Below are 288,358 nucleotides of genomic sequence, written 5' to 3'. Positions count from 1 at the left end.
AAATGAAAACTTAAATGTGAGAAAGTTAGATGGGCAGTGACCAAGGCGACACGTCTCTTAATTTAAAGCTACCGTCGCTGTCTCTGTGGGCTTGTGCAGAGAAAGGCTCACTCCAGGTGGGATAGAGAGTCTAGACATCTCCCTCTACACTTGTGGGTAACCGAAGTGGCTTGTCAGTTTAACAGTATTAGACCTTTATGACTGGCACACACAAAAGCCAACTTAAAATGGATTAAGAGCTTAAATATATATAGCAAACGTCAGGTTTCAGTAAAAATCAGAATGAAATATGAACTGGAATAGATTGTGGGGATAGGAAAAGACATGTAAGATAAAAGTATCTGCTATAATTATTAATAAATTATATTAGAATATATTTTGTTAATCAAGAACTACACTAAAGAAAATGAAGAGAAGAGAGTGGGATGTTTGTCTGTTGTACACAAGGTTTGGGTTTGATTTCTAGCACCACATAAAACCAGGTGAGTCACACACATAATTCTAGCCCTTGGGAGTTAGAGGCAGAACATTGGACATTATCTGAAAAGAAAAAAAGAAAAAGAAAAAAGGAAAGAAAATAAAAAAGTACTAGATTGAACAGAAATATATTTACTAATGTGTACATGGTTACTATCAAGAAAATTCAAATTGGGACTGGAGACATGGCTCAGTAATTAAGAATGTTTGCTGAATTTGCTTCCCGACACCGTGTTGAATGCCTCACGTTGCTTTAACTCCAAATCCAGAGACCTGACATCTTCTACTCTCCTCACCTGAGTGGCACACATGCACCACATTAATTAATTAATTAAAATAATAAAAATAAAAATTTAAATCAAGAATAGTTTTAAAAAGAGGTAGTTTCCACTAATCAATATTAAAACTACACAAAAGAAAAGAATAATTAAAAATGATTCTGGAGGGGAAAGCTTATGGTCAATAAATAGTGAAGATTTTCAGCATTATTAGTGATCAGAGGACCGCAAATCAAGATTCTAGTGGCATACCATTACATACCTATTTTACTGTCAAAAAAATACGAAAGCAATGTTAGGTTTTTAAGCAATAGTTTAATGTATTCTAGGTTTGTTGAAGGGGATTATGTATATAATTACAGCAAAAATAATCTTATAAAGACGGTTTAAAGCTACTTCACAGATGTTAAGTGCCAGCTAAGCCTGGCATGGGTGATTTACACCTTTGTAATCCCAGCCCTCAGTGGGTTGAGGCAGGAGGGTCACCTCCTTGAAGCCTAGACTACAGTGTGAGACGGTTTCTGTGGGTCTTCCCTTTCCCCTAAGGGATATTAGCCACTGATTCTTGAGGACAAAGGGAGCAGAAGCAGTAAGCAGGGTTTGGAGGGCATTAGTATGGCAGAGTAAATTTCCGAGAGCAGCTTCAGGGAGACAGCTCAACTTTATTCAAGGGAAATGAAGAGAACGTATAGGATGGGGTGGTATTCGAGGCATCATCCTGTAGGTGCCCACAGTGTGCTCTATTTTGGCAGCATGGTCCTGCCATATGAACGGGAGCACCACACCTAATTATTCTGCGGGTGGCATGGAGAGAACATTTGCACAGAACTGTACCAACGATCATATTTCAGATATAGTTGGGTATCTGTGCCTAGAGCAGCTCTCCAGACAAGGTCAGGAAGAGAGTGGGAGGACCCTGCTAAGGGGAGTCCTGCATTATCTGCTAAGTTTGGAGAGCTATCTGGACATGGTGGACTTAACCTTAAACACCAAGGTCCTCCAACAGTGTCAAAGAAAGAAAAAGCAAAACAACACAGGTAATTTAGCCCTAAGTCCCCAGGCTCTGAAGCTCACCACTGGCTGCACTGGGTATGGAGTGAAAATTCCTTTTTTCACACAATGCTTTCAATAGTTCATCCCATTTCAATAGTTCATCACAAAGGAATGAGGAAGGAGGGGATTTCAGATATTTCAGTTAACGGGAGAAACTTTAATTTTTGTTTCAATGAAACAGATAGCTCCATTGATTGAAACTCTTAGCTTTTCTCACCACCTGGAAAACCCCATAGGAAACAATGGTTTATGTGTCATCTAGATTTTTAAAACTTTGTTTGTCAAAAGACTCATGTTGCAGAACGTGTAGCTATGATTGAATAACATGAATAACAATGCCATGTTTTATCACACAATGCAAACAAAGCACTTTTATAAGTGTTTTCATCTGTTTTTTTTTTTTTTTTTTTTTTTTTACCTACAAGAATTCTGAGATGATTAAGAAGCTGTGAGATGGGGACCATGTGACTCAGAATAATGGCTCCTGAGGGTGAGGGTGGGGCTAAAGGTACCTGACTGTTTTGGGGCCTCCAAGTTCCTGTGATCTTTATTTTCTCATATCACTCTTATTTTCTCTTTACCCCCTTTCTTCGTGTCTTCATATTAATTTAAAAAGCTTCCCAAAGCACAGATTCACCTTTAAGAATTTAGAAAAGCAAAAGGGGAAATTATAACTATCCACAGCCCTGCCACTCAGATAGCTTCCATTGAGACCCCCTGTACACTTGTTAGTCATTTTCTTTGAACATGTGTGTTCTGTAAATATCAGCCAAACCAGGGAGGGGGTGTGGTTCATAGGTGAAGGCACTTGTCATCAACCCTGATGACCTGAGTTCCAAACCCAGGTTCCCTCAGTAGAAGGAAAAGTTTACTCCAGCAAGTTGTCCTCTGACCTGCATATACACACACACAAACACAAAGAGACACACCATGTACATTCACACATACAAATATATACACATACATACATATACATACACATGCACATAAACACACACACTAAAATAAATAAATGTAATAAAAATAAAATACAGTATTTTATTTAATTTGGTGTGATTTTTCTTTATTTCAGTTTGGTGTGAATAGAATAAAAATGGAGATAAGTCTCTGGGCATGCCACGAAGGAGTTTGTATATTGTGGTTATTAGGGAGGGAAGCCCCACCCTAAAAGTAGGTGGCATAATACTGTGAGCTGAGGTCTTGCTCTCTGCTGTCTGACTGTAAATGTAATGTGACCAGTTACCTACACTCCTGTCACTAATGCTTTCTTCATCATGATGGCATATGTGGCTCAGACGATGAGCCAAAAACACCCCTCCTTCACTGAGTTGTTTTATGAGGGTGTTTTGTCATAGTAACCACAAAAGAATACACACTTTAGGCTCCACACTTTTTCAATTAATGAATAATGTAAACATTTTTCAGATTATTAAATATTTTTGACTCTCAAGGGCCTTGGACTATCTAACAAAAACCTTAGTAATGAGCCTGTGAAAGCTCCTTTCAGACTGTTGGCCAGGGGAGTTAAAGAGACTCACAAAATAATACAGACTGTTGCTGTTGCTCTTGGTTGCCTCTCCGAATTTGAGGCTAAAATCTTTATTGCTGATGACACCACTTTGGGCATAAGAATCAGAGGAATTTAGCTGGATCTTGCTGAAAGTCTCTTTCTGGAAGATTAACTTTCCTAGAACCAGCAGGGTCCATTCAAGGGAGGGAAACAATGAGAAGTCCTACTCAGCTGTGACATCTCTGACCCCCCGCAATGACTGCTATGGTAACGTATTCCTAAATGTGCAATGGTGGCACTCCCATCTTGGCAGTGACCATCAGTTGTCTAGTTCTCTTAACAGGTCATGGTGTTTTATCATAGCAAAAGAAACTCTAAGACGCCTACCTACAAGATGGACCTTAGACTCTGAGAATCCAAGGCCCAACACAGAGAAATGATGAAGAATGAAGGGCCTGCATTTCAGCTCTGCTTCTACTGATTGGCCACTGCAGATGATGAGCATGGCAGGTCAGGTCAGGGTTGTTCTGAGGAGCCAGTACAGCCACAAGATGCTTTACAGTGATGAAACATACTAACAATAAGGCACTTATTCAGCTAACATTTATTGGATATTTACTATGCTCCTGATACTGGGTTAAAGTGGGGACATGTCTCATTAATAATTCTCTATCTTGTGATCATTCAGCACTGTTGAATGTTTGTTCCTTCCTACAAGCCAGTTTGCCCTTCAGCTCTAATCCTTCCCCAACCCCTACTCACACCATGAACCTGATTGAGCCTCCAGACATGACTGATTTGCCTGTGGGTGTTTAAATGTTTTTGAAATAATGAAAAAACATCATAACCCAGTGGTAGAGTTTTTCTGAAAGACAATTTGCTACTGTGTTTTAGAGAACAAAATATACCACAGAGGGGCTACTCCGTGATGAAGAGCACCAGCTCTCTTCCAAAGGACCTGACTGAGCTCAATTCCCAGCATCCATGTGGCAGCTCACACCTGTCTGTAATGCCAGGGGATCGGACAACCTCATGCAGAAATAAATAAATAAATAAATAAATAAATAAATAAATAAATAAATCGTTGTGGGAGGGTGTTCGGAGAAATGGCTCAGCAATTAAGAGCACTGGCTGCTCTTCCAGAAGACCAAGATTCAATTCCAGCACCCATATGGCAGCTCTCAAGTGTCTGTAACCTTAGTTTTAGAAGCACCTAGTTGTTTTTCATGGCACCAGACATGCACATGGAATGAACACACACATACACACACACACACACACACACACACACTACACACACATACACACACACGTAGGCAAAATACTCATACACATAAAATAAAATAAATCTTTTTTAAAAATTATGCCATGAAAATTTCATTTATAAGAATTAGTCATTACCACCGTCAATAGAACAAAATGACAGCCCACAGACTGAGAAAAGACGTCACCAAAGTCTGACAGAGGGCTAATATCCAGAAGAGGGTTAATATCCAGAATATATAAAGAACTCAAGAAATTAAACACCAACAAACTAAATAATCCAATTAAAAATGGGGTACAGAACTAAACAAATAATTCTCAGCAGAGGAGTCTTGAATGGCTGAGAAGCACTTAAAGAAATACTCAACGTCCTTTGTCATCAGGGGAATGAAAATCAAAATGCCTCTCAGATTCCATCTTACACCATCAGAATGACTAAGATCAAAAACCTCAAGTGACAGCACATGCTGGCTAGGTTGTGGGAAAAGGAGAGCCCTCCTCCATTGCTGATATACAATGTAAACTTGTATAATCACTTTGGAAATAAATCTGGTGCTTCCTCAGAAAACCGGGAACAGCTAGATCTCAGGTCCCAGCTATACCACTCCTGGGCATATATTCAAAAGATGCTCCACCGTAGAACAAGAACATTTGCTCAACTAGTAGCTTTATTTGTAATGGCCAGAAACTGGAAACAACGCAGATGTCCCTCAGCCAAAGAATGGAAAAAAAAAAAACCAAAACAAAAAACAAAACAAAACAAAAAAACCAAACCTGTGGTTCATCTACACAATGGAATATTATTCAGCTATTAAAAGCAAGGAAATCATGAAATTTGCAGGCAAATAGATGGATCTGGAAAAAGATTATCCTGAGTAACCCAGACCCTGAGAGACACACACACTCACTTATAAGCAGATATTAGCCATACAATTCAGGATAACCATACTACAATCCATAGACCCAAAGGAGCTAAGTAACAGGAAGACCCTAGGGAGGATGCAAATAGAAGGGCAAATAGAATAGACACCAGAAGCGGTTGAAGAGAGGGAAGAGGACAGGAGCCTTCCATAGTTGTCCTCTGAAAAATTCCACCCAGCAGAGGATTGAAGCAGATGCTGAGACTCACAGCCAAACACTGGCAGAGCACAGGAAGTCTTATGGAAGAGTGTGAGGATAGAAGGACCCAGAGAGGGCAGGAGCTCCACAAGGAGACCAACAGAGCCAACATATCTGAGCCAAGTGTGTCTGCGGAGACTATGGCACCAACCAAGGAGCACGCATGGAGAAGACCTAGACCCCCTGCCTAGATGTAGTCTCCATGTGGGTTCCCTAGTAAGGGAAGCAGGGGCTGTTTCTGAAATGAACTCTGTTGCCTGCTTTTTGATCACTTCCTTCTGGCAGGGCAGCCTTGCCAGGCCACAGAGGAAGAGGATGTAGGCAGTGCTGATGAGACTTGATAGGCTGGGGTCAGATGGTAAGGGAGGAGAGCTCCCCCTTTCTGAGGACTAGGGGACAGACATAGGTGGTAAGAAGGATGAAGGGTGGGACTGGGTGGAAATGAGGGAGGAGGCTATAATCAGGATGTGAAATGAATAAATTAATAAAAAAGTGCAAGGCTACAAAAAAAGAATCATTCATTACAGAAGAGTCAGAAATGAATATGAGTACACATCTACACACAAACGCAGAGAGAGAGAGACTGAGAGAGAGAGAGAGAGAGATCCTAACAACTCCAGCTCAGGCGCTGGAATCTAGTCCACCACTGGCGCTGAGCAAAGCTGACTGCTTTCAGCTCGACTGTGTATAACCTCGTTTGACGCACCCTCTTCCATCCCCTTCCTGCCCGTCCCTGTAGATAGTAGAGGGTTCCACAGTGTCTGGAGTAATGCCTGGGAGCTGCCGTGAGTGCAACATCCTTGCTGGCCCACAAGTGACCATGGAAACATGGGTCTTTCTTATTCCAGTCAGCACCAGCAGTTCCCTACTCACAGCCCAGGGCTAGTTTTGAGAGCCACAGCCAAAAAGAGAAGTAAGGACCTTGGCCAGGGTACAAAAAAGGTGAATATGACTAACGGGTTGGAAAAGAAAGCCTCTGAGGCCAGTTTAAGGAACTGGGGTGTAGCGGGAAACCATTGGTGGCCATCTTTTCTTAAAACTCTATTTGGGGCGTTTAGGCCTCTACCTTCCTTCGACCAACCCCCCAACCTTAAGTAGGAGAGAGAAAAGGTTAGTGGGAAGAGGGGCCCCAGACCCCTTTACTTCTCCCAGCCAGGGTCAAGGGGTTCTTTTAGGGCCCTGTACCAATCTCCGTCAACCACAGACGCAGCTGGCAGGCCCCTCCATGACACTGTTCCGCCCTAAGAGTTTCTGTCTGTCTGCTCCGAACCGCCACACCGGCTCTAGTCTCTCCAAACTGCTACACGCCCCACACCAACACCAAACTCCATAACAAACTCCCTTTCTGAGCTCTCATATTTACACTCTCAGAGTCCTAGACCATGGCCATCTCCATGCGACATGTGGACGGCCATCACCAGAAGACAAAGATCATGCCGGACACGTGACACTTAAAAGGTGTGGACAAAGTATAGCCCAACTAGAATCCCACACTTGGGATCAAAACAAAAGCACTTACATAGCATACAAAGAAACCAAAACTTCCATTACACTGAGGTTTGTTTGTTTGTTTTGGTTTGGTTTGGTTTTCCTGGAAAAAAAGAGGGGAGGCGGGAAGGTGGTGTGGGCAAGCAGATGACTCAGTTGCCATCTTCAAGTGAATACCCTTATTGAAGGGAGTGAGGCCTGGCTGCTCTCAATCCCAAACCCAGCCGAGGAAACATGTTCATCCTGTGACAGAGGAACACCACTAGGTGAGAGAGCTCTCTAAGAACAGGCTGAGAGCAGCCTCCATCACCTCCATCACCTCTGTCACCTCCGCCACCTCCGCCACCTCCACCGCCTACCAGAGCCAGACACACTTGTCTTTATGAATCTTAAGAAGTATATCAGGTGATTCCTCCAATTTCTTCCAAGTTTTAATTCTTTTTTTAACATTGTCTCATACTTTATTGGTTTCCCATAGACCTGTGCTCAACTGGGTGGGCTCAGGGCAGGGGTCACTATTCACCAGATTCTGGATGGGTAATGAGAAAGCCTTGGCCCAGCCTCCAGCCCCTCCACAGCGTGTGGAAGAAGATCTAGCCTTTTCTGGGCCAGCACAGGACATCCAGGTGGGGCACAGGAGACAGCCAAGACGAGGCTCACTGATATTTCGCCATCTTCGTGTATTTGGAGAAGTATTCCTTGCTGTCATCCACACTGAGCTTGATGGTGTCACCGCAGGGCTTCTGGCCAGCAGGACAGACTTCCCCATGCTCATCTGCGTACTGAAAGGCCAGGACTAGGTGGAGAGCCTCATGAACAGATCATCCCAGGGATAGGCCATTGATGGCGATCTGGCTAAGGACACCCTCGGCATGGATGATAGAGAGTCCCCTGCAAGCCATGCCCTCATCATTTTTCAGTATGCCGTAATTCTCTTTAGTCACACCAGCAAGTAGGGGCATGTTCAGGGGCCCCAAGCCTCCCTCCTGCCGTGGGGTGTTGATCCACGCCAGGCGGGTGAACTGAGCGTCACAGACAGCCCGAGCACCTCGCAGCCCAGCTTTTGGAAGTCCTCAGCGTGGTTGCTAAAAGCGACGGTCTCCGTGGCGCACGAAGTCCAGGGCACAGAAAAAGAAGACCACGCACTTGCCTCTGTAGTCCGAAAGCCTGATTTCCTTGAAGGCGCCATCCACCACGGAGGTGGGGCGAAGTCAGGGGCTGGCTTTCAGATCTACGGTGCCGGAGGCCATGACTGCGTGGGCAAGAGATCCCAGGGCCCCAAGCTTTAAGTCTGAATGTTTTATTCTTCTATGTTCTCTTTTATTTATTTCTGTAGGATTATGAGAAGAAAAAAAAAGTTCTTCCTGGACAAGGAAACATGGCATGACCCACTTAAAATTCTCCTTAACTGTCTTTCCTTGATGTGTGTGTACTCTGTAGGCACACAACCCGAACGCAGCTAGGGCAGCATGTAGGCGGGTTCTGCCAAGCTAACTTTCATCAGTCAGTTTGTTCAAAAACTCTATGAAGATAATTTAGAATACTTAAGTTCCAGCCTTATTTGGATTAAAAAAAAAACCCTGTAGAATCTAGAATCTATATTATGCATTCTTTCATGTTTTTACTTAGTCTAAAAGGTAATAGTGATTTTTAAATGTTCCTGTCTATGGCAAACTCTGCAAGTAAATGAAGAGGAGATAGAATTTCTCAGGATGTCTCAACCCCAGAGCTCATCTGTGTCTTCATAGACTCTGGTTGATACGTGGCTACCAGACATGTAATACTTCAGAAAAACAACAGCCGCTCTCTGCTGTGAGCCATAGGTGTGCCAAGGACTGTTCACGGTAATCTTCCTAATGACCCTGTGAGGTAGGTATGGATGTCCTCATCTGACAGCCAGAACTCAGAGAGATGAGTAACTCCCAAGGTCACATAGCTGGTAAATGATGGCATCCAGGATCAGCTCCAAGTCTCCTGGACCCAAGACCCTGAGATGTTTTACATAAACCTGCTCCTAATGGTGTGTTCTCTTTGTTACATGAGCCCCAGCATAGGAGTGTACAATTTAAGGTATTATTTGGTCAAACTTTGGATGTCATCATTTTGTTTACTAAGACCAAAGGTAAATAAAGATCATGTTTAATGGTGACATCACAGTTAATCAGCCTGGATCCTGTCTACATTTGAAATTTCATTTTCCACCTCATCTACGCTATTATTTTCTGGCCTATTTTCCCCTGACACTTTAGATCTTTAGTGCTTTTAATTCCTACCAGTGAGCTGGACCTTCCCCCCAGGTTTCTTAGCGGCAGTGTTGACTCTAGGTGGTCCTTATGGAGTGGCCCAGGGATCCTCTGCCATAGAATCCATGCATATTGGCTAAAAACATAAATCTTATACACACCATAGATTCCATTGAGCCAAAAACCTTCTTCACTACAATTTTTATTCTTCAAGAATTTCATACATGTGTGCAATGAAATTTGATCACACCCACCCCTATTTCTTCCCTCCAACTTCCCCTGTACTCTCCAACATGTCTCCCTCCCAACTTCATATCTCCCCTCCCGTGTGTGTGTGTGTGTGTGTGTGTGTGTGTGTGTGTGTGTGATAATTCACCAAATCCCGTGACTGCTACACAGATGTAAGGCCGCCGCACCGGGACATAGAAAACCTGTCAGTGGCTGCATCATCAAAGTTTTATTCTTCCTTCCCCTGCAGCTATCAACAGCCGGTATCTCCCCAGGAAGACATGAGGGGTCTCAGTCTGTGCTGACGTTCTGGCTGGGTTGATCGTTGCAGGCCTTGTGTCTGTAACTGCAGCTGCTGTGATTTCAGGACTGCAGCAGCAGTATCACATCTAGAAGATGGCCTTTCGCCATACTCCTCCCTGTCTTCTAGCTCTTATATTCCTTCTACCTTCTCCACAATGTCCTCTGAGCCTTGAGGTCAGGAGAAGGTCAATGAAGATGCCCATTTAGGGATAAGCACCCACAGTCTCTTATTGTCAGCCCTTTGGCCAGTTATGTACAACAGTCTCCATTGACTGCTGTTCACTCTAGAAAGAAGCATCTCTGACCAAGGCTGACAGCAGCCCGGGTCTCTGTGTATAAACTTTAGTGTTTAGAAGGTAACTTGATGTGACCATTTAATGAAACAACACCGTAGCTCATTCCCCCCCCCTCACCTAAAAGTTCTAGTCAAGGGCTTTTACTTAGGATTCTGTACTTAGGCATGGAATTCCCTCCTGTGGGCAGGCCTCAGTTCTGGTAGGGAGGTGTTAGTTCAGCCATAAGAATGGTGTCACTGTTGCCTAAGGGGGCACATCTTGTCTGACAGGGTCAGGACTACAGCTTTCGGGTCCTGCACCAGGTAAGACCAACAATGTCCTTTCTTCCCCAGCAGTCTGCATAACCACTTCCAGCACAGTTTGAAACGCAGCCACCAGGAAGGAGGTTTCCTGGTCAGTTTGAGACTGATTTCTCTCTCTTACAGCTGTGTGTGGTGTCATCAGCAGGAAGGCTTACCGTGTGGTTGTTTTAGGTAACCAAGGGTAACGGCAATAGGCTGTGTTGTTGTGGAGACCTGAGTCAGAATCTTTTGAGATGAACATACACACTTGGAAAGGATGATAGTTAATATTGACAACTTGACAGGATATGGGATCACCTAGGAGACAAATCTCTGGACATGTTATGAAGGAGTTTTGAGATTGGGTTGGTTGCACTGGGACAATTCACCCTAAGTATGGGTTGCACCATTCCATGGGGGAGGTTCCTGGCTGATCAAAAAGAAGGAAAGCGGAATATGAACAATCATTTCAGTCTATTTCTGGTCTGCAGATGCAGTGTGACCAAGTACCCTGCCTGCCGCCATGATGGTCTGAACTCTCAAACCATGAGCCCAGATAAATGCTTCCCTTAATTTACTTTTGTCAGGCAATTTAGTCACAGGAACAAGAAGGGTGACTGACATGAGTATCCTGGGTCATTTTCACACACACTAGACCTTAGCTGGTCACTGCAATCAGCTGAGCTCTAAAAAATAACAGTTCAATTTGTCTACAGACACCAGACTTTTCAGAGTTCAACCAGCTGGTTCAAATATATGTCAAAGGCCAGAATTATTGACGTAGATGTGGAGTATATCTCAGGATTGCTGTCACTTGTGGGATTGTGAAAGCCCAGTCTGCAAGCCCTTCCTCACTCAGTCTCTGATCCAGCAGGTTCGAGGTTGGACACGAGGAGGACCTTGCTGGTGAATTTCCCCGGCACTGCTGGGAACACAGTTTAGCAGTCAGACTTTGAGGGTCACTGGCTTCGTCCTGACCGCACCCAGTGCTGGGCTTTAACTAACGGGAAAATCTGAGATGGCAGCAGCGACATCTGCCACCTTCCGCCCCGGTCTAAACACTTTGCTATCGGTTAGTCTGCCACAGACTGATTAGCATCATAGACAGATTTACTAACATATATTTTAGAGGAGATTTATCTTGAGATTGAGGGAGTGAAATCTGCATTTGCTTGGCATAAATAATTGTGCTTCCTAAGCAAACTTCTCCATTTAAAGTGGGAAGGAATCCAATCAGTGGAGATCTATAAATATGTAGGTCGTCCCCACTGACATGTGTGCCTGCAGCAACAAGCCATGGAAAGGAAAACATTTTTGCATAAGCACATGAAATAATCTTGACCTTTCCATTTGGGCCACTGTGGCCAGAAACCATAGCATAGGGACTGATGCTTTAGGGACTAGGGACCACGGCCAGAAGCAGGTTGCCTCGACTGGCCTTCCAGGCTGTGCCAAGCACTGCTTCAGGCATGCCTGCAGACTTTGGGGGGTTGTTATTCTCTCTGGAATTACAATTCCTGATAGGTTTGTAAGGAAATTTATTCTGGAGTTTCAGAAACCTTAGCAATCTCTCCGCAGGCAGCAAGACCTGGAAAGAATGACGACCATGCCCGCAGGGCAAGTTCAATCCACTGCTCTGCCCTCACAGCATATTCTCCCCACCCCCTCCTGTTGTTTTTTGAGACAGGGTTTCTCTGTGTAGCCTTGGCTGTCCCAGAGCTCACTTCATGGACCAGGCTGGCCTTGAACTCGCAGAGATCCACCTGCCTCTGCCTCCCAACTGTTGGGATTCAAGGCCTGTACCACCACACCCAGCTCACCATGCTCTTTTTCCAGGCACCTGCTCTGGACGACCCGCTAGGGCAGGGATGAGGAGGCCACTAAGTAGCATGGAGGACCTGAGTGCACAAATTCTAAATGCTCACTGGGAACTACAGGGCCTTCCCAGAAGCACAGCTGAGAAATAGCTCCTACTCCTTAGCCGTGCTTCCTCTGTGTTTCCTTCCTGAGAAGTCCTCCATCTCTTCTGATAGCCCTAGACCTGCCTTAGAATAAACTTATTGTACATATATGTATGGATTTTTTTTCTATTTCAGTTACCCTTATCTGAGCTCAGGCTGGTCTCAGTCCCTCTCCAGCTCTTGAAAGATGGTCACTATGAAGCACGGTGTGAGGACAATCAGGACATTTCCACTTCACGTCTTTCCTCTGGCAGTGGCTTTCTCTAGAAACTTCATGAGCATCATCCATTAAGAAGCATCTTCTGAGACTGAAGAGGGGCTGAGCTAGAATGTGGGGGAGCCACGCCACCCCACCCATTCAAACAGATGAGTCAGCTATTTTTGTCTTCTAGGAAAAACAAGAACGAAGTGTGAGACTGATTGCCCCTTCCGGATATTTAATCTCAAACCCATTGTTAGACTTTATCAAATGTCTGTGTCCTCAAAATTCATGACTTGGAACTCTGCATCCCAATATGGCTGCATCTTGAGGTAAACGGAGTTACAAGAACTGGACCTCAAGCATTGGGATTAGTGCCCTTATAAGAGGAGCCTCCAGACAGCTTGTTTTTGCCAATTACCATTTCAGGCATATGGTTATGTAAAACTATTTTTTTTTGAGACAGTTTCTCTGTACAGTATTGGCTATCCTGGACTTGCTTTGTAGACCAGGCTGGCCTTGAACTCACTGGCCTCTGCCTCCTCAGTGCTGGGATTACAGGTGTATGTCACCACATCTAGCTTTACATAGTAACTTCTTATCATTGGTCCATAAGCCAAGAAGAGAGCCTTCACCAGAAACCAAATCGACCAGAACACTGACCACAGATCACAGGGCTCAGAAATTGGAGAAAATGAATTTATGTTTGGGCCACCCAGTCTGTGGTATTTTGTTATGGGAACTGTGGCAGATAGATATATACACAATTTTTCTTTTCTTTCTTTTTCTATCCTGTACAGGGCAGACTTCATCAGGTCAGATCTCCCCATTGCTCTTCCCGTGGTGTCTCCTTCTTCTTTGTCATCACTGTGCTATAAACAGTGATGGAAAGACCTAGCATAGAGAACTTCCCCTGCACTAGCTCCAACAGAACCAGTAGCCAGATGGTACGGAAGAAAATGTTTGTGGTGTCGTGTTTGCTAAAACTTCAGGGATTGTCTCTGAGAAGCTAGGAGAGGCTAGGATCCATGAGCCATAGCAGAGAAAAGAAAGGTTATCATGTCAATGTGAAAGACTTTGCTTCATTCTCCTGACCCTGGGCACCTGTCTGTCATGCTTTGTCTAGGATTGCCAGACTTCCATTCTAGTGTGTAAAAGTAACTTTATTTGCCTAATGTGATTGTCTTCTCCAAGGCTTACTGCCTCTATCTGCTAACCTAGGCCTAGTACTGGAAGCTTCCAGCCTCCATACAGTTTAATCCAGGCCTAGGATGTTTTCAGCCTCTGAGACTTACTGCTGACTAACTCATCTTTTCTAGCTCTTTCTGAATTCTGGCTGTCTGGTTCAACTCAGCTATTCTGGCTCAAAACTCCTCTGATTCACTGGTTCAAACTGGCTTCTCTCTTGGCTTCTAACTGTGTTGTTCTGTTGGCCTCATACTAACTTTAGCAATCTGTTCTAATCTTCTGGCTCCTTCTCATTTGGCTTATCTGTCTTCACTTGTGTCTATCTTGTTCTCTCTCTGCCACCTATCTTGCTCTGTGCTGCTCTCTGGTTTCAATTGTTTCTGCTGACCTGCACTGAACTCACAACCTGGCTGCTTTCTTCTACCAACTAACTTTACCTTCATTGTTTGAGATTTAAGGTATGCTAGGGACCTGTCTATATTCCTGCCAGAGCAGCCGTGTTCCTGGGTTAAGATACCACTGTCTACTCCAGTGGACAGAATAAGACCCAGGAATGCAGGGAACTTTCTCATTAGGAGGCTGGAGTCACATCATGGTGTCTCTGATTTGGGACTAGGATAATACAGCTAATCCTTTACAGGGTGATAATCAAAGTCTCTAACAGCAGGCCAGGCAGTTGTGCGTACAATGAGCACAGCTATATTGCATACAGCAGCTCACAGCCCTGAATGGGTGGAGTATCACCTCCACTTTTCCTATTTGTAGCCATATATGTAGGGCACACCCAGACCTGCACAGGTAAAACCCAGCCTGTCACTCATCAGAAGACTATATGTGCCACCATGAGAATTATCCGCTCATAAATGCTGGAGTGTAGGACCCAGCTCTAAATGAGCCACATGTTTAACTAATGCAAATGTTGCTTCTAATTTTAAGCCAAGAATGGGGAACCAAAGAAATAATGCCTGTAATGGTTTTTGCCAAATACAAATATGCTTAGCAGGCACACAAGCTGCCATCTAATATTCAGGTGTCTAATTCCTTCTAAGCCTTGAAACATTGACAGGAATAGGTTCAGAGAGACATATTTAAGAACGACTCCAAACAAAATATTTTAATAATTCTTCAGAAACCATACAGAGTAATATGGAAACTTATTTCTAGAAGGCATAGTGTGTAAAATTTTCTAGCCCAAGATTCAGTGATCGAGTGAATGTAACCAAAATAAAGGATCCAAACCGAATTGTTCAAGTCATATAAAATTCTTACACGTTTTTAATTTAAAAAAAAGTATATGTGTGTGTGTACTTTAATGCAGTGACTAAAGAGGCCAGAGATGCCTTAGATCCCTTGGAGATGAAGTTACAGGTGGTTGTGGGCTGCCCAGTGTGGGTGCTGGGAATGGAACTCAAATCCTCTGCAAGAACAGTACATGCCTTGAACCACTGAGCCACCTCTCCATGTTTTTGAGACACATACTTTGAAATTCCTATACTGAGACCACATGGATGGGATATGACTCAAACTAAGATTCCTTGAGTTCTACTGAGGGAATTTACAATTCTGTATCCATATAAACCACAATAGCACCTCGATTGCTCGATTGCTATTTATAACAAATTCATTCAAAACTTGTCTTCTATATATTCTATATGTGGAAAATGTAATTGAAATATGTAAGTCAGTGCATTCAATGCCATTCATTTTACTTCCAAAGACAAACCTGTATCACCCAACATCGACACAACTCTCTAACAGATTAAGATATTTAGTGTGGGTATTTGGGGTCTGCTTGCAGTTGACCCGAACAGCCTTTCTTTCATTTCTCTTTAGTATCTGAAACTTAGTTTATGAACAGGAGTCAGATAAACGCCAAAAGTCTACATTGTCTTCACAACTCTAAGTGTGGAACGTTTTGATCTGTATAGAAATGTATAGAATGTGTACAAAATGTATAGAAGCCTAGGAAGCTCCCACAAAGGTGGAACCTAGCTCTCCCACCTTCTGACCGGCTCCCTGGAACCTTGGCTCTGAGCCAGCTTGGTCTGTGGCAGTTAGAGCAGAGATGTGGATGCTGCAGGAAACAGAACCTCTCTGATGTTCAAGATGCCTTGCACTCATCTCTGGCACTCCTACGCGTGAGAAGAAAGCAGCTTCTCCTTTGTTTTAGCCACCACATTGTTTTTCTTTTTCATTGTTCGGAAATGTTATACCTACATATAATAATCTACTCCTCTTCCCTCTTCTCTAAATTTGCCAAATCCTCTCCATCACTTCCAACTCCATATATTCTTTTAAAAAAATCCACCAAATCTACTTAGTGTGTGTACATGGGTGTAGGGCAATCTACTGAGGCGTGGGTAGCTTCTCCGGGGCTGCCTGCAGAAGGCCGACTCTCCCTCCTCCAGCAGCCAGCAGCTGAGAGCTCCGCAGCAGACAGCGGGTCTTCATGAGCTGCTCCTCCATCCATGTTGGGATCTTGGCTGGCTTGTTCTTGTGCAGGTCTTGCACATGCAGTTACAGCGGCTGTAAGTTCATGTGTGCTATGGTACAACAGTGACTGTCCAATACTATTTTACTGCAGATGTCCTCTACAAGGGCAGAAACTACGGTGCATTTTGTTCTGAACTTTCATTTATGCATCTGAGTTGATATAGATGGTATACTCGACATAAATCAAAAGTATTAAGTTGTTCATTTTAGACCTACAGGTGTCCGTAGTGTCTGAGAAAGGATATGCCTGGTATCCCTGATGAAGGAGACATAGCAAGAAAAGAAAGGCCTCTGAACCTATAGGCGTCCTTCCACGGAGGCACTCTTAATGCATAACAATTCCAGCTACTCTGTTTAGGTAAATGGCCCCGCGACTCTTCAGTAGGTGCTAAGGATACCAATATGCCAAAGGAAATTAGAGTCACCTGAATCAGCACTGTGGGCCTAGTTCCGTTTTTAAACAGGAGCAGATTGGACCTGGGAGATGGCTCCTGGGTAAGGCTCTTGCCATGCAGGCACGAGGACTGGGCTCAGGTCTCTGTGGTCTCAGAGCTTCTGTGGTGGGATGGGAAGCAGGGGCAGGGGAATCTCTGGAATCTTGAGGGCAGCTAACCTGGTCCACCCACACAGCAGCGGCAGAAGGTGAGGCTTGACGCCAGAGTTGTCCTGTGACCTCTACTCCACCCACCACCACTTACGCATGTGCCACTGAATGCATGCGGGTCACATCAGGCACACACAAAAGAGACAAGATAAAAAGAGAACAGACTATCTTTGCTTTAGTAGCTATCACAGAAACATGTTGATTAAAACTACCTTAGTCTTTTAGAAGCGTTCTTTCCCAATGAGTAAGCAAAGGAAAACTTTATAATAGGGAACTTTTTTTTGGACTTCAGAATAAGTGAATTGTCACTGCACATGACTTGAACATTGCTTTGAATGTGTGAGAATAGCTTTACACTTAAGTATTGCAATAATTTCATTTTGGTCTGAAAAAAATTGTTTTCCATAAGATAAAATAAAACCACAAAGCAATAGAGAACATAAAAATCTCAAATAATATACTTGAACCTTAGAGATAAGAAATTAAAGATGTGCTGGGTGTGGTGTCACATGCCTGTAATCCCAGCACTCAAGGTGGCAGAGGCAAATGGATCCCTGTGAGTTCAAGTCCAGCCTGACCTAGAAAGCAAGTCTAGGTCAGCCAAGGCTACACAGAGAAAACCTGTGTCAGAAAAAAGGAAAAGAAAAGAAAAAAAAAATTAAAGATGTAATCATTGTCTTCAGTTTATTTATTAAGAAGTTTTTCTTTTCCGCCTTTTTGTTGTTTTGTTTTTTAAAGTTTAAATCATGTGAGATTCTCACCTGAGCAAACCCATGCACAGATGGGGAGAGCCAGCTCATCCTGGCAAGGATTTGAGGCAGCCCTCCAGGCAACTTGATCTTTAAGCCAAACTCAGATGAATGGGAAAGCTATTACAAGTGGACTCTACTGAGAACCTGCTGGCTGTGTGCCAGTCTCCAAACAGAGCTACAAGCAGCAGCAAAACAAACAATAGAAGCAAAAGGTTAAGGCACAAAACCTTTTGAATATGTCCCTTAGTGCTATTATTTATATAAATTAAGAGGAGCTCTTCCTGCTAATGATCTGCCTTCCAGGAGGGGTGGCAGCTTTGTGCTCTGTGTAATCTTTCAATTTCTGGAATTATTTGAGTCCCTTCAGTTATCATATGTTTTTTTTTTCTCATAAAGATACCATGAAGTCAAGGACTGTGCCCCTTATTCAGGATTTATATAACAGCATTAATTGCCTGTCATGAGGCCTAGGGCATAGTAGGCTATGTTGGGTGAGCAGAAAAATGAGAGGATGAAAAAAGAATGATTTAGAAAACAAAATTTGAAAAAAGATATGACTAGGCACATAATAGGCAAGGAAAATTTAGCCACAAATCACCCTTAATTATCCCCTTCAGCCCTCTAAAGTCAGGAAAGAGCAGGGTACGTTTGGAAGAAAGGGAGAGAAATTTCAAAGAGGAAAAGAAAAACAGTAAGAAAACATGAATCAGGCTGTGAGAAGTTTGGCCAAATTGGCCAATACTCAAACATACTCTTTCTGCCCACACCTCCCCATCTTCTAATATTCATAAGCTGTCTCCGTAGAGCAGACATTGCTTCCTAAAAAGGGTTAAGCTACGTAGGTTGTATAAATTACACAACAGTAACACACACACTTCTGACACCAAGCTTGACAGGGGCCCTCAACAAGCTGTCTTCTTACGTGGCAGGGTAAGGCCCAGGACTGTAGTGATGCTGGATGACTTGTGTTCCATGCTGTCTTTTCCCTCAGGCTGTGGAGCTCTCTGGCTGATGAGTAACAGAAAGCCTAGAGGCTGGACAAGAACAACAGGAAGAGGAGGAAAAGCCGCCTCGCTTATCTAGAAAGTAAGTAACGCCTGAGATAAAGCACAGGCTTGCTATTCATCTTCCTACCTTAACGCTCATAAAAATATAGCCACCAAGATTCTCAGAGGGCTGAAGGGGATAATTATGGGTTAGAAGAATAATATAGCTCGTGACCTGCATCACTACAGCCATTGGTGTTTTCTTCTAGGCTCCTTGGACAAATGTTTCTCCATTGTCATCCACTGATTCACTATCAGTAAAAGTCAAGAAGTGACATAGGTTAACGTTGAAACTGCAGTGAGTCATCACTAAACATGAGAAAGATAACACACACACACACACACACACACACAAAGGAGAACTCAGGGCTGGGGGAAAGTGGAGAAGATGAGTCATTGCCTCAGGGATATAAAATGACAGGGTACCTCTGAGGCACATTTTGGTGATTTCTTGTGAAAAGCAGTGACCCTTGGCCACTATGTAGCATTCTATGTTCTGTGTGTAACTCTGCTTAACCACCCACCTATTAAAGGACCCTTGATTCCTACTTTAGGTTCTGTGTACCAGATTTTGTACAAACACATTTTTCACCCTCTGAGATAATCACCCCAGGATTACAGTGGGTGCCCTATTATAGAATGTTTAATCTCATAAGACAGCTAGCAACCCCCAGGTGATAACGCTGTACACACTGAATGTGCTCTTACAAGGAAATGGATAGAAGCAAAACTGGGAAAATCAGGATAGAATCAGTAGATTTCACAGTTAGGTCAAAGGTTTTGGGACAAAAGTAAGATGACCCTTCACTTCTGACAGGGAGCCTGTGCTTTCAAAAGCCCATGCAAAACACAGGACAAAGCCATCTCCTAGTCCCGGATTCCAAAGTGACTGCTGGACCTAAGACCCACCTACAATAGAGCTCTGAACTCACCAAATAAGGTCATAGCCCCAGTACCTCACCCCACCTACAGCTGGGCCCTGAGCTTACCAAATAAGGCTATAACCCCAGGACCTCACCTTCACCTTACAGCTTCCTCCCATTTCCTTTTAAGAATCTCCTACCCTAGCCCAGCCTACACTGGCCTGTGAGGTCAGTGAATCTGCCCAAGAGATGTGCCCCACACCCTAAGAAACCTGTCCTTTTACTATAAATTCAGCTCAAGTTGATTTATTATGTCACTGGAGAAGTCATTCATGTACCAATGTACATTCTGGTTATGCCATCAAATTATGTTTAGCAAAATGTTATCATTGGAGAAAACTGGGTAAAAATGTCCCTTTTCTTTATTTTGTTTAAGTGCGTAGAATGGCGCTAGCATCAGTTTAAGGTGTGTGTGCATGGGTGGGTCTTGAGAAGCTGTAGAATAGTGGAATAACAATGAGTAAACAACACATGTTAGCAAGGCAAAGCAAGTCCTTTAAAAGTAACCCTGACCATCCTAGGTACCTGCAGTTTACTCTTGAGCCCTACCTATGCCACTCCCCCCAAAGAACCTTGTTTTCCTAAGAGTTAAAATTTTGTCACACAAATAATGTTGAATTGGAAAAGACTGAAAAAAATGTTGAAAATAAAATAACTTCACACCCAGCCCCACCACCCAATGGTAACTTGAATATCACACTGTAAAGATATACCATAATGGGGGCTGGGAGATGGTTCAGGTGTTCAAGTGCTTGTCACATGAGCCTGGAGGAGCTGAGTTCGGATCCCCAGCACCTCTGTGTGTATTGGGGAGGGGGAGCAAGATGTGGAGCCTGTACCTGTAATCCCAGCACAGAGAATCAGAACAATCCCTGGAGCTTCCTGGCCTGCCTGCCAGCCTACCTGAAAAAGCAAGCTCTCAGTTCAACAAAGCACTCTGTCTCAAAAATAAGGCAGAGGGGCGCTGAGATGGCTGGTACAGACAACTGCCATGTCAGCCTGAGGCCCTGAGTTCAGTCCCCAGAACCACGTGAAGGTGGAAGGGGAAAACAACTCCACAAAATTGTCCTATGACCTCCAAGTGGTACCTGCACACACAGCCTCACATCGTGCACACACACAGAGATAATAATTAATTTAAAAAATAAGGTGACGCGTAATTAAAGACATCTGAGATCCACTTCTGGCTGGCACAGGTCTTTGTTAGGGTATCTGTTGCTCTGATAAAACACTTGGGAGGAATGGGTTTATTTCAGATCTAGCACCCAGGTCACACTTCGTGGCCCAGGGAAGTCAGAGCAGGGACGCAGGGCAGGACCTTGGATGGAGGAACTGAAGCAGAGGTTTACCGGCTTGCTCTCTGTGGTTTGCTCTGCCTGCCGTAACACACCAGCCTGGGCTGGCGGCCCAGAGATGGCACCAATCACAGTGGCCTGGGCCCTTTCACATTAATCACTAACTATGAAAATACCCCAAGGCTTGCCTACAGGTCAGCCTTGTGGAGGTATTTTCTCAGTGTGGTTCCCCCTTCTTACATGCTAGCTTGTGTCAGGTTGAAAAAAAAAATAAACCAGAACAACACACACACAAACATGAGATAGATAATGTATTGTTATTTAGTGAGCTAATGGACATGTATTGTTTTGTTTGTTTTGTATGTGTGTTGGCATGAGTGTGATAGCAGAGCTATGGAGTCCAGAAGGCAACAGGCAGGAGACAATTCTATCCTACCACATGGATATGCAGGCTTGACAGAAAGCTCCTTCACACATTAAGGCCCCAGTTATTGTGATTCATTTTCCCTAAAATAACCAGCATTTTGGGGGCCATTAAAATGGCTCACTGGGTAAAAGGCTTGTTCCAGAGCCTGACAACCTGAGCAAGATTCTTGGAACCCCTGTAAAAACCTGGATGCAATGGATCAACTCCTGAGTTCTCTGATTACCTGCGCACCCCCAAAACATATAGACAACCTTCTTTAAACGTTGTCTTTCATGTGTAGCAATGCTACTCTGTGCTAAGTTCACTCGGTTGCTTCAGTGTCTATGCCGATGTTATTTTGATGTTAGTTTTGCATTAGACAGATGCTGCATCCCCTGGCTCCTCAGGATTACTGCAGTGCTTAGAGATAGGATTTAGTAATCTGTCTGTCTGTTTGTTTGTTTTTCAGGGAAACTCTTTATGTGTACTGTGCTGTTTTTGTTATGAATTGCTCAAAGAGTACTAAGCAAATAGGATGCCTTGGCTACCCTTTTACAGGCAGGAACGAGCTTATTCTGCAAGAAACGAACATTGTTTGAAGTCCAGCACAATAAGACACTGAACCATCAAGTATTTTTAAAATCATTCTCCAATTCAAAACAGTAAATAAAAGCAAAAATAAACTAAACTAAAAAGAACATTCGGCAAAAAGTAACAATCAATTTTTTTTAGCACATACACACAAACATACACACATACATACATGTATACACATACATACATACATGTATACGTAAATACATATTTTACATTTTGAATGATTTAAATTAAATTATTTGAGAAAGAGATTGATTTCGGAGGGAAGTTCTTCATTTCTCGATGGCTCCGAACTTACGTTTTTTCTTTTCTATTGTTTTTATTTTCTTTTTCCAATATAATGTTTTTATTGATTATTTGGGAATTTCACACAATTCACCCTGGTCATACTCGCTTCTCATTCCTCTCAGGTCCATCCACCCAACTTTGTGTCCATCCCCTCCCCCAAAAAAGAAAAGAATACACCAAGTCCAATTTGTGTCATATATAGTCGCCGGAGCATGGTCAATCTCCCAGTGGCCAGCCCTTAAAGATAAGTGAGGTCCACTGCCCCCCCCCCAAGCCATCATCCGTGAAGAGCTGCACTTCAGCATCCTTATCATAATTTTAAAGAGCTCTCCTCAATGTCTTCTGTCCTTTGTCCGGTGGTAGCCTGGGTGGTCCTGGGATGAGACTGTCGGCTTCTGATGGGAGCAGAGGAACCTCAAGGTCAAAGGTTCCGTTTCTCTCAAGAACGGCTCGAGTGCTCAGGGCCAGGCCCACAAGCTAGGCAAGGCTCTGGGTCTCACCGGGGAGGTAGAAATGAGTTTTGTATTGGTGTTAGAGTTAGCACTTTTAGAATGAGATTGTCGGTATCAGACAGCAGTGGACACTCGGGAATACCGAAAGCCTGTGATGATACCGCAGTGTCACAGCGCTTTGGTTAAGCCACTTTATTAATGATAGGGGTGTGGAAGAAAGCCTGTGCCTGGTCGGGTTGCAGCTGAAACACAGGTCTGGCTGGCAAGACCAGTGAGATGCAGGCCTGGAGCCATGTCTGCCTGCATGCTGCTGTGCTTCCCGTCATGATGGTAATGGATTGAACAGTAAGTCAGCTCCAATTAAATGTTTTCCTTTATAAGTCTCCCTGGTGATGGTGTCTCTTCACAGCAATGAAACCCTAACTAAGACACCCAAACGTCAGACATGACATGCTTCCCTTTGGCAGAAGAGACCCTGACCAGCCTCAGGACATATGGTGGTTGTTCTCTCCTGGAAATTTGAAGCCAGCTCATCAGTTTTGTTTTGTTTTGTTTTTTTCCAAGCTGAATTAGGGCAGATACTCAAACAATTAGGTTGCCAGGCTAATTTAAAACATGATAGAAAACAGATTTTAACATTCCAAAAGTTGTATATGTGTGTGTGTGTGTGTGTGTGTGTGTGTGTGTGTGTGTGTTTCTAACATGGAAAGTAAAGCAAGAAGGTTCATGGAACATAAGAAGGAAAAAGACTGGGGCTGATGAGGTGGCTCAGTACACGAAGGTGCTTGCCAATAAGCCTGGGGGTCTGAGTTTGATCCCTCAGTCCTACATGATGGAAACAGAGCCAACTCCCCCATCAAGTTGTCCTCTGGCCTTTACAGCTGCACTCTAGCAGACACCACTCCCCAGCAAAAGAAATAAGTGTAATGTTTTCTTTTTTAAAAGAGAGAAGAGTGGTGCCTCCCAACCCAGCTTTGGTGGCTACAGATGACGGAGGGCAGGGTTCAGACCTGGACGCTCCAGTACTCTTCACTGTTAGCTCAGCTGTCAGGAGAACAAGAGTTTCCAAACAGTGCCCTAGCTCATGTCTCTATCAAGAGAAAGAAACTCTGGAGATATTTTCAAGAGACATGTTTCTGTCCTAGGTGCACATCTATCATTATGACAACCACCAGCGTCTCCTTGAAAGCTATGCTGCAGGAACACTGAGTTCAAGGCTCCAGCTCATCCATGAATGCAAAGGACTCTGGAAGAAACCTCGGAGTCACCTTTTGAGCAGGGCTTCCTGTGAAAGAAGGGAGAGGCAGGCACCTCAGCGAACACTCTCGCTTTTGTTCACTGAGCTTCCTTCTCTGGCTCATGCCTATGATTTCATCTCTAAAGATGAGGTTCTGCCTCTGCAAGCATAGCTTCTCCTCACACTCAGATTCACCTTCAAGGAAGGTTGACGCTCAAAGAATTCTTTTTGCTTCCCAAACAATACGATTTCAAAATTACATAATGTTTTTCTTTCAAGATGGCTTTTAGACATTACCTCACTGAACTAACACCTTCGAGAGACTAAATGCACAAGTAGAATGCCGGCAGCCCATCCCCACCTGCCTTATCAGTGTGAATCTGTGGAATGAACACTGGAATGGAGGTAGCACCCCCCCTCTGCTCCCCACCGCTGTTTATTTGGCTTGAGAGAGTCTCTAAGGCTTCTAAAGTTCTTGCTCTCGGCTGAAAAATGTAGAGACTGAATCAAATGATTTGTACAGAACCTTCTAGTTCTTTAGGCCTGTGAAGATCTGAGGTGAGTTCTTAGTAAGACAGGTGAGAAGCCCATCTTTGCATCTTTAACATTTAGCTCTAATTTTCACATCAAGTGTTGTTTCCTTCCAGGAATCCAAATTCCTAGAATTTGTTCACGGATTGGATTGCCCTTTTGGTAATTGGAATTCTTCCCCGGTCAAAAATAGTCCCAACAGTTAATCCCAGCTCTACAGCCTGAGCCCTGACTTCTGCTAGGATCCTTGCCAACAGTCTGAGAAGCATCAACAGATACCTAACAACCAGGGAAGGAGACCACTGAGGCACATGCCACCTAGGCAGAGGTGGCCGAGATGGGGTTGATGCAGCTCAGATGAGGGGGGCGTGAGCAGAATGGGAATCCTGACCAGCAGGAGATGAGAAACAAGAGCGCTGCTGAATAGGATTGCTTCCACTGACGCTTATCCAGAAGACTTCCCCAAAAGACACCGTTTTCATATAGCTTCTTTGTAGATGTCTTTGCAAGATTAAGTGAGTGCTGTTTTGTTGTGGAGTTCTAGCCAGATACTTCTTTTTATAGTTGCTTTTCTTCATTCTCTGCTGCTTTTCTCTTTTTCTCTGGAATACTACCCTGCAATAAAAAAAATTAAACAAAAACCAAAAAAACAAACTAGCATATAAAAAGTTCACCTCAGTTTCTGTTTTCTATAGAACCCGGACTAGGACATTGTAATAGGAGCACCCACAGAAAGCAAGCCTGGTCCAGAGACAGCCTTGGGTGGCCAGTGATGGTGGTAAGCCAGCAGGCCGTAATCTCTGGTCTGCAATGATAATATAACAGCTAAAATGCCTCTTTGGGCTTAACTGGCAAGTGGCATAGGTAGAAGCCAGAATATTGTCGTTCCAAGTGACTGTTGCTATATGTGATCAGTATAGGGAAAAGAATGGCAAGAAAGGTTTTGTGTAGAAGTTGTTTTTGATTACACTGGACTATTTGCAAAAATGAGTGAGAAACTCAAGGAAGCTAATTGCCTACTTAAAAGACTTTGTAAAAGCCTGGGGTCTCCACGACAGCCTTTAAAATCTCCCTATCACCTACAGCTACAGAGCAAATAAGAAAGAAAATCATGTTCAGGATGACATGCTGTAAGGCGGTAAGCCTACAAGAAGGAAAAATGCACATCCGCCAAATATATCCCAGGTCAAAGTGAAGGCTTAGAGAGAGAATGGGTGCCTGGAGTGGGCACAGTAGGCGGCTAATGCTGGTATGCTTTCCCTGACCCTCCATGGAGACTGAACAGGTGCTTCGCGTAGAGCAATGCTTCTCAGCCTTCCTAATGCTGCAACCCCTTAATACAGTTCCTCATGTTTTGGTGACCCCCAACCATGGAATTATTTTCATTGCTACTTCGTAACTGTAATTTTGCTACTGTCATGAATCATAATATAAAAATCTGTGTTTTCTGATGGTCTTAGGTAACCCCTGTGGAAGGGTCAATCAACCCCCAGAGGAGTCACAGCCCACTGACTTAGAGGCTGTGTAATCCTATACAGTTAGGCTTGCTTTCATCTAGGTTTGACTGGGGCTGCAACTCAGGGCCTCCAGGCTGGTAGTCAGGGCAGAATCTCAAAAGGGTCTGACTGGGCAGCAAAAGGCTTGCTCCACAGGAAGGATTATAATGGCAAGTGAATAATAACATCTCTAGGAGATCCGTAGACAGCCAAGTAGATAGAATGTTGAGTTCTCTCTTTCTTTTCACACACACACACACACACACACACACACACACACACACACACACACACTCCATCCAGTTCCAAATGCAACCCACAGGAAGGCAAGGATCTACAGGCCCAAGCTGCAGAGAGAGCTAAACTGTGTCTTATGTCTATGACTCACTTGCTTTGGTGCTTTTATACTTATCTGTGGGTCAGAATGCTGTGTGGAATCTATAAGACCACAGGATTCTGGAGCAAAGCCATATCTTCTGCGGCTGAAACGAAGTCTCCATTTGGCAGAGCAGCATGATACTGGTCATGGATGTTTTATTCCACCATGGAACAGCAAGTGACTAAAACTAGAGATGCTGATTACGAGTGCTCTCGGATCTGCCAAATCACAGGGTCACTTGACTATGGCAGCAATTCTCAACATGATGGATGGAGTACAATCGAGGTCAGAACGACATCAAATTGATACCTGGGCAAACATCACAGAAAGGTACCCTAAGCTCATTTACCTCCATTGTAGTAGTATCTTTCTTTCAATCCATACCTATGAATCAGGAATTTGCCAAGACCGACTGACAGAAAAAAACAAGGGCCTGCTTGGCACAAATACAGGTGTGGTGTATTGCTGACCAGAAGTGGAAGGCAGCTGAGAGGGCCTATCAGGCAGATTTCAGAATAGCTCATTTGGTTACCCATTTCACATTGAAGAAGTGGCCAGAGGAAAGGGTGTGTGCTCCTCACTCAGAACAGAAAGATTGTGTGTGACATTGCCACTGTGCAAACACCGCAGAGCCCACTTACAAAAAATGAGATGGACGCAACACAGCTAGGAGAGATAGCTTCTTGAATCATCATAATATATTTGATCTACATTTAACCAGAATATTATGCATGTGACTATATAGTGGAAAATAATCTGATAAAGTAGCCAATATCCAGATCAATTCAAATTGTTAATTTTGTGTAAAACACCTTTCCAGAACCATCCGGAGTCATATTTGTATAGCTATCTAAATACAAGCCCAGCCAATTTGACATGGCCGATGACCTAAAGGTGTGGCGCAGGAGTTTCTAGCAGAAGTATGTGTGCTCGGAAGTGTGGAAGTACACACAGAGCACACAGCCCTTTGCCTCATCTTAACACACACAAAAGATGATAATAATGCCATACAAATGTATCAAAAAGAAGAGGCAGTGAACCAGAAAGATGGCTTTGTGGGTAGAAGTGCATGCCACACAGGCCTGGTGAGCTAAGTTTGATCCTCAGAAGCACTCTAAAGACTGAAGGAAAGCACGAGTATCACAGAGTTGTCCTGTGCCAGGGTATGCACACACACACACACACACACAAATATATATATATATATATATATTTTAAGGCAAGCAAACATCTCCATCTATCTTTCAGATGATAGTTAGCTCCTTACTGCAACAACCTGATGTGCAAGGGCCCAAGAAGAGTCTGGCGAAGACGGGAAGTAAGAGAGAATCAAGCACGTCTGTGCACTGGCTCGCTAGGCTCCTCTAGCTGCTGCTGCCGTGGATCCTCACCCTGCCAGGGCCAGAGACTGATGCAGAGAGGCTAGACTGCCGGTTTGGGAAAGACATGCTGGTGAGCTGGAGGCGAGTCACTACGCTGGAGCCCTTCCACCTCTGAGAGAGCAGATACTCAGACTCACCTGCAGAGACCTGAAGCCTTGCCCTCCCTGCCCACACACAGTGTCTCTGCCAGTGCCACCAGCTAGAGACCCACAGAATACCTGATGGATTATTGTTGTACACATGACATTTCCTCAGCGGAAAGCACCCATTTTGTAGTAAAGAAACTGCAAGAGTAAATAGAATATAGAGGTTGTTAATTTTAAAATATGTTTCTGTCACTCTAAAGTAACCATCTGGAATGAGCTAGGAGGCCATGGAAAGGACATTACCTGATAGGTGAGTGGGGCACTGCCCTTCATGAGTGTTATGGCATAAAAAGATGAGATTTTGGTCAGACAGACAGACAGAAAGAAGATGGTAAGTAGGTAGAAAGAAAGAAAGAAAGAAAGAAAGAAAGAAAGAAAGAAAGAAAGAAAGAAAGAAAGAAAGATAGACAGTGATAGACAGACAGGTAAGAGAGATAGATGAATAGATATGTTTTAGTTGCATTTCTGTGGCTGCAATAAAATACTGTGAAAGAACAACTTTTAGGTCAGGAAGGTTTTATTTTGTCTTATAGCTCTAAGTTGCAATCCTTCCTATTAGGAAAGAGGAACTTAAAACAGCTAATCACATCACACAAATAGTCAAGAGTAGAGAAAAATTAACGAATTGCTTCATTGCTTGTGCTTGTCTTGGTTTCTCCACTCTTCCATAGCTCAGGACACCCTTGTATAGGGAATGGTGCTGCCCGTGGAGGCCTGGGTCTTCTTGTAGCCAATAACGTAGATAAGACAACTCCCACAGACATGTCCAGAGGCCAACCAGTACAATACCTCAGTGAGACTCTCTCCTCACGTGATTCTAGAGTGTGTCAATGAAAATAAAATAATAAATGATACACTAATAGGTGATAGATAGAGGGTGACTTTGTTAAGAAGTCTGAAAAATCTGAGCTACCCAATCTCACACATTTAGTCTCTGGTACTAGTTTCCAGAGTGAAAGAAAATAAGCTGCTCCAGATCATTCATGCGTGTGTGTGTGTGTGTGTGTGTGTGTGTGTGTGTGAGTGTGTGTGCCATGCTCCATGTGTAATTGACAATTAAGCAATTGAGGGATGAAGGTAGCTGCCACAGAGGTGTATGTCTAGAACTTAGGGCATTCCCTGGGGCTTCTGTGCTCAGAAATATCTGTCAAAAGATAACGTCACAAAAATGATTTGATAAGACTAAGGCAACCAAAGGCAGAAGCCCCTTAGCCATGGAGATTTGAGCCATTGCACCAGGCAAGCAATAAAACTGAAGAAAACTGGGCAAGAATGAGAAGAATCAAGATGGATGAATGAGATGGACGCTACCTTTAGGGTAGCTGCAAAGGCAGACACAGCAACTGGACCTGCTGTTTCCAAGCCTTTTAGGGCATTACCGTGGATGGTGCTGCAACAGGCTGAACTCACTGGGAGCAGGAAGATGCACGAGTTCTGGATACCTGGTCCCAGGGGCACAGGGGAAGGTTTGCGACATGCCCTGCCTCCCTCATTCTCTGCTATTTCTTTTATTTTTTGAGATCAGAGTATAATTACATCATTTCTGCCTTCCCTTTCCTCCCTCTAAACCCTCTCATATACCCTTTCTTTCTTTCTTTTAGATTTATGGCTTCTTTTCATTAATTGCTGTTATATGTATATGTGTATATGTACATACATATATATGACTAAGCATGATAAGGCCAGTCTGTACAGTGTTACTTGTGTGTATGCTTTCAGGACTGCATTTGGTGTTGAATAACCGATTAGCATGCTCTTTCCTGGGAAGACAATTTCTCCCACTCTCCGAATTCCTTAGTTGCCTGGAGTTCTTTGTGTAGGGCCGTTCCCCACCCCAGTCCAGATTAGCCTGACCATTGTTTCTTGCTCAGTTTATGTCTAGGCAGTTTTGTTGGTGAGACTTTGTGGGTGTAACCTCCCTCTTCTTCATGCTGCCCATGAAAGGAGAGCATCATTCACAAAAAGATGATAGAATCATGGTGTCAGGATCATACCCACCCTCAGGCTCTGTCTTGATGAATCTGTCACCAAGAAGAGAGCAGAGATGTTTCTGGAAATCCTAGCTGCAAAGTAAAGAAATCTGACATGAGGGTGTAGCGTGATTCGAGAGCCATGTCTGTAGTCAAACACCCTGCCTTGGGGCTGGACCTGCTGGAGCCACATCTGGATTTCAACATCTGGTCTAGGAACAAGAGCCTATGAGTGGTGCCCCAGGGTGTAAATTAGCTGAGAATCTTAAGTGCTCTGAGTGAGTGTCAAAGTATGCTGGCTGAGGCTGCTTGTCCAGTTCCCCAAAACTTCAGCATCACCAAAGGAGAAGCAGACACGGACTGAAGCAGGGAAGAGGAGAACTTCTACCTCTGCACACTTTGCTCATGCTGAACAAAACTGGCGTGTGTGTGTGTGTGTGTGTGTGTGTGTGTGTGTGTGTGTGTGTGAGAGAGAGAGAGAGAGAGAGAAAGAGAAAGAGAGAGAGAGGGAGAGATGGCATGAGCATGTTCGTACATGTGTAACAGTGGTCCAGGGTAAAGGGAAGAAGAAGCTGTAATTTTGCCTTCCAGAGAACCAAGGATGGCCAAGTGGGAAGACTCAAAAAAGCATACAGATACAAGTGAGCCAGTTGAGATGTGGACCAGAGAGGAGGAGCAAAGGGGCTCAGACTATGTTCATTATGGAAACCTCTACGTTCCTAAGGCACTGCATCAGAAGGGCTGTCTGTGGAGTAAGAAAGTGAAAATAATGACTCAGCAGCAGAGAAGCATTCATTCTGTGGCAAGCTAGGATTCAGTGAACTAGGCTGGGTGCCTAGGAGGGGTTTCTGCATGGCTTGCCCCACCCCCACATTTTTGTATTCTAAGTACACATGTATGTGATGAGCTATAAGAGCACTCAACATACATTTGAGTGACAAGTTGTTATTTTGAAAACTTATGGAAAAATTGCTCTAAGCATTCAAAGATTCCAACTTTAGCAGGCTGATAGTTCTAATAAATATCTTTTCATTGGTTCCATACATGCATATAAAAGTGTGTATGTATATAGATAAAATGAAGATTAGAGGGGAGGGAGAGGGAGGGAAAGAAGGAGGGAGGAAGAGAGAAAGAGAGGGAGAGAGAGAGAGAGTCAGAGTGTTAGTCAGGTGGGCTGGAGGCCCAGGAAAGAGGTGCCTCTGAAGTATGAGTGTGGTCTGTTGGCAGGGTCCTGCCTTTGTGGGAGCAGGAAGAATTCAGCATTTGTTTTGTTTTATTTTGTTTTGTTTCTATTTAGACCTTCATCTAGTTGGATGAAGCCCACCTACATAATGGAAATAATCTGCTTCTCTCAAAATCTGACTTAAATGTTACATGTTAAAAAATGCCCCAACAGAAACATTTAGAATGATATTTGACTAAATATTGTAAACAGTACGTGAGTACATTTAACTGGATTTTCATTTGTTTTTTTTCTGCACTAAGACATTGAGTGCATTTGCTGAATCTGGGAGGGAAAAAACCCAAACGCTTCGACTAGATTAATAAAGAGCACGTTTTGAGTGTATAAATGGATTCATTCTCTGTGCAGTTCCCACATGGCAACTGGTCCTAAGTGTCACCAATCAGTTAACATCCTGAAGTTTGTGCTGCTCAGTTAGAAGGCGACAGTTTTCCTAACTTTCTTAGTACTATTGGAATGTTAGTACTGAAACTTCTGTACTTGTCTTGGGAAAATAAGAGTAAAGATTATTGAAATGCCCATGCTAAACTGCTCCTTACTTCCCTCCAGGAGCTGAAAAGAGCAGATGGAAATCACCTCCCAGAGTTTTTACGCAGGTAAGCAGAGAACCAGAAACAGAGTGTGGCTCCAGCTCCATTGTCTGTGAGGGTTAGACTGAGACTCTACCAAGAACTGCCCTGGTGATCTCCCACCTAACATCGTTTGCTTCTGGGCCTCTGAGGGGTGGATGCCCTTGTGGCAGGCACCAAGCCAGGTCTATGATTGGCTCTGGCCTCCTGTAAGTCACAGGAGCACCCATGACAAGAGGAAGCAGTCCTTCAGCTGTTCAGAGCCCCACTCCCTACCCGCCAGGTCATAATATTCCAGCCGAGCAAAAAACACAGAGCTGTTACCCTCATATGGCATTTGTTTCCTCCCAGAACCCACCTGTTCAAGTGGTATGCTGAAGTACTTGGACTATTGTAAAACTCAATTTGAGGGCATACATGAGAGCCATGGGACCACAGGAAAATGTCTGAGAGGGAGCATAGAATGAAGCTGATGACTTACGAACCCTCCTCCCCCTCTACTGTTGGCCTAAGCAGTGACCTTTTTATTTATTTTCTCATTGGGCACCCACAAAAAAATTGTTAAAAGAAAGTATTTGATCTACTGAAAATGTGTTAAATAAAATACAGGGTAAAGTATATAGAATAGTTTATGTCTGTAGACATGATTATGGACACTTTAAGTGTTAAAATGAACCCACTTGCACTATCTTCAATGAAAACATCTTTGCCTTTTCCTATCTTTTTCAAACAGAATTCCTCTAGCTTCCTGCCCCTTTTAAATTTAAGGAATGTGAACTGTCGTGGATTAACAAGTGAATGGAAGCTGTTGGCGCTTCTATTCTTTCCTGGATTCTGTGAGGAGATACTTCACATAGAGTGTAGAGTTCCTGCCAGGAGGATGGTTGACAATAGCCCCCTTCTGTGTCACTGTCCACTCTGCACTCCCCCGCCCCCCATCCTCCTACTGCCTACTTTGCTCTGGTTTTGGGAGTCCCTCATGTTCTGCCAGAGGCTAATGTCATTTTCAGAATAAGAACACTGAAAAACTTCTGAAAAGTTACTATGGGCTTAGAGAAGGATTACAGAGGATGCAGGAAATGACAACTTACATTGCCATTCTGCTTCCATCTCTCCTTCCCTGCTGTGGATTTGAAGTTTCATTTTCTTTTATACCTCTCTCTGACTTCATCTTTGTTTGCTTTCTATTGCTGTGATAAAATATCATGACCAGAAGCAACTTGGAAAATAAAGGGTTTATTTCATCTTACAATTTATATAGTCCATCATGGAGCAATGTAGTGGTAGGGCACAGTGTTTTTCCTCCTGGTCCCAAGCTCTTGGAATAATGGCTCATGAGACTCAAAATAATTTTACAATTATCTAGGCCACATAGCTGGGCTCTTCTATGATTAGCTCATAATATAAAATAATTTACTTATACTGATTTACATTCTGCCACATGGCTGGTTACCTGTGCTCAGGTATGATGTGTCTGTCCTCCTCACATCTTGTCAGCTGTATTTTTCACACCAAAATTCCTTCTGCCTGCTGGATATCCCACCTTCTATTTCTTGCCTCAGCTATAGACCATAGGTTTGTTTGTTTTTTTTTTTAATTGGTAAGTGTTGCATCCATACAATACAGAAGAAATTCTTTCTGCAGAGGGACATCAAGGCAGGAATCTGGAGGTAAGAACTGAAATACAGACCACAGTGGAGTGTTACATACTGGCTTGCTCTCCTTGGTTTGCTCCGTCTGCTTTCTTATAGCACCAAGGACAACCTGACAAAGAGTGGCACTGCTCTTAGTGAGCTGGGCTCTCCCATGCCAATCATTAATCAAGAAAAAGTCCAGAGTCTCCAAAAAGCAATATGATGGTGACAGCTACTCAACTGAGATTCCAAGAAGTGTCTAGGTGTATATCAAGTTGACAAAACTAACTTGCACACCCTCATGTGTGTGCGTTTGTGTGTGTGTATGTGTGTGTGCTCACTTGAGTGTAGAATCCAGAAGTCAACCTCAGATGACTTCTACATTACCTTCCATCATATATATATTTTTTCTGAGACAAGGGTCTCTCACTGAACCTAGTGCTCGCCAGTTTGTGAGCAAGCCTCTGAGTCCACTGGTCTCCACCTACCTAGCCTCAGAATCAGGGTTACATGTGCTACCACACCCTGCTTTTCCATGGGTGTGAGGAATCTGAACTCAGGCCCCTGCGGTTGTACAACAAACACCTTACCCACTGAGCCACTTTTGCAGCCCTGGGTCTGTCCCCAACTGTGCTCATGTTACTCTTTGTGCTTACTCATTTCTAAATTAATGTACTAAATTCGTGGTTCTGTCTTAGCATTTTCACATATATTTTGCTTTTTTTTTTTAAATCTTTTTACCTCCTTTTCTCTGCCATGCCTCTTGTTCCCTCCTACCTTTAATAGTTCTCTTTCTACTTTTTTTTTTCTTATCTGACTAATCAACCCCAAGGTCCAACAAAGATGCCAGCTCTTCAGGGAAATTTTCCTCTGTCTTCCTATCTGGATTCGAGATCCCCCCTGTGCTCCACATACAATGCATCTGAAGACCATGAATGTGTGCTTCCATGGGTTGTTTTCTGTGTTTACAGTAGTAGCAAACACAGTTCAGTGAGTTCTAAGAGGATCATATTACTGGAGACCAAGATGGTGGCCATGTGTTATACACCAATATGGTGACAGGTACTCAACTGAGTAGCTCTCCACCCCACACATTCTCTTCAGCTGAGAAGAGCTGGAAATGCCTAAGAACCTGAATAGAACCCCTGTCCTGCCACCTTACCTGTAGCTTCTGCCCAACTGGTTGGCCAATGCTGCCCAGGAACGTGGCAAGGTGGGTACCAGGCTTTTCACTCTCAAAGGTCCAACTCAGGAGCAGCTGTGAGCCCATACTTTGTTGTTTGAAGCCCCTGAGATGATTCTTGTAACAGCCATGATGAGTGACTCCCTGAAATAGCTGGAAAGAAGAACTGTTTTACATTAGATTCTCTTTGTTGGAAAACATGAAACAAGATTTATAGTCGATAGTAGAATGGAACATGGGAGGATTTCATGAAATTGAATTAAGGATATGCAAAGTCAAAAGTACCATCTGGGACCTACCAGGAAGCAGAATGAATGTGACTCAAGAAGGGGTTAGTCATTAAGGAAAAGAATAAAAGTTCTATGTAGTGAGAAGCTGACACCATGAGGCAAAGAGAATATATAGAGATGGAGTGTCACAGGATGGGAAAAGAAGTAGAAAGAACAGGTACATGGCAAGAAGAATCAGGTACCAGGAAGACAGGGTGAGGTAGTCAGAGGTCTCCGGCAGAACAGTCACCACTTGCTTTGTCCCCCAAATTAGAAACCTCTGTGACTTCTCATTCATTACCCACATCCTCTTGTCAATTCCACCCCCAAGATGTCTTTGAGATGTGGGTTTCTTCTCCACTGCTTCTGTTGCTGTCTTGATTCAGGCTTCCAGCAACACTTGGCTGAAACAATAGCAAAAGGCTCATGGCTGGTCTCTCCTGCAATTGTCTCTCTCCTTCAGCCTGTCCCCAGTCCACTGGTGATCATACTGCTCCACCCTTTGGATTGCAAAAGGATGGGTGTTTTCTATCTGCAGGACCTGCCTGTTTTCATCTGCAACATCTGGCCTCCAGCAGGTCTGATTTTTTCCTGCCGGTGTGACTGGCCTTTGTTACTGCGAATTCCCTTTTCTTCTCTTTGGCAGCCTCCAACTAAAGCCTTTAAAACCCCACTCAAAAACTATCCCAGGGCAGGTGAGATGGCTCCATGTATAAAGGTACTCATGTAGGCCTGGTAATCTGGATTCAATCCCTGGAACCACATAAAAGGGGAAGAAAAGAACCAACTCCACAAAATTGTCCCCTGACATCTATTTGTGTTCTGTGGCACACTCACGTTACGCCAACACATCCCCACATACGCACACGCGCACCACGACCACCATGGATGATGATGATGATCATGATGATGACGATAAAACCTGTCCAAGTGCTGACTTTTCCATCACTGCCCAGTGTTCCCCAGAGGTTCCTGCAGGCACAGAAGGAGAGCCAATGGGGAGATGCAGCCATTTGTACAAGTTGGTATCTCTACCACTTAAACAAGGAAAAGAACAATTTCTTTCCTTTCCACATTGATCCCTAAAGAAACGACCCAGTTTAAAACAGCAACACTGGGCTGGTGAGACGGCTCAGGGTGAAGACACTGCCAACTAAGCAGCTCTGAACCAGAACGCTGGAACCACACCACATGAGGAAAAAGCTGACTTCTGTGAGCTGCCCCCGACCTCCACACCACGGCACCCTCCACACACACCACAGACAAACGAACAAGCAAACATTTAAAAATAAACCTTACAAGCTCACCAAATGAAATGCAAGCAACTGCACACGGAGACTCACTGTAATCCTGCCACGTATGAGGGGCACAGACTCCAGAAGGCTGAACCTTAGAATCCCACTGTCAGCTGGACAATGCAGTTTCACAAAAATTCAAAATAAGAACCTTAACTTTAAAAGGAGAGGGGGGAAAAGTAGTGTAAAGTAGCTCATTTTCCTTGACCGGAGCCTGTGAGTCTCTAAAATTGTTTTGGAAAAAAAAAAAATCTGTATCCTATGGATGTTGAAACCTACTCTGATGTAGAAAAGCATACACAAAGAGCTGACAATTTGCATATTTCATTCCTGTGGAAAGTGATGACAGATAGAAACGTTTTTTTCAGAAGAGGAATCCCAGTAGCCTGGATGGAGGTGGTGAGCTCAGAAACCCACTCTAGACGCTGAGCAGGATGTGAGGCCCTGTTGAAAGCTAGTCCTAGGATTCATGAACCTTGCTGCTTCCGTTAGCTGAAAATGATTTAGAGCCTTGAATTACATGGTAAGTATTTTCATTTTAGGTGTGATTTTCACTTGATGGTATCAGATCGAAACAGGCATCGGTGTATTGCTGCCAATCCAAGGGAGGAAGGCAGACTGGGCATATGGCATTGTGTAGGATTCAAAATCGACTGTAAGCCAACTTTTTCAAACCCTCATTCTTGTAAGCTAGCGCTCGACCTAAGGTGAGATTTCAGAGGATCATATAGTGTTTGCCATCTGGAGGGCAGTGGGCATGTCATCTAGAAACTGTGTACTTGAAATTCGTCCCCGCAATGAACACAGAGGGCCTTCTGGGGAAGAGAGGTCAGCTTGATTAGAATGTCACTCCAGCTGGGTAGAGTGCAGACAGATGCTCCACTCAAAGCTTCTCCCTCTGAAGAGGATCCTCAGAAGGAAGGGCTCCCTGGGCAGCCCTGGGAACTCTCTCAGAGTGTTTTGCTTTGGTCGCATCCAGAATTCCAGCGACCCTAAAGCCATGGAGCGGCCCTTCCTTGCTGAAGGTCAGCCTTTCTCCAACTAGCTTGCAGGGCTTCAGTCTCGCTAGCCACAGAACTTCTGAGTCATCAGGCATCCTCAGAATTGATTCCTACCACACCCGGGGCTGCGCCTGCACTGTTTTCCACACCATTTTCTTTCACACCGAAAGACTTGGACCAGCTCGCTGCTTCACCTTCTCTGGCTGGAAGATGAAGCACGGATCTTGTTGACACTTCAAATAGGCCAGAGCCAAATTTTGATTCTTGTGCTATTACTTTAAAAAAAGTGTGTGTGTGTGTGTGTGTGTGTGTGTGTGTGTGTGTGAACCCCTCTGACATTGTTTCTCAGGAGCCATCCACCTGGTTTATTATTTCTTTTGAGACAGATCTCCCTTGGTAGACGAGGCTGGCTGTCCATCAAAGCATGTCCTTGTCTCTGCCTCTCTGTTGCTGAGATGTCACACGCATGCCACCATGCCCTGCTTTTGATGTGTGCCCCACACCTGTGAGGCAAGCTTTTCACAGGCTGAGGTGGACTCCCAACACTATTACTCATTTTTCAAAGAGGTGTGGAAAGAAGAAGAAGCCATCAGGTATTTTAGGAAGGAGAGGCCTATCTATGAAACACATTTCCTCCACTGGGGAAAGAGCTGTTTCAGCCTTGCTCATGATTTGTGCAATATTTCAGATCTGTGGAAGAATGATAAGGGACCACACAGATTTAAGGGCACACAAGAAGATTTTAAAAGTCATAGAATCATTCAAACTCAATTTAGCAGGACCATAGTCTAGAGTTTTCACCTGAAGTGATGCAGCCAGAAATAAATACTGAAGATGAGCCGAGATCCTTGTGCTTCCGTTTCTTCATCACACAACTTTCATCTAAAAATTCACACTTCTGACAACTTCTGAATATGTGTGGTAACGCATCAAACTGAACTCCATTAAAATCCCATTCTTGCACTTTCATTGTTGTTTGTCCTTAAGTAACTTACTTGACCACCGTGACTCCATCTCCTCATCTGCAAATGGGGATAGTAAGTATCTTGTGAGGATTATTTTAAGATGAAGGATTACCAGGTCTCTCTGCTCTGATGCTGCTTGCTCCCCGGCATCATGCTGAAACAACACTGTTCCCCTGCCAGCCCGCCTTTCTCTCCACATCCAATATCTTCTCCAAGGCAAAGTCAGAAATTCAAGCACCAACCAATCTGCTTCAAATGATCTAATTACCGTGCACTGAGGTGTGCATGGTCAAGTCTGATTTGTCTGTTCTAGCAATCGGAATAAAAATTAAAGGAAGGTGCGTATTTTATACAAATTAGTGTCTTGCTTGATTTTACCTACTATGGCCATTGTTCACTGTTGAATAGCATGTAATGAACTAAATGAAGAGATGGAAAACAGCCACACTGACTCATTGTAGGAACCTGTGGAGATCTGTGAGGAAAAGGTTTAGTAACTGCTTAATTTAGATGTTTTAGATGCGAAATACAAGAATTCTGTTGAAATGTAGAATCTTGCCAGAGGTTCAGATGAAGTTTCTTTAATGAATTATTTTTTGCAAAATAGCATGCACAACAACAGCAAGCCACAGAAAGAAGGAGGGATATAAAAACATGCATTCATGAACAAGTTTCCAGACCTACGTGGAAAATAAAAATAAAAGTGAAAATTAGGAAGACTGAGATAATTTTCTCTCCATATGCTTTGCTCTGTGTTTATTTCTGACCATGACAAAACCAAAGGTACTTATGAAATATAACATGTTGTTGTTGTTGCTAAGAGCAGGGCTAGCAAAAACTTGTGAAAAATGTGCAGAGCAGCAAGTAAGTAGTACTTTAGGAAATCTGATATCCCAACGGTCAAAACTCGAAGTCCAAAACAGCACGAAAGAGCCCAAGTTGGAATTGAAACAGCTGACTTTAAACGTTACATATTTTTACTCAAAAAATCATAGCTTACAAAGTGAATAAATTGTAATAATAAAAAAATAAATTAAAAAATATAGCTTATTCTAAATCTTTAAAGGAGTAGAAAAAGGCAATCAGGATTTAGCTATGTTGTAACTGCTGTTCTTTGATACATTTTATATAGAAATTAGTAGCATGAAGTCATGATCAAAACGCCTTCCACTACCACTGTTATCATTGAGGAGGTAGTTAATCAACTATCTATCAGTTTTATTTGCTTTATCCCCAGTAACTTATTTTGCAAATAAGAAAGTGAATGCTGGGATCAAATGAGGCCCTGAGTGGCTGTGTATTGTTGATATGGCACAGCTATTTAAGACCCAGCTCTGTGACCCGCATGAGTGGCAAGCCTTCCCCAGGTTCGGGTCAGAGGGACAGCAAAGCCTTCCTCTAGTGTGAGTGCAGATGTGGACCATGTGCACAAACTGCCCCCACAGCTTTCTCCGTGGATACCGTGGCCTGAAGTTTGCTACTGAGATTAGCCTGAGGCTTTGTTCAGCGGCATACCGTAAACGCTGCCTCCTCGTTTGTGGGCACTCACACTGGATGCCATCATCCCACCCGTTAGGCTGTATGAAAACCCAGGTTCTGATCACAGCATACACATGAAAGGTCGGGATGGCGGTGTGCACCTGTAATCCCAGCACCGGGAAGCAGAACAAGGACTGCCCCGCGAGACTTGCGGCCAAGCAGTTTCAAGGAACCCAGGAGCTCTGGGTTCAGTGAGGGACCCTGACTCGCACAATGAAGTGGCGCGCCCTGGAGAGAAATACTGCTGACACTGTCTTCCGGCTTTCAGACTCACAAGAACATGCACACACACTAAATAAACACAAATAAAATGAGACATTTGATTTGGTAAGTATTAGTAAATAAATGACTTACTGAGCTAGGCAGTGTTGGCGCATGCCTTTAACCCCAGCACTCAGGAGGCAGAGACAGTAGGGTCTCTGAGTTCGAGGCCAGCCTGGTCTACAAAGTGAATTCCAGGACAGCCAGGGCGACACAGAAAAACCCTGCCTCGACAAACCAAAATAAACAAGTAATGAATAAACAAATTCCTGGAAGGAGAATGAAGAAAAGGTACCATCAAAAGTAGACAAAGGCAGCTATTTGTCTCAAAGTTCAACGTCTCAAAGAAACGAAACTCTCTCTACAGACCCATGCTTGAAAATTGAAGTTTTGCTATCTGGCGCTTTCTAAGACAATTAGGAACAGTGCTTCCTCAAGACCCAGCTATACCACTGCTAGGTATATACCCAAAGTTTGTTCAAGTACACAAAAGGGATACTTGCTCAATCATGTTTATAGCAGCTTTATTTGTAATAGCCAGAACCTGGAAACAACCCAGATGTCCATCGACGGAGGAATGGGTACAGAAATTGTGGTATTTTTACACAATGGAATACTACTCAGCAATCAAAAAGGAGGAAATCATGAAATTTGCAGGCAAATGGTGGGATCTAGAAAAGATCATTCTGAGTGAAATATCCCAGAAGGAGAAAGACAAAGACATGGGATATACTCACTTATATAGACCTATAAGATATGATAAACATAATGAATTCTATACACCTAAAAAAGATAATCAATTGAGCAGACATGGGGTAAGATGATCAATCCTCATTTAGAAAGACAGATGGGATGTGCATTGAACGTATGACAGGAGTCTACTGAGGGCATCTGAAAGACTCTAACTAGCAGTGTTTTCAAAGCAAAGACTCATGACCAAACCTTTGGCAGAGTACAGGGAATCATAAGAAAGAAGGGGAGTTAGTCTGATGGGGAAAGGATAGGAGCTCCACAAGGACCAAATATATCTGGACACAGGGTCTTTTCTGAGACTGACACTCCACCAAGGACCATGTATGGATATAACCTAGAACCTCTGCTCAGATGTAGCCTGTGGTAGCTCAGTAACCAATTGGTTTCCCAAAGTGAGGGGAACAAGGACTATTTCTAACAGGAACTCAATGACTGGCTCTTTGGTCTCCCCACCCCTGAAGGGAGGAGCAGTCCTGTTGGGCCACAGAGGAGGGCTTTGCAGCCAGTCCTGAAGATACCTGATAAAACAGGATCAGATGAATGGGGAGGAGGTCCCCCCCCTATCAGTGGACTTGGAAAGGGGCACGGTGGAGATGAGGGAGGGAGGGAGGGACTGGGAGGGAATGAGGGATCGGGACACGGCTGGGATACAGAGTTAATAAAATGTAACTGATAAAAAAAATAATAATAAAAAAAAAAGAAAATTGAAGTTTTTAAAATTACGGTGTTCTTTATTTCATGTGTGTTTCTTTATGCAGGAGGGGGCACGCGTGCCATGGTGCAACGGGCAGGTGAAGGGACAGTTCGTAGACATTGGCTCTCTCCTTTTTCATGTGGGCCCTACGGGTAAAACTACGTGTCAGAATCTACCTGACGATCTTCCCTTCCAGCCCAGAAACCCACGTTTTTAACAGCATCGTGTCTTAGATGAACTTCATTTTCTTAGTTGTTGGCCCCATTCCAAGTGCAACCCTAGCTCCGTTCTTCACTTCCCTTACTCCAGTGTTCCCGTGATTCCCAGGGCCTGTCTGTGGATCATCTCCTCCTGGGCACTTATAGTCCTAGGTCTAATCCGCATATATTTGCAGATCATTCGGTGGGAGATTAAACTATTTGATTGGCCTGGGAGGGGTATAGCTTATCTAAAATCAGTATCTCGTTTATTTGTTATTTAGTCACTGTGGAGACTTCCCCTCCAGCCATAAAAGTTGAACTTACAGCTCTTTAATTTTTTTCTACTAAACCTTTCTCCCATCCCCCCCCCGTGTTATGTTCACTCTTTTCCCAGTGTCCTGTCATGTCCCCAGTGACACGTTAAACAGCTGTTGCCCCGCAGAAAAGGGAACCACTTTAGCAAGTACTCTGCCAGGCAGGTCCTACCCCTGACACGGCTGACTTTGGCTGCTTAGTCAGCAGTCTGCTGCCTGCCTCTCACTCTCTTTCTAGAGCTTTCTGTCTCCAGGCTTACCTCTCAGTAACGAAAACAGACTCAAGACTGAGAGCCCTGGTTGGTTGTCCAAACACATGAGCCCCAAGTGTAGGTCATTAACAAAAAGTGTGTTGCTAGACTGAGGCTTAGGTATACATAACGAAGACACACAAAATAGTTAAGACCATGGCAACCGCTCCAGAAGGTTCTAGTCTCGCCTTCCAGATCTCATGAAACCCACCTTGCGATTTGGAGTTAGCTACAATTAGAATGTATGGAGGACATACATCTATAAAGAAAGTGTGTTCACGCTCTAGAAAACCCACGTACAGAGGTGAGCCACTTGGGGTTTCAGCTGTGCTGTTGAGTAAATTCAGTCAGCTGAGTAAACAAGCCTGGGGCAGTCGTGGCCCCTGAGCCAGAGTTCGCACAAAGCAGTGCACAGCCAAGGTGACCGTGCGACTCTTTTCCAGGTTGTCTTTGTCGGCTGGTGTTCGCAGGGGTAACCCAGCCTTGAGTTTACTGCAGGCAGCATTCATAAGAAGTAATTGCTTGCCACCAGATAGCATTGCTGCCGCGGTCATGGCCCCGGCAAAGAGCAGTGTGTTGGAAGTCCTGTTTAAGGCTTTAAGTGGGGCGTGAGTAGAGCCAGCTGAAACAGCTCGGGGCTCTGTCGGGATCTCCAGGGAGGACAGCACGATCACTGTGAGGCTCACTCTTGGCTCCTTGCCCGAAGCACAGTGGTAGAGCCCCAGTCTGGAGACCCTGCCCTTTGCAGGAAGATCAGCTGTCTGCATGGTTTGAGCAGGTTTCCCTGTTAACCTCTGTATGGAACCCATTGTTATATCTATTAAGCAGCATCTGGTGGAAATTTCTGGAAACGGTATAGAAACGGTTTGAAATCTAAACACGGGGCACTCGGCCTGCCCTTATGATGTCAGCTTCTGTTTTAGTTTAAATATTTCCAGTGGAAAGCCAAGCGAAGCCAGACTTCTTGTTTACAACGGGCCAGTATTGAGTGTGGGCACGGGGACAATGTCCGTATAGTAGGGTTACCCCTGTGCGGGCGGCCATGCCAGTCTCCCGTCACAGCTCGTGAATGGGATGTGTCTCACAGGGCCAGACGTGACAAGCCTCTACCCCGAGGGGGTCAGCAGGCCAAGAGCCCTCTTTTAGGGAGCACGAACACATAGCTCTTCAGTGTTGTACTATGGCTCTCACAATCCCTGGCTTTGTTCATATAATTAGCAGCACTTGGAATGTCTATTCTCCACATCAAGAAGAGAGTGAGTACAGGGGCTATGCTGATAAATGAATCATAGTGTTAAGAGTTCTAAGTTAAAAAAAAAAGTTCTATGTAACAAAACAATCACACAACCAACAGTACTGGCACTAGACTTTTTCTAAACAAAAAACTTAAAAAACAGGGACAGCAGAACACTCGTCTAAGAAAGAGGACTTTGCTGTGTGAATCTATCATCTTTATTTAGATAAACATAAAGGTATACATTTTGCTATAGTGGATGCCATGAAGCAACAGGAAGCCTGAGCCATCTTTTGGCATCACCACCTTCCGTGAATTTGACATTCCTGAGCACCTTCGGCATAGTGGGTTTTTCATTTTGTTTTGTTGTTTGTTTTTGTTTTTAACCTAAATTTAACTGCATACTTAGTTCAGAGCTGTTCCAAGTATGAGTCAGATCAGAGGCCCTTTTCAGGCGTCCAGGTTCAAGAATGCCAAGAGCAAAACTCACAGTTGTTTGGCATGGCTGTTCTTGTTTATCTATCCATATAGCAAGTTGGTAGAGTCCAGCTTGTAACGTCTATAAAATCTGTGATTCCACAAGGACAAAACCTCACACAATCACAAGTGAGCAACAAAGCAACAAAGAACAATGCCCATCTTGATCAAATATGGAAGGAACTTAGCGATAAATGCAAAATCCTCCCCCCTCCCCCCCGTCTCCATTGTCACCGTAGTGGACCGCTTTCCATGGGAAAATAGTGCCCCCTTGTGCCGGGACAGAGTTCTTGTCTTCAGAACTGGCCAAGGAAAAGGGACTTTGACAACTTGACCAACATCAATGATATGCTAGAGCAGCCATCCTTAAAACAGAGCTTTTCAGATAAACATTCTTCTTTCACTGTAAGACCACTCCCCCACGACAGTACCTAAACTCAGGACTTTGTAGTCCCCACAAGATCAGTGAAGGACATGACCTAGGGCAGCCGGTCATGGATGAGCTGACTGACTCCACGCACTCAAGTTCTCCTGGGGAAATAAGACATGCTCTTGAGGTCTCTTAGTTTCTAAGAGTGCGTGCATTATCTCTACACACTGTGACCTGCACCTAGGGACCTGCACACCTAGGGACCTGCACACCTAGGTCCCTCTGAACCTTCGATGGAAATAACCAATTTAGTTTGGTTTCCCTTAGTTTCGGGCTATAGAGCTATTATTGACCATTTCAATATAAAAGAGACTGTCCTCTGCTTCCTAATGGAGTTTCCACAATTCTAATGTTAGCTCATTTGGGTAATTTCTGTATGTAGCAAGGAGTTTCAAGTTGGTGATACTCATATCAAGTCTTCTGGGGGAAAGGATGGTACATCCTTGCTCTCTGCTGACAAAATGCAAGTCTGGAAAGTTTGTGATAAACAAAGTCACCATCGGGGGAGTCCAGTCAGCTCCCATCTTCCCGAATGTTTAATGTTCAGCCATCTTTCTAGAAGAGGCAAAGTTCGGCTTAGCTCTTTCTCCTCTGTTCTTCATACCCTCTCACCTCTTGGAAGATCCCCAGGAGACACTAGAGATGGTGTGCAAGTGATTATAGCTGCTTTAGCACCGGCAGGGGAAATTAGCATCCACACCAACAGATGTGTGCTACTCGGCTAGGGCTAATCAGGGCCGCCCTGTATCGACGGCAGGCCAGGGGCTGCTTATTTCATTTATAATAACAAATTACAATTCAGCCAGTTTCCCTTAAAAGCCCAGGTGGTCGCTGCCTGTGGGAAGGTGTTCCCTGGGCACCATCGGCTGTCCTGCCAGGCCTTTCAGTTTCCCCTTCGTGACGTCGCTGAATGGTTGGACCATAGGTTGGGCAGTGCTGAACCTAAGGGGTGTTTGATCAAAATACTCATCTGAAGGCCTTTCAGTACCTTCATCTCCTTTGTTCTCAGCATCTATAAGATCAAAGTTTCTCCATTCTTTGCTCACCTCCTTTCCCACAATAACCCAGCACAGCAATGTCCGTGCACATGTGGTGAGAGTCGGGGTGCCTCTCACGGCGGCCACAGCCCTGAGGAATACAGACCATGAAGAGGCCATCACCTGGGATTGGTGGGTAGTAGACACTTAGCTCTAGAATAGCTCTACAACAACAAGGCTCTATCTCGGGAACAGCTGTTTATATGCCAGTCCCGTTTCTCCCTGCAACAAGTCACTCCTGCTCAAGGGACAAAGGGGGTAACTTTTCTCAGAAATCCCAGCAGCAGCTAACTTGGTTTACAATGATGCTCCAATAACACCCGCCACTCCAGTTCTTTGCCTCATGGTGCAGAACAATCCCCATTTGATTTTTAATTTTTTGAGACAAAGCCTAAGGATGCTCTTGACCTTTTGATCTCCCTGCCCCAACAAGGGCTGGGATTACAGGTGTGCACCACCGCACCGTATCTAAGGATGGCAGTTTCAGTCCTGCGTCAGGCCGAACCTAGCACCATCCCTTTGTCCAAACAGAGCTGCGCTTAAGCAAGTGCAGTTCCCAAACACGGTGCTTCTGTCCTCTTTGTTGTCAGTAAACTTCCCCCTTTCCCACGGCAGTTCCTTCTAGCAATTCTTCTGAATTGTTGGCCATTTGTTCTCGTTTGTTTTGTGTTATTGAGATAGAGTCTCTCTCTCTAGTCCTGTCTGTCCTGGAACTCACTATGTAGACCAGGCTGGCCCTGAACTCAGAGTCCTGCCTTCCTCTGCTTCCCAAGAGCAGGGGGAATTAAAGGCCTGTGCCACCCCATGCCACAGTGCTGGGCTGGGCGCTTACTCTAAACAACATCATTCCACTGGGCACGTGTTAGCTTCTGATACTGTTCTGTTTTCTCTGCCAATTCAGCCCAAATCCATTGTATTGTGATAAGCATGATGTAGCAACTCAGTAAAAATTAAACATAGTTTTAGCAGTACTATAGCTTTAGTACCTAAAAGAACCTCTGGGCACTTCTGTTACTGGATGTGATGAACTAACAGGGAATTGGATTGTCACAGAGAGTCTAGGAAGCCCTCTTAAGTTTAAATTGCAGACTGCCCTATAATTGAATATGGGTCACACATAGAGTAGAAAGCATATTGTTGACATGGCATTCAAATTTAACGGGGGGGGGTCTTGTATAATTTCATTTTTCTTTGCTAACTCTGGCAGCCATTCTGGTGTAGATTTATCCTCTCATCTTAAACCGTAAAAGCAAACAAAAAGTGAAGCTGGCCTCCAGACACTAGCTAACAGGCAGTGCAGGGTGTGCTCCCAAAGAGAGTGAAAGCAGCAGACAAATAGTGATCGCTGGAGAAAGGCCCCCGAGCTTCAGCGCTGAGGAGGAACCCACAGCACGGCAGCATCTCAGAGTTGAGTCGACAGACAGTTTGGGGGTACCTAGCTGGCTGGAACTTACAGGGCAGAATACCACAAAAGAGATTTTGACTTTTCACTTGGTGTTGCTTGGTATGGGAAGGGAGAGACCAAGGCCACGGAGCAGGCGGGGCAAGGTTTGAACCTCGCACAGGCAAGGCACGGTTATTGTTTTAGTTTGGAACAATCCAATAATACCTATGGAAGGCAGGGATTGTCCAATTGGAAAAAAGCTCAAGACCCCATCGTGTGCTACCTGTAAGAAATCCACTTAAGCTGTAACTACGTTGAGTGAGCAGATCGGGACAACTATGTACCAGGTTCACAGGCAGCTACGGTGACTGCAAACACAGGTCAAAGCAGACAATGATAAAGAGGGCGATAAAAGGACCATCATTCATACTGATCAAGAGCGGGGTGCAGCTCAGTACAGCGTGAGCACTGTGCTCTCAAGTCAGTCTTGAGCAACTCATAAACTGACCCCCCCCAACAGCCCTAAGCTCAGCTAATAGCAGAGCTTCAAAATATATAAAATAAAAATGACAGAACGAGAGCAAGGAAGTGATGAATCCAGACCTGTAGCTCAAAAGCTCAATAGTCATATGGCATTAGGGAGGGGAAATAGGAGGAAAAACATATACAAATGTGAAGAGAACAGCCAACCAGTTGGGTCTAATTGCAGCTGGCAGAACCCGTTATCCTTCAAGTAGCAGGAAATGTAGTTCTAATTATTGACCAAGGTAGACCATACTGCATGGCATAGAATAAGATTCAATAAGTTTAAAATAGTTTTAAAAATCTATTTGGAGGATTGAGCTCAGGCCATCAAGACTTGGCTGAAAGCACCTGCTAGCCACCTCACCAGTTTCTTACACGTACTTGAAAAGAAACTATACTTTTCTGCCTATAATACCTTAGGTAAGAAGGATAATTCACCTGAAAGACATATGCTACCAAAGTTCATGAAAGAGAGAGGGAAAGAGGAAGAGAGAGAGAAAATAATAACAGCCAAGTGAGCTTTAGCCTAGAAGTGCATAAATAGTTTTAACATTTGAAAACCGATTCAATTCATCACTAAATTAGAGAAAAAAAAATGTTTGTCTTATGTACTTTTCTGTTGCTGTGGCAAAAACCACCACCATGGCAACTTATAAAAAAATATTTAATTTTGGCTGTGGTTCAGAGGAGCAAAGTTCATGATAGTAGAGAGAAGAAGCTGAGCACTGACACCCTGATCCACAGCTATGACGTAGACACAAAGACCCTAGGAATCACAGTCTTTTGAACCCTCAGGAGGCAGCGACACACCTTCTCTAAAAAGAGCACACCTCCTAATTCCTCCTAAAGAGTTCCACCAACTAAGGACCAAGCATTCAGATGTCTGAGGCCATTCTCATTCTCATTCAGTCCACCACAGGCATGTCAATACAGGCCAAAATTCCCTGTGTAACAACCCATTTAGTCACAATAAAATCTGCAAAAATGTTCACAGAAGTAATCTGGCTGTGTCAGTTAAATCTATATCCCAAACCTACAGTTAACATTACAGTTACTAGTCAAAAACAGGGTGCTTTTCCCAAGAATGAGAACAGTGCAAAGTTCATCTTCTTACCAATCCTAGCAATACTGTTTGAGAAATCTTACTGACAGCAATAAAGCAAGAAAAATTAATAAAAGAAACACACGAAAAAGAAATAAAATCATCTTTATTGATAGGAAATATGATTTGCATGCAGACATTCCCAAAGTATTAAAAAAACAAAAACAAACAAACAAAAAGAAACCTCCTGGAATGTGAGGACTTAGTAACATCACAGAATATAATCTCAATGCACAAAAGTTAACTGCAATGAACAACTACAGTTTAGAATTTCAATGGTGTCACTTTCACTCACAACAAGAGAAGTAATTTGACATAAATCTATCTAAATATGTGTAGAATTTTACATTGATGAAAGAAGACCGAAACATATTAAAGAAGAGGCCATGCACATATGTATATGTGTGCGTGTTCATATGTATGGGTGCATGGGCTGTGCCTCTGATTTGGGGGTCAGAGGACAATCTTGGGTGTCGTTTCTGAGGTGCCTCCCGCCTTTGCTTTGAGACAGGGTCTGCCATTGGCCTGATGTTTGATAGGCCAGATTAGCTGGTCAACAAACTCCTGTGATCCCCTGTCCCCACCTCTCATTTCATAAGGCACACTTTCTAAAACTTCTCTATCGTTTTGTTTAAGACCAGCAAAGCAGAAACTGTGGCCACTGGAGAGGGATTTGCAACTGGAACACAGCCCAGTGAGGATCATTAGTCACTGATCATTCGTCTCTCCCACTAGAAGTTTCCTCAGTGTTCTTTCTCTTATTTATGTCTCGGACCATATCTTACTTTTCTCTCTCCTCTACCGTTCCTATGAAAAAAATTAAGTAGAGGCCTGTAGCTGCCCTTTCTCTTTTCTCCTAGTTTCTTAAGCTAGTTAACCAAGGTATTTTGTGTGTGAGAGAGAGACAGAGACAGAGACAGAGAGAGAGAGGGGAGAGAGGGAGACACACACAGGTGTATTCTGTATGTAAGTGCAGGCTCACAGATTCCGTCCCGTGCATACGTGACCCTTGCATGTGGAGGTCAAAGGACAATCTGGTGTATAGTCCTCTTACCTTGTCTGAGGTGGGGTCTTTTCTTGCTCACTGCCGTGTGCAGCAGACTACTTGGCCTGAAGCTTCCGTGGATTCTCTTGTCTCCACCTTTCTCTCTCCTCGGGACCTTTGAGATTCCAGACGTGCGTGCATGCGTCCTGCACTTTCATGGGTTTGGGATTCCGTTTCAGGTTGTGACGCCTGCACAGCAGAGGCTCTGCCCAATGAGCCATCAAATATATTTTTTAAAATGGTCTTCTTGCTAAAACATTTCAGGGGGAGAAAGAGGAAAAAATTGCCTTAGTTTGGAATATTATGTAATGATCTTAATGACTTTGCAAAGCTATTTGCAAACTTCTAAAATGTAAGATAATCTTACATTTATTTTTTTATGACAATAGTGGTCTTGTGGGAATGAAGAGGCTGGACAAGGCAGGTCACTAGAAAGCCTTCCTCCAGGAAAACCAACTATGGTACTGTGGCTCTCTGTCAGCCCTTTCCCCTATTTACTGGACAGTTAGTGAGCACCTGCTGTATTCCAGGCATGGGTGGACACTGGGACATGAAGAAAAAAAAAACACACTTAGCCCGGATTCTCTAAATAGCCTGTTCAGAGACAGACCAACACATAAACACACATGACACATAAAGTGACTGGGGAGTGTTTAACTAGCCAGACAAACAAGTTTTGGGAAAGAACCTACAATTCAAATATCCGTTGATGGATTGTGTCCGGTTTTGTTTTGCTTTATTTTTGTTGTTGTCAACTTGACAGGAGCTAGAATCCTTTTGGAACCTGTGGAACAATTTCTTGATTAACGATTGAGGTGGGAGGCCCAGTTCACTGTGGGTGCCATTCCTGGGCAGGTGGCCCTGCGCTGTGTAAGGAAGGAGGCTGACCGATGCCTAGGAAGTAAGCGAGCAAGCCACGTCCTTCCATGGTTTCTCAGCTCCTTCCTCCAGGTTCCTGCCCTGAGTTCCTTTCAGGATCGACGGTGATGTGGAACTGTGAGCTAAAATAAACCCTTTTCTCCCCAAATTGCTTTTGGTCATGGTGCTTCTTCACCGCAATAGAAACCCTCCCTAGGAGGGGCTGACTCGATCTTTAACTAGTAGACTCTTGTGAGTGTTTTGGGGACGGAGCACTACAATATAGTGTTAGGAGGGTTACACAAGCAATACAGATGCGGTTCTTGGCACCGAGTCTCACAGACTTCCAGCCGAGTGCTATCGTCATTTGAAAGAGTATGACCTGTGTACTGCAATGCCTAGGCATGACAGCAGGGGGAGCACAGTCATTGGGAACTAGACTTGAGAAGCCTTCGCTATAAAACTCTACAAGACTTTACATAGGCTCTGACGAAGACTGAGTGGCCTGAGTACAGATGACCTGGGAAGGCGCGCATTGCCTGGTACTGGGACATGCTGCTGAGGAATGAATATGGTTTTATGTGTGTGGATATTCTGTTTGCCCAGCAGCCAAGTCCAACGCAAGCAATGTAACCAAGGAAGCTTGCGGACCGGAGATGAGGGCCACCAAAAACGAACACCAGTAAATGCTTGTACTGTCCACACAAGAAATGTGAGGGGATGTCTCTGACGTCTCTGGCAATAACAGTGGTAGCCCGCACCTCCAACCCACCTGTCTCTCTTTTGCCTCCAAAATACAGAGCTGTCCTTAGAGAAGGACAGGCAGATGAGCTGATGTGGAACCCACTCTGCTTCTTGTTTGCAAGAGTGACACTTTCTGCTGACCTGGCCTCTCCTTGACTTCCACTTATCACCTACATAATAAGGGAGAAGAGAAAGGTGGAGGATCAGCCTTTGACCTCCAAAGTTCCTCAGAATTTGACAAGTTATTCTGTTACCACTGGCTGCTGTTGACTGGACATTTCCCCATGTCTAACTCCCGACCTCAGACCTCTGATTGTCTGAATCTCTAGTCCCATTTCTACAGAAGGGAATTTGGCACTCAGAGAGTTTAGGCAAGTGGCACTACCAGAAACAGGCACAACAGATCCCCAATCTGCCTTCCTGAAGGCCTACAATTGAGAATTTTCCTCATGGGAAAGGACAGCAGCGCATCCAGCATGGGGTTCATTAATCCAGCATGGGCTAGTGTCTTTTGGGGAGGAGAGGGAAATCTGTGGGGGCTTTTGAGTTTGAGATTCTACACATGGAATTCATTTTGGAAAGTAGTTTTCTTGTTTTCCTTGGATATTTTTCTTTGTTCAGTTCTAAGATGGGCCAGGGCAATGGAGGGGGGTATGTGGTTAGACCTGATTCAAAAAGAGAGAAGCCCAGTGGCGTCAGTGCCCCTTCTGAGATGCTTCAGACCAAGGGATGAAGGCAGATACTTCAGTCACAGAGGAGGTGTTCTTTTTAACAGAGACTCCCTCAGGAAGATCCCCCAGGTAAAGTGACTGCAGTGGATAGGGGTCACCCGCAGCAGGCACTCTCTGTCATCAGATCGCCACACATGGTCCCCAATATAGCTCAAGGGACCTTGAGAAGTTAAACTATTTTTAGGATACTGTTTTGCTTTTTAGTAAGTTGGTATTTGTGCTTGTTGCCAAAGAAATGCTGAGCAAAATAGCTGATGCTTTAACGTGGGGCAAAGGAAGAAGTGTCATCATGATGGCAATCTGTTGTGGATACAAACATGTCTTCGTTTTGCTCCCTTGTGTGGGATTATTTGCCTCATGTGGGCTCTGAGAGGAGCTCTTTGCCAGTTGCAGATAGTTTAAATCTGAGGACTCTAGAGAGAGAATAAATGCCAGAGCCCTGAGCGTGGAGACAGAGAAAGAACAAGGCTCTTCCTCCTGCCCCTTGCTGCTCCTAGTTGCTGATGTGAGACAAGAAGTTGGAGATCTCCTGAAACAAGGACTGGGCTGGCTCCAAGGAACCCGATGACCCTAACCAGCAGGAAGCAGCTAAGAAAGAGTTGTGCTCCCTTTCCCATTAACTCTTTCTCTGTCCTTGGGGTGTTGGAAGGGATTGGGGTGGAGTAGGGAGAAAAAGATATAGGAACGTAAAGTTGTTTTTTTTTTTTTAAGTATGGCAACAGGAGTCTTTATGTCACACACTTTAAAACTATTATTGATAAAGTGGTTAAAAATAAGATTTAGTAAGTCTCAGACCTTCAAGGTACATCTGTTTCATAGTGTGTATGGTGGTGTTACATAGGAAGGCATACGTGGGCCTCTCAAGAAAAAGTGCTTGCTCTGTTGTCTGAGTCACCAATGTGAGCTTGTCACTACAGGAAAGCCAGCAAAGCCCACTATGGGGAAAGTCTCATTCCCCGTCATGAGCTCTACAGTTTCCCAGCACGTTAAGAGGCCAGATGTGGATTTCTGCCCTTGTAGATAAATCTACCAGCATTCAAAATGTCGGCACAGTGCAGTGGACAGATGATTTCCAAATGATCAATGCAGTGCAAAACCACGTGTGGCTAAGAGTTCCGCTCAAAATAGAAGATACAAAGGGCTGGGGAGACCCAATGGCAGAGCTGTTGACTTGCATGTTCAAGGCTCTGGGTTTGATGTCCCAACTCTGGAGGGGAAGGCCACACAAAGTGAAATATAAGTCAGGCTAATGGGGTTGCTGGAACCATATATGTAAATGTTGTTTGTTTGTTTGTTTTTTAATAAGGTTTCAGGTTTTACAATGTAGTTGGCTCCTAGGAAACTGTGGAGTATGAGTGTGGTTTCAAAGAATAACTTTGTTAGCCAAGAGGTTGTTTTATAACTCTCCCCCTTTCAACTGCAGAGTAATGTCAATCTGGATTTTCTTCAATTATCTCAACCAAAAGGATATTTTACAACTATAAAACGCAGGGGCACATATGAGAATCCAATTGTCCTTTTCAAGTCAGAAATTAGAGTGACTTAAAGAATTAACTGATTGTAACTTAAAGAATGTAACTCAGGTCAGGAGAGGTGGTGCAAGCCTGTAATCCAGCACTTGGGAGACTGAAACAAAAGGATCACCAGTTCAAGGTCATGTTACATAGTGAGTTTGAGGCCAGTCTGAACTACTACTTGAGACCCTGTCTCAAAACAAGCCCTAAAGCTACCCTTCTCACTACACTTTTACTAGAAGACAGTCTTGTTGTTCATAAATATGTTCATTTTAACATACAATGGGAATATTATTGGAATATTGGAATAACTTGTCTCAGATTTGAGTTTCAACAGAGTGAATAATTACTACAAAATTGTAATACACAAATATGGGTTCTAAACAGGTTTTAAAAGGTACTAATGTAGTTCAAGATCTGTTTGGGAACAACTAGAAGAATCACAAGGAGAAAGAGAACACACAGCTGTTTTGTTTAAAAAAATTTATTACAATTTATTCACTTTGTATGCCAGCTGTAGCCCCCTCCCTCATCTCCTCCCTGTCCCCTCCCTCCCTCTTCTCTTCCTATGCCCCTCTCCTATTCCACTGATAGGGGAGGTCCTCCTCCCCTTCCCTCTGACCCTAGCCTATCAGGGCTCATCAGCACTGGCTGCATTGTCTTCCTCTGTGGCCCGGTAAGGCTGCTCCCCTCTCAGGGGAAGGTGATTAAAGAGCCAGCCACTTGTACAGCAGGCACTCAACAGTTAAATATAATGGTAAGGACACAAAACCCAATGTGACTAACACTCTTAAGGCAGGAAGTAAAGTGTCAAATAATCGTCTCTGCCTTTGCTGTCCAGGATGGTGGCCACTAGCTGCTAGGGCCTTTAGACACTTGCATGAAGTCCAGTGTTAACTGAGAACTGTAAGTGCTACTTACACATGTGACTCTCCATAGTCAATATGAAGAAACACAAAGTGTCGTCTGTAGTAATTTAAGTTTTTACACGTAATATATCCAGAAATGTTAATATTTTGTAGAAATTGGGTTATTTGTGTTGTTGACACCAATTTTACCCATTTTTCCTATTTAAATGTAACTGGGTCTAGGGAAGTGGCTCAGGGACATGCAAGTAAGAGGACTTAACTTTGCATCTCCGGAAGCCACGTGACACTGGATGAGATGGTGGAGAAGAGAATTCCCAGAAGCTCTCAGGCCACCTATACTGGCCGACTCTGCCAACAAGAGACCCTGACTCAAACAGGATTGGAGGGCAGGAATGACCCTAGACATAGTTCTCTGACCTCCACTTGAGATCTGTGGCATGCCAGCACTCACACATCCCCTGCACACTTACCCATATCTACACACATACCCTGAAAGAGAAGTGGCCTGGGAGGGGAAGAGAAAGGGAGGGAGGGAGGAAGAGACAGACAATAAGAACATGAGGGGGATCAGAAAATCCAAGGAGGGCACCGTTTCTCTCAGTGGTGGTGGTTAGGACAAGAAGAATAACAGAAATTCAAGGTAGAAAGAATTGGGCTGGAGAGATGGCTCAGCCGTTAAAGACTAGGCTCACAACCAGAGCAGGAAGAACTGCTGTGGGTTTGGGGCACCGCTGGGTTAGGGTTTTACTGTGGGGGATCTGGAGAGGAGATTCAGGCGGGCACGTTGGTAAATGGTGACAGGGCCCAGCAGACTTGTCTTGAGTTGCACTGTCTCCTGGAAAAAGTTTCCTGGGTAGGTTGGAGCCGAACTAAACTGACCTTTGGGTGTCAAGAATATGGCTCTGAAGGTGTGGAAGCAGACACTGATTCGCAGGAGACAACTGGAGTTATGGATTACCAAAAATAGGGCTTTCTTCGTGTGGGCAGCGAGCGACATAATTCTAGAAAATTCCCTGTGGCTAAGCAGTCAGGATCAGACCTTCCTGACACAATGACATACTTGTCACCTGAGAGAGAAGGATCCAGGTGCAGCATCTGTGTGATGTCTGGTCCTAGTGAGTATGATATGGGCTTTTGCCTCGGTCTACTTACTACCCTAGATATGTGTATATACAGACTGGGCGTTGCTTTCTAGCTCGTTGTCTGCTTGTAGACATTTTCCTCAGGGTCTCCGGAACGTGAGCTTTAGAACCAAATGAAATCAAGGCTCCACCCAGCTCTGCGATTCTAGAACAGAGCCATGTCACAGAGGGAAGCACACGCCACAGCTACCAGGACAATTAGAACAGGAGGGAGGTGGCCGGAGAGCGCAGACGCTGGGGCCTTCTCAGGAGTAGCCCCAAACCTGAGTGAGGCTGCTCTGTCTGCTGGAGGTTATTGTGTTGGTCCTGGTGGCCTAGCCCTCCCATTCCAGGGCTGGCTCAACAGAAAGAGTAGGGTGTTGTCTGAGGGAACAGGGGTCCCAGGCCGTTCTTGGGCCACCTGCGTTTGTGAGAGTGGCCGCTAGTGATGGGCGGAGCTCCGCAAAGGGGTCTTCAGCCTGACTTCGTAAAACATTTCTAGGACAGAGTGGGTGGGAACCTGCTGAAGTCCCAGAGACTCAAACACTGACGCACAGGAAAGCCTCAAGTGGGTGGAGAAATGCAAATCCCCTAGCGGCATGGCGTCAGCTGCTGCGGACCCTAAAGGCCGATTCTGACTTTGGACTTGAGCAGGGCCAGCGCCTGGAGGCAGAGAGAGAGCCAGGTAAGGCCAGGCAGCCCGCATCTGGGTGTGGCCTCTCCCGAGGAGGAAACACTCAGGCAGGCTTCTTTCAGAAGTTGGCATTGTGTCGCCTCAAGTTTTAACAAGCCTGAGAGGAGGGAGGGGTGCCTACCAAAAGAAGGGTCTTACTCGTATATCTTATACTCAAATCACTGGGGGTGGGGGGTCTTTCAAAGACTTCTCAGTGCAGTTCTGGCTGGGATCTTTAGGAAGGAGGGGGAAGCCAGCCGGGGGTTGGGGACTGTGGCTGCTGTGGAGGTGTGCCAGCTGAGGACTCCATTATCTTTAGCCAGCGGAGAGCTGTGATGTCTGACCCCGAGACCGGCATAACTAGGTTTCAGAGAAAGAGCACCCGGCTAGGTAACTGCGGCTCTGAGAAGCGAGCGATGCTGTAGGATAGCTCACTCGCTTTGCAAAGAGTCAACCCTGCACTGCCGGCTCCCGGGAGAGGGACCGCAGCCTAGAAGGGAGCAACCAGGCATCCAGGTTTTAGATGGAAAGTACTCGGGGCAGGACAGTGAGCAGGACAACAACACAACAACAAGAAAACTAAAAACAAAACAAACAAAGAAACAAAAACCAAACCAAACAAACAAACAAAAAACCCCAAGCCTCTTCCCTTAACTTCTTAAGGTTTTATTTAACGTTTTAGAAAAGCAATTTAAAAAGTGATTTCTCAAACACACCCTCATCCCCCAGGCTCCGAATCTTCTCCCTCTTCACTTTTTATGTGCTGTTTCGTTGTTTTAAACCAGCAGAGTTAGTTCACTCAGTGCTGCCTGCACGTGCGTGCGTGGGTGACGTGGGACTGTGCCCTGGAGCAGGGGCTGCAGGGACTGCGCACCTGAAGAAAACTCACCCTCCTTTCCCGGCAACCATCAGCTGCCAACAGCTCCTCAGCCAGCAGTGGGGCTTTCCGGGCTCCCAGCAAGGACTGAAGGCTTTTCTCTCCAGGGGCCGCTCAGGAAAGAGGGTCCCTTTTGCACCCTGTTTCAGCCTTGGTTTGCAAGAGTGACTTTTCTGAGAGAAATAAGACAAACCTGCCTTTAAGTCATGGAAAGGATTCAACACTAGAAACAGTACTAGCGGGCACGCTGTCTTCAGCTGCTGTTCTCCGATGCCACTGTCCGAGAAGGCATCCGGGCGGTGGTGCTGGTGGGGGAGGAGAACGCTTCAGGTCCTGTTCTACACACACTCCTAACACTCCTACGAGCTGGGAGTGCTCAGGAGTACAAAGTCAGACGCAAGTTCAAGGCAGTTTCTCTCGCTGACTTTTTTTTTTTTTTGGTACATTTTATAGCATTTAAACCCAAGGAAAAGGTGTTTAAAAGTGCTCCCACTGAAGTCTGAAGACTGGATACACTCAGTTTGTTCTCTAAGCGGAAGGAAGCTTGTGTGCTCCAAGATGTGTTGAAACGTTGTGGTGACCCACTATGTGAAAGTTTTTTTCCTTGGCTTAGTATTACTAAGGAAGAATTCTGCATCTCAACTGAGCAAAACCAGCAGCTTCAGGGGACTTAAGTCCTAGAGATTTTTCTAAGAGGCAAAGACATGTACAGCCTCTGTGCTGCCAGAGTGAGGACATAACAGTTATACTAGAGGACACTTCTATGTGTGTTTATGTTATATAAATGGGATAGTTTCTTCTATTTTACTTAACTTCAGGACTCAATCACTGTCAGCTCCAAGGTAGACTTTGTATCTTAAAAAGCTTTGCCCAACTATAGATCACTAGAGAAAAGTAAAAGCGTTTATTGGTTTAGAAATTGTTTGTACTCATATGACCTGAACCCAGGAGAAGCACAAGCACACAATGCCTCAGGAAGCTGCCACAGAACTCTGGGCTCTTGTCAGCTGCTTAAGGCTGGCCTGAGTTCAGACAAGGATGAAATTCAGAAGAACGGGCTTGAACACTTTCATGTAAAAGAAGCTTGGGGGAAAAAGTGAATGACTAAGCCTCGTGGCTTCCATCAACGTGGAGTACGTACCTGCAGCTGGCTCAGAAGGGAGGGATAGGGAGCACTTGCTGACAATGGAGGTTCTTGTGCTAACCCCTGAGTCTGCACGGACAGCAGGGTAGGGTTGGGGTGTTTGGGAGGAGGGTGGGACTTCCTGGAGCATCAGTCTAGGAGGTCACGGCAGGGCAAGGAAGGATGTGGTTGGGGCAGAGGAAGAAAGCTGTCCTGTACAAGGGATAACTTTAAAGAAAACATCGAGAGGACTTGCTGGACGCTGAGCTCTACATGCATTTTCTCCGTCCTTCCTTCTTTGAGAAACTATAAAAGTTGAGCTCTCTCCTTCCTTTCTTCTTTGGGGAACTATTGATTTCCCACCCACCCCCCTCCAATTAAGTAATAGCTACAGCTGACGGAGAACTGAGGCAAGAAGAAAGCCGTCTTAGGGCTCCTGGCGACCAGTATTTTAAAACTCTTAATTTTACCCTCCTTTTATAGCATGACTCAGTGGAATCAAGTCCAACAATTAGAAATCAAGTTTTTGGAGCAAGTAGATCAGTTCTATGATGACAACTTTCCTATGGAGATCCGGCACCTGCTGGCCCAGTGGATTGAGAATCAAGACTGGTAGGCTCAAATGTAGTTCCCTAAAAGAAGATGGACAGATGTTCTGTGTCCTAGCCGTGTACACGTATTCTATTGTCTGTTTTGATTTGGTAGGGACATCCTTTTAGGCGTGTGTGCGTGTGTATACATATATATGTGTGTGTATATATATACCTATCTCATTTCAAGTATATATACCATTTCAAATATATATTTAAAGATATATATTTGAATATATATACAATTCAAGGTTTTGGAAACTCATCTCAAGGGCAAGGGATCACTGGCCATTCTGGTTTTGTCTATTCTGGTTTTGTCCATTCTGGTTTTGTCCATTATATATGTAAACTTAATGGAATTCAGTGCAATTCCACCCCAAATTGTCTTAGTGTTCTATTGCTACGAAGAGACACCATGGCCAAAACCATCTTTATAAGAGGTTAATTGGGGGCTGGTTTACAGTTTCAAAGGCTTAGTCCATGGCAGGGAACATGGAGGCACATATGGCACTGGAGCAATAGCTGGGAGCTATATCCGGATCCAACAGCAGACATACACACAGACACACACACACACACACACACACACACACACACAAACACACATGCACAGACACACGCACGCATATACACACACACACACACACACACACACACACACACGCACGCACACACACGGCCTGGCTTGGCCCTTGGCCACCTTCGTGTCATAGTGTCACACCTCCTCCAACAAGGTCAGACCTTTTCTGACAGGCCACACCTCCTAATCCTTTCAGATCTTGTTACTCCAAGGTGACTAAGCATTCAAATACATGAGCCTGTGGGGGGCATTTTTATTCAAGCTACCAGACCAATGTTTTAGGCATAAGAAGCCCCACAGAAACAAAGCCACAAAACATGTCAGTTCCATCAGCATAGACCCAATGCCAGTAAATATTCTTTTCAGGAATCCTTCTCCACCTTCAGTGGGAAACATTCACTTCTCAAACACACCATGTCCTGGCCCCCCATTCAGTTTCCAGTGAGCTCCATCCCTGTCCCTGCCTGCCTTTACCATGTGACAATCAGATGACGGCAACACCACGCTCAGCGTTTACTGTACCAAGCCTTTGCACATGAAGAATAACAGCTTCTTCTATAGGAATATGAATCTGTCCAGCGAACAAACATTTTTGCAAAGCTCTATTTATTCTATATAATTAAATCTTTCTTTTTTGCCTCAGTCATTTTGTCTATAGCATGTGAGTATAAACAAGGGGGTTTTAAACGTTTCTAACTGTGCAGGTTAGTAGTATTCGCTCTGTGTTCTGAAGTTTCCACTTTCCCCATCTGCACATGGATAATCAGGCGAATCCCCATCAGGCGATTATCTCAGCCTGAAATTCTGGTTCATTTAACAGCAACCCTGTTCCTCAAAACTTAGTTCCAGTCTATTCTTTTTTTCTACGAATTTGAGTAAAGGAGGTCCTTTATATGAGGGAATCATATATGTGGGCTGTTGTTGTTGTTGTTTTGTTTGTTTTTGTGGCTGACTTATTTCACTGAATGCAACATTTTCCAGATTCATTCTTTTCATTGCCTGTACCAGACTGTTTTTCAAATTTGAAGCTGTGTGTATACAGCTTTATACCACCTATGGTCAGATCCATCTACGTGTACTGATGGACATTTGGGTTACCTTCCTTTAGGCTATTACCCGTAAAGTTGCTGTGCGCAGCCAGGTGACAACACCAGGTCTCAGCCTTGCTTGCTGTTTGCATATAGACCCAAGTGCAGAATTGTCGGCTCATATGATGATTGTATGCAGTATAAAAAACTGTTAAACTTTTCACAGTTGTCATACCACTTTACATTCTCATCAGTAAAATATAAAGGCTTCCATTTCTTAATATTTTCATCAAGTTACTTTCTAATTTTTGTTTAGATTTTTTAAAATAATAGTCATCTCAGTGAGGATGAAGTGGAATCTTATTGTGGTTTTAAGTTATTTAAACCCTAATGTTGAACAGTTTTTCATGTATTCAATTTAGCTTTTACAACACCCAAATGCTTATCTTTAGAATAAATCTGACAGTTAGAGTGTATATGGTAAAGAAGTGAATATTTTATGATCTGTTTCTTATTGAATAGTAACATCTTTGACATTTTTTTTTATTTATTTTAGGGAAGTGGCATCTAATAATGAAACTATGGCAACAATTCTTCTTCAGAATTTATTAATACAATTGGATGATCAGTTAGGCCGTGTTTCCAAAGAGAAAAACCTGCTATTGATCCACAATCTAAAGAGAATTAGAAAAGTTCTTCAGGTAAGAATACATTTTACTTCTAAACAATGGATGTATTGGTCTTTAGGAGAAATTCTGAGTATGTTCCTTTAAGTTACTTTTAAAACAGATTTAAAGGTAAAATTTTTGTTTCTTCACCATTTAATTTTTTTTCTGTTCAGTTAGTTTTTATAACTAGATTTTTTTTTTTTTAAAAAAATGAGTCTAAGAGTCTATGGAAGTGAGAAGGAAGTATATGTGTGTGTGTTACTCATCTGGCTTATTTCTAACTATTACCAAGTTCAATATCATGGAAACAAATTTAAAAGACCAGATACTCATGTCTGCTGACCTCTCTGTGCCTTCATCTCTTATGTAACAATTGAGTTAGGATTCTCATTTGTTAAGTGTAGACATCCTGGGTGTATACTATAATTGACCAAATAGTGTTGACACACTATGAGTAGCTTAAAGTTCAAGATTTAATGAAGACAAATAGAGTATAATTCTATGGATTTTTGCAAATGCATAATGGCAGGCATTGACCATCACAGCATTGTACGTAAGAGTTTCATAGTGGAGAAATCTCGTGTGTGTCAGTCATTTTCCCTCCCTCCCTCTCTTCACACAGTGCCTGAAATTAGTGGCCATTTCCTCTCTGAAGTTTGCCTTTTCTTTAATGTCTTACAGTGAAAAACATACAGTTTGAGGCTTTTTAAACAACCGGCTTCTTCCACGAAGCAGCAAGCACTGAAGGCCCCTGTTTTCATGGGGGGATAGCTTTTTGTTAATCATGAAATAATATTCCAGTATATTTCTTTTATTCAGTCTAAATAAAGCACTATTAGGAATTACAAGTGGGTTTTTGCAGGGATCTAAGTTTTCATTTTATTTGAGTCATTACCCAAAACCATGATTTCTTTGTTGCTATTCTTGGGCTTTCTGGGTTTTTTTTTTCCTTATTCAACTTCCTGTCTTTCTCCCTCAAGTAGAATGATGTATATTCATAATAAAAATGGAAACAATATAAAATACACAAAGAAAGCTAGAAACAACCCCAAACCTAGTTCTTAGAAATAACTGCTGATGTTTGATGAGCACCAATCCAAACCCTAACCTGTACATGTGTTTTAGCAGACAGCTCAGCAGAGTAATTACAACTCCCACCTGTGACCGCTCTCACTCCCACATATCACATGCCTGTGCAAAAGGAAGGGAGACCCCACCCTTCTCTCTCACACACCACTAACTCCTCATGTCCCTCCCTTCCCTTCACTTCCTTACTTTCATCCTTTTACCAACCTGTGAATTTTTTGAGACAGGGTTTCTCTGTGTAGCCTTGGCTGTCCTGGAACTCATTCTGTAGACCAGGTTGGCCTGGAACGCAGAGATCTGCCTGCTTCTGCCTCCTGAGATCTGAGGTTAAAGGTGTGCCCCACCATGCCTATCCTGTAATTGCTACATCTGTTTCTTTTTTTTCTTTTTTTTTTTTTTTTTTTGTCTGAAGAATATAATCTCCAGGAAGGGAAGAACTTTGTTTCTCTTACTCTTTTTTTTATTTTCATGCCCACATAACAACTAATCACAGAATAGGTGCTCAGTAAATAATCTTAATAAATAAATACCCATATAGGATTGTTTGGAGTAAAAGTAGAATGGTATTATTATATGTGCTTCTGAAAATAAAATTTTACTTGTATTGATGAAATATTAAAATTGTTTATCAAATAAGCTTTTCCTTACCCCCAGAAATACTTTTTCCAAAGAAATTCCACTCAAGTTAATGAAACTACGAAAAGCATAAAATGGTGGACTATATGTACTATCTCTTAAACTATATTTTGACTTTTAGACAAAGTTATTTGTTGACTTAAAAGATATTAAATGTAAAAAAATAAAATAAAAAATTTAAAAGATATTAAATGTGAGGAAACCTGTAACACTGCAATCTTTATTTTTAAATTTATATTTTATTGGGTTCAGTGAACACAAGAAGCTTTTACTATTTGTTCTTCATTCATAAAATTCTAAATTTTAATTTGTTCTTTTTTTTTGGGAGGATTGATTTTTCAAGTCAGGGTTTCTCTGTGGAGGCTTGGCTGTCCTGGAACTTGCTCTGTAAACCAGGTTTGTCTAGAACTCAGAGATCCCCTTGCCTCTTGAGTGCTGAGATTAAAGGTGTTTTACACCACTGCCTGGCTTTAATTTATTCTTAATTGTTTAGATTGCATTAGTTTTTTTTTTTCAAGAAACTTTAAATTGATATATAATATTTGAACACTTTTATGCCTAAGAATATCTGATCCTTATTTATTCATGTATATGACATGTGTGTATGCTTATGGATTCATGTGTGGCATGTCATGTATGTGGAGGTCAGAGGACAACTTTCAGGAGTCTGTTTTTTCTGTCTACCATATGGGATTCAGAAACTGGAGTGAAGTTAGCAAGCTTGGCTATAAGCACCTTTGCTCTTTGAACTACCTCTTCAGCCTGAGCCTGCCACTTTAAAAGGGACACTGTGGCTGGGTATAAAACCTTAGGTTGCTTTTTGGAAATACTGCTCTACAGACACTGAGGAAATGCTATATTAATCGGAGATGTTTGCTTATCTTAGGAGTGATCAGGATGCTACTTTAAAACTGATCTAGTGTAAGCACTGACACATCAAAAGAGATGCAGGATGTAATTCTAGGATAGCCTCATAGGTAGCTTCACAATAGGATAGCCACTGGGCATGAGCATTGCTTATAGTGAAAATTCAGCTCTTTCACAGCTCTATGTAATCAACTGGCCTTTAATGTGCACTAGCTCCCCAAGCTGATTGCATTGCAATTGTTTCTAGACCACCTTGGAAGAGGCATGAATCTGAATGTGCAAACCATGTTGGTTCAGTCTGAATATTCAAATGATACCATGCAAGTTGGCATCTTTCTCCTCTTTCTAATACAAAACACCATGGCTAGATCTCTAGAGCTTTGTAGACATTCAGTTTCCTCTCTACAGTGTGTGTGTGTGTGTGTGTGCCTAGCCATGTAAATGCCTGCTGCCATGGGTTTCCTGGAACTAAAGTTACAGTTGTGATCCTCCATTCAGATTCTGGGACTCAAACCCGGATCCTCTAGGGGAGCAGCCACTGCCCCCAACCTTTGGGCCATTTCTCCAGCCCATGCTTCAATGTGTAATGCTTTCATTGTATGTAAAGACTCTATTATTTAATTCTTGACTATTTCTACCTACACAAACTTTAAAATGACCCCATAACATAAAAATACTGCAAAATAAAGCATAAACACACCCAAATTTTAGAGAATTATAGAACAGTATTAAAAAAAAAACCTATGAAGCTACTTTAAGTGGCAAAGGGCAAAGTAATTTCCTTACATTCCAATAATAGCTCCCAGATATAATAAAACAAAAAATCCACAACATATATACATATATACATATATATACATATATACACAACATATATACATATATGAAAAAACAAAACCAAAAAGAAATGAGACTGTGAATGCTAAGTTGAAATCTGTAAGAAATGAAAAGTAAAAACAGTGTCTTTACAAAACTTAAAATTCTCCCTAAGTTCATACAGGATTGAAATTTCCTGTGGAAGTTTATTTGGCCATCAACTATTTGAATACTGGGCATACACTTGCCACATTTTAAGTGCTAGGAATTCAACTAGGGGAAGTCACGATTTTGCAGTTTGAAGAGTTCATACTTCCTGTGTTTTGGTTTTTAAATAGATGAAATTTTATGGGTACTCCTCAGGTCTTGAGCGAGATGGGGACAGCAGGCACAGAAAGAATCTTTTCCCCTCTCAATCAGAAAGTTCTGTTGAGAGCTTTGGTGTTAGTTCTGTGGTTACCAATCCCACCACCTGCAGAGAGCTTTCCACAGCATAGACAGTAGCCTACGGTGGGAGGGTGAAACTCGGTGGGTGAGGCGACAGCAGAAAGTGTAACCTTTAGCATACCTGGCCTACACTGCCTTCCCAGGGCTTGTGCTGGAGGGCACCTGCCTGTACTTGAATAAAAATGTGCTCTTAGATCTGTTCACGCGACCAAGCGGAGCAGAGACACACTTGGCAATGCTCAGAAGAGGAGCAACAAAACAGATATCACTGAGCATTACAGAGTCCCTCTGAGCCTGTAGATCTTAAACCCTAACCCCCTGCTTTCTCAGTTCACTCCTCTTCCTTCCCCCCTACACCACACACACACACAAAGAGGAGTAAAAAAGGCACATACATACCACATCACACACACACACAGAAGAGTAAAGAGACACATGACACACCCACCCACCACACACACACACACACACAGAAGAGTAAAGAGACACATGACACACCCACCCACCACACACACACACACAGAGGAGTAAAGAGACACATACAAACACCCCCACACACATACCCCCCACATAACACAAACACATGTATTCACATACACAAAGGAGTAAAGAGATAGCCTAAACGCTGAAAGGAGTGTGCAGCCGTGAAAATTGTGTAAATCTCAGAGCTCTGAGTGGAAGGCTCTGGCTTCTCACTCCTTTCTGCCACTGAATGCCAGTCAGTACAAGTCACTCCACACACATGGTAACTTCCTCAACCTGACAAACCCGGCATCGAAGTCCGAGCTCTCGATAACTGTCTGGTACCCACCTCACTGTGCTCATCTTCTCAAAGGCGCGGGGACCTATGTGCTGTTGTAGACTTGTGTGGCCTGGTTTATAGGGGACAGGCGGAAGGTGTTCAGTGTAATGGGGTACATCACACCAAAGTGGAACATCCAACACAAGTAAATGATGTTTCTGAGCAGACAAATCTCCATTCATGAACTGCTTTGTGTGTATTCCTTCAACCCTCTGTAGCTCTGAGACCACATAAATAGCTCTTTAAGAAGTTGAATCTTGGGCTGTCATGATGGCCCAGTGGTTAGGAACACTTGTTGCTCCGCTGAGGACCCATATTCAGTTCTCAGCATTTATGCGATGGCTAACAATCATCTATCACTCCAATTCTGAGGATCTAACGCTACCATCTGGCCAGAGAAGGCACCAGGCATGCACACAGTGCACATACATGCAGGTGAAACACACACACACACACACACACACACACACACACACACACACTAAAAAAAAAACAAAAAACAAAAAAACAAATAAATCTAAAAAAAAAATCAAATCTTGATGATTTAATACTTGAGTCCATAACAATCTGCCCTTTCCCTGGATTCTGAATGTTAACCATTTATGGCAGAGTTTAGGGCTTCTTTTTGGAATGTGTGTGTGTGTACATATTTGTATATAATATAAACCATGGATATTTCTTTTTTTTTCTTTTTTTGCTTGTATATAGTATGTGTGTGTGAGGTGGTGTGTGTTTGTGTGTATCCATATACACACAGTGGCCAAGGGAAAATGGCAAGTGCCCCGTTCTATTTCTCTCTGCCTTATTCCCCTGATGTGGATTCTCTCACTGACCCTGAAGTTCACCTTTTCACCTGTGCTGGCTGGCCAGCAACTCCTAGGAGCACCTGTCTCTGCCCTGTCCCCAGTGTTGGGGTTACAGGCACATGCAGCCATGCCCCTCATTGGTGCTGAGGATTTGAATTCAGGCCCTGATGCTTGCATAGCAAGCACACCTCAGCGCTGAGCCATCTCCTTAGCCCTCTGTGGGTCTTGAATGAACTTTGATCATCTATTACTGAAATTATCCGAGTGACTGCTTCGTCAAGAATATCCTGTTTTGCCAGCTGCTCTGTGGTCTCCCAAGCACAATGAACTCTAAATTGATATAGGTGGGGCTGGAGAGATGGCTCAGGGGTTAAGAGCACTGGCTGCTCCTCCAGAGGTCCTGGGTTCAACTCCCAGCAACCACATGGTGGCTCCCAGCCATCTGTAATGGGATTTGATGCTCTTTTCTGGCATGCAGGCTCTATCTGCAGCTAGAGTGCACATCTATGTAAAAAACAGTAAAGACATAAATCTATTAACATGTGTATACAGGTAGCAGTAATAGTTAATACTGATTAACGGCAGCATCTGTAATTACCTAAGAGACAAACTTCTGGGAATGTTTGTTATGGGATTTACAGATTTACTGTTTGCTTTGGGCTCCCAGACTGACCAGAAGGGCTGGATCAAGCAGAGCACTAGCACTGGTTTCATTTTGCTTCCTTCTGGTGTGAGCAGCATGACCAGCTTCATGCTCTTCCCACCTGATGGGCTGTAGCCTCAAACTGGGAGTCAAGTAAACCCTTCCTCACATATTTGCTGCATCAACAAGAATAATAGCCAATGGTAGCCAAGAGCCATGTTGATACTTGAAGAATAAGACCCCTAAATATGCTCTAAATACCAAGAAGCTGCCTGGTTTTTGTCATCTAACCTAGATATCTTCCTTAGTGAATAGGCATGGGAGGGAAACTGAATTCTTTGTGAAACTAAAACAATCCAGCTGCCTTTTGTAACTCGTTCCCTGTGAGAACTTCTGCTGGAAAATCCCGTATTTCATTGGCTTTCTGTAGCTGAGCCATCACTAGCCTTCCTGCATGAGTTAGGTTCTTGCAGTCCTTGTCTGAGCCAGAAAAACCCTCCTGGAGATACAGGGGGAAGAGGCATTTCCATGGCAACAGTGTGATTATTAGCATAGCAGATACAGATGGGGAGACCTATTTGATTATTGTTACAAGTCATCAAGGAAGAAGTGGGGGGTGGACAATGGCGAGGAAGACCATGTGCTGGGATTGTGAGATCATTTGGCAAAAGGACTGACATATAAAGAGTGAATAGATACAAAATGTGAGAGAATTGAAAGATGAGACAGTTGAGTCGCTCTGGGTTCTTGCACAGACAGTGGTGCATCTTGGCTAGCTGAGGGAAGGGAGGTGAGCTAAGAGGAGTTTGATACGTCCTGCAGTGCTGGAAACTGCTGCCAAGGCCTTGGGACTAAACTCTTGAGATATTTAATGCCTGTCTCTTCCACAAGACCAAGCGCCCAGTGGACACTGGTTTTTGAATTTCCAGCTCTTATTTACAGCCTGGTGAGTAGAAAGGGGCTCTGTGTCTCATTTAACGAGGAATGGAGCTGTCACTGAAAGTATGGCCATTGCCTTATTGCAATGAATGTCTTTGACTTGCGGATCAAATGTCACATCATTGCAAATGCAGTTCAGATTGTCCACTTTGACTTCCTGAAGTCCTCAGTTTCTCAGGATGGCGGAATTGGTTTTGCAAAGGTTTCTCACAACAAATGGTGTAAGAAAAAGGGTTACACTCAGTGGGCCAATTCTCAGATGTTATTGAAAATCCTGCCGTGAGACTCTAAAGCCATGCAAGGCAGGGGTCACTTTTTTGGTTCCTTTATATCTTTTTTCTAATGCAGTTTAATGTACAATTGAGTTTTAAATAACCACTTTTTAATTTTAAAAGACGTATCTATTTTTATTTTATGTGCGTGGGTGTTTGCCTGCATGTATATCTGTGCACCATGTGTGTGCCTGGTGCCCACAGAGGCCAGAAGAGGACGTCAGGTCCCCCAGAACTGGAGTTATGGATGGTTGTAAGCAAACATGTAGGCGATTGGGGAACCAAGCCTGGGCCCTCTGAAACAGCAGTGGGTGCTCTAACCCATCAGCAATCACTCTGGCCCCTAAATAACCTTTTCAGGTGGTCGTGAGCCACCATGTAGTTGCTGGGAATTGAACTCAGGACCTTTGGAAGAACAGCAGTGCTCTTGACATCTGAGCCATCTCCCCAGCCCCCATAAATAACTTTTATTATTAAGGTGATATATGTCCAAGAAAGTTCAGGAAACATATGTAAAAAATAACCTGAAATCCTGTCTTTAACTAAGAGCCACTATGATCATTACAACATATTTCTCGACGATATTAACTTTGTCAAGAAATGTTTCCTCACTTTCTTAAACAGCCAACATATTTCCATATCATTTTTTTTTATCCTAGGTTTCCTGTTTTGTTTTGTTTTTTTTTTGAGACAGGGTCTCACTGTAGAGTCCAGGCTGATAGCAACTGTGTCAGTATTCTTCCTGCTGCCTCTCATGTGCCACTGTGCCCAATTTTGACATCATTTTTATTTACCTCTTACTTGGAACTTTATTTTTTTCGCTACTGTTAAAGGTGGTTTGCATATACGTCTTAGTTAAAATTCTTTGGCTGTGAGGAGACACCATGACTATGGTGACTCTTTTTGTTTTAATTTGACTTCTTGTTGAATTTTTTTGTGTGAGTTTCACTTCATGCACCCCAGTCCCACTCGCCTCCTTGTCCTTTCATACTAATTCACCCACTGCCCTTCCAACCTCTCTCTCACACACACACAAAATCACATTGTAGAAGTAGTGTGTCAGTGTGCTGCACCGTGTAAGCCTTTGTCCACACTTCTTTGCTTGCGAATGCTCACTGCAACGAGTCATTGGTCTGGCTCGAGGCCTCTGGCTTTTCTGCTTAGTACTGGATTCTCACCAATACCCCTGTGCATATCCCTGTGTCGTAGAGATCCTGCAGCTTTGGATCTGTAGGACCAGACCCTACCCTGATGAAGACATCAGCAGGAGATGTTGGGGAGGGCCAGCTCAAAGCCCTGGATCGGGCCTGATGAGTAGCTGAGCTAGATGCTCATTCCACTAAGTTCTCCAGCACTGTCCTGGCTAGCTCACCCCGTGCCACAGCTGGCAAGGGGCAGAGCCAGCTCCCATGACCTCGGGGCCAGTTCACCTGTGCCTGCACCAGCAGAGCCAGCTCTATCGTTCTGCCCAGGCGAGATCCAGGACCTGCTCTCCTGAGTGCTGCAGCTGGTGAGGGGCAGGGAAAACTTTCCTGCCCTTGTAAGTTCAGGGCCAGCTGGCTTGCCTGCCACAGGCGGCAAGGGGCAAGGATAGAGGAAGGCATCACCCCCTTGCCCATGCCACCACACAGCACTTGAGTGTCAGGGCCAGCTCTCCCAGGATTACACCCCCAGGGCTGGCTTGCCCACAACCCCTAGAGCCAGCGCCAGCTCTACCGTGCTTTCTGAGCGAGGTGTGGGGGCATTTTCCGAAGTGCTGCAGCTGGCTAGGGGCAGGGCCATCTCTCCTGCTCTCACACCTTTTGGGCCAGCTCTCCCACAATTTCCCGGCAAGGGCTGGCCCAGCTCTGCACAGCCCTCAGTCATCAACATGGCCCCAGGTGGCAGCCCAGACCAGGGGCATCTGCCTGGCCTTTGGTAGTAACAGACACTCACTGCTGCAGGGCCGTGGGCCCAAATATGGCAGCACGGGCTGGAAACTCACGATGGCCTCAGATGTCATCGATGGCTATTCACATCAGGCTGTTCCTCACTACTTTGGAGTCTCCAGTTCTGTATCTCTTCATTGTGCACACATCTTTCGCTTCTCTTTCTCTTCCATCTCTCCACTATTTACTTGCTCACATTAGTGGTACTGGGGGCCTCTGGGTGTCTGGGGTCATCTCAGGAGTGGTCTGCCTGCTCTGGTCTCATAGAGACATGGAAACTCTTATTTAAAAAAAAAACATTTTTATTGGGGCTGGTTTGCAGTTCAGAGGTTTAGTCTATTATTGGCATGGTGTGAAGCATGGCTACATGCAGGCAGACATGGTGCTGGGAAGAAGCTGAGAGTTCTACATCTGGATCTTCGGGCAGAAAGATGAAAGAGTGAGCTTCTGAAACCTCAAAGTCCATCCCTAGTGACGCACTTCCTCCAAGGCCACACCTGCTCCAGCAAGGCCACATGTCCTCATCTTTTCAAATACTGCCACTCCCTAAGCTCTTATGCTGGCCGTTTCCATTTGAGCCACTGCAGCACCCATTATTAACGTTTGTTCATGTTTGTGATTGTTTTGTCAGGACATCACAGTCCTTGTGATATAACTATTTCAATATTTTTTATTTTTTCTGTATGTTGTGCATCTGTGTGAGGGAGGGAGTGTGTGCTTGTGGAGGCCAGAGGTGTCAAACCTCCTGAAGCTGGACTTTCAGGCTGTTGTTAGCAATCCAGCCTGGGCGCTGGTAACTGAACTTGGGTCTGCTTCAAGAGCAGTGTGCCCTCTTACCGTCTGTGCCATCCCTCCATGCCCCAATGTTGCAGTTTCTAATACTGTTATGATCTAAGCTGTCCTATCAATAAGGATAACGTTAACTATTATCAAACAGCAATTTTTTTTTTATCACAATTCACCATCTAATACTCGTTATTCTGGTAGATAAAGGGTGACTTCTCCTCTTATGGTGATTAGGAAATCCAAGCTTCTCAACTAATTCTAAGAGACTTGAATACCTCCACAGATAGGAAGACAAAGAAGTAAGCCGTCAGCTGCGTTTTTAAAATGCCAGTTGTATTATTTCTGCATCCGATTAGCAGGAACTCCACACACAATCGTCAGCCAACCAGAGGGCACTGAACATGCAGCTGGTGCCATGCATCACCAACGGGCCTGTAATTTTATACAGCTGGCTGGGCAGCATCTGCTTACACTGGTGTCACCACAAACACACGGTTTAGGCAGGCATCATGACGTCATGGCAGCTAAGGTGTGGCTGCGTCACGGCACTTTTCACCTCTGTAGCAATCTTATGGAACCGTCCCTGGGGACTGAGAAGTGGTTGTGTGGCACAAGACCATGTAGGAAGATGGAAGGGGGCAGCTCCAGTGTGTGTCACTGGCAGCAAGAGTATCAGGCACTGTCTGGTGTGACTATGCAGAAGCAGATCGGAAGAAAGGAGTTCTCACCAACTATTAACATTTCTATTAGCTGAACTTTAAAAGAAATAAGCCCAGATTATGTAAGTGTTAAAACAAAAATCACTAGGTTCACAAACCTTATTCTCAGACATCCTAGGAAAAGGGGCTCAGAAATCTCATTTATAAAGGCTTCACCAAAGAGCTGCTAAGGCTAAAACCACACCTCAGATATGGTCCTGGAGGTGAAATTGCTATGTCAATGGAGTGAAAAATGTTAAGGCTTATGATAAGAATTGCCAGACTGTCCTCTCGTAATGAGTCAATTCACATTCCCCCTACCCCATCCCCACCCCCCTGTGTGCAAAAACTCATTCCAACATCCACGTGGAGTGGGACAGAGTATGTTCATCTTTGCCAGTTTGATAATGAAAAACGGCATATCTGATTTATTTCTACAGAGGCAATATTTTGTTGCAGTTGGCCTTTTTTTTGGGGGGGGCATTCTGTCTCATCTGTCTTCCTCTTGAACTGTGTGGGTCAATTGGTCTCCTCCAGTTAGTATTTCATGATAAAAATCACGTGAGGAGTTTGTTAAAGTGTGGGTTTGTGGCCCCACTTGTAATTCTGGCTGTGCAGGTAAAAGTGGGTTTAGACATGAGGGTATTGTGGGCACAGCAATCCAGAATCAGAGGTGTGTATTCTGGGCAGGAAGATCACAATTACAGCAAGCAATGGAACAAGCACAAGATGCATAATTTATGTTCCTAAGATGGATTTCTGCTCATCTATGCCATGTTCCTCCTTGGGACACAGTCCCCCTCTCTTCACTTCCACCCTGTTTCAGCATTTGGACTATTCTGTGTGCCAGTAAAGTCGACACTGGTCCCCCCACCCCACCCCTGTCTTCTCAGAGCTCTTAGTGCCCAAACAACTCATTCTGACACTTGATTACTGGAGCTAATGCTTTAGATAGATAAAAACTGACTGATAATAATAGATGGTCCAATGAGGGCAGTTGAAGCATTACTTTGAGCAAAAGGCTATTTCAGAATATAATCATGTAATAAATTACATACGTGATAGCATTTGCTTGGAAGCAGAGCAACTTTTTGGAAGGTGAAATCTGAAGTCAGAACAGCCTGAAAGAATTAGAGGCTGGATCCAGAGAGAGAGAGAGAGAGCATAGCAGTTAGGAGTACATACTGCTCAGAGGACTTGGATGTGTTCCCAGCACTCAGACAGGGCAGATTGCAATCCCTTGTAACTACAGCTTCAGGGATGCAGCGCCCTCTTCTGGACTCTGTGGGCACCTACACTTGCAATTGCATGCACCTTGAAACACATAAACTTCATTAAAAATAAAACAAATCTTTAACAAAAGAATTAGCAACCAAGAAGTTCTCTGCTGATGTGAAACTTCTTACTTTCCAAAAGGCAAATATTAAAAGCCACACGCAGTTGGTTTTGAACTGGGCCTCTGAGGCTCCCAATGAGACAAATTGGAAAAGGATTTTTCAATCATTATTTTCAGTCTTGTCTGGGTTTTAAAATTCTCATGGGCATATTACAGAGTAGCCAGGCCTAGCCCCACTCTAGAGATTCTGTTTCAACTGAGAATTTTTTTTTAAGTGTCACAGGTATTTATAACAGGTGTAGCCAAGGCTGAGCCTCAGTGTAAGTAATGAAAAACAGCCATGTGAATTTCACACATATTCTCTCTCTCTCTCTCTCTCTCTCTCTCTCTCTCTCTCTCTCTCACACACACACACACACACACACACCATTACCTTCTGTCTCTCAGAAGGCAGGGACACTTGCCTTGCCTTGTGGAAGTGATAGAATTCCCTAAGATGTAACTCATGCCTCCTGTTATTTCTGACAAGTTTGAGTAAATTTACTTCTCATCACTCACTCATCCAGTACCTATGCACTGAGGAGATTGCTGAAGTTGGGAACACCACAGGCCACAAGCAGCCTGCACCTGGCTGGCCTTGATGACACACAGGATCTAGTGCAGAGAGTAACTTTAGGTAACTTCACGCATGCTTCTGCCTGCTTTCACCATGGAGACCACGAGCATGACACTTCCAGCAGGTCCCTGTTGTCTAAATTGAAAGCAAGATAGTTAAAAACAAACTTTTCCAAGTCTACAAATTTATCCCCTCTAGTTCATCAGAAATATTTACTGATATTGCTGAGAGAATTTTTTTTTTTAGGCCAGTTGGGTGACTCTTGGTATCCTGAAATAACACTTGTTGGCTTTCTTTCAGGAGTGTTGTGTTAGCGTTCAGCTGGCTTTCCTTTACCTACACTGTAGTTTGCAAAGCAGCTGTGCTATGGGGAGGCAGCTGAGGAAGGCAGCAGGCCAGGCTGGAATGTAGAAGTTTTGAGGATCTGTAGACGGGTGCCCACAGCTTGTAGGTCTCTGCGGCACCACCAACCACCTGGCCCTGCCAGCCCCATGGGTGCTGTGAACAAAGGGGGCAAGAGTTATTTTCCATTGTTTGGTTTAAAAATTAGTCCTTCACAGTTTAATTACACACAATATATATGTAATCTATTTTGTTCCTGTTTTCCCTGGCTATCTTTTCAGCCTCTTCCACCTCCCACCAAATCCTCCTTTTTTTCTTACCAAATCTCTCTTGCACTTTTTTGTGGGCCGTCGCTTTTAATCACGGTTGCCTCCACAAGCGTGGCTGACATACTTGTGGTTACCATTGAGGCATACGATCCCCTCCCCCAGCAGCCATTAACTGCCTATAGCTCTGCAGGGAGACGTAAGACCTTATAAAGCCCTCTCTTGGTCTTAATAGAATGTTGATAAGACCAAGGTTTTTTGTTTGTTTCCTGGTTTGATTTGGGTTTTTTTGTTTGTTTGTTTTTTTGTTTTCAGAAAGGGTCTTACTCTCTAGCATAGACTGGTCTAGAAGCGCTCAGTAAACCAGCCTGGCCTGGAATTTTCCACACCTTCCAGACTCAGCCTCCCGAGCGCTGGGGTTACAGGTGGGAGCCACTCTACCTGTTTAGCACATTGCATTACTATTTTTCCTTCAGTTATGTGGGTAGAACTCAGGTCTTCTTACACACCAAAGTACACGTGGTCTTCATGCCATCAGCGCAAGCAATGAAAGGGTATAGCAAAGCCATCACCTCTCTCAAAATATTCCATGTCATGAGAACTGTTTTCTCCCAGGACGTATGGTTTTTCTGACAACTTCTCAGCCTTCTCAGTTTTTTTCCCATGATTTCAACCAAATGTCCCAGCAGTATGTCCATCTGGTATGGCCTTGTCTGAACATTTAAGTTAGCCATGTTGGATTATTCAACAAAGATCATAACATTGAAAAGTTGAGTCTCTTGATACAGCTTAGCGGTAGAATACTTAACCATCATACGTAAACCCCAGTGCAACAAAAACAAAATAATACAGTCAGAATGCAGTTTGAACCTACCCCCATTGATATGTATCCCTTTTTAACATATACAAGAAACCGCATAATTTATCAAGGCCTGCAGTCTCTGTAAACTGGGTCGAAGTCAGTTTCTGGAGCCTGGGATGATAAAAGAGCCTGGCTCAAGAATCTCAGTTGGAGATTCTCATTGCAAGCAGGGAGCCAGGCGTGGGAGCAGCATTCTGTCCAGTTTTGCATGGACGAATAACAACCAAATGAGACACATAGAAATGGCCTACAGGTTTTGGGGAAATCTGGTAAGACAGCATCAAGCCCAGAGAATGTGTATTCCTGGCATCATAGATGTGCAAGACACCGAGGCATGCCTGGCAGCTTCTATCCTGCACCAAGAACCCAGGCAGAAGGGTAGAAAGTCAGGAAACCCAGCCTGTTTGCCCCCACACAGTTCTGCTTTGCTGACTATGAGAAAACAGCCACCCTGGTTCTCTGTCATCACTCTCCCCATGAAGCCCAGCCTTTCACTGAATGTGTGGGTCAGAGTGTCAATGAACCTGTCTGGCCTGGGACAAGACATGGCTGCCAGCTGAGGGGACTCAGAAGGGACAGCCTCGTGTGGAGCATCAGCAACTCTAGAGTCTTTTGGAGTGGACTGATAAAATCAGAGCTCGAGAGCAGAGGGCCTCACCTGCGCAGCTGAGAAGCAGCTTTGCCGACAGGCCATGAGCCTTTGAGGATCAACTGCTCTTTTTGCTACCGTGTGCCTGTGTTACCTGTGGCTGGGTTCAGGGTCGGGTGTTCCCGGGCTCTTTGGCTTCTTATCCAAATAAAAACAAGGGCTCGAACAGATGTAGAAAAGAAGTGAGTTAAGTGTTTAGAGAAAAGTAGTACAGATTGAAGAGAGACACTGCCAGAAAGGACTGTGGTCCAGAGGGTGAGAGTACTCGAGGGATCCAATTATGTGGAGCTTCCTTTGATGGAGTTCTAGAGAAGTTTGATTACTAACGGGTGCAGCCTGCATATTTTGATTGATATATTAAGTCATTTGTTTATTTTTTCTACTGTGTGTGCCCCTTCCCATAATGTGTGCTCAATTATGTATTGGCACTGGGGGGTAAATATGGGGTTCACCCTAAAAAGTTACCAGAGGACATGCCTTTCTGTACATGTACCCCAAACTAGTTCACGCTGGACAAGCCTATCTACTCTTAATACTCTGCTGTGTTGGGAATACACTTGAGTAGAAACTACGATTGCCTAGAGTGGGGAGTGCTTGCAGCCTGGTGTAGGTATGAAGATGCCTCTAAGGTTGCTGGGTCCATGGTTTGGAGAGGGGTGTGTCTGCAGAGGAAGTACAGGTGAAGGAATTAGGCCACCAGATGCTTTATTACAGGGGTTTATGTGTGTACAACCCGAGACCAAAGAATGTCCCAGGGTACTCAACTGTTGTAGGCTTCCCTGCCTCAACTAAAGAGATTGTTGGGGTGTTGTGTGAATACTTTGAAAAATTCTTTTCTTCCTATTATTTAAAAACATCTTATAAGTACAAGGGTGAAACATATAAGTAAAAAAGAAAACCAGCAGGACTGGAGAGTTGGCTCTGCATTTAAGAGCACTTTTCCAGGCTTTGATTTGCAGCACCCACATGGCAGCTTACAACCAACTCTAACTCCAGTTACAGGGGCCCAAACACTGTCTTCTGGTCTCCTCGAGAACTGCATGCACATGGTACACAAACATATGCAGGCAAAACAGCCATACACATACGACAAATACATTTTTAAAACAAGAAAACATACACATCCTTAGGGAATGAACTCTGGGATACTGACTTTTAACAGTATCCATCATCTGATGAATGACTGGAGACCTGGCTAGGTTGTCCTGGGCTTTATCTTTAGCCTGTGGTCTCAGGTCATTAGATCAGGCTCACCCCCAATCAGATTGCAAGTTTCAGACCAGCCTAGACTGAAATAAATACCCTTCTCTCACCCACCTACACTATATTTCAAAACAAAACTCATTTTATCTGATCTTACTGGCATAGACCAATAATCTCAGCCCTGGTTGGGGTGGGAGGGGCTGAGTCAAGAGGAACATGATTTCAAGGAGTTTGTATTATAAAGCAAGGCCCTCAAAATGCAGACCAAATGCTTTTTGCCATTTTGCTGAAAGCCATGGAAAAAGAAATCTTAAAGGACACACAGAGATTAACTCCAACCCCAGCATCAGAGACCAGGTCACACCAGTTCCTGCTGCACCCATCCTTAATCTCAAGAACATGATCTTCTTCCCAAGCTCTGAGCTTCTGTGTCACTCACACTGGTAACTCGGCAGCTCATCACGCCACTCACAGGCCTGGCTGCAGAGGGTGAATAGCTAGAATCAGGTGGGCTCCTGGGAAACTGATTTCTAATGGATTGACCTGCAGGTCAGTATCGGCTATGGGATCCCAATACTTAGCACACCACCTAGCATGTGATGGGTGTTCTGGGTGTTGCTGGAAACCTTTTTTTCTGGCTATATAATAACACATATCTCTGCTTAGGAAGCAGAGTCAGAATGTGGAGAAACATACTGGGAACAACGTTCTTATTGCCCCAACCCAATGCTGTGTGGCTGGCACATCCCGCCTTCTGTCAATCTCATATCTGCTGTCTCGCCACTCTAAAGGAAACCCCTAATCTCAGTAGCCGGGACCCATGCATTAGCATTGTGGCAAGTGAAATGCTTTGGTAGGCGAACCCCAGTGGTTTTCAGGCAAAAATGATGTCATGTGCAATGAGGTGTTAAGATGGTGTCCTCGCTGCGGATGACCGCATAGTTCTAATAAATGACCAGCTGGAAGAGCGAAGGGAGTGGCAAACATGAGCCTTACAGCTCAGAGTTGTGACTTCCTGTAAGCTTTACGGAGGAGGTGAGAACAGCAAGAGAAACTACACTGAAATGCTTCTGTCTTGGTATTTCATTTCTTTGCTTTCACCTTAGTTTTATACTCCACAGAATATACAACATTCTCTGCTTATTATTACTCTGTGCAGAAAACTTATAAAATAGCATTCTAGGTGTGGAGGGAACCTTAGGTATAACACATGTGTATGTAACAAGTTATCAGCAAAACTCAAATTTAGGGAAAGAATTCTGCTAACTTACAGTGTTATTACCATAACTTTACAAAGAGAGCATGCTATATTGCTTTTGACTAAGTTAAATTTAAAATCATATTAATTTTTGGCTTTAAATACAACACATAAGGCTTGAGTTTCCCCCTGTTTTCATTGATAATCATTGCCCGGATGATAGCAATTCAGTCGTAAAACAGTGGCCCAGACTGTATACAACAGCAATTTCCTGTATGTCACACCTGGGCTCAGACCACAGCTTTCTTCAGAAACCATGTATTTTAACACCTCTTCACTCTAGGGGAGACTCCTGTTGGGGTGGTTGGGAGGAAGGGGCAAGATTATGAAACATGATGTATTTGAAGACTGTTTTGCTACAAAAAAAAATCACTTTCTCTGTGATAAACACTTGTAACACCAGCCTTCTCTTCCACTCTTAGGGAAGGTCCTCTATGAGAAAATAGGATGTTAAAAGGGAAGAGAGCCTGGCTGCTGCCTGCCTGAGGTTATTTATGTCTATGCTGTTTGCCCAGTCCTGTTGCTGAAACGCCAATGTGGAACACTCTAAGTTTATCTTTAACTATCTTTCACATGGCAATCGCACAGCATCATGGCCTAGTAATACCCAGATGCCTTCTGAGACCTTTCCCGAAGGCTGTAGGTTTACCTGGATCTCTTAAACCAATTCAACTTTGTTCAGCCAAGCTTGTTTGCCAAGCTTGGGCTGGAGAGACGCCTCAACCATGAAAAGGGGGCTCACAACCAAAGGCTCACCCAAAGGTTTGCTAACCTTGTGTAAATTTCTCTGTGCATTTAATTGAGTGAAATGCTTTTTGTTGTTGTTGTCCATCAAATTTGGTGCTCTTCTCTTCATCAAGTTTTAGTTGTTGTTCCCCTCAAAAGTTCCCATAATAATCTTCATACTAAGCTAGAGGGGAAACTCAAGAAGAACAAGACAAAGAAAGTAACGCCTGTTTGGTGTGAGTTTTTCCCAGCACCTAGAACAGTGTGGAGAATCACTGAGCACCCATGTGTGAACAAATGGTGTGAGCGGTGTCTGGCACTGACACTGTCCGATGGCACTGGCTCTGAGTACATGGGCAGGGCAGTCAGAAGGAAAGGCACGAGCACCCATTACAGATGAACCAGACCACATGTGAAGGTGCAGGAGGGACAAGGCAGTAGGAGATTTAGGGAGCTTGGACCAGGGCAAGAGATGGCAAGCTTGGTGTACATGTAGGAGCTGCTGAAGGCAGGCCGGAGCAACTGTGAAGGATGAGTTTGCCCTTTGTGCAAGAGGACACAGTGGAATACAAGGATGAGCAATTGTTTCAAGGCTCTCCAGTATTTGCCCAACTAGAAAGCTAGATACCATGATTTTTTTTCCCCTTATGGTTTGTCTGAAGAGCCCTAAACTTGAAGACAGTCTCTGTGCTACACATAAAAATCTACCACTCCAGGCTAGGTGACCTAAAAATAAGACGTTTGTGAAACTCATAGCAATAATGATAAAAGCTACATTTTTACAGATTGATTCCTTCCTATTCCTGAGTTAACTGCAGCTTCATACCATACATAAGCTGCACCACATTATTTAAGTGAAAACTTGCAAGCATACCCATACAAATTCCTGCATGTAGAAGTATACATCTTAAAAACACAGGAGATGCTCACTACATGCTTATTAGTCCAACAGAGTGATAGCTACTCTTATCACCTCAGTTGTCAAAGAACCTGGGCAGGTCCTCACTGCTATTTCCTTCATTTTAAAAAGGAGGGAATCTAGCCCACAAAACTGCCAAAGGTCACACAACTAGAGGTGAAGGCATTGAGATAAATCTGTTTTTCCAAACCTAGAGCCTGTGCCTAAAGGTCAATTATTTCCCCAAATTGTGTCTTTCTTCCTCTCTAACATAGCTTATGATATTTTAAGATCTTTATTAAAAGTTTATGGCTATGGGACCACCATCACAATAAAACATACAGTATTTAATCACCCTGAAATTCTTCATGCTGGTAGTGAACCACTTCGCTCCGGCTCCAGACACAGAACTGTTGATTCATTTTTCTGTTCCTAAGCATTGGTTTTCCCATGCCATTTGCCTATAGTCACAGTATGTAGTCTTGTGAATTCAGCTCCCTTCTCAGAAGAAAAATGCCTGGGGCTTCTGAAAGTGCACTGTTGTTTGGACCTGGTTTGAGTATGGGTCACACAATTCCCAAATTGTAGGCTTATGTTTCCTGCACGTGCAATTATGCATTTAACACAGCCCGTTTTGAGTTTTGTCTCTTGAAAAGGGCTGTTCACTAAACAACAATCATTAACATAAACGTTAAGGTATAGCCATAAAATGAGTACCTACAATTGGACAGATTTTACTGTAAGGATATGCATGAGAAGCCATTTCCCCGGGAAAGACAGAAAACACAAGCACTAGCTCTAAACTTCGCCTCATGCCCTTTCAGAGCCCCCTCCCCAGCTCTCCCACATTTTCCCTATCCCCAGGCAACCGCTTGTCTGCTTTTGCTCATTACGTGGGTTTCTAGAGTTCAAATAGAGCCACACAGTATGTACTCCTTTCTTAATTTTCTCTTTCTAAAAGACATATTTTTATGCTTCTGTATTGTGTGTTTGTGTATGTCATGTGTGCGTAAATGCCATATGAGGCCAGAAGAGGGCCTTGGGTCCTCTGGAGCTGGAGTTATGAATGGTTCCAAGCTTCTGGATGTGGGTATTGACCAACATTGTATTGTGTGGAAGAGCGACATGCACTCTTTTTTTTCAATGCAGTTTATTCAGGAACCTTGAACAATCATCTGACCCTGGGGAAAGCCAGCCCACAGCTTAAATAGCCTCTGGGTAGCCAACCCCAGCGTGCCACGTGGGCAATGCAGATAGGTCCACATACATGGAAACAAGCCAGATCCTCCGCCTTAGCCAAATGTGGAATTGTTCGTGACAGAGAGCACTCACCATCGGGAAGGTGGAAGGCGGAAACCAGCTCCATCTTTAAGGCGCGGCATTACACAGCTCTCTACAGTTCCCCCTTTTTGTTTTAGACGCATCAGGCAAGAGTAGAGGTCTGATCTCTGATATTAGAAATAAATTGGGACTTTGTACTGATGTTTATTTAGGTGTCATCCACCCAAAGAGCATCAGACCCGTCCGATACCTTATTCTCAGAGGCGGGACCTGGGGCATCAACCCGCATGCAATCAGACATGCTCTTCTCTGGGTCCAAAGCAGCTGACCCTGAGTGCAGTGCTTAGCCTCGCATCTTGAGCGTTACATTTTAGCTTTTTATGGTAGCCAACCATGCTTGGGGAGACTGTCCTGCTTCAATGGCTGTAAAGGCCTGAATGGTCATGGCTGCATTACGCTGTTGTGAGACTCTAATCTTGCATATATACCACAGGCAAACCAAGGAGACCAACACCAGAAGGCCTGCTAACGCTCCCATGCCCGCCCATTCCTTTAGATGATTCATGGCTGCAGCAATCCATGATGATAATCCTGTGGCTAGTCCTGCGTCCACTCTGGTAGAATTTACCATGACAATGGCCACTCTCAGCTGCTCCATTGTAGTATCGAATTCTCCAGTCCAATTGCCTAAAATATAGCTAGACAATTGTTTAGACAGATTTGCAGCACAGGGAAAATTCTCATGTTGTATGCTAGTGACTCAAAGTCCAGCATACTTTCATTGACAGCCAAGTTGAGCGATTTGCCATAGGGTATCAATTTGCTCCTGCACAAGGTCAATCCTCTGATTGAACACCATCAAGCCTCCTTTTAGTTGAGCATTAATTCCTTTTTGTACATCTAAAGCATGAGCTACATTGGCTAAAAGGTTATTCAGGGTCTGAGCAGTCTGCATAGTATGACTCCTGGCTAATGCCGCAGTGGTAGCTCCAACAGCTGCCAATGAGATGGCAGTAACAATGGCGGCTGTAATTCCAAGATCCCTTTTCTGTCTGAAGAGAGTCATAGCGTGAGGGGCATCAATGGGCACAGGCACCCAGCGAGGCATGCGAGTAACCAGCTAGTAAATTTACTAGCATTCCAGCATTGGGCAAAAAAGCAAGTATCATTACCACAATTACTTGGCTCTATCTGGCTAATAATGAATAGAAATGGGGGATATAAACAAACAGGTGTGGGCTTATAGGAAATATTATGAGAAGCCTTAACCCCCTTGTTGGAACATCCTGCATTAGTTCTAGAACTAGCAGTGGTGGTGTCCGAGGTCTGAGTAGGTTCAGGAGACCATTGCCCCCAGGGGCGAGACGTGCTCCATGTAAATTGACTAACTCCATGTTTTCCTCCACTTTTGAAAGTCATTTAAGGTTCTTAAATTATTTTTTTCCCTTTTTTTAAAAATTTTTCATCAATTACACTTTATTCATTCTGCATCCCCCATAAGCCCCTTCCTCCTCCCCTCCCAATCCCACTCTCCCTCCTCCCTCTGCATGCATGCCACTCCCCAAGTCCACTGATAGGGGAGGTTCTCCTCTCCTTTCTGATCTTAGTCTATCAGTTCACATCAAAAGTGGCTGCATTGTCCTCTACTATGGCCTGGTAAGGCTGCTCCCCCTCAGGAGGAGGTGACTAAAGAGCAGGCCAGTCAGTTCATGTCAAAGGCAGTCCCTCTTCACATTACTATGTAACCCAATTGGACTCTGAACTGCCCTGGGCTACATCTGTGCAGGGGTTCTGGGTTATCTCCATGAATAGTCCTTGGTTGGAGTATGAGTCTCTGGGAAGTTCCCTGTGTTCAAATTTTCTTGTTCTGTTGCTCTCCTTGTGGAGACCCTGTCCTCTCCAGCTCTTACTATTTCCCAGTTCTTACATAAAATTCCATTCACTCTGCCCAACAGTTGCCCATCAGGCTCAGCATCTGCTTTGATAGTCTGTAGGGCAGAGGCTTTCAGAGGCCCTCTGTGATAGGTTCCTAGGTTGTTTCCTGTTTTCTTCTTCTTCTGATGTCCATCCTCTTTGCCTTTCCGGATGGGGATTGGACATTTTAGTTAGGATCCTCTCTCTTGCTTAGTTTCTTTAGATGCACAGGTTTTAGTGGGTTTGTCCTATGTTGTAGCGGCATGCACTCTTAACCATGGCACCCCCCCACCCCCACCGAGTCCGTGTGCTACTTTTAATTAACTTCCTAGGTCACTGGGTTTTTAGGTTCATGCATATTTTTGCAGGCATCATCAAGTTCGTTTCTTATTGCTGAGGAGTGCTCCATGGTGTAGACACATTACAGCTTGATTTTAAAATGATCGTATTCAATAATTATCTAAACTTTAGGATATGCAAGGAATAAAAACAAATCAGATTTTAAATTTAAACTCTGTTCTTTAAACTTATTAATACTTATTATGCATACATCCTTGAAATTTAAATGGATATTTAAATTAAAAAAGAACCAGATAGGGAATCTTGAAGAGAGGAGAGGGATGGAAGAGAGTGTAAGGAATTTGCCATAGAAAGAGCATCATTCCTATCCTCTAGAGCCATAAAGAGCTAGGAATACAGCTCAGTTACAGGGCATGAGCCCAGTATGCACAAGCATTGGGCTCAATTCCAGAATCCCCGATACCCAAAAACCCATGAATTAATTTTGCATCTGACTCTTTAATACCTGAAAATAAATATACAACTTCGCATTGCATATGCAAGATTCCATTTGACAGTCTGTATTTATTTAAAATAATTCAATGTGATGCTATACATTTTTGAATCACTGGATGCAGGGCTTCTCTTTTACCAGTTAAATTAATGCACCTTTTCTTTGGTATTATAGTCATAACTAGGCATTAAATTCTTCCATCTTAGGTATATTCATACTATAAAATAAGACCAACACTATAAAGGTAGGAAGGTAGGAAGATAGATGACTTTTCACAAGTCTTCAGACTGGATTTCCATTATACCTAGCCCCAGGTCATGAAGTTATGTAGACTGCCACCAAGCATCCTTGAGCCTCAGTTTCCCTATCTACAAAAATCTTGAGAGGCTGCACTGGGCTTTTGTGAGCACACAGCTATAGGAGACATTTGTACATGTTCTTCCTTGGTCCTGACCATTCTTACCTGGAGGGATCCTTAGACACAAAGCTAGATTATTTCCCTAAGTTGTGCTTTAGCCCATTGTTTTAGCCCTTTCCCTATGGTTTGTAACACACATGCCACCGAGTCAGAGCACAGCGGCTGGGAACATCCTTGAATAGCTCCCAAAGGGGACTTTGTCTTCCTGGCATTGGCATTAAGCCAAATCTGTGGCTGTATGGGGTGATGAAAGGGAAGGCTTCATTTGTGATTGTATTTCAAGAGTGACTAACTGGAGGATCAAAGCTCTCGTGTAGCTAACACCTGCTACGGGGCCTTTGGAAGAAGATAGAGTGGTTGGTCCTGGGTGGGAGGCAACAGCTCATTCTGGAAATCAGAGGTTTGGGTACTAGGGTCTTTCTCTATGAATGCCCTCCTGGGAAATGTAACAGGTTACTAAGAGCTATTTGGACTAGCTAGAGTGTTCACACAACCTTCAAAGGTACTAATTCATAAACCACTGACGTGGGAAACCAAAAAGGTTGCCTGGGCATCCTATCAGGAGAACTCTAGGAGACTTTAAATGCTCAGAAACATAGTCATGTTGAATTGGACATGGCCCCATAAAGCCAACAGTGGGGCTGTTGCTGGAGGAGGAATATGGGAAATGTCATGGTGAAAACATTTTCAACACCAGCACAACTTAACTAGTAAAGAAGAATGGTTAGAGTGTTAAACTCCCCCTACACTATAATAGAAAGGCTTTTGGGGGGCACTGAAACCTCGTCAGAGTTTCAGCTCAGCCTCATAGAAGGTGTATGACCTCAGAGAGTAATTCATTTCGTGAATCCTCAGTTCTCCTCTCTAGGAACAGGTGAATCATAGTATCTGTGTCACTGGATGGTATGACAAGAGTAAGTGTTCTGAGACCTGTGCCAAGTGGAAGCCTGAAGAAAAGATCCTCTTTTCAGCTACGTAAATGGAAAGCATCATTCTAACTCCCTGTTTTCCTTAAAAAAAAAAAAAAAAAAAAAAATTATCGCATTCTGTCAGTTTCCAAGAAAAACTGAATTTCTCAAATCTTTGGGTGTGCCCATGTGTTCTGTGTGTGAGTGCACGGACACACGTGCCGTGCCACATGAGTGGAGGGCAGAGGACATCCTCAGGCGTCGGCCTCTGCCTTCTGCCCTGTTTGAGACCTAGTCTCTCACTGTTCCCCACTGCACACACCAGCTAGCTGGACCCCAGGCTCCCAGACAGTCTCCCTCACCTCGTGTTTCACCATAAGAGTACCAGGGATTACAGAAACACACGCCATATCTGGCTTGATAAGGAAAACGCAGGTGCTGGGGGTGGAACTCAGGTCCCGGTGCTTGTAGCGAGCCTTTTTCCGACAGATCCGTCTTCTTAGCTACCCTGAAAGAATATTAATTAAAGGTAATCAACTTTCTCTGTACAGTGGGAACGAGTCCATTTGGCTTCCGGAGGTACCGAATGCAAACGTCCTCACCATACCTTTCAAACACTTTTTCCCTCAGGAGGAAGCAGCACATTCTTACTGAATGTCAGCGTGCGAACATTTCTGGTCGTTGGCAAGTGCCTTTGTAAATAGGAAAGTAAATAAGGCACATATGTGGTGATTTTCCAGTGCAAACCCAGTGGTTTCTGTTTTGCCAGATGGAAAGAGTTGTCACACAAGTGCTTATTTTTTCAGGTATCTTAGCAGACATGGAAATTTTAATTGAGTAAAACCATTTTTTAAGTGAATCTCCATCAAAACCGACTGGTATGTCCTCAGCGTTTTAAAAATTTAGGGGGGTTTCCGTTAGTGAGTAGCGCTTGCTTTAGCTGTGACCTTTCAGCTAGGTTGACTCTGTCAGGCCTGACCACAGAGTCAAGGTCCCAGGCAAAACACTTGCTTTCTCTTTTTAGCTTATTCACCACCCAGTTTGCTGATGCTAACCAAAAAGATTTCCTTTTCTAAACAGAAAAGCTCATCCTCCTTTAACTGTCGCATAACTTGCACGCACGGACAAGGGAAACCAGCAGTAATTCACTGGCCTCTTGCCTTCTCCCTCCACGGCACCGCTTCATCATTTTGCATTTGATGTCCTTGTCCAGAGCCACCTATTGTCAGTTTCTGGTCTGCTTCTCAAAGTGTGTGTGTGTGTGTGTGTGTGTGTGTGTGGGTGTGTGTGTGTCTGTCCAAGTGTGAATGTATGCATGTGCTTGTGTGTTCATCTGTGTGTGTCCCCTGTGTGTGGGCATGCACACGAGTGGAAGCGTGTGCTTGTGTACTCGGGTGAATGTGTGTGTGTGAGTGTTTGTGAGGGCATTCATCTGTAAAAGGCAGCGCTGTCACTGCTCTTACTTTATAGTGAAGGTGGTCTATTGTTAGTTACTTCTGCTCCTTTAATGAATAATATCCCTGTTTCATCTCTGATGAACTTCCTAGTTGATAATAAGTCTTTGAAGGTCATGGAAATGGCCCTTCTTTATAGAATAGGAACATTAATCACAAGAATTGCTCTGGGCTGGGATATAGCTTAGTCAGAAGGATGCCACGGTAGCATGCACAAAGTTGTGGGTTTCATACTCAGCGCCAAATTACAGGTGTGGTTGTGCACACCTGTGATCCCAGCAGTCCCAAGGTGGCGGCTGGAGAATCAGAAATTCAAGGTCATCCTCAGATACTTAGGGAAGTGATGGCTAACATGGGCTACAGGAGAGCTCATCTCCTGTAAAAAAAAAAAAAAAAAAAAAAAATTGTTCTATAGATACATGGGTCTTTTCTCCTGCAGAAATTTGGGGACCTTTTAACATAATAAATAGTTTCTTAAAAACTAGGTAGCTTCTTCACTGAGGTTCTCTTTATATCAGAAGATAAAAAGGGGATGACAATAATTAGGTTATGAACAAAGGAATCAGATTCTTAGTATCTTCCCTTTGCTACAGAAAACTGAAGCGACACTGGCTTTCTCTAAAAACCAAACTTCACATTCCAAAAAGCCGGACTGTGGAGAGAGTGAACCGTCTAGCATACCCTGGAGTATGTGCACTCACAGGCCAGCCTCCCCGTCTTGACTCCTGGTTCTGACTTTTACCTGCAGAGCTCTTGGCAGCTCCAGAACCTCTCTGCTCCTTGTTCTCTGATCTTTCCTGAAAAAAATAGGGACATCAGTGGACCTGTGCCCATCGGCACGAGGGGGTTACTGACTCTCCGACATAAATCAGACGAAGTGGTTGCACAGTGACTCAGCCTGCAGTGGTATATTATAAACATCGTCACATGAAGAACCGAATGTGGATGGCACAATTATGATGATGATGATGATGCAGAAAACGAGGAAAGGCTAAATTGCTGTCTCAGTAACTAAACGTATTCTACACATACACTGAGATCAACACACTTAAGTTTGACCCTGGCATTAAAATGACTGTCATCCCCCAAACTTTGAAAAACACAAATACTAATTTCTCAGGCTTTTAACCACTTTTTCCCCACTGAATTAATTAGACCTAGTGTAACAAATACACTCTATTGCATGCAGCCATTGGCTCCTCCTGATGACATCAATGTGTGCAGCGCTTGAGTTTCGTATGTACATCTACTAAGACGGAGTTGCTTGGCTGACGATCTGAGTACATTGCCAAGTGCCCAACATCTCCTCTCCCCGGGATGCAGAGTCCAGCCTGGCTTCCTCTGTAGAGCCTGTACGATTCCAGGAGCACTCTCTCACAAGAATGGAGTTTGTTCTGATACTCCAGACACGAGGCTCTGGATGCTGCCATGTCTTTTCTCCTAAAGGATGTGTTTGCTTTCCTGAACTGATCTGTTGGTTCATACACATTTCCCCAGAAGGCTCCTTAGGATGGACATACTTAATTTCATTTTTCAAAGCATCTACTACATCACAGAACTTAAATGGCACTGGGGAATTGTTTTGATTTGTCTCCTGCTCTGCCAACTTGGTAAAGTTCCCAGGCCACATTATTTGCCAGAAAAAAAAGCCTCAAAAGTATAAAGAGACTTCAAGAATAGAAGTTTTTTTGTAGCATGTGTGTCTTAATGGGTAGATAATTATTTCTGGCTTGAGATAGAATGACACCACGAAAGCAGGAAAATTAAGAACTAGAAATCTACTGCCACTCCACTGAGGCCAGGGCGACCTGAGCAGAATTCCCCATTAACAGCACAGCACCCAAATGCTGCTTCTTGGCTCCTGCTTCCTGCACTGTAGTCTTCACAGAAAATGCCAGCAACAGATTTGCCATGTCAGACTGCCTATGAGGCCCCATGCCGTTGCCAGCATTTCCTCTCTCGATGCTTGTGTTACTTATTTTCCATTTATAACAAAAATGCTGAAGTAAGGACAGAAGTAAGGACAATTTCAGATGAGCTGATAAGACTGTGGCCCAGCCACAATCATCTAACAGCAAACATTTAAACATCCTTTCGTGTGAAGACTAATGTAAAAATGTTAAGTGAAAACTCTGGAATACGAACATGCATGTGAAGTACACACTCTATGTCTAGATTGTAGGGACAAATTTAGACTGGGGGGAAAGATATGAAAATGCCAGCCATGCTTCTCTTCAGTGTATCAGTCATGATTTGGATTCCCTTATTTTACTTTTATCTTCCATATTTTAATAATAGATATGAATTTTATTTATTTTCTGAAAAATAATTTTGTGAAAAATAATACACTGTAGTAAATATCAACCTAGAGACGAGTTGGCAGCTGCACAACAGATCCTTTGTTTTTAGAAAAGCTTTGTTTATTAGGATCATCATTTTGTTTATGTTCACACATGCGTGTGTAAGTGAGCGCTACCTGGTGTAGGTGCCTGTAGAGACCAGAAAAGGGCCCCAGACCATCAGATCCCTTGGAGATGGAGTTACAGGTAGCTGAGAGATACTCAGCACGGTGCTGGAACCAAATTGGGGGCGTCTGCCAGAGCAGGAAGTGCTCCTAACCGCTGGGATAGCTTCTGGTGCTCTCTCCCACCCCAATTCTCCTCTTTTCCGAAAGGACAGGTGCGCCTGGGCTGGGCACCAGCCTTCAAGCGCTGCCACACTCGACTTTGGGAAGGATAAGTGCACTCTGGTTTTCACTCTGAATTGAAACAAAATTGGGTCAGGAGTTCAGATATGGAAATGGAGTGATCCAATGTATATTTTAATATGGTCACTCCAGCTGCCATATTGAAGAAACCTTGAGGGGAAGCAAGGTCTAAGGCAGGAGACCTAGCACCAAGTGGTAAACCAGGCTGCTAAGAACAGTTGTAATGAAGGTGAGGAGGGCTGGGCTCTGGCTCAGTATCCACTACACCCTTAGACTTTTGAAAACTATTTTCCCGCAACCTGCTAGTTATTACATGGGCATTTATGTCTTTTATATTTGATGAGTAAAGCTATGTTGAATAAAAGCATCGGTTCTAGAAGGGCTTCTCTCTAAAAATTAATGCCAAATCTGATGACACCTGGCCGTCTCAAGCACCTACCCCTGTTCCTTTAGTGACTCTGTCTATAGGAGCCAGAGAAGATGGGGTTTTTGTATCTAGAAGCAGAAGCACCAGGAGATTTGAGTCTCAGTTTGAGAAAGTCTGAAACACAGCCAGCAGTCATATTTAATGTGATTTTCAGCAGCAGGCAGAATAAGAGAAATCTAGGGATTTTAATTGTCATAATTATCCCAAAGGATAGTGATTTATGCTGTGACAATATTCATCTTTCCAGTCATTTGGGAAGGAACATTCCATGTTTTTAAATCACATGACATACATGTGCTGTGGTGCACATGTTGAGGTGAAGGGAAAATTTTGGGGAGTGGAGCCTCTTTTGCTGTGGTTTATGGGAACTGAGCTTAAGTAGCCAGGCTTTCATGGCAAGTGCTTTTTACCTGCTTAGCCATCCTGCTGGCCCGGGCTTCCATGTTTTATGCAAAGATAATGATACGTATAGCAGTAGTTGCAATGCTTCCATTAATAGCTTATTTCAGGCCCCAGAATCTTGTACTGGACTGTTTTAGTTCATTAAATCCCAGATCTAGAAAACAAAGGTCATTTTTTTTCTTTCTTTTTTTTTTTTTTTTTTTTTTTTTCATTTTTTGGAGACAGTGTTTCTCTGTGTAGCTTTGGCTGTCCTGGACTCACTTGGCAGACCAGGCTGGCATAGAACTCTCAGAGATTGCCTGCCTCTGCCTCCCTGAGTGCTGGGATTATAGGTTGTGCCACCATGCCCAGCTACAAAGGTCATTTTCGTAGTTGGATGTAGGGGACTCCAGAGACAGAGGCAGAGGCAGGCTCACACCTGTGAACTCCTGAACAGCCTGATCTATAGAGTGAGTTCTGGGCTAGCCAGGGCCACAACAATTAAGCAAACTGGAATCTGCTTCGTATGGGCCCACTGGGAACTAATCTTCTTTTCCTCTCTGGCATAGGAATAAAAATGACAAGTAGTTACAGAACTTCGTATCCACAGAACAGCCTTATCTTCTCCCAGGAAATGTTTGTGAGAGCCAGACATGAGGAAAATGCTGCTCATTGGCCATTCTCTTACCAGTGGGGCTTTCTCTGTTCAGTTAGATGAATGGGTTTTTCATCTTCCATACCACAGGGAATTTGGAAATAAAAAGGAAAAGCAGGAAATATCAGCATCTTACAGGTGGCAAGCCTTGACTCTGCAATACTCCCATGCATGTCTTCTGTGTGTGAAGTTTAACTGTAGATGGACAGGTGTGCTTTTTTTTTTTTCTTTCACAAAATTGTGTTATGTGGTTGTTTGGTATTTTACATTAAAGTGTTATAAAAAAGGCTTTGATACCTAGAATGTTTTGCTACTTATTGTTCATAGTCTCAAACTGCAGTTGCTCACCAGAGATGGGTGAATGGCTCTCCGTGCTATGAGAGAGGAGCCTGCGGAAGCTGTGTGTGTCTCACTGAACAGTTTCCTTCAAGCCAAACAGAGAATAACAGATATTAAAGACATATTAGTGCTCAGTGTGATTTTTCTCAAAGTTAAGAGCTAAGATGAAAAGAGGAGGTAAGTGAAAGGAAACGGATGTTGGACTATTTTTATTTTATTTTATTTATTTAGTTTAGTTTAAAATAATTTTAAGAAATGTAAATATCTTTAATTGAAATAGCATTGCATCACTTTCCCTCCTTCCTTCCCACCCTCCAGACCCTCCCAGCTACACTCCCCCGCCCTTCCATGGCCCTCCTCAAGCTGATAGCCTCTTTGAAAATTTCTTTGAATATTATTGTTGCACACATACAAACATGTAAATACAACCTGCTAGGTCCATTTCTGTTGTGTGAGTATTTGGTTGGTGGCTAACCACGCTGCACTGGACAGCCAATAAGGGGCAGGAGCTAATCTACTTCTCCTGGCAGTTATCAGTAGCTCTTTGCCTAGGGTAGGACCCGGTGAAATTTTCTCCCTTCTGTGTTGACATGTCCGCTGATATTGCCATGTTTGTTTTTTTTTTGTTCATGCAGCCATTTCTAGGAAAGACTGTTGCACACAGCCTCCCTGGAGCTCTGGCTTTTACCTGGGCTGTAAGTGCGGGAGCTGTGATGTGCACGTTTGCTGGGGCTGTGCTCACCATGATCTGTTGGCCTCTGTATTGTAGTCAGTTGTGTTTTTCTGTGTTGCTCTCCAATTGCTATAAAGAGAGCCTTCTTTGCTGATTAGGACTTAAAGATTATAATTAGCACGAAAATCTTTCAGAGGTTTCAGATAAAATATATGAAAGGAAAAACACATTAAAATGTCAGGTGACTGGATTTTAAATTCCAAAATGTAAATGAAATATGTACAAGGATCAAGCAGATAAAACTAAATCACAAAAACCAAACTTGGCTCCCTATCATAAAGAAACTGCTCAGAGATAAATGCTTGGTGCACAACAGGGGACCTCAAGCATGCCTTGAGGTATCAGAGGATGGGCTTCTGAGAATGTTCTTCTAATACTCCTCTGCGTGAAGAACTTTCTAGGAAACCACAAAGTAAGGCAGAAATCTAAGAAGAGCAAATGGTTTGGAATGAAAAATGTAAAAGAGCTATATATAAGAACAATGATGACTAACGTAGAAGATTCCATGGGAAAAAAAATGGGCAGAATTAAAATCCTGTTGGATACAGCTGATATCATGGATAGCACAATGAAGACCATGGAGTCACAACATGGGAACATGAAGAACATGGGACATGGAGATCAGATACAAAAGAGCCAACAAAAGTGAAGACAAAACAAAATGGAATAGAAAGAGATGGCAATTAAGAATAAGTTCTAGAACATTTTCCAGAGTTAACTAAGAAATCAAATAGGCATAAATGTGAATTACTTGAGCCAGTGAGATGTTTCAGTGCAATCACGCACTTGCTGCCAGCCTGCGGTGGTTTGAATGAGAACGGCCTCCATAGACTTGTGTATTTGAAAGCTTGGTCCCCAGTTGTTAGAACTGTTTGAGAAGGATTAAGAGGTGTGGCCTTGTTGGAAGAGGTGTGTTACTGAGGGTGATCTTTGAGTATTTAAGTATTATGGCCCATGCCACTCCCAATGAGCTCTCTGTCTCTCTTCTGTGTCTCTCTGTCTCTGTCTCTCCTGTCTCTCTCTCCCTCCCTGCTCTTCTTATAGTTGTCGTTTCAAGATATGAGCTCTCAGCTACTTCTCCAGAGCATGTCTTTCCATGATGGTCTTAGACTCAACCTGTACAGCTGTGTGCCAAAACAAACTTTTTTTTTTAGGTTTGTGATTTTTAAATTTTTTAAAATATTTTTCTTCACAATATATTCATTATATATCCCAATTGAAGCCCCTCCCTCAACTCCCCCAGTCCCACCCTCCCTCCTTCTTCCCCCATCCCCTTCCCCTAGTCCACTGAAAAGGGGAGTTCTCCTCTACTGCCATCTGCCCATAGCTTAATTAGTGGATATTAGCCATATAATATAGGACAGCCATCTACAAACCGAAAGAAGCTATACACTCAGGAGGACCCTAGGGAGGATGCTTAAATCTCAGTCTACTATAGAAGGTCCTCTGAAAGGCTCCACCCAACAGGGGATCAAAACAAACTCTTCTACAGTTGCCTTGTACTTTGGATCTTCTCAGAGTGATTGAAAATATCTAAGGCGAAGCCTGACAGCCCACGTTTAGTTCTGGAAACCTCATGGTGGCAACCACCACAAGGCGTCCTCTGACATCCACACAAGGGCCGTGGCATGCACCACCTTCCCCGTCTCCATCAAATCGATAAATGTAATATCTACTATAGAAAATAGAAAACTTTAGCTTTCATTTCATATAATAAAAGTTAGGCTCCAGTGGCATTGTCCTCAACCATGGAGCACTGTGATTGGTGCTAGTGAAACGGTTACAGTGCTGATGGGGAAATGGGAAGTGTGCACAACCACGCCCACTCCTCCAGCACAGCAGCCCACAGGGTTGGTAGTGAATATGAAATTATCCCTTAGGGGTAATAATACAAACAAGCCATGTGCAAAATATGTCTGCTAAGTTCGTGATAGTCATTGCTGTCAGCACAGTGGAGTATGTATACCAAACACGGGGGCGGGGGGTGAAGAGTGAAATCAACAGAGATTGTGTAACAAACGAGCACAAGAAAATGAAAAAGAGATAAGAGATATTAAAAATGACGCTTAATGCAAGTAGATGAAGTTCTCCTGTTACTAGTAAGGTTTTCATTTGGAATCACCATAAAATTTAGCTATGATCTTTATGGGCAACCACCTACTGGATGAGCTACTGGCAGAGTTGAGACAAAAAGCTGAGTGAAGACGTGTTAGTTAACGCATATAAAGTATTGTCACCTTGTTTTTTTTGTAACATAGTATGGAAATGAGATAGTAGATCTAACATTAATTTGCTATTAAGGACATGTAATATTTAATTTAGTGCTTATGAGACTTATGAAGCTATTTTAAAATGTCAAATTTAAACCCAAAAGCAATCATCAGGACAAATGGTGTAATACTAGAAGAGACTATTTCAAATGAACATTTATGGATCAAATTTATGGATTTTATTGTATATTAAGTAATATTAAATCACATATGAAGTGGAAATTATAAATACAAAAATAGAGGAGTGCGGAATATTTTAACGCATCTTGCTCAGTTTTCTGACAAGGTAAAAATGTAAATGAAGCAAGATCTAAATGTTAGAATTTAACAATTTGGGTAAATAATAAAACATCTTGATGGTGAGAAACATCAACATCTAATGAAAAAAAAGTATTAAAAAATTAGACCTGGGCAAAAATTATCATTCAATCAGTATTAAAATTGTGTTATTAAAATTTTTGTTTGGTTGGTTGGTTTTTCAAGACAGGGTTTCTTTGTGTAGCCTTGGCTGTCCTAGAACTCCCTCTGTAGACCAGGCTGGCCTTGAACTCAGAGATCTGCCTGTTCTGCCTTCGCCTCCTGGGATTCAAGGTGTGCGCCCCCGCTGCTCAGCTCACTGAAGAATTTTAATGTATTAAAGTATCAATTAAGTGAAACAGCAGTTCATAATGATATGTCGTATGCTTTGAAATGTGTTTAAATGTGTGCCTATATGCTACACATGGAAAAAATGCACTGGACTGTGTTAGAATAGCAAGGTCAGTTAGGCAGAGACATGGGTGCTTTTTATTTTCTTGTGTAATTTCCTGAATCTTAGTGATTTTGCATTAAAAAAATTCCTACAAAGAATTTTTTACTTCTGCAATCAAAAACTATACATGTGAGTGACCTTCGTTTAATAATTTAATGTGATCATACCAACGTCCCACTGAGTTCTCAATATTTAGGAGAGAAAAGCTCGTTAGATTTCACAGGGGAGGAAATCAAAGCGGAGGAAGGAGGGTGAGGGTGGCCTTTCTTTGAATGTCCTTGTTAATAACGGTGTGAAAGGCCCTGATTTTGACGTCAAATCCTGAGGATTTTCCAGTGCACTCACCTCAGTGGTGGCCATGTCCAAATGCTGCTGGGTCAGGCTGTCAAGCACATCATTGGTGCCCACAAGACACGGAATATGCAAATGCACAGCTTGGTATGAGTTTTCACTCGAGACGATACGAGCAAGGTGAAGACAGCTCATTAATGAGCCTTAAATCGGCAAGGGACTGAGGGAGTGAGGCAAATAGGTTTGGATCAAAATGGAAAATGGAAGGTCAGTCATGGAGGCCAGAGCCAGAAACACAGAACATCTATTAGCACCTCTGTGTCCTGGTGCAAAAATGGTGTTCCTCATGTAGACTTGCAGAGCACAAAGCCCACTGGGAAGGGTCTCTCTGGGTACCACTCCCCCAGGACTCGTTAGGGCTCTGAAGAGGTTCTGGGCCCTGCCCTCAAGTCTGTAGATGACTTGCAGGCCATCCAAACACGAACCATCGTTTCTCACGGCCCATTAGCAACACCTTCAGTTTATTCTCTGACGGCATTTTACTCAGCTGTCACGCTTCCGCCACAGCTGCCATGGATTTCAGACATTTGTTCAAAGGAGAATGTACGGGCTCCTTGAAAGTTTCTTCTTGAATGTCAGCCCACAGAACAGTTTCATTTCTTCTGATTGAAAGACTCTCCAATTCTTGTTTTAGGGCTAATATTTTGATCATTATATGAACGTTTTAAAAAATTGCCAATAGAATTTATTAGAATAAAAACCACTTTCTAACTGTTTAAATTATGCAGGTCTTCATAATGAAAAGTCTAAAAAGAAAGAAAAAGAAACCTAAAATCGCACCAAAATAATTCAACCATTACTTACATTTTGGTTGCCATCTTTTTGTAGTTTTGTTGCAAAAGACACCCAAATGTCACTTCCCCTAAAATAGACTGAATCACACATAAGGCTTTTTTTTATTATTAAACTCCTTTTTCCCATTCATTCCTCACCTCCATGGACATCACCACTCTATCAGACATCACTGTTAACAGTTAAATTACAGGCTTTCGTATCCATGATTCCATGGTTAAATAAAAGTGGAAAATATGTGAACTATACCCATTTGAATGTATGCATGCGGTTACAGAATTTTGTAAGTGATGATGTCAAAAGTTTACCACTTACAAAAATGAAACTTTATTATTCATTTCTCTGGGTTCCAAATTTCGCTTCACAGAAATCCTCTCTTACCAATGGTGACAAGTGTTCCATAGTGGCGGTGCACCAGGCAATTGCAGTCTCCGCATTTCCGGTCATTCAACCCAGCATGGCAACCTTGCTACAGAGGTTTTTATGGGCCTCTGCTTTAGGTTTATGGGATGGGGTCTAGAAATGTACTTACTAGCTAAAAATATCAACATTTTCACACTTGAAAGATATGAGATTGGTTTTCTAAAACGTTACAAATTCACAACTCATCAGCAAAATGGGAAAAAAGGATTCTCTGTATTTTCATTAACTATAGTTATATATATTATATTATGCATATGTAATCTATAATAAAATTTTATTACATGTATGTGCATGTGTGTGCATGCATGTGTATGTTGGTGTGTGTGTATGCATGTGTGTGTGGTGTGTGTGTGTATGCGTGTGTGCATGCTTGTGTGGGTGTGTGACTCATGTATATGGGTTTGCATCTAAGAGCACATCTGTGGCGGTCAGAGGACAGCTTGTGGAAGCTGGTTCTCTCTTCCGATGCGGGTTCTAGGGACTGAACTTGGGTCTCTAGGCATGGCAGCAAGCGCTTTCCTTTCTGGGCCATCTGGCTGGCTCCAACTACAGCTATCATAACCATCTTTCAGTTTCGCCTATGTGATTTTGGAGAATTGCTTCTTTCTTTCTTTCTTTCTTTCTTTCTTTTTCCTCGATAAACGTAAGGCTAGGCATCTAGTCCCGCACTTGGTTGTACTCTTTCGTGAATTCCCCATTCTTTCCGCCGGGTTTTCCATCCGCTTCAAAGGTTTTTATATACATTCACGTTCTTAAAAAGTTTTAAAAAATCTTTTCACATGTGATAATTCATGAGTTAATACATCCATAGTCTATCATGTCTTTTGATTGCATTATTTTCCACGTCAACTTTCCTCTCTCAGTCTAATGAAAAAACTATCTTTTTACACTGTTTTTGAGAGAGTCTCAGCTTTAAAAGGCCTTTCCAATCTTTAGAACTTTAATACTTAAGGAAACTTACATTTCAGTTGATATGACTCTCAGCACAGAAGCCTGGTGTTTCCTCTGACTCGATACACATGTAAAGAAAAAAGTTGCAAATTTTGTCTATGTTTTGTTTTGAGACAAGGTCTCATCACAGTGTCAGTCAGGTTAGCCGTGAACGTGCTGTCCTGCTGCCTGGCCTCCTGGTTCTGGGACTACAGGGCCGTCTGCTGGCATACCTGCCTCACTTTCTTCACTTGAATGGAATAATTCATTCACTTGAATGAAGTATCTTTTCTTCAGCCAGGTTTTGAGTGCTTCCCTCACTTCTCTCTTCTGCTCTGCTAGCCAACACAACTGATTATTGTCAACACGGTATATGTGTTTAGGGTGCATTTCAGCGTCTCATGGCAAACACCTTTCTTTAGCATGGAAACAGTAAACTTAGGAGCATCTTGTTAAGAGCAATGCAAGGCCAGGAGTCCACGTGAATCGTCTTCTAAGGTGCATTGCTTCTCTACAGTAGAGCAGTTATCCATGAAACTGGACAGCACAGACGGTTGTGAGAATTAAAGAAACAAAACAAAGCCACTTAGAAAATTCAGGGATCTGTTTCCAATACTGAAACATTCAGTAGTTTTAATAATTGTCTTAGCTATTCTCAGGCATTTCTTCTTCTGTGTCAATTTTAGGATCACTTCATTAAATCATTCCTTCAACCTCAGATATTCCAAAGCAACCCCTGGGTCCCTAGCTTTAATTACACCCCCTTTTCTCATCTTGATGACACTGTCTTACAATTGAAATTTATGTCTTTAATCCTTTTCAAACTTTAATATTTTAAGCATGACCCTAGCTTAATTCATAGAAGACCCAATTTTCTTGTTTTATTTGTTCTTAATTTCTTTAAAAAATGTCTTCAAATGATTTATAGATATATACAAATTATGCATATTTGTGGAGTACCATGTGACACTTCACTAACTGGATACATTGTAGAATATTTACATCAACTTTGCTTTTCTCACACTTGTTCTTTCATTATGATATGTTAAATTTTTAAATATTTTTTCTTACTATTTTAAAAGTAACTTTACCTAGTTTCCATTTATAGATGATTATTGCCAATGAAGAGAGCTTCATGTCAATTTGCTTATTCACTATATAATTGTGAGTCCTTTTATCTCCTAGATACACCGTTATATCATCAAGAGAGAAAGAGTATATACTTTCTTTTCCAATAGTTACACTTAATAGTCTATCCCCTTATATAATCCTATCTGAACACCTTTTAATAATGATGATAATAGTGTACGCATTATTGTCCTGGCAATCAAGAAGAAAGGATTGACTGGATGATTCTATAAGAGATAGATGCCTCTACCATTGGCCAAGGAATCTGCCTTTGTGTATAATGAGTAAGACTCCCCAAGGCAGCTCATGACATTGCTGGTGAACCCCCATCTAACCTTTCAGAAGCTAAAATGCCATCTCCAGAGGAGTGTGGGACCCTGCTGTCCTCTTGACGTCATCTCAAGACCAGTTTATTTTATTTTATTTTATTAATTACACTTTATTCACTTTGTATCCCCCCATAAGCTCCTCCCTCTTCCCCTCCCAGCCCCACCCTCCTTCCCCCTTCTTCACTCATGCCCCTCCCCAAGTCCACTGATAGGGGAGGTCCTCCTCTCCTTCTTTCTGATCTTAGTCTATCAGATCTCATCAGGAGTGGCTGCTTTGTCATCTTCTGTGGCCTGGTAAGGCTGCTCCTCCTCATGGGGAGGTGATCAAAGAGCAGGCCAATCAGATTATGCCAGAGGCAGTCCCTCTTCCCATTACTATGTAACCCACTTGGACACTAAACTGCCATGGGCTACATCTGTGCAGGGGTTCTAGGTTATCTCCTGGTACTTGGTTGGAGTATGAGTCTCTGGGAAGATCCCTGTGTTCAAATTTTCTGGTTCTGTTGCTCTCCTTGTAGGGTTCCTATCCTCTCCAGATCTATTTCCCACTTCTTACATAAGATTCCATGCACTCTGCCCAACAGTTGGCCATAAGTCTCAGCATCTGCTTTGATAGTCTGCAGGGCAGAGCCTTTCAGAGGCCCTCTGTGACAGGTTTCTAGGTTGTTTCCTGTTTTCTTCTTCTTCTGATGTCCATCCTCTTTGCCTTTTGGGATGGGGATTGAGCGTTTTAGTCAGGATCCTCTCTCTTGATTAGTTTCTTTAGATGTACAGATTTTATTAGGTTTTATACATTTATGTTACTTCAGGAGGATAAAGACGGAGGCATGTGCCAGCACAAAGTTGATCTACTATGCTTTTAAATTTTGCTTTCACCTAGGAGTCCTTTGGAGGTCACATGTGGCTCACTGTGGGTGTCTGCATTACAATGGGTTGCATTACACTGAACTTAAGTAACATCTTGCTTTCATGGCTGGATATTGGAGCTAGAAGACCTGTAAGGTAGCCTACCAGGAATCCCCTGACAGGGAGCAGGAGTTGGGAATGGCTAGAGCTTTGCGTTCTGGGCATTCCTCATTAAGAGCATGCAAGGGCACACAGGGGCACTCGGTAGCCATGGTGAGTCTACCAGCAAGTAGAGCTTCAGAAGTTGTAAAACCTGGACTTGGCCTCAGCCCAAACCACTTCATATTCAACATGTGGCACCCTTCTGCTATTCGTTTAAGCACACCTATGCTCAGGCTCCATGAACAGTGACTGCCTTGAACCCGCTTCTTACAGAAAATAACAGATTGTCTGACAAAGTAAAGCTACATGCAGCTTCTGGTTCCCAGAGTCTGTCAATCAGAAAGAAAGAATGAAGAAAGAAAAGAAAAGAAAAAAGGAAAAGAAAAGAAAAGAAAAGAAGGAAGGAAGGAGGGAAGGAGAGGGGGAGAGAGGAAGGAAGAAAGAATTCTAATTGTAAAGAAGTAAAGTAAAAGTGAAAATATCCATCTTGTTCTGCTGTCAATAGGTCATCACCGCTGGGGGCTTGGCACTTGCAGACTTTTCTGGGCCAGGAAAATGAAACCTTTAATGACTGCTTTGCTAACAACTAAGACACTGAGAGCTAACTAATTTATTGAGTCATTGTTGGTGCCTTTCCTGTGAGTCCTCAACATGCTGGGACTGTCCCCACTGTCATTTATTTAAAAAACAGTTCTCAACGTTTTCTGAAACTTCTTTTATTTTTGTAGTTTATTTTATAGTTGAGTTCCTTATATACTTCCTAGAACACAAATCATTCCTATTCTATTGGCTACATAATCAGTTTTGGTCATTTCTGTTAAAGAAAAGAGAATTTTTTTGCCTTTGCTTTTCTTTTGTTGTTGATTTATGTGTATGAGATTTAAAACTCCTAACATAACTGTGAAGCAATACAGAAACCCTCTATTATTTAGAGGGCTTTACAAGTTTCAGAGGCCATTCTCAATTGTCTGGCATGCTTCTCACAATGACTAGACAAGTATTCTCTCAACTAATAGGGCAGTTGAAGCAATGAAGATTAACAAGCAATTTACCTAAAGTCACCGAGTTAAGTCTGAGGCACAAAATTAGGTCCTGTGGCTGAGCGGAACTGGTCAGCATAGTTGTCGCACGTGGATTAAGTCTTCAGGCTGTGCTAGTTCCTCGTCTCGTTGCTGTGACAAAGTGCCTGACAAAAACCACTTGAGGAAGAAAGGGTTATTTTAACGCCCAGCCAAGGGCAGCAGGAGTGGAGGAGCTGGTCGGCTGTATCTGCAGTCAGCCAGCAGGCAGCGGCAGAGACAAATGACAGTGGTTGCCCCCCCCCACCTTATACAACACAGCTCAGGACCCCAGCAACATGGAGCAGTGGCCCACACCTACAGTGCTGATAGGTGCTTCTTTCTTGTCAGCTTCATCTAGAGTCTCCCTCACGGATACGCCCAGAGTCATGTCTTCCTAGTGACTATAAGTCTGTCACGCTGACAATCAACATTAACCTGTCAAGACAGATATATAGAACATTGTGCTAAGAATGCACTCAGAATTTACAGAAGACATACTTAGCGCCTTGAAGAATCATTTTCTTCAAAAATATGCATGAACATACATACACATACACATTGCAGCTGACTTTTAGCTAGTTAAAAGTGTGTTGGTATTGGCATGAATAAAAGACATTGAATGTGTATATTTTGGAAGCTGGGTATAATAGCAAAAGCCTTTAGTTCCAACACATGGACGACAGAGGCAGACAGATCTTTATGAGTTTGGGGTTAGCCTGGTCTGATAGTGTGTCTCGGGCCAGTCAAGCCACATAGTAAGACTGTCTCAAAACAAAAGTCCCTGAGAACCTTCAGCTCACTTGTTTTCAAAGCCAGCTTTGTGCAGGGCATGATTGGGCACACCTGAAACCCTAGCATCTGAGAGACAGAGAAGCTAGAGGATCTAGGGTTCAAAGTCACCCACAGCTGCTTCGTGAGTTTAAGGCCATCCTGTGCTCTGTAAAACTGTCCTGAAAAACCCCAACAGAAAAGCAAGCAAAGGAGTCTAGCTTTGCTCTTCATTTTTCTTCACTCATTTCTAGCAAGAGGACAGCTTAAGGAGAGGTGGGTAAGAAATGCCACTTCCATCAAACAAGTTTTAAGGAAGTTCTGCATTTCCCAAAAACACAGAGAAGGAAGTACAGAGTTCCCACATGCATCCCTCGACTCCCACTTGCTCTCCCACCAGACAGTCTCTTAAGCAGTGTTTTAATATGATACATTTGTCACAACTCATGAACAGATAGTGTATTGCTAACTAAGATCTTTAACTTGCATTATACTGGTCTACAGAACAATGCCATGTATCCACCACAGTAATATTCCACAAGACAGTTTCACTACTCCCCCATATTCTCTGTGTCCCTCCACTCCACTTACAGCCACTGACTATTTTACCAGCTTCCTACTTGTGTGTGTGGCACATGTGTATATATGTTCATGGTGCTGCATATGAATGTTAAGGCCAGAGGTCAATACTGGGTGTCCTCCTCAGTCACACTCCACATTATTTTTTTTGTGACAGGGCCTTTTTCTGACCTGGAGCTCACCGATGGTCTAGGCTGGTCTCCTCTCGAGGGCATCACAAACGCATCCACCATTTGCAGCTTTTCCATCAGCACAGGACTCAAGTTCTCACAACACTGAGGACCTGCCTGTACCTCCCTAGCTTTAACTGTCTTTGAAATTATAAAACTGAAACATATATACCCTTTCAGACTGACCTATTTCTTAGCGGTACATATTTATTTTGTCTTCAGAGTTTGATAACTCGTTTCTTTCTAGTAGTAATATCTTGTCTATATGTACAACAGTTTACTTGACCAGTTTTCTAAATGAAGGACATGTGTGTGGCTTTCAAATATTACCAATTATTAATGCAGCTATTGTAAACTCCCCTGTGTAGATGGTGCTTATGTGTGAATAGATTCCATCTTCTCTAGGTAAATACTGAGGAGTGTGAATGCAGGATCCGATAGCAGAAATTACCAAACTGTCTTTCAAAATCCCTGTGCTGTTTGCACCCTCCATCAGCAGTGACTGAGAACCCTCCCCATGAATCAAAACGCATCTTATATTAGACACCTATTAATTGCTGCTGTCATGTGGCTGTCCCTATGTCACTGTTATTATGTGTGATGTGAAATTAGGGCATAGCTATTCATGGGGTTGTCACTTCACTTGAATTATACACTCTGTTGTAATAACACATGTTGTTTAATTGCTGTTTAAAATGTCATCAAAATACAACACTACAATTTATAGTTGAAATAAATAGTTCTGCATGCAGAATGAATCAAGAACAAGTCAACACTCGACATTTGTCTAGTATGTATTTGTTACTGGTTAAATAATACAGTTTGGCTTTTTTCTTGGAAAGCAACAATAAATGCTTTAGAGGAGGTAAGGAAGGCATTCACCCACAAGGAGATAGGCTGTAGTCTATGGCTGATTTCATGATGTAAAGATTGCCTACCATACACAGACAACAGCAGCAAGAGAAATGGCCGAATTCCTTAGAAGGGATGAAACAACTCACAGCACAGCCATTAGCTGCACTAAACAAATCCTGCCTTGCACAGCATCGCCATTCAAATGTACAGCTCTGTGTCAGAAATGTCCTGCTGGCTGAAGCAGGCACTTCGCTTCCAGCACAGTGCTGCTGCAGAAAAGGAAAGTACATCACTGACCAAACAGGCAATGCTGGAAGGTAGAAGGCTGATGTGCCTTGGCGAGACATAACAGTGTTTGCAGTTCTGGGGGTCTAAGGAGAGACAAACAGACAGACAGATAGACAGAAACACAGACACAGAGACACAGACAGAGACAGAGGCAGAGAGACAAAGACAGACAGAGACAGAGGAGAGAGGAAAGGGAAAGAGGAAAGGAGAGGGAAAGAAGGAAGAGGAAGGAAAAAAAGAAAGAAAAAACGTTAAAGGGCATAAGATTTAGATCATTAAAGCAACATATCATTGTCACCTTTTATCAGTTGATTACTACAGTTGCCCTAAATTTAGTTTCAAACTGAGCAACAATATCTAAGAAGAACGAGGGATGGAGAGATGGCTAAGAAGCTCAGACCATTTGCTGCTCTTGCAGAGCACCCAGGTTCTGTTCCCAGCACCCACCCGCAGGGTGATTCACAGCAGTTTACAGTTCCAGTTTCAGAGGAGCTTGATGCTCTGTTGGGGCTTTTCCTGGCACCAGGCATGCCCAAGGTACACACATATTCATGCAAGCAAAACACTCACACACATAAACAAAAAGAACATCCTGGCGTGTCCCTGACAGTGAGCTGTAGGGGTAGATAGATATAAAGACAGCAGCTGGGCAGTTGAGCAGTAATCTCCCTCGCTCTCTAGTGATGTGGTTGCTCTCATGACAGTGTGACTAAAACACTAGAACTTAGTGTGTCAGTCAACGAAGCAGCTGGCCATCCCGGAAGGGATGTGAAAACCAGTTCTTGTCGGAAAACCTGCTACTGAGAACTTGTGGTAACCGTTTCAAGTATGAAAACTTAGAGAAGGGAGAGTGCAGCTGCCTGTGCTCCAGAGAGATGCCCCGGTATCCCCGCAGGACAATGAGACACGGAAAAGCACCGCAGGCGATGAATCTGAGCTCAAACGAGATTCGGAAAAGTTAACTCTAAATAAGCAAAGAAGTTTTAGGAATGTGTTAACCATATTTGTTTCATGTCTATTTACCCTTCTGCATATGTATAATTCTGGTATTCAATAACGTATTTATATCCACTTTGAAATAGAGTCCTTGAAATAAGAGAAAAATTAGAAGCGACCAAAAACATTGTCATAGTTAATCATCTTGCTTCAGGGTAAAAATCGTTACTGGAAATAAAGGTCAGTTTGTAGCCATGAAGGGCTTTAATTTCAAAAAATATATATTTAGATGTATCAGAAACAGAACAACAACGTACAAAGTGGCTTTTGACATAATCCTTTCAATGACTTATAAAATTGATAGTTAAAACAAGACAGCATGGAGACAGAAAGTTATGCAATTTAACAGTTGGCATAATAAAGCAGAATAAATTATTTGTATCCAACAACTACAGAATACTTATTCTTCGTAAGCTTGCATGAAATTTTTACAAGTTATTCATATGCTAGGCCACAAAGTAATTATCAATAAACTCAGTCACTGATGTCATTGAGAGTCTCCATCTGATCAAAATTAAACTACATTAGAAGTCATTTTCTAAGGAAAATTAGAAGAAATTTCCTGTTTGGAAATTAACCATTACACTTCCAAAAAAAGTGTTTTAAACATTCATTTGTTTATTTTTATTTTATGTACATTGGTATCGGCTACATATATGTCTATGTGAGGGTGTCAGATCCCCTGGAACAGGAGTTGCAGACAGTTGTGAGCTGACATGTGGGTGCTGGGAATTGAACCCCAGGTCCTCTGGAAAAGCAGTTAGTGCTCTTAACAACTGAGCCATCTTCTCCCCTAACCCCCACAACAAGTCTTGAATGTGAAACCTGGATGGAAATGAAATGACTGAAAGAGGAGGAAATTCTATGAATGCTGTTCAAGAGCTGGTTAGTGGATGTAGAAAATCTAGAAGAATCTACCAGTGAAATTTTAGAATTAATAACAAATATCTCAAATACATTATTAGAATTTATAGAATTCAACAACTTTGTTAGACTCAAAATTAATGCACAAATTTAACTATATTTCCATATATCAGCCACAAGAGAAAGATACCAGTTATCCCCATGTCAAATTAATATCAACTAAATAGAAGTAACCCTAACAAAATATGTTTCAGATAGCATTTCACCAATCTGAAAAGAGTGGGTCACAACAAAACTATAGGAAAACCAAATCTCCTTTAATTTCTCTAAAGATACAGTGACATCAAGACTGTCAATGAAGGGTCTGGTGTGTTGTGTGTGTGTGGGGGGACTTATAAGCTGATTCTGAAATTTGCACGGAAATGCAAACATCCCATTCTGCTTGCTATCAGGACTTAGCATAAAGCTCCGTTTGATGTCCCACTGATGCCACAGAGACAGGTCTCTAAGATAGAACAGAGAATAGAAAGAAGCCTTCTCATGTTGGCAGGAATACAGTTTTTATGGCAGAACTGGGCCAGCAGAGCAGAAACAAAGGGTTTTCAATGAATGTTGTTGGAACTGTGCAGTCAAGGATAAGAGAGAAAGGGAAAGAAAGAAAGAAAAAAGAAAGAAGAAAGAAGAAAGAAAAAGAAAGAAAAGGAAAGAATCAAGAAAGAGAGAAAGAAGAACAGAAAGAAAAACAAAAGAAAGAAAAGAAAGAAGAAAAAAAAAAGAAAAATTCTCTTCGGTAACAAGCACCAAATGAACTTAGCAGCAACATTACTTCATTAGGGTTACTAGTGTCACGTTTTAATATTGCAAAGTTGCCCTCTTTTTACAAATAGAAGTGCTGGCTTGCACCATGACACAATTTTAGCAGCATCACAGCCATAAGAACATTTACAACCCACAAGCCCAATGTTCTCCTAGACTCAAAATGACAGAAAAAAAAATCCCCATGGCAGAAACTTAGTGAAAGGTATATTAAGTACATCACTAAAATCCTAATCACTGGGGGGGGGGGGGGGGAGACCAATAAATCTGACTTTGTGGCATTTAGCTGATTGGCACTAGGGAACTGTGAAAGGACACCGCAGCACACGTGAGACCTCTGTCCTCTGTAATACCTTGGCATAGGAAAGAGGCAGAACACCATGGGCTATTTTCTTCCTCTGGATTGCTTTTTTTCCCCCTTGCCACCAACACACGTCAGGGTTCATTTTATTGCTGTTCTGAGATCTATATATGTAGTCACTACCCAAAGGTGAGCCTGAGCACATCTTTAATGCTTAGGAAAGTAAAAATGGTAATTTGACATTGAATATACAGTGAATTTTTGGAAGTCATTTTTGTCTCAAATATTTGAACGGGGCATCAAATTAGGGGGTGTTGACGGAGAAAGTGAAAATGTATTCTTTGATGAAACAACGCAAAGGAGAGCAGTAAGTGACTTCACCTCACAAGGTTTGAAGGAGAGCAGAGGGAAAGGAAGGTGAAGGAATTGAATTTTGACAGGAGAATGAAGACGGGCTTCCCATAGCAGAGTGTTGCAGACAGCAGCGGGATAAGAGACCTCCCTAACTGTGAGAAAATGCCGGTGCATCTGTGGCGTTAGAGGAACCCCTTATCCAAGAAGGACAGATTCTCAGGTTATATTAGTAACAGAGCTTTCAAATTAGCCCTTAGAAAACCCTTCTTATCAATGAAACATTTTTAATGCCCTTAAGAGAGGGTGGGAGAGAGAGAACAGGTTTTCCAGGGGGTTGAGGTGGGGGACTTAAAGGCAAGCTATATAAAAAGAACCAAGAGATGTCAAAATTAATAGAAATACATTCAAGTAGACTGAAATTGTAGATGTGTTAGGAACAGGGCACTCTCACGTCCTGAGTGGGGTCACTTTCATACCTCTGCTTTTGGAGTTTCAGTCAATTCACTTGTTTTCTCCTGGAAATTTCTGATTTAAAGAAGAAAGATTTTAAAGACTGAATTGGAAGAACAGGAATTCAACAAGTCGGTTTTTATCCCAGTTTCACAAATGGTGATGATAAGTGACAGAATCTGATATACGACCACAGAAGTCACAGCTTTGATGATGCTTACGACCAACGACCCTTTTCTTTCTCCCCAGAAAGAGCCTTTGGTTTAGCTGTACATATCATCTGTTTTTGATTGATGTTAATTTTCTACTTTGTGGACTGTTACCTTTGTCTGCTAGTCACCTTTTGGCCATTTCGTGGGCATCGGTACCACCTACCACGTCAAGGGAGGAGGACAGAGACTCTCTCAGTGTGCTTGTCTCCACTGCCTCTTTCTAATCCTGCCTTGGAAAAAGTCTAGTAAAGAAGTTTTAACACTACTGGCTGACATGATGGTGTTCCAGACAGTACTGTAAATGAAGGCTAGAAAACACAGTTCTTGCAAGTAAGATAAGTGAGTGGGCAGCGCTCATTGCTAGGCGCTATGGCAACCATAAGTGATCATCCTCTGAAGAGATCCCTGGTTTTCACTTACAACAATGGCTCAGATAGTGTCCCAGGCTGCCAATTAACCTAGATGTATCATTAACCTTAGCAATAAGATGTGTACCTCGGTGTCAAAAATATCATTCCTGAAAAGTGGGGATAGTTTTGCTTGAGTATAATGTAGTTAGGCAGTAGTTGACGTGAAGACCATCAAGTAGGGATCACACTGGGACTGTGCCTGAAGCAGAGACCTGCCATGTGTGTAGCTAGGACTGTTTTGATTCTTGAGAACTCATATGGAAATAACTACTATGTCTTAAACCTGCCCAGCACCTAAAGTAAATTGACTCTCCAATGTGCTCAGGGTTTTTCATAAAGAAATGTTCAAAGAACTACAATTAAGAGTATTGAGCTGGAGAGATGGCTCAGAGGTTAAGGGCACAGGCTACCCTACCAAAGGTCCTGAGTTCAATTCCCAGCCATCACATGGTAGCTCACAACCATCTATAATGAGATCTGGTGCCCTCTTCTGGCATGTTGGCAGACCATTGCATTAATAAATAAATCTTTATTTTTAAAAAGTGTTGAATGCAAAGATCAACATTCTCTCATTAAGAGTCCATGTTTCCATGGCATTGCAAAGGAATAGACAATTAGAACAGACCCTAAGGAATTTTATTGGTTTATAGAAAGATTATTGTTGGTTTTCAAGTATGACATTTCCTTATGATTCATTTATATCTGTTTTTCAAAGCTTTTTAGGCTGCTTTTGCTTACTATTTTTCAGGGAAAGTTCCATGGAAATCCAATGCATGTAGCTGTGGTAATCTCAAATTGCCTACGGGAAGAGAGGAGAATATTGGCTGCAGCCAACATGCCTGTCCAGGTAACATTTTCTGATCCATTGTCACATGCATTATCCATTGAATCACTGGCTTGACTAGTAACAATCTCTGAGGTTGTCATCTTGCTTTCTCATTAAGTTCAGTTTTCTGCAAAATCGGTTTCTTCTTCTGGGCTAGCAGCTCCACCATCCTTCAGTCACTCCCATTCAAGGTTTTAGGCTCATCTTTGTCTTTATTTCATATTGAGATAATTACCAAGTCTTTACAAATTCCATATTCCTTTTTACATTTGTTTGTTTTTTAAAGACATCCTTTTATGTAGTGCAGGCTGGCCTTGCGCTCACTATAAAACTGAGGCTGGCCTTGTACTTGAGATTTTTCTATCCTTTTCCCAAGTTCTGAGATTACAGATGTGTGGCACCAGACCAGCTGCTCTAGACTGCCTTCTGTTCCCATGGCTAAATTCTGGTCTAAGATCTTACGGTAATAATCTAGGAATGCAGTGACCACATTTTAGCTTCCTAACTGTGGCACAGATTCTGCCTTTCACAGTGTGTTTGTCTTCATGGGGCTGATCTTGGATACTTCAGGACCTCTTCATCCTTGAGTCTAAGCTCCTATTCCACCAACAGGAAATTTGGCTTACAGAAGCTCCCTCAACACTTGTTTGGCTCATTATCTGCCCTAATGCAATTTACATTATACTTTATCTCATCCTTCTGAATGCAATAAAAGCCCAGCAAAATGGAGAAATCAGCAGTCTCTAAGGCATACATTTTCAGTTAATCCTACATCAAGAGAAAAGTTTATAAAACAATACATTTTCTGTGTGACATTCTCCTCACGTCAGTGAATCATTCAGCTTATGAAGATCTAACAAAAGAATTATTTCTTAACTTCTGAGGCTTAGTTTACTATCAAGAAGCCCGAAGTTTTAACAACTTAACTGTTCTTGGATGATAAAGAATGGTATGTTTTCATTTAAATACTGTAGTTTCTAAGGTGGCAGGGCTGTCCATTTTTTGTACCTGTCACATATATAGTTATCCTTCTCTCTTCTCTCTGTCTGTGTTTCGCTTTCTCTTTTTACCTTCCTCCTCTCATAGATGCTTAGAATTATAGATTACTACCCTAGAGTTTTTCTTTAAATTCTAGTAAAATTGTCTTTGAAAGAAAGAAAAAAAAAGAAAGAAAAAGAAGGAAAAAAGAAAGAAGGAAAGAAAGAAAAAAAGGAAGAAGAAAGAAAGAAAGAAAAAAGAAGAAAGAAGAGAAAGAAGAAAGGAAAGAAAGGAAAGAAAAATAAGAAAGGACAAAGAAAGAAAGAAAGAAAGAAAAAGAAAGAAAGAAAGAAAGAAAGAAAGGAAGGAAGGAAGGAAGGAAGGAAGGAAGGAAGAAAGAAAGAAAGAAAGAAAGAAAGAAAGAAAGAAAAGAAAGAAAGAAGAAAGAAAAAAGAAAGAGGGAAGAAAGAAAGAAGGACAGACTTCAATTGCCTGCTATTGTGATGGTTGGAATGGAAATAGCCCCCATAGGCTCATGTTTGAATGCTTTTTTTCCCAGTTGGAGGAAGTTTGGAAAGAGGAAGAGGTGGGGTTATCTCAGCAGAGGGGTGGGCTTTGAGGCTTCAAAAGCCCATGTGATTCTCAGAGTCTCTCTTGCTCTGCCTCCTATTTGTGAATAAATGTAAGCCCCCATCTACTCCAGTGCCATGACTGTTGCCCTTCTCCCTGGCATCATGGTATGGACTTGAAACCTCTGAAACTATGAACCCCAAATTCAATATTTTCTTTTATAAGCTGCCTTGGTCTTGGTGTTTTGTCTAAGCACTTGAAAGATAACTAAGGTAGTTAGGAATAAGTCCACTGTTTTAAAGTGTGTCCCAGGGATAAGAACTAAATGCTGGTTAAAAGTCAAAAGACAACTGCTTTCTCAGATCAAAAATGGCAACAACTACAAGTCTATTGAGAGTAATAAAAATCTGTAATTCTAGGCATAACAGCCCCCAACCTCTTCCCCAACCTAGTTCCTTTATCTCCAAGCTTTGACCCAAATGAATTATAAGTCAGCAGGATGGGTAGATGAGGTTGCAGACTCTGAGAGAAGACAGTTGCTGACCAAAGGCCTAAGCAGGAGCCTCACATGTACCAGAGAAATGGGCTTGTGAAGGGGTGTCTGGTTTTGTTCTCTCTCTCTCTCTCTCTCTCTCCCTTTCTCTCTCTCTCTCTCTGTCGCTGTCTCTCATGTATATGTACCCTCTGCTTTCTCCAAATGTCAAATATTACTCAAATCAAAACATTGAAGTATATACTAATCAAAGTAACTCTGAAAATAATAGTGTACTACCATAAACAAAGGGCTGAGTATTTTTTCATCTTAAGCCGCTGGGCAAACAATGGAATAATGGAGATGGGTATGATGAAAGAGACGTGTTTATAAAGGCTTTACTGACCTGAAGGGTATGGTGCAGTTAAAAACGTTTCCCGGAGAGCCTTACTCATCTTATCTCATCTTTAGAGAGCTATAGAACTTTGTGTTTAAGGGCCACACTCAGTGTAAGATTCTTAGAGTGGCAAAGATACGGTCCTTGGAGGAGCTACTTGGCCTTTTTACTTAAGGACATTATTTTTCAATTTTCTTCAGTAAGTTCCCTTTACTTTAAACTAAAAAACAAACAAACAACAACAACAACAACAAAAACATCTCAGCGGGTTCAACACCACCAATTGCTAGACAGTCAAGAGTAATGCGAATAGACTGCAGAAAATTGTGAACACTGTCTCATGTCATGACGTTAGGAGCTAGAGAGCCGGCTCCATGGATAAGAGCGCTTGCTGTTCTTCCAGAGGACCCCAGTTCAGTTCCTAGCATCTACACTGGGTAGCTCACAACTGCCTGTAATCCAAGCTGCAGGGCATCAGGCTTCTAGGCTTTGATGTCACCTGCATACACGTCACACGCAAACACACACAAAGACAAAATCTTTTAAAAATCGTGAAATTACACATAATCTTACTGTTTAGTGACTACATTTTGGTATATATGTTGTTCCAATCATGTTTACTTAATTCTGAATATCTATGCATATATTTATATCCTTATAAATATACTCCTACATCTACATTTAAGTAGAAATTACATCGAGTGTTTTATAATCTGCTTAGTTTCTTAGATTGTAATCCTGTCTGTGTCATACCATTTAGTGTTTTCTACAGTGTCCAGAGCCAGACTGACCCAAGTCTTCTCAGAGGCCCCAATGAAAGGGCTAAGGGAACTTTAGTTCTGTGTACTTGTCCAAGAGCAGACTTAGCAAGGCTAGTTAAGACTGGAGCCAGTGCCCCAGAGGAGTCAAGGCTGTGGCTTCTGGGGCCTCAACTCTTTTCCCTGGATGTAGTTACCTGAGGTCCTTAGGCAGCTGTCTGAGTATCCCTTGTTCTTTCTGTCAGTATTGTCTGACTTAACTTGCTGCTGACCGTGGCTGCCCAAGAACAGCAAGCACTCTTGTCCATGGAGCCATCTCTCTAGCACCTAACTTCATGACATGAGACAATGTTCACAATTTTCTACAGTCTATTTGCATTACTCTTGCCCGTCATGCAATTTTAAACTAGTATTGTAGGATCACATTAAGTTAGGCTTAAATTAGCAATTATTGAGGGTGTTGAGCCTGTTGAGATGGGCTTTGTTTGTTTGTTTGTTTAAAGCGAAGGGAACTTACTGAAGAAAATGGAAAAGTAATATCCTTAAGCAAAAAGGCCAAGTAAATTCCTTGGCATAAGTGATCAGTTTGTGCAAGATCTCTTGGTCCCAGCTATTGCTTTTTCTTTCTTATTTCTTGTCTTCTACTGGTTGGGGACAAGTGGCACCCAACATGGAGTACCACGTGTCCTGAAACAACAAGAATAACGGTCTTGTACAGTGAGGTGTTGAGTGGGAGGACTGGGGAGGAAAAATAAAAAAGATGAGAAATAAAAAAGACAAAAGCAATAGTGGGACCAGGAGGTCTTGCATAAGCCGATGACTTATGTCAAGTAAGTTTTACTCTTTATTTATTTATTCACTTTACATCCCAACTGTAGCCTCCTCCCTACCCTCCTCCCTGTCTCAACCTCCCTCCCTCTTCCCCTTATTCCTCCTACCCTACTCCTCAGAAAAGGGGAGCTCCCCCACCAAACCATCCAAGTGCATCAAGTTGAATCAGGACTGAGTGCATCCTCTTCCCCTGTGGCCTGGTGAGGCAGCCCTGCCAGAAGGAAGTGATCAAAAAGCAGGCAACAGAGTCCATGTCAGAGACAGGCCCTGTTCCCTTTGCTACGGGACCCACATGAAGACCAAGCTGCTCATCGGCTACATCTGTGTAGGGGGCCTAGGTCCAGTCCATGCATGGTCCTTGGTTGGTGCTTTGTTTCCATAAGTGCTTCTCCCCAACCCCGAATCCTGGTTTGTTGGCTCTGCTGGTCTTCTTGTGCAGCTCCTGTCACTTCCAGGTCCTTCTGTCCTTATCCCCACTCTTCCACAAGTCTTTCTGTGCCCCGCCTAAGGTTTGGCTATGGTTCCTGCATCTGTTTCAATCTGCTGCTGGGCGGAGCCTCTCAGGGGACAGTTATGATAGGCTGCTGTCTATAGGTATCGCAGAGGATCATAAATAGTGTCAGGGGTTGGCTCTCTCCCATGGGGTGGGTCTCAGGTTGGGTCAGACATTGGTTGAAAATCCCCTTAATCTCTGCTCATTTTTATCCCTGCACACCTTGTAGGGAGGGTAAATTTGGGGTCAAAGTTTTTGTGGGTGGGTTGGTGTTCCCTTCCTCCACTAGGAGTGTTTTCTAGTTTGAGGGTGGCCTCTTCAATCTTCAAGACCCCCACTACTAAGATTCTCAGCTAGAGTCACCTTCAAGGCCTCCCAGGAGCCTACCCTGTCAGAGGTCTCCAGCTTGTAACAGAGATGCCCCTACTCATAGTTTCTCTCTACTCTGCAAGCCCTCTGTCCTCCCACCGCCACTCTCCCCAGGTCTCACCTCCACCCTCATTTCTTTCCACACTCCCTCTACTACCCTGTTGTCTCTCTTAAGCTGTTTCTGCTATCTATTCTAGTTTCCCCTTTGGGCGATATTTAAGCATCCTATCTTGGCTCCTCCTTCTTAGTTATCTTCTTTGCATCTGGAGGCTGTAGCATAGTTATCCTGTACTGTATGGCTAAAATTGGCTTATAAGTGAGTACATACCATGTATATCTTTTTGGGTCTGGGTTACCTCACTCATGATGATCTTTTCTAGCTCCATCCACTTGCCTGCAAATCTCAAGATGTCTTTGTTTTTAGTAGCTGAGTAGTATGCCATCGTGTAAATGTGCCACAGTCTTTTATTTTGTTTTGTTTTGTTTTCCATTCTTCAGTTGAGGGACATCTGGGTTGTTCCCAGTTCCTGGATATTACAGATAAAGCTGCTATGAATATAGCTGAACAAATGTCCTTGTTATAACAGCATCTTATAGACTATTGACAGGAGGGAAATGGCATCAAAGAGATAAGTCAGACAGTATTGGCAATAAGAATGAAGGATACCTCAGACTCATCTGCCACAGTCCAGGGGGAAGAATCAGGTCCCTAGAAACTGCAATCTTGACTCCTCTGAGGCTTTGGCTCCAGCCCTTGCCAAATTTACTCCTGGACAAGGAGAGGAAACTAAAGTTCCTTTTGTCCTTTCTTCAGGGCTTCTGAAAAAGTCTGAGTTGTTCTGGCTCTGTACACTATGTGCATAACTTTTTTTTTTTCAGTTCTGGGAGTGGGAACCTAGAGCTTTGTGCATTATCTGCCAGTGGCTTATATGCCCAGCTCTCCAAGCAGAAGTTTTAATGGTCATACAGTATTATGTATCACACTGACCTAAAGCTCAGGTCAATGTAAGCAGTGTGCCCTTTACAATAACATGTTTTATCAACAACAGTGAAATTTCAAGACATTCTTTTTCCAGGGACCTCTGGAGAAATCCTTACAAAGTTCTTCAGTCTCAGAAAGGCAGAGAAGTGTGGAGCACAAAGTAACCGCCATTAAAAACAGTGTACAGGTGAGTGGTCACACAGAGATGCCTCGGGAGGGGGGTCTCAGGTAGACGCCTGGAGTGAGTGTCTCATGTAGATGCCTCAAAAGGCTGGTGCAGACTGTGTGCTGCAGGCCAGTCAGACAGATCTCAGAGGACATGTGTGTCACACACTGTTTGTACAGGAAAGACTTCCTTGAGGAGGCTTTTCAGCTCAGCTCGCTTCTGGTGTCGAGCTGTCACATTATCTATGTAGAGTAAGCTTTGTAACTCACAGTTCCTAAAAAGTGTATACATTTCATCCAATTACACTCGATTTTTTTATTATCCTTTGTTTATAGAACCCATTATGTTATTCATTGCCTTTGATATTATTAGTACATTTTGATTTTTTCTCCCCACTGGCCTTATTGTAGATTTGTTACCTTCATTGATTTAGAAAAGGCTATTTTAAGTGAAACAGACTTTCCACTGTGTTGTGTATAAATATAATACAAATTTCCCTTCCTAGAACCTATGTAGAATCCACTTACTTGTATTTTATGGAAATAATGACAATTCTCTAAAACTAAATCAACTACAGACAAAGGCAAAGCTTTCCACACACGTATGAATCGCAGGCAGAGAGGGAATGAACTTCTGAGCTTTTGCCTCCAGAGCCGCAGTTTAATGATCTTCCATAACTTAAACAAGCAGACATGTCTCTGCTTACACCTCCACAAGAAAAAATTAGACTCTCAAGTTGGCCCTGAGGCAAACGCTGGAGCATGCTATCATGTTCAACCAAGGACTCTCTTAAATCCACAGTGTGTGAGAGCAGACAGAGGCTATGCCAGTGTATTATAACATGGGCACTTAAGCACATCAATCAAGTACATAGATGTGTCCAGTACTTGCTGCCACTGGTACACTGCTAGGCCTGAATCCAGGACCTGGCGCTTGCTATGCCAGTTCTCTACCACTGAGTTCCACGGTCCTCAGATTCTTTGTCAACTCCTGACAAGTTTGGTGCGACCAAAGTTCACCATTGATAGCTCTTCCCTGACCCTTCCCCCAGGCCCGTAGACTACCTCAGCTTCTGTGAATGCTGGTTATTGAGAGCTTCTTTGAAATCATCTGTCTAGGGAACACTAGGCTGGTCTCAGACCCGAAGTGAGGGACACAGCCTGAGAGGAAACAGCAGGCCCTGAGCTCAGCTGATGTTAACTCTGTGGGGCAGGCGATGCTTCTGGGTTCCTTATGGGATCAAAGCTAAACCCCAGTAGAGACCATGTGCTTGCTCATCTCGCTTCCCACCTATCCCTATGCAGCAAGTCCTTCCTAAGAACACAGCCTGGCTAGATCTCTGTGCCCCGTCTAAGTCTGATTGCAGGTCTTCAGACACAACTGATAGGCAGAGCAGTGGCTGTTCATCAGTGTGCTTTGCCCACTAGGCCACAACCCCCATCTCTCTAAAGTGTTCTGGAATGTAGCATTCACAAAAACATTTCTGACCACCATGAGAGCTTTTGAAAATTATTATTTTTCTTGCAAGAAATCTACTATAACTGATGACAGTATCTGAAACCTTTTAATCAGTTTATCGTTGATTTTCTTTTAAAGTCATGGCTTAATGTACTTTTTATTTATTTAGCTTTTTGGTTAGATGACTGTGAAATCATCTCTTAATTCTGAGGTCAAAACAGTGTATTTTTGCTTTCAAACTATATTTGATTTTGTCACATTTCTCCCAGGTATGTGAGTACCCTGTCTTTTAGTAGCCTATAGATTTTTGTCAGTCTTTGTTCTTGAGAAATTTAACATTTAAGTGAAACGCTGCAAGTGTGTTGAAGTGGAGTGAAGAGCAGCCAGAGTTTGAAGCTAAGCTAGATCTAGCCGGCTCAGAGTTCTTGCCTCAGTGCTTACTCCCATGTGTCTATGAACCTCAATTTTCTTAAATGAAAAATGGAAATGATTTTGTGGCAGGTTGCCAAGAAGAAAATGCATGTAAGTTTCAGGCCCTGATGAATTTGCTGAAATGTTGTAGGTGCTATTATCAGGTAGCCAGCATGCTGCCTAGTCAGTAGCTAATACCTGTTCTTTTCTAAGATTTAAAAATGTCAGGAGCATGAGATAACAAACAGGGAGGGAAAAAGTAACCATAATTAGTGTTGACAAAGCACATACTTGATAATAGATAATGTTTTAAGCACTATAACTCATATGACCTGACAAGAACTTTATGAAATAAATGTGGCTATATCCTTTTCTTTCTCCATTCCTCCCTCCCTACTTTTTTCTCTATTATTTTCTTTCCCCTTCTCTCTTTCTCTCCTCCTCTTTTCCCTTTCTTCTTTCCCTCCTCCACAAACGCATCACCCACTTAAAATTGCTAAGCCTCTGTTTACCTTTAAAAAGCAAGAACTGATATACTTATGAGTAGTGAGAGGACTGGATGAGATAATATGTGAAAAGCCGATATTCAAAAGCTCAACATTGACTATTTTGACTGAAAAGGAAACATTAATGGGTTTGGAGAAAAGAAAAGTAAAAAAGTCAAAGACAAATTAAAAATTACAGACAATATTTAAGAAGTAGAAAGAAAACTATTTTAGGCAAAATTGTCATGAACTGTGCATCTCTAATTGCTATATAGTAGTACAGAGATAAGCAGAACAACTCAAGAGGACAAGGGGGCTGTTTTCTCCAGAAAATGGAGTTATATGATTAGCAGCTCTTGCAATTAATTGAGAAATGAGAAAAAACATCCTGAAAGATTTCCTAAGCAGAAAGAAAAAAGTTGGTAGCTCAGTGGTTAAGAGCACTTGCTACTCTTGCAGAGGACCAGTATTTGGTTCCTAGCACACACATGGTAACTCACAACTGTCTGTCATTCCAGTTACAGGGGATCCGATGTCCTCTTCCAGCCTCCCCAGAAACTGCACACACACATGGTATTCATAAACATAAAATCAATATTTTTAAGCTGAAAGAGGAGCTTTAGCCTGGCCTCCCACCGAGTGCAGCCTTCCTATGGATTAACTCTCAGAGGCGTAGGCTCCCAAGAGTCCCTGGAAGCTGCTGGTGCTGGAGACTGGAACCCCAGGATAGAGTTTAGAGGTACACAGGATGTTTCTGTGGCATGCTTAAACATTGCAACACACTTTGATACTCTCTTTTGAGCATGTTTTCTTTTGTATAAAGATGACAGAACAAGACACAAAATACTTAGAAGATCTGCAAGATGAATTTGACTACAGGTATAAAACAATTCAGACAATGGGTAAGTTATTGTTTTGTCTGTAACTCTACATAGGGACACAAAAGCAGCATAATTATTAGAGTTCTTCATGGTAAGAATTGAGGTGCAAGCACATTTGCTTCTCTTTATGGGAGTCCTCCCACCAGTTTTGTTTTTGAGGGAGGCAGGCAAAGATTATTTCTGGTTTTGCTTTCTCCTTCATTCCGTGTAAGTCATATACATGTATTTATTTACCAACCAATTCAAAGCAAATTACAAGTTACCTGAGAAGTGATACCCAGTGCAACATGCATTTCCCCCAGTAAGAATATCCTAAGGGATCTTGGGGCTTGGTTTGGTGGCACATGTCTCAATACTTGTGAGGCCAGAACTTCAAACGAAAAACCAAATACAATTAACGAAAATAAAAATAACCACCTAATACAGTCAGGAAGTTACTGATATTAGAATAAGATCTTATAATTTTCAAAAGATGATTAAGTAGAAATATACTTCATGGAAGATTTGGAAAATAGGCAAAAGTATTAAAAATAACATTAAATCTCACAATCTACCCATAAGCATGGTTGAAATGTCTTCAATTTTCTCTACATCGTTACAGAACATGCATCTATGAATTTATCTTCCAAGGAATTAGACATTGTATATATATTCTTACATATGGAATTTTAAAGTTTTATATTCAGTATTTATAAAACAAATTTAATAATTGGATACAATTATCAAAATACAAACATGCTGAATTTATTTGACTCTGTGTACTTAAATATTGTTTACAGTTAGATAATTTTTAATAAGTGGATGGAAAAAATGAAAATATAAAACCTGAGATGTATAAGAAATAGCATAGCGGGTTGACAATCTAACTATGCTGCAAGTACTGAATAATTGTTGAAATTCTAATCGGTCCTATTAGATTGTTGATGGGACTACGTCAGCATAGACTTGATGGTTTTAATCATGGTGCTCTGCTTGCATCAGACAATAAAGAACAATAGGTATCTTATTTACTTTTCCATTGTTGTAAAGAGGATGGCAAAGGCAACTTTTAGAAGACAGCATTTCATTGAGGGCTTGCTTACAGTTTCAGAAGGTTAGTCCATTATCATCATGACAGCATGGCAGGTGCTGGAACGGTAGCTGAGAGCTACTTCCTGATCCATACAGAGAGAGACCCTGGGGCTGGCTTGAGCGTTTGAAACCTCAAAGCCCATCCCCAGTGACACACTTCTTCTAACCAGGCCACACCCACTCAAATCCTTCCCAAACAGTTCCACTAACTGGGAACCAAGCATTCAAGCATATGAGCCTATGGGGGTCATTCTAATTCAAATCATCAGAACAAGAAAAGATGGGAACCCTGTAATATTTTTACAATTTTAATTATTTTGAAATTTTTATTTCAAAATATTTTTTAAACAAAGCAAATAAAAATGTCTGTTTTACAGAATTTCCTTTATTAAAATGTTAACACATACCTTGAAGGCAGTATGGGTGATTGTTATCAAATGCTTAATTTTTCTGAAAAAGATGTTTTTCATTCTCCTGTCATTTTAAGGATGTCATGACTGGTATGAAATATTCAACGTTCATGGTTATTTAAATGTACAATTTTTCTCTTTAGAAGAAATAGTACAACTTAGGTTTAATCACTTACCAAAGGGAGCAATAATCTTAGGAAAATGTGGAAACTGTATACTTCATCCAGTGTCATTGAAGACAGACTTTTTCCAATTTCCATGTAAACTATAAAGTTTAAGGATTACAATATAACAAGCCATACTAAACAATAAAACTGTTTTGAATGTGGCATTTTATTATCTAAGTTACCTCAGTATTTTTCGGCTTTCATGTGCACCAGGAAGAATTTAAAACCAGGTGTGGTGGCTTGCACCTGTAACCGAGTGCTTAGGAGGTGGAGGTGAGAAGAAGAGCTAGGGTTCAAGAACATCCTAGGGATCAAGAACAACCAGTGTAACACTGGCCTGAGTTGTGTGACAGCCTGTCGCAATTATCAGACACGAAAATGGGTCAAATGACTTAATCACGAGCACAAAGGAGGCTCCTTTCCCTATTAAAACAAGCCAAGGCTATTACCAAACCTTCCTTTATCCACCACCAAGAAAAATGAACGCCCTGGGAAGAGCATCCCCTTGTGTCTGCCTGTACATAGATAAACCATCTCTTGCGAATGCTTGGCTGGAACTCTTCCCAGCAGAATGAGAAAACTCTTGGATTGGATGTCCATACACAACACCAGGAGCCCATTTGTTTCTTACAGTCTTGGCCCCTGGTCCTGTCCAGGGATTGTCTGGGGGTAGATTAAGTGGACTTGACTTTGGGGAATAGAAAGCTTTGCCCTAGAGATGATTCTGCATCTCATTTCCTTCACTTTTCAGATCATGTTGATAAGAATAGTGTCCTGGTAAACCAGGAAGTGTTGACTCTGCAAGAGATGCTTAATAGCCTGGACTTCAAGAGAAAGGTCAGTAGAGAATTTGAGTTTGCCATTTGCCTGACTTTCTTTTCCTAAACCTCATCTTACTGAGAGGAACCAAGGCCTCAGATTTTATCAGTTCATTTATGCTCAATGAAAAATGGCAGTTTTTCCAGGAATTGTCTTCCATGATTCTGAAATCACAGCCCACCCCGCCTCGGGCCCTCCTGCCCTTGTGTGTGTGACACACGGGCTGTTGGATTATCACCTTAGGGTGGAGGCTGAGCCCAAGCTTTATTCTTCACCATTTCAGACATGGGTGCTTAAATTTCTGAAGTGGGTAACACGACACATTTATAATTAAAATTTACTTAGTGACTTAAAACTGTATTGGGAAAACAAGTGTTCTATATTGTTTTGAGAATGACATTGTTAAATATTGTCCTATTCATGAAATCTCTCAGACCTAAGAATAGCTCATTGGCAACCGTGCATTTTTTTTTTGGCTTAATGAAATATTTTCAAGAGAATAAATATTCCTATTTCAATTCTCTACCTGTCTTCAAAAATAAATGCAACTATTATTTAACCAATAGTTATTGAATCAGTAACTCATTTCTAAAAGATCCGCTTTTGGTGAATAAACTCATATGAACCCAAATAAGTTTATTTTTACCTTACATTGACTACAAATATAATTAAGTATACATAAGATTGCAAGTATGTAAGCAATTAGTCCGAGCTTAAAATTTAAGGTTTTTGTGGATAATTTGTTTTACATTTTGCCTGTACCATCTTATTTTGCTTGAGAAATTCGAAAGAGAGAAAGCATGAAAAATAATTCAGCTCATCAACTCTATTATATATAAGAAGTCTAAGTTATAACAAGGTTAAATGCTTTGTCCAAATTCACAAAACCCAAAGAGAAACTCCTGTCTCCCAATCCCTACGCTTATGAAAGTTATACTTCACTCTGCCTCCTTAAACACAAAGAAAAGCTAAAGGAAAAGTGACACAGAAAGACCTGGATAATCATATTCATTAAAAAAGTAGAAACAGGCCTTGGAGCAATGGCTCCAGGGATCAAGATCAACAGCTGAGGACACAGCTTCCATTCCCAGGACCCTCATGGTGCCTCACAACCAACGGAGACTCCCACCTAGGGGGTCCATCACCTCTTATGACTCCTGTAGGCACTGCGTGCACATCGCGCAGACACACATGCAGGAACAACGCCAGCACGTGTATAAATAAGGAAAATAAACAACTGTTCTAAATGGCCTCCACATGGCTTAGGACAGTAAGATTCAATATTGACACAGAAGTTCCCATTGGACACATTTAGACTGAAACACAGGGGTGTCAAGCTGTGGCCACAGTTCTCATGGTATTATTGTGATGACTTTATGGTTTGAAAAGGCACTATCAATTTATTCACCTTATATCACTTTATAGCCCTCTCCCTCATCTCGTTCCAGTCCCACCCTCCCTTCCTTTACCCCCTCCCCATGTCCTTCCCCTGGTCCACTGATAGGAGAGGTTGTCCTCCCCTACTATCTGACCCTAGCCTATCAGGTCTCACAGGACTGTCTGGATCCTCTTTCTCTGTGGCCTAGTAAGACTACCTTGCCAGAGGAAGGTGATAAAAGAGCAGGCAACAGACTTCATGCCAGTGACTGGCCCTGCTCCCCTTACTAGGAACCCACATGGAGACTGAGCTGTCCATGGGCTACATCTGAGCAGAGGGTCTAGGTCCTCTCCATGCATGGTCCTCGGTTGGAGAGTCAGTCTCAGCAGGGTCCCCTGGGCCCAGATTTTTTGGCTCTGTTGCTCTCCTTGTGGAGCTCCTGTCCCCTCCAGGTCTTTCTATCTCCCCCCTTTTCTATAAGATTCCCTGCACTCTGCCCAAAGTTTGGCTATAATAAAGAAAAAAATAAAAAAAGAAAAAGAACTATCAAATATTTGGTCAAATTTAAGCAAGCCTCCATCTCTCAGACCAGTGTGTTTTGGAAGCAGACACGTAACCTGGTATTCTGGGGAACTCTTCACCTGCCGTCTGTTTTCAGGAAGCGCTCAGTAAGATGACACAAATAGTGAATGAGTCGGACCTGCTAATGAACAGCATGCTGATAGAGGAGCTGCAGGACTGGAAGAGGCGGCAGCAGATTGCCTGCATCGGCGGTCCGCTCCACAGCGGGCTGGATCAGCTTCAGAACTGGTAAGTCACTGCCTTTAGTTTCTTGTGAAAACCACAGGAAGTGCAGGCTGCCGTGTGCTCAGTGTGGCCGGAGCAGTTTACACTGAGCTGGGAATGACTGAGCATGGGGTTTCCACTGCTCAGTGTGCTTGGCTTCCCTCCTTGGGGAAAAAACGAAGCACTTCCCATGTGTAAGAATTGCTCAATAAGCAAACGTGACAGCGTAAAAGACAAAAATGATTTTTTTGAAACCTACAACACATTGTCTTTAAAGATATAATAAACATTAACTTCAAAAATCTTAAAAATAACTTTTTAAGATGTGTGTCTTATGGTATGAGTTAAATATTTAGTTTTATGATTTCAAACCCATTCATTTTGTTAAAGATGATGGTCAAGGATGCAAAATTCAGTTGGAAAGAAGAATAAGTTTAGGAAATCTACCATACATTATGATGACCTTCTTACAAAAAAGAAGGTTGTGTAACACAGTGCATACCTTTTAGTTCTGATTTGGCCATCCTTCACTACATGAACATAGCAAAACATCATGTATAGAACTACAAATATATGCAATGTTAGAAAGTAAGTTCAGCTAGGCATGGTAACACACTCCCGCCATCTCAAGAGAGTCATACAGGTTCCACGCCCACCCTGCTCTACCCAATAAGACTCTATACAAAACTATAACACAATAACAAGTGACAAAAATTCTCCAACAGTCAGTATAAGGCAGCCCTGCTTCCTATGCAGACATGCTGTTAAATGTAAACACTATCTCTTTACATTAAAGGATAAAATTCCTGATAAGGTTTTCTGACTCATAACTACAAAATAAAATTATCTCGCTGAGAGAGCAGTTGAGAACCACAAAGAGAAACAAAACTGTTCAGTTAAAATTCAAAATTGTTTTCTAGGAGGTAAGTAAAAAAAAAAAAATGGAGGCTTGTTGTACCTCTGCTTGGTGAGGCTTGCTTCTCCAGTGAAGTAAAGACTTGGGGTTATTTTACAACATATTCAATTTCCTCAAGTCTCTAACCCCAAAGTGCTCTGCTGTGAGAACCAGACAAGCAACAAAAATGATGGTGCATGCCAGGAAACCAGAGGGGCGGCAGCTCCTCCCACCCCAATCCCTTCCTGTACTGGAGAGAGGAGTTCCTGCAGGCACCGGGGCTCTGCTTCTCTAGCTGCAGACCCCTTCCTCTCCCGTTTCAGTCTTTCTTATTCTTCTCTATGCTGACCTAATCCTCGCCTCCATTTCTAAGGAAAGAGCAGCACATAACGAGAATCCCACTCTTATCAGAAGCATGCATTCCCAAACCCTGTAGCCTCTGCCAGGATGACTCAGTCACTTTCCATTAACACTCAGAAACTGGAAATGTGTACAGTGGGGAGGAGGTGGATTTTATGCACAACATTCTTCCTGACCTATACTCTATATTTTAAATTGGTCTGTCTCTAATTTTCAGTAGAAGCCATATTCTTAATATGCATACTTAAGAGGATGCAAAGGCCAATTAAAAGGGATTTGTTTCCAGATGTTGACAGTATTTCATAAAGGTTGTCTGCAAATTGAAAGTACAAATTAAAAAACAGTTAACACGATACATATTCAAGAAGAAAAGGGTTAGGAAAAAGTAAAGAATTGTCAGTAATCATAATTGGAATTAAGTAATTTGTTTAGTTAATTTAAAAATCACTTAATCATTTATTATTTATGAAATATGATCAGTTGTTAAACTTGCTTGATCACTAAATGGGGGGAAAACCACTATCATTTACTGTTCAATAGCTTTACCCTACTGGCAGAAAGTCTTTTTCAACTCAAACGGCAGCTGGAGAAATTAGAAGAACAATCTAGCAAGATGACATACGAAGGGGATCCCATCCCCACTCAACGAGCTCAGCTGCTGGAGAGAGCCACCTTCCTCATCTACAACCTTTTCAAGAAGTAAGTGAGTCACCATGACTACAGCCCTTCCTCGGCTAAGCATGCTGCCCAGGACACAGTGACAGAAGCCCCAGAGAGTTCCATAGCCACATGCTCATCTTTGCTTCTTAATACCAACTCTTCTCCCACAGATGACTCAGTTTTCCATCCTCCACTCAGTTTTCACATGTTAGAGAAGAATACAGACCTCTTCCTGAATGCACACCCAAACAGTCTGAGGGTAGGGAGCACTTTGTGTAAGCTCACTGAAGAAAAAATTACAATACTCACCAGAAGTCCCAACATTCCATCCAAAGTGGCATAAAATTGTGTCTCTTTTGTTATATGAGCATGGGCCTTTACTGAGTCCATTATGGCAAGTAAGAATTACTATTGTTAGCTGGGCAGTGATGGTGCACACTGGAGGCAGAGGCAGGTGGATCTCTGTGAGTTTAAGGCTAGCCTGGTCTTCAGAGCAAGTTCCAGGACAGCCAGGGCTACACAGAGAAACCCTATCTCAAAAAGCCAAAATAAATAAATGATAGATAAATAAATAAATAAATAGGGATGGTTTTCAGCCATTTTTTTCTATTATTTTATAGTAATGATTTGGGAAGATTGGAGTGGAGTAGGGTTTCAGCATCTTCTAGGTGCAGAGAGTTTGGACTTTACAGGAAAACAGCATCCTGTTTCTCTGTGGTTTGCCCTGTCAATATTTTTAATGTTGTCCTATGGTATTTCCTTTTCATCTAGCTCATTTGTGGTTGAGCGCCAGCCATGCATGCCAACACACCCTCAGAGGCCGATGGTACTTAAAACCCTCATTCAGTTCACTGTAAAACTGAGGTAGGCAGAACTCGTCCGTTGCTTTGTATCTGTGGCACTTTAGCCACTGCTAATTAAGGCACCATACATGCAGCTGATCTCCATCGAGCACCTGCAGGGAGCCCAGTGATGAACTTTGCCAAATCCCTGCAGAAATGGTATGATGAGAGCTGGCTTGCCAAGAGCATGACAACGTGGGATATTAACGAGGACAGGAGGGATATTAGCATGAAAGTGTGCAATCATAATATCAGGCACTCTGGGATTAACTGCCGAAAAGGTTAACTTGAGAAAAGACTGGAAAGACAGAAGGACAGGCGTGCAGGAGAGTGAACTTCGAGAATGGCTTTGAGTGTGTTTTGCAAGAGTGGAGCAGGAAGAAATAGATGGGGATGGGGGCAGGCAGACTGTGGAAGGCTTTGCACATCCAGGAAAGGTGCGGCACTTTCTTTCCCTGTGATAACCCAGAAAATGGATTATTGAGTTGTCCACAAAAACTCCTAACACTTCAGTTTTCAGTATATCCTCAATGAGTACCTGATTTAGAGACATGTGCGTTTTGTATGATTTCAACTGTGCTTTTGTTGTATTATTGATATTCTTGTATCAGCACAAACAATCAAAATTTAGGTTTTTCCTTAGTAAACTTTAGGCAGTGTGTTTCAGTCTCACTTTCAAAGATTTTTTTTTTTAAATCCAGGCCCAAAGCTACACATTCCTCATCACCAGGCCACCTCTGGAAGGCTGGGCAAATGAAGAAGTCTTTATTGGTTCCTTGGATGAGAACAGTTGAAGGTTCTATGACAGGATTCTTTTTCTTTTCTTTTCTTTTTTTATATATACAGTGTTCTGCATGCATGTACACCTGAGCTCCAGAAGAGAGCACCAGATCTCATTATAGATGGTGGTGAGCCACCATGTGGTTGCTGGGAATTGAACTCAGGACCTCTGGAAGAGCAAGCAGTGCTCTTAACCTCTGAGCCATCTCTCCAGCCTATGGCAGGATTCTTGATCAAGTAGCAGCCCTGGAACCCAATTGTTAACAGCAAGATGCTTTTCAGTCTGCATTTTTAACACCCCTAACTAAAGCTCTCAGTTAATTTCTTTTCATAAATTTTGCACCATGATGCAAGAACAGAAACAGAGGGGATTGGCCAGGTTCCTTTTTAAAGGTTCATTCTTCTCAAATATTGTTTAGTCCTCATGTCAGTACCTGCACAGAGCCCATACAGAGAGACAATAGCAAGGACAATAGAGGATGGAGAGAGGGTGGATACCCTACTTTGACTTGAGACATCATGTAGGAGACAAGAAGTGGAAAATGCTCTATGAAAAAAAGAGGAGATAGTAAGGATTGTCTCACCAGACTCTGAGTGGAAAAGGTCCCTGAGCAGGGAGCACTTGCACTTGTTTGAAATGATGTGTAGCACAGGTCAGTGTCCTGGGGTGTGTACCCTGTCTGCCTCTTCGACTTGGCTGCTGGGTCCTCATCTTTCACCCTGAACCTTGTACCCTCTCTCTTGCTAGGTCATGCAGGGTTTAGCCTCTCAAGCTTCTCTCTACCATAGCATTGTGCTCTCCTGCTTCAAAGGGAGGGTGACACGGAGAGTCTAGGTTCTCAGCCTTCCTCATGCTGCGACACTTCAATTCAGCTCCTCATGAGGGCTGTGACCTCCAACCATAAATTTATTTTTTAATGCTTCATATCTGTAATTTTGCTACTGTTATGAACTGTAAATATACTGTAAATATACCCGATATGTGACCCGCAAAGGGATTGTAACCCACAGGTTGAGAACTGCTCTGGCCTCTAGCCTTACAATGGATTGAATCCTTTCTGGAGCAGAATAAGAAGGAAGATGGAGAAGAAAAATCTATGTCCATACTCCTGAGACCATACACCCTCTACTCCTCATCTCATACCTAACACACTCCACCCTGCAGCCAACTTTGTGCTTCACACAGGACAGTTAAGGACCCTTTGCTTCACTGTGTGCACAGCTTCCCTTGGTCCATTGATGAGCTGTGGTTTTGTTTCTCTAACGCATTGCCTCCACATTATGCAAATCTTAGCTGCTTAGCTGGATTTTTTTTTCTTTTTTACACATAGCCATGCTCTCCTTTCTCCCTTAGCCAATCTTTGCTACATGAGTTTCAGATACCTGGGTATCTATATCTCAGCGTCCTTGAGGAGATCAGTGTATGTTGAGCGAATATGTAAGGCTTGGCATGAATGCATGTGTGCATGCAGGAATGGATAAGTGAATGAGTGAATGTGTCTGCAGCTGCAAGGAACACACAGACATCAGCACATCATGGCTTGCTTTTAGAATTTTGGGGGAAGGGGAATAAGAGAATAGAAGGGCTGACATACAAAAGGAATTCAATGGCCTATGGGCAGCTTAGGCTTCATGTGGGCTCTCAAGTAAGGACAGCAGACACTGCATCTGACACAGACTTTCCTGCCAGTTTTTTGATCACTTCCCCCTGGTGGGGCTCCCTTGCCAGGCCACAGGGGAAGAGGACAGGCTCAGTCCTGATGCAATTTGAGGAGCTGGGGTGGACAGAAAGGGGAGCTCCCCTTTTCTGAGGAGTAGGGGAGGGAGAAGAAGGGAGGGTGGACTGGGAGGCAAAGTGAGATGGGGCTACAAAGACGATGTAAAGTGAATGAAAAATAATTTTTTAAAAAAGGAATTCTTGTCTGTACTTGAATTGTTTCTTTATAGTTAGGTCTTTTTTTTTTTAGTTATGAGCATGTTTGCTGCTATGAAAATATACTACTATGCTTGAATTTACAAATATAATTTAATTGGGATTTTCTATATTCATTTTAGATGTTTGGTCTTTCTCAATATTTTCACCATAAAAATTCTCAAAAATATCTAGTTGTGCTTAATTTAAGTTGTGCTAAGTATTTGTTTCAGCAGTATGAGGAAAAGATTGAGTCATGTTAATAGACTCCATATATGGTATGGAGCCACAGAGAAAACTAAGAAGGTTTTTACATTTTAAAGCATATTAGCATAGAGGTGGAGATAATGTAGTTTTATTTATATGTATATGCTAGAAATATATTTAATTTTTTAAATATAGAAAAAGCTTTTAGCACTTTTAAAATTTTGTCTTTGAGTTCTTATTCCTGTTTATTTCCAGACTACTAATAAAATTGCCAGAACTAAACTATCAGGTGAAAGTAAAAGCATCAATTGACAAGTAAGTTTTCTTTTTTTTAATTTAATTTATTTTTTATTATTAGTAACATTTTATTAACTCTGTATCCCAGCTGTATCCCGCTCCCTTATTCCCTCCCAATCCCACCCTCCCTTCCTCATCTCCTCCCTGCCCCTTTCCAAGTCCACCAATTGGGGAGGACCTCCTCCCCTTTCATCTGACCCAGTTTTATCAGGTATCTTCAGGACTGGCTGCAAAGTCCTCCTCTGTGGCCTAGCAGGACCGCTCCTCCCCTGGGGGGTGGGGAGGTCAAAGAGCCTGCCATTGAGTTCCTGTCAGAAACAGTCCTTGTTCCCCTTACTATGGGAAACCAATTGGTTACTGAGCTACCACAGGCTACATCTGAGCAGAGGTTCTAGGTTATATCCATACATGGTCCTTGGTTGAGTGTCAGTCTCAGAAAAGACCCTGTGCCCAGATATATTTGGTCCTTGTGGAGCTCCTATCCTTTCCAAGTCATACTAACTCCCCTTGACAAGTAAGTTTTCTAATTTCATTCCAAATAAGACAATGGAATTTTTTAATCTTTATATAGTAATTCTGAACTCTTTATATTTTATTTCTCTAATTTTACATATCACTGTATTTTATATACTTGATTTCAAGTTCAAACATTTAACTAAACTCTGTTAAGTTTTAATTTTTAAATTTTTACTATGAAGATTTAGATAGTGCTCCTTGTGGTACTGTTTAAAGTGCTTTAGAAATAAACTGGGTCTAATAAAGAGCTTGTTTTAAAGACTCTTCTTGGCTTTACAGGAATGTTTCAACTCTAAGGTAAGGTATTTACTTTGTAGTTTTGTTTTGTTTTGGTTTTTCTTTTTTTTTTTTTTTTGCTTTGTTTTGCTATTACTTTAAATATATGTTGACCCAAAACATTTTTTTAAAGCAAAGATTTTTCTCTCTAGCAATAGAAGATTTGTGCTTTGTGGAACTCATGTCAAAGCCATGTCCATCGAGGAAACTTCCAATGGAAGCCTCTCAGTGGAATTTAGACATTTGGTAAGTAGCAAATAAGACAAAACAGACATCCCTCCCCCTAAAGCTTTGCTAGCAGGCTGTATAATTTGGATTATTTTGTTGTGTTTCTTACATGACAATAAGTACCATAGTGACAAGCAAAGTATGCCATCATTGAAAACTGAAAAGGTAGAAAAGACATTGATCAAGAACTCTGACAATGAGTCCTTAACAGCAATGCAGAGCTGCCAAGTGATCACAGTGACTGGCTAATGCTGATCTTAACAACTTCAGAGCTATGCCTTAGCATGCAGAGCAGTTCTGGTTTCATTTTTAAATTCCCCCAAGAAGTGGTATCCAATCACATGTGTGGCAGAAAGCACTTTCATTTTACAACAGCTCAGGCTGTTCTTGGGATGTCCCAACACATTGCTGTGCATTGTGCCTGGTCAGTCGTTGTTAGAACGTGCGGATCTCTGCCCCATCCTGTTGCTTCTTCTGTTTACCACTTCCTCTTGACCCAGGTTCTCTTTTTGTTTTCTCTCTCTTCTCTTTCTCTCTCTCCTCTCCTCTCCTCTCTCTCTTTCTCTTCTCCCACCTCTGTCTATAGATATCTCTTGCATAGTTCTTAGATTTCCAGAGGCCTTATTTTCTTGTCAGAAACAGGCTATTTCTCTGTTTTATTAATTAACACTTACCCAGTGCCCACTGGATGTTCGACACCATTGAATCAGCCCAAAGCGTTCACTTTCTGAAACAAAAACTGGTTAGCAGAAAGACATCTATATGAAAAAACAAATATCTGATAATTTGGGGGGGGGGTTAGTTTGGTTTTCAGCTTTAACTTCTGTTGGATCTAGGCAGTGCGTGAGATGACATGAGTTATTGTTAAAGCCAAAACTACAACTGTGAAAGTGATGGCAGTAGGTGTAACTGAGCTGGTATGTTACTGATAATGATCCTCCATCTAAACACTGTTATTTTCTTTCACAAAGCAACCGAAGGAGATGAAATCCAGTGCTGGAAGTAAAGGGAATGAGGTAGGAAATATTAAATCTTGGGAAATTTTTCAAGGAAACAATCTTACTATAGTATTTTCCCAAAGCTCTTAAACTGCTTAACTTTACATTAAGTCAAATCTGTATTTTCCTGTTTATAAACATAAAGCTCGATCATTGCAGACAATATGGAAAAATTTAAAGGGGAAAATGAAAATAACTCATTCTATCCTTCAGCAAAAACATTAACCTTCTATCAGTCTAATCTTCTGTTTACATATCTAAGCCTCAAAAATGGGTCATACATTGTTTCATAACCTTTGGGTTGACAAAGCTACAAATGGCTAACAGCTTTGTATCATGTCCAGTCCTGTTGGAGAACATGATTAAAATTGTTTCATGATAGCTGGGTGTCAGAGGTGGTGCACCCATTTGATCCTAGCAGTACAGAGGCAGAGATAGGCGGATCTCTGTGACTTTGAGGCCAGCCTGGTCTTACAGATCGAGTTTCAGGGCAGCCAGGGCTACACAGAAAAACCCTGTCTTGAAAAAACAAAACAACAAAAAGTTTCATTACATTATGTTTTATTGAAGTGCCATTTTAATTTTAAATTAGCCCTTTATTATGGTAACCTATCTTAAGATCATTCACTTTACCACAGGTCTGAAGTTCCAAAAATCATACCTGAAAAATAATTCTTTTACTGTGTTGTATCAATTGCTTTGGTCTCTAAGGTTTGTATTTCATTGAGTGAATTGGACAGACTGGTCCAAGCCTGAGCACTCACATTCCAGTCCACAAATTGCTCAATCCTGGGGTAGATATGACCATGAAGGCCATCTTCTGAGTTGGCCTAGAAATTAGGCATTATATTTTTGATCTTCAAGTTTGAATATAAGAAATATAAGTTTGAGTTCAGTTCCCAACAGTGACTGAAACTGTTACCTTTAGATAATCATGTGATAGAGAATCGTTGCTTTTTTTATGTTCTGAGAGATAAGGGACTTCACACAGCCTGCTCAGAGGCTACTGAGGTGAACCTGAACATTCGAAGTAGTTGCCCAGCAGCAAACTGGTTGCAAGCTAGTTTGGACAGATTCGGTCACCTGGTGGCTTTATTATCACAACCCTTGGGACAAAGGTGTTTGAATCATTTGGAAGAACGCTGTAAAGGCAGAAGTGGCACTCTATCACACTCACATGACTCACTGCCCACTCCTGTCCCCTCTGTGGACCCCTCACTCTGCCAGCTGTACCTTAGAAATCATTCTATCCCATGGCCCTATGGGAGATTGGCTGGGCTTCTTCCTGGAGGAGCCAGTGCTCAAGGCGGCGCGGCAAGCCAGTCTTTCCTGCCAGAGATTCCGCATGAATGGAGCTTTTGCATTTGAGGGTTCTGTCGAAATAAGTAAGAGGAATTCTTGTAAGTTTCCTGAGCTCCTCTTATAAACAGGTTATAAAAAAAGCTCATTCGGCACATCTCAGTGGAATTTTGAACACAGTTGTAATATTTCATTCAGCTTGACATCCCTGAATGTTGTTATTTACGAGTCTGAACGAACAAGGCACAATTATTCTGAACTTTTCTTAAGCAAAACACATCCAATGGGAATACATCTAAATAGCTCAACTCCTGCAGTACCTTGTCATCTTTATCAACGTGAAATAAAAATCTGTACTGGGGTTTCCTTAGAGACAGAACGCTAAGTAAATCATCTTCCTCTATAGAAAATCCAAGCACTGTCTTATTAGTAATGTCTGCCTATATTGCTTTGAATTTATGTCCTCTTATTTTCCAGTTGATAACAAAATCATACAGCCATACAATGCCTTTGTTTCTTTTTTATTTTTCCGAGTTTGCTAAAGCAGGGCCACTGTGGCTAAGATATTCTTTGAGCTCCCCCTATTGATAGAATTTTAGTATGGTGTCAAGGTACATTTAGAACGAGGCACAGGCTCAACTGCTGTTTTGTGTTATAAAAAGAGTTGACTGGTAGGAAACATGTGGAGAAAAATGATCCAGCCACCAGGGGTTTGGTCAGTCAGTAGAAATGACCAAAGGAACGTGAGGAAAAGGAATAGTTGTCATAAGGTGGTGGTGCTCATAAAGCCACAGGGCCGAGGATTGTAGGGACAGATTTTAAGAAGCCAGGGAGCAAGGATACCATGACCTTACTTTCAAGCTTCAAAGGCTGCTAAGGTGTATCTGAGAGCACCGGAGGCATACCCTGCTGAGAAGTCATTTAGCAGTTGCTCCTGGTGGATGCTATGTGCTGCATATTCTGGTGATGGCACTGTTAAGTGGGAGGCATACAGAGCCAAGTTAGCAGGGCTGAACTTGCTCAAGTTTGCACAGGCAGTTAACGGCAAGGACCAAGTCAAACCTCGGGAACCGGTACTGCTCATTCTTCTGGGATGCAGCCCTTTGGGATCTGACAATCTCTGCTAGGGTAGAGCACCTGCTCCTCCTACCCCACCTCACAAATGGCCTGCTAGCTAAGAAATGGGGCCTGTCTCAGCGTAGACTCCTTTCCAAGCCTAGAAGGAAATCAACATAACATTTCCTTAGGAAATGTTAATTATTTTTTGTCTGCTGGGTACACACACACACACACACAACCTCGGGGTTTTTTTAAATTCTTTATTAATTACACTTTATTCACTTTGTATCCTCCTGTGGTTCCCTTCCTCCTTCCATCCCAATCCCTCCTTTCCTCTCCCCTCTGGACGCATCCTCCTCCCCAAGTCCACTGATAGGGGAGGACTTTTTTTTCTTCCTTCTGATCCTAGTCAATAAGGTTTCATCAGGAGTGGCTGCAGTGTCTTCTTTTGTGGCCTGGTAATGCTGCTCCCCCCTCAGGGGGAAGTAATTAAAGAGCAGGCCAATCAGTTCATGTCAGAGACAGTCCCTGTTCCCATTACTATGGAACCCACTTGGATACTGAACTTCCATAGGCTACATCTGTGCAGGGGTCTTAGGTTATCCCCATGCATGGTCCTTGGTTGGAGCATCAGTCTCAGGAAGGACCCTGTGCTCAGATTTTTTTGTTTCTGTTGCTCTCCTTGTGGAGTTCCTGTCCTCTCCAGATCTTACTGTTTCCCACTTCTTACATAAGATTCCCTGCATGCTGCACAAAGGTTGGCTATAAGTCTCAGCATCTGCTTTGATAGTCTGCAGGGCAGAGCCTTTCAGAGGTCCTCTGTGTCAGGCTCATGACTTGTTCCCTCTTTTCTCCTTCTTCTGAAGTCCATCCTCTTTGCCTTTCTGGATAGAGACTGAACATTTTAGCAAGAGTCCTCCCTCTTGATTAGTTTCTTTAGGTGTACCGATTTTAGTAGGTTTATCCTATATTATACGTCTGTATGAGTGAGTATATACCATGTGCATCTTTCTGCTTCTGGGATAGCTCACTAAGGATGATCTTTTCCAGATCCCACCATTTACCTGCAAATTTCATGATTTCCTTGTTTTTTATTGCTGAGTAATATTCCGTTGTGTAGATGTACCACAATTTCTGTATCCATTCCTCCACTGAGGGGCATCTGGGCTGTTTCCAGCTTCAGGCTATTACAAATAAGGCTGTTACAAACATGGTTGAGCAAATATCCTTATTGTGTACTTGCACCTCTTTGGGGTATATGCCTAGGAGTGGTATGGCTGGATCATGGGGAAGCACTATTCCTAGTTGTCTGAGGAAGTGCCAGATTGACTTCCAAAGTGGTTATACAAGTTTACATTCCCACCAACAGTGGAGGAGGGTTCCCCTTTCTCCACAACCTCTCCAGCATGTGCTTTCACTTGAGTTTTTGATCTTAGCCATTCTGATGGTTATAAGGTGAAATCTTAGGGTCGTTTTGATTTGCATTTCCCTTATGACTAAGAATGTTGAACATTTCTTTAAGTGTTTCTCTGCCATTTGATATTCCTCTATTGAGAATTCTCTGTTTAGCTCTGTACTCCATTTTTTTAAAATTGGATTACTTGATTTGTTGCTGTTTAACTTCTTGAGTTTTTTATATATACTTGATATTAGTCCTCTTTCAGCTATAAGGTTGGTGAAGATCCTTTCCCAGTCTGTAGGCAGTTGTTTTGTTCTGACGACAGTGTCCTTTGCTTTACAGAAGCTTTTCAGTTTCATGAGGTCCCATTTATTGGTTGTTGCTCTTAGAGCCTGTGCTGTTGGTGTTCTGTTCAGAAAGTTGTCTCCTGTTCCAATGAGCTCAAGGATCTTCCTCACTTTTTCTTCTAACCGAATTAATGTGTCTGGTTTTATGTTGAGATCTTTGATCCACTTGGACTTTAGTTTTGTGCAGGGTGATAAGTATGAATCTATTTGCATTTTTCTACATGTAGACATCCAGTTAGACCAGCACCATTTGTTGAAGATGCTGTCTTTTTTGCACTGAATGGTTTTGGCATCTTTGTAAAAAATCAGGTGTTCATAAGTGTGTGGATTTATTTCAGGGTCTTCTATCTGATTCCATTTATCCACCATTCTGTTTCTATGGCAGTACCATGCAGTTTTTAGTATTGTTGCTCTGTTGTACAGCTTGAGATCAGGGATGGAGATACCTCCTGAAGATCTTTTACTGTAGAGAATTGTTTTAGCAATTCTGGGTTTCTTGTTGTTCCATAGGAAGGTGAGAATTTTTTTTTTCAAGGTCTGCAAAGAATTGTGTCGGTAATTTGATGGGAATTGCATTGAATCTGTAGATTGCTTTTGGTAAGATGGCCATTTTTACTATGTTAATCCTGCCAAGCCATGAGCACGGGAGATCTTTCCTTCTATTGATTCTATTATCACTCAAGTGAGCACACTGAAGCTACCACTCTATTGTGTAAAATAAGCATTCCCAGGAAATGACCTTTCTCCCAGGTCCTTACTGAATAGAGAGCTACCTGGAGACAGAGAGGAAGACTCCTGAAACGTGGAAACTCTTTGCAGAAGGGTGCTGGGATTGCAGTCTCTCCAGCTCTCTTTGTCAGCAGGCTTAACTGATAAGTGAGTTTTAGCCACAGACCGAGGTGTTGGTGATTCTAGATGGTGGAAACTTGTGACGTACGAAGAAGCTATTAGTGAAGCCTGGGTGACGAGTTTCACTTCACAAACCAGCCAAAGAGCTGTTCTTTCACGGGTCAGTGTTCTCAAACAGAGTCCTACTCACAACCCAACTAGCCCAGCATTTCACAGCAAGCTGTTTTTCTTTGAACTGAATGGAGGGGCTGCAGCACTTTCTTAAGGAGAGAAAGCCGTGTAAGCCTCTTCCTATAAACCCACTCTCTCGAGCGCAGCTTCCTTCGGTACCCACATTGTACAGGCCAAGGAGTCATTCATTTCCTATGAGCCCATGACTATGGGCCCCAGTATGATTGCACCATTATCCCAACTTCTCATTATTTCCAGCACTAAAGCCAGTCCTTAATTTTGTTTTTATTTTTGCTTTTAAGCTGCTGCATAAATATTTGCTGAAAGGATTGTTTCTCAAGTGCTGCAGTTTTTCCTGTGCTGTTATGTAGGTTATAGCTTATTAAAGAAAGAAAACGGCTGGCATTGTGGTGCAGGCCTGTACTCTCAGTATGCAGAAGGGGGAAGGATGAAGCTGGAAGACAGCATAGTTCAAGGTAGTCTTCAGCTCATGCAAGTTTGAAGCCCGCCTAGGCCGACAGGACACCCATCTCAAGCAATCAAACAAGCAAGTACAAAGGAAAAAACAAGAATTTCTTCTTACTGGAGGGTCTGAGTATTTTATTGTCTAGGTTTCTAGGATATACTAGTAGACATATACAGGAAAAATAATATGCTGCATCTAGATATACTTTTCATTAGTTTGTGTATTTTCTGCTATGCAGAGCCCTAGTCATGTTATTTAGCCAATTTTCCAATTTCTTATTAATTATCCAATAGAATTTTTATAGAAGTACTAATCACTCCAACTGTAATATTCAGCATATGATGTACATATTATAAATACTTGTATTTTAAATCTGTAGTTATCTCTGGTGGTACCTTAGGGTTACTCTAGCTGTGATAAGACACCATGACCAAAAGCAACCTAGGGAGGAAAGGGCTTATTTCACTCACTGTTCCTTATAACAGTTCTCCATCAGAAGCAGTGAGGGCAGGAACCTGGAGGCAGGAGCAGATGCAGAGGCCATGGAGGGGTGCTACTTACTGGCTTGCTCCTCATGGCTTGCTCAGCCTGCTGGGCCCTCCCCCATTGATCACTAACTGAACAAATGTTTTACAGCCTGATCTTAGGAGGCATTTTCTCAATTGAGGTTCCCTCCTGTCAGATGACTCTAACCTGTGATGAGACACCATGACGAGCTGGCACAGGTGGCGAGGACAGACAGCCTCTAGGACAGACCTTAGAGGTTCCTCATCTCTATAAAATATTCTAGATCTACGACAGGAAGACCCCAAGACTGTAAGACTGAATGGTTTCTGGCTTGGACTGCTCTGACAAAGTAATGTGGGCGTCAATAGATGGCCATGGAAGCACCAGAAACTGATGATACGTCCCTTTGTCAAACTTCTTTTAGCCAGTCACGTGTATTGAGTATTGGTCTCTGCTATATTTTGTTGTAAATGTGCAACCTAATGGATGAAGGGGATTTCATGTAAACAAAAGAAATTGGTTAGAACCACCAAGAAGACTTCTTATCATCAAGATTAAAACAAAACAAAACCCTAAAGCATGAAATTTTTCTCAGAGTTAGTGGACAACCCTGACTGTCACTGTTGCTCTGTTTGTGGAAGCTTCCTTTCCATACTCTTTTTTAAACTAAAATGTAATAACATAATTTCCCCTCTCCCTTCTACCCTTCATTGTCCCTAACCCTGTTCCCTCCCAAATATATGTGTGGTTTGGGGGTGTGTGTGTATGTGTGTGTGTGTGTGTGTACACATATCACAACTTTAAAAAAACCTGAGGAAAATATCTATAGTGATTTCTTACATGCACACTTGGTCATATAAATTAAGCTACAGACTAGAATGAGGGGGAGATGGTACTTGAAAGTTGGCTTTTCTACTTCGTCAAGCACACTTCCCATTTCTGTGGTCTGTGCTCCTGGACAAAAGCAGTAAGTCAGGGTTTCCACACCCCCTTCTCTGGTTCAGTTCATTTACTGGGGAAACCCACAGAACTCATGGAAAGACATATTTCTATTCCCCAGTGTGTCGCAGAGACTATTACGAAGGAAACAATGATATGTAAACCATGTAGGAGTCATGTGGGAAGGACTGCAGCACGCCACCTTCCAGGAACCTCATACCATTCGGAGAGAACCTTCTCAAATCTTGTCCTTTGGCATTTTTACAGAAGCGTTAAGTAGGCATAGTTGATGACATCATTGCCACTGAGGATAATGAAACCTCCAGCTCCTCTCCCCTCCTCAGGGTTTGGGCCTGGTCTGAAATGTCAACTTTGAATCGTATGGTAGTTGACCCTGGCATCTAGCCCCTATCCTGGAAGTGTATCCAGAAACCATCAGTCACTTCATCAGAACAAAAGATGCTCTTGTCATGAAATCACAAAGGATTAAGAATTCTGAGTCAGATCTCCCGACCACTCAAGAAACATATTTGTGTCAGGAAGCAAAGTCAAAGACCAAATATTTGAACAAAGGAACCCTGAGGCTAATGCAGTGGCCACACTTTCAACCCCAGCATGTAGGAAGCAGAGGCATGCAGATCTCCACGAGTGAAAAACCAACTTGGTCTACATAGAGAGTTCCAGGTCAGCCTGGGCTATATGGTGATGAGACACTATCTCAAAAACAAAATAACAAAGGGCTCTCCTAAAAGCCATAGAAATCCTGTGCCAAGAGCTAGAGACAGAGACTAATGTCTATGTATTATTGTGTCACAATACTTTAGGACCTCATATTCAAGAAGGCCTTCTTCCAACTATAGCCTTCTCTACAAAGAACTTCAGAGCCAAGGTCATTTCTAGGCATAAGAAAACCCCTAAGAGCCATGATTGTCTTTTGAGTTCTTCACAGAAATGGAAGAGAAGGGGCATGAGAAATGGACCAGAAGGACCATGTGTTAGCCACAACACTGTGTTCAAGTAGAACTCTGAGGTGCTGAACTAGTCAGCTAAGTTAAGTGAAGGATGTGTGTCAAAGCATAGATGCCTTGTAACAGTCTGTTAACTTGATTTATGCTTACTAAATATTCAAACAGAATGGTATTGGGTTTTCATTTGCATGCTTGCTGGAGGCCTCTCAAATATTTTTCTTATGCCTATCCACCAATGAACTGGATAAGAAAGTAAAGATCACCCCTTTATAAACATAAAATGAAAAACTGGGTTCCATAGTCATTTTGGTGATGTACACAGTAGAAGCATCTGTCCTCAGAGCTAGTGAAGTATTTTCTTAGCTAAAAATACAGTTTTGATGCAGTTTCGTGCCCTAATAGAAGCCAGACACTTTGTCTTATGCTCAACCAAAAGGACAATGGACTTGAAGGCTATGTGGGCAAGGGACATTGGCTTTCTGTATTCATGTACTAGGCGTGGTTTTAGTGGCTGTCTAAGGGATCCACAAGCAGCATTTTATTATACATAACTTTCTGCTAGTCTAGTGCAGTGACTCCAGTCTGCTCCTGTCAGTCAATGTGGGCACACAAGCGCCAATGATCTTCTAGCCCACGAGGAGATTTTTTCACTCTGTACTTCCGAATCCTGCACTTAACATCCTCTGCATTGTTAGTATTCTCTCATGCAGTCTTATTCATATTATCATATTTGACTAATTTCTATTATTTTAAAATTAATACAATGGGATCAGAATTGTCCCTGACACTCCTGTTAGTCCCCCATTTCTCCCAGGGTGACCCTTTCACTCAGAAGCCACCTGACTTTTCTAATTTAGACAAGTCCACTTCTGCTCACTTGTTCCTAGGCTTGTTTTATAAATGCTTTAAGCTTTCTATCACAAAATGTCCCGCTTCCCTTTTGAGACTAAATGAAATGTTAATGGACCACATCAAGAATAATTGCTTCCCAAATCCTACCTGTAGTTCTTGTTAAAATGCAAAATCTGATTCTGTAAGCCTGGGCTAAACATCCCATTTTTCTAATAAGCTTCTCAATGGGTGACACTTCTGTTGGCTGGAGGTATAGCAAAGTACTGTCAGGTGTCATCAGAGAAAAATGGCCAGAGAAAAAAAAACGGCAGTTCCTTCAGTCACCCTCTCCTCAACCCCCACTTGAATTCATGTTTTTGAGATGTAAATGTAATTCTTGTATCCCTTGAGTTTTTAAATTTTGCATATTAAATTCCTAAATTCTTTCCTGAATATAAAGATTATGAACTTTTTATGGGAAATATTGTTTCATATAAATTTCCCTCTACTTTCATAATATTATATAAAGTAATTACAATTATATATAATTTAACATCTGAGTCAAGTAGCATACTATGATTACATTCCTATTCTTGCATTGCTTTCATTTTTTCTGGATGTAGTGGTTCCTTGAGTTTTTATTTAATTAAGAGCCTGTCACTCAGGTAGCCCTAAACTTTCCATCAGAAAGAGATCCCTCATATATATGGTCAAGCATGTCAGTCTGTGTGTTTCTTTTTTCCTTTTCTTTCATGGCTATATCCTCCAACCCCATAGCTAGTGAAATTTTCGATTATTTAAAAATACAGCTTTGATCTGATTTGGGCTATAATTTCTCTCTCCAATTCTGCCTGTCTGCCTTGTGCTTCTGTTGTGTAATTGTTGATTGGTTTGTTTTTCCTTGGTTGTTTGGTTTTCTTTTCTACATTAACGTTCTTTTCATCTCTCTGCTGAGACGCCCTCCACAGTTCTTCTGGTTAGATCCATGTCCTTCTCTTTCTTGGCTGACTATTTCTTTTGATTTTATTAGGTAAGTTCTTGCACTAGCTTTCAGGAAGAGGGTTCCTGAGGTTTTGCATATCTAAACTGCTTTTCATGGTCACACTTGACTCTGGTGGTTTGGGTAGGTATAGAATACTGAGCTCTGGGGGAGTCTCTACAAGTGGGATATAAAAATGAATAAATCATAAAAAAATTAAAAAATAGTACTGAGCTAGAAATAATTTTCTTCAGAATATAAAAACCTACTCTTTCATTGTCTTCTCTGATTCTCAATCATTTGCAAATGGTCCTTCATTTCTCTACTCCTGAAACCTCAGACTTCCCCTTTGCTCTCCGGTTTTCTGGAAATTGACAGTGATGGGGGTATAGCTTTTCATTTATTCATGGTGAGTGCATCTCTTGGAATCTTATACAGTTGCTTGGCACAAATTATTAGCAATATCCACTCATTACAATTTGGTTGATTTGTCATTTATATGTTGAGCAAACTGAGCTTGGTATATATCTTTCACTCTTTATAAAATCTTTCATTTCTGTATTTTCTTCAGTTTTTTTCTTCTTAATTGCAAACCTGTATTTCATGTGAGAGGCTTTGTCAAATGTCTAATTAGCTGTTTCACAAGAGGCCCATTTAGAAGCCTGCTGTACATGTTGAGACTATAGAATCAAGGATGACTTATTAGGAGCTGGCTGTTTCTTGTGGAGCAGGTCCCAAAAGATACTACTAGTGAGTTTGCCTTTGATCTGGTTCACATCCAAGATGTATTTCCTGGAGGTTTTAAGCCTGACTACAAGGGGGCCAGATGTCAAATGCAGGCGGGGCCTGGACTTACCACATACTTCCACAGGAACATCTTTCAGCTTGCGATTGCTCCCCTGGCCACAAGCTACCCAGAAGGCAAAGCTTTCTTAATTCCAATGTCTCACCTGCTCTTAAGAGAAAAATCTCATCGCCTGAGCAGGTCAGGAGTGGTCTGAGGAGGTTACAGAGGCTCAGGCTCTAAGCTGGCCCTTTGAGGCCTCCTTTCCAGCCTCAGAGCCGTGAAGAGCTCCCAACGTCTTCCAACGTTCCCATACTCTCACCGGAAATCTAGATGACAATTCTGTCTCACTGAAATCTTATTAAAGGTTTTAGAGCCAGCAAAAGGAAATGTACGTATCTCACCTGCCGTGTTTAACCAGGGGGGTCTTGATTTCTACCCAATTCATTATGAGATTGTAAGTTCTTTCTATAGACTTGGGAATACATGGCTTATTTTACTAGATATTTGGCAATTCCAAAGAACTATTTTTCAAAACTCAGAATAAAGAATAACTAAGCATTTCAACTACTGAAAATATGCCAGAATTTTAAAAGCAAGGACTCATGCTTTGGAAACTGAAAGTCATTGTTTGTCAAAAAGAAGATTTCTCTAACCTTACCTTACTTTTAAACGATAATGTAGAATTTTGGAGGACCTTCACTTTGCTGCTTTCCAGGTCTCAAAGAGAAAGGCTGCATGTGTAAGAAGACTGTTCATTTCTCTCCCCACAGGGCTGCCACATGGTGACAGAGGAGCTGCACTCCATAACCTTTGAGACCCAGATCTGCCTCTATGGCCTCACCATAGACTTGGAGGTGGGTGTTTGAAGAGACAGCGGCAGCTCAGCATTATAACCACAGCTCAGTCTTTCCAGGGCCTTGTTTATCTTTACATATTATTTAGAAAATGTGTATTTAGTGGTTAACATGTCATTCTGGTTTAATATAAGAGTGATTGAAAAAAAAAACTTCATGACTATTGTGAAATCAACATATGTTGAATATTTTATTCACATTTTTATTATTTTCTGAATCATGAATACTCAATAGAAAGCATAAGGAGAAACAGCTATCCTTGAATATATCGTGTAGTGATATATTTTCAAAATTTTAAGTTATATCTAAAACTCTTGGAAGGTTTCTCTGATGTAATAAACAAAGAAAAGTGGTAGGAACGTTGGCAGTGCATTGTTTTGATCATCTTCTAACAGTCTCCATTGAACTCAAGAATAAAGAAACTTTGGGGGATTTAAAAACACATTAATTATGAGCCCTTTGAAGCCAAGGCACGATGCTTTGCTTGTACACCATTGTCTGTACGCAATTCCTAGCACATGCTAATGGCCCAGGATATATTGAATGAGCAATTTGGTGCATCCATTAACAAGCTATATTTCAGGCAACTTGAGTAGGATTCTACTCAAGACTATGTTGTTTTAGGTTCTGCCTTTCCCCTTTTATCCAATGCATGCAAATGTGTGTAAAATTCCCCACTTCTTCCCCCAAGGCTCTGTTTCCATAAGCTGCTCAGTTCCTCCATTCCTGGAAACTATCAGCAGGAATATAATGCCTGTTTCCAAGGGACTGCTCTGCGGTGCTTAGCCTCCCAGGCTGTCTGTGAAAGCCTGCTTCCCTTCATGAGAGAGGAAACTGCAACACCAATGGTACTAAAGTGGTCTGCAGACACAGACGAGGCAGCTGCACCTCCGTAGCTTGCCTCTCCAGCCTTTACAGCGAAACTCTACTTCCAGTGTGGATTTCCATTGGGCACTAGGTCATAGTTTGATTAGAGTGGTTCATTCCCAAAGTAAATGTAGATCAAGTTCTTTAGCACAACTTATAAGAATGATAAGTACTAAATCATCACTAAAGCCACTGTATTTGAGGCAATGTGGGACACAGAAGTATAGACACTTCTCAGTGTCAAGGAAGATACTGAGGAAACTGCCTGATTGCTCTCATCAGGTGCCCTGGAAGGGTTCCTGCTCCTTTCTGGTATGTGCGCAGGAAGTTCTTCACATGGCACCCGGGTACCAGGATTGGAAGTGGGGGTTGGCTTGAGATGGCCTTCTGGAAGGGAGAGTCAAGAATGGCATCAGTGTAAGTTTGGGCCACCTGTGATAACCTTCTTTTAAACACTAGGCCAGCTCATTACCTGTGGTGATGATTTCAAATGTCAGCCAACTACCCAATGCATGGGCATCCATCATTTGGTACAACGTGTCAACCAATGACTCCCAGGTAAAGTTGCTATTCCTCTCCCTCCATTTCTCATTCTATTTAACATTGTTTTTCAACAAAGAATGTGCACGTGGTGGCGGTAAAGGTGTTTCTAGTTATGGTGAGTCCTCCTGGTCATGTTTAACATGTTCTGTTTGAGCTGAGCATGGTATCACACATCTAGAAGTCAAAGCACTTGGAAGCCTGAAGTAGGAAGATTGTGATTTGAGCAGGACTGATTAAACCTGGGCTGCATAGCAAGGGAGCCTCACAACTAACTGTGATGATGATGATGATGTAATGTGAATTCTGGCCATTCACAGTGGCAGGTGCTAGTTATTTCTGATTTCTGTCCAGCCCCGAGACTGCATCACTGTGCGTTTTGAGGCAGTCCTTTGGCTATGTTGGCTAGACTTGGGGAACACCTTGTTCCAGAATTTTCTAAGTGCTGTCAGAACTTGCTATCGGACTACCTCCATTTCACCTGGGCATGCTTTTCCTCAGTCTCTTCTAAGGAGGAACAGAATTAGTTTCCAAATAAGTAGTCAGGACATCTATCAATCCTGTCACAAATTTTGCAGTTGATTAGGTATAAATTGGAGCCTCTCTAGGTTTAGACTAGGTGTTAGTGCCATCTGGTGGTTATTTGAGGTACTTGACCGAAAATAGACCTCAAGTCCTTGTACCCGTAGATGTTTCTACATGAAAATCAGGGAGAACTCAGAAAGGAAAAAAAAAAAAAAAAGAAAAAAAGAAAAAGAAAAAGAAAAAAAAGAAAAGAAAAGAAAAAGAAAAAAAAAAAAACAAAACACCAGAGCTCCACTTTGTTCGGTTCTTAAGACAGAGAAAACAAAACTCAGAAACTGGGTGTTGTGTTGAAAGTTCCAGAAGAAACAGCTCACATAGAAACAACTTTTCTTCATGCATGGTCTTCCGTTGGTGCTTCAGTCTCTGCAGGACCCCCTGGGCTCAGGCCCTTTAGCTTTGTTGGTCTGCTTGTGGGGCTCCTGCCCCCTCCACATCCCTCTAAACCCACCCCTCTCTTCATCCATGAGACTCTCTGCGCTTTGCCCAAAGTTTGGCCCTCAGTCTCAGCATCTGCTTCAATCCCCTGTTGGGTGGAGCCTTTCAGAGGACCCTCTATAGTAGAATCCCATCCTGTTCCCTCTCTTCCATAGCTTCTGGTGTCTATCCTGTTTGCCATTCTGAATGAGATTTAAGCATCCTCCCTAGGGTCTTCCTGAGTGTTTAGCTTCTTTAGGTCTGTAGATGGCTGTTCTATGTTATACAGCTAATATTTGCTTATTAGTGAATTTTTTCCATGCCTGTCTTTCTGCTTCTGGGATACCTCACTGAGGATGATCTCCTCTAGTTCCATCCATTTGCCTGCAAATTTCATGATTTCCTTGTTTTTAATAGCTGAGTAGTATTCACAATTTCTGTGTCCATTCCTCTGTTGAGGAACATCTAGGTTGTTTCAGATACTGGCTATTACAAATAAAGCTGCTATGAACTTGGTTGAGCAAATGTCCTTATTGAATGGTGGACCTGGACCCTCTGCTCAGATGTGCCAGATTGGCATCCCAGTCTCCATGTGGATCTCTGAGGGAGAGGAGCAGGGGCTGCCCCTATCATGAACTCAGTTGCCTGCTCTCTGATCATTCGCCCCTGATGATGCAGCCTTGCCAGGCCACAGAGGAAGAGGATCCACGCAGTCCTGATGAGACTTAACAAGCCATGGGCAGATGGCAGTAGTGAGAGCTCCCCCCTTTTTGTGAAGAAAAAGAAACTATTTCAGAGGATTGTGAAACATTACTGCTTTATATTTATTTGCTTTTTAAAGTATTCAATAAGCAAAAAAAAGAAAGAAAAAACTTTCCTTCCTTATTTAAATCAGTTTCTGCCAGAATTCTTTTCACTAAGTGATTGCATATGAAGTGATCAGTAAAGAGGTCAGCGTTCAGTGTCTTTTCTCTTTAATACCGTATTCCTGGAAGGAAATCACATTGAACGCGGGGCAGCACTGTTCGTCCTTATCCGCAGATGCCTGGCCTCTGAGACAGATCACTGCAAAGAGGAAGGCTGCCAAATGCTGGGTTTCCTCTCGGGCCGGAGAATCCTGCTCTTCAAGGCCCAAAGCAGTCCCTGGCTCTCAGTGCCGCTTTACTTTAAGAGCCTCGTGTGTTTGCACATGCAGCTTCAGGGCGTGGGAGGGAAGCGGGGCTTCTGTCCCAGCGCAGCACCACACTTGGATTTCCTTAGCAACGTTCTGCAGGGAAGCACAAGGCCACCGTGCGCCACCACGCACCCTCCCAGAGCAACTCAGTTCCCACGGGATGATCTGGAGACTGGGGCAACAGCCTTCTCACAACCAAACCAAACAACTGACTTTGACATATTAATTCCAACTTCCTTCAAACTCTCTGCCCTCACCGATCATTTTCCAGACACACTGCTCAGAGACAGAATCCTGTCCCTAGAAATTCTTCTACTTCTTTTTCTTTCCTGTTTTGAGATCCTGGTTGGATGCACAGTCCTCTCTCATGGTGAGCCAATTTAACATGTTGAAGATTAATATTCCAGGGGAGGTTATCTGTCCAGTCATCGCTAGGCAGTGTTAATGACTGCCTAGACTAGTCTAGATGATGGCTGCCTGGCAGTCCAGAGAAAGTTCAAAGATGTCAAGTGATTCTATCAGGAAAGATGGATCCCCGAGTTGTATTATATTCAAGGAGCAAAAGTGCTCTAAGGGGAAAGATCAGTCCTAGAAACAATCTGTAGTGTTGGCTTTACTTGACCCAGAATTTAAGTCAGAAATGCGATATATTAGACGTAGTGTCCCTGTGCGTTAACAGATACCATCTCCATAACTCTGTTTCAGAACTTGGTTTTCTTTAATAATCCTCCATCTGTCACTCTGAGTCAACTCCTGGAAGTGATGAGCTGGCAGTTTTCATCCTATGTTGGTCGTGGCCTTAATTCAGACCAGCTCACTATGCTGGCAGAGAAGCTCACAGGTGAGAGCTGGTGGGCAGGGAAGGCCCCCCTCTGGTTTGGGCACTTGAGTTTTTTAAAGCAGTTGCTTTACTACTGCTAATAATTACGATGATTGCCACACTTCACTGAGTGCCTGCTTCAGATTGCCAGGCATGGGGCTAAGTGTTCTTTTGCTTTTAATTTTCACAGTGTTCCTCTGGGCCAACAGCATTCTGTTGATTTGAGGACAACAGAGGTCAATGGCCCCGCTGTGCAGCTGGGAGGCAGCAGAGCCACGTTGTGGGCTAGCCCAGTGCTCCACGGCAGCCCTTTTGTTCACACTTGTTTCTAGGTGTTCTTAAGCCACGTCCTCTGAGTATGCTTTGTTGCCTTCATGGTAATGTTCACCCAGCAGATCATGGTGGGCTAAGCACAGGAAATGTAGCAGAATAATACCAGCAATGACTTCGTTCTGCCCATTAAGGAAGCGTCGGCATCTGGATTTTACAGATGCCGTCAGCACTTTATGTACTAACTTCAGTCTAAGCTTTGTCTAAATTTCTTAAAGCCATCTGAATTTTGACAAGTGAGTGCACTTAGCTCCAGGAAGAGCTCACATTGAGTCTGTACGCACTTGCAGTTAGAGTAGCAAAGCTTGTTCTGCATAGACTCTGGCTACAATATGGCTCATGTCATGCTGTCTTGCTTGCCATGTGCACCTGTTGGCTCATTAGTAGGTATTCAAATACATGTGGTCTTTTGGACAATTTAAAAATTTACTTACGACAAGTTTTTGTCTTGAATTAAAAAACAGCAATAGTAGATATTAGTAAATGTTTATAAATCAGCAGCTAATAGTTTTACGTATATTATCATGTTGCCAACAATAGTATAGATTAGTATAGATTGCAGCTGTAGCCTTAGGATCTTTAACAAAATATCCACAGGAATTAGTTTCCTTAGACTTTAGATAGTATTAACCTTTGTAATACTATCTAAATATTAATCAAATACTATCTAAGTATTTATCTATTAATCAATACTAAGTATTAATCAAAATGGTTGATGGCTGCTTGTTGCCTGATTTCTAGTCTGTCCTTTTCACCTTAATGGGCTAGAGTCTTGAAAACTGAGGTGTACCTAATCATATGATTTTGTTGTACAATGTTTAGTCACCACCCTTAGGCTACTCTTACTATCTCCAGTAAGTACCATGTTCTCCCCCAGTGCCTTGTCCTCCACTGTTCCTTGCTGGGGTGGCTTCTGTTCTCCCCCTGTGAGATCACAATTCATGGAGCTTCCTAAAGCCATTGTTGGCTCCTCCCTCATGAAGGCTTCTTAGTCGACACTGAACTTGTTAGGCACAAGGATAACATATTAGACTTCACACAGTACTCACACACCGTTTCTCCATCGCAAGGCCATAAGCAATGCTTGCAAAGGAGGAAGGAAGATGCTAAGTCAAGCAGAGAATGCAAAGTCCCACTGTTGAGTTAAAATTCTTTTTTTTTTTTTTTTCATTTTAGTTCAGTCTAACTACAGTGATGGTCACCTCACCTGGGCCAAGTTCTGCAAGGTACAGGGGAAGTGGGTGTGTCATTGAGAAATTTCTTTCTGTATACTGCTTCTTTCTGAGGCTCCATTACCTCCATTACCTGTCATTACCTGCGGGTTGGAAGATTTCCTGGATGAGGATGGCTTGAGAGGACTGTCCTGTCCTGCTCAAAGGGAATGTTTGTAAGCATTGGAATGAGTTCTCTCAGTGATGTTGACAGTGATTAAGTCACTGTCCTTGTGATTGTGTGCCCCTTTCTCCTGATAGGAACATTTGCCTGGCAAACCATTTACCTTCTGGACCTGGCTTGAAGCAATATTGGACCTGATTAAAAAACATATTCTGCCCCTCTGGATTGATGGGTGAGTTTATGAACTCTATATGTCATTTTCTGCTTTAATTATTTTTTTCCTTTTTCCTTTAAAGCATGTTTATGGGGAAAACATAATTGTAATTTCTTCAGAGAATATTCTACAATAACATATTGTACATATATACTATCTATTGTATAAAATGTAAATATATATAATATGAGATTTCAGGTACAGTTGCTGTGTTTGGTCTGTTGCTTATGAGTGAAATAAATGTGGATACAATAATGATAAGACGGGACTATGTCTTGCCCCTTGTTCTAATTTTAGGTACGTTATGGGCTTTGTTAGCAAAGAGAAGGAACGGCTTCTGCTTAAGGATAAAACACCTGGGACATTTTTGTTACGCTTCAGTGAGAGCCATCTTGGAGGAATAACCTTCACCTGGGTGGACCATTCTGAAAATGGTGAGTAGTCACAGTCAGTGGTTGGAATATGAATTGGTGCGGTTGGCCCATAGCCAGGTACTCATGAATTCTTCAAGTCCACATTGCCACCCTCCATCTCACACTCAGTCTGCACTGAACATACTCCAGAAGGTCAGACTTTTAGCCATGGAGAGAACATGGGTAGGAAGAATGGCCACAAAGAACATCCACAGGAGCCTAAATATTCTAGTTTCTGTGTTTTCAGGAGAAGTGAGATTCCACTCGGTAGAACCCTACAACAAAGGGCGGCTGTCAGCTCTGCCATTTGCTGACATCCTGAGAGACTACAAGGTTATTATGGCTGAAAACATCCCTGAAAACCCTCTGAAGTACCTCTACCCTGACATTCCTAAAGACAAAGCCTTTGGTAAACACTACAGCTCCCAGCCTTGCGAAGGTGATGCCCTTTGTATTTACATTTCTCTTGGGATTTGGGAAAATGATGTCATGTAAGAACAAAATGAAGTTCCTCTTTTTGATTACTTTGGCCTTTGTAATATCCCAGGGTCATATGGAGGGCCGAGCCTTAGGGCGTCAAATGATATGTCAGTGGTTAGTAGAATAACATTCATAGTGCTTCTAGACTTCACCATAGCCAGATCAGCCCTTTGTAGGGCCTAGAGTTCATCCTCCGTAAAACAGGAGTGCTGATCATTGCACGTCTATGGCTAAGGAGAAGGAAGGATGAGCCCCTGAGTGTAAGCTTTCACAGCAGGTTTGTAGACTTTGTATTTTGTGAAGAAATTTGAGAGTTGAGAGCTCTTAAGAGAAGTGAATGAGTGTGAGAGAAAGAAGAGAGAGGATGGAACCCAGGCTTTGATGAAAATGTTAGGCAAGTCCTCTAACACTGAGTCATATGCCTCATCCGGCCTGACTGTAATCTTAAAGAGTATTTGTTCTCTGCCAGAGAAGAAACATGAGGATCTGTGCTTCATTCTCCTTGGCATACTTTTACTACCTAAGGGTCTAGATTGTACAGACTGTACAAATTGGCATTCAGTAAATGTGGAATACATAAAAGAAAATTCATAAAATTATCTGTCTAGGGTATATGGGCTTCCCATTCTCTCATGAAAGCACGAGTGGCCTCTGTACCCACAGTTCATGCATCTTATTCAGCCAACCAAAGATCAAAAATGGTTTTTAAAAAATTACAACTGAATTAAGCATGTAAAGTTTTTGTTTCTTTCTTTTAAAAATAATACAGCATAGCAATGCCTTAAACAACATTTACATTGAAGCTGGAAATGATTTAAAGCATACAGAAAGGTGTGCTCAGAGTCAGAACAAATGCTACACTATTGTACATAAAGGTTTGGAGCCCAGTGGGCTCAGTAACTGCCAGGCTTCCTAGAACCCAGTCTTCCACTGGGGACAGCAGAGTGAGTGCACTGTCTCTGAGGATCTTCACCTGCGGTGAATAATCTCTTGGTACTGTCTTGTGGTATATTCTACAGCTATCACAGACAGTGTAACTTGTCTGAAGCAAATAAAATACAAAAGAAAACAAATACAAAGGACTGGCTCTTCAGTGGAACTCTGTGTCTACTAGAACAAAACACAAATGTCAATAAACAAACCAGAGTTGGGAAACTGTACAGGCCCTAGATCAGCATGGGTACCTGGTAAGGCCTAGGCTTGTCCATTACTATTACTATGGTACCTGTGGTTACTGCGGGAAGGCTTCAAAACCTCTGTGTAGTAATAATGTTATGACTGTGTCTTAATGAAAAGAACTGTATTCCTATGTGTGTCAGTCAAACAGCAAAGATTTGTTGGACTTACAGTTTGGAAGGAAGATCAACCTATGGAGGTTGATCCCATCACTCTTAGGCCTACAATGAGGCATCACAGTGGGTGTATGTGACCTAGAAGCAGAGAAGAAAGAGGCTAGTGTCTCTGTATTCGTTATAAAACACACACCTGATGACTTTCCTTCCTCCAGGCCCCACATTTTAAAGGTTCTCCTACTACCCAGCAATCCACAGACTGGCAAGCAAACTTTTAAGACAAAGACCTTTGATAGACACTATAGCTCTATAAATTCCCACAATACACAAATAAATCAGACATGGCTGCCAAACTTAAATGCAACATAAAGGGCAGATGATGAAGTGCAGTCTCGATTATCAGACATTTTGGAGTCATTAATACGTGAAGTTAGATCAGCCTGCCAAGAGTTTTGTTGTTTGCTTAGGGCTATTTCTTCCATTCAACTAAAAGGTTTTGTGAATTATGAGACAACCACATTATTTATTTTCTTCTGAGCATTGTGGATGTTTTCCTAGATGTTTCATTTCCAATTTTATCAATAGTGCTGACATTTCCCCTAACATTGTGCCTCTCTGTTTCAGTTTCGAGACCAACAGAACGGGGAGACAAAGGTTATGTTCCTTCTGTTTTTATCCCCATTTCAACAATGTGAGTATCTGTAGTCATGTAAAATATTTATTATTGATTTGATTTTTTTTCTCAAAGAGCTTTTCTAATAGAGATGTAAGGGCAGATCAGAGTACATAAGACTGAGGATAAAACATTTTTAATGCCCAGTAAAGCATTTTCTGTCTCATTTCTCTGAACACATAAAGCTAGTCTTCGGGGCACACTCTGCAGTCTATTAAGGCTGGGATTATAAAGCTGCCTCTTTATGTGCCATACATTGCATATTAGATTGAATGCTGTGATATGAAGTGATGAATCAGGCAGCTCAGTGTCACAGAAGAAGCCCCAGACGAGCTTGGACACAGCAAGTCACCGTGTGCTATTATGTTCTAATCCTTGTTATATTTTCCTGTTATCTCTTTAAGTCGAAGTGATTCCATGGAGCCACACTCTCCTTCAGACCTTCTCCCCATGTCTCCAAGTGTATATGCTGTGCTGAGAGAAAACCTGAGCCCCACGACAATTGAAACTGCAGTATGTCCTCCCTGTCAATGTTGGTCTAGGGTGTTTGCAATGAAACAAAGGTGACTTGTGATCACAGGGGTTGCAGCACTGCCCAGGCAAGGAGAAAGCATGGTTACTAGCGCAAACTCGAGAGCATATAGCAGAAGGTGCTGTCTGTGTGGCATGCATGTTGCTAAGTGTGTAGGTATTGAAAGTGTAGCTTACTGGAACTGCTTTAAGGTGTCTGCCACAAAACCAGAGGGTCACACACCCCTCTACTTCTCCCCCGGGTGCAGCCACCTCACTCCCCAGCTCTCTCCATTTTAGCAAAGGACACACACAGCCAGGGTTTATGGGTCTATTTTGATAGTTATCCTAGGTTCAGGTTCCACAAATTCTAACTTTTCTTGATTGCTGCATAGCTAGTTCTTGTGGCCTTTCCATCTAGAACACGAAGAACAGTAGGAGCATAATCTATGTCTTGTAGAACTGTGTCACAATCTAATATATCTAATATATAAAATATATACATTATATATACTATTTACATTATACATATTATATATGTGATATATATGACTATATATATATGACTATATATATATATGACTATGGGATGCATTCTATTGGTTTCCAATGTTGTCAAAGGGCTCAAAAATGTCCAATTTATATAAGGTGAACATACATCAAAGGGCAGACCTTGGAGGAATCTGAGGCCCAGGAGCCTGGCACCTGGCTAAACATCAGACCGTATTCAAATTCTTCAGGACTTCCAGGGATGGATGATCCATGCTTGCCTAGGATGGCTTAACCCAATGTTGGCTATCCTTAACTCACCAAGTTATTTATATCTAACTGAACCTTTGCTATATTTTGCATCCATTTCATATTAATATTTTTAGTTCAGTGAATGAATTTTTTTGTTAGTGTGCTGAACCCAAGCTTTTAACCAAGTGTGTTTGTCTACTGAGCCACTTTACCTGCCCCCTGAGTAGACCTCTTAACACAGGTTTTAATCTACTTGAATTATGCCTTTTATTTCAGGCTGATAAGCCCTAGTTACCTTAATGAATTCTTAGTTAATTGGTAGAAAGATTATAGATTGTTTAGTAGACAGAGAGTGTTTACTCCCTGAAAACAGTGATTTATTTGCAAAATCGTTTTCTCCGTAACAATCATTTCCGTTTTCACTTTTAGATGAAGTCCCCATATTCTTCTGAATGACAGCATAAACTGACACTTCAAAGAAGGAAGCAGGTGAAAATGGAGCCTGTCCTTGCCAAAGACCACAATTTATTTCTTAGCTTTGTAAATACCAGTTTCTAAAACAGGAAGTCCGAAGCTCTCTTCCACTAGGTGACACCCCCAACTGGGAGTGCTGTGACCAAAATGCTAAAAACCTAAGCTTCAGATAAACTTGCATGAAAAAACTGCTTTAAAAAAACCAGTGTTAATAACAATATAACAGGACTTCTTTGTATGCATTTGTTTCTCATTTTATTTCTCAGGTATTATTTATGATTTTGGCTCTGGAGGTTATGTTAACATTTCAGGGTGGGCCAAGAACACAGAAATCATGCCTACATTACGCAAAGCCACAGGAAGCTTTAGCAGAAAACCCAGATAAGATTCTTCAAACTAGATCCAAGATGGGGGAATGATGGGGCATGAACAGTGGTGATTCACATGGCCACACGGATGAATCATGAAGCCTCAGGAACGCCAGGAAAACCTCATCACATCTGTGATGCTCACAGCTACTCATGCCACTGCCAGGGATGGGCCTCTCAGTAAGGAGAAGGGTCCAGAGCCATCCCTGTATGTTGGGCAAATGCACTAGTGTTAAAAGCACTGCAAGTGGATAGAGGGGTAAAAGTCTTGGGAGATGAAGCATGGGAAGCAAGTAGTACCCTGGGCCTTGGATTCCTGACATGGTCTGTAGGTGGCACAGTTTACATCTGTAGACCATATCACACTGTATGAGTTTAGCAATCCCTTTAGATTCCAGTAGTCTCTGGTCCTGTAAACTTAATTTGAGACTACAGAAAGGGCACATACGCACACACGCACACACACACAGCTTACAGCCAGTTATCCATATCCTTGCTACAAGCCCCCCTTCACTCTTTTGCTCCTGATGGTGGACTTAGAAGGTTTGTAATTGATGAGGACCGTGTCAGCTTCAGGTCATTTTCAGCCCCTACTTCCCTCTGGAAAGCAGCCTCCTGAAATGTTCCTGAAACTGACAGAATTGAAGGAAATACTATAAATTTGGGTATCATGACTGGTTATTTTCCACCAGGAAATACGCCAATGAGCTAAACCTTCAGAAAGGGTTTTTAGAAGCTTCTCATTCCCTGGAATTTATCAGAAACTCTTACCCACATAGCAGACATTTTTAAAGTTTTCAAAATGGCAAGGTTCCCTGTGTGTTCACAGCTGTCATGTGTTATTTGTGCTAGACTAGAGAGGACATGGAAGCTGGTGCCTTGCTTTCTTTAACAGAAGCAGAAGTTACCATATGAGTTCAGTAAGTGCTTATTTTTACTTCTAGAAAAATCAAAATAGGATCTGTTTTCAGTTTAGTTTTCATTATTTTTAATCATGTGTAAGATGGGTATGTGCACATAAGAGCAAGTACCCTCAAACACTGGGGGCATTGGATCTCCCTGAAGCTGGAGTTACAGGCAGTTGTAAACCACCTGTTGTGGATTCTGGAAATCAAATTAGGGTCCTCTGGAAGTGCAGTGTATGCCCTTAACCAGTAGACCCTAAACCAAGATGTTAGCGTTACAAGAAATTTGTCAACTGTGTCTTGTACTACAGAGATCTTAGGTTTTGGTGACAGGATTTGGCCAGAGGCATCTTGTAAATACCTGTTAAGTCCAGTTTAAAATTGGCCACATGAGCTGCATATGCAACAAAAATGGAATTAGACCATATTTCCACCAAACCCTACATTGTTTTTCTTTTAACTGTGATTTGGTTTAGACTTCTATAAAAGTATGGCTTCCACAACAGGAACTTATTTCCCATGGTTCTGAGAGTTGGAAGAACAAGATCAGATGCCAGCAGGGGCAAAGGCTCACATCTTCCAGATTACAGAAAGGCACCGTTTTATCATCTTGTGCCATCAGACAACAGACAGGGTACTGGGAGCTTACACAAGGGTGACAGTCCCACTCCTGAGGATTTGTCTCCACACAGTTAGGGCCTCTGTGACCAAATGCCTGACAACAGCAGGGAAGGAACATTCCACCATGGTGGGGTGCATGGAGGAGCAGCACTATATGACCACAAGAGCAAGGCTGTTCGCATTGTGACGGACCAGACAGAAGAAAAAGCAAGCCAGAACTATGGGGCGATTTAACCTTCAAAGGCCAGCGACCCGCTTCCTCCAGCTGCGGCCCACCTCCTCAAATTCCATAACCTTTGAAACAGTGCCCAGTACCAAGCATTCAAATTAAGTCAGGGGTGGATATTTCGGCTTTAAACCTTAGTATAGTCTAGTTATATCCCACAGCCATTATTTAGAATAATGATTCCAGTGTAAGAACTTGGGAGACACAAACCTTCGGTCCATAACAAGCATATATCTTATAAATGCACAGAAGATGCGTTTAATGAAATAGGATACAGACTTGATTTCAAAATATTTACCTTCTCCTCTCACTGATCCCAGACCAATCACAGATACACATTTTTCAAATCATGTTTAATATAACCACTTGGACTAGGAAAATCAGTCAATAACCTGCTTTTCTTGCAAGTACTGGGACCTGATTTAAAGCTGAAAACACATTTAAAAAACAACAGCAAAACAAAACCAAAAATGTCACATTGGTGTCTGTTTGTAATCCCAGAGCTGGGGAGGCAGACAGGTGTGTCCCTGAAGTCTCCGCCAGCCTCACCAGACAGGCTAAGTGCAGGCCAGGCAAGAGGCGCTGGACAGCACCTGAGTGACACTCAAGACTGCCCTCTGCCTTCCACATATGGGTGCAAGCAATGGATTTTTCTTCACCTCACACGGTTCAGAGGCCCATGCAGTCCTGGAGGTAGAGGTGACAGAATTTTGGGTCAAGTGTAGGCCGTTTCTGTACCAGCGAGTGGGATAAGGGCACAGTCTACACTTAGCAAACTGGCTACTGCTCACACCTGTTCCAATTTCTAACAATTTTTAAAAGTTGACCCTGAACATTTTAGTGATTCAATCGATTGCATTTTTTAAAAATCTGGTTTATCATAATTAATAAACAATAAAATTAATTTTTATCGTGTCTGTATGAACTCCAACAAATCCATATAGCCATAGACTTACCACTGGAAGGCATAGGCCCTACCTGTGTGGATCCTTATGAAGAGGATGCCACAACAACGTGGTACTGGCATGTTCAACACATGGCTCCTTTTGCAGACAAAGATCTCCATTGAAAAGACAATGGAGGGCTAATGCAGTGGCTCAGTGTGTTAAACCACTTACCACTGGGCCTAACAGAGCTCAGCTCCGAGAACACAGCACCTTGCATCTGTCACCTATGGTGAGATGGCACAAAGGTCAGCCAGCCTGGAGAACAAAGCGTGGCAGAAACAAGGTGGGAAGAGAAAACTTACTCCTGAAAGTTGATCCCTGACCCATACATGTGCTCTGTGCACATATGTGACTGCCCTCACACATGCAAACATCAAACAGTAACAAAAAATAAAAATGGAATCTTGTCACTCCTGCTTGAAATCTCTGAATGACGAGTAACACTCCTCATTTTCCTGGAATGGATGAATAGAATTCAGGGGCTCATGAAGCTGAACAGCAAACCCCATAGCTTTATTGCCTCTATTGTCTAGCTGAGTTTAGATTTCCATCAATTTTGAATTAAGGGAAGCAAACCATAACCCATACCCCCTTTATATCACACTATAATCATAGTTATCTCAAAATATTGTATATGCTAAGCACAGCTTAGAAATTGCATTAATCAGACCCACTGCCAGATCTTATTTAAGGCCACATGTTTACACTATGGCACAGAAGTGGTTTCAAACTTTTTATGTATCACCAAGTTCATCAGATATATATTTCAATGTAACTGGTTTCCTTCTTAATCTTCAGAGTTTTGTTTTATATAACTAAAGACATTATTCTTTGAAGATGTTAATAGATTTTGTCAGACTGCCAAAAAGGTCCATAATAGAAAAGTATATTTAACATTATAGCTTTGAATAATGATTCTCAACAGATCTTAAGTCTGTGAGGCCTCACCTTCAACTACATTCTCTCAGTTCTCTAATCCTGATCTGTCTATCCTCCTCTCTGGATAAATGGTCGTACATGCTTCAGGCTCTGAACTGCCTTCCTGCCAAACGTGCACACGTGTCAGCATATGTGAGAAAAGCATCTGGACAGGGTAAACAGTGATTGTGGGGCCGGCATAAAAGACTGGCCTACTCATTCACACTCTGTAGGGACATTTTTCAGAATACATATGCACAGATCAGCAGGCCTAATAGCCTATGGTAAGGTCTGAGGAGCTGAATTAATGTATGATCCCTGCTCCTGCCGTTAATGATAATAATTCATTAAAAACCGTTCTGAGAACTGCTCCGTATCAAGCACTGCCCTTCTCGTGCAGGACTTCCCGTCTGAGTCACAAAGACATAGAGCGATTTCTGTTTCTGTTTGCTCAATTTTCCCATGGTGAGCAGACAGTGTCATTCTATGTATTTACAGGAGAGAGGGTGATCATTTGCAGAGACACGTTGGGGCTGTAGGTTTATTTCATGAAATGTGGTCTAGCAAAGCTGTAGCATAGCAAAAGTGTCTCCTGAGACTACTGTGCCCTGGTGAGGCTAAATGAACACAGACAATAATACAGAGGGGCAGATTTAATAAGTGTTGAGGGTCTTAAAACACCCATTGGAAGAAGTGAGTGAAGGCCTCTCCCGGGAAGTGACTCAGCCAAGAGTCACTAAAACACGGCCGGATACCCACCTGTCCGTGAACTCAGCCAGTTAGCCAGCATCCCAAATACCAGCAGGTAAAAACTTGGGCTATTTCAGGAACCCAAGGGAAGCTAACGGTGAAGCCTGCAGCATAGACAGAGTGAGATAAAACGAGAAAAAAAGGCAGGTGAGACCAAATCATGGAGGACCCTCTGTGGGGAAAGCTAAAGGCTCTGGATTCTATTGGAAATGTAGAAAGCCAACAGAATTTGAAAATATAGGAGGCGATGGAATAAAACTTGTTTCATTATATCTGTTTTTGTTCAAACATCTAATAAGGATTCTTTTAAAACGAGCACTCCACGCCCACAATTCCTCTGTGTGGAATGGTTCTACAGCGCAGGGGACCTAGGACTCTGCTCTTGACTTCCTGTTGCCTCAAAATCCTTCGTAGGTTTCGCACTTAGTCCCACATTTTCATTTTGCCCCGGGCTCTGCATTCTATAAACTGGTCCTTATGTATACAGTGCGTGTTGGGATGTGGAAGTCGGGTTTACGTGTGGGGTCCTCTCCGCAGAGACCCGAGTGACCAGCTGGGCAGGTCCTTACACACACTGGCGTCACCTTAAGAAGGTCTTTAGTAGCTGAGGAAAGCTACAGAACCTCAATCCCTCCACCCCCCAGATTCAGTTAGGTCATAAAAATGGCAGGCAGGGCCCAAACTCTTCTTTGTCAGCCAAGGTCAGATATGTTCCAGTGACTAAGCAGGTCTCCTCTGTTCACCTCCCGTACCTCTCTGATGATCACCATGACTGGCAGGGGCATGAACACCGGGAAAGGGTGTACCCCAACGAGGCGCCCACACCCCATCTGGGCTTAAGGCCGACGGTGCCTGCTGAGGATCTGGTTATGCCCGTGTGCAAGCGTGGGAGGGAGGGTCACGAGGAGGAGGGCGATGCACCGAAGACCCCCTCCCCACCCGGGCTCCACTCCCTGTACGTCCCCGGACAAGCAACCGAGCTCTGCCTTCCCCGCGCAGGCCGGAGCCCTCGGAGTGCCCACTCCGCCCGCGCTTGCGCAGTGAGCGGGCGGGCAGGCTGTGGGAAAGCCCCGGGCCCGCGCCTGCGCGCTTCCACCGGCGGGCGCTTTCGCTTTTCGCTTTCCTCTCAAAGCAGCTGCTTCTCGGTGCCGGCTGGTTTCCCCGAAAGCACGTGGTGCGGCTCTTCCCAGCAGCTGCCTCCCTCCCTCGGCCGCCGGCAGCGCGCGGCCGCAGCGCCCCCAGCGGCCAGCACGGTCCACGCCGCGCGCCGGGCCCTTCAGGCGCGGCTGGCCAGGGCGCTGTTCAAAACTGTGTGTGCGCGCCATGCACCACCCTAACTTTAACACCACAGAGCACCTTCACTGGGTTTTGTTTATTTAACATTTGCAGGATGCTTACATTACAGGCTGCCTTTTATTCTTTTTTTTTTTTTTAAGTTAGCTGTTAATTGGATGTTTTCCAATGTAACTGAATTAGTCTGTCAGGAAAACGGTGAGATTCTGTCATTTGAATTATGCTTTAGTTTGTCAGCTAGAAGACGTTTCACTGATACAAATGGAGCTTTGGTTACAGTATTCTCCAGCACAAATCTTTCATACATAATCTGTTCATTTCCTTATGATAGATTACCTGTAAAACCAAGAATATTGTAATAGTTTTAACAATCTGACTGGATCCTCTGTATTGTAATCCTGGCCTGATGTGGGATGCTGGTACTCAACCCAGCCCTTCCTAAAGGCAGAACGTGCTCTTAACCAGTGAGCTATCTCTCTGCCCTCGGCATTATACTCTTCAGTAGCATTTTGCATGATGTACCACTTGTAGTTAATGAAAAGAATGTAGTTTGGCTTTAGGTGGCCATTCTCCAAAAGGTGTACTGGGAAGAAAAATATGTGCATACAGCAAGTTTGAAACATTACGTGCACTTTGCATTTTAACAAGCTTGCAAGGTACATTGCTCCAACAGAATTGCTGTTAGGTGAAGAAAACACACGCCAAGATAAGGAGTTATACAAAATCTAAAACCAAAGGACTCAAACAAATCTAAAAACAGTGTATTTCCATTGTGTTCCAGATAAACAAAAAGAGCTTTCTTGGCTCTGCATAGTAGCAAGACTTACAGTTGGCAAGGAGGGGGAGAAAGCATTGGCAGGCATTTTTAGAAATTCCGATGGACAGACATTCTGATTATAGCAATTCTACTGACAGGAAGGTGCCGCCAAGTTAGAACCTGTCAGCTGAGAGGCAAGGGGAGGTCTGTGAATTTATTTGTTGGATATTCAGCTGCCATTTTTTTTAACAGATTAAGGCTGTGAAGAAAGACCCCAAACCTAGCAGGTTTTTGTTGAGGGTGTCTTCAGCACACACAGGAGAAGGCGTTCCTTGAAGATATGCTGCAGGGTGGGGTGGGGAACGCTGTGGGAAAGGCAAATGAGCCTGTTCCACTTGCCCCGCCCCCAGATCTGTAACAGTGACCTGGTATATAGCATGTGTACAACAAACATGACTTATCTCCCAACTCAGTGCAACAAAGCAGCCATTTAACATTGCTGCAGAGCCTAGCAATGGTGGGAAACAGAGGTCTGCTCACCTGGATGAAGCCTATCACATCTTGCCTGGGTTTCCTCATGATTCATCATTTCTCAAAAGGCTAGCCTTGACCTCTCCAGACATGGCAGGACTCTGAGGTGGTATAATACTAGCCTTCAACTGCTACAATGCCAGATCTGTTGCCTAATATTGTTCAAAGCAAGTCACAAACCAGCCCAGATTCAAAGGTGGAGGAAGGAGTTCCCTCCATCTGCTAAGGAAGTACACAGTCACATCCTAGAGAAATGTGGATAACAGAGAAGACCATGGCACTGCTCAGAGCAGTGGAGCAGAAATCCTTCCTGCTCAGCTAGGACTGTGTAAGTGATAGTTAGCTATCCATTTGCCTTGCCTGCTGGCATCACTATCTGTGTGTTTCTATTTCTAGTTATTGTAAATAATTGTTTTACGTTACTATCAATATTGCTTTGTGCAATAATATAGGTATAACTAATATAAGTGGATGGTTGTAGAATATGAGAAGGGGAGAATAAGGAGTAGGAATAAGCTTGGTTCCCCTCCCCCCACACACATGGAAAAATAAATGTTCCCAAAGTGAGAGCTTTAGAACGCTTCCTAAGAGTCTTTCCCGTGTAACATCATGTGCCTGAGTCACTCCAGTGCCTCCATTATTCCCTGTACAATGTGGTTCCTTAGATTTCACATCACAATGACTTTCTTCTGTCCCACACCAGTTCAGGCATAGGAAAGCATAACTTTCTTCTCACCTGAAGCTTCCAGTTGATTTCCAGTGATGACAAGGGACTCTTACCATGCCTTGACCTATTCTTTCAAACACAATGCAAGTCTTTGCATTTATAGTTTTAAATTTACACCATTGGCAAAATGCTCAGCAGCATTGTGACCTGCGAAGATTCTGTAGAATGATCATTTTCTCATCTGTAAAGCAGCTGTTTCAGAGGGGTGGGGAGGCTCAGAGGTACGCAGTGAAAGCCAGCGTGGAACAGTTCTCCAGGTCGCAGCTCTAGAGGGTTCCATGGCTCTCTTTCCTAGATCAGGCTATAGGCATAGCTTTCCTGGCACAGGGATGAAACAAACAAGAGCAAACCGATACCAAAGAGCATGACAGTTCCCAGACATCGGGACGTTTCCACTTCTTTTGCTGGAAGAAGTCACAAGCCTGAGTCAGAGCACACACAAATGCTCTACTCTCATGTACCCAAGACAAGTTAGGAAGAAAAACAGATAAGAAATTTATAATTTACCAGATATGGCACTGTTTTTTTTTTTTTTTTAGTTTTATATCTTTTGCATATTTGCTGTAGTTGTTACAAAGATTCAGCTTCCCAAGTTGAATATTGTATGATAGTATATATTTAGAAGTTTCTTCTAGGTTTCTGTTTTGGTTTTGGAATGGTTACTTTTTGTTTGATTGTTTTGCTTACATGTTTTATTTTTTAAGGCTTGAGAATATGATATAATTACAGCATTTCTCTCTTTCTTCTCTCCAATCCCTCCCATCCCTGCTCCCAGCTTTCCTCAGCTGCCTGTGGTTCTTTCAGTGGGGCTGAGACCTTATGGGCTTTCCCCTGAGCAGTTCAGTCGCTGATGTCTTACACGGCAGTACCTACAAAAGAAGAAAGTAATCTCCTTCTGGAAACTGTAACTCTTAGAGATCATAAGACTTGGACACTTCAAAAAAAAAAAAACATGAAAACCTGGAGGGGTGAGGGCAAAATATAGAGAAATTTAATCGGGTAGTTGGACAACAAGAGGGCAGACAGGAAGAAAAGCAGGGACATTTGCGGAGGATCTCAACTAGGAGTCAGCTCTGTGCTGGCTTTGTGAGGGGTGCATGTGTGACAAGACACTAGACTATATACACGGAGAAAGAATAAAGGCTATGGTATACATGCATATATGCACACCCCTGGGAAATTATTCAGATCCTCTTACTACCCGAAGTTGCTGTGCAATTAGAGGATTGTTTCAAATTCTATCTACTTGAAGGAATCAATTGCTTCGACAGGCGACAGGCGTACATTTCAAGAAGACTCAGTTGTGCTTCTGTGATACCTATGTAGAGAGTGACATTTGGTAGGAGATATTTGTTTTTTGTTTGTTTGTTTGTTTTCCAGACAGTTTCTTTGTGTAGCCTCGGCTGTTCTGGAACTCACTCTGTAGACTAGGTTGGCCTCAAACCCACAGAGATCAGCTGGCCTCTGCCTCCTGGGATCTGGGATTAAAGTGGGCACCGCCACCACCTGGCTGATCTGGGATTTTAAGATGAGTTAGTTACCCATCAAAGAATTTGAGAACACAGATGTTGGCTCAGGGGACTTTCCAATAAGAACACTACTGGTGAGAAGACTTTGGGTTTGGGGAAAGAGTTTGCCTTATTCAAAGAACAAAAATGCTGTAGCAAGCCTTACAGTCTTGAAAAGGACGGCAGAAGTTGAGATTAGAGAAAGTGAGAGGGGAACATGGCTTTATATAACATATTGAGAAATTTGAATCGTCTTAAGAGCAAGCAAGGAAAGGTATCATGAAATTTTTAGACTGGCATGACATGATCAGATTTGCAATTAGATAAAAAAAAATCATCAGAAGGAGCGCATGAAGAATGAATTAAGTGGGAGCGAAGAGCCGAAGCAAGGCAGTCATTGGGACGCCCCCGCAGGTATGGGCGAGAGGATGCCGTGGTGGCAGAGGGAGAGAGAAGCAAACCCAGGAAACAGGAGCAAGATCCACCGAGGCTTGAGGACTGAGCGTAGGCACCAGGAATAAGGCTCAGTAAGGACAACTCTGTGACTCAACATCATTTCCAGTCTAAGAACAGAAAGAGAAGAGTGCTGATGTCTTGCGTTTGGAGTCTAATCGGTTTGCAGGCAGTAGATAACCAAGCACAGCGGGAAAGCTGCGGGTCGGTGTACATCTGCGTGTGGAAGCTACAGGGGAGGCCGGTAGAAGGGGCACAATGGCACAAGGGTAGATACGGTCCCTGCACATTGAGGGGTTTGGTAACGGTAGCTATGGTCCTGACACGAACGTTATAGGTGGTTTGGTAATGGGGGGGGGGGGGGGTTCACAGAGAAGTCCGGACAGGAAGGAGCAAGGAGGTCCTGTCATCATGACTAAGCAGGACAAGCATTCCAGAAATGGACGAGTCAACTGTGTCTAAAGCTTTGTTTTTCTTAAAGTTTTTCGACTTATTCATTTTATTTCATGTGACTGTTGTGCTTGCACGTTCGTATATGCACCTCGTGCATGCCTGGTACCTGTGGAGGTCAGAAGAGGGCACCAGATCCCCTGGAACTGAAGTCACTGCAAATCCAACCCCTGTCCTCTGCACGATCAAGTTCTGTTAACCGCTCAGTTAAGATGAAGTACGCTGTGCTCAGTGTTTTTGAACACGTCAGTTAAGCTGACGCCCTCTGACTTTAGTACCACGAAGGTTAAGCGCTGCCCCCGAGTTCTGAGCTCTCGGTGATGGGGCTGGTTAATGCAGGCTCTCCAAGACCGGGCCTCTGCGAGCTTACAGCTTCCCTTTCGCTGTTCTCCAAACCTGTAAACAGCACCCCCGGGCCTAGGACCGCACCGCGCGGGCGCGGCGGAGCCCCAGCTCTCACGCGGAAGAGGGGGGAGCGCGCCAGGAAGGCCGAGCGCGGGCACGGCGGCTCCGGGGGGAGGCGGCGCGCCGGCGGAACAGCCGGCCGGGCCCGCCGCTGATTGGCGGAGGCGGAAGGGGCGGGGCGTCCTGCGCCTTTTCTCCTGCCCGGCGCTTTCGTTTCTCCAGCACAGAGTCTGTCGAGGCGCTCAGGGACTTCGCGGACCGCGCCCCTCAGGCCGCCTTGGGACGCAGCGGAGCCTCGCAGGGAGCGCTGCCCGGACGCCGGCGCCTGCGTGCAGCGAGTGAGCGCCGGTGCGGGTGCGGGTGAGGGTGCGGGTGGGCCCCCCGCTCGGGTCTGGGGGCTGCTGCCCGCAGAGAGGATCCGTGCGTGACCTCCTGCCCAGGTCTCGGCGGTGCTTGGCGCTCCTACCCCGGCCGCTGTCCCTGCAAGGGTGACTTGTGCAATAGAAAGTTCTACCCGGAAGGCGGTGCATCTTCCCGCTTAACCCTTGCTCTCCTCACCTGCTGGCCCCTGTCAACCACCGTAACTGTTTCTTCCTTTTACAGTCCTGTCATCCCCTGAGCCTCCGCCTCGCCGCGCGTACAGCCGGCACCTAACTTGCTGACTGGTGGCAGCTTGTGTTGAACCCCGGCCTGTGCCCGGAGATAGCCCAGTAAGTGTTCGAGGAAACCTAGTGCATTTGGAATCTCAGTTATGTATCAGCCCTTACTGGTTTCCTGGAACTTAGTTGCGGCAGAACCACTAGTGGAATAATTATTATTTAAAAGGAATTCCAGAACACTACCCAAGAGTTCTGGGGTAGGTGTACAGATGGATGAAAGTTGTTTTTATCCGGCAGAAAAGACTTGCGTCCTGATTGCTCAGTGAGAGTGCCGGGCTCAAACTGGTTGCATCGTCATGGATTCCATTCAGTTGAACAAAACTGTTCCGTGCTCAGTAACACTTGGTTTAGACCCAGTGCCTGGCATTATTCAGGGTCCACAGCAGGTTAATAGCAAAATGTATCCCCTCGGAGGCTCTGATGCTTACAATGCAGCCTGGGAGACAGCCACAAGCCTCCCAGGGAAGGTCAGCGCTGACCTCCAGTAGCTGTGCAAAACGCAGCAGGGTGCATGCTGAAGGCAGCTAGAGGTGGGTGTAACAGACAGCATTAGGAAGAAGGGCCATCTCTATAGAACTGATGGTTGGAAGCAGTGTGGTCCAGTTTGCGGCCCGGGCTAGACTGAGGAGGACAGGATGTTTGATGGAGGCACGGAGGCCAGAAAGGAATCAACCCCAAACTCAGTTTGAGCCAGGTTGCGCGGATGGCTTTGCCAGTCTCAGGTTTTTGAGACTGAGCTTGGTTCTGCGTTTGTTGGATGAATCTGTTAACGCTGTAGCACACGCAGCCGTGTACCGAGAAGTCAGAGGAAGTGGAGCCCCTGGCTCATGGCTTACGTGGGTGCCATGGCCTGAGGGAACATCACATTTGCTTTAGGTGTGTCGCTAATAGGGAGGAGAGAGCCACGGACTTGCACATCACAGCAAATAAACCAGATGTAAAAAACCAAATTGCTACACAGACGTCCCACAGTGGTAGACTGGAATCTTTTAAAATGGTGTTTGAAGTGGTGGCCAGCTTTGTAGCCGCCTCTTGGAGGGACGTCTGTGTGGCAGACACGGCTTCGTTCCTGCACGCGAGTGTCTGAAAGCAGGAATATATCCATACACTCCCATATGCTACCTGAAAATAGACACTCTTCCCCAGAGGTCTGCTCTGAATGTGGTGGTGTGCACGGGTCCCGTTACGTGATTGTCACAAGAAACTGGTTTCCAATACATCTTAAGACTTCCTTCAGTTAGGAATTGCTGTAATCTTAACCTTTAGGATTGCCATATAAAAACTGACTTCACGGGTATCTGAACTTATGGATAAGTGTTGCTTTATTCTTTCAGATGGCATTTGGCAATGCTGAATATTTCTTTTTCTGAGCCAGTGACTCACCGAGTAACCTTGTAGGCTAGGCTTGTGCTTAGTATGCCGCTCAGGCTAGCCTTGAACTCACGACCTTCTTCCCTCAGCTTTCCCATGTGATGTGATTTCAGATGCACTCAACCAGGCCTGGCTGTTTGTTTTCATTTCTTTAAAAAAAAAAAAAAAAAAAGGAGGGGCATTATTGGGGGCTTGCAGAGATGGCTCACTGCTCATAGTTCTTGCTGTGCAAGCATGAGGACCCAAGTTTTGGATCACCAACACTGGCATTAAAAAAAAAAAAAAAAAAAAAAAAAAAAAAAGCAAGGTGTAGTGACGTGCATGTGTGACTTCAGTGTCAGGGACCCAGGGCTTCCTGGTGAGCTAGTCTAACCAAAGCAGGTAGAATTCCTGTCTCAGAAAAAATGAACTAGGGAAAGGATTGAGGCCGATAGCCTGATACCAACTCTGACCTCTACATGTGCCTGTCGGCACATATACAAGAACAAAAAGAAACCCTCAACAACAACAACAAATCATTTCTGAGATTTAAGACTTCTTCTTTGTGCCAGATCTGTTCTTTGTTGTAGGCGCCAGAGAAAATTTATTTCTTTTAAAATGTGTTTAAGAAAAGTATTTTCCCTTACGAATCATAAATATAAAATGTCAACTTAAACAGGAGAGATGGTTTGGTGGTAAAAGGTCTTGCCACCAAGCCGGAGGACTTGAGGGTCCCAAGACTTACACGGAAAGGCGAGAGCCAGTGCCTGTAGGTTGTCCTTGGACCTCCGCTCATGTGTGAATTCACACAGAATAAATAAAATGTAATAACCATAAAATGTCAGTTTAAAATGTACAGTAGTTTGTAGAAAAGGTTTTTGGAAGTGCTTGTGAATTATCTTAATTCCAATTATGTTTTCTACTTGTTTGATAAAAAGTATAAATTCACTTTTAAGTAATATTTATTGGATACTTAATTTGTACCTGACATTGTTCCCTCTCTTTTCTTCAGAGAAAAAAATATAATAAATTACAAGAGAAAATATGTGATGAATCTGGTGATAAATGCTATGAAGAAAAATATATCAAGGGAAAGGGTAGTGTTTTCCACCGCAGAAATGGTTACCATTGAAATAAGATATTCAGAGTACGCTGCCCTGACATTTGAGTAAAGACCGGAGGACATGTTTTCTGCAGGAGAAAAAACATGATTCCAAAAATCAATAAACAAATACTGGGTATGGATACTATTCCGGCAAATTTTTCAGAGACCAACAGGATAGAGCAGTTCTGAGGGTCATGACTCCTTTGGCGAACGTCTGTCTTCAAAAATATTTACATCTTGATTCAGTTAAAAAATTACAGATATGATGTAGCAACAAAAATAGCGTAATGGTTGAGGTCACCACAGCATGAGGAACTGTATTAAAGGGTCGCAGCATGAGGAAGGCTGAGAAGCACTGAGCCAGAGGCTTTGCCTGTAGCTGTAGGTGTCCGTTCACATGTGTTTTCTTTCTGCAGGGGATGTCTCAGTGGTACGAGCTTCAGCAGCTGGACTCCAAGTTCCTGGAGCAAGTCCACCAGCTGTATGATGACAGCTTTCCCATGGAGATCAGACAGTACCTGGCCCAGTGGCTAGAGAAGCAAGACTGGTAAGCAGAGCACATTGGTTAGTCATGTGGAACTGTTTACAAAAGTGTGAATCTCACAAGTGGCCACAGAACCAATTTCATTAGTCATTAAGAACTTTCAGTTCTGTCTTTAAGCATATTGTTTGCTATTGGCCAAAATTTTAAGCATTCTGAACACATTTGACATAGGAAGCTCAGGCCTCTGCTAATTTTTTTTCTTTCTGGAGATAAATACCATGAATACTTTCTTGTGTATAATCTCTGATGCTTTTTATAGTTTTTCATGCTGGTTGTGTATGATAGAAGTACTATGCAAATTGCCAGTAAAACAATGTCAACTTAAAAAGAAAAATAAACCTAAGTCACATGTAATCAAGTGGTAATGTCAGTGAGGAAAGCAATGTTTCTTTTGTGTGTTGTAAGTAGTCTATAGAATGAGATGTAAAATCCTGGTCTCCTAGGGAGCATGCAGCCTGTGACGTCTCATTTGCCACCATCCGCTTCCATGACCTCCTCTCTCAGCTGGATGATCAGTACAGCCGCTTTTCTCTGGAGAATAACTTCTTGTTGCAGCACAACATAAGGAAAAGCAAGCGTAATCTTCAGGTATGGACTGGCGTGTGTTTCACTTGAAGTGTCTCGATGCCTACACAAAACCTTTTCTTTATTTTTATTTGGCAACTGCTGCTGAGTACACACTCATTGGCATTCAGAGAAGTTATATAAACACAGTAAGCTTTATTTATGTATTATAGTGTTCTGCCTGCATGTGTGCTTACATACCAGAAGAGGGCACCAGATCTCACTATACATGGTTATGAGCCACATGAGGTTGCTGGGAATTGAACTCAGGACCTTTGGAAGAACAGCCATCTCTCCAGCCCCCAAATAAATCCTTTATGTGGCTAAGATTTATAAAGCATAAATAAATCAATATCAACGCATTTTATAAATAAAGAAGAGTTTTCAGGTTTAAGTATAATGCTGTAAAAACTGTTTTGCTAAAAATTATTAACATTTAGACCAAAGAAAGGGGGCTTAATTTTTAGGGCAGTGAGCTATGGTAACACATTAAACTCCAAGATATTCTATGATCAATTAGGTCCTAGGCCTTTGTGGGTCCAGGTGAGGTATTTTCAGGAAAGTTTGGATCATCCAAGGCTTAGTCGTAAGTGTGTGAGCAACTTGGACTAGACTCACTTAGCCTTTCTTTTGACAGACTTGTCTTCCACTGGAAGAGAAAGCAAAAGAAAGATCTAGAATTCAGAATCTTCACATGATCTCTCAGCACACCCTTCAGCCTGGCTGTCCTATTACAGAACTTTCTTGTTTTAATAGAAATGAAAGGTTTTATGCAACACAACCAAACATTTCAGCCTAGGAAATTGGAAGCCTTTTATTTTGTTTTCTTTTTGAACATTCTATTACTTTAAATCAGTAAGAAGGAAAAATCAGATTAAGTTTATAAAACTTTGCAACTTTGCTCTTATTCGGGCTGCTTGGCGGTAACTTGTTATAAAGAATACAATTGCCAGTACTTTGCAAAACAGCATTCAGTGGAAACAGAAACACTGAGATGAATATCTTTGTTCTGGATTAAAGTATAGTTGTACTTCAGTTCCTGCGTTGAGGAATTCGTTGAGGACTATCATGAATAGTTCTTACACCATTTGCATTGCATTGTTACATCCTAACAGAAGATAATCATCTTCAAGATATTCAGGAAGGGGAAAACTAAAGCAGCTATGCACAGGTGTGGGTATGACTTAGTGGTCAGAATGCATGCTTAGCCTACCTAAAGCTCTGGATTTTAAACTGAATGGTATCCTCCAACCCTTGTGATCCACATGTGAAAATATTTTCTTTTTAAATCAAATTGCTCAAATTTTGTAAGTTAAATAATTTTGGTCCTGATTTATGAAAGGAGTATTTTGTAGTAAATACTCTGTCTCAGGGCATGATGTTGCATGCCTGTAATCCTAGTACTCAGAAGGCAGAGGAAGGTGAATCTCTGTTAGTTCCAGGATAGTTAGAACTGCATCTCAAAAACTAACAAACAAAAAACAACCAAAAAAAAAAAAAAATCAACCAAACCACCACAACAAATACCTTATGTCAAATTTAGTCAACAAAAAATAAGCTTTCTCAGGGAAAAGAAAAAATTTTATTAAACCAGGATTTTGCAGACTTTCTACTCATAACCTCTTTTTATCCAAGAAGTTTTCCCACAATTTCAGGCATATAGGTACATAAAATAGTTACACAAATCAGGCATCTATTGGTAATAAATAAAAAGAAATTTATTTTAAAACAATTCTTTGATATACTTGTAATTCTACAGTTTATTAAAGATGAAATCAGATGTACGTTAATGGAGTCTAATATGATAAAATTCAAAGATCTATTAATATGATACTGACAGGCCACTAGGCCACTAGAGAATGTGGCTCTGGCAGGCCTTGCCCTTCTCCCCATTCTCTCTGCCTCGCTAAAAACAGTTTGATTGCATTCCTAAAGTTAGCCACCAAGGTCCATTCCCTTATTTGGTCACTTCCTCCTCCTGAGGCTGACCACCAAGGTCCAGCTATCAAAGCATTGATGTCCAGTAATCAAAAGCCCCTTTTGGGGAGGCTGGAGAGGTGGCTCAGTGCTTAAGAGCACCAGCTGCACTTCCAGAAGACCAGAGTTCAATTCCCAGCACCCCCATGGCATCTCACAGCTGTCTGATCCATCACCATCACACACACATACATGCAAGCAAAACAACAGAAATGTACAGAAAATAAAAATAAATTTGTTTTTTAAAAAAACCTCCTTTGGCTAATCTAATTAACATGCCCAATTAAAATTAAACACCTCATCCTTACACGGTTTCCTCCTTTATGTTTGTAAACTGCCATTTGCCTATGGGCCATGTGTGTGGCCTCTTTATGCAGAGGCAGTTCTTTTTCATTCTCTGAAACAATTCACCTACCCCCATCTCCCTTGTTTCCTCTCCCTTCTCCCTCATCCTCTATCTCCTGTCTGTGTCTCTTATTCCCTGCTTTTTGTTCCTGTGTGGCAAATACATCTTCTCCTTGTCAGGAACTTAGTCTTGGGGTCCTGAGCCAGTACTGATCTCTACAGAATCAGGTTTAAAGCGACAGGAGGAAATATGAGAGGCTGTTTCCCGCAAGTGAGCCATTATGTTACCGTGAGGGCAGAGACTCTGCATGTGGACTCACACCCTGCAGTCACCCACACGCAGAGCTCTGCTCCAGGCCCCTATGGCGTTGCGCTGTCCAGACTCAGGTGCTGTGCGCGGTCCCCCTGGTTGAGCACTCATAACCGAGGCTGCAGTGGAGTCGAGTGACACAGCACACCCAGAAATCCACCTCAGACTCCTTGTGGAGCTGACTTTTCATTTACTTGTAGTTCTGCACATTTGGAAACCTTTCGTTGTTGGCAGAATTTTTGTGATCCTCATATTCTATTCGTTATGAATTCCAATATTCTAATTCAATTATTCTGAAATTTATTTTTGATCCTACACACCTGTATCTAGGATAACTTCCAAGAAGATCCTGTGCAGATGTCCATGATAATCTGTAACTGTCTGAAGGAAGAGAGGAAGATTTTGGAAAATGCACAAAGATTTAATCAGGTACTTCATTCTAAGTGCACACTAACAGGGTAGAAATGTGTTGCTTATTTCACAGGTGTTACAGAGGGCCTCTCTTAAACACCGATGAATTCAACTCTGATCTTATAGTTTCAAGAAATAGAAGTTTTCTGGAACACTTTAAGAAAGGTCGTTTTCTAATGGAGTTAATTCCTAGTGAGGCAGTGAGGCGCTTGCAGATGGTGCTGCAAGTGCTGAGGAGGCCATGAGAAGACTGGGCAGCGCCTGTTTTTTTAGGTCAGGGCCAGGCGGCTTCTCTCACAGGAGTGGGAGCATGCAAAGCTTTGAGTTCTGGTAGCCCTGCAAACGAGTGGCCATGGCAGGTATACTCAATATGGAGGTAGGGAAAACACACAGATTCAGGCTATGTTTTGGGACTGAATAAACGAGGAGGATGCTACAGTTGTGACTGGAGTCATTTGGAGAATGATAATGCTGTCTACTGGGAAAGAAGTCAGAGAAAGGCAAAAACGGGTGTTTACAGGACACAGCAGACATGGGAGGATTAGAAAAATTAATAAGAAAATAAAAGCTTCATTTTGCACAGGATTAAGACACTCGTATGTTCAGGACATCAAACAGTAGATGAGTCAAGGTTGTAGTATAATGTTTGGGGTCATGATTTTGTTAGTCACCATGTAGGCCTTCCTGGAAACTGGGTTCAGCAAAGTGTTTGCAGTTGAAGGGGATTTTTTTTACTCCTTTCTTGAGACGTTAGTGGTGAGAGCAACAAGGTGGGCAGGTGGCTTTGAAGCCATTACAATGTGAATTCTTCTAGCCCGACCACTCGAGCATTGGGAGGAGACCGTAAAGGACACAACACAACCTCTGCCTTGGGCATTTCTCTACAGATAGTGATGTGCACTGTGTCACAGTGGGGAAAGATAGAGAACAAACATAATGCTGGCAAAGGCCTTTCTCCCTGCCTTCATGAGCTTTTGTGCCATCCCATGTGCATGGTGAAAATTTTGGCTGTGTTGTGTGGATATGTTTTTGTTGTAGTCCCAAGTGTGGCATGTGGAAATGATTTGTCCAAACCTGATAGCAGCCTCCTGAGAGGGCAAGTGATCCTTGGCAACTGGCAAGTGCCTTGTGCATGGGTTTTGCAACTGAAAAACATCCTGGTGTGAACTCTGAGAAGCTATAAATAGGAGCCCACAGAGAGTGCTTTGCTTTGCATGGCTTCACTTTACTTCTATAGAGAAAAGCTCCCAAGAACTTTTGGTGCCCCTTCTGCTGAATGGCGCTGTTTGCACTGATCCCTGCCCCAGGCGCATCAGCTGGCTGCTGCTGCGGCTGCTGTTTCCTGCCCCAGGCACAACAGAGGGCTGCTGCTGCTGCTGCTGCTGCTGCTGCGGCGGCGGCGGCGGCTGCTGTTTCCTGCCCCAGGCACAGCAGAGAGCTGCTGCTGCTGCTGTTTGCTGTTTTGCCGTTTGCTGTTGGTTCCTGTTTGCTATTTGACTGGACTACTGGTATCCTGACAGCAAAGAGTGGAATTGCCCCATGGAATTATGGCTGAAGAGGTCTACATCCCCTGTCCCTATTAACCTTCTTTCTCTCCTTCCTGGGGTTAGGAGTTTGAAGCATGATAGAGGCGTTTAAGAATCCAAGGACCCTAACAAGCAGGAAGTAACTAAAGAAAACTACACCTTCTCTTTCCACTAACCCTTCTCTCTTACATGGTGTTGGGGTGTTGGAAGGGATTAGGGTGGAGAAGGGAGAAAGACATATAAGGAACTCCAAAGAAAGTAGGTTTTTCAAAAGTCAAAGCCTACAATCCCTGGATTTAGTTACTATTCCCATACAACAATGAGAACACCTTGATGTGTTAAGTCTGTAAACAGACTCAAGCTGGATGGTTCATTTGGTACCTACCCTAAAGAGCAAAGCTGCGCTTCCACATCAGAGCCAAAGCTGGCTGCCTCAACTCCTTTAGAGGAGAATGTCTGTCTCCCACCTGGCATGCATGCCAGAAGCCTGCAGAGGAAGTTTTATCTATGTGGGATTCTCATGCTAGCAGTGTGCAGTGGTCTCCTTGTACTTCAGATAGACTAGCAAGGCAGCTAAAAGCAGAGCTTGGCAGAAGGACAGCCTGCCCACCTCTGCACACTGCTGTGACTGCCCATCTTTACGCACTGGTGTGCTGCTTTTCACATTTGGCCTCAGCCTGGAGTGGCAACTTAGGTGATTTCTGACGAGCCCCACGCGCTAGCTAGCCACGGGGACTTGAAGGCTTACCTACTTTTGAGCTCCTGTTAAAAATCTACATATCCTAGGGAGAGGTTAATGTCGAGCCTCCCAGATGACACCTGCGGGTTGAGCACTTTGCTGAAGCTTCTTTGGATTGTGAAGGAAAGTCTTAGTTTCAAGATGGGGGTCGGGGACTCGGGAAAATGAAAGGCGCAGTGGACACCCATTCCACAGTCTAACACTTCTTTGCTATTTCCCCCTGCTTGCTGAGGTTAACGTTCTCTTTTCATCCTTAATATGTACGAGTAGGATAACAAGCCTGGTATGTGCTCAAAAATAATGCAGGTTGAGGGACAGTGGGATGTGCATGAAACAGGTGTGTAGGTGTGCATAGCTGAAGAGGTTGGACAAGTTAAAGGTGCAAAATTCTGAGTCTGCTCAGAGCATTCTAAGAATACAGTATTAGATACGTTGACACAGGAAGTGTTCCCTCATTGTGCATGTGTGTGCGTGTGTGTGCGTGTGTGTCTGCATGAGCACGTCGAGGCCAGAGGAGGACATGAGAAGTTTGCTGTGCTCCCTGTCACTCTCTGCCTTATTTTTTGAGAGCCTGGCACTCCCTAGGCTTGGCTGGCCATGACTTTGCAGGAACGTTTTAGGAAAATGTTACATTATCATTCCAGAGAAATTCAGATTTCTGTAGAAGACTGTAAATGCCTTTGCTGCCTTTGCTGCTTCTACAGTGTTCCTGGGTTGTTAAAAGGCAAAAATGAAACAAAAACAACAACAAACCAAAACATATCCTCATTTGATATTAGTGTCACTATAAAACATGCAGAGGGCTCTTGCTGATATTGGCATTAAATGATTGCCAGTGTGGTCTGAAAGAGGCAATTTCTTAACAGGACAGGGGTCAGGGCAGAGGAGTAGAGGCAACAGGGAAATACCAGTGCCATGAGTGGATTGAAGCAGGAGGATTCTTGGGCTCTACCTCGGTCTCCAGGCTTCTCCGTTAGCCACATATAGCAATGCATATTCCAGCATTCCTGTTCAAACCTCTGGTCACCAAGTTAGCCCCTGATAGTTCAGGAGGGGAGCAGGAAGCCAAGATCCTCTGGTGAGCACTCTGTCTATTAGGTATAAGGCTCTAACAGAGTGCAGACAGCATGGCAGGTCTGGGGACTTTCAAGTTGATCACAGCAAATTTCTCCTTGCTGTGAAGCCACACACAAGGAAGTGGCTCATTCTGCATTGCCAGGGAAGTCCCTGTCATCACATGTTGCACATACGTCAGATACTGATGGTAGTCAGACGTCTCAAACTTCTGCTGAAATGAAAGAAAGCTTCCTGTGGAGTTTGATCAACACGGGGCAGGAAACAGTGACAGCCCAGATCTGCTTATGTATGTCTATGGAAGGTCTGCATGAAAATCCTAAGTGAAAATGCATGGAACAGAACTAAGTGTGTCACCATAAAAATTCTTTATCATGACCAAGCGGGGTTTATTACTGGTTACAAATGTAGCTTTTGTCTGAGAAATCCGTTAGTATAATTCACTATCTTACTAGATAAGAGAAGAAAAAGCCTTTGTTTCTTTTCAAAGATGCCAGGAAGTTCTGTGCCCATTCTTGACAAAACATCTTATAAATAAGAATTGATGGATTTCTCATAGATGTGCTAAAGTAAAATTTATGTGCTCTTCTTCACGTCATCATGTTCTAGAAACAGTATTTCACTAAAAATTCCAGAATGTCAGAAACACGTGTAAGGATGACTGCTGTTTCCATTGTGATTAGTGCCATGTTGGTGGTACTGGCAACACGGTTATGAAAGAAAAACTAAAAACACAAGAATTAAACATTTTTAATTTAATTTAAAAATTAGTTCTTTAATTAAAGAATTAAGTTAGAGGCAGGAAGGTCAGGAGTTCCTGGCCACAAACACATTGAAGGCTAGTCTTGTCTGTATGAGACTATTTTAAAACACCAAAAACTCCAAACAAAACAAAACACATAAGAATTAAGAACATCTCCTGGGTTTTGGCAGTGCATTTGAGATTTCCATCACCCGGACTGTGGTCTAGATATATCAATCAAATAATCAGTGTTTATACAAACTTAAACTGGAGTAACTGAAGAAGATATACATTAAAATTAATTATCGTGTTGTGTCTGAAATAACTACAGAAATGCAAGGTTACATTGCAAGGTTACTCTGACCATCAACTGGCATTGATGTAATTGTGTGGTTTTGTTGTTGTTTTGTTTTGTTTCATTTTAAAACACTGTACCCTGAGGTCTTGGCTGTACCAAGAGACTTTGAAACCTAAATCTGTTCTTGGTCACTAACCAAAATTAAAGAATTCATACTCTTAGAAAAAAAAAAAAAAAACATTAGCTGGGTGGTGGTGGTGCACACCTTTAATCCCAGCACTTGGGGGGCAGAGGTAGGTGGATCTCTGTGAGTTGGAGGACAGCTTGGTCCACAGAGTGAGTTCCAGGACAGCTAATGCTACACAGAGAAACCCTGTCTTGAAAAACAAAAACAAAGAAACAAAAGTACATCAAATATGATCTTTCCTCAAGTTAATTAATAATTTTTATGTGATCCCAGTAAAAATCATAATCTATGTTCTAAATCTGTGCAAACTGATTCCAAAATCCAGGGCAGGTGAAAAATAAATATATAAAAGCAGCAAGGCATGCCTGAGAAACTAAGGTAGTGAGTGGGACTAGCTCTGGTAGCCCACTGCAAACCATGCATAATAAACCATGGTTCAGAGGTTCTAACATACGAATGGATAGATGAGAAGAAACAGTTAAACCGAGACAGGCATGTGCAGAAATCTGTGTTATAAAGATGGTGCCACAAAGTTCCGTGGAACTGTAGACCTCCCACTAAATGTACCATAGATAACTGTATGATCACATTAAATGTAAGCATAAACTTCCAGCGTCGAACGATAGTGCATACCTATAACCTCAGGACTTGGAGGGGGGAAGGGAGATGTTGTCTCAGGAGTTCAAGGTCACCTTAATTACTCAGCACAAGATTTCTCTGGGATACATGAGATTGTCTCTTAGGTTGAAAGGCGGCAGCTCTGTGATGGTGTTTCACTAATAACCATTTTAACAGTTACTATGTAGCCCAGTAGGTGCCAGTGGGTGCCAGGCTGTACTTGGTGCTGAGTGGTTTACCATGAAGAAATGATACATGACTGAGGCAACAGATATTTTTGGTCTGATTCAAATAGTACTCAGTATTGATAAACTGAAATGTTATATTGTGAGACCCCAACCCCTGCCGGTCAGCAAAGAGTGGCAATATGACCATTATTATATGCATTTTTAATGTTTTTATCTATTAGTTTAAAAAGATAACATAAAGGATATTTTAAAGGTTAATATTTGAAGAACTGAACTGAAAGCACTAGGGGACAATACTGTGACTTGTATCTTTGAGTAGGACAAACTTTCCTAATAGGAGGTAAGATCTGGTAGGGTCTGTGCTGTGAAGGGCATAGCAAACCCATTTTATTAGGATCTCTGAATACAGGCACTATTTGACTACTCGCAGCTAGGTCCAGAATATTGCCTAACATTTCCCAAGCAAATGTGACCTAAGTGAACAAACCAGGGCAGAGGCGTTGATTCCCGAGTATTCTGATTATTCCCAGGAGAGTTGAGGTTCATATTTACCATAGACTTTGTGGTTGAGCAGTAGTTCCAGAGTCCTGAATGTCAGTGCCTTTAATTTTGGTGTACCTCTAAGTCAGTGGGCTGGAGCTGAAATGAGTTCTGATTCAGATGGTGGCTAGGACCTGGTTAGGACCCGAGTTTGCATCTCCAGCAGACTGTGAGGAGAAGGTTCTGTAGGCATCGGGACAACACTTTGAACCACAAGGTCTTAGGCTAACAGTTCCTGGGCTTTGTGTACAATCTCTGCAGAATTTGACAAACCTGGAATAATGCAGACATGGCTTCATTAAACTACATGGATTAATGGAAACTTTACAAGCCCTTGACATGAATGTGCCTACATTTCTGTAGCTTTATTAATAGTTTTCCAGCATTTTCCAGAGCTTTGGGAAATGAGGTTTGGGGGGTTTGTTTTGGTACACATATAGAGGGTCTCTAGTAAGATCTGTAATGTCTTAAGGCAGGCAGGCCACAAGGTATGACAGACTTCAGAACGTGACCAAGTGAATAAATGCACCAGAGAAAATGATGCTGTTAACAGTGTGTTTCCCTTTAAAGGCACAGGAGGGGAATATTCAGAACACTGTGATGCTAGATAAGCAGAAGGAGCTGGACTGTAAAGTCAGAAATGTGAAGGACCAAGTCATGGTAAGTACTAACTAAATACATGCCTTTTTCCTACTTTGAAAGGAAAGAAGTTTTATTTTCACTGACTGTTGAACCTAATAGTTGAAAAGAAAAAAAAATCATTCTAAAGTTCTAAACCAGAAGTAAGAAAATTGATCAGCTGCGTGTTTTATGGCCTCTACTTTGGCTTCTAAATTCTGAGCTTCTTTTTCTCCTTTGTGGAATCTGCAGTCAAGATTGATTTTGCCCTCATTGTCCAGCAAATTAGATGGTGCACTTATCAGCCCTATGTATCCACGTTTCTCTTAGGGCTTCCCTGGAGTTATACAAAGCTCCAGGATAAGCATGACCCACTGTTTTTCTCTAAGACTCAGAAGATGAACAAAAACCATTTCATTCAAATGCATCTTGATACACTTCCGATTAGAATATCTACAGCAACTTTAAGATCAATCCTCAAGAAGGTTGATGGAAGCAAATGACTGGGGTCCCCTCGTGTCCACCCTACTCCATGTGAAGGATATTTGTGGAAAAGGCCTCCCAGCTGAGAGGTTCAGTAGTGTCAGAGGTTTGGGTAATGGGCGCATGGCCTGGGCTCAGGGGCTTCAGACAACACCCTTCCTGAGCCTAGATTCCTGCAGCAGCTTTCTTCTACAGCATTAGGGAAGTGTTCCACTAAAGTAGAAATAGTGGAGCCTTAGTGTGGAAATAGCTGGAAAATTCAGAGGACGAATATATAGAAAGGTGATCAGATCCCAAATCCATGAGCTTATTTCTGGGATGAGCATACAGTTTCTTGTCGGGTAAGAGGACCCTGGTAATCTTGGTAAACCTACCAGGACAGCCCAGCTCACCCTTCTTACGTGGAAGGGGTGAGGTTTCCCATGAGGTTGTTTTTCTACTGTGTGCTTCATAACGGAACTTTTAAGTCAGTGAGGAGAATCAGCTGTGATAGGGAAGGACCAGGAAGCTGACTCAGTAGGTGGTGCAGTCGCCAAGAAGCATGGGGACCTGAGTTCGAATGCCCAGAGCCCAGTCAGTAAGCCTGTGTGGCCAGTTACACTTGTAGCCCAGGTGTGCTGTGGTGTTACTGGTATCACGGAGGCTTGCTAGCTGCCAGCCTAGCTCCAGGCTCAAGGAGGGACCCTTTCTCAAGAAGCAGAGAAGAGTCACAGAGAGGATGCGCCCATGTGAATGCACAAGCGTGCACCCACATTCATGCACCTCTCTCTCACACACACACACATACCACACACATGCAATTGTACAGAGAAATCAGAATTTAGACCCTAAGCCAAGTGATGTAAGGTTGATAATTTTCACAAATTCTTGTCTTGAAAATGTTCTTTTTAAAAGCATAATGTTATTAATATTGAAAATATAAGAGACTGGGGAGACCGCGCAGCAGGATTAATTACTATGTCACTGAGAAATTAGTCTCGTTTCTGCTTTAGGCTAACTTGTCGGACTCTGGGCAAGTATAGAGATGCAACATAGTTGAGTACTTGACCAAATAACAGTGAAACGCAGCCTTTGGTGGAGAGAGACTGAGGTGGGCGATTCTCCCGGAGGTCGCAGTAAAAAGGTGTCCTTACCCCACTGTGAAGGGGCTGCATCACACAGCTGCAGCTTCGGAGGCACCAGCGCCGTTACTGTCTCTTGGAGTGGAAGGCAGAGGGCATGTAGTCGAGGGAGCTTCATAAGACTTCGCTCTTGTTAACACGTCTGCAGACCTTCATTTTCAGAAGGGCATACACTCAGAGGTGTTTGCAGTCAGCTTCTTCCTGGTCAGTTAAAATAAAAGTCCAACTCTTCTCCAAAATCCACGAGATATTCACTGCAGATGGATCAGGGTTACTGCTCCTGAGCATCCCTGACTGGCTTGGTCCTCGTGATGTAGGTACATCGACACTGTATGAAGCATGTTACCTCTGCCCTTTGGAAGAACGTAGAGGTAGATTAGCTCATAGTGTGGAGGACTGACGCCATTCTGATAAACACAAAAACTCACGACATCAGTTTTCTGAGGTCTGAACGCAGTGCTGAGAAGTAAGTGTTTCTCATCGGGGTACCTGGTGGGGGAGGTCTAGAGTCAAGGCAGGTACAAAACACACGCGAGTAGGAGAGTCGGTGGGCAGGAGTGTACCCACTTGTGTCCTTTGAAGTCCACTCTGCTTCATCGGAATGAGCACACATAGCCTCTGAGAAAGTCCTTCAACTCTGAAATGGCATTAGGTCTAAATACTGCATAATTGTATTCGCAGTCCAGAATTAGAGGAGCTTGACCAGGGCAGCTTGTTTCAGGCTAGTAGGACTAGCCTCTCCTTCCTGTAGCTCTGGACAGCCCATTCATCTCCTGAGTGCTGACAGACTCAGGCTCTCGTACCAGTGGCACTCACACTGTCTTACTGGTCCACTTTCTAGACTTAGCTGTCCATGAATTCACACGATCAAGTTGTCTGTTCATGGTCACTTCCGCCCAACCTCTTCTGCAGCTTGCTCAGAACTGAGCACAGGAGCCTGAGACCTACAGGGAAACTGATACTGACATTTCTTTAATAACACCCCCCCCCCCAGAATGACTGTAGTTCCGGAAGGTAGGGACAGGGGTAGGGGGATAGGGATCTGGGCTCCCCAGCTTAACTCTATGCAGTTTCTCTTCCTCACTTCAAAGGAAAGTGTCTAGTCTTCAGTCCATCCTCTTTGTCAGTAGGGAGAGTTATAGAAAGTGGCTGAAGAGCCACAGTGAGGTGTCAATCCACTGCTTTCTACTGGGTCCACAGTGGTAGGGTATGGAGAAGAGGAACTAAGATTTGTGAGCATCTTAAGCACTGAGTAGCAAGTTGGTCACATCAAGGCTGTACCTGTCATACAGCTCATGGCAAAGTTGAGACTTGTACTGGGTGAACAAGATGGGATATAATTCACCACACTGACGCTGAGTTGAAGGGAAAGCTGTAGAGGGAGGGATTTGATGTCTGCCAGATCATGTGGAGGTCTACTCTGTACAACAGCTTTTGGGCCTAATAGTGTTTGCTATTTAAGGCTACCATCCAGATTGTTGGTGCTATAGCATATTTGAAGTTTCTCCAAAAACTGACTAAGCCATTAAGGATAAGCATACTAAAATCTGTACACCTAAAGAAGCTAATGAAGAAAGAGGACCCTGGAAAGATGATCAATTTTCTTTCAGTAAGGCAAATGGGAGGGACATCAAAAGAGGGAGAAAACAGGGAACAAACAGGAGCCTACCACAGAGGGCCTCTGAAAGGCTCTACCCAGCAGGGTATCAAAGCAGATGCTGAGACTAAGAGCCAAACTTTGGGCAGAGTGCAGAGAATCTTATGAAAGAAGGGGGAAATGAAAGACCTGGAAGGAACACGAGGTCCACAAGAGCAACAGAACCAAAAAATCTGGGCCCAGGGGTCTTTTCTGAGACTGATACTCCAAACAAGGACCATGCATGGAGATAATCTAGAACCCCTGCACAGATATAATCCATGGCAGTTCAGTGTCCAAGTGGGTGTCCTAGTAATGGGACCAGGGACTGTCTCTGACATGAACTTAGTGGCTGCCTCTTTAATTACCTCCCCCTGAGGTGCCACGTTATATGTGCAGTTCAATGTACCGAAGGGGTCAAGAGGCCACATATTTTCTAGGCATTTTACTTTGTATCATTCAGCTACAGATAAATTCCTCATGCTAAAGCCAAGTTCCTGGTTTCTGCTTTTCTGTTTTTCTGGGATCTGGTTTTCTCATCCAGATGGTTTGGTCAGTAAGTGGTGCACCAAGGCTTACTTCACCTCACATCATGTTCCTCAGCCTGAAGCTGCAGGCTTGTCTCACCCTCTGAAAAACTGTTCTTATTAAAATATGTGTGTGAAAGATTAGAGTTCTCTAAGGCTGGCCCATTGGGATGTTAGGAAGCTCATTTATATCTTTGCTTGCAGTGCATAGAGCAGGAAATCAAGACCCTAGAAGATTTACAAGATGAATATGACTTTAAATGCAAAACCTCACAGAACAGAGGTAAGAATTAAAACAGTATCAATTGGCTATGTTTTCTCTGTCTCCACTAGTTCTAACCACTTGATTGCTTTGGGCTTCCTGATGACCCAGAATCATAGATGCTCATAGCACTATCCACCAACAACCAAGAGTGACAGTCAAAATTGTTTCCAACTGTTGTCGCATGTCTTCAGGGGAGGAGAACAAAATATTTGTTGGCAGTGACAGAACCGTTACCAGATGGAATTTCTATGGCCTAACGCCCATTAATGCTGTTGTATGTTTCTCAAATGAGAAGGCAGCACCGTGTTTCATTGTTGCTGCTTGTTTTTAATGATAACATAAACTAAAATGGTCCCGGGAGGCCAGTCTACAGAACACATGCCCTGGGAATCATTTGGCCAATAGGGAGATTATTAGTGTAGCTGGGAGAAAAGAACCTCAGCTAGTACTTCCTGGTTTGTCTACTCCCTCGAGGCCATAGACATGCCTCGGATACACTTACGTGAAGTTTTGCCCGTTGTTACGTTCACTTAATCGAAATTTGGACAGTGACTAATGTAGTAGATAATAAGATTTCCAATTTATGTGGGTTGCTGAGACCTGGCACTTGGTTTACGTGTGGATACAATTAACTGGTTTTATACTTAGGATATTTCTCTCTCTCTCTTTCCAGTAAATACTCTTAGTTTCTTTCCCTGTTGCTGTGAGAAAATGACAAAAGCAGCTTAAGGGAGAAGGGGTTCATGTTAGCTTACAGTTCTAGGTACAGTCATTACAGTGGGTAGTCAGTCAGCTTGGAGCAGCTGGCCACACTGCATCCAAGCAGGAAGCAGAGGGAGACAGATGCATGCTGTGGCTAAGCTCCCTCTCTCTCTCTACTGTGTAGTCCAGGATTTGTGCTCAGGCACTAGTCCTGCCCCAGCCACACACACACTTGTCAGGGTGGGTTTTCCCACATTGGTTACTGTAATTAGAATAATCCCATACAGGCATGCCAGGAGCCTGTCTCCACTGGATTCTGGCAATTTTACAATGAACATCAAACACCAGTCAGACTTTGGATTTTTATCATGTGTTACCTGAGTTTATGTGAACCTTGCTTTTAGTTGGATTTACCTCCTTGCACATTTAGCCTAATCTCCTGTTCCTTCATTCACAGAAAGTGAAGCCAATGGTGTGGCGAAGAATGACCAAAAGCAGGAACAGCTGCTGCTCCATAAGATGTTTTTAATGCTTGACAATAAGAGAAAGGTAGGGACTGCATCCTGATCATGGAGCAGAAATAACAGGCTTCGGCTTAAAAGAGAAAAGAAGCTTCGTTCTTTAATTACATTTTATTTAGTTGGGGGTGTCAGAGAACAGCTTGCAGGGGTCACTCCTCACAAGTGCTGGGATCAGGCTTGGTCTCGGCAAGCACCTTTACCTGCTGAGCCAGTTCATGGGCCTGGAAAAGTTAAATTCATTACCCCCTTGCTTAGAGCTGCAGCAGGGAATGAAAAAATATGCGCTCTGCTTAAAGAAAGCTCTCAAAGTTCAGTAGTTACAAATGAATTGATTTCACCTTCGTTCTTCCTCTCCCATTAGGAGATAATTCACAAAATAAGAGAGTTGTTGAATGCCATCGAGCTCACTCAGAATACCCTGATCAATGATGAGTTAGTGGAGTGGAAGCGAAGACAGCAGAGTGCCTGTATCGGGGGACCGCCCAACGCCTGCCTCGATCAGCTGCAAAGCTGGTGAGATTTTTCCTGGAGTGGAATGTTGGCAGCTCATATGCGGACCACAGACACTGATCCAGAACACCTTTAGGCTGGTAGTCTCACAGCCAGTCAACCCTGCACTGTGTCCTTTGACATAGTTCAGCTTCTTGCCCTAGAACATTTGGCAAGTACAGTGAGTGATACATATGGCTGTTGCCATGTTCAGCCACATCTGCTTGGTTTGGACATGTATCATTTGACTATATAAAAACCCATAGTTGTTACCTAGCCCATTTAGGAAGTTGAGACATGATACTTATTAGAAACAAAATATCTTAAGGGCTTAAATTAATTAACAGTTTATTTTGGGCCATCCACTCAGTCATCCACCCACTAAATATGTTGGCGGGATGGCAAATACTATTCTGGGAATAGAAGATTGATTTGGGGGACTTCTCCCTTAAGAGCCTTGCACTGGCTGAGAGTAAAGGGGTGCTTTAGGAGCAGAGGGATCCTGGAATGAAAATGAGGGCACTGTGGGCTGAGATAGTCAGCAGGAGCCCATGGGACAAAGGTCTAGTGGGATTATTTTCTTGAGATTGAAGTCTTTTTTTTTTTTTTTAGTTAAAATTAACATATAGCCATTTATCTCTATTCTGTGAATCATTTGTATATATCCCATATTTGTAATGGGGAGAGAAGAGTTCCCCAACCCTGTTTGTCCCGTGAAGGATGCTTACTCCTTAAGCCCTCAGCTGGTCAGCCCTGGCCTATCTGGAGAACATGGTGTTTGCCATAGACCACCAAGCTTCTTTCAGTGGCTCTAAGTTCCAGTATGTAGGTTGCCATTTTCTCTGTGAGTCATTTGGGAGCTGGGACACACTAGGCAAATTCTCCTCAACAAAGCATGCAGCCACCATCCTACTTTCTCACATCATGGTGCGGTGCCCCTCCTGGTGCTGAGGGTTGTTTTCAGTGGGGAGATCTACTCTGGTTCTCAGAATAATGTGACAGCCCCACATGCCTGGTTCAGAAGCTGTGATGTACTTAGCAACTGATTCTCAGGAAGGGAAAACCTCAGAGCCATCACCAGCTTCCTCAGTAGTCTCAGCTTTATGGAGTATGACCTGGGCTCCTCTTTCCTTCTTTTCCTCTCCCAACTTCTGGGTCACTCCAAGTGTCTCTGAGAGGTCTTGCAGTGACAGCACTGTCTCCACATAAAAACCTTCTGGGGCTCTTTTAATCCTCTTATGTTGCCTGAAGGTATCTGCTTTGCTGGTCCCCTGCCTCTGTCTTCTGCCCTTTTGAAATTCTAGATTCTTTGAAGTCACAGATCACCTGGAGCCCTGCCCTGGGTGTCTTGCCTTGTGTGCCTGTCTCAGGGTTTCTATTGCTGTGGTAAAACCAACTTGGGGAGGAAATGGTTTATTTCAGCTTACAGCTCTCAAGTCATACTCCATTTCTGAGGGAATTCAGGGCAGGAACTCAAAGCAGAAATCTGAAAGGAGGAACTGAGGCAGAGGCCACGGACGCCTTACTGGATTGCCCCCCATACCTTTCAGCCTGCTTTCTTATACATCCCAGAATAACGTGCTGAGGGTTGGCACCACCCACAGTGGGCTGGGTCCTCTTACATCAGTCACTAATTAAGAAAATGCCCACAGGCTTGTCTTGGGCAGTATGATGGAGGCAATTTTTCAATTGAGGTTCCTTTTCCTTAGAAAACTACCTTGTGTCAAGTTTACCAAATCATCCAGGACAATAGCTCTGAGAACTGTACAGAGAGAGGCCTTTGACCATGTTGTAATTCTTCAGTGCTTGCTGTTTTTTTTTTTTTTTTTTTTTTTCTACAAGTAACTAAGCTTAATGCTACCACAGGCCTCCGTCTCCCCACTTCTCCCCAAGTGTGAAGTGTAAGTCCCTGTGTTACCCATACCATGTGATGGTTCTGTGACTCTCTTTAATCCAGGCTGCTTTGCAACTATTGCTCATTGAGAACCCATGGCTTGTACCTTTCCAGGTTCACCATTGTTGCAGAGAGTCTGCAGCAGGTTCGTCAGCAGCTTAAAAAGCTGGAGGAGCTGGAGCAGAAATTCACCTATGAACAGGATCCTGTAACAAAAAACAAGCAGGTGTTATGGGATCGCTGCTTCGTCCTCTTCCAGCAGCTCATTCAGAGGTGAGGCCAGGTGGAGTGGCCTCATCCAGAAGACCATCTGTGGCCATTCGGGTAGTGTGGGAGGTTTTGATGGCCTGTATCAATCTTTAACGGTGCTTGGTTCTTGAATGTCTCTTCCTTCTTTTGGCTTCCTAAGGAAAGTATGGTAGTTTTCACTTTTTCCGCCCCCAGCCAGTCTGCCCAGCCAGTCCAGCCTCAGGTGCCTGTCCCTCTCTCCCTGTACTGTGGCCTCCACATGTGCCATCTCTCAGATCCTGTCTTTTGAGCTCCTGCAGCAGCTTCCCAGCAGTCTTTCTGCCTCGGCTGTAACACCCACACTGGGCATTTGGTCTGGCTCTTCCTTGCCGGCTAGCCACGTGGACCCCTCGGCTGCACCATCATGGCCTCTTTTCCGAGTGACCCATTGGTCAGGCCACACTTGCAGCCAACATTACTTTTCTTACGCAGTTTGTCAGCCTCTCAAAATATTTTCAACGGTTATAGAGTAAAATGAGAATTCAGATATTTTCCAGTAGATATGCATTAGAATGAACATTACAAATTGTTAAATTTTACCAAATTTATCATGAGTATTCTGAAACCCATCTTCACACAGGAAGTTGACAAAGGATTGTTTCTTTTTGCCTTCTTAGGGAGACTATTTAGTACTAATGATGTAAAACATAGGAGTCTGGGGAAAGTCATATTTCTAATGTGTCCCCTTAATTTCAGCTAAGAAATATGAGCCAGATAAACTAAAGAAATTAGTTTTTGATTTGTTCCTTTAGATTCTGGGAAAAACTGATGATATGCAATTATAATTAAAGGTATACTAATTTGGATGTAGATTAAACTTCTTAAAAATTGAAAACAAAAAAATATTTTTTAATGCTCTCCTATTTTCAGTCCTTCAATTTTTCCATCTATTGCCTCCTTAGGGAAGAGTTATTAATTTGTTTTTCTACTGCTTTAACTGATGGGAATGCTGATTTATCTGTGCTTTCCTGGACTTTGATAGCTCCTTCGTGGTAGAACGACAGCCATGCATGCCAACTCATCCTCAGAGACCACTGGTCTTGAAGACTGGGGTACAGTTCACTGTGAAGTTGAGGTAATGAATATACAGTTCCATGTGCTGCCTGCCCCACAACTCTGTTAGAGTTTAATGTTAGAATCTTGTGCCAGTATTGTCAGCTAGGAACTGATTCTACAGATATACATAAGAAGAAAAGCCAAATGGCTATATAAACTTGTCAGTTTTATTGTAATAACTGTAATCTAAGAGTGGTTTATATAAATGTTGCATAATAAATAAATTTTAGTCAATAGTTTTTTAATATACCACCTTTAATACACCACCCTTTTTTCACCCCGACTTGCTTCAAAATTATAATACTCGTGTCTCAGCTTTCCAGATGCTGGGATAACAGTTGTGTATCACCACAACTGACCCTTTAATTTCCTCTTAGAAACTAGCTGTATAGAGTGCTCTAGAGAAAGCAATTTTCCAGTAGTCATTTTAATATGAATTCTTACCTTGAATAGCCAAGCTGTGTTCTCAAAATAGAAGCATAACTAATATAGTTACATATCTACACATGTGCCTGCTTCTTCCAATTGTAAATACAGTAAAAGGAACTTGGTGTAGGGAACCTCAAATCAGGTTCAAGGTACCGCAAGAGCAAGGCCTCAGAAGAAAGGAGATCAATTTGCCCCAGAGGGACAGAAGGCAGGGATAAGTGACAAAGACAGGAGATAGAGGAAGATGGAGAAGGGGGTGAGTGGGGGGAGAAAAGGGACAAAGGATAGAGGAAGGGTATTTGTCCTGGAGCAGGACAAAGGACTGCCTCTGGATAGAGAGAAGACAGACATGGCCCATAGGCAAATGGCGATTTATAAAGGTAAAAGGAGAAACCTTGTGTTAGGATGAGGTGTTTAATTTTAATTGGACATGTTAATTAGGTGAGCCAAAGGCAGCTTTTGATTGCTAGACTTCAAGTACTTTGACCTCTGGAAGTTGGTAGTCAGCCTCTGGAGGAAGAAGTGGCCGAAGGGAATAGACCTTGGTGGCTAGCTTCAGGAATGTAACCTAACGGTTTTTAGCAAGGCAGAAGGACAGGGAGAAGGGCAAGGCCTGCTGGAGCCATTTTTACCATAATCGGGCTGGCTAGAGTCCCTTCACTTAAAGTTCCCAGCAGCCTTCCCCTGATGAGCCTAAATAGGCTCATAATGGAGCTTTAGGAAGCCCAGACAGATACTACAGTAGTGTGTGTAAGTATAGATTATGGTGTATGCATTTTTCTGGTGAGTGAATTTGTATCTTTCACCAGGCTGTACCAGTGTTCTGTGATCTAAATAACTCTAGCATCAGAGCGTGTGGAGGCTCCGGCCTCTCTCTCTTTTACAACCCCTTCAGTGTTCTGGAGCCTGGAGCCTTCCTGCTTTTTTCTGATTGTGATTTAATTTTTTGGTGGTGCTTTCTCCCAAGCACAAGAAATTAAATACATGTTTTATAAAGAGTGATACTCATTTTTTTGCCCATATAGTATTGATCACAAGTGGAAATTTTGATTTAAAGTGTATTGTCAGGTTATATAAACACACAGCTGCTTTTACTAACTTCGGTTAGAATGTAAAGTCAGGGCTACATTCTGTTAGAGTTTAATGTTAGAATTTTGTCCTAGTATTGTCAGCTAGGAACTGATTCTACAGATATACATAAGAAGAAAAGCCAAATGGCTATATAAACTTGTCAGTTTTATTGTAATAACTGTAATCTAAGAGTGGGGAGAGTGGTTTATATAAATGTTGCACAATAAATTTTAGTCAATAGTTTTTTAAGGTAATGACTATTATTTTTCTTTGTAGACTGTTGGTGAAATTGCAAGAGCTGAATTATAATCTGAAAGTGAAAGTTTCATTTGATAAGTAAGTTTTTTTTTTTTTTTTTAAATCTTATTCAACATACTTTTAAATGCTGGTTTGTTAACCTCTCCGCCACATTAGCAGATTGGAAGTTCTTTCCAGGACCCAGGGCTGTACTGTAGATCCTGACACCACAGCCTGTGAAGACAGGCATCTAGTGAGCTACCCCAGGGTCAGTTCGAGCCATCATAGCCAACTTCCATTACTGGCTCCTTTCTGAGAATTGGGGGCTCTACCTAGAGCAGGTGCTTTCTGGACTAGCATAAACAAGACATCAGAGGAAAGTAGATTGCCTTCAGGTCTTAGAGCAGCTGGGCTTCACACATCACATCTCTTCGGCCAGCCCCAGAGAGGAGGTCCTTAGTCCAACATGCACCCAGGATCCAAGCTGTGCATCTGTAGCCAACTGGGATATCGGAGTGGGTGTGAGGGGTGCAGTGGAGCCTGCCCCTTGCCCTTATGTCTTCCCTGGGCAATGGGATCCCAGCATTGGACAGGCTCTTTTATGGCAGTACAAATGGAGGGGCCCTGTCCTGTTTTCCCTCAGACCCTACATCTCAGTTAGCTCTGATCTGGCCATACCACTTAAAATAAGAAACAGTCTCCCTACCCTAGACACCTGCTGCTTTTACTTTGAGTTCTGTGCTGACTGCTCATTTCAAAATGGTTTGTGATGATTCAGAACAGCTTCCTCTGGCTTTCTGTTTCTTCCTACCCTTTAAGAGTGCTCTTCATTGTAGTCTATGTCTTTGCCTTCCCTGTCGTTATCCTAGGTTTTCTGTGTTTTCACTTTACTGCATAGCAAATCAGCCCCAAAATTCAGGGACTTGAATCCTCAGAGCTTGTTATTGCTCACATTCTGTGAGCTGTAGGGAGTCCTTTGGTGCAGCTCAAGTAGGCCAGGGCTGTTCTGGCACCGCCTGCTGGCCTGTCTGGGTCTCAGCTGGAATTCCTGAGCTTGTCTTCATAGTCCTGACCTTTCTACCCGATGGCAAGCATGCAAGATCTGTGGAGGTTTGCTTGGAATGTACATAATACCATGCCATCCCTTGTCATCTTAGAAGCTAGTCCAGGCTCCCTAAGATGCTGAGGTCCTTCCTGAAGGCCATTCACACACTCTGCTCTAGATCTCTCTCCTTGTGTGTCCTTTGTCTTTTCATCTATTCCACTTCTGCTTTTTCTTCTTAGACCTCACATGGCAGCTTTGTATCAGTGTTTTCTACAAATAGGAAATTGGTACCTTTTATAGAAATGTTTATTACTAAAAGCACTGACCTTCTAGTTGAGTTAGGAAGAAAACTAACTTTTGTGAGTGAGAGTATACATACACACACTGTATGTATGAATTACTGATATATACTATTTGGTGAGACTATAACTATCTTAGTTAATTTTTGTGTTGCTCTAACAAACTACTTGAACCTGGGTATTTTATAAAGAAAAGAAGTTTATCTCACAGTTCTAGAAGCTGGGAGACTCAAGATCTGGTGGCAGGGAAGTGACAAGGGACTTGTGGGTGGCATTACATGGCAGAGTCACCTGTGACAATCACATAGAAACAAGAGCAAGCTTGTTCTTACAAAGGCCAGCCCTCTCCTACAATGCAAACTTTAGTCTGCTAGGGCTAGGTGACCTAACTGCCTCTCTTCAGGTCCTAGCACTCAGTATCACTGCTAGAGACCAAGCCTTTAGTATTTGATCTTTGCAACAAATCACGGCATGGTAAGAGGAACCACTGAATTTATATTTGTATGAAAATCTTTCCCAGTTTTGATTTCAGGTTTTACAGGACTGCCTCGAAGGAGGTACTGCGCTTAGTTGCCAGCACTGAAAGAAAAAAAGAAAATAACCTAAGGCTTAAACCTTAAACTGTCCTGTTTCCCCAGATGCTTGACTATCTCGTCATTTTCTCAAGATCATTCCAAACAACAGAGAGTAAGATAAAGATTACTCACTAACCTTGGAATGTCCTCTCGGTTTCTAGGGCAACAGAGCATTGGTGGCTGTGGATCGCTAGTGTTGAGCTGGTGGCAGCACAGAGTTCACAGAGGTGTCCTAAGCTCTTCCCCTGTTAACTGTTTACTCCTCCCAGTCCCCTGGTGTTTACAGCTGGTAGCAGGCTGTGTGAGAGAAATGCCAGGCAGGTGGTTTAATTGCCTCTGACATTCAGTGTTACTTGGTCTCACTAATGTGAGGGGGAAGGGAATGAGTGAACAAAAGGACAGGAGGACTACAGATGTAGATTATCTATTATTTTGTTATTTTGTAAGTATTTTATGACCTTTTCTGAGACCAGACTTACCCTGCAGCACAGGCTGGCCTGGGACTCCTGGTCTTCGTGCTGAGATTCAGGATGTGCCACCACCCCTGCTCATAGATACGTTTCTTTATTCCTCCCTTCCTTTTCTCTCATTTCCTGTTTTAAAAGGAGAAAATGTGTTTCCTGAGTAAACTGCAAGGGGGCAGTGTGCTGGGAAGTGGCTACAGTGCCGCCTGCAGCCCATACATTTACTGTCTTTTATTTCTACATCTATTTAATCGCATGCATCTATGTTGTACCTATTAAAACCTAGTTCAAATCTATGTGTGTTTTTATTTTTTACAGAGATGTAAACGAGAAAAACACAGTGAAAGGGTAGGTATAGCATCTGCATTGTACTTTGCTATCTTGTTTGTCTAGTCGTTTGAAGCATATTAAGGATTTGTGTCTTGCATTGTATAGATTTCGGAAGTTCAACATTTTGGGTACGCACACAAAAGTGATGAACATGGAAGAGTCTACCAACGGAAGTTTGGCAGCTGAGTTCCGACACCTGGTAGGCAGAGCAGTTTGCTGTCTTGACACCACCTCTGGTCCTTTATAAGTCTTAACATATATTGGCCCCTAGATTTTTCCTACTGTGGGATCCTGGTCCCTTCTTTGTATCCCATGTCTCTTTGCTGTGTTTTTTGACAGGGGCTGTCCTGATCTCAATAAAGTGTTTTATGAACTTGCATACACATAAATGATGTAAGCCCCTCCCCTCCCCTCCTCTGTGACCAGTTGCCATGGTTTCGGCAATGCGCTCAAGGAAACCATTCCCACATTTTTCACCTCTCCCACCTTCCAAGTGTGTTGCAAGAGAAGGAGCCCCCACTCCACTGGTGTGTGTAAGGGCAGTACTTCCTTCCCTCTCCATGAACCCACTGTTGGGTCTGAGCCTGGAGAGAGGTTAGTGGCACTGTTTTCACTGGTAACCAACCACAGGACTCGTAGTCATGGAGCTGCATGTGAGGCAAGAGGCTCCGTCCAGCTTGGGAATCTGAGAGTGTTCAGAATGGCCCTTTAAACTTCAGGGCTTGAACTGGAGTGCTGAGCCAGCCCAGAAGATTCTACAGAGACAGATAAGCTGCATCATGAGCCTGAAAGGACTGCTGAGGTGCTTGGCATACCATGATGCACAGGAGGAACAGGCTTTGGTTCTAGGGATCATCTCCCTCAGAGTGCCCACACCCCACCAGGCTGTTGGAAGAGGCACTTATTCTCTTGCTCTGAGGAGACTGTCTTGTGTTTTGTTCTAGTCCTGACCCAGGACTGACCTGTGAATAAATGCCTCAACTTTGATGATTAACTTGCCGTTTGGTTCCTTCTTTTATAGCAACTGAAGGAACAGAAGAACGCTGGCAACAGAACTAATGAGGTGAGCATGTGTGGGTTGTGAGTGGACCCTCATCAGATACTTTCCAGGACACATCACAGAGGTCCTCCGACCTGATCGGATGGTAAAAACACTCTGCCTTGGTACTGTTTGGTTGAAAAGTAGTTTAACCCATATCTCACTGGGCCCACAAAGACAGCCAGCTGGTGCCCTTCTGTGCTGTTCACATTTGGGTGAAGAAGTTAGCATGGTTTAGCTAGGAATGCACAGGAAAGGTGGAGAGACTGAATATGACGGTCTGAGCTAGGGTTACTCCTGCTGCGGTGAAATGCCATGAACAAAAAGAAATTGGGGAGAAAAGAGTTTATTTGGTGAATACTTCCACACTGTAGTCCATCACTGAAAGAAGTCAGGAGAGGAACTCAAGCAGGGCTGGAAACTGGAGTCAGGAGTATAGCCTGCTTTTGCTACTTTGTGGGTTCTTCTTTCTTCCACCCTTTAACTCTTTCAACCCCCTAACACTAGATAAGAGAGAAAAAAGGATATAGAAGAAAGGAAAGATCCCTGAATAAAGTCAAGGGTTTCAAAGGGGGGGGGGCAAGGTTATCATTAGACTACTTCCTGCTGATTAGGCATGTTCCTTGATGCAAGTTTGATCTTCAACATCATGTGCTCAAGGAAACCATTTCTTGCTGCTGTTGTTGTTTGTGCATGACTGCTTAACAAACCATGATTGACAGTGACCAACAACAACCCAGTGACAACCAACAACCCACCCTGACTCTAGCATTTATATATCCTCTGAAAATTCCTCAGAGTTTCACACAGTTGCAGTTTTGCAGCTGGCAAAACCATGCCTTGCTAGAGCACAAGCCAAATCATAGTCAGCTGCTGTGGACAGTTTAAAGCAGCACCATATTCTGGGATTAAAACAAAAACATATTCTTATATTTTTGTGGTTTTTAAAGAAGCCAAAATTCCAGAATTTTCACTGCACATGAGCTCATGCTGCTGTGGAGGGGTATTGCTAACTAGTTGCTCCCCATGTCTTGCTTGTCCTACTTTCTTATAGAAGCCAGGACCACCAGTTCAGGGAGGGTACTCCCACCATGGGCCAGGCCCGCTGCTATCAGTCGCTAGTTAGGAAATGCCCTACAGCTGGATCTTGTGGAGGTGCTTTCTCACTTGAGGCTCCCTCTGCGATAACTCTTGCTTGTATCAGCTTGACACAAAATTAGCCCAGTAGCTGATGCCAAAGACCTAGTGTTGCAGAGGGTTCCTTGCTGTAGCATTGCCTTGTCACAGATCCATTTTACAGCCTCGAGCCTTAGAATTTATTTTTGTGGTGATTGAAAAAATGAGAGGTGATTGAGCGTGGTGGTGCACGTCTTTAATCCCAACAGTCAGGAGGCAGAGGCAGGTGAATCTCTGTGAGTTTGAGGCCAGCCTGGTCTACACAGTTAGTTCCAGGACAGCCAAGGCTACACAGAGAAACCATGTCTCAAAAAAAAAATAAAAGTAAAATAAAAAACAAAGAAAAGAAAGAATGGAAAGTGAGAGGTGGGTAGCAGGGTAGCCTGGGTCTGGTTTGGTTTGAAATTGTTCTTAGTGCATATACCTTTGGCTGTCATTCTATGTCATGACCAGTGGAGGTCACTGCAGCAACAGTACAGAAAATGATGTCTGCGCAGCAGGGACATCTTCCAGTAGGTTGTGCTCTGTAGCTGTCTTTGTAGCAGCTGTCCCTGTAGTTCCAAGATGGCATGATAGTTACTGAGAGATGTGTGTGAAGGCACCTGGAAACCTATCCCTTTCTACAGAGCCAAAGCACTCACTTGGAAGACATGCCCTCTCTGCCTTCAACCTCTGCCACCTGGTGAGGTGTGCAGTCCATGGCAGCAGGCAGATGGCTGGAGGTCAAGAGGTCGGAGATTGTGGATAAACCCATTTGTTGCCATTTTCCCAATGATGTTTCTTTCTCTGAATGGATAGTCTTTGCCATAATTAAAGCACCTTTGCGAGAACACCAAGAAGCTTAGCATAATAAAGCCTGAGGTCAATTACTGAGTTATGAAGTCTTCTGGATTATATTTGATTTTAGGCTCTCTACAGCCTATTGGGGTTTTGGGAGTTGCAGGATCATGAATGAGTTGTTCTCTTTTCCTTTTCCAAGGGGCCTCTCATTGTCACTGAGGAACTTCACTCTCTTAGCTTTGAAACCCAGTTGTGCCAGCCAGGCCTGGTAATTGACCTTGAGGTAAGACTTAGAGCTTCTCAAGGGAGAATGCACTTTATCTTTATTTTCACAAAGCTTTGTTTTTCAGTTTTCATTTCAGAAGTATTTACCTAATTGTTAAAAAAGGATGATCCCTTTAAAATTATTATTTTTAAAGTACTGTGTGTAGGGGTGTTTTATCTGCATGTATGTATATATACCACATATATGGCTGGGTGCCTACAGAGGCCAGAGGAGGGCATCAGATTTCCTGGGACCCAACTTCCAGACAGCTGTAAGCCACCATGTGGTTGTTAGACATCAAGCCTGGGCCCTCTGGAAGAGCAGCCACCTCTCATGTCCCCAAGGTGATCTTCTCCAGCTAATACATGGTGACATTAATGATCTAGGAAGCTACAGACTTGAATTAACCTTAAAATTTTGCAAAAGACTTGTTCTGGTTGTGATAGCCACTGTTGAATGTTAACTGTTGAATGCTAACTGTGATAGCCACTGTTGAATGTTAACTGTTACAGTGGCAACTAAAATGATTTCTTCACTTTCAGACAACCTCTCTGCCTGTCGTGGTGATCTCCAATGTTAGCCAGCTCCCCAGTGGCTGGGCTTCTATCCTGTGGTACAACATGCTGGTGACAGAGCCCAGGGTATGGATACACTTGCCTGCGTGCAGTTAACCAGACTGAAGCTGCTGGCTGCTCCCCGTGACTAGGTGTCGAGGGAAGAAGTGCAAACCCTGTGGCAGCACCAAGGATCTTGAGTGACTAGAAAAGTAGTCAGCCATAGCAGCTGCGTGTGGAAACAGCGATTTTCTTTCCGTGTGGACGAACTTGGGCCACTGAAGGTTTTATTTTCCCAGTTGTAGAGGGAGTCCCTAAGTGTTTCTTGTTTTAAAGTGTATGCATTTGTTAAACGAGCATGCATTTTCTTAGAGCAGGAATGCCCTGCAGCTGGCCAGTTGATTCTAAGTGAAATACTGGTGTTCTTTAGTAGAACTCTGGTTAATCAAGTACAGAATCATTGCTTCCAGGGGGAAATTCAGAGCTCAGCTTCTGTAAGCCTTCAGTTGCAGCATGTTTTTCAGCCCATGATACACGGAACATGTGTGCTGCTTCTTAAAGGCACCATATCTGGTGTATCTGACCACCTGTTACCACTGACTCTGCAGCCAAGTAGCGCTGTAACTCATGAGCAAATGAAGTTTATCTAACACACTGGGTCGCCACTCCCCATCTCTTCCCCACCTTTGTGTGCTAGGCACATCATGCTATATCAGCCCAGCACTTGGCCCAATTTTAAATAATGAAGTCACCAACCGAAATCACAAAAATTTGAAAAACGGTGGGCTGCACTGAAAGGCCAGGGTGTTATTTGTTCCTTCTCACTTGAGAACATCAATCTTTGACCACAAAATTGCCTCAGAAGCTGATTTTGGGGTTATAAGTAAACTTCCTGAGTAAATAGATGCACAGGCACGAACCTGCTAACCGCCGCTGTGACAGCCTGTGTGTGCATAAGCCAGCACTGAGCACTGGGGCGGGCTGTGTCTGGGCTTCAGTAACAGCCGGTGGCTCCTGTGTAACCCAGCTCCTGGGTGTTTTCTCTCCAGAATCTCTCCTTCTTCCTGAACCCGCCATGTGCGAGGTGGTCCCAGCTCTCAGAGGTGCTGAGCTGGCAGTTTTCATCAGTCACCAAGAGAGGTCTCAACGCAGACCAGCTGAGCATGCTGGGAGAGAAGCTTCTGGGTACGATGGACATGCGCACTGAGTCAGCTTTCTCTTTCAGTCTTCCAGTGTTCTCTGTTTCTTAAAGATAGAGGAGTGTTAAAAATCAGTTGGCTTTCTAACTGCAGCTGACAATAGCAAGTGAATCCTTCCCTCACTCACTAACATTTCTGAGACAGGATCTTAAGGGGATTCTTTAGATTATGAAAATATATTACATGAACCTGAAATAAGTGACTGATGAGCAAGATAAGCTGTTAACTGTCCTTACGGAGTGAAAGACGAAAGTCCCTGACAAAATCAAGTTCTAGGTTTAGGAGACAGGGCCACAGTTTTGTCGGATCAGGCAGTCTGGACCATGGTAGGTAGTTCTCTCTTAGTGGCTAATGCCAGGAGACTTATTACAGAAGGCTTCTACAGTGAAAGAGCAAAGCCAGTCAACACTGACAGACATCCCAGTGAACAGGAGCACCTGAACGATGCCTTTAAAATCGCATCAGTGTTGCCCATGTTTACCGTCTGTGTGCAGGCTGACATAGACGCTGCAGCAGAAGGGCCCTTTGGGACTGGGTGGCCCTCATAGTGTCTTCCGTCAAATGTGCATGTTAACAAAGGTGTAAGGTCTTGTTCTGTAACCCCATTTCATGAGATGCAAGGACTTTTTTCCTGCGTGTAGCTTATCCATGTGCTGTTTTAATTTGTATGGCTAATCACATTTATGGTTTGCATCAGTCTGAGCCACTGTCCAATTTGTGAGAATGCTGAGGGAAATATCTAACTAATGACTACAGCAAGCTTATAAAATCATGTGTCAGTTCAGCTGATCATCTTGGTCTTGCTTTGAATTGTACGTTTAATCTGGGTGCTTTTTGGTAGGGAGACTTCATGTAGGCAGTTAGGAGGAGCAGTGAAAACAATGCTGGCTGGGGGTGGGACCAAGAGGGCGTCTCCAGAGAGCCTTGCAGGGAGAAAGAGCGCACCGATGGCAGATCAGCTCGGAAGGGAATGTCACGGAGCGGGACTTCGAGATCCAGGAGCTGAGGCAGCACATGGCAATGGCTTCGTGATACCTGAGTGTCCTCTGCATACTTTCTTAATGGGAGACCCAGTAACCCCCCGTGCATTCGAATCAAGCCAGCAGACAAGTGTGCCGGGCCATCTGCAATCTCAGGCTGCTGGGGCAGAGGCAGGGGAGGGGATGGCGAGGCTGAGCTCGGGCTGAGCCACCCAGGGAGACCCTGTCTTACAGGATGAAGGAGTGAGGCAAGCAAAACCACCACCCACAGGTGTTAGCCTGCTGTATTATATCCCGTCAGCCTGCATAGTCGTGACTCATCTCGTGTTAATGTGCAGGGAATACCAACCACAGATGTAAGAGCTGCCAGTGCAGCTAGAGCAGAAGACCAGTTTCTGTTCAGTAAAAAGACTAACTTTTCTTTCTTTCTTTGCTTCTTAGGTCCCAGTGCTAGCCCTGACGGTCTTATTCCATGGACGAGGTTTTGTAAGGTGGGTACTGGCTGGGTTTCCTGTCGGTGACTCGAGTTCTTTCCACTCTGGGAGCTCTCCTGTTTCTCCTGTGGTAGTTCACTGTTTGCTTATTCTGGCCTGTTTATCTGCCCCCCCCCTCACACCCCCTAGGGCAAGTTGTTTACTTTCCTTCAGTACAGGAGGTTGGTCTCCAAGCATAGGCCCACAGGAAGCACCGGCCTGAGTGATAACATTCTTCCACATCGGAAAGAGTCCTCAGCCCCTTCACACGGGCCTCTTAATGAGCAGGCTTTGGCTGAGGCCGTGTGAAATGTGTACCACTGCGCAGCGGTGCTGGGGCTGCGGGTGCCTGCCCAGGATGTTGACGCCCTGCTGGAGTCACCATCTGGAGTGAGCCTCCCACACGGGGGCTCTGTGGTGTGAGGGCACTTCCCGCAGTGTGAGGCCATCCCTGCTGGTTGCTGCTGTTGGAAGCGCGGAGCAGGGAAAGGGAGAGCTTGGGAAAGTCAGAGGCAGGGAACCCAGGCCTTCCGCAGCTCTTGCTGAGCTGGGGCCTCTGTGGAAGTGGCAGGGCAAGACATAGCTTTGGTTAACCAGTTGTGCATTTGTATACTTTCAGGAAAATATTAATGATAAAAACTTTTCCTTCTGGCCTTGGATTGACACCATCCTAGAACTGATTAAGAAGCACCTGCTCTGCCTCTGGAATGATGGGTAAGGGTCCCTGAGTGCTGCCTTTGGAAACATATTTTCACGTGCTCTTAAGGCTGAGACAAAGTCTGATCTGGGCTTCATTATTGGATAGGATTTTTTTTTTTCACAGAGATAACACAATTACCCTCATAAGATTAAGCATAATACCTTAAGATAGATGTATATATATTTAAAATAAATTAAAAGCAAAAGCCTCCAAGTGTCATTAATGTAGTCATTCATTCCCACAAACATTGCCAGTATTTACTGTACTGCCCTAGTGAAGAAGCAAAACCACAGGTGGGCAGGTACATGCCTTTAACTTCAGTACTCTGAAGACAGAGGTGCGCTGATCTCTGTGATCATAGCAAGTTCCTGATTGGCCACGGCTGCACAGTGAGACTCTTGTGTTTTATCTTTTCTTTTTTTTTTTTTTAAAGTTTAGCTCATTCATTCCCAGGATTAACTGATAGTTTAATAATACCTTTCAGTTGACCAACAGTGCTGGTATATGAAAATATGTTTTCGAAGGCTGCATCCCTAGTATGAGATGCATATGCAGACATTTTCATGGTGTTTAAAATCAGCAAGTAGAGCTGGAGAGATGGCTCAGTGGTTAGGAGCACAGGTTGCTCTTCCAGAGATCCCGAGTTCAATCCCCAGCAACCACATGGTGGCTCACAACCATCTAAAATGGAATCTGATTCCCTCTTCTGGTGTGTATGAAAACAGAGCATTCATATACATAAAATAAATAAATTGTAAAAAAAAAAACAAAAAAAAAAACTTCTTTAAAATCAGCAAGTAATATTAGAAGGTCCATGGCCTATTTCCCAAGAATCAAACTGATGCTTCCTTCATCTTGATCCTTCCTTGAGCACACCCACGTGTAAGTGAGATGCTTAAGTGTCAGTTAAACATTTTGAGAGTAAACATTTTTTATACTATGCAGCAATTTTCTTAGATTGTAAGTGGAAATTAAATTTAAGTTAGCGGAGGAAGTGCAAAGTGTCTATGCCCTCTCTCCAATGTCCAGGTGCATCATGGGCTTTATCAGCAAGGAGCGAGAACGTGCTCTGCTCAAGGACCAGCAGCCGGGGACCTTCCTGCTTCGGTTCAGCGAGAGCTCCCGGGAAGGAGCCATCACGTTCACGTGGGTGGAGCGGTCTCAAAACGGAGGTGGTGAGTGAAGCGTGCACACGTGCAGGCCTGCCACACACATCTGAAATCTGTCATGAGGATCAGTCCCTTAGAGGAGCTTTGGGATGGAAATCCCACAGCCTATAATCATACAGCTAAGCTCTCCAGGAGAGACTTAAGCCGCTGTGGACACTGCTAATACGCTGCCCACGAACACACTATGGAAATGATGCATTCCAAAGCACAAGGCCAAGTTTTTCCTTTCTCTCAGGTCTGTTGCCTGCAGTTCAAGGCTGTGAGTCAGTCCTCTGCACCCAGGTGTTGGAAAGGACCACATTTCCCACAGTGTATGATTTCAGAATCCACTCATTCTGAGCGCGCCTGGCTAAGGACAGGCTCTGTGAGATGCGCTCCTGCAGATGCCTCCATGCTCTCTTAGCAAACTGCTCAGATGGGGTGCACCTTCAAGCACAGGGGCTGTACCTTCAGCCATGCTGCGTATTAGATTTCTGCCTAGCCAAATGGCCACCACAGTCCAAAATCAGGTTATTGTGTAGCAGGTTTCCTGTGCCCAAACAGAACAGATGGGAGAAGTAATAGCAAATTGAGCATTGCTTAAGACTTGCTTGGAGAAGTGGAGGGATTGTCAAAGCACTTTTTGTTTTCAGTGGATAGATTCAGAAAGAAGGGATAGTCTTTTGATTCTACTGTTTTTATTCTCATGAAAAAGTTAGGAGGCCTGGAATCAGGGCCTGGTGCAGGTACTGGGTGCTGAGGTTGGCCTGGATTCTTTTTCCCCCTGGCAGTTCATTTCCCAAGCCCACTGAGAGCGGGGGCTGAGAAACAGACCAAAGAGGAAGGCACTCAGCAGCCAGGAAAGCGTGAGCAGGATAGTGCCAGCTACAGGCATAGGCAGAAATGCACAGGAGCCCAAGCTCGGGGCAGCAGTGCACAGCAGAGGGCTAGGTTCCGGGCTCTCACAGGAGAGGGCTGAAGTACAGCTTGTCCCCTGGAGGGCTGGAGGGAAGAAGCAGCACGCGGAATCCTGCTTCTGTTTCTTTCGAGAATTGTTTGGTTTAATAGCACAGTTTTTTCAATCTGAAAGGAAAAGCAGAAAGAGAGACAATTTCTAACATTATCTGCAGCCTGAGCCTAATGACTCATGCAGTGATTATATATTTATTAGTTATTTATTGCTCTGTTAAGGATGTAAGCTTTTAGACATGCTTTGGGCTACAATTAGACCCTGACAGATATCAACAATTGTGTTGTTCCAAAGCAGTGCCTACCTGTTTGCTTTTCCTCCTGTTAAGGCAGGATTGCTGTCTTTAGAAACACAGAGGCTCCTGCGTGTTCAGCACCTGGAGGGCTGCACCTAGTTCTTGCTGGCCTCTGTCTACCCTGCTTTAGTTCTCTCTGGCGTTGGTACTCAGTGGGCCTCACCAGCTTCTTCCTTTTAGAACCTGACTTCCACGCCGTTGAACCCTACACGAAGAAAGAACTTTCAGCTGTTACTTTCCCAGATATTATTCGCAATTACAAAGTCATGGCTGCTGAGAACATACCAGAGAATCCCCTGAAGTATCTGTATCCCAATATTGACAAAGACCACGCCTTTGGAAAATATTACTCCAGGCCAAAGGAAGGTGAGTGTGAAGCAAGCTGTGCTGCCTGTGAGAGGGAGTGTGGTGAGGTACTTCCTGGAGCTCAGTCACTCTCAGACAAGTTAAATAACTCACAGTGGTCTTCATTATCCTAGAGGTGGAACACGGTGGCACAAATGCCACCTGTAGTGTTGCCAAACTCTCAATCTCTTGAATTACGGAAGCAGACTTGTTAAATTTGTTATTTCTATTTTATATGTGTTGGTGTTTTGCTTGCATATTTATCTGTTTGGGGCTGTCGGATCCCCTAGAACTGGAGTTACAGTCAGTTGTGAGCTGCCATGTGGGTGCTGAGAAATGAACCTGGGTCCTCCGGAAGAACAACCAGTGCTCTTAACCGCTGAGCTGTGTCTGCAGGTCAAAGCAGGCTTTTTAAAGCACAGGGTGAGCTCAGGAAAGCTGAAACAGAATGCATCGTTTGGCCTGATGTGTCTACTAGGAAGCGAAGACGTGTCTCGGTTTGAAGGATATTGGAAAAGTCTGTTTCTGGTCTTATATATTTGTTACGACTTTTTCCACATGAAAGAGGTAGGCTCCAAGGCTAATAATTTCTCCCATCCTGCTTGGGTTAGGATGGAGAAACCCCAGGCCCAGGGTAAGTGAGTGGTCCACTCACATGGCTCAGCTACTTGTCAGAACCTGTTGTTAGTGACTATAAAACAGGCAGCCTTCTCTTAGGATACGAGTCTGTCTCCCAGGTCATAGAAAAATTCATTTGGAAAAGTTCAAGTTAGACCAGGCCAGCTTTGCCAACAAAGCAAATAGCTTTTTGGAATCTAAAGTCTTACTATCAGTAGTTTAACCGTGCAGCGAGGGTGGCTTTAGCCTCCCCCACAGCTGTGCATATTCCATTACTAGAGCAGAGAGATCTCTGCCTGCATGCATCTGACCTTCTTGTCAGATTGTAAGCCTTAGGAAGAGGAAAGTGGCTAGACTCCTGGCTTTTTCCTGGTTGCTTCTCCATTCCCACTAGGATTTCAGGACTTGGGCAGGAAGGTCATGACCCGTAAAGTTTTAGGACAACAGCTGCCAACTCAAACAGTTGATCCTCACTGTGACTGTTGGTGTGACTTCTGCTAATGTGGTGTACATGATGTGCTTGCTTCCAGCACCAGAGCCCATGGAGCTCGACGACCCTAAGCGAACTGGATACATCAAGACTGAGTTGATATCTGTGTCTGAAGTGTAAGTGAGCACGGAAGACTGACATATTCAGAACCTCAAGCCAGCCTCGTTCCTGGCTGGGGCCCATTGATTGCACTGGCTCATAGCTTGCTTTTCCATTGTAATTGATGTTGTCACCACAGTCGGACTTTTTGGAAAGATGGTTAACTAGTACTGGTGTTATTGTTTACCAGCATTTTACTGCCATAACATAAAAAAAAATGCCAGCAACAACAACAAAAACCCCCAAAACAACAATAAACAAAATAAAAAACAAAGTTGTATGTAAGGAATATACGCTCTCCCCAAACTGATACTTTGAAAAAAGTATGAATAAAATAAACAAAAATTGATGAGTGGGATAGGAGTTGTTTTCAATCAAGAAAAGGCCAGAGTCATAACTGAGATACATTTTCTCCGCTTGCTTTTATTCTGTTGTTTCATTTCATAGAAGGTAGAAAGTGCTGGAAAGGCATTGTCAGTTATTTGGCTTGCGGCACTGTCTGGGGGTGAATGGATGTAGCCTTCATGTAGCGCACTCTGTGGAGCAGCCCTATCTGCATAGACCTCAAGGTAGGGATGAGGGATCCCCAGACATTTCTTGGTGCTTTTCTGTCCAGGGTGAGCCTCGAGAGTCTACGTCCCAGGATGACACTGCAATTGCTCACACCGAGGCTCCACCAGGCAGCAATGGTGTAGGCTTCAGTCTGGCCATCACACATGTCTAAAGTCCAGTGTACGCCAAGGGGCCGGGCTGGGGACAGAACCCTCCCATGACTGTACTCCTTCAAAAGATTTGTTTCATAAACTGTACATTTTTCTGAAATAAAAATACGCAGTGACCACTCCATCGCAAACAGAAGGAAGCGTGTCTCGGCTTGCGCTGCAGCCTGCGCAGCTTACGGGTTTTGACATTGCCTTTCCTCTCTCGTTCTAGCCATCCTTCCAGACTTCAGACCACAGACAACCTGCTTCCCATGTCTCCAGAGGAGTTCGATGAGATGTCCCGGATAGTGGGCTCCGAATTTGACAGTATGGTAAGTACTGTGGCAGGGTGCTCCCACCCTGGAAGCCTGAGGCAGGCTGGCACTGCAGTGGATCTGGTCTGCCTGGGAGGAACAGCCTTGAGCAGGGCCAAGGGAAGGGCATTTCTTCAGATGAGCTAACTGCTTCGTCAGCAGGATTTCAGGTGTTCACACTCCATTCCCCTACAAGATAGAAGGGTCTGGCTGTGTGGGAAGTTTGCACACCAAGGGACCAGGGTGCTTTCAGAGGCAGCCATTTTGCTGTGGCTGGGGCATCTCAGCTGCAACCCAGTGAAGTTGTCCTTAGGAAGAGCTGGATGCCTGTTGCTTACACCGACTGCTCGTGGTGGGACAGATCTGCCTGCTTTATATCTCAGAACTAACTCGTGCTGCCAGCTTTTGGGCCTGGGAAGGACTTGGGCAGAATGAGCCGCTCAGGGAGTGAGAGTTAATGGGTTTCACTATCTAAATAGAAACATGGTGTTTGCAAAAGAGAATCTTCTGTTGGGAGAATGTTTTCCAGCAGATTAAATGGTGCCGCCTGCCTTTCAGCCCGTGGTCCTTACCCCGTGCATTTTATTTGGGTGACTGCAATCTTGCTGATACTGTTTAACTCTAAGCTGTTTTCCAGTTGGTGCAGTCCATTTTTCAAAGCCAGATTAAAGCTTTCAAAAATAATTCTCTTAGCCACTGCAGGCCTTTCTCCATCACCGTGTACTTAGTACCTAGCAAACCTGTGTTCAGTAATGAGAGGGCAGGTTAGAGGAGGGGGCGGGAGAGAGGCTGGGTAACACACACACTCGTGTTGGGGGGTGGGAATGCTCATCTGCACCTCAGCGATGCTTTCTTTTTATGGTGTTGACCTCATTCTTCACCGCATTAATCACACTAAAAATCTTAGAGAAGCTTTCATAGAGCTTCCTGAGTGTTGAGCGCTGTTCAGCGAGCACAGAACAGTGCTGGTTTCTTGATGAAATGGTCTGTGTAAAGTAGAACCCTGAAAAGTCTTCAGTCTCAGTGAATATGGAGTAATGGTAAAGTTCAGAAACTGTAAAATAGAGCAACAGCTGCAAAAACAGGGTGAGCTTATATACTTTCCTCTATTGCTCAGAAAATCGCCTGGCCATCACCACTGGCACTGTTGATGGGGTCACTTACAGGGCACTTCCTGTGCACCAGGCAGGCTCTGTTGGCACCTACTGAGGCGAAGGCAGCATTGGGTGAGGAGCCTGTGACTGGAATTTGGCATGCAGAGTTCCAGCTGTCATCACCATTGTTCTCTGTGACCTGGAAAAACGAAGCTGCCAGTTCCTCCGTTTGTGCAGAGAGCACTGCTCTAATATGCTGGAAGGTGATGCTGTGGGGCATTTCACACCCTCAGGCAAATTCCAGGAAATGGTTTTGTAGTCTTTGGGTGGCCCCTGTAGCTCTTCGATCCAGTGGTTTTACAGGCCACATTGGGCTACACAGAGACTGTGTCACAAAATAAACAAATGGAATCAGGTGTGTGCACTGAGTTGGAAGCGATTCTCAAGGCTGGCTTATTTCCAACAAGTGTGGAGGCATGGACTAAAAAGGTAGTCAGGGTTGATGGCTGGTCTAGCCTTGGCTCTTAGGCTCCCGAGGAAGTTGTCCACGAGGCCCGGTATGCTGGTGTTCTCTCTAATGTAGCTTGGGCATTTCTTTCTTCTAACACTTCCATACACTATGCTCGTCCCTTTGGACTGGAGTAGAACTACCCTACTTTCCTAGAGGCCTTGTCCAGGGCTGGGCACTATTAGCCAAATGAGCACACGAAGAACTTGAGGTTTGCAGACGCGACAGGATATCCGGGTCTCTTTATCTCTACCTCGCCCCCAGCCCCTACAGTGCACCATCTTAACTACAGATCTGTGCCATCAACCAGACCACGACCTAGAGGCAAACCCTTTAATATGCTTTCCAATCTAAAATTGCTTACTAAAACTCTCAAGAGGCTTTGTGGTCCAGTGCTGTCTGTATTGGTTCTCCTGGCATTCGGGGCTAGAATCCCCTTCATTGTGGGGCTGCCCTGTACACTGAAGGATGTACATGATACCAGTAGTGTGTACATACCATACCCTGCAATGACAGTGTCAGAATGTCTTCAGAGCAGCCAAGGATCAGGGCTATCCTTGAGACATCTGCAGCCACACCAGTGTGGAAGCCAGAGTCAGCAGGCAGCAGCGCTTACAACCCAGGGCAGCCAGGCGGGCCAGGGAGGGGACTGTCGTGCTTTGTAGTGATTTTACTTCTCAGGCCCTCATCTGAAACACAGGCTTTGTTTATTTTGCTTATGCAGTGGCCTTTAAGGGAAAGTCATTATTCCCCTCTGTCCCTCTCCCTCCAGCATGTGGCTCAGCATTTCCTCACATTTGTTTTGAATAGGCTGATTTGCCATGCTGCTCTCCCCAGACTTGCATAACAGCAGAAAGCTTTATATGGTCTATCTGGGTTGAGTCATAGAGTTAATCCAGCAGGCCAGAGAGTAATAATCCATCAGTTTAGGTGATGTAAAAGGCCCTGATTAGCTCAGGGAGGAGAGGGCACACTAGCCCTTCTGGTTCCATGGGGCAATTTGCTGTAGAAGCGTTTTCCTGCTCTTCATTCTGGGAAGGGCAACAAATTCATGAATACATGAATCACATCTCATATTTGTGCAATGAACCTAACTACATTTTGTCTTTTTGCAGATGAGCGCAGTATAAACACGAATTTCTGTCTTCTCTGGCGACATTTTTTCTTCTCATCTGTGATTCCTTCCTGCTCCTGTTCCTTCATGCTGTATTTCTAGGGAAATGCAAGAAAGCACAACACACTCATTGATAGCAAGTGGCTCTCTAAATAGAAACCCGTTACTCTGAAGGACTTCAAGCATCTTACTGAAGGTGAAACAGAAAGTCACTTATGCAAACTGAATTTTGTAAACAAAAAAACCAGAGATCCACCCAAGGCATGAGAACTAGAATTGTCATTCTAGTGTTTTGGGAAAGGTAGGAGTATAGTTACTTCTAGTAAATGCTGTATAGTCAGTGGCCGAGTGCTACACATCACTGGAAAGAGGCACAGTTATGTGGGACCTTGTTGATGTAGGACTCTTTCTGTCCTGGAAGATATTGGCTGATATTGGCATATTGACATGTCCCCTCTCCTTTATGGCTGGAAGTCTTCCACTGTTTTACCCACGGCAAAGTTTAAAGTCAGCTTTACACACAGATGCATACATAGTGGACTAGATATCTAGTGGACTCTAGTGGACACCCTTCATCTGGATGGGAGGAAACAGTTGTGTTCCTTATTACCTCTTCTGCATTGGCCATGTAAAACTAAAAGCACAGTTGCTCTCTTCAGAGACTTAGCTTTCTTGTCAGTTATGGATAAATGAAACTAAACACCAGTAGAAGAAAGAACATTTTTCAAATATTTCACAAGTAGTTTCTGTTTGGTCTATATTCCACCAAGCTAAATGTTTTTTGCTGTCATTTTGGTCACTGGTTGAATAAAATTATCTTTGCACATCCATTAAGGAAGCCAACTTTCTTAAGGCAAATATATTTTTAGGTTGAAATTACAGATACAGATAAACCTATCAGTTTAATTCATGTTCTTAAATATCTTCATTGTTTTTAGCTGGTTGTCTTAATTAACCGAAAAATTGATACTTTACAAGTATCAAATAATTTTAGAACACCCTATGTAAATTCACTGAAAACTATTTTTTACTGATGAATGTGTTTTTGGTTTTTTGGTTTTTGTTTTTTTTTTTTTAATAATTCACAATGGTTCCAGGGATCCTGTGTTTTGTCAGGCACTTTTTTGAAGGACGATGTTTTGTGGCGTGTGCTGGTTCTACTTTCTTCAGTGGTAGCAGCACAGCCCCGTGGTTCAGGTTTGGGTTGGTGGCAGGGTTCTTCTGGGCAGCTGTCACAGGCTACTGTACAGACAGCTGTAGCTGGCTCCCGTTGTCACCACTGCAGCTGTGTTCTCCCATAATCCTTTGCTTCACTTTGGTGGAGATAAGTCCACTTTAAAACCCAAGAGCAAGTGTATACCACACTGAGTATATGCACAGGCTGGTTCTTAGGGCTGCAGGGAAGCGGAGGCCTCCTCTCTTTCCGTGTACACAGTGGGGCACGATGGGCTTTCACAGACCCTTAAATTGAAATGATGAAGAAACAAAACATTTAAAAAATAATAATATTGTTTCTAAATGCTGGGATCTAACCATTGCTTACATTGTTGTCTATTGAGAATAGTTTGTTATGGTTCATTCTGTTGAATGAGCTGAGACTTTAAGAAATGGTAAAATTAATTCAGGCTCCTATTCTTATTTAATATAAAGATAGTTAAAATGTCTAATATGGTGAGTTGGTTTAATATGTATCTCATTTATATATGAATCCTATTTTAAATGTTTTTTTTAAGTTTCATGTAGGTATGTAATATGGGTGTTCTGTCTGAATGTATGCACACCACATTCTGTCCAATGTATGCATTGGATCCCATGGAACTACAGTCCAATGGGACTACAGTCAGAGACAACTCTGAGCTGCCATGTGGGTGCTGGGAACTCAACTCAGGCCCTCTGGAAGAGCAGCCAGTACTCTTAACTGCTAAGCCACCACTCCAGACCCATATTAGTCCTATTTTAAAGTAAGATTAATAACACTATTTTTCAAGTGTCACCCTTGCTTACTATCCTGTAGTCACAGTAACTTATTTACAGAAATTCACTTCTCACAGTTTGTTTTCAATACACTTATTTATTATGCCATAGAAAGCAACACTACCTGATCTCATTTAAAATAAATATTTCCCAATTTCAGAATACTTACAATTTATAGTTTTAAGGTTTCATTTTGGGAAACGTTGGAAGTAAATACATTCATAGCTGTGGACTTGCCAGCAGGGACCCAAGTCCAACATCAGGTTATCAAGTCACTGCCAGCCAGCCAGATCAACAGTGAATCCAGCTGTGCAGCTAAGCGCAGTGTGGGCAGCAGTGGGGTTTAGCATGTCACCAGACATGGGTGTCAGAACCAAGACAGCAGAAACAGCAGTAAACAGCTTCAAACCAACGTGGTTATGTTCCATGATACAGAAAAACTACATAAGATCATAAAGCCAAAACAAAAAGATCTTTGGAGTTTACTGATGGCAGCAGTTAACAGCTCATTCAAGCATTTAAACAGTGTCCTCATTATTATCAGCCAATAGCAAACAGCCAGAGCAAGACCTGGCATACATGGTCATAACACCATGAGGAAACCGAGCACATTTAACCAAGCCACAGACTATAGAACAGCACTCGTCCAAGGAAAGATGAGAACATTTGTTCTCCAATAGTATACAAAACCATTATTGGAGGGAATCTTCAAAGTCACCGGTAATATTTAAGTCAGACATTGAATTACATGAAGCCAGCTGCTACTGGCATAGCATGAGCTCAGTTGATCCAATGAAAACATGTTCACCCCTTCACTGTGGAGGCGATGGTGCTATTCCTGTGCAGGACAGTCAGGCACCACCTGTCCACCTTTCTGGAGAGGCATGCGGAAGCAGGAACACAGCGTCAGCACTGGCTGCCTACCCATCCGCCTTCCCAGACTCTGGAGCTTAGCAACGCAGTGGCGGTCTCTGGCTCCGGGAAGGACTAGCCAGTTTCATCAAGAAAGGAGCTAGGGGACGGAAGGGATGGCGGAAGCACTTTGAAAACAGGACCAAAGCTGGAGGTTACTGGAGTGAATGATAGGCCACCAAAGCTCAGAAGCAATCAGTGGCTATAGAGAGGGTCAAAGCAGATGCTGTTTCACTGTGGTAACCACTAGGATCTGCACCGTTGAGAAGTTCGCTCATTTCATAAAGCAGTTTCTAAGAAGTCCATTTGTGTGTACACATGCATGCACATGTATACGCACATGCTCAGTGTCAGAAGTCCTCACTAACAGCCCCGCATCTCTTGGAAGTTCATTAGGGTATAGTATGTGCGATTTCTAGAAAATTATGTTCTTTGTAAGGTCGCTTTTACCTGTTTCCTAAGTTAATTATAAATTACCTTTCCAAAACAAAGAAATGGTGGGTCTTAATTTAAAATGAAGTGGTCTTTTCTTGTTGAATGATACAGCCCAGAGACAGGCAGCAGAGGGAGAGAAAATCCCTGGGCCCTCCCAAAGGAGTGCTTGCTATCTTGCTGCAGACTTTTGACAGCAGGAGTCCTTGTTACAGGCTACTTGTAGTTTTTACTAATGTAGCATTATTACTTTGGTAACTGAAAGCATTTCTGAATATTTCTTTATTGTAGAAGCTGAAAGGACTTAGGAGTCTGCAGTGTCACCATCTGTACTCTTCAGACGGATGAACAATTTAGACAGCCTAACTTTGGTTCATCTTCTGTAGACAAGTGGCCAAGCTGTACCTCTGACGCAGAAATGTGAGGCATAACCTGCTGAGGACAGGTGGAAGCTGCATGGTATGCCAGCACACACATCCCAGCTCAGCGGAAGGGACAGCCAGCTAACCATCACGGAGAGGCTGCCTGAGGATCGTATAGAAAGGGAAAGCTGTAAAAGTTCTAGAACTATATTCACACATATGTTTTGGTCACCAAACATATCTTAACAGATTCCCTGATAAAATCTAATCAGAATTGGCATATTCTATGAACAGTGAATAACTACTTTAATATTAAGAAGTCACACTGTGAAGTGAGGGTGATAGGAGACATTTTAAACACTCAACCATATAAGTGCATATGGTTGTTCAAACACTCAAACTAAATCTATATTTAAAGTCTTGGAAATCACACTGTTTTCGTTTAATGACAGCTTCAACCCCTGTGGACAGACTGTACAGCAAAGACTAACTCATAAATGCATGAGCATACCATCACCAGGGCTTGAAAACTTACAAAACACACAAGTCATGAAGACCATGGTTCAGCTAGCATTGGTAACTATTCTTTTACATCAAATTGTACAACGCACGAGGTAACTCTTGCTCACATTATGAAGGGAGGTTTTTTTTAATTTCTATGTTTTTCCCAAAGAAATCAGATTTGTCCTGTGCGCACAATGAAGAAAACTCCAGTAACACTGCAATGACAAATGTTTTAAAATACACATCACTACCAGATAGAAATATACATGTTCTTCATAATCATGTTCCACAATTAAATAGGTAAGTAATTTAAGTCTTGGGGTTTCAGACCATTATAACAACCCATCAAGATTCTTGTGGACAGTTTGGTTTTCCTTCCCATCATCAGAATCCCCTTGAGGTGTGTACTGGACTTGGTACTCCTGGAGGATTTTAAAGACGTCGTGGTGTCCAAAGTGCAGGGCTTCATCCATGGGGGTGTTATTCCACCTGCAGCACAGCACAGACAAGGTTACTCATGCAGCCACTGCATGCAGTGCCCACCCAGCACCCCAGGCCAGCCTGCCCAGCTGCTTTAGCAGTACTGCAAGTGAGAATGCAAAACACACCAGAGGACTTAGAGTTCAGACACTGCTGTGCGAGACATCCTGATAATGAGAAGAGAAAGAGTTTTGTGAAAAGATCTGTTTCCATATCCAAGTGGAAAGGAGGGGCCTCTGGAAGTAAACGCTAGTGCTGACAGGTATTTAAAAATGAGGTAGTGTAACATCCTTCTAACCTCTCACAGGAAAGTGAGTTCAAAAGTCACAGCAAACCCTAGAGTTTTCCAGGTCTCCAATAACCCCATGACATTAGCTGCATGTTAAATGAGCAAGGTCTGCCCAGAGGAAGTGACCCTTTCGCCACATCCAGCATGGGTAGGATGCTGTAGGCTCAACTGGCCCACTGCCTGACCAGAACTCCTCATCGCCACCATTGTGCTGCAGGGAGCGGGATATGCAGACTCAAAGACAAGCAAAGGGGCTCAGCAGCAGTGAGTTGGCTGAGCGCTCTGCAAGAGGAGGCAGCATGCTAAAAGTCTCACCCCCAGGCGTGCTCCGGGGTTCCTGCTTCCTTCACATCCGATGGGGATCCCTCTGCTCCCTCTGCTAGCTTCTCCTCCTCCCACCTTCCTGCTGTTGCTTCTTTCCACCATTCTGTATCTGTCCTGCACCTTCCACCCTCTTAATAAGCCACAATGTGAAACCAAAAGTGCTGAATTTTGCATTGTAAATATTTCTGGTGGGCTGTTCTTAATTTTTGAAAGCCAGGTAAGTAAAACTCCACACATCTCTGTTTCTCAGATAACAGCCCAGTTATGGACTTCTCCCTTCTGTATGGCTTTTAATAGGGAGTCTTGGGCTCTAACAGGACAAGCACCTGTGTCAGCTTTTGGGAAAACTGCCATATCGTCTTTACATCTCTTCATGACATAATGAAAAGTCTGTATGTAATGAAAACACTGTTTCACTCTTGCCGTTTTATAACTTAGGTGACACTGATTCCATTTGATGAGAGAACCACTCCTGGGTCCAGGCTTCATTTCTGAAATAGTTGAATACACATTTACCAAGTTATTTAGCTGCCTTTTCCTGCAAGATGAAGACCTCTAAGGCCAATTGGGAGTGGAAGAATTCACAAAGTAAATAATTCCAACATATATATTAAGTAGTGTTTGAATGGAGTTATAAACACATGAGACACTTTTCAGTTTCTCACTGTAGAAATCCGTGGTGGGCACTATACGGGGTAGAGGTGAGAACTGGCAGCCTACCTTGAGGTTCTAGAGGACTGCCAACATAGCTTATTTCAGTCACTCTTTTTAATAACCATAGGAATAGGAGATAGTCAACACGTTACCTCACAAAATTGCTAGCAAAGTTCAGACACTTACACTAAACTTCTCATCTTGTGAAGCCAAACCAAGAAGATTGAGGCCCTGAAAACAAGGACTTAGCAATCCAGCCAACTAGCTATGGCAGCCAACCTGCTCCTAACTCCATGCATCTCTCAGGTTTCTTCCAACTCTACTTATCAAACAGCACCAAGTGCGGTTCCTTGCGTTCTTCTAAGCCCCTCCCCTTACTGTGCGCTGATGGCTCCGCCATTTCAATCCAGGGTGGGGTGCCCCAGTACTGAGCACAGTGCTGCATGCGTAGTGGCGTCTATAGCCCCATGCTAGGATGTGGCCACACGAGCCAGGAGGAAGCACAGACACACAGAATGTTGGGGAATCCTTCCCACTGCAGGCAGATACCCTGCAGCGCTCAGTGCCTCCAATGCTCTCCGCCAATGCACTACTTAAAATCCAGCGCCCACAAAACCTTCTGAAAATAACTGCAACACATCCAGGAATACCAAGCAGCTCCAACTCAAGAACAGTTTCCTTACAAACTTTCCCCCACTTCTGTATTGTCTGCCCCGTGTATTTAAAAGTCCTGTGAGAACAGAATTCCCATTTTCTCTTCAAATACAAAGAAGGGTCTTCTCATAAGTGCTGACATTGCTGAGTAAGACACAACTCTTGGATATGGAGTTTGACGGCACACAGACTGCACGGTTTCGCTTGTTGCCTTTGTTAGACACGGTGAATGTAGAAGTCCCTTGGTGGATTCACGTGTAACTGCCACTTGACACTACAATGCTGTGTGTTCAAATTGGGACTGAAATCAGTTATGTTAGAAGGTAACAGAAATACTCACCTATCCTTGGGGAAAGGATTTACTTTGCAAGCTTCCAGCAAAAACTTTACAACTTCAACATGGCCTGTACTCCCCAACACACAAAAAAACATATATTTTAGTCTGGAGTAGAGTTTACATCTGAGAAACCATAAATAAGTGGCTGTGTATTACCCTCTGCTGCGGCGACATGGAGCGCTGTTCTGGAGTCATAGTCCCGCTGCTCCATGTCCATCGCCGACAAAGCAAATCTGAAAGTCCAGAAACAGTGATTCACTACAGAAGATAAGTTTAATTCAGTACTAACATTTACTCTGTCAGTTCAATCTCAGGCCTCATTCAGGTTTCATGCTCTGCCAGACTGTGGGTAAATGCTGTGTGATCTCTCTTCCTTAGCTTTGCTACTTTGGAGTAAGATAAAGTCATCTCTCCTAGAACTAAGGTTCATCACATCACTATTTAAACTTAAAATAGTGGCACAGCTGTATTAAAGGGGCAAACATGCCTGCAGCAACGCTGCATTTTCAGTGTGACTCTCGTTCTTAAGCCTACACTGTCTACAAGTACTAATGAGCCCTGAAATCAGCTGAGCCATGTCCACTTTAAAGGTCAGGTGCAACTCTGTGAGAGGGAACTTACACTGGGTATCCAGTAGTTCGTGGCCTTTCTAATCCTGGTGACAGACACAACACCAAACACCCCGTCTCCTGCCTCATCCAAGATCCATTACAGTAAACCAGCAGCCTGCTACCACAGAGGCCTGGGCTTTACCGCAGCAGGAGTTAACAGGTCTGAGACACCGAGGTGGGGGGGAGGCTGAGTGGCAGTGAGGTGGTATAGATCTTGCGTGGGTGGCTTATCAGAGGGTTAGTGAGACGGTAACCTTTAGACAGCTGCTTGACTAGATGTGCATCGCACACCAGAGCCACAGCCTCGCTACACTGTGAGCATACCTTCGGAGGGCAGACACATCTCCGGTATATGCAGCGAACAGAAGGTTGATCACCGACTTTACCTGTGAACAAGAAAAGCCAGGTATTTGTGGGAGAAAGCAAACACTGGCCGCTGTGTCGTTTCCACGTGCTTTGAAGACTTCCGCTGGATGGATTGGATACTATCTTAGGTACACATCTAAAGAACATACATGGACTTTTCTTTTACCAGGACTGATAGAAAGTTAAGCAATAAGATACGTGTAAAGGAGACTAGAATGTTGACACACAGGAAGCTTGTAACACATCCGCAGTTAGGACAAAGGAAAATTCTTTATGTTCAACAAGTCTGTATGGGTGAAAGTCACATCACATACTAACACTAACTTAGGCTGCGCAAATGTCTCATCCCTGCCAGCATCACTGTCCCCCTAGTCACTGACTTCCTTGCAAAGCTAAGAGAAGCAAGTGTACATCACCGTAAATGGAAGAACAGAGCTGCTCCTCGCGGAGAGTCCTGACTATTGCTGGATGGCTGGCATAAACTGGGGCACGCTCAGCACACAGGACACTGTTTAAAGGGCAGGTCCCCACTACAAAATGCTCCAAGGCTTAAGGTGCATTTACTTTTGATAGTTGCCTGCTTTAGAGTGACGTGGAAAGGCTAGTTGTTCTAAGGCCACCTAGTTTTGTCCTGCTTTCTTTCAGACTACCCAGCCCTGTTTATTAAAATCCCAGACACTACTAATCACACAAGCCAACTCTACATCCAGTAGCAGCAGCACCCATGCTGAATGGGTCTCGGGTAGACACATTGGTCTAGTTGGAGCACAGAGTAGCCCAGCTCTCTAGGACCAAAGCCACAATTCTGGGGCAGCTTCCTTCCAGACCTGAAACCTGATGTTCCCTTCACTCTAAGGCTCCCCTTTCCACAACCTGTGAACTTTAAAGCTGTCTGCTGAACACTGCGGAACTCCTCCAACTTAGCACTCAGAGTGTCCCAGAAACCAGCCCAAAAGATTCTCCATGAAAATAAGGCTCTATGGCTAGATATGTTCTTAAAATACTAAACTCCCCTCTTGGACATTCATGGGTATATGAGAGTCTGTGGAGGACTGAAGTGTAGGTGCCCAACTAGCTATGTGTAGTAATCCCTAAACACCACTGCTTACTTGGTATCACCCACAAGCCCATGCTTATTCCTCAGCCCACAAACTCCCCTTTGTGCCCCCTCACTGTTCGTGCCAGCCTCTATGTTGATGCTGCTCTAGAGCCAGTGAGAAGAGGGGCTTTTACCATGAAGATTCTGAAAGCACGTGAACATCATTCTTCCATTTCTAGTTGTTTGACTTCTAGGAAAGGTGGTAAAAACAGATTCTGTTAGTCTCTTGGGTTATGAGCCACCATTCATGAATCAGTGCCTGATGTGTCCAGAAGAGGGCATCAGATTCACTGGAACCACAGATAGAAAGTTTATCAATGGCCCACAAGGGTGCTGAGAACTGAACCTCTGTCTTCTGCAAAAGCAGGAAGTGCTCTTCATGAAGAAGCCATCTCTCCAGCCCATGACCAGTTTGAATCCTCACCTCCCCTGCACTACCAGGCCACAGGAGACTGATCACCTGTTAGAAATTTGTTTCCTACTTGTCTGCCACTGTTGAGTTTCTTTTCTCATTATTCCTTTTATACTTTCTGCAGGCAAAGCCCGGGGTTAGAACCGAACTGATGACCCTAAAATAGCTGACACTGATTACAGCTTCACTGAACATATAAACCCATTTTCATAACTCCACATACTATAAAATACCACCCTCTGGCATACTCCCTTCTACCCCTGCCTCAAACCACAGTATTGCCCCTGAATCCTTTGTTGACTGCTGTGCACACTCGCCGCTGCCTCACTGCACTGCACAGGCAGTCACCAGCCTTGTTCATAACATCAACTTCCAACTCTACGGACTCCACTTGACTGCCGAGCTGACATTTCACATTCAAAATCGGAGACAGACCTGACTCCCCTGTCCACCTGTGGGCTGGCTAGTGCCTCCAGGATGTTCCGCAGCTACCACATACTCATGTCCACAGTGGACCTTGGTTTGTGCTGCCTTCCTCTCCTTCAAGCTCACCTAGTTTGTGATGACACAATTCAGCACTTGTTCATTCTAAATCCCAGAAGTCACAAAAGTTGCTGCATTTGCTTGCTGAGCCCTCCCTGGGACAGCTGGCTGAAGCCAAGGAGGGCACCCAGCTCCAGCTGCCCCCACCCAAGTGTCCTACACAGCGCACCTGTGTAGGACATATATACCGGATAAGCACATCTAGCATATCCTAACAAATTCTCCAAAATATCCATCTCGGCTTCTGTAGGCTTAGTCAAGTGGAGGACTGTGACAGCCTACTTACCTCTGCTACCCCAGGGAACCAAAATGGCAGCATGGTCCCTTACCTCCCATCATACCCACAGAACTCCACTCTACCAGGACATGGAGAACTCCAATGTTTCCTTCCTAGGTCACACCGCATATTACTCACTATCAACTCTCACCCCAGCAGGAAGTTTCTGCTCATCTTGCATTCAAAGCCTCCACTTCTCCCAGGAAAGCTTTCTCCCTAGTAAGACGACCCCTTCACTTCACCCAGGTCAACCACTGTACACTTTGACCTTGCCTTTTCTTCACTCCTTATCTCTTGCTTTGATTTCTCTTTCCAGGGAAATGATTATTATTCACCCCTAGCTTATTTGTCATCTTTGTCTCATTAAATATAAGCTCCATATGAGCAGAAATCTTGTTTCTTGCTTAACTGTACCCTGTTCCCATTGTGTATCTGTCCATTAATACTGACTAAATGAGGAGTCTCCCAAAGTAGCAAACATTTGGTGCTCCTGCTGCCTGGAGCTGAGCAGCTTTCACCCAGCATTCAAGGTTCTTCACTCCTGCCAATCTGTTTCTCTCTCTCAAATTCCACACGGTAGAACTGCTCTCAAAGCCCTTGTTTCTGCACCTGCTTGTCTAGATGTCTCTGTTCTCCTTACCTCAGCCTCCTACCTGCCCTGTCACAGCATGGACCTGTCAGTGGATGCCTTTCTCCACAACCTGAATACAAACTCTGCTCCTCGGCCAGTCTGTGAACATAGCATCCCTCTCTCCATTTCTCAATGAGATGTCATAGCTAACCCTCTATGAGCACTAATACAATGTATACTTGGAATTTATCTTCCACATATGCCTCCTTATAACCCCATTACATATGGCCCTGTTGTATATTCACTTTGTATCTTACCTCCCCGTTACAAAAGAAACGTCCAGATTCTAATATGCATATCAATATATTACCCACAGTCCTAAAATGTTACTTTTTCTAAGCAGTAAACATCCTCATCTACTTTAATTACTGTATACATGAACAACATGCCTTTGTTATGGGCTGTTTGCTTTTTTTCAGAGCTCAGGTTTGAACTTAGGGCCTTGCACATTTGAGGAAGGTGTTCTGCCAGTCTTTGCCTTTTAAAATCCTGAATTTAGGCCAAGCATCTTTCAAGATAGTCTTGGTGCCTGGCTTAGCCACCTAACCATTGCTGAAAGAAACTTCTTTTAAATAAGGTCTAGGGAGGGCCTATCTTCTCCCCCACCTTTACATGAGGCTTCTAGGAAGGGCTTATGTAACAATATAATTAGCCTATTTAAGTTTTACTAACACTTAAGCATTTTCAGTTCAGAGATAAATGCAATTTGAAATGAAATGAGAAAGCAGTGAGTACACCAGGTGGCTTTGTGACAATCAGGAGGGACATTAACTTGCCTTAACAAAAATTACTAAAGGGTAACTAAGCATGGAAGTTTATTACTATTCTCTTTGAAAACAAAAACCTGATTTTGGTCCAAACCAGTAGAAGCATTTTATTCACAAAGTGTCTCTCTCTCCAAGTCAGAAAGCACTAGAAGGTATCCCGTGCCTGGTACCACTTAACAATACATTATAAATGCCTTTTCATTTCAGACTCACTTTCCCTTCTAGAGTCCCTGCTTGAAGCCCTGGCTGGCTTTGAACTCAGATCTCCCACTTAGCCTGCAGGATTCTGGGATTACACATCCTATACCACTTACATTTTAGGTTAGCTTTGGGGTGGGGCATTAAGATGGAAAATGAAACTAACAACTTCAAGACAAAAGAGAAGTATCACATTCTCTTAGGAATAGTCTGTTTCTTGTTCCGTTCAGTTGAACTGAAATATCCTCTAGAAGGGACAGGATAAGGACAAAGGAAAGGGGCACTCTGCAGCTCTCACCCGATGCCAGGCCAACCTTACCAACGAGGGCCTGCTAACAGATGGAGAGGCTTTCCTAACTCTTGACACTAGAGGTCCAGAAAACAGTGGGTTAACAGTAACTGCCAGATATGTAAAACCTGCTCTGATTCCTTGGTAACATAGAAACAGAACAAATATGGCAGGGCCAGGAACCTCTGCAAATCAAGGTTCTAATGTTTAATATATACCTTCTCGCAGTGAAAAATTCCTTTGGGGCATGTAGCCATGAAAAGTTTATAAATTAAATGCCGGGTGTCCCGCTGTCTTGCATGTTTCCCAGTGCTATGTTTTCCTTATCAAATTATTGTCAGAACTTACCAGAACCAGACACTGTTATCTTAGTTTATTTGTACAAAGTCATGACAACAGTGGGACAAAAATGTTACAGTTCACTTGAGTTCACCTGACTCTGGCATGCTTGGCATGCCAAAATCTTTTTTCCTGTAAACGCTAGAAGCGAATGTGAGTGCAGATTAAGCTTACTATTCTAAAATATGACAGAAATCTTAACATTCTGATGTCTCAACCTCTTGTTTTGAACTTTGGAAGTTCAATTGTGACTTCTGTTTCCCAAGTACCCTGCTAACTGCACTTTTACAGGCATGTATCATGTTGAGTGGGTGAAGTACGAGGAATTCAATACTTAGTTACTTTGAATCCCTGATAGAGCAGATACAGATGTAGATGACTGTGCTCTCTTCATTATGTGCTACTGAGATCGGGGGCCTTGGTTTAAGGTTACACGACATCAGCTATTGCCCAGGCACAGAATTCTCAGCTCTGTACTTGACCACAGTGATGCAGGGCCTTGAGAAACCTCCAGCTTTTACCCAAAGGTGAGAAGGACATTAATTCAATTCCTAAGAGACCTTTGCTATTTCCAGAGAGGGAAATGGGAGAGCAGGAGGGAAACCTGGGTCACTGCCTTCACCTTTACCACTGCTGCGTTTCCCAGCTCTCACATGCTGGAAACTGAGGCTCCCACAACTTTTCTTCCTTAGTTTGTCTCCACACTAAGACTTATCCAGCTCTTTTGGAATGGTTTAATGAAAACTGTAAGTAATTGAAAAGCTGCCCTGGCTGACCAGCCTGGTCTCCGTTTCTGGCCCCTGCAGTATCTGTTGCATGGAATGGATACTTCACCTGTTAAATAAACCATCATGACTGCGGATCCTATTTTCTTTGAAAGTCTCACTCAACATTTCTCAGTCACGTGTAATCTCAGAAGCCTTGCTAAAAAATGACTACCAGCTAAAAGAAACAAAATATTGAGATTATGTCATTACAGAACAAACATTACAAAACAAACAAAGCACTTCCTCCTCTCCCTAGCTGAATCAAAGGCATGGGGTATTAAAGTTCTCAGGCGTCTTTCATCAAAGCCTTTCTTCCTCTGAGGTTAAAATGCACAGGTTGTAGTGTGGCTAAGGGAACATTTCTTTAGTTGCCAATATATGGAAACCAAATGCCTCACCAACAAGCCCGTGAGTGCAGAGCTCTGCAGGGCAGTGCTGTGGGCAGACACCTGGGCTCTACTTCTGAACAACCTGACTATCAGCACACAGAATCGCCGTACAGCACTGTACGGTAGGCTTGCAAGAGGCCGCCTGCCTCTAAGCTTTCCAGGGGTTTACATGGACAAAGCTATTCATGTGCTATATATAGATAATACTAATGCAAACTGACCTGATCAGTGAGATCAGGGGATTAGAGACAATCCTTTACAGGATGAGTAATGGAGCAATTTCATGGTCATACTTCCATTTTCCCTTCTACAATCACATGAAGTTCTCCTGTGGTAATTTCAATAGAGAAATCAAATAGTCAACTTGATTCTAAAAGACAATTTCTACTCTATAGAAATTTCAGTTTAAAAATATAAGGCTAAAAAATGGGAGCTCCAAACTGCATTCTACTCTTCATTTAACTCAAATATAAACTCTGTTAAACAAACCAGTTAAGATTTCTCAGGAACATCTAAGAAGTCTTGCTTAAAAAAATGACTACTCGTTAAACAAACAAAAAGTAAGACTAAGTCAGAAAGAGAGAGAGAGAGCAGCCAGGCGCAATCTCGAACACCCATAATCCCAGCAATCAGGGAGGCAGAGGCAGGGGGAATCTCTGAGTTTGAGGCCAGCCTAGTCTACACATCGAGTCCAGGACATCCAAGGCTGCACAGAGAAACTGTCTCAAAAATCCAAGAGGCAGGCAGGCAGACAGACAGACAGAGAGCATGGCTGAATTAAAGGCTTTAAGTATTGCTACTAACAGCTAGACATCAGAGCTGGCAAGTGGCCCATAGGAGTCTGCCTGATGCCAGGTACTCTGGCAGGTCAAGAGATCACCTAGCAAAAACTGCAATGCCAAGATGAAAGCATGCTGTGATAAGAAGTCAGAGATCCTAATTTTTATTAGTGTCAATTTTTTAATGATGTAAAAATAAGGGAAGAATTTCAGTCTGATATAACAAAACTAAATGCAAAGGTGTTAAAGAATGCATTTTTGTTTCTGCATGTAATCCTCTAAAAAGTGAAATCTGAATTTGGGGTTAACGTAAAAAACACTGGCAACAGCGTCTTACCTCAGTGGATTATCCGTCCCTGCTAATTCTAGCAACTGGCTGCAAGCTGCAGTGTGCTCACCATCCCCCTTTACGCGGAGTTATAGAAGCAGCCACCAACATAACTCTGTGTGCTCTGGGGTACCACACGTTTAGTAAAGAGGCAGTAAAATAGGGAAGTGGATGTTACCAAGAGCAAAGGCAGCCTCCTGCTCTGAGGAGCAGGGTATCTGCATTGCTCTGATAACAGGTTCCAGTCACTCTCCATAAAAACATGACTGTACAGCTTCATGAAAACGGGCAATGTGTTACAGAGGACAAGGCACTACACTTGTGGGATGCTAAAGTCTGCTTATAGTTTGTATTATAACCAGAAAAATGAGCCCATCAAACCTCTAAAGAATCAAAAACCCAAGAGTCATGGTAAAAAATAAAAGAAATTGGTTATCAAATACTTGTTACTGCAGAGAAAACAAAACCAGGGCCACTTAAATCCAAAGATGCCTACAAAGCCCTTGTCTTGGGTAAACTAAACAAACAAGCAAACAAGGGCCTTAAAAAGGGCTGGGGCTCTATTTATTCTGAGAAAAAAGTAGTGGCAGTGCTACAGGTAAATTATGGCTTTAATGCAAAATTGAAAGGCCACTTCCCATAGAATGCCCATTACTCTTGACACATGGTCATGAGTTTTCTAGTTACTGCCATCACAGCATACACCAATGCCTCATCATTATGGGGAGATCCTAATTCTCACTGGTTTACAGTGAACCACACCTGTTTCACAATTCTGTGAAAAGGTCAATGTGTACTTTATGTATCATACACAGAGACGAGAGTGTGTTTTTCTACTGTTTTTGCAAGGCATTTTCATAGTCACTCATCTTATTATTCACATAACAATGTCAAGTTTCTCCCAACATATATAGAAAGTCCTGGATAAAGGAATGTTTTACTATCTTCAAAAATAAAGTTTAGGCCTGATATGTGTGCACTTCTTTTAAGGCTTTGCCATCATTTAGCATCTATTCTTATTTTAGCATTTACAATGTTTTTCCTGCCTCCACCTTCTGAGTGCTGGGATTACAGAACTGCACTGTGTTCTACCTAGCATTTGTATTCTTCCTAACAATGTTTTTTATTTTGAAAGTAAGGAGGTCAGGCATGACACAGGAGCTACTTTACATGCACAGTCCACGTAAGGAACATATAATGTGTCAGTGCCATCTTCAAGCAGAACCACATTGTAAAAGGGGGCAACGGGCAATTTAAAAGCCTGTCAACTATGTCTTCTGTGAGGAAGGGTAGTTTCCAAAGCCTGCTAAAAAGCACTGCAAAACCCTGTACTTCCCAATCTTTTGCAGTTACCATCTGCTTAAATCCAAATCCAAGGTGCAGCCCCGATAGTGAGCATGGCTGGCTGCCATGGGTACCATCTCAGCAGTGCTTGAAGGTCACTGCCAAGTCCTACTCTTCCTCCTCCCTACAGACAAACCTGCTACCTTCTCTGTATTCTAAACCCTTGCAGCTTACTTCCAAGCTCATGATCTATTCTCAAGAGAAAGCACCCTCCCCATGCTCTACAGGAAAAAAGCTAACACAAACCCAACCACGTCTACAAATCTGCCCTGCCTGTTCCCTGTTGTTTTATTGGAGGTGCTTTTCCAAATCAAAGCTCCAGCTCTTTGCAAGAAGCCTGATCACTACCTCTCAGTTCTTGACAGGATAGCTTTTATCAGCAGTGAAGAGTTCTGGGACCTTTACATTTCAAAGCAGATAACAATTCTTTAAAAGCAGGAGGCAGACCTAGGTTACCCAGCAACAATGAAAAATGCTCATAGCATCTACTTTCATCATTCGCCCCCCCCCCCCACAACCCCGACCGAGACAGGGTTTGTGTAGCCCTGGTTGTCCTGGACTCGATTTGCAGACCAAGCTGGCTTTGAACTCAGGGAACCACCTGCCTCTGACCCTCTCCTGAGTACTAGGATTAAAGGCATTTGCCACCATGCCTGACTTATTCTCATCACTTTTTAAGTGATGGAGGTAGGGAAGATACTTAAGTATAAAGCCTCCATCTTAAGTCTCCCTTGAGTTCAAAATTCCCAACTGCCAGAAACACTTTTCTAGACCTCTTGACAGTCTTTGGATTGTTTCCCACTGGCTACTTTTTTCTAGCACAGGTCCCTTCTGCTCTACCTTTAGAAGTTTCTTAGGCTCTGAGGTCTATGCTTCTCACTTGTCATTGTCTCCCTGTGCAGTAGTAACTTGACCTCCCCTACTGCCCTGTCCTAAATGTTCTCAAGCTCACAAAGTACTTCTTTGTCTAGTCCTGTCATAGGAGTGAACAAGTCCAAGTGGTTTCTGAGAATGCTTCTTCCTGGCTGAAGGTGCCTCTTTTCTCCGTCCACTCAGCTGTCCATCATAGGCCAATCCAGCTCAGGCCGAACAGCCAGCTTGGAAAGTGTAAAGTGACAGGCACAAGACCAAAGGTTGGCTGAGTCCATTCACCTTGTTGAGTGCTAGTCTTGGAATGGCTACACTTACCCTTGTGTTTAGAAAACTCTTGCTACCTACACACTCAGCTCTTTTAAGACCTCAGGATGAGCTCATTTCTACCCCCCTCTCAAGATGTGTTTCTGTGGTGTTCTTAGAAAGGGCAGCAACTTCAGTCCCGCTGCTCATCCTACACATGACAACGGCCTTGAGGTCACTTTGCTCACCCACTGGATGCCACTGGATGCTCTCCCACATGTCTCAAATACACCATCTGAATTTTTTCTCCCCCTTCTAGGAAATTTTCCAGTGTTTAAAAACTGAACATCACATTTCTTGAGTTCCTTATGCATTTTGGATACTAGCCCTCATCAGATGTAGGGTTGGTGAAGATCCATTCCCAATCTGTAGGCTGTCACTTTTTTTCTGATGACAGTGTCCTTTGCTTTTCAGAAGCTTTTCAGTTTCATGAGGTCCCATTTATTAATTGTAGAGCTTAGAGCCTGAGCCGTTCGTGTTCTGTTCAGAAAATTGTCTCCTTTGCCAATGAGTTCAAGGCTCTTCCCCACTTTTTCTTCTAACAGGTTGAGTGTGTCTAGTTTCATGCTGAGGTCTTTGAACTTGTCCAACCACTTTGGAAATCAATCTGGTGCTTTCTCAGACACAGGACAGCACTATGTCAAGCACTCCCGGGCATAGACTCAAAAGATGCCTCACCATTCAATAAGGACAGTTGTTCAACTATGTTCACAGCAGCTTTATTTGTAATAGCCATGGAATGGATAACCTAGATGTCCCTCAATGGAGGAAAGAATACAGAAATTGTGGCACACCTACACAAAGGAATACTACTCAGCTATTAAAAACAAGGAAATCATGAAATTTGTAGGCAAATGGATGAAACTAGAAGAGATCATCCTAAGTGAGGTAACCCAGAAACAGACACTCACTTATAAGCAGATATTAGCCATATAATATAGGATAGCCATCTATAGACCCAAAGAAGCTAAACACTAAGGAGGACGCTAGGGAGGATGCTTAAAGCTCATTCAGATTGGCAAACAGGATAAACACCAGAGGCAGTGGAAGAGATGAAACAGGAAGGGAGTCTACTATAAAGGGTACTCTGAAAGGATCCACCCAACAGGGAATTGAAGTAAATGCTGAGACTCAGGGCCAAACTTTGGGCAGAGCACAGGGAATCTTTTATGGAAGAGAGAGGTGGGATTAGAGAGACATGGAGGGGACAGGAGGCCCACACAGAGACCAACAAAGCTAAAAGATCTGAGCTCAGGCGGTCCTGCAGAGACTGAAGCACCAAAGGAGGAACATACATGGAGAGGACCTAGACCCCCTGCTCAGATGTGGCCCATTGGCAGCTCAGTCTCCATGTGGATCTTCAAGTGAGGGGAGAAGGGGGCTGACTCTATCATGAACTCAGTTGACTGCTCTTTGATCATCTGCCTTTGATGATGCAGCCTTGCCAGGCCATGGAGGAAGAGGATCCACACAGTCCTGATGAGACTTAACAAGCTATGGCCAGATGTCAGTAGTGGAGAACTCCCCCTTTCAGTGGACTAGGGAAAGGGGATAAGGGGAGGAGGGAGGGCAGGACTGGGGGAGTTGAGGGAGGGGCTTCAATCAGGATATATAATGAATAAATTGCAAAGAAAAGAAATACAAATTAAAAAAAAAAAAAACCCTTAAAAGCTGTCAAGGTTTACATTGTAGTTTGAGTAATATTAAGGTGCATAAATGTTTCTGAAACTATCCTGAAAAATTCTTGTGGTAGATGATCACTAAAATTTTACATCCTTTACTGCAGCACGGTTTACAATAGAAAAAAAAAAAAAAAAAGAAAGAAACCTACCTAGGTCTCTACCAATAAATGCATAAGGAAAATGTGGTATATACTCAGCACAGAGTATCCATGTAGTCATTTGTAAGAAAATGGTCATGTTATGTAAAATAAACCAGACACAAAGACATGTTTGTTTTCCACACTCAATCATATGAGAGGTAAGAAAATAAATACTAGGACTGGAGAGAATGGCTCAGAGGTTAACGAAAAGCATGTCTTATTCTTGCATAGGACATGGTGGCTCACAACTGTCTGTCCATACCTACAGTTTGAGATGCAATGGCCTCTTGTGCTGGAAGTAGGCACACATTTAATCAGAAATACATGCAACAAAACACTTCTTTTTAAAAAAATAAAAAAGATGTACTGTAGATGAATTGATAAATGGGTAACATACAATAATGCCAAGGTTGTTTATATAGACTAAAATTACTTCACATTAAAATAACCAAACATTTAAGAGTGGCATTTGAATAAAAATTATTGAAATGATGAGGGATCTTTCCCTTTTAGTTTTTGATAGAAAAAGCTTTAAAAGGCTATGTACTTTCATTATATACAGGAGGATGTATTTTTGGATATCAGCAGGGAAAAATATAGATGGATTATGTATGTTTTTGTATGTATGTAAGAATGTATCTACACTGTAAGAAGTTAAGAGGAGAAAACACAAAAGGAACGGAATTCTTATTACTGAGAAAGAACTAAAAACTTTTTTGAAGTTATGCAAAATATAGACTGAGAACAATGAAATGGAAGCTCAGAACCCCTCCCCCCCCTTTTTTAAAGATACACAAACAGGAAGAATTTCCTAAGAGAAGTGAATTACTTAAGTACTAAGTCAACACCAGAAACAGAGCAAATTCAAGCGGGCACACTGACAAGGAAGTTGCTGAAGAATAACCAGGGACCTTTCTTGTTAGGATATCCCCTAGCTGCAGTACTAAGTCAGAATCCAGAACGTCGTCTTCCCATTTTTACCTCCAACTTCCCCTCCATGCCCCACCCTGAATACTCAACTTTGCCATTAAAGTCAAAACCAAGCAATTATAAGGACAACTACAGTATATTGTGGTGAGTAGGGAAATTTCATGCTCATCACCCAATCACCCTAGCTTTGATTCAGTGCAGAAGCTAAACTCAGTTTCAATTCATAATCAAGAACAGATGTAAATGCTACTTTGAACCCTAAGAAATTGATGTTGGTGAAAATTTTAAATAAATTACATTATGCTGAGAAGGCAGTTTAAAGACTTGAATTTTAAAAACTCACTTTCTATAAAATAATTTGTTCAGTAATAAATAACTTTCAGTGCTGACATTTGCTGCAGTGACTACAACATTCCTAAACAATGGAAAACATGCACATGACTGGTCTAAAGGATGACGTAAGAGGTAGACTGGATACAAGTGTTCTACTCTGGAACCGACACCTGATCACTCAAGGTCATGTCTGGTCATGCTGAAAACTTTCCGACTATCACACCTGGGTAAGAGGATCTGTGGAGAACTTTTTCCTTTGAGTGCATAATGCATACATAAAATCACAGAATACTGGCGATGTGGATTGTAAACACCTTTTACATGATAAAGTTAGAGCAAAAATTAACTTACAAAAAAAGGGCCATCAAGTTTCTTCAAATTCTTGCTCTATAAAGGCATTCTGAAAGTATCAATCCTTTGATTTTCAGGGAACACTCCCATTCTACTGATACACAATAAACAAACCTCAACAGGACAAAGCACGGTCTGTATTCAAGAAAGAGCCACTTTCCTGATGCTCCACTCCTACAGCTGTGTGAGCCAAGGGGACTTAATGTAACCTGTCCAGAATCCAGAGACATCCCATGGTGTTCTATACCTGCTTCACGGTTTCCATGAGAATAAAAATAATTCTCAAAACATGCTTTTCCCTGGTGGGTGACCCCCACATAAGCACAATATATGTTAGCTAGTACAGGGATTCTAGAAGGCAAAGTCTCTACATTTTAACACTACACAGCCTCTGCTAGTGTTTCACATATGCCTTGATGCTACAGTTGATTATAATTGTTGACATTAAAAACAAAGGGACTATGCACAGAAAACTAAATTGGGTAGACTAGCAAGACAGACTGCCTGAACAAATCTGGGCCACAGGTGTTCAGGTCCAAACCTTTTGAGGAGGAAAATTAGCTCATGTCTGTACAACTATGTAGACATGGAGAGAAAAGGTATTTTCCCCCATTGAAATTGGCCAATTTTAGGTACACAGGGGCATCTCACACTTGTAATTAGGACTACATATGAGGGCTAGGGGGAGGACTCAGCGTGTAGTCCCACCAATTCAGTTTCAGAACCTGGATCAGCCGGCTCGGAACTGCCTGTAACTCCGCTCTAGGGAAATCTGGCACCACAAGGCTCCTGTGTTCACCTGTGCTTAGCCCCCTCCACCCCACATTATTAAAAGTTAAAAAAAAAACTATGAATAAAAAAAATTTGGTATATCTTCATGAAGCCAGCTCTACTAGCTTGAGTAAGATACCTTTAGTCACAGAACTAGTAAACACCATGTTTCAAAAATATTAAAATAATGGTTGTGGAGCAGAATGAGCATACAGGATGCCTGAAAGAACTCTGCAATGTAAGTATCACAGGAATACAATGAGCAAGTAGAAAAACAGTCCTCTACCGAGGGGACCCAAACCCAAGGTAACTGTACCAAGTGGGCATTTACATCTCAGTAGTCACTGCAAACAATATTTAGTTTGTTTTTATTTAAACTGTATATTATGTGCATAGACATGAACCCTAGATGCATATAGGGAATATATAAAATAAAAAGAATAAGCTATACTATGCTGAATAAAAAAGTTTGGGCTTTATATTTCATGTTTTCTTAAAAGGCTAAAAAAATCCAAGACACCAACTAAATAGAAGTGGAAAGAAAACATACGAGAAGCACATGGAAATTTACAAACAAAAATCCCTCAGGGGCAACCATGATGAAATTTTATAAACATCTCATATTCTGCCAGAAGCAAATTATGATATGAAAAGATAAAAATATACAGAAGGGAATACTTAAAGATAATACACATTGGGCTTTTCAGTCAAGATTTTTAATTTGAGTGGTAAAGAGAAACAACAGACTACCCAAAGAATTCAATTAATTACGTATGCCATAGTTTTACACATTATTAATGTCACTTAAGAAAAGAAAGTTTAAGACCTTACATTTTCTTTTGTTCCTATACATGACACTGCGCAGTAATGACTGAATGGGCAAATACGAAACACTAAAGACTTAATTGTAAACTACAACTAAAGAGAAGTTTAACAAGAGACAGAAGATGAAGATTCTAATTTTACAATGTAATAGTTCAATTATGATTATTTATACTTGCATATTGATGTTACTATTAAGCTTTTTAATTTTGATATGTAGGCAAGCGGAATTTAGAAACACAGCTCATTTCTTAAAAGCTGAGATTTGTGTATCTGCAAATTTGTAGGGAGAAGAGTGAACTAGGCAAGTTTCAGCTTAGAACAAAGCCAGCATTTCCACCTCTTTAAACGCCTTGGTGCCCAGGGTAAGCAGACACTCAACACTGTGCAATACATCTACACATCTACTTCCTTTTGGATAGTAACTAAATCTCACATTTATAAGTCAATACATTTTTAGAAAATGAATGCATTTCAACTGCCCACTGTGCATAACATTTTTCCTTAGAAAAAAATTAATTTCCCAACCCACAAAATGAAGAATTGTATGTTGGTTAATATGCACTAGAGACAAACAAATCAGGAATTTTGTTACAGCCATTCATAGATGCAAATAAAAATGCGCAGCAGCTTGTTATCTTACATGTTCCTAGGGAAAGCCAATACCCAAAGAAAAACAGTTTTTTGCTCTGTCAACACTACTCTGAATTTGAACAACCTTTTGTGCAGTTTTGAATCTTGTTATTTATATTTAACTCCAAAGGAATTTATTTTTAAAGCCAGTGGTGCAACATTTATTTTTAGAGTCATGCTTCTTTTACACTTTTCTTCCAAAGGTCCCAGGGTAATATTTTTATTTTTAGATCTAGGGTATAATTAAAACATTCACTTCTAACCTGACTGGTTTTTACTAACTGCAGCACTATTACTTAGCAAAGAATATAATTTTAGTTTTAATAAATGTTGATGCTATTATCAACCTGCCGAGTAACTTCAGTCCTACCATTGTTAATTATGCTTCTCCATAAAGTCTGTGCAAGTAAAATAGTCAATATCCAACAGACCACCACCACCACCACAAGCAACTTTAAACACTAACAAGCAAGCAGGGTACTGAGAGAAAACTTAAAAGTTGGGTGGGAGCTTATGCCAGGAAGCATTGAAGATTATGTTCAAGATAATCTTAGTGATCAAAGCAGTATAAGATCAGAATAAACCAAAGGATATCTCAAACTGACAAAGACTCAACTGATCTATTTTTAATACAAAGAAAACCCTTCACTGTTTGCAGATTACAAATGTAATCATTATAGAAGTCAAAGTCTCAAGTATTATTGCAGGGCAGAGAAGAGTTTTACTCTTAAAAAAAAAAAAAACACCAGAAATGAGATACAAAAATACTTCAGGTAAGAATTTTTCCTTTCAAAGGCTAATAAAAAGCCTTTAAAATAGATAATTTTAATCATCTGTGGTGTTAGAATTGAAAGCATTTCAGCAAGGTAAAATCAATACTTAAAAAACAAACAAACAAACAAACAAACTCAGAATTCCCGTGTATGTTAGGTTTAAGTGTACCAGGTACATGCACCATGGAGCCCAGAAAAGAATACTGGAGCCCTGGGACTGGACGTAAGGTGGCTCTAAGTTACCAATGGGTGCTGGGAACCAGGTCCCAATGCTAGGCAAGAGCGCTAAGTATCTTAAGAGCCATCTCTCTAGCCCAAAGACTGAAGAAAAATAATGACTTCGAGTATAAAAACTTTCCCTTTACCACTGAGACCTGGCTCACAAAATTTTAACAGAAACACTAGACTTAGCTCAGCAAGCTTATGGGATTAACTGCCAGAAATAAAGACCTTAGAATTCAGCCTAGGGTTCCAAGTATACTCTACCACTAAGCCCACACCACAATCCCTTATATTACAAACTTTTAAAGTACCAGCATCATTTTTGGAAGGAATGGGGACTTCCAGACACGGTTTCTCTCTGTAGCCTTGGCTGTCTTGAACTCACTTTGTACACCAGGCTGGCCTCAAACCCGCCGAGATTCGTCTGCCTCTGCCTCCCGGAGTGCTGGGATTAAAGGTCTGTGCCATGGTGTCAGGTTAAGAACACTTTTTAAAAAATTTCATGCAATCCTATTTGCTGTTAGATATAATTACAAGTAAGTCTTTAAAAGCCTAGGTCTTCTGAGACAAGGTTTCTCTGTTCAGCCCTGGCTGTCCTGGAACTCACTCTGAAGACCAGGCTGTCCTTGAACTCACAGAGATCTACTTTCCTCTGCCTCCCCTGAGTGCTGGGATTAAAGGTGCGCACCAAAACCTAGGCCTTAATCAATATTCTACTAACTTTTTAATTAACGAAATGGCCAGGAAGCCATTATTGAAGTTGTAAGCAGTTATGCTTTATATACATGGCATATACTTAAAAAAAAAAAATCTATTAATCGAAAGTTAAAAGCACTAAGATACAAAAACAATGCAGAAAACAGAAATGACAAATATTTCTTTTAAATCTGTTTCTTTTCATCCATCTGCTCAAAAGATATAAATGGAAAAGAAAGTTTGGCATCCTCAGCAACACAATTACTTGAAAGATTTATGGTCAGTCTTTGTTTTAAAAAGTATCTTTTCAATTAAGAAAGATCAAATTTTTTCAGCTCTATTTTAGATAGTTTTTCGAATTTCTTCATGTGTGACACTGCAGTATTACCATTAGTAATAATGGAATCTGGAGAAAGAAAAATTAATTTTTTCAATTAAAAATTTAATTGTATTAATTAAATTTCATTTCTAGGAAGTGTAAGAAATTTTTTGAAACTGTGCTGTAATTTGAAATGAAACATGAATATATTCGAATATATGTTCATACATAGCTGTCCTTAGAGAAGAACTGCCACATCAGAAAATGGACTGACTGGGGGAAGGTCTGCTGGGAATAAATCTTAAACTGAACTCTTGACTCTAGGGCCATGATGCACAATATAAACTCTTACACTGAATCCTTTGGTTCATTACACAATGCACATGGAAGACTTAATAGAAGGCAGCAGAGAACTGAGGGGGAAAAATCACATGTATTAAACTAATAATCTGTTTTAGAATTTCATTCTTCAACTTAAGGCCATTTAGGGGACAAATCAATACTCTTAAGAATGAATAATAAAGCAGATTGTCATAACCACAATTTGCAGTGAACTAAATAAAACCATTACACAAAGTAAACTGTTCAGGCTGAGAGCATCATTACTTATTTTACAATAAATAATCCTACTTTATAATAAGCTCTAGAGCATTGGTAACTCTCTTGGGCAACAGTACTGGTAGTGACTACGAACAGAGGCAACACAAACCACAAATCTAATAGTAATAGATTTTGCCAATTTGGGACTAGCAAAAATTTTAGTTCTTTATGGCTAACACTGGAGGAAAAATTCAATAAATCCTATCTACTTGACTACATGAAAACAGGTGGTCACTTTCAAAATTGGTAAATTTAAATAGGTACACCTATGAGACAAACACACAGAGACACACATACACAGTACATGTCAGCAGTTCTTTCTACACATACATAGATTCTTATGAACTACTACATTGTACAAGTGGCTTTTTCTCCTTTCCCTTTGCTTTCAATGGGTTAAACGGAAAAAAAAGTGTATCTTTAGCTTAAATAAATAAAAACTACTGCACATAGCACTTATTACCATACTAGAACTTGTTACCTTGTAACAAAAGTTATTTTTAAATACCACCTATTAATGCTAATTAACACAAGAGGTCTTTCCGTTTCAAACACATTTAAAATATATTCAGGGAATCCCTCTAAAATATGAACAGTAGATCTAGCCAAACAGAAAAAAATGTACCGACAATGCATGCATTCAGTCTATGTCATTTGGAAAATTTGAACCAAGCTGTGAAAATATATGAAAGCTCCTCAAGGTAAATTCCTGTATTATACTCAGCTACTCCATATAAACTCTATTCTACTACGAACAACAATTTCATTCTAAGCAATGTTTTTCCCTTTACTTTTTAAACAACAAATAAAATGAGTTACATTCTTTCTCAAAAGCAGGAACAGCCTGCAAAAAGAATAAGGTTTTTTTGTTTTGTTTCTGTTTATTTCTTTGTTTCTCTTTAAATGATTGGGGGCAGGTGGGGCAAGTCTTTATTTAAATAATTCAAGTACAACCAAAAGGAAAATTCCTTCCTACTATACTTCACTAAAAATAAAAATTCAAATGAAAATTTTCTGGTATTTCTAGGCACAAAAGGTAATTTTTTTCCTAAGTTAAAACCCCAAGTGTTTTTTAGTATTTTAAATGTCACAGATGTTTTTACATATATATAAAAAAACAATAAAATCAGCTTAAAATAAATTTATTGTACAATACAAAAAGTAGGCATACTGGAAAATAAAGGTACATTATTAAATATACAAAGCAAATGAAGAAAGCTCAACAACACAAATGTTTTAATCCAAACACTAAGATAAAATGCACAACATTTATGCTAAAAACAAAATATTTTAGGAAGAATATGCATTTCAAATGAAATGTTAATGATGGCAAAAAAAAAAAAAAACAGGAGAAAAGAAAAGAAAAAAATGTTATCATGTAAATGCTTGAATATCAAGAATCAATAATGGTAGGAAAAATTAAACCCAACAATACTGGGTACTTCTCAAAGAACTTTATTTGAAAAGAGATTGAGAATACTGAAGGATTAAGATAAATCCACAAACTGGCAAAGCATTTCTTTTTTTTTCCTTTAAAGTCTGCAGACACATTCACAATATCTTACCTCTTCTTACACTAACCCTTCCTGTACAAACTTCTGAATGCTTGTTCTTATCAGCATTCTTTAAACACAGCAGCTGACTTAATCTTACTTCATATTTGAGTGTGCACTCAAGCATTTCCAGAATTATATAAGAAGTGCCACAAATTAACAAAATTTCAAATGTGCACAAACATGCACAGCGATATGAGTATTAAATCATTTGAAAGGGAAACCAACTTCTGAATGAAACAGCAAAATATACATATAGAAAATGGAGGGGAAAAAAACTAAAATCTTTTTTCCAATTAAGGTGTTCAATTACTGGAATTACAAATGGCCTTGGATGTAATAAAAGACAGGTTCAATGTCCATAGAAGGGGCAGTGTAAGACTTTTGAAGCATCCAGCTAGGAAATGCATCAGAACACTGGAGGAACAAGAAAAGCCTTTTTTAAACTCAGCATGTAATCATTTAAATACAAATTTCAATACTTAGATAAGCCTAAAAGCTTTTAAGTTGCGTGCTGCACTTTTGGGGGAAAAAATTCCCTCTTTTCTTAAATATAATAGTTCCCAATCTCAAAATCATCAGGATTTTCCTACACCTTATCTAGTATCTATCAGTCAAGTACTTTTTTCTGCATTGTATTTACTTCAAAGAATCTGCCCTACTGTATATATGTCATAATTTTAAAAAGCTATAAGGCTTTCATTTTCAACCACTTGAAATTTTCAACCCAAATTTACAAGTTGTAAAGAGAATTTGAAAAAATACTTGAAATTGTGAGAAAAAAAAGATACATGGATGGATGAAAGAAGAAATGTAAATAAAGCCTACAGAACTGTAATATCACTTTGCCAAGATAGATTTTAAAAATAACATAATTGTTTGTAATCAGATTAAATGGAACCTATGGTTCTCTTGAAAACAAGTTTTGATTCTCAATATTGCATTTTTAAAGTAAACAGAAGCATTCAGATTTAACAAGTATTTTAGTTTCATACTTAATACCTTCAGACTAAATTAATTTCATAAGTACTCTAATAAAAGTTCAAAAAGAACAAAATTTGAGATGTCATAACTTATCACAAAAGAAATATTCATTAGCACTTATGAAACAATAAAATTACTAAAAAGCTAACAAAAAAAACCAAAATTTACCATTCATACTTAAATACAACAAAAAGTTACATGAATAATATGAAAACACAATCCATTTTGAAGATATTCACGGTCTCTTTCTCTGAGCAGCTAACCATTACAGCTTTCTAACAATAGAACATGCCATTCTCACACATTTGCAACTCTTTGGCTGGACTGTTTCAGTGATGTGAAACACTCCTAATACATTGTGATTCTGACAGGACAGAGGAGTTTTAAAACAAAAAACATTTTAAAGTATTTGATAAAATTTAACTGCATTTTAAATATTCAGAGCCAAGCTACTACCATACCTGGCATCTGTGTACACTAAAGCTAATTTTATAATTTATTGCTCTTTTCAATAAAGTAATTTGGGTTACTTTGCCTTTTTAGTTTTGCATTTAGCACGGGTACTTTCTATTGTCATCACCAATATCCTATCAGTTATAAAACTGGAAATAAAAAGACAAATCCAACAATAATTTTCAATTTAATATGTAGGTTTAAGAACTAAGAAGGACAATGTGGTATGCGGTTATAAAAAAATTTTAAGTAGTTAAGGAAATTCTTTTTGTCGTTTTAAAAAATAAAGCAAAATTGCTTTACTTGTAAATGTTCTTTAAAAATTAACAATTTTTCAAACAAAGATTGCAAGCAAAAAGAAAAAAAATTTTTTTTTAAGTTTTATGGCTCCAATACCCAAGGTTGATAACAATGGAAAACTTGAATAAATACTTAGTTTGAAAAAACAAACAAAAAAGCCAAAAGCCTAAAGATGTTTCCAAGGTTAAGAGCAGAAACACTGTGCAGCTAGAGCCCATGCTTTATGTCTTTAGCGTCTCTCCCCCAGACTCTCCATTCTATACACTACAGTTGTAGAGGTGTCCTCACTGGACTCAGGTGACACTTTTTTCCACACTGTGTCTTTTAAAGCAAGTTCTTGCTGGAGACTCTCATAGTCCAATGGTCCAAAGGAATGCTAGTTGTTCAAGCAACATACACAATTTATTAGTGCACTTGAATGATGAAAGGTCCAAGCTATAAAATGGTATTTTTCAATGAAAATTATTAAGATCCATTAACATCTTCACCCACCACCATCTGACATCTTGTTACATTTACTTATGTTGACTGGTAGGAAAGATCCTACACCATCAGCTTTTCAAAGTTCTCAGATCTGACTGAAACCAACATAATTTAAGCTGGCACTTAAAAAAAAATGTACTCAGTACATACTGATATTACTACTTGTAAGTGCTTTTCTAGTGTATTAGATAATTTTACTGTCCATATTCTTTACGTGGGATGCAAAAGAATGGAATGAAACTCAACAGCAAGTCCTTTGGTCCAATGAAAAAAAAAAAAAAGTCCTGATCTTAACACTATCTCTAAAAAACAAAACAAACAAACAAACAAACAAAAAAAACCAATGCTTATGCATCACAAGGCCACACACAGTAATAAACAAGACCTTAAGGTATTTAGCATGGAGTACTATAGTTTTCTTAATATTACCATCAAAATCATATCAATAAATAAGTTCTGAGAAAAGACTTTTGCCTTTAGTGGCCTTTTTTTTTTTTTTACAAAAACTTAGTTTCATGTACTTTTCCATTTACGTATCCATCCACAAAGAAGAGAATGAGCTAAACTAAATTTCTAACAAAAAAATGACAAATATTAGGAATAAAAACAAGGCTTTAAAAACTTAGATTCATAGTATATAACATCTTCCAATATCTTCTTTTAATTTACTCAATTATGAAACAATTACATAAAGCAGCAGAAAACCAGCATTGCTGCTAAGCTAACCATCTGGTTTTAATATAAAAAATGATTTTAATATCTATGTCCTAGTAACAATAAAAATGTTAGCAACTTATTTACTTGAAATTGGCAAAGACATGAGACTATTAAGCTGAAATGTTATGTAAGCAAGAGAGGCTAGGCTACTTTCTCACCTTAGAGGACACTGAGAAGAATCTAAAAAAGAACTGGCTTACCCTTTGATCACCTCCTTCTCTTCGAGGATCAAGTTTTTTTGCAAAGTGTCTCAAATTATCATAGTTATGGAAGTTACACAGAGAAACAAGATCCTGCAAAGAGTTACACAGAACACATATAAGAAATCAGCTATTCACGGACTATGTTTATTTTAACAAATTATGCTTATACTATGCAGCTTCACTGCTACATCAGAGCAACCATCACACAGGCTAGGCCAAAAAGCCAGTGAGTCAGGGAAACTGACACCAGGGTCAGGACTGAAGGCTCAGTCACTTAAATTGTCATTTTTCTGTAACATGGTTTTTAAGAGGTCACATGAAGACAATTTATACCATAAAATTTATCTTTTAATTACAATTTATCCACAAAACAATGCCATTCTCTAGATTTTATAAAAACACTTAACTTTGAAAACAGAATTTTAACTGAGAAGCCCACAAATCTTAAGTACTAAACAGTGGCTCTGGGAAGTAATAAATGTAAAAACACAAAAACTGAAACATTAGCAACAATTAGTTGATTACAAAACCCTAAGCTAAAAATAAAAGCACACAATTTAAAAACCTTGTCTTCATTTATATTTGCAGTATATAGCTCCTCAAAAACTTTTAAACATAATTAAAATTAAGTATGTTCAACTATGCACATGAAATTTGCTACAATAATCCAGATTGTTAAAAAGATTTGTGTTTAATTCTTTATTGCTGAGTTCTTGAAAACTGAGAATAAATTGTAATCTGGAAAATGAAAACACTCAGCAGTTGAGAGCAATGGCTGCTCCTTCAGAGAAGTAGCACCCACACAGTAGCTCATAACTATCTGTAACTCCAAGGACACCAGTGACAGTACAGATATACATTCAGGCAAAACACCCATATACATAAAATAAAAATTTTTAAGTGAATGTAAACATAAAGAAAACAGGATTTTCTAAAAGAATTAAATGGGACTTATTTGTAGAGGCAATTTATATCTTTTCTACAGCCACCTGCAACACCACCTAGTTAGCTAGTCCAAAGGTAGAAAAAGTACCAAGGGAATTAAAAAAAAAAAAAACAAAAAAAAAAACAAAAATAAAACCTACCCAAAATAAGTAAAAGGGGGAAATCACTGGACTGCTTATCTTATATGCCCCAGCCCCCTTTCTCTAAGAAAATCTGCTTACATGACAGAAGTGAATTCCCTTAACACTGTTGCCCATCTTGTCAAGAGGAGGAGACCAGCACATCATGCCCATGACATTGGGGACAACCAAAAGAATACCCCCGGCAACTCCTGATTTTGCAGGAAGACCAACCTGAAAATAATTTATAAAAGGGTATTCATATAAATATTTTCATAAATAAAAACATTTTATTTGAGAACTGTTTAACAATTATGACACATATAGAACCAAAACTGACAACTTGAGTTCAATCCCTGAGACATTCATAAAAGGAAAAAAAACTGACTCCTTCAAGCTCTCCTTAGACCTCTATAACCTTTTGCTTTCCCAAATAAACAAACAAACAAGTTCGCAGCCCAATAAGATACTTGCTACATTAAAAGTATTGTATACATATGTATCAATATATTTATAATATAGTAAATGAGAACAAGTTATGAAAGAGCTTGGAATATAGTGGAATACAGGAAAAATATTTGAAAGACATTCTATAAGTTAAAGTACTTAAGCCTAAACTGTGAGGTTATGAATTTTGTTATTTTACAGAGCTGCATTTTCTAGTTATCCTAAAAAGGCATATTCATTCTGACTTAATAGTCTTTTCTGAAAAAAAATTCATAACTAAAATAAAGGAATTGTATCCTCACAAGATTTTCTGTATATAGTATATGACCAGAGAAAGAGCTAATGAATGGAGATGTTAATGCAAATTAATCCCCTTCAAAAAATTTATATTTATATTATGTAAGATATTATTATAATTATGAGAAAGTAGAAAATTAGCATCACCAGGGAAACAGTCATTAATGGATTGCTAAGATTCAAATATTAAGTGCTCGACAGAAATATACAACTGCAGTAATCTTGCAAAAGCTAAACAAAACAAGCCAACAAAATCATTAGATTGGATCTGCCAATTTATAATACAAAGAAAAACAGAACAGATTCAGAGGAAATCTAGTCTGAGAAAATATACAGATAAATGACTTTTTAAGGAAAAATAACAAGATAAAGAGAGATCATGAAACACAAAAATTTAAAAGAAAAAAATAAAGCCTCATTTATATTCCAAGTAGAACTATCTAATCATAATTTATAGAACTGTACAAGTAATCTCAAAGATTAAAAAATATTAAAGTTAGTGGTAATGTTAACAGTTTTATTTTATGTACAATAGTTAAGCTTTTATTGTACTATAATGCTGGGTTATATGTTTACAATTACATGCTTTGAGCATAACAAGATAAAAGAAAAAAGCAAGTATGTACACATATGAAACAAGATCGGCCATGTATTCATAAATATCAAAGGTGAATGATGAAAAGCATGAAATCCCTTTCTCTACTATATTACATTTGAAAACTGTGGGGTCTGCAAAATGGCCTCGTAAAGGAACTAGACACTAATTATGATGGCCTGAGTTCAATCCTTAGAACTAATGCACAGGCACGAATACAAACACAGGCAGACAGGCAGTCAGACAGACAGACACACACACAGACACAGACACAGACACACACACACACACACACACGACACAAACAGACAAAAACACACAGAAGACACAGACATATAGATAGACACAAAAGACAATTTTTTAAAAAAGAAAACAAATTACAAAAATAATTTTTGGAAGGGTATTATAACATAAACAGGATCAAATTAGAAATGGCTATATACTTCACGAGTGACAAATGTACAAAGCTTAAAAAACATTTTAAACTTTATTTTTATATACTCTTAAGCCCTTTTTTTAAAAAAATTTCTTTATTCACTTTACATCCTGATAGTAGTCTCCTCCCTCTTCTGCTACTGGTCCTACCTCCCTCCATCTTCCCCCATTCCCTCTTCCCCTAGTCCTCAGAAAAGAGGAACATTTCTACTAACCCATCCTGCCTCAACAAATTGCATCAAGACTGAGGTGCATCCTCTTTCTCTGTGACCTGGCCAGGGTAAGCGATCAAAAGGCAGGCGACAAGAGTCCACGTCAGACACAGCCCCCGCTCCACTTGCTAGGAATATCTATGGCCATAAGCAAACACTCAAGCCTCGTGTGTGCGTTTTCTAAGAACTTGAGGTACAATCAGCACAATGGCAAGCATCAGCAATTAAATACATAAGCAAGTCTGGATTAACCTTGTGTCATGAATTCAGAACCGAAGTGGTGAGATTTCATACACTGAAAGTGACTGCATTTTTAAGGGCATCTCTCCTACTGTTTAAGTCCACTCCTTACCTGTGACCAATTAAGCACAAAATTAAGCCTCTCTCCTAAAACAGTATACAGTTTTTGAAGCAAAGTTCAAATTTTGAAATTTTCAAATTTTGAAAAGTACCAGTCTATGAACCAATTCCTTTCAAGAGAAAGTTAATCAGCCATTACTTACATGGAACGCAAACTGCCCTGAGAAATCATACATGCCACAAGAATGCATCAGACTCAGCGTGTTTCGAACTGCCTCAGGACTGAGTACTCTTTCACCAGTAATGGGGCAGAAACCGCCATTAGCCAAAGTCGCAGCCATCACACTTGCTGATTCACATGTCACTTCAATGGAGCACAGCTAAAATAAAAGAAAAAAACTGAGCCATCAATTTGACTCATGGCATTTTCATATCTCAGTTGCCTTCTATGACAATCTATTTTATCTGATACCTCCTACAAGTCTGAAATATTTCTTCTAATGGGGTTATTTTTCTCTAAACTTGACATTTCTCAGATTTCAATTGACCAAAGTTCTAGTCATTTTAAGATTTATTCAGATTTCTTTAAATTTATATTTTGATGACTGAACTAGGTGAGAAAGAGCCAAGCTAGGCCCTAAGCACTAAGCTTTGCTACTGCCCCAAAGAGTATTCAAACTTGTTTAAATATTAATGTTTTCTACCTATCATACATTACTATTAATGTTAACAGCAAGAAATAAGCCCTAATACCTTTTAAGATAAAGCAACACAGATCAACATTGTGATACTGTCAGCACAAAAAAATGACCACTAAGCATGCGTTGGGGAGGGGGATATGATGATGATAAAACAACTGACATTTCACCTATAGAATAGCATTCCAATTTACAGAGCAACAAACAAAGAAATATTTAAGACAGTCCTGGGAGCACTGAATCTATACAATGCTACCTTTTAAAGCAACTGTCAAGATATATTTGTTCTTTCCTGTGGACAGCAGATACAAAAAAAGAGAAAGCACAGCTAGAATGAAATTTTTCCATGGAAATCTCATCAAGATTCCAAAAATAAAAGCCAAAGGTGGGTTTAGTGGCAGCACACTTATCTTTCATGTTAACAAAGGCCTGAGTTTGATTCCCAGCATTGAAATATAACATCAATAGCATTAGCAATTTAACTCACAAAAACCCAAATTTACCCTTAAAACTAAAATAATATGCCTCCACATTTTATTTTTAATTAACAGCAACAAAACCTGCAAGAAAGGGGAAAAGACTGGCTTTCCTAACCACATAAACAAGTTGTTACAGTGGCCCAGAGCAGAGATTTACTAGGAATATGTCTTCTAAAAGAACAAATGTTTAGCAAGGTACGGTCAGACACACAGTTAACCCCAGCACTGAAAAGAATGTGAGTTGGAGGCCAGCCTGGTGGTACATAAAGTAAGTTCCAGGCTGGCCAGATGCCATCTCAAAAGAGAGAAGGGGAAAATTTAAATTCCTATTATCATTATCTAAGTAAGGAAATACTTAAAGAAATAAATTTTAAATTACCATGATCACTTCTTAATTTATACTTGGTATTAATCAGAATTTTTCCTTGTCATGGAGGATTAAAATTCCCATTATCATTGCCTAAGTAGGGAGATATTTTTAAAAACAAAATAAAATTTAAATTTCCTTAATCATTTCCTAATTCATACTTAGTACTACTCTAATTTTGCTTGGCATAAAATAACAGTCCCCTAACTGGACAAATTTCTATTTAAAAATGATTTCCAGACGGCCTGATGTTTACTCAGTTAAATTTAGTTCTCCATGGGATAAACACCTCTATGGCTATCTCTTGATTTCAGTACTAAAGACTGGAGATTCTACAATAGATTAGTAGCACTATTCAAACTATAATAACCAAAATTAAATGGATTTTATTGCCAAAACACAGTAATTTCAAGTGACAGCTTAGGAGTTAAAACACATTCCATGCTACGTTCTGTGTTGTACTTCTCATAAATGAAATAGGGCTCAGTACCCAAGTAGGTCATCAATGAATTAACTTTATATGGATAAAATAGATTACCAATAGAGCTTTCACATTGAATAAATGAAAATCTGGGACCTGTACTTCCATCAAACTTCATTACTAAACTCCCTTAAATACCTTATAAAAATACAGTTAGGCTAAAAATCAAAGCATCTTCATAAGTAAGGACAAATACAAAGTAAACTAAAAATTTTTAAATGTAGTCTACACATCTTGACATTACAGTTGATTAGATAAAAGTACATACGGAATAGAAAGATTCTCAAAAATGCTGTATTAAACTGATGTCTGTACCATATGAAACAGTGTGTGGGATGCTCTCCAACATAACATGAATATGCAGAGCCATCCTAACTAGGAGGCGCACACACACAACGTGACAGTGAAGGCATGTGCTGAACAATTCTCAGTGCCAATCGCCAATCAACTCAAGATCAAAAAGAGAAGATAGCAAGAAAGCAGAAAAGAATGACACTTGAGAATGCTGTTTTTCGTAGGTAAAATTACACACAAAACAGGAGAAACGAGTTTTTGAAACTATGTTTATTTAAATGTATTTTTATACTGCTCCCCTTATTCCATTCTTATGTGTGGGTTCTTAGAACATATGGACATGAAGCAGCTTTTCTTGACATCTTTTGAAAGTCGGCTGAAATTTATTTTCTCATGGCCCAGAGTCAGGATTTCTAAAACATCTATAGTTTGTAAAATGTAATATATCTATGTATTTATAAAGATTTATACAATTAAGACGAAAAATTACCTGGAAATAAAAATCTAGTATTCCAACCATGTCTGTGCCTTCTGGAAAACACTGGAAAACAGCAAAATGCAAAAATGCAGAAAAACAATGAAACTTGGGCAAATAAACAAAATAGCACACACTAAAATATATCAGCATTAAGTTTAAGGCATATAAAATGTTTCCACTTTGATATCAAAATAGTATGGAGTTCATGAGAGAATATAGTTATATCATATTATATAAACCCCTAAATTTTATTGAGACAAAGATTAAGTAATTTGTAATTTATCATCAGTGAATCATATAGAATCTTAACGTTCTTAAAAAAATAAAGATTTATCAACACTAGTCAGATACTGCACTTAAAAAAAAGAAACTTCAACCTGAATTTGCACTAATATAGTCAAATATTTGAATACTAGCAAATACATTAAATCAGTTTAATATTAACACAAGTAACTTTTAGCACTAACTCATGAGTGCTTTTTAAAAACTTTTCACTGTAAATAATTAAAAACTATTGTTGAGATCTTAGATTTCATTTTATTAAACAAAAATAACTTTGAATAGAAACAAAAATTTAAAAACCTTCTTTTCTTTTAAGTAATATCCTATTGCAAAATTTCGATCTCCACTTTCTCGTTCAGACTGAAACCTAAAAAAAAACAAAACAACAAAAACTTAACTTTATGATTGTTCTTGAATTGCATAGCAAAACAAATATACAGATCTAACACTCAGGACTGATGGTTTCTGTCTTGGTTCTCGCAACGGAACAGTTCCATTCCGTAGTGCTATGCAAGGACTGAAATGAACTCAGATCCTTTCTAAACTTCATACATTCTGAACAAAGAAACTAATTTTAAAATGCCAAAATATGCCATTACTAAAATAAACTGAAACAGCTTGTCAAACTTCCTTGGAGAATCAAAAAAGTACATTAAACAAAGAGAACTGATGAAGAGCAGTCACAGATCTTACCCATAAGCCATCTCATCTCCCTGCTTTCTTTTTCCCTTCACTAGGGAATCAATGAAGGCCTCAGGCATTGTAGGCAAGTGGCCTACCAATGAGCTATTTCCCCTGCCCTTCTTTTACTTATTTTGAGACAATTTTGCTAAGTTATCCAGGCTAGCCTTAAAATCATTCTGCAGTGAAGACAGGGCTAAAACTTAGCGATTCTGCAGCTTCACCTGCTGATTAGCTAGGATTTGCCTGTATCACTAGGTGGAGTTTGTTATGCCTTAAAAAACAAAACAAAACAAAACAAAAACAGAAAAAAAAAAACCCTTAACTTATTGAAAGAACAAAAATAAATAAACAAACAAAATAAAACTCCTTAGGAGATTCCCAGAAAGCTTCCTGGGAAAAGCGGTTAAGCAAGCTGAGGCAGCAGCACCTCTGGTCCTTCCAAGTGAAAAAAAAAAATCTGTCTGTCCCTGTCCTATAAAAGCCCGACTTTCAAAAATAATAAACAAAATAAACAAAAATACAATCCCCAAAGAAAAAAAAATTTAAGCACAAGGTTCTAGAAATTAAACTGTTCTGCTTCAGAAACTAAACAGAGTAACAACTATACAAATTTGATTAGCTCCTGAATTATGAATAATAAATAACATTTAGACATTTATTTAGCGTTAGCACCATTTCATAAAATCATGACTGTTCTGCTCTTGCATGCATTGTCAGTAATGTGCTTCTACAGTAACTGGCTGAAGAGGTGGCACAGTGTTAAGGCCATTTACTGCATCTGCAGAGGAGCAGAGCTTAGCTTCTGCAGGTGGCTCACATAACCCTATCTCCAGCTTCAGGGGATTTAATGCCCTCTTCTGGCTTCCACAGGCAGCCCAACAGATACCTTTAAAAAAATCTTACACATACATACACACTCTTATATGTACATATACTTATTCCTAGAATATATGCAGGGTGATTTAAAGGAAATATAAATAACCTATATAGCATGATTTAAAATGATTCAGCAAAGAAAAATCTGTACACATCTCTGTTTACAAACATCTGTATGCAAACAAATGTGTGCAAAGTTTCCCTCTTTCCCTCCTCTTCCCTCCCTCTCTCAAAAGGGAACAGGCTAGGGAGATGGCTCACTCAGTAAAGCACTGGCGTTTAAGCCCAAAGATCTGAGATCAAATTCACAGAAGCCAACTAAAAAGCTAGGCATGGTAGTACATGCTGGAGGTGCAGAGACAGAGAGATCCCTAAAACTCTCTGGCTGGTCAGCTAACATAGCCAAATGAGAAGTTTCTAATTCATTAAGAGACCCTGTCTCAAAGAAATAATACATGTGGAGAGCAACCGAGGAAATAGACTCAACATCAAACTCTGACTACCACACACGTGCAAATGTAATTTCATACCCATACATACACACAAAACACACACATATCTACGATCACACACAAACTAAGATCTTTAAAAATGAAAAGAACAGACAAGACAAAACATTCTTAAATATGATTAAAAGACAGATACCCTTGGTTCACTCTTTCAACTTTTCTACAGACTGAAAGTTTCAAGATAAAATTTGGGAGGGAGGGAAATAAACCTATTAGCCAGGCATAGAGAAATAAAGTAAGTTAGGTATTATAGCCAAAAAGAAATTTACAAGCCCAATCATTTGGATAAACTTGGAGGTCCCTTCTGACTCTATAATTATCTATACGCCACTTATTAAAACATGTTTAAATGTTTCAGGTAATTTAGACCTGATTAATTTCCCTCTAATGACCAAATTCTAAGAAATTACCTATTCACTGAAATAAGTTCTAGGACCATAAGTAGAGACTGTGGGCATGTCTGTCTGTGTGTGTATCTGAGTATGTGTATACATTAGAAAACTACTGAAAATAAAATCTTAATAGTCTGTCAGGTGAATTTAGAAGTCTGATCAACTGTTAAAACTCGTCACAAATTAGACTCACGTTGCATTACTGAATCCAACATATTCATTACCAGCCATCTTATTCAAAAATTGCATCACCTACAAAGCAAAATAGGAAGTATTAGTAACCAAAACTAAATACCTGAGGAACAGAAGCATAAACATAATCTGGTGTTATACTTACATAGTCAAACTTCTCAGCATTATTTACTCCTTGCTGAAAAGAAATGAAAGGCAGGAATGTTAATACAGATACCACTGAGGTTAAGAACGAAGCTAATACAACACAAACTTCAAACCACTACCATTGTAATCAATGCACTGCTCAGTACTTTTACTAGGAAACCCTTCTAAAGTAACTTAACATTTAAACTTTTATACATGTCAACATCTATATGTTGAAAAAAATAAAAAAATTACAAAGGGAATATATATTTTAAGACTATATTTACTAATCCCAGAGTGAGAGACTACAAGTTACCCTGGAACGCCTTATCTTTCAAAACAACCCGATTTGCTAAAATGTTAATTTCAGTTTCAAAAATTGTTAAAAGTCCGCCCTTAAAACATAATTAAGAATATATAAAGCATGATTTTCTATTAAGAACAATGTATTTTTAAAAAGTAAACTCTTTAACCAGTATTGAGTTAGAAAATTGAGTTGCTACAAAACTGATCTTTTCTAATTCTAACATATGCAAATGCTGGCTATATTAGCATGGATAACATTCTAGTGTCAGTAACTCTTTAACAATACTTGAGCTAAAAAAAATTTACTTCATAGTTCTAAAAAGTTATCTTTAATTATATTTAACATTATGCCAATTCAGAATGTGTAAGATGTATTGTTTCATTAATTCTAGTTCTGACATGTTATCTACCACAAATGTAATTAGAAAAACGCCTGTGTAATGTAGATCAGTTCAAGTAGCCAAATGGTTTCATTTTACCTCGACGAAGTTTACAAAGCAGTAAGCTGTAGATCTGAAATCAAACGTATTAATTGGTGATGTGCACCCAATAGAAACAATACATCTCTAATTTCTAAAACAGGATTCAAATAAATAATTTGACAACCATTTTAAGAAGAAACTTGTTAAGAATCTACCCTCAAAGTTCCAAAGCATTAGAATTTGGAATGCTGTTACGGGGAGTCTGTCCCAGAGTGTCATCTACTGAATAAAGCCAGGTCCATTCTCCCTATGAAAAGGTCAAGTTATTACTGACAATATATAAAACCCCACAAATCAAGTTATTTAAGAAAGTACAACCATAGATGCATGACCAGCAATGGGAAGGAATACCGAAGTATGTCATCAAAGTCAGACATTAACAAAACTTAAACAATGTTAAGAGTTAACTTAATGACTAGACTATAATCCCTATGTGTGTATTTTCTCTAAATCATCCTGACATTTTAGAACTTTCATATATTTTACCAGAATAAAAATGTAGACATGTAACTCCAAAGCTGTTCAATGAAAAATAATTAAAAGAAAAAATTACCAACTTCATTGAACTGTTGCAGTTGTCAAAATATTCCATAGATCCTAATGCTGTAAAATATGTAACAACATTTAAGCCACAAAAAAACCTTTTTAACCTTAGAAAAAAACACAACTTTTGGAAAAGGATGTCAGCATTTATACTGTGATATCACATGGATAATCACTGGTTATACAACTCATCAATATAAAATAAACAAGTAACACTAGACTTTCATTCTCTGACCTAAGATGTATCCTGTAAAATTAATACAAATTTTCATTGTTGAATTATCAAGTTTAATATAAAAAAAACATTTTAAATCTAAACTTGGTCACATACTCAGTCTATCTTATGGCTTATAAAATTAAATTTTGCTTTTAAATTGTTTTTAACAAAACAGCTTATCTTTATATTATGTATTGAATTCATTATCTATTATTAAATATTTTCAATAAGCACCTGAAATGCCCTAAGCAGATTAATGTAAGTGGGGAAAAAAGAAAAACTGAATGATCGTGTGAACTAAAGAGTTTCTCTTTCTCATTTAAATGTAAAAGCATTTGATTAAATTTTGTTTTTATTATCTACTCTGAAAATGGTGCTTAACTTAAATCTTTACAAATGAGTTGCCCCCATACCTCTTTCAGGTAACAGATCAGATAAATGGGATCTAACTTTAATTTTAATTTTGAAATGTCACAGTAAAAAGCTTTTTGTGGGAAGATCTTAGGAGAAAAACAAATACACACTTACAAAATAGAGTAAATGTGCTCTGCCAAATTAAAGAAAAACTGAAAAAAATAAATCAATGTGCTATGGCATGGGAAGCTGAGAGGGGTGAAGGAACAGACATTACAATAACTGAAGCAGGGAATAGGTAAACGAGGCTGATTATTCTATTTCATTTTGTTCATGATTTAATTTTCATAGTAAAATGTTTCAAAAATGTTGATTTGCTGATCATCTTACACACTAATTAATCTGATTATCTTTTACCACATTTTCGTTGGTCTTCAAAACCATAACATATCTTTTTAAAGTTCATATGCCAACTGACACTTTCTACTGACCGAACATGGGAGAATTCTCACCCTACAGTTTATACAAACATTAAGAAATTTTGCTCATAGTCAATGAACAGACTGATACAGAATGTTTCTTGTTACAGCCACAGTACTCAGTCCTTTACAAACCTGGATTTATCACATACTAATCAACATTGTACTTAGGCTGACTGAACCTGCTTAAGCCTCATTTCAATTTTGTTGAACCAAAGAAAGGGAAACAACCTAGAATACTGTTATTGGTAATAACAAATTTAGAACCAGGCATTACTTGATTCACAGGCTCAATACCACTAGCTTCAGTTCTTTTACCCTAGAGTAGTGAACCATAATAAAATTTGAAAAAGATGGCCTCTTTTTCAGGAAAATGGGAACTACCTAAACTCAAAAGCAAATGATTCTCAGAAAGGCACATAGAAAATACATAGGGAAAGTAATGTTCTTAGACTACCAGTGCTCCTGCCCCTTAATCCTTCATTACCAGGGGGGATATGTTTATTCCAGCATGGAGGTCATAGAACAAGCACTGTTACATACTGTGTTATTTTAATTCTGAAAAGGTTCACAGTAATTTGTAGTAAATATAACTGGAAGAGTTTTTGAGAAATTAAAACTGGGTAAAATGTATTTTAAAATTCTAATGGAGTTACTAAATGATTTTTAAAAGCAAACCATGAAGTCTGTTTGAGAAGAGTAAAAAGATTAGCAGAAAATTATATAAATTTATCTTCTACAAACATGCTTAATTAAACTATGGAATTTACATCTCTGGAAGACAAAAGTAAGTGAACACTTAATAGAGGTGACAGAGCTTTAACTGTTTATTAATGCATGTGCCAGGGAGGTGGCTCAGGGTACAAAGCTTGTCTAGCATCCACAGAGCCTATATTTGATAGCCAGCATGAAAAAACATAATGTAAGTATGTCAGAGTATTTTATGTCTGGTTTTATAAAATATTCATGAATAAATTCACATGTGCAGCAAATATACTTGGCAACACTAAAATATGTTTCATTAAACAGCCAATGTTAATCAGGTACTATGAAATGTACTATAGTCAAAAAGAGTGGGCATGCAATTTAATTAAATATTAAAGATCGCAGAAAAGGCAAAAGAAAATTTATAAAATAGTCTTGCCACACAAAAAAACTTCTGAAAGTAATGTTTATTACTAAGCTACAAATTAGTATTACAAGTAAAAAATATTGTTTTAGACCTGGGTTCCAGGGCCTTTGAGATAGGGCCTTACTATTAGGTATGGCTGGCCTAGCACTCATAATGCATACATGACTGACATCAAACTCAGCCTCTGCTTCAGAACTCTGGGATAAAGACATGAACCTTGCTAGATCTACTATTTTTACAGATTACTTCTAAAATATAAAGGAACAGAGTAATTAACTTAGTTGGGAAAAAAAAAAATCTACCTTCAATTAAAAGAAAAAACAAAAAGAAATGCCTTAAATGTGTCAAGTTTACAACAGTAAATTTACAAATTTGCAGTGCTATATTTACAACACTAAACTCCAGTGCCCTAAATGTACCACGCCCAGGGCACCACATAGTACTGCTATGAGTGACAGACCATCTCAGAATGTGAGCTTTACGCAGATTATGGCTAATATGGCAAATGGAGAATACCATATAGAGCATTTAAAGTTGTCTTGAGTTTTTATGAACAATTTAAAATCTTTAATTTTTAATTAAAAAATGACCACTTCCTAAAACTGGAAAAACACCCCCCCACAACCAAACTTTAATAAAACTTAGAAACAACTACTACAATAGGCATAAATATAAAGTCATATAGCTTACTATATTTCTAAAATTAAAAAATACAATACTGACAATCATTCTGTAATGTTGCCCTTAGTTTCCCAGCCCAATACTCAAGGCTTCAGACTTTTATGCTAAAACTAGGTTTTTTATCACTGAAAAGCAAAACATATGAAATATGCTTTTCCACCTAAACACAACTATTCCTCTTATTTTTATTCTTTCCTTTAAACCAAACAATCACATATTATCATCATGAAATAAAACACAAAAAACGCAACCAAAATTATTTCCTTAAAAGTTGGTAGCTGCCAGAGGAAAGAGCGAGTAAGAACAGTAACCCTTGTCTTTTAATTATGTCATTGTAAGTGTAAAATTACATTTGTCTTTAAAAAGGTATTTACCTATATAGCTTTGTTTAAAATTTTAAATATTGGAGTTTTCCTATAAGCTTAGTGGTTAAGAATTAATGCAACAGGTTCCTTCTGTCCAAATCCTCCTTTTTCCACAATCTGCTAATCCTTTTGAACATTTGCTCTGCCTCTTCCCCCATTTCCTGAGGATCACCTCCAATCCTACAAGGAAAAAATATCAATACTACAAAATTATGAAATAAAGAGTCTTACTAAAGACTCTACTTTTTTTTTTCTTTTGGAGGGGTGTAACATGAGATTTGTTGCAATGGCACCATAACAAAGGCCTGAACTCTGAATGGAAAAAAAATAAAAAACAAACCACAACTAAACAGTCTTAAAAAGAGCTAAACACATGGCTCTATCAGGCAGCCATGGTAACATGACTGTGCTTTAGGCACTCAAGTTTAAGGTCCTTGGAGCCTGTTTGCTTCCAGAGAGCAGGCACCAACTAGTCTCTAAGTAATGACTACATATACCCATTTAAAATACAGATGCAGTTTTTAGCCAATAAATCACTATCTTTTGTACAAGTTAAAATAACACAGTATTTCTGCTTTTATAAGTGCTAAAGTCAAAGATACCATTAAATGAAATAGCAATCATCCATGTTAATATAGGACACTAAATTCTAGTAAATGACAAAACAAGACTCTACTGCTGACACAACCCAGCCAGCATCCATTCCCTATACGTAAGACGACTGGGCTCATTGGCTACAGTTATTACCTCAACTGCAAATACTATCAATTTATAAATGTATATGACCCACAAACAGAGGCTGCATACAGATACTTAAGGATTCTAAATTCTTTCTTTAAAAGAGCCTAGGGAATGTTTTCTTTACCAGGACAGTTTTAAGCTCCTTTTAAGATTTGCATTCATTTCAGTTAAAAAAAAAAAAAAAAAAAAAAACACTTGTGAAACACAGACTGAAAGCGGAGACTCAGATAATGAGCTTAAATATGAATTTCCAAGTTTGCTGGCATATTTAAATTTACAATTTAAAACTGATTAAATTCACAAATACAAGATGATTTTTCTGTACTATGGGGCACTGAACTGCATTTACCCTGTCAGTTTTTTTATTGTTGCTATTACACTAATGTAGATCAATGTGGTTTATGACATATGACTGACCATGATAAGTGAAACTACTGAAATGGTGGTGTAGTATGACCAGACATGCAACTCCAGCATGCAGCATGTCAGTGTATTTGTCTGAGTTCATGAATCATTAAACAAAAGGATTTTAACTGCATGCAGTTAAGGAGGTATTCTGTAAATCATTTACATATGCCCGCTAAAAAGAACCCTACTAGTTTGCTATGTTAACCTTCTCCACACCCCCCTTTGTGACAGTGTATTACTTCCTGTAGCAAGGTCTCTCATCGAGTCTCACAGTCTGCTCTAAGTCACTATGTAGCTGAGAAACCGTGAACTTCTGACAGCCCTCCACTGCAGTACTTTTGAAGCCAGAATCCACGAATCATCTTCCAGGGGGCTAGTGAACCCACTAAAATATATCTAAAATCATGCAATCTGAGCATTTTGTGATGGCCAAAAATGGTTTAGAGCCATCATAGTGTTTTGAAAACTAAGCACTGAGATTGTAGATTAACATTCCTTAGTTCTAATTTATTAATTGCTCAACTCTGAATTGTTAATGAGACTTTTCTTTCATCCTAACAGTTACTGTGTTCAATGATAAAGGCCCATTTATCTATGTACATTTTGTACTTAAGACACCTAAAGGCAGAGAGCTGTGTCTTATATATACCTTGCATTGCTACTTTAGACAACAATTTTTTTACCTCAGGATAACTAGAGATCATAAACTTACTAAAAAATACTTATATTTAAAAATTTTGGCTATAAAATCTAGTTTTTTAAGATTTTAAAAATTCACTCTTATAAATTAATTAAAAATTAACTGCTTATAAATCATTACCTAAAATAACTATCTAGTCTTACGATGGTAGTTTTTTGCTTTAAAACTCATTGACAATTAACACAGGACTTCTAGGATAGCAATCAGATGAACTCTTTGTAACTGGGCTAAGCCTCTAGTTTACCCTTCAGGATTCTGAGTACTCCATCTACAGTAATGGATGTACAAGTCCATGAATTATGTTTTATTCTAACCTGGAACAGACAGGCACAAATTTACTGAGGAATAAGTGTCCGAAACACAAATTTTTCTTTTTAAAAGTAACACAACTAGAAAATTTAAAATGAAAAAAAAAAAGGGGGGGGGGAGAACATCTGAAATTGTGTGATAAATATAAAAGTATCACACAACAGAACCATTTTGAAATATTTATTTCAAAACTTTAGCTTCCAATTATTAAGGCAATACAAACACCAACATAAATAAGTCAACATATAATACAAACTTCAAAACTTAAGTACTGTAATAATTGGAAGAAGCCTTACTTCTTTTTACTTATGGCATGATATAAGTAAAACAAATGAAACAAATTTAAATGAGAATTATGATCCCAGATTATGAGGATAGAAACAATTTGTTGTTTTTAGTATGTTTTGTCTTAAACTTAAATTTGAACATTTGTACCTACTTTTATTAATAAAAATATTATACAGTAAAATAATGTCCTTCTAGAAGCAAATATAAAATTATTTAAAACATTTTAGAAACACCTTAACTCCTACTGATCTGTAAAGTTCTTAAATTGTGCCAAAGCTTTACATCTAGAAGTTAACAAATGGGATTCATGGTGAGTCATATGCTTTTCATTTTGTCCTTGAAATGGTATCACAGGGGGAGGGATGTTGGATAAATAAAATTCCTAACCCAACACAACAAGACTATTAATTCCGAGAGAACTTATCATAATCCTACATAAACAATTCACAATACATGTTTGCTCCTTAGTTATTAAAAATGTTACTAGGTTAAAAGGAAATGTCAACATTTTACCTTTATTAGTGAAGTCACAACAATTGCTCCAGCATTTACCATAGGATTATGTGGTTTATCTGTAAAATATAACGGACAGCAATTTTTCAAATACTTGGTAGCACTTCCTTGGATGTATATATACTGTTCTGCAAGAACTGTTTTGAGTAAGGTACATATCAAAGCAGTTGTTCATGTCTAGGATTCTGCCAATAATCATATAGTAAAACAAGAATTCACACAATATTCTGTAAAAAGTAAAGTTAAAAGCACATCCAAATTCTGTAATCCTGCCGTTTCACTCTCAACCTTTCCATATGTAAACAGGGACTAAATCTCCACCTCAGATTATAATGACTGAATATCTCAGTTACTTTGATTAAAGCTCACAAAATGCATACAACTGCCAAACACCTACTAAGTCCTTGAGTAATATAACTATATTAAGAATAAGCTTTGAAAAAGCCCATCTGGTATGATTCAATTTTACTTATCAAAAACATTCCTGTACTTATGCAAATGTGTGTGCATGTGTATACATAGGTGTGTATACACACTTAAGAACAAAATTCAAACACTAGTGATATGCCTAAAATAGTAAGATTATAGAAAACTTAAATTGTAGTCTCTATACTTTCAATACTTTTTGACAATAAAGGATACATTTCTTATAAATTTTTTGAAAGTTTTTAAAAATTGTGTTTCTGCCTGCACGTATGTATGTGCATCAAATGCATACCTGGATCTGAAGAGGCCAAAAAAGGCTGTCTGAGCCCCTGGATCTGGAGTTAAAGACAGCCCTGTGTGGGTGCTAGAAACCGAACCTGGGTCCTCTGCAAGAGCAGCATGTGCTCCTAACCACTGGGCCATCTCTCTTTGTACCCCTCCTCTCAATAAAAACTGGCGGTGAGGGCACTGGAGAAGGTACTTAAACTTTTATGTTCACCCACAATCTTAAAATTCTTAAATAGAAATTTAAAAGCGTTACTACATTTTCAATGAATAGCAAATTATGAACATAAAACTCTTGGGTGCAGTAAAAACACCTGTTTAAAAACTTATCTACAGCAAGGGATGGTAGTGCATTTTTCTAATCCCAGCACTCAGGATAGGGAATTCAAGGCTAGCCTGAGCTACACGAACTCCTGCCTCAAAACAAACTTCTATTAGTGACTTATCCTAACGGATAAGCTTACTGAACCTGACAATCCCAGCACACACATTAACCTGTACTATGTTACTAGTCTTCTTGAATTTAGCAAGCTACACTCTACAAGACAAGCCTCTAGCTCAACTGAGCTGTGAAAAGGCAAACAGCTCTTCAAAGCATTAAACAAAGTCACCAAAGGACCCAGCCATTCCTCTCAACTATGCAACCATGAGAAGCAAGCCCAATGTCTCATCAGCTGTAAGGTAAGTAAACCAAACCGGTAGTATTCATGATGAAATATTACTAAAAGGAATAAAACTAAAACTTGCATGAACCTTAAACACATTAAGCTACGTATAGTCAAAAGAACAAATATTAAGTCATTCCATTTATCTAAAGTTTCTCAAATTACTTTAGAGACAAAAAGTAGATTGTTAGATTATAAAGCTAAAAGAAAACAGGGAATAACCAATAATTAATATGGAATTTGTTTTGCAGCTGGTCAAAGTATTCCAAATTTGACTGAGTGCCATTTTGAAACCCCACAAATATAGTCAAAGCTACTGCATTACATACTTACCAAAAGTGTGGACATCCCCAACCCGAGCTTCAAGCAGTGCACTTTCAATGAATACACTCTGTTAATTAGGACTTGTATCATTAAAGATAAAAAAATTTCAGCTTCTTTCATCATCTGAAAACTTGTAAGTCAGCAAAGTACTGGACTTCAATTTGTTGTCTCCACACACAGGTATTATACTCCGCTCATATGCATCCGTCCCACTTGTCCCCCCCCCCACCATAGCCCTCTACTGATATTTAAAGACATATCCCACTCTCACTCACTCCCTTCTCCCCTATGCTCTTTCCCTAGTCCACTAATAGGGGAGGTCCTCCTCCCCTTCTATCTGACCCTAGCCTATCAGGTCTCAGCAGGGCTGGCTACATAATCTTCCTCTGTGGCCTGACAAGGCTGTATCCCCCAGATTATGCTCTGAATAAGGACTTCATAAAAACCTGGTTCATAACTGAGAGTATGTTACAGAAGGACCTGAAGCTGGGCATGGTGGTGCACACCTGTAATCCCAGTGCTCAAGGGAGGCAGAGCAGGCAGATCTCTTTGAGTTCAAGGCCAGCCTGGTCTACAAAGTGAGTCCAGGACAGCCAAGGCTATAGAGAGAAACCCTGTCTCAAAAAAAGAAAAAAAGGTGGCAGGGGGGGTGGGGGAGGATGGACTTGACTCCAAAGTTGTCCTTCATATGCACACGGTGACACGTACACACCCTTTATCCCACAAAACTCATCACACATTTACACACCATAATCATAAATCAAATTATTTTTCCAAAACTGCCATCTCCATAAACTTGTTTCCTCATTAACAAAAACAGAAAGTACCAGGCAACTCCAACTCCAGCTCAAAATCTACTTACACTTTTAAACACTCAAAAGTCCTACTCTAACTATAGCGTAACTACCACTGTTTACCTATTAATCATATTTACATTAGTCTTTATTACTATAATCTTATATTGAAAGAGTGCTATTTTTAACCAATGCTGAATACAGGCACAAACACATGGTAAACATTAGTTTAAATAAATCTTCTAGTGAAATTTCAAATATGAAAAAGATCTTCAAACTGTTTTGTGCTAGGCTGTTATAAACCAACATTCAATAGCATAGCATTTCTGAGAACTTGGGAATGAGTGAGACACTGAAGTCTTCTTTCTATCACTCTTCTTAAAAATGCTGGTAGACAAGACCTTGTGCTAAGTTTTGTATTCCTATTCTTATGAAAACAATACTAAAATCTTGAGTTCTCATCAAAATTTTCTTATACAGATCACATTGCCAATAAACCATACTTTTAAAAACTTTTGCCATTCTCATGAATGTGGCAAAAATTTTATTAATAAATACTAAGTTCATTTACCCCAACTTTATTTTCAAGAAGATTTTTAAAATTTTCAAAAGAAATTTTGTTATTTTACACGTATGGATGTTTTTCCTAGATGGATGGATGTCTCTACATCATGTATGTGCTTGGTAATGGAGGAGGCCAGAGGGTAGCAGATTCCCTGGAACTGAAATTGAACCCAATTGTTAAGCAAAATGTGGTGCTGGGAAACAACTTTGTTCTTCTGGAAGATAAACCAGTGCTCTTAACCACTGAGCCATCTCAACAGCTCCTCAAAAGATTTCTAACATTCAAATTCCTACATTTGTTTTAGATCCTTAAACAACCTCCTCCAAATCAATGTATCTACCAGACTTAGATTGTTCCCCCTTTGCTTTCCAAAGGAAAATACTGATTATATTATAAAATGATTATATTATAAAAATATTGATTATATTATAAAACTATCTGGGAATAACAAAATGAATTATTTCAATTAAACCTGAATGTCAATGAGCCTAAGAAATTTCAGAATATGGTATCCTCAATAAAGTTGCCAATAGATGCTAATTTAAAAAATCAGCACAAAAATTGTGGTAAAATAAATACAGAAGAAAAATGTAACTGCCCGAAAGAATAGAAAGTAAAGCATAGACAGTATCAGCTGTGACTCCATTTGAAGAACTAATAAAACACTAATGAGTGAGACATTTCATTTATTTGGCAGAAAGAAAACATAAAAATCTAGCTTTTAGTTTTTCCAAACTTCACGTGCTTCCTTCAATTCTGTACCTTAAATCATCAAATTATTAGTAATCCTGTACATACTGTAGAACAGAGAAGACAAACAACCTACAGGAGCGAGGTCAAGCTACCTGTGGTTCAGATTTAAACATGAGTGAGACTGAAATATTCTCTACCTTAGTCTTTCTTTCTCATTGAATGCCTGGGACTCAAGTAGTAATTAACTGATAGAAGATACTTCTTCAAAACAGCAAATGTTATGAAGGAGAAAGACAAATCATAGAAACAAATCACACTATCGTAACTATATACCATTAAAACCACAGTATATGAACACAATATGCCTCAAATTTTTAGCCACAGCATAATATAGAACTTTCCTCAAATACAAAATCAGTATATGAAACATCCATATATTATGAAAATTAGGAAAACAGAAACACCAGTCTCTATTGGAACTTGCTTTGCTTGATTACATAAAGTCATGCTATTTCATGCCTTTTATAGTATATGACATTTATTTCAACACATTCACACTTGCTTTGCTTGATTACATAAAGTCATGCTATTTCATGCCTTTTATAGTATATGACATTTATTTCAACACATTCACACATGTTATGGGAAAATGAGGGTCAGAGCCTCTAACATGAAATTGGTCAGGAAATTGAATCTAGCTGTTTGTTTCACCTTTGCCAGACAGGATCTTTTAACCGAAATAACTGGTAACAAACTCATAATAGTTATGACTACCTTACAACTATTAATTGTGTCCAATGGGTTGTTCAGAAGTAAATTCTAAGCATTTTAAACATTTGGAGACTCCATGAGAGGTGACTACAATGAACATTTATTTATTTATAAATGGACAGGGTCTCATATAGCTAAGGCTGCCTCAATTGCTATGCATCTGAGAATGGTATGAGCTCCTGGTCCTCCTCACTCTATTTGTGGGATTATAAGCATGTACTGTGCCCAACTATGGAATGCATTCCTTGCCCATATCTCTCTATTCCTCTTGCTAGTGGCATAAGATAATCTAAAATAACCATTTTGAATAGTAGGTGATTAATCGATCTCTAAAGATTAAAAAAAAAAAAAACTATGGCAAAATTTTACAAGTAGGAAAAGGTTTATTCAAAAGCAGAATTCAAATTACTAAGATTTAAACATAAAAATGAAGCATTTCTTTTTCTAGCCAACTTGTAGGTACTCCTTACCATCTTCATTTAAAAAGAGTTTGTTGAATCTTAATCCACTTGGCTCTTTCCCAACATAGCGATGCACATACTCAGTTCCCAGATCATTAACAGCAATGGCATATTTCAGGGGTTTTACACAGGACTGAAGACAAAAGGGAACTTTGGTATCTCCAATAGAATGCCTATTAAAGCACATTTAAAAAACAATTAGTGTCAACTAGAAACTGTTAGCTTCATGATTTGACTTGTTCTGTTTACATTAATTCTAATTTATAAATATTTTCCCATAATTCCACCACAACTGTTTACCTGAGCATTAAAGATGTTTAAGGGCTAGACAGTAAAAGTGCCTACTACCAAGCCTGACAACCCGAGTTCAATCCCTGGGGCCTACATGAGAGAGAACAGACTCCTACACGTTAGTCTCTGACCACCACAAGCACATAATAAATGTAAACAATAAACAAACAAACAAAAATGTTTAAAAGGGATACTGCAAAAAAATGGCAACAGCTTAAGGCACTCAACAGAGTAACAGTTTTATTAAGTTTTATCAGTAATCAATTTTCTTATACCTCCTACATTCAGAGTAAACCAGCCCTTTTAAAAATTACCTCTTAAAAAATCCTCTTTAATTATAACTTTAAAAATGCTTTTTATTATAACTTAAGGATAATTCAGATTAGATAATTAAAATCACAAACAGATGAAAGTTTTAAATTTTACCTTAAAAGAAAAACCTAAAAAACTCTAGGTTTACCTAACTTGTAGTCTTAATAAACTTTAGGGTACTGCCAGGCATGGTGGCATATGCCTGTAGTCAAATAGAGGTAGAAGCACGAAGATACACCGTCTGGGCAACAAGATATGTAGCTTGAGCTACAGAGTAAGTTTTAGGCCAGCCCAACTAACTGGATCAAAATTGGAAAAAGAAAAATAATTGTATCACTAATATAAATTCATCAAGCTGTATATACTTACCAGTTGTATACATTTTTACCTTAAGTTGTATTTTTATTTTAAAAAGTAATTTTAAGGAAGGACTGTATTTGTAAGCTAAATTTTTTACAATGGAAAAAACGCTGACACACAGAATAATTCTTCTGACATCTAAATTAGAACTTGACAATAACCCTTAATGTCTGACTTGTAGAAAAATAAAAATCTATTTTGTATTGAGTTGTGCACAGGCATTTTTACATATGTGCAGGTGGACCTGTGTGCCCATGTTTGAGAAGGCCACCATCAATTATTACTCCAATGTTCTCCCCTTTACTAAGACATGGTCTATTTCTCAACTATTTCCTAGTTTTGTTAGCCAACTTGAAGACAATTTCTTCCCAACTGCTGGACTTACAGAGAGCCGCTACATTTGCCCAATATTCTGTGCCAGAGACTCCAACTCTGGCCTTTACATTTACATGCACAGCACTTTATCAACCAAGCCATCGTGCCCCAAGCTCAAAAAACATTTTAGGACTTTTCCAAAGGTCTTCTCTTAATTTAGATTTTTAAAATCAAATCATTCTCTTTATAGTTCTCGGGGTTGGGGATTTAGCTCAGTGGTAGAGCGCTTGCCTAGCAAGCGCAAGGCCCTGGGTTCGGTCCTCAGCTCTGGGAAAAAAAAAAAAAAAAAAAGACAAAATAACAAAAAGACCAAAAAAAAACCAAGGTAACTCTTTATAGTTCTCTCTCTGGTAATTCTGTAAGAATCCTCACTTGTCAGTGGCCTGCTTAAAATACAAATATGGTTTTCATGTATTATAAATGCTTTGCAACTGACTTTTACTTTGCATATTAATGACAGATAATGTGGTAGGTTGTGCTACTTAGTTCAAGGCCAGCCTCAGTTGCACAGTGAGTTCCAGGGCTAGACCAGGCTCAATGAAATCAAGCATCTCCAGCCCCAATACAGAGTTCCTTCATTTCTACCTCGTGTCTACTGTTATACAAAATTCAAGGCTTAAGGTTGTTCTTCAGACTGAAATAAACTTACCTTTGCCCATCTACCGTACAGACAGATACACCCCACAAATCAGGACTGAACTTGGCCAGTTGAGGAATATAATCAGCAACCTATCCAAATATTGGAAAGACATTAAGAGACATAATATATGCAGTGTGTTTTCTACCACCGATGACTAGTTGTTTCACAGTACTCAGGACCTTCAGTCTGTCTTTTAATGATACTTGTAAAAACTAAAAACACTAAAACATAAACTTGAGTATTAGCATGACATTAGGTGACTTCTCTACCATTCTCTGCAGAGAATTTAAAACAGGAACTTAGAAGACTTTTAAAATAAAATAAAGGCTTTCAACCTTGTAACACTGAGATTATATAACATAATCTCTGCTACTGTTTGGAGCACTTGTTTAGGAGTAAAAATGAATGCTGTGTCTGAAGCTGCTGCTGTTGAGGATGGGGTGTTATAGATTCTTCTGTACCATAGGCTAACAGGCTGGTCTCAAATGTGCTTACACAGGAGGCTTCCCTTCGGGCCCCTGATCCTCCCCTCCTTTCTCTACCTCCTAAGATGATACTGGGAGTGCAGGCAGGCACTACCATACTTTATTTCACTTTATATTAATGGGTATTAGATCTGTAGAACTGTCAAATAGTCATTTTTATTAGATAAACTGTAATTTATAAAAATATAAATAAAATTTTAAAAAGTGAAAAAAATATGTGAAGCCACTTCAGTCATTTCCAAATATATATATATATATATATATATATATATATATATATATATATATATTTATATTTATATTTTAGCTGGACATGGTAGTACATGCCTTTAATACCAGCACTGCAGAGGCAGAGGCATGCAGATCTCTATGAGTTCAAGGCTAGCCTGATCTACAGAGGAAGTTCCAGGACAGCCAGAGCTGTTACACAGAGAAAAGCTGCCTAGAAAAACCAAACCAAAAAAAAAAAAAAAAATTAAACTTGGTTTTACTCTAGGCAGAACAAAAGAGTTAAATACTTATAATGGTTTAAAAGCACTAGAGCTAATGGCTTAACTCACTGAGTTTCTTAATTTATAAAGAAAACATCCCAGGTTTATTCTCTTTACATTAAATGTTTATATTACAAACAAAAATGTGTATCCAAACCTTACCTTCCCTCCAGACTGCTTCTTTGCACTTTCATATAACTCATCAATGTGTGAGGTGAAGGACATGAAGTCGGGAATGACAAACTTTCTTCTAAAGGCTTGTGTCAACAAAACGATGTTGCTTTGAACACACCTGTGGAATGTGATGGAAAAGAGTGGGTACCTTTTGGTCATCAGAACCTCAACAGCACTAACTAGGAGAATATTAACATTATTGTTAAACGAGAAATAACCCAAGTCAAATTTAAAACATATTCTTCCTTATGTCCTTTTCTTGCCTTCCAGCTTATCCTAAATAGATTAGAAATAAATTAGGTGTGCCTAAAATTTTTGTCAGATACTAAAATGGTAATGCATCCTTTGACGCTAAGTATTGGGAAAAATTTTATACCTCCTAGAGTTGATAATATTCAACATGAGATCTGGTCAATAAAAATCAGACTTTAAGACATCACAAATGAGATTATGAGTATTTTTCAGTTTTAAGTAGCCTTTGACGAATCTTTCTTAGCTCCTGTATAACTACTGGGTAGTATTTCTCAAAAACTTAAAATAATTGTATTTTAACATATTATTCCTGCATAACACTTTGATAACTTTATAAGATAAAACCAATTTGGTTTGGACAAACTCATTAATTTTCTTAAGTGAAAACTATGTTGACATGTATATACAAGTAATATATACTTTAAAATAAATTTTATATGAAATAGTATAATAAATTTTATATTACCAAAACCAAAAGCAAGCTATATGTGAATGAAACACATTACAGAATAAAAACCATTTCACTGTTAAAAACCATTTCAAAGACACAGCACTCTGATGATAAAAACCAATATTCTGCTTTCTTCTAAAAATGACAAAAGCTAATATCATGGCACATTTTTAACTCTGAGCTGAAAACGATCTTAAGATTTCTGAGTTATCAATAACTTAGTTTTAAGTGACAAAAAAACAACTTGCTATACATGGACGTCAAGATGCAACACCAACTATAATAAATATTTTAAGGCAAGTCCAATGAGATTTAAAAGAAAAAAAATGAAATGTTAAAATCAATTCATTGATATGAGAAGTTATTTATGTAACTGGATTCCTCACAGATAAATTAGCATGTTTCAAGAAAAAAAGAACAATGGGCATTAATGATCTTGTTTGACCTTAAAAATACCATATCTTTCTCAAATGAAAAAGCTTAAAGTAATTCCTATAATTAAGCTACTACTTATTTTTAAATCAAATATACACAAATTTAAGTTATCAACCCACTACTTACCCCCCCTACTGTTATTTTAAATGTTTAAAACTAATCAGAAGGCTGGAGAGATGGCTCAGTGGTTAAGAGCACCGACTGCTCTTCCAGAACCATGGTTTAATCCCAGCACAACCTTAGATTTTTAAAACCTGAGTTTGTGTCTAAAAGTATGGTAATTATTATAGATTAATTCAATTACAAATAATTTTATGAATTGTGGTTCCTTGGGTTCATAACTGAGAGAGAACATTTAAATTACTTTTAATTTTATAATGAAACAATGTTCATAAAGCACATTTTAAAGCACGTTTAAAGCCGACATGATGGCTCACGGCTGTTTGTTACACCAGGAGCTACGATGCCTCAGCCAGGCAGCAGATGCATGTGGTGCAGACATACATGAAGGCAAAACACCATACACACAAATTTCAAAATAAAATAACAGAAACAAACAAAACTAATCAGCCTCTTTAAAGAGGGTTACAGTTAACAAAGCAATACAAAGGACTTTGGGGACAGCGTTTGTTTGTTTGTTTGGTCTAGCATAAGATATTAATAAAAACCATGTGGAAATAGCCTTAAATGGTAAGTTACCATGATAAAGATAATTTCAGAAGACTCCAACTACACATAATGATGGGTGTTCAAATAAGATTTTCTTGGATATTATTTTAATATAGATGTCATCAGTGTACTAGAAAATAAAAGTTATTTGAAATAAATTGAGGAAAAATGCTTTTGCCTTTCAGCGGGTAAAAATCTGTGCTCTGTTCAACCACTTTAACAATTATCTTACAAATACAATGGACATTATTAATGTATTATAAATTTTTCTCAGAGAATTTTTCACTAGTAATACATTAAGTTTTTAGAAAACCAAATAACTACAAATGCAAACCGTTTGCTGTCTCTAAAAACAAGTCCAAAACTATATCACATATAAAAACGGTTCTTGTATTTCTACGGTTTAACAATGAATAAATGAGTGAATAAAGAATTTGTTAGCATAAATATTTGCTTCTTTTAACTTGAATGAATATTGGTATAAAAGTGTTAACTACATAGGTAAGCAAAGGCAATCTCTATCTTTCAAATTTATTTATCCATGTTAAAAAAAAGTTACATACAATACTTGTTTTTCTACTACAAAGGCTTAAGTAGATGAATTTTAGGTAAAAGATGAACACTTTGATTTAAGCCAGAATTATCTACCTTTATAGTTATTCTCTCAGAAAAAAAAGAATTCCATGTTTTAATATCTCCATTCCAGCAACATGGAGATGAGATTTTATTTTTGGCACCTCAACTAGGTAACTTCTTATAATTGAAATCAGAGAAGGAATGTCTCTGGAGTCATCACCTTTCAAAGTGACCCAAAAAAACCCAGTGAGAGGTTCTGAGTTAACTCATTCTAGAAAAGAAAAACCCTTTGTCTATGACCTGCTACACAGACTACTGTGTTTCCATGTCAGGTCAGGGACTGCTTATATTACAACCTTAGATTTTTAAAACCTGAGTTTGTGTCTAAAAGTATGGTAATTATTATAGATTAATTCAATTACAAATAATTTTATGATTGTGGTTCCTTAGGTTCATAACTGAGAGAGAACATTTAAATTACTTTTAATTTTATAATGAAACAATGTTCATAAAGCACATTTTTTAAAGCACGTCTAAATGTACAAATTAATGATGTCCTTAAAAATTCTAAAGCCAGTTCCCTACATCTATTATTCACAATCCAACCTACTATCAATTAACTATACTCACAGATAAACTAAAATAATTTCCCAGAAGGCACCACTATCAAGAAAGAGTACTTTGCACATGTTATTTGTAAGACAAATCCTTACTTACAAAAGCGTGAATAAGTCTAGAGATAAATTCATTTCCTTCACAAAGTAAATAGATCAACAAACTCCAATTCCTAATAGCAATCGAAAAGTAAGGTTAACGGCTACACTTTAAAGCTGGCTATATTAAGAGAGCCAAGATCATCCGTTCAAAATTGGCAGACGTGTCACACGCATGCCAGAAACTTCAGAGAACTTTACTTAAATACTTATCCCTCTCAGGACTCCAGGACATTCCCAGGAGAGATCTAGAACAAATCATTCAATCCACCAAAGAAATAAAAGGTAATTTAACATACGCATGCACACACAAAAACTTTTAAATTAAATGCAGAAATTCTTTGGATCCACCTCAACTTAATCCTGTGGTTTTGAAAAAAAAAAAAAAAAAGCAAAAATCACTGTCTTATAGCTGTTAATAATTTTATAGTGCTATCCATTAACTATTAATAAATTAAAACATTATTTGACTCTTTAGGATCAATTACAAACATATTGTCTATTAAAACATAAACTAATACAAACAGTTATAAAGATTAAGAAACAGATATGCTAGTTTCAGCAATGTGAAAATGTTCTCATTCAACCAAATTAAGGTTATAATCTTCAAAGTTTTCTTAAGTTCTCAACTGTTTTGCAAAACAAAAAAGCAAGCACACAAAAAAAATTGTAACAGCCCCAAAAACATTCCTTAGTATATTTGAAAAAAGAGAATCAGGTGATGCAAATACGTAAATATGAGGACTACAGAGCTTTTTGAAGTCCTCTTAAGTTCATCATCCAAATCACCATATGGAAATAAACTACAGACTAAACTGAAAGTCAGCAAATCATGCAGACAGAAAAAAACACCCCAACATAATCTCTAGGCACAAAACAACATTAATGGCTAATTTTCATTACAACTGACTCAAACTCAGTGTATTAAAAGAACCATAATATACACCATCACTGTCTGTCAAAGAAATATTTACAAATCCCTTTTCTCAGTTACACTAAAGTACTGGTCTTCAAAATGTAAAATTGTTTTAAAAGCAAAATCACCATACAGCATAGCAAATCACCATTAAAGGTTTGGCAGAAATTTTTACTTTTTAAAAAGATCTTTGTCTAGCATGACACCATCTGACGTTGTCTGAAGAGTTAATCTTAACATATCCATACACTCTTTCAACCTGGGATCAGACGTTCGCAATCCTGTAGATTTGAGTGCCTGTTTTTAAAAAAATAAGAGTTTGTAAATATATAAGGCAGATAATGTATATGCTTATTCCAACTATAAGTTTCATTCTTGTACATAAAAGTTTCTATCCAAGATTTGATCACGTATGTGGTATTTGTATCATTATTATCCACTTTCTGGACAAGTTTCTCATTGTTTCTTTTTCTTTCATTACCTTGAAGTGAGCATAATAAAAAATTTGAAAACAAGAGAAACACTGTCAGTCAGAACCTATAGGTCAGATAAACTTTAAGACTATATTTGAGCAATATTATATAACTAACTTAGTATTACTTCCTTGAAAGTTGAGAGAAAAATATAAAAACTTACTGTAATAAACTTGTGAACAGGGATTTTGTCTTGTCCTTCTGCAATTGTGTAGAACAGCAAATCTTCCAAGCTAGGTAACAGACCCTGTTTTATTTTACTAAAGGAGAAGGAAAATAATATAAAATTAATCCTTGTATAAATAATGTGATAGACAACAATCAGGTCCATTATTAAATAATCACTGTACCAGACAATAGTTGAGATGATACATTCATGAATACTAATTCACTGATTCAACAAAATTCAATCAGTATCATTAGAATCCACATTGAAAAAAAAGTTAAAAAACGAAATTCATTAGTAGTTTTCATTGTCAGGTCATTTTTATTTTTGGTCATATACATAATTTTAAGTCTAGGTTCTATTAATGAAAATATACAGTAGGTCTCCTTCTAAAGTCTGGCTTACTTCACTTAACATAATGATTTCCAGTTATATGCATTTTCCTGTAAATATGACTTCACGTATTCTACAGCTCAATAAAACTCCACATATTTACACACAACATTATCTATCTACCTGAGAGGCATCTACAGACACAGTTCCTGGCTACTGTGAATACTACAGCAATAAAAAGCATGCATGTGCAGTAAATCATGATCTGCTGACCTAGAACCCTGTACAGAGGAATGACAGCTGGGTTATGAGTGTTTGTCAGTTCAGTGAATGTTCATGTGGGCATCAACACTCACTGTATCTTTGTAAGATCTTCAAATGGTGACTCTAAAATCTGGGAGAGACAGCAAACTATCTCTCTATAAAAATTCCTGAACTCTGGTTAGTAATACTAGCTGTGTAATCTTTAGGCTATTTAATTAAATTCCCTGCAATTCAGAGAAAGGGGGATATAATGTCTACCTCAGAAAGTAGTCACAAAGAGTTCGCTCAATACATCCAACATTTTTTAAATGCTGCCTGATAGAATGTAAGTACTCAAACTAAGTCTAAGTTCACTGTAGTTCTTTTAATTTTTTCTCCATGTGTATGTACGTGCACCAGTACCTGCAGAGGCCGGAAGAGGGCATCAGATGTCTGGAGCCCAGAATTACAGCAGTAAGCTTCCTGACTTGGGTGCTGAGAACCAAACTTGGGTCCTCTAGAATAACACCAAATGCTCTTAACCACTGGGTCAGTAGTTGTTATTTCTAAAGCAATATACACTTATAATAAAAACAAAACTCCACATATCACAGAATAAGAAAAATCTACCAGAAACTCTTAATAACTAATGTGACAAAAATTTGCTAAGATTATCAAAACTTGTAAACAGAAAAGCAATATTCCTATCTATTGAAGAGCCTTTAAGTAAACAAATTATCACACACTAATTTACTATCTTTTGGGAAAGAGGTCTCAGAAACTGAAAACACTCCATTATTCCCATTATCATTGAGGTAAATATTATAATGACAAGAATCACAGGTCTCAGGGGCTGAAGAGATGGCTCCACAGATAAAAGCACTGTCTGCTCTTACAGAGGTCCTGAGTTCAATTCCCAGAACCCACATGGTGGCTCACAACCACCTATACTGAAATTTGATGCCCTCTTATGGTGTGCAGGTGTACATGTAGACAAAGCACTCACACATAACATAAACAAATAAAATCTTAAAAAAAAAATCACAGGTCTCAGCAAGGCATAACTAACATCTGCAAGCCCAGCCCAGGGAGGCTCAGATAGGAGGATTAGCCCACATTCAAAGCCTGCCTGGGCTACAGTTGAAACCCTGTCTCAAAACAGAAGAATCGCTGGTTTAAGGCAGACCAATCCCCTGCCTACCTATCATGACTCATTAACTGTACAAGGGAAATACATATAACTCTATTTCAAAGAGCAACCTCATGAAATAGAATAATCTTTTAAAATACCATCAGTTCTAGATTAGTCACAAGTATAATAGAAACTTTGTATTGTATGACAGCATAAGTATAATAGCAATGGGTAAATTATGTGCATTTCTCTTATTTAAAAAATGACAGATCATGTCTGTTGATAACTGTTTCTGTATTATTGAAAAGACCTTTCTATATGTCTAAATGTTTCCTGGATTAAAGATTATATAACAACTCTGAACTTTAATAAGACCACTAGTATTTCATTATTTCCTAATAAAATTACTTCCCAAACTACTGTTAGTGTGTGTACACATACATACATATATGACATAATTACATATCTGTATTAAAAGACAATAAAATAACTGACTCAACCATGTAAACATACATAAAACCTAAAATTTCTCATAAAAGAAACATTAATATTGGCATTGATATAATTTGTCTTTATTTCAAGACACTGCTGTACCAACCTTTAAGGTCTTCACATTTTTTATTAACTGTGTGTAAGTGCAAGTACACATGAGGCATGAAGGACAGGAGAACAACTTGGAGGAGTCAGTTCTCTTCCTCCATGCGGGCTGCAGTGACCCTACTCAGGTCTCTAGGCTCGAGTGACAAGTGCGTTTATCATCTCAGCTCACTGGCCCCAACCTTGCAATTAAAACAACTAACAAAACATCAATTTATTAATACTAGTATGTTTTAAAAATTAACCTTTATAAAAAGGTAATAACATATCCTGACACCTATAATATTTTAATAAATAACTATTACTTACATACTGTGCTAAACGCTTTATAAACATTTTTATTGAATCCTTTCTGATTTAATGATTTAGTGACAGAAATTCAAGTCTTACAAAATATATAATTTCTGATATTAAACAAATGTACTTGTTGACACTACCTCCACAGATAGAGAAAGACACTTAAGTTCAGAGAGGCTAAGAACCTTCCCATGGTTGCACGCCAACAGAAATAACTTTGTCTGTTTCGTTGAATCTGGGATTCAAACTTCAGTAGTGGTCCTCTGACTTACTACCTACTTACTACTTTTATAGGGCACAAGCATGCTTTCTAAATTTTTATCCTGATCTAATAGCCTTAAACAAGAGTTCATTAACAGTGATGATCCAATATTTAAAGAAAAATTGAACCAGCTGTCAAAATCAGTGACTAATAACAAACCAATTATTTACAGAAAGCGGTTTGTCAGATAAACCTTTGATAATGGTAGTTTATCACTTTAAAAACTGCAGAATAAGCTTTCTACATACTCATCAAACCAGAAAATGGTATTTACTTTGCTTAAAAGCTATGTAAATAACATGAAATATACACTTCTTTCACTTATGGTACACAGAAAAAAAAATTAAAATGCTCCTTTTATTACCACAGCTAGCAAAGTAAGTAAATATTTACTTGCTTAAAAGAAAAAGAAACTATTTTGTATCCATAGGAGGAAAAATGTAAGCCATGCCTAAGATACATGATCCTAAAATTGTCAAGACTGGTATGGCAGCTCATACCTGTAAGGCTGCACTCAGGAGGCCAGAGAAAGCAATATTCTTAAGTGCAAGGCCAGCCAGGGCTACAGAGCAAGGGCACAAACATCACTATAGCTGAACCAAGCACAAATACTTTCCCCCAACCTTTCAAAAAAGCAGAAATCACACCAAAGACCTTGCTTTATCCTACTTTCTTCTTTCCTAAACTGTACCTTTATGTTTTCATAACCATGTATTTATCTGTTAGATACGAAAGCCAAAAACTCTTTAGAAACTATACACAAGATGACTGTTTTACCCTGCTTATCACAGCTTCAGCTGTCAAACTGACACAATCCAGAGTCACCTGGGAAGAGGGATCCTCAGCTAAACAAAGATCAGGTCATACTGTCCTGAGGTAATGTCTGTGAGATATTTTCTTAATTGCTGTTAAAGTAGGAGGTCCCAAGCACACACTAGCCTGTCCCTGGGACCTGCCCCTTCTCACAAACACCTGAGCAAGTCAGCAGCATTCTTCTGTTTTCTGCCCTAAACTGCCTTAACCTGTAAGATGAAATAAAGCCTTTCCTCTACAATATACTTTTTGTTTACGGTGCACTGCAGGCTAGTTTTAAGTCAACTTAACACAAGCTAAAGTCTTTTGAGAAACCTCAATTGAGAAAATGCCCCCCATGGTATTGACTGCTGGGCAAACCTATGCTACATTTTCCTGACTAATGATTGCTGTAGGAGGGCCTAGACCACCATAGGCAGTGCCTTCCCACTAGGCATCCGGTCTTGGATGCTATCAGAAAGCAGGCTGAGAAAGCCATGAGGAGCAATCCAGTAAGCAGCACTCCTTCACGTCTCTGACCAGTTCCTGCCCTGACTTCCTTCATGATTAACTGCAATGTGGAAGTGTAAGCAAAATAAACCCTTTTTTCCCAGTTGCTTTTGGTCATGGTATTTTATCACAATAGAAACCTAAACTAAGAAACCAACAGAAACCAAACTAAGAATTGTTAAAACAACTTTTACAAAGCAAGGAGATTATTTTAAACAAAGGCCAGCATTTCACTGCAATCACATTGGTACAACTATAGTTGACTTACTCAGAACTAAATTATAGGGAAAAGTTAATAAAAATCAGACTCCAGCTATATATAGGGGAAATCAAATCACTCTGAAAATATAGACAGTCCTTTTCAGGCATGAACTCTTGTTCTCAAAGTATTTTAAATAGTTAACAAACAACCTTTCTATAACATAACAGAAGTGGGAGGATAAAACAGAGGTTGGAGACATGGATTTTTAAGGTCTCTGTCAAACCTAAAAATTCAATGAAGTGTTCACCAGACCATCAATAACAGTGTGTATGGGGGGGGAGTACTATGAACTTGGAATTTACTCTTCTGGGATACTTTGTGAAATACACAAAATGGGGTAGAATTTATCTGTGAAGTCACTTTTAAGTTCTAATTGCTAATGAGTTGCTTAAAATGATGTCATAAATTCTAATAAAACCCTAATTTTGCTCAGTATTCACATTTCCTTATTTTACAAGTACATTCTTAACATAAACACTGTGAGTGGTACTTAATGTTGAACTGTATAACTACACCGAGTAAAATAGTAAATTTTATGCTATATATATTTTATTATAATTTAAAAATTGGTTATAAAAGGTGACAGTCATGAAAATGAAGAGGGTAGAAATTAATATATTCTAACAAAGCTAGTTTTAAAAAGAAGCAGAACCAATCAGAGTACCAAGGAACCCTTATTAAGGGTTATGCTGGGGTAAGCATACAGTAAATTTAAGAAAATAAAGTTCACCGCATTAGAAAACATAAACACTCCTTCATTTACCTACTATTGATGACTGCTTTGCACCACAGCTGGCCTGAGAAGTTCTAAGAAGCAGTGCCCAAGAAAACTGAGACTCCACTTTATCTAGCCTTTAGCAGGGCAAGTTTATCAGAACTTGTCTTTAAGTATCATTCTATTAGAGTACAGTACAGATGCGTCATCAAACAAAAAATATAATGAAAAATATTTAAAAATTTATTGTTTTAATATGGCAGAGAAATATTCAACATCTCCAAGGGGACTTATATCAAAACTAATTTAGAATTTACAATTTTGATGTTTGAGGATTTTAATCGGTATGGCTAGATAATGGGTGATAAAAAGAACTGCCCAAATCCATTCTTAGTCATTTTATGCAATTTTTGGTACAACAGTACTTATTATTCTTATACAACCAGAGACATCAGAGTGGCAGCAGGTTATTAAAATGTAATTGATAAAGGTCTTCCATTTTTTTAGGCTGTTTCCAATTCAGAAGGAAAATCGTACTTATAAGCAACTATTAACAGGTGGAAATACATGTCCACTCTCATAAGCCAGACTAATACTGTCATTTTTGCTGTTCTTCTACTACTTTAAAACTTAGAATCACATAATAGCAAAATTTATATTCTAATGACTGTAGTACTTGACTTCTTCAAAACATTAAGAAACAGTCAATTTACTCAACTATCCCACTGATGCTGAACAAGGGAACCCCTTACAATTAACTACATTTTAGCACAGGAATAAGTAAACTACAGGTCATTCCTTTTGATAAACAAAAGTAGTGTGCTCCAATATACAAGACACTATATTAAAAATACTAAGGAAAAAATCTTTCTACATTTCAGTTTATTTTGTTATCCCAGCTTTCCCAAAAATATGAATAATTTATGCACTCCTCTCAAAAAGGTTTGTACTCCTTTAATAATGCCTACAAAACTTCCAAGGGTGTGTTTGTTAGTCCAACTATCAGGACAAGTTTAAAATCTTTATAACTGCACCAGAAATAAGCATATGAAAATACATTCCCCCTGAAAATCAACAAGCTCTGTGCTTTGAAAGTCTTTCACATAAGCATTTCTTTAGAAATCAGTAAAGAATACAGATCACATAATCAAGAAATGAATGGATACCTCCCAAGAAACCATTATATTCCCTCTTTATCAGTCAGAAAACTGTCAAGTTCAGACTTCATTTCTGAACTTGAAGACATCACTTCATTTCATAACCAAATCAATTTTATAATGGGACAGTCTAGAGTAAAATTAGAGTAAATGTCTCTATGTGCAACTGTGTGGAACACCAGCAGACATTTTAATAAACACAAATTTTAAAAAATGTTTTATGTTCCCTCAGTTCTACTGATTCACCTTACTGGCAAATAACTTAGGTGAAAATGTCCATGAACTATAAAATATGTTCTTGATTTACATAGGCTTTCATATTGCTGAACTATTTATTAAAGGATATTTTTTTCACCTCAGATATTATAAGAATATAGTAAAGTTTTTTGTTTTGTTTTACCAATTTGAAATGTCTTAAATACTGAAGAAACCCAAGGATCTTCACAAACTTGCTCTTTCAAGTAACATTTACTTTTCAGAAGGAAACAATATACTTCCTCTTTTTTTGTTTGTTTCAAGACAGGGTTTCTATCTGTAGCTGTGGCTGTCCTGGACTTGCTTTGTAGACCAGGCTGGCCTTAAACTCACAGAGATTTGCCTGCCTCTGCCTCCCAGAATGCTGGGATTACAGGTGTGTGCCACCAGGCCTGGCACTGCTTCTTCCTTTTTGGCTAGATATCACCTTGTTCAAAAACAAAAGACTGCCTTAAAAAAACAAAAGATGAAATTGGCGGCTAAAGAGATGGCTCAGTGGTGAAGACCACTTATTGCTTTTACAGAGGAACCAGGTTAAATTCCCAGCACCCACAGGGTGGTTTACAGCCATCCACTACTCCATTTCCAGGGAATCCAAAGCCCTCTTCTAACTTATGAGGGCACCAGGCATGCACATGCTTTATATACTTGCATGAAGGGAGAACACATTAAAAACTAATAATTTTTTAAAAGTGAAATTCCATTTGGTAGCTTCCAAATTTTGTAGGTGGCAGACTTCTTAATAAAACAAAGCTGCAAACAAGACGTCAAAGTTTCAGGACTCATTTCTATGTTCAGTGAACTTTATATAATAATTTTAGATCATATTCATGTTTATCAATGCCTACTAGATGCACGGCTTTATGTAAATATTAGGCTTCAAAAATACGGCTACAGTTACTGTTACTTTTTCCACTTCCAGTTGAAACTACAACATTTGCAAATATGTGTAAAATCTAGGCTTAATTCTCTGCAAAAAAGCAGGAGAAAGCTTATGACTTAAAAGTATACTCCTACAGAAATCACAAAACAATGAGAGATGACTAAGAAGCACAAAAAATTAGTCTTTGAGTCTTAACTCTAATTAAAGCGAACTGCAGATGCTTCTTTAAGGTCTATTATTTTAAGGATGTATATGTGAGCCTATCTATGTGTGCCTATGTACAGATGCCTGCAGAAACCAGGAGTGGGGATCGGGTCTCCTGGAGCTGGAGTTACAGGTGCTGGACATGATGCTGGGATCTGAGCTACAATCCTCTGGAACAGCAGTACCACTGGTCATCTTTCCAGCCCTGAATTATAAATATTAACCTTTAGAAAGTAAGCAGATGCAATTCAGAAGGATCATAAAAGTATCTGCCACCTATTTCAAAACATTTTATTATCCAATACCAAAATATATTATCTACATTTGACAAATAGTCTCAATTTCACTTTCAGTACTGTTTGAAGCACGTATTATTAAATCTTACTTTAAAATTTAATTCTCACAAAGGACAATGCAATAAGTTTTGTGCCACTCACATTCCATTTATAAAAAGTAGGAACTATGGAAATAAGCTATACCATTTGAAGCTAGGTGAAATGACTTTTGTATGCTATACCATTTGAAGCTAGGTGAAATGACTTTTGTATGTACTTTATTTTTAAATTAAACACTCTTGTGTAATTAAAAGCGCATTTCTTAATGCCAGACAGAGTGAAGACATGCAAACATAACTACTGCATAAGGGACACAGAGTTTTTTAGCAAGCACCAAACTGCTCTCCAAAATAGTGAACAAATGTATACTTTTATGTCAGCCATGCAAAGTGTCCTATTTTGTACCACTTTGGGATCATCTACTTAACACCTGTCAAACTGACAGGGGAAAATGATCTCACGGCTATTTTAATGAAATATTTTCACTACTACACCCTATAAAAAGTATGTTTTGTAAAAAAGTAAATACATACTAGTATTTTAACCTAATTCTTTTTCCTAATAAATAAAATGTCCAAACCAAAGGTAATTTAATGTATACACACACCAACCTTTCATAAGGATCATTTACTAAAAGATGTATCTGGGTTTTGCTGAAATTAAGAATGTCATACTTAACAGATAAATCTGACTTCTTTTAAAATATTCGTTAAGCAAGCATGCAAGTTAATCAAAGCTCCTACTGCCACAACTTATTTCTAACTGATAATTTTCATTCTAGTCCATGTCGGTTTTCTGAAAGGAAATCTAAATTCAATTTCATAAACTATGCAAAACAATTAGGGAAAAAATGACAGATCTGGCAATACATTTCAAGTCATGTAAGAAATACAAAGACAGAGCTTAGTTTAAGAACTAAGGTATCATCTATACAGACATGAGAATCAAAGCTAAAAAAAATGGAAGTCCTGTAGAGAACATAAAGTGGGGAAAGGAATAACGTTCCAATGAGGAAGAAAACCCCAAAGTGGCCAGGAAAGCAGACAGAACTGTCTTAAAATGGAAAAAAAAAAAAAGGAATGAATGTGATAATTAAGTAAGATCACTACATAGAAAGCCTGAGCAAAGATCATTATGCTTACCTATAAGGTATTAAAACATTACTCATGTAACAATTTTATCAGACAGGTCTGTGGACAATACAGCATACGGTGGTACTGGTTCGAAGTTTTGCGGGTTTTTGAAAAAAGTATGTAACTTGATTGTATTTCAACGTCTACAATTTAAGATAAGGTTAATAAAAAATATAAGGTCTGAACTAGGGAAAGAAAAGCAACATGAGCTAATAAAAGTGCTATGGTTAAGCATTAAATTTGCTCTGACCTTATTTCCCAGCAAAGTTTAAAAATGTAGACTGCACAAATAACATAGTTTCATATAAGATGTTTCTTTCAAGACAAACTTTCTCTGGGAATTAAAAGTCACATGAGTCTGAAATTCAAAGATCAACACCCTAAACAGGTTTTTTTTTTTTTTTTAAGAGTAAAAGAAGAAATTCTTAGTGAATACAGCTATGTAGTTTTTAACACATGCCCAACTTTGTTCTAAGCCTTGTATAAAATAGCAGCTTTTAATTTTCACAGGGCTAATTCTTAGTAACACCGTAAAATCTGGCAGTCCTGAGAGTGCTAGCAGAACAGATGGACTGCTGACTGAGGAAGGCCCATGATTTGAAGGCTGAATATTTAGAAAGGATAACTGGATCAACAGGAGATGACCTCCTAGGGTGAGAAAAATGTTCCTTGCATGGAAAATCAAAGTGTTTAAAAGAGGAAAACTTCACTTTTGGAAAACAGATCAAATAGAAACTTCGAAGAAATCATGATACTTTCTTCCCAATCTTCACTTTATATAAATTCATGACAGCTGTGGCTTGAATCAAATACTTGATTGGAAGCTCTCAGGACTATCATCCTTTCTGAATTTGTTCTGAACCTGTTCAGTTTTTATCAAAAATTTGGTACACACACAAACACACACAGCCACTAGGCTAGTTCCTTCACTAAGGTAAACAGGGTTATTTTACTGGCACTTGACACCCTTTAGGAATCTGAGCAAATCTTGGGAAAATTCCTTCCCTAAACTGGCATCTTTTGCTGGGCAAGATGAGGGGAAATGGCATGGGACAGCAGCCACAATATCCCTCCTAAGTTATTGGTCTGAGATGACTTATTAATATTATTAACAGGGCAATGGAACCAGAAACTTCTGGGTGAAACAAAACATAAAATTTCATTTTCCTACCTGACTTTTAGAAAAGGCACTAGAGCCATGGGGGTAGGGGAATCACAAGCACAGAACCAGAACTAGAAGGCATTCTGACCATGCAACCTGTAACTACTAACTAGTTAATAGTAGTAAATGCACTTTGCAACTGTGTTAAGTATAAACGTGTTTTATGTCACAAGCCTAGTAAACCAGATGATGGTAAGGTGAGCCCTGTATATGACTAAATGTACATAATACATTTTCTACTTCCTAAAACGTTTTGAGGTGTAAATTTAACCAAAGTTTAAAAAAAACAAAGTGGTGGTGGCAAAACCCTTTATTAACTCCAAGAGGAGGCAGAGGCAGGCAAATCTCTGAGTTTGAGGGCAGCCTGGTCCACAGAATGAGTTCCAGGACAGCCAAGACTATACAGAGAAACCCTCATTTGAACCCCCACAAAAGAAAACACACAAAGGGATTTGAGTCATCTAATCCAACACATTCAATAATGTGCCCATGACCATGATCATCAAGCTAGTTTGTGGTACAAAGCCATTACCACACAATACCACAAATTTGTCCATCACTGTTCTTTTATTAAGTGGGTTTTTGTTGTTGTTTTGTTCTTTTAAAGAGCATTTTCACTCTGGAAAATAACCAGGAATGTTTTGGAAGGTCCCGACATTAATTACAGGAAACATTAGCAGGCCTGAGATTGAGGTTATAAAATTCACACTTTCAGTTTGACTTGAGCTACTGTGCAGAGCTGTAAAGAGAAGTAAAATGGAAAACAGGACACACCAAGTCAGTATAAAGTCAGAAAAATAATATACAGGGAAAGCCTAAAAGTCAGTTTTTACCTAGTTGGGAAAAGTAAATCTATTTATGTTACACGAAAGCATTCAGGAAAGCGTCATATTTAAGAAAACATTTTATTTTCAGCCAAATTCCCATGCTAGATACACAATGAGTCAACATCCTATCACAATTAATTCCCCAAAACTACTTAAGATTTTTTTTTCATGTTTCACGTCACACTTCATTTTTGCTTTTTCCATTTTTAAAAAATCTGATTTTTTTTAAAAATCAGACAAGCCATCGCTGGTCCCTGTAGGAACAGGTGGTCCATGCTGCGTTCCTCATCCTCTAGGCCACATGTCCCTATTCCGCCTAATCTCATTTCTGAAGCATTATTTCCGGTGGCCCAGATGGCTCTACGCACGCCAAAACGATCCACCTCACAAGGATTAAGACTCCTCTGCCACATCTGGCATCCAGTGGGATGGCGGCAGAGACTTAGGGAAGGCAGGCCGGGGAATTACGGCCTGGAAAGAGGGGAGTCGGGAAGGTGGAGGCTCGGCTCCACGCCCGACTCCTCAATGTCACCGGGGAGAGATGGATGTTCTCGCAGCATCACCCTCGCCGAGCCGGGAGGCGGGCCAGGGTGGCTGCGGCGAGTCGGGGCGCCGAGCACGCTCCTCCGGGCCGGCGAGCCCCTCCGGGCGCCCCCCACCCCGCCCCCCGCCGGCCGACCCGGGGCGCCCCGCGCGGGCCGCGGAGGGGAAGTGGGAGCAGGCGGAGGGCGCGGGCGGGGCCTGATCACATGGCGCAGCCGTCGCAGGCCGCCTGGCATCGCTTTCTTTTCTCTCCCACGAGCCGCCGCCGCCGCCACCGCGCCGCGCCGCCCCGCCGCCGCCGCCCCGGGAGGACCCCTCCCCTCCGCCTCGCCCACGCCACTCACTTGTCGCCCGCGGCCACCATCTCCTTGCCCTCGCTGTTGCCGAACGCGTCCGTCTCCCCCGGGCCGTCCTTGGGGCCCGGGGCCGGCGGGGCGGCGGGCGGCGACGCCCCGGGCTGCTGCGGAGGCGGCGCGCCGCCCTTGCCCAGCTCCTGCAGGATCTCCGAGGGCGAGCTGGAGAGGCCGCCCGCGCCGGGGCCCTTGGCGCGGCCGCCCCCGCCCCACCACGGGTGGAGCCGCGCGGCGGCCACCAGGCCCGCGGCCGGCCGGCTCGCGCCCCGGGGGCGCCGGCACAGCGTGCCGAGGGGCTGCGCGCGCCGCAGGGCGGCCCCGACGGCGGCGGGCGGCCTCAGGAGCAGCTCGCGCAGCATCGCCGAGCCTCGCAGCCTCATCATGCCGCCGGCGCCCGCTGGTCACCAGAGGATGCTCCGCGCGGGGGCGGCCGCTGTGCTCCCGCAACGGTGTCCCGCGCGGCGGAGGGAGGTCTGGGAAGAGAAAGGGCCCGCGGCAGGGTGTGGTCCCCGCTGCTCCGCCGCCGCCGCCAACCCCGCCGAGCCTGCCGGTGACCGACGCTGCTCCGGCCGCCGCGAACTCCGCACTGAGGCGGACGCGCAGGGGAGGGCTGGAGACATTCCGCGCTCAGCAGCCGGGGGCGGGAGGACGCGGCGGCCCGCCCCCTGTGCGCTCTCCCATTGGCTCAGCCTGCCGACCTCGCTTCTGATTGGCCAGCCGGTCGGTCAAATTCGTCTCCGCGCCCGTGCGCAGTCCCGCGGGGGCCCGAGGGCGGGGAGGAGCGCGGCTGACGTGTGGGGCCGAGCAGCCAGCCGCGCCGCCGACCCTGCCCTCGCCTCGGGCCGCCTGAGGCCGCGCCGGGCGAGGACCGCGGACTCCGGGGTCTGGCCGCTCGCCAGGCAGGTGCGCTCCGGGGATGCGAGTCCTCCAGCTCCTGAGGAAGCCCGAGGGCGCGAGTCCCGGCCGCCCAGGGCTGGAGGGTGGCCCGGAGGTGGCAGGTCCAAGCCAGCTGCTCTCCCCCAGCTAGTGATGGGGCATGTGGCCGCCCTTCTGAGGGCATCGGTCCTGCCAAGACAGCCCCGGCGAGCTTCAACCGCCTCCTAAATGTGCTTAAAACTTTCCATGGTTGGCCACTGCCCAGAAGCGAAATGTTTTGGAAAAAATGAGCAAAATCCTTTCAGCTATGCAACTTAAGACATTTAGAACGCTGGCGCGTTAGGGACAACGAAAAGAGAAAAAGCTAGAGTAGGGTGGCTCTCCTAAAATTATTTTTTTTCACGCACACCAGTTCTCCAAAAATTTTGAAAGTCGGTTATTTCATTAGTGCTAGTTGGCTTGAAAGCAGAATGGAAGATACCTTTTCTATTTTAAAAGTTTTTTTAAAAATAGAAGCATCTAAATACCATGTCTCAAGAACTTCTCAGCCCAGTAACACTATCCATTTATCCTTTTAGATCTGTGGATCATATACATCCTGAGCCTGCGCAAACATTCCACTCCAGAATACAAATATTTGGAAACCATTTCCTGAAACAAATAAGTTTAAGTGCATGGAGTCACCAAAGTTAGCAGTATATTTATGAGATGAGAAGGGTGTAATTCACCAGATTTAGTAATCCAATAAATCTTTAAATGTTAAAGTAGATTAGTAACCAAAGAATATGACTGTACACACGTGTTATATTACATACAGGTTTGCCATGTTTAAGGTTTTTTTTTTTCCAACTTGCTTTTTAGATTAAAAAAAATGTGAGGAAAGTGACCGTGTAGAAAAAAAAAACAGAATTGCAAATTACTTGGGTGGCCTTTATAATTGCTTAATGTTAATTTGTCAAAAATATTAATATTACTGAAGCAAAGTTATGATGTATTTAGGAAAGATGGATGGTTCTATTTCTTAGTGTTGTTCTTTTTCTTAGGAACAGCTACCTAGCAGTTTTTACTGCCTCCTTTTTCTAAACCTCTTCAGACTACTCACGAGTCCAGTCAACGTTTTCATACCAATTTTTCCTAGTTTCTCCCATTTCTCAGTGAAATGGCATCTGATGGTTAAAAGTTTAAACACTTTCTAGTATAGTTACCACCTAGGAACGGGTAGACCTAGTGGGTAGAGGGCTCCGTGCTCAAGCATGAGGAGCTGAGGGGCAGATCCCAGGGCACATACCTGAAATCTAGGCCGGGAGGTATGTATGTCCGTGTCCCCAGCCCTGGAGGGCAGAGACAAGTGGATCTGCAGGACTCAGTGCTGGTCACTTCAGCTGAGTTGATGAGTTCCAAAGCCTCTGACCATTGCACAGAGACAAGCACACTGCACACGTGTGCACATGCATACATATGGACATAGAAAAAGAAAACAAAAGTAAAGAAAAGGCGCCTATGGGTAGATTATTTTCTAGTGCTTCTACTTTTTAGAATGAACTGGTAAGAAAGGACAGATGCTGCTTCTAACATTTAGAAGATCTGAGTTTACAGAGGCTTACCCTCTAAGGTAATCATAAACAACTAATGAAAAAGGTCAGCAAATCACAAATATTGCAAATAGAGTAAGTATGACAGCACTTTGATTATTTTCATCATCTTAAATATTTGTATCTTCAATGCTATTTTAATGATACAACTTTAGAAACAGTATTTCTATTATGTTAAGATTAACCATATCAGACTGTCTCTGACATGAACTCAGCGGCTGGTTCTTTGATCACCTCCCCCTGGGAGGGAAGCAGCCTTACCAGGCCACAGAGGAAGCCAGTGCAGCCAGTGCTGAGGAGACCTGATAGACTAGAGTCAGAGGGAAGAGGAGGAGGACCTCCCCTCTCAGTGGACTTGGAGAGGGGCATGGGAGGAGATGAGGGAGGGAGGGTGGGGTTGGGAAGGAATGAGGGAGGGGGGCTACAGCTGGGATACAAAATAAATAAACTAATTTATATAAAAAATTAAAATAAAAAAGATTAACCATATCTCCTTTAATCCAAACTATCATATCAAAACATTATACACATATATTAACCCGAGAAAATGCCTGCAAGAAGAAGCGTTCTGTGAGGTTAGGTTGGCAGACACTCTTGGACTTCCAGTTTGCTGTGGGATGCAGCTCTGTAGGCCTGGCGAGGTAGCCATCCAGGAAGAAACTGGACTGTGTGCACTTTGCTTCTGCTCTAATCTGAAGAATGTTGCTGAGCTTGCCCTTGAGGGCCTGTGCTCATCATGCTCAGGAAAGACTGCTGCTGCAGACTGTAACAAGGCCTCTCTACACATGTCCCGTCTTCATCTGCACAAACATGGGCGTTACTGTTTGTTGTCCAGGATGAAAACAGGAAGTAGTTCTTCTCAGACCAGCAGCTCTCAACCTGTGGGTCACAACCCCTGTAGGGGCTTGAACAACCCTTTCATAGGGTCGCTGAAGACCATCAGAAAACAGATATTTACATTTTGATTCGTAACAGTAGAAAAACCACAGTTAGGAAGTAACAGTGAAACTAATTTGTAGCTGGGGCATCACAGCATGAGGCACGGTATTAAAAAGTCACATCATTAGGAATAAGAACCACTGCCTTAGACTAAAGCTGAAGAGAACCACCTGGCATTCCTTCAACTGGTTTGCTTGGAATTCTTCTAGTTGAAGTGCTGAAGGCTTGAGAACATTTAAACAATCTTCTGCTATTACTTTCTGCTTTAACCCTGCTGAACATCACTGCTTTCTCAGGGCTGACCCGCTCATTTATAAAATGAGGGCAACACTAGCACTTATAAGACTGTTGTAGGGATTAAATGAGCGCAAATGTAGGCACTTAAAATACTACCGATCACCCTGTTAGCTATAATTGTCCTCTGATGGATAAATTGTTATGCCAAGTGCTCAGTTCTTATGTCCATTACTGAAAAGCCAAAAAACCATCTTAGAAAATACTATTTAAAGAATTAAAGCTAGAACTCTTACTTACTTCCTCTTGGAAAATAAATCTCCAAATATCTTTTAAAAAGAAAGGGAATGTGGAAAAGGTTGATTTTTTTAAAAGCTAGACTCAGTTCCCAAGGCACTACCTACTTACAAAAACCTAAAAATTAGGAAAGGATCACTAGGGAGGGGGTAGGGTGATTCTACGTGTTATATACAAATATCCTAGCATATAGCAATTACATTTAAAATCTGCCGTTTTAAGGCTTTTCATTAACCTCAAATATGTCATCCGCATAAATGAAATTACACCTTTCTTAATTGTAAAAGCACACAAAAATAATGGGATTGTATTAAATATGTGCCACACATTTGAATGGTCTGGTTGAAGACCCTCTTTCTGAGGATCCTCTGGTGGTTACCATGGAAGTTGGGGGAGGAACAGATAATTTCATTCAGAGTGATACAGTAAAGATTTCAGTTAGCTGAGTTTGTAAGTTGATACTGTTTGTACTTGGACCACTCTGGAAGCCAAGGTCTTCCATGGAGAATTACTCCTTAAGTTTTGGAGTGATTTTTCTTATTTTTCTGTGAATGCACAGAAAATTTAAATCAACTAAATCATCTCAGAGATTAAAAAAAAAAAGTTTTATTACTTGGTACATTAGCAACACCTACCCCTGGCTTTCGTAAATTGTGCAAAAGCTAGTGAAGTTATACACTCTCACAAGCTATAGTACTGTCCCCCAAAGAGGGCCTTCTTGCCTCACTTGTCTGGATTGCAGACTTGTCCTTGATGAAAAATGCAAGGACACGACATGCCTACAGCCATACTGCTGCTGTATCGTCATTTGGTTCTGCCGTCTCTCTTCCCCTTTTAAGACTGTCTGGCATATCCAGGGAAGTGTTTCTTTTTACCTGGCCATCCCAAATAAAGCCGATGCTATGACTGACATACCGTGAAGAGAAACAAGCCTTACTGTAATGGTCTTAGAGTGGAAGGTTATTAGCATTTAATAACTTAGCTTAAGCTAACTAGTAACGTATCCAACCATGTGAATTGTAATGAGAATTTCAGAACTCTGGACATAGTTGAAAGCTGTAGACCAGATGAAAGTGAGAATCACTGAGCAGATGATGATATTGCCCGTCAGAATAGCATCATTTTCCAGAGACAGTGAAAAGTTCAAGTAGGAAACATTTGATTGACACTTCAATACATCATATGTGCTTGAACATTTTTAACTGTAGAAAACCAATGACTATTTAAAAGACAAGCCACATACCAATTAAGTAATGTTTGGTTTGGGGTATGATGTGTACTATCATCTCATCTTCTGAAATTTGTCACAGTTTTTGTGACATTCTTTTTTGAAAAAGAACTTTTATTTATGTTCATTCATCCAGTGGTGAGATAGCATTATCAACCTAGAAACCAATGGCTCAAGTCCATGGGAATTGTTCTATGAAGCTAAGTCAAAGTCTATAATACGTTTGACACTCTCCTCTCTCTCTCTCTCTCTCTCTCTCTCTCTCTCTCTCTCTCTCTGTGTGTGTGTGTGTGTGTGTGTGTGTGTCTCTCTCACTACGGTGCATGTAGAAAGGTCTGAGGACAGCTTGGAGAAGCCACTTCTCTCCTTCCACCATATGGATTCAGGAAGAAAATTCAGGTTGTCAGATTTGGTGGCAAGAGTCATTGTCCATCGAGTCCCACAATGACTTTCTCTAGGTAAAGAGAAATTAATATTGCTTCTCCAAAGAACACTAATTTATTGAAAGTACAGGTTCACTGTTCAAGCATCTAACTTTAAAGTACCTGATTCTCTGTCCAAATAGGAGGCCCAAGAAGGCCGCAGAGTTTAAGAGTTGGCTCATTGTTAGGCTGATTCTCGTGTGCCCGGCACCACATGCTGTGCTCTGTGTGGGGCTTTCTTCACACGTGCCCATGTAGCACAACACTGCCACATGTTTTTTTAAATCCCTAGAAAATAGCCAAAATGTTTACCAGTGGGAGATGGAGGAAAATACATTTCTACATAAGAGTAATGCACATTGTTTTATATAGTTTGTATATTAAAGTGGATAAGTCACAAACATAAAGGAAAGACAAAATGAGTTAGAGATATGTATATTACATATAACACCATGATTATAAAACATTTAAAACTCAGGAAACACATGTTTGTTTATGGGCTTATACCGATGTGATTTACATTTAGCCAAAAGACAGCAGGAAGTATACATATCTAGTTTACAAATTTGAGACTTGCACAGAAGAAATGAGTAACAGATTCAGTAGAGTGACTCTTCTCTCTGAGTGGGGAGATGTGTACACACAGAGCTTTAACTGTCTCTGTAAGACTGAGCTCTTACAAGAACAATTTGAAAAATATGAGACAAATATGGGGTGTTATACTCACGTTTACTCTATTTGAAATAGTGCAATAAAAGAATATTTGTTTTAGTGTTGAAAGCCCTCATAGTGCTCTAGCAATTATTATAAATGATAAGATATTAATGATAACTCTTTAATTTTGCAATCAATTCTGTGTAGTACAGCTAGTAAGGAAGGGACTACATTATAAATATCTTTCAAGAGGACAATCCACATGAGACAATACCTCAGCTGCAGATTGTACACAAGATACAACAATGTAATATATTTAACTGGAAACTTGTAGAGGAAAACTGTTAATGGCTAGCTCAAACATTAAAAAATAAAAAACAATTCTTTTATGAACAAAATATGAATTTAATATCCTTTATTTAAGAGTTGATGATACAATTTTTGTTTGTAATATTTCTATAGCACATGCCAATTGCTTAATTTTATGACTAGAAAATTTATAAGTTAATAATGACATGTGGCTAATTCATAGAGCTGGTGAAAATGTACCCTCCAGCTAGAGCTGGCATTTGACCTCATTTCTTCTGAACCATCAAAGGAATGCCTACACAAGTTATGTTTATAGATGCAAAAGCACCCAAGGGTTCAGTATGTCTCCTTTGCTAGTAAGGGATTAGGTAAGTAAGCTGAGCGAAGTAGACTGGCTGTAACAAACCAGGGACTAGGGACAAGGTAGAAGTAGGAGTTGGAATTCTCTGTCTGAAGGACAGCAGTTAAGCTGCCCAGGTTTCTAGCTAGCACAGGAACAGTTGGCTTCTGGTTTTCCAAAGGCTCCAGATCCATGACTTTTAATGCAGAGTATATTGCAAGGCTTTTAGGCGTTAGGTGTTCACTCATTCTGGGGTGGGGTGAGGCAACTGTCAAAACACCTGTGTTCAGCCCCTGCGTGAGAGCCCACATGGTAAGAGCAAGGGGGTGTTTGTGTGTGTGTGTGTTTCCCAGTCTGATTCTGCTTCCCAGGGTTGGTCCTGACCAGGCCTGAACGCTGACTTCCTTGAATCTGCTGGTACCATACTGCCATCAGAAAGGGATCCAGGCTCGTAGCAAACACGAATCAGCACAGCCAATTAAAGGAAGAGCTAGAAAAAGAAGCTGGAAGCTCCATGGCATTCTGGGTTACTGCCTCAACCAGTTCGGCAGCCTGATCTCCTCTGGTACTTCTGGGGCTACTGACTCAACTCTGGGACTTTTTATTACACATGAAACATCACCCTTTTTTTAAATGAATTTGATTAAGTATGCACTTCCATTAAGATATCCTGATTTGAAGCCACATCTTAAATGTCCCTATGTCTATTTCAATCCTGGTTTGCTTTGGGCTCTCCTGCATCATTTAGCAATGAAAATACCTCACAATCATGCCCTTGGGCCAATCTAATAGAGGCAATCTTTTTTTTTTTTTTTAATTTTTTTTTCCAGGTATGTCAAGTTGATTTGCCATTGTGGTATCTTTCTCTCTCTTTGGCTTACGTAGAATTTATTATAGCCTCTTACTTGCTCACATTTTTAAAAAATATTAATTTTAGCTTCGTGTGTATGAGTGTTTTGCCTGCATGTATGTATGTACACCATGTGTGTGCCTGGTGCCTATAGAGTTTAGAAGAGGGTGTTGGATCCCCTGGAACTGGAGTTTTAGACAGTTGTGAGCCACCATGCGGGTGCTGAGAACTGAACCCCAGTTCTCTGTAAAAGCAGTAAGAGCTCTTAACTGCTAGGCTAGTGCTCCAGCCTCTCATAATTTTTAAATAACACCAACTTATATAGTTATGTTTCAGCCAATTTAAATTTGATGACATTTTAATTGTTTAGGGGCCAAATATGGTTACCTTATATTATCTAAAAACGGAGATGTAATAGCAGATACAGCAAGCATTATAAAACTTAATTAGGCTTAGGTTTGATCCCTGAATGATCCCTTTATCTTCACAAATGCTCCCTGTCTCTCCCCACTCTCCAAAATGTTGAGCTACACTGAGACAATCACCGTATCTTCCTGCTCTCTAAGTGTCTTAGCTTGCTTTCTATCGCTGTGACAAAAAATTCTGCACAAAAACAACTTGGGGAAGAGAGTTTATTCAGCTTACACTTCCATATCACGATCTATCACTGAAGGAAGTCAGGGAAAGAACTCAACGCAAAAACTGCTGTAGGGGCTGTAGACTAATTCTGCTTACTGCCTTGCTTCTCATGGCTCACTCAGCTTGCTTTGCTCTACAAACCAGGACCGCCGGCTTAGCTGTCTGCCCACTGAGGAGCACTGCACACGGGAAGTTGGTCTTTCCCATATTATCGAGACCATGCCCATCTGCCCTGCAGACCTGCCTACAGGCAGCCTGATGGGGGCATTTTCTCAACTGAGGTTCCTCTTCCAGGCTTTTGTCAAGTTGATGGTGGGGGGAGATGAACATGACATTTTGTCATGCTAATGGTGGGGCCAGGAATGGGGTGTTAAGGATGACAATACAACAACACAACCAGGACTTTGAGCTATATTGCCATACTTGGGTCAAAATTGCTGTTAATGCTTCAGCATTAACTTTCTGTTCTCTCTTACAAGAATAATAAGTTTTCCTCCACCTTATTCTTTCCTTTTCTTCATCTGTAAATCTTAAATGCCCACGGTAACTCTATGGTTTTAATGTTGTCTCTTCATGATAGTCTCCAATTTCAAATCAACCTCAAAACAGTCAGTTAAAATTTTATCTCAGTTTGTGGGTAAGAAAATTGAGAAATATTAAATCCATCCAACATTTCAGTGATTTGACTTAAAGGTAGCATGTATTTCTTGACCCTACAGCTTTTGCACTGGTGTTCACCCTTCACCATTTCCACTTGAATGTACCTTCTGTGCCTTAAGACTCATTTCAATTGCTGCCTCCTTCCAGAAGCTGTTCCTGACCTTTCTAAGCATCATCTAAGGACCTCATGTTCTTCACATCATGGTTGATGTGGAATATTCTCATTTATCTCATTACACTAAAAGTTAATATGTGTCTCTCTTCTAACTAGATTAGATGTATGCTTTTTTAAGTCACCTTTTTTAACATTGACCTATAGCCAGGATACAGAAGACACTTAAAATGTATTCTAAATATATAGAAACTTTAATATTAGAAGTTTTTGAAATCAGAGATCAAGTCATGCAATCTATAGCTAAAAGATTCTTTTCCAGATTTACGAAGACCCTAAAAAGGGATTACAATAAAAAAGAAAAGATTGTTTCTCAAAGGAAACAAGGGATATTGTGTGACAGAAACACAGTTGGAGAGTAAGCAAAGCATGCTTTATATATAAGGCCTTATAGAGCACAGTAAGGGGTTTGAATTTTATTTTAGGTACTATGAGAAACTGATGATTTGATATATATTTTAACGTGTAGTAGATTAAGCAATGCAAACACTGATTATTTGAGAAATATAAACATTTAAAATGTTTCAAACATTAAACTATTTAGTTCTAGGTTATGTTAGCTTTCAGCATATCTAAGACCACTTGAAACATGTAAAGTAACATAACAGAGGCACTGAATTGAAGCTGAGGGCTTATTAACTAGAAATTAGAACTGTATTAGAACAAATGAGCTTTGATAATTACTAAAATTATATACTATGAAAGACTTTATGAGCACCTTGTTTATGTGTTTATCAACCACCATTGTTGGGTCTAAGGTCACACAGATAAATGTGATGTTTAGAATTAAGGAGGTAGATAAGATGCAGATATAAACAAAATTAAAATATATCTTGTAAAGGATGTGAACATTGTATATTACACATCCTCAATAATAAAATGCTATAAATCTACCCTGAAAGATTAGCGCCTATTGTAGAAAGGAGTAGGTACATTTGATAGATACAAGTCTATGTCTACAGGGGTGGAAAGGACACCAGTTTAAGAGTTTACAGGTTCAGAGAATAATGCATAGCCTGGCCCATTATATGAAGCATTTCCTGTCTCCTTGGTAGAACCACAAGTCTCTTCTTTATTGAAGTTGGATGTACTCATGCAACTTGAACTGGCCAGGAAATTATCATCATAAAAATTAAAAGCAAATAAACATACTGGGCATGGCAGCACATTTCTATAATCCCAACATATAGCAAACTGAGGCAGGAGGATCAGGTTGGTCTATGGTCTACACTGAAAACATGTCATAAATGGAAATCTTTTCAAGAATTTTAAAAACAGTTATTTTTTACATTGGCAAGAAAATGTATGCAACTGGCAATAATCATACTAAATGACCTTTGCATCTCTGAAAACAAATATTACATGTTTTCTCTCATTTGTGAGGCCTAAATTTTATATAGATACAAACAAGTATATATTTACATGAAAGTAGATGCAGACAGTCTAGGGAACAAAGGGACCAGAGGGAAAAGAGATGGTGGAAAAGGAGGAGAACAGGTAGAGGGGACTATGCTCAAAGCATAGTCTATACTTTCATAAAAATGGCCTTACATGATTCTAAGAAAATAAAACAACAATAAGCAAACAAAAAACCTGTTGTGCAGTTTTCTACCCTCTCTTTCCTTCTGCACAATTACTGCCAATGTCTGAAACTAGTAGCTGCTCTCTCTGTCTCAGTACCTTTGGAAAGTAAGTTTGTCATTTTAAGTATCTATAATTTTGAGGTCGTTACCACAGCAAAATTTGTTCTGCTCTAACTGAACTATTCACTGTAAGAGAGAAGTGATAGAAAGCACTTGAGATGGGGAAGCCAGTCTTCTGGCAGCATGTTAAAAGGACAACTCATAAATAGC

The 288,358-nt window shown here is 41.5% G+C and overlaps 3 protein-coding genes, 1 long non-coding RNA gene and 2 pseudogenes across 15 annotated transcripts; 2 read left to right on the top strand and 4 right to left on the bottom strand.

Moving 5' to 3' along the window:
* Positions 1–7,844: 7,844 nt before the first annotated feature.
* Positions 7,845–8,438, bottom strand: LOC110552019 (peroxiredoxin-2-like; annotated as a pseudogene).
* A 47,099-nt stretch (positions 8,439–55,537) lies between these two features.
* Positions 55,538–152,895, top strand: Stat4 (signal transducer and activator of transcription 4). The gene is made up of 24 exons (XM_021643043.1): positions 55,538–55,811; positions 58,283–58,411; positions 60,554–60,698; positions 108,412–108,510; positions 114,434–114,526; positions 117,683–117,761; positions 120,140–120,225; positions 122,244–122,395; positions 124,167–124,325; positions 125,058–125,150; positions 128,283–128,342; positions 129,120–129,137; positions 129,269–129,362; positions 130,316–130,360; positions 141,714–141,797; positions 143,124–143,222; positions 146,083–146,218; positions 147,704–147,753; positions 148,000–148,094; positions 148,374–148,510; positions 148,737–148,928; positions 150,886–150,952; positions 151,339–151,447; positions 152,615–152,895. Exons 2-24 carry the CDS (start codon positions 58,284–58,286, stop codon positions 152,639–152,641), a joined length of 2,247 nt encoding a protein of 748 aa, XP_021498718.1. The 5' UTR covers positions 55,538–55,811; position 58,283; the 3' UTR covers positions 152,642–152,895.
* LOC132648056 (uncharacterized) lies at positions 152,882–158,453 on the bottom strand. 3 transcript variants are annotated; one of them, XR_009586423.1, is made up of 4 exons: positions 158,147–158,453; positions 157,404–157,498; positions 155,898–155,981; positions 152,882–153,659 (listed from the first exon to the last, which is right to left on the bottom strand). It is a non-coding gene; the product is annotated as an uncharacterized LOC132648056 (long non-coding RNA). The 3 variants fall into 3 exon arrangements; XR_009586424.1 differs by having other exon boundaries at positions 155,898–155,950; XR_009586422.1 differs by lacking the exon at positions 155,898–155,981 and having other exon boundaries at positions 158,147–158,451.
* Positions 158,454–163,697: 5,244 nt separating this feature from the next.
* On the top strand, positions 163,698–206,437 carry Stat1 (signal transducer and activator of transcription 1). Of its 8 annotated transcripts, none has more exons than XM_060368346.1 (26): positions 163,698–163,856; positions 164,122–164,228; positions 167,049–167,179; positions 167,620–167,764; positions 170,703–170,801; positions 177,266–177,355; positions 181,285–181,363; positions 182,505–182,596; positions 182,930–183,081; positions 185,066–185,224; positions 186,222–186,314; positions 188,072–188,131; positions 190,734–190,763; positions 190,851–190,944; positions 191,767–191,808; positions 193,940–194,023; positions 194,548–194,646; positions 195,609–195,744; positions 197,180–197,229; positions 197,831–197,925; positions 198,941–199,086; positions 200,505–200,690; positions 201,818–201,893; positions 202,810–202,909; positions 204,009–204,117; positions 205,609–206,437. In XM_060368346.1, exons 3-26 carry the CDS (start codon positions 167,052–167,054, stop codon positions 205,707–205,709), a joined length of 2,445 nt encoding a protein of 814 aa, XP_060224329.1. In that variant the 5' UTR covers positions 163,698–163,856; positions 164,122–164,228; positions 167,049–167,051; the 3' UTR covers positions 205,710–206,437. The 8 variants fall into 8 exon arrangements, with proteins under 8 accessions (XP_060224329.1, XP_060224327.1, XP_021498711.1 ...); XM_060368344.1 differs by having other exon boundaries at positions 204,009–204,248; XM_021643034.2 differs by having other exon boundaries at positions 163,711–163,866; positions 204,009–204,248.
* Positions 179,549–180,456, bottom strand: LOC110552027 (transmembrane protein 209-like; annotated as a pseudogene).
* Positions 206,438–207,658: 1,221 nt separating the features above from the next.
* Positions 207,659–277,899, bottom strand: Gls (glutaminase). Of its 3 annotated transcripts, XM_021643037.2 has the most exons (18): positions 277,285–277,882; positions 265,296–265,392; positions 264,835–264,956; positions 260,636–260,765; positions 259,507–259,586; positions 257,529–257,692; positions 252,536–252,594; positions 245,037–245,069; positions 244,893–244,951; positions 242,539–242,605; positions 241,969–242,019; positions 239,363–239,539; positions 236,976–237,107; positions 235,807–235,899; positions 213,465–213,526; positions 212,686–212,762; positions 212,533–212,596; positions 207,659–210,280 (listed from the first exon to the last, which is right to left on the bottom strand). In XM_021643037.2, exons 1-18 carry the CDS (start codon positions 277,674–277,676, stop codon positions 210,124–210,126), a joined length of 2,016 nt encoding a protein of 671 aa, XP_021498712.1. In that variant the 5' UTR covers positions 277,677–277,882; the 3' UTR covers positions 207,659–210,123. The 3 variants fall into 3 exon arrangements, with proteins under 3 accessions (XP_021498712.1, XP_021498713.1, XP_021498714.1); XM_021643038.2 differs by lacking the exons at positions 207,659–210,280; positions 212,533–212,596; positions 212,686–212,762; positions 213,465–213,526 and adding an exon at positions 232,243–234,782 and having other exon boundaries at positions 277,285–277,899; XM_021643039.2 differs by lacking the exons at positions 207,659–210,280; positions 212,533–212,596; positions 212,686–212,762; positions 213,465–213,526 and adding an exon at positions 234,725–234,841 and having other exon boundaries at positions 277,285–277,888.
* Positions 277,900–288,358: the final 10,459 nt, after the last annotated feature.

This window comes from Meriones unguiculatus, chromosome 15 (genome assembly GCF_030254825.1).
Source record: "Meriones unguiculatus strain TT.TT164.6M chromosome 15, Bangor_MerUng_6.1, whole genome shotgun sequence".
Lineage (NCBI taxonomy): Eukaryota > Metazoa > Chordata > Mammalia > Rodentia > Muridae > Meriones > Meriones unguiculatus.
The sequence above is the reverse complement of the archived record's forward strand: the minus strand, read 5'-3'. Positions and strand labels throughout refer to the sequence as shown.

Excerpts from the sequence above, each read along its gene's own strand:
- Stat4 (XM_021643043.1), top strand. The coding sequence starts at position 58,284 with ATGACTCAGTGGAATCAAGTCCAACAATTAGAAATCAAGTTTTTGGAG. Across the intron at positions 114,527-117,682 it reads CCATTAAAAACAGTGTACAG|ATGACAGAACAAGACACAAA; the intron begins GTGAGTGGTCAC and ends TTTTGTATAAAG. Across the intron at positions 148,929-150,885 it reads CAGCTCCCAGCCTTGCGAAG|TTTCGAGACCAACAGAACGG; the intron begins GTGATGCCCTTT and ends TCTCTGTTTCAG.
- Stat1 (XM_060368344.1), top strand. The coding sequence starts at position 167,052 with ATGTCTCAGTGGTACGAGCTTCAGCAGCTGGACTCCAAGTTCCTGGAG. Across the intron at positions 185,225-186,221 it reads TTCCAGCAGCTCATTCAGAG|CTCCTTCGTGGTAGAACGAC; the intron begins GTGAGGCCAGGT and ends GGACTTTGATAG. Across the intron at positions 191,809-193,939 it reads CTGGCAACAGAACTAATGAG|GGGCCTCTCATTGTCACTGA; the intron begins GTGAGCATGTGT and ends TCCTTTTCCAAG.
- Gls (XM_021643037.2), bottom strand. The coding sequence starts at position 277,676 with ATGATGAGGCTGCGAGGCTCGGCGATGCTGCGCGAGCTGCTCCTGAGG. Across the intron at positions 265,393-277,284 it reads ATGGTGGCCGCGGGCGACAA|TAAAATAAAACAGGGTCTGT; the intron begins GTGAGTGGCGTG and ends CTTCTCCTTTAG. Across the intron at positions 252,595-257,528 it reads ACTCTTTTTAAATGAAGATG|ATAAACCACATAATCCTATG; the intron begins GTAAGGAGTACC and ends TATATTTTACAG.